This window comes from Equus przewalskii, chromosome 20, assembly GCF_037783145.1.
Source record: "Equus przewalskii isolate Varuska chromosome 20, EquPr2, whole genome shotgun sequence".
NCBI classification, from domain to species: Eukaryota; Metazoa; Chordata; class Mammalia; order Perissodactyla; family Equidae; genus Equus; species Equus przewalskii.
Window position 1 is genome coordinate 20,585,629 of NC_091850.1, and position 288,358 is coordinate 20,873,986.

The window sequence follows — 288,358 nt, forward strand, 5'->3', positions numbered from 1 at the left end:
TCCATAGATAAAAACTTCTTTAAATGCAAACATTTCTCTTGCTTCTACCCTCTCTCTTTATAAAACCCACTTCAGCCAATAAAAATGTGAATGCTTTTAAAGTTGAAAGAAGGTTATAAGAGAAGTGTCTCTATGATTACTTTTGAAGCTTCAGGCCTCCGATATTTATTTTTATGATTTGAATGTTACTGTGACAGATACAACATTAACATTTGCAGAATCTGACAGAGACCCCCACAGCAGAATAATGCGAGCACATGCAAATAGAATGTCCCCACAAGGGGAAAGTGGCAGGTGAATAGTGACATACACCAGAATACTGCTGGCATTTAAGGATTAGTGTAATATGGAAAAATAGTGAGGCAAGTAGGAAAAAAAATAGGTTAGGTAAATGTGTCCTAGAGAAATACTAGTCTGGAAAATTTACATTACCCTTTTCATTTTTCTAAACTAAAAATACATAGTGTGGTTTTACTGGAAAAATGTGTGTGCATATTTTTAATAGGAGGCACAGGTCTGCCAGGTAAATGATCCATCAGGGAACATAGAAGAAAGGAGTGGCTATTCAGTTAAAATGACCTCAGTGGAAGCTGACACAACACAGAGGTGAGAATTTGCTGTGTTCTGTCATTGGTACCCACTGATCACTACCAGAGGACCATCCCCCTCCCAGTTAGCGCCCGGAGCAATGGCACCTGAGTGGTCTTTTTTGAGGGGGTATTTAAGCAGCTAAGAAAATGTGAATATAAATACATTAAACCTGACTGGAGCCCAAGGAGGCAGAAAGCTTGTGCCTTAATTCAAGTTCAATTGTTCCAGCCATATGACCTTGGGCAAGTCTGTGATCCTCCTGGTCTTACCTGTGACCTGTGAGGACAATAATACACCCAGTAGCATCAAGATAAGGCACAGGATGGGAAGTTGTCTTTCTGAGCTGCCAATCTTCTGACTTCCCTTTCTTCTCTAAGGGCCATCTGGTAAGCTCTGGGCATTAACTCAGTGACATGTTTCTTTGTACTCCAATATTCACAAATTTTTATAGAACTGTATAAGAATGTTTAATCAAGACTTATAGCAAATAAAGGGATTTGCTTGATAAATATAAAACTAACATATAGCCCTCATATTTAGGATTCTCTCCAACATATACATACAAAGATTTTTCACAGGGCTACTAGAAAAGTTTGAGTTTAGATGTTTTTCAGAGAGAATTGATCGGCATTCTCAAGCCAAAGACATTGGGCAGCAGGACTGGGACCTATGATGGATCTCTTTACTTTCCATTCTGTTTTCTTTTCATAGATTGTTTGTCCTCTTCTGGCTCCAGAGGACTTTTCTCTTCTCTTTGCTAAATACCTTTAACCGCACAGCCCTTGAAGGAATGTGTGTGTGCGAGTGCACATGTGTGTGTATGTGTATATTCGGGCCAGTACATGTATTCTTCTTTGTTTTTCATGTATTACTTATGAAATTTCTATTTTTGGTCTTAGAGCTAATTATATAAGTTTCTGTGTCCAGCTTGCAAATAACTCTTAGGCCGTGTTAACTGTTTCTATTGTGAAGCATGAACTCATTTGTCCTTGAGTCACACACACACATTGCCTCCAGTCTGCCCCAAATCCACCCTCCAGAGAAAGGAATGCTTCTGGAGGTTTCTCCCAAGTCATTCCTGGCATGGCTGAAGGCTCTAGTTGGCCCTAAACAAATTCTGTCACCTGGGCTTCCTGGCAAAGGGCCTCTGTGAAAAGCACACCCGAAGGAAACAAACCTGTTCTGCTGGTACTTTCTGGTTTCATTGGTTTTAAACATCCCTCTCACAGCTCAGAAAGAACAGCAAGAGGGCTACTTTGGGAAGAAGCAGACACTTTTTATCTTGCACTCTCCTCCATCTGGGCATTGCTTATAAAATAATGCTGAAATTTATAAAGTGCTATAACATTTGAGTTATTTTTATTCCACCGCTGTGTTCTGTAGCAATAAAAATACAGGCAGTGCTGAGGCAATGTGCAATAAAACAATATTTTATCGCTGTAGAATTAGCCTATGCCAGCCTTAATCCAAAGTCACTATGTCTGTTACTCCAGGAAATCGACAACAAAGTACACCAAGGTGCCTCTCGCTTTTATATAATTCCCTTTCCTTAATTAATAAAAACTGCAAAAACTTAATTTTAGGATATCTCACAAATATACAACATTACATAAAGTTCAGAAAAGAGAGAGGAAAAAAACCACCTGAAAGCTACTACTACCATAATTTGTGTTTATTCCCTAATATGGTGAGCATACTATTTCTCATTTTGCTTTTTTTTCACATAATGTACCCCAGAAATATCTTCCATGCTTCTATGAAGTCTTTATAATTGTCATGTTTAATAATAACACAATTTTTTTTCTCACTTCAGCAATGGGATTCACTGTTGTGACTCCATTTCTGAGTTACTTTAGTTCATACAGAAATATGAGCTCTTTCTCCCTAATCTGTTGCATTAAACAGAGAAGAATTATTGTTTTATTCAGTCTACAGCTTTGTGAAGCCTTAGAAGGACAGGCAAGGGGCCAGCCCCTTGACCAAGTGGTTAAGTTCGTGCACTCCACTTTGGCGGCCTGGGGTTTTGCTGGTTCGCATCCTGGGCATGGACATGGCACTGCTCATTCGGCCAGGATGAGGCGGCGTCCCACATGCCACAACTAGAAGGACCCACAACTAAAATATACAACTATGTACTGGAGGGACTTGGGGAGAAAAAGCAGAAAGAAAAAAAAAAGATTGGCAACAGTTGTTAGCTCAGGTGCCAATCTTTAAAAATAAAAGAAATAAAAGAGAGCTCTACAGAATTTATTTTGAGAGGTATGCCTGCTACCATAGAATCTTTTCCTGATGTCTCAAGACAGCAACACCACCCTGGCCTATTGGTACTCTGGGAGATGACTACAGAGTCCCCTGGCCTCCAAAAGAGTGGCAAGAAATGACATTGTTTCAGCCGTAGAGTTCCTAACAAAGATTGACATTTGTGAAGGAAATGTCATTTCTGAAGGAGACATAGTGCAGACTTGTTTGTCTTTCAAAAACTTACCTAAATTTGAATCAAGATGCTTGAAGTAAGTCACTTAATGAATACTTCAGCAGAGCTCATTTCTGTGGCTGAGCTTGGGATGGTATATGTTAGGAGATCTGGTAAGATGGCTCAACCAATATCTTCTGACAGTCCAGCTCAAGGCATCCTTCATCATCCACATAGGATTTCAGCATGGCCATTTTCCTGGGGGTGTCAGCTCAAGCAAGGTTTCTTTCTCTATCATCCTCAACAGGAATGGGGTGAATGCAGACAGCATTCAGAAGGACTAGTGCAGCTAGTCCATGTAGTAAATAAATGATAGAGTCAGTAGTTATTGCAGCAAGATTTTGTAGTGGAATTGAGGATATTTAGGAAGATTTTCAAGCCTTCACCACAGTCAAGAATACCTCCTGTAAAATCATAGTTCAAAGAATTCTTCCTCTAACACTATATAGAGAACGTAATTTCAGGTGGATAAAAGAGTGAAAAGTAAAAGAAAATGTTAAAGTCATTTTAAAAAACTAAAAGAAAATATGTACAAATGTTTATCTTATATTTGAAAAGAGAAGACTTTGTAAGCTTTACGTCAGGAAAAATTCATATGGAAAACTATCAATGGATTGGACTACATAAACATTAAAATTTCTGTATATCAACATTATAAACAAAATTAAACATCTATCAAAATGCTAGTAAAATATTTGCAACTAATATGACATTGTTAATAACCTTAAACTATAAATAGGTAATGAAATAAAAATAACAGTGATAATTTAATAGCTGAATATATTAAGATCATAAACAGAAAATTTATGAAAGAATAACAACAAAAATCCCACAAGAAGTGGGAAACAACTGAACTTCTCCTTCCCAGAAGACGCAGTACATATATTTTCCCTGTTCTTCCACTAAAAACCCTGGATATTCTACATAAAACAAATATAAGAAGCCTATGAAAGAAGGAAGACTGACTAGAGCCCTGGGGACCCACGGGACGATATAGTAGTGAGTTCTCTGGGTTTTTGTCTTTTTTTCCTAATATATTCTGAACTTGGAGCTGAAGAAGCCAACAACTCAGAAATGTCAACAGACACGGACAAATGAAGCTCCAACAGAAGCCTGCTCTTTCTAGTTAAAGGACCAAGAAAGGGGAAGCCTAGCAAAAAACAAGTTTTAAATAATAATCATTCTATTCTATCCAAGCACCACAGAAAACAATAGCAACAACTGCCTCCACCCTTGCCCACAGCAGCAAAGGGCCCGTGGAGAGTCTAGACTTCCATTCCCATCTGGTAGTCACTTCCACTTGGAGGGATGATGTCAGAAGGTACCCAGTAGTCAGGACATTCATCGTTGCCCAGTGGTAATGAGGACAACCTCCTTCTGTGGTTTTAGTGAAGGTCACGTAAGGAGTAGTTACAAGGTACTCTACCTTTGCCAGCCTGGGGGACATCAGTGGAGGCCTAGTGGGGAGCCAAAGCTCCCACCTCCATCCAACAGTAAGTAGGGGTCCACATGTCAGGTGTCTATCGAGGATGAGTGGAGAACCTGGACTTCTACCTTTATCTGGAAGTAATCAGATGACAGTCCAACGTTTTCATCAGATTGTCAGGACCTAAAGATGTTGAAACCACAGCAATAGCCTCAATGATAAGATCAGTTATATCGACCCCTCATGTTGGCTTAACTTTTTCAGAAAGTTTCTTCCTCATTAGATGAGACTCGGTGGATAAGCTAGACTAAAGAGGTAATCATTTAAGAAACTAGAAATGTTATTATTTAAATTTCTTGTTAAGTATCCTGGTGAGGAAACAAATATAGTGGCATGGGTAGCTGGTGAAGAGCCATTGAAGAGACCCTAGTGACAGAGTGACTGAAAGGACTGAAGAACTTGCTAATGTTGACATAGAAATAATTTGTGTTGTAATGCAGTACCTGCCCCAAGGTGTGTGTGGAAAATCAGGAAATGGCTGAGTCCCATGTCTGAGTATTTGCATGTATGACACAGAGGTACCAAGTGTCAGGATCCAGGAGGCGGAAGTGACCTGTTCACATGAATAATCTACAGAAATCTTGAGTCAGGTTTTGGATTTTCATAAGGTGTTAACCAGGCATATAAGCCAACCTGATCAAGGAGTAAGGAGACATAAAATATCCATAAAAATCCTTTCAAAGCAAGTGGCATCACAGAATCTATGTGCTTCACAGACCCATGTCATCAGGATTTGCTTCTACTCTTTCACATGCAAAGGTAATAGCTCAGATGATGCTTTCAGCAATTGGAGCTATAAAGTATATATATATACCTTAGTATACTTAGCAAAGGTTCCAGATTAACACAGTTGTAAAAACACAGCTTCCTGATGCCCTGCACTATTCTTTTCCAGTTTCTACATAATTCTAGTCCGTACATGACAATTTTTGCAGAGTTTTAGGCAATTGACACATTGCAGCCATCTGGCAGCCGGTGAAGAAGCACACCTCTAACATTATAAGATGATGCATCAGTGGTTAAAAACAAAACAAAAGGTGGTTGATGTTTATTGTAATGGAGCCTCATAGACCCTGAGGTTCTTAACAAATCAGTATCCAAAAAGGCATGTTCAAACTGAAGCATTCACTACCACTGAAAATCATTTTTAACTAGACAAAATATTTCAGCAACTGTTCCTTTTTGTAACAAAAATAAACAACAAACAAAAAAGGTAGAAATTAAGAATCATAAAATGCCTGCTTTGTTTTTGGAATGAGCATGTCATGGGTATCAAAATTTTTGTGTGCTTATGTAATTTCCTTGCTTGCAATTCTTCAAAGATTCTGCAACCACGGGCCCTCTAGGACCAGCTCAACTGATCCTATCTTATTAACACAGTAATTAAGTGTTTTTTCAGGAACTGAGTAACGACCACTTGTCCAAGTCAGGCTAGATGAGACCACCAACATATCAAGTAGGCCTGCACAAATGGCTGATAAGTGACCATTTTGACATCAAGAGGGTTAAAACTGCACCCTCAGATCATGCTAACACCACCATTTTGTGAACATGCATACTATGAAGAGCCGTGAAGTCTGACTATGCTTTCACGGATCATCAGTTACCCCACTTCTCCTTACCTGCAGTCATCTACCTCCACACTTCAGACTGCCCTACCCCTCATCCCATAAATTGTGTCCCAAGTCCTGGATCAGGGGGACAGATCTCAGAGCATATGCCTCCTGTCTCCTCGCAGATTGATCTAGCAATAAAGCTGTTTTCTTCTCCCAAAAACTGATGCTGTAATAATTGGCTTTTTTACACACATCAGGTAGGAGAACCCCAGTTTTGCAGGATAAATCCAAACTCCTTAGTTTGGACATGATGCCCTTTGTAGTCTAGATCTGATTATCTTTTAGTTTTATTTTCATAATTCTCAGACAATAATCTTATATTCTACCCAAGAAGAAAAACTCAGTAGGTCCCTGAGCAGCCATACGTTTTACTTTCTTATCTCCTTATCTCTATTCATGCCATTTCTTATTCTCAGAAAGCACATTACCTACTGTTCACCTGAAAATTCCTCCTTCAAAACTCAATTTCCCTAAACTCTCAAAACACACCAGGAATTTTTTCTTTTGTGTTCCTGTAGTGTATATTCATTTTATCATTCCTATCATATATATTATAATCATCTGTATATTTGTTTCTCTTCTCCCACTAATTTGTTTGTTCATTTAACAAATATTGACCAATAAATATTCTTCAATATTTAATAAATATTGTTCAATAAATATTGTGAGGCTCTGTTCTGGGCATAGGGAATACAAGAGTTGTATTAGTCAAGGTCTAAAATAGAAAGCATTTTGAGTATTTACAACAGAGAGGATTCAGTGCGGGGTATTGGTTTCTCAGGTGATGGAGGAGATTAGAATCCAAACAGGGCATGGGGAAGCAGTCCAGAAGTTAATAATATCAGGAAGTCACCAGGATCCTGGGACTGGAGAGGCTATAAGATGAAGAGGTGCTACAAGCCCCAGGGGTTGAGGTCACCTTTCAGAAACTGGAAGCTGGCTCTGCAGGAGCTAGCTGGAGCCATGGAGGAGAAACAGCTTCTGCTGGACCTGTCTTCTCCCTTCTCCTGCTCTCCAGTCTCCTGTTAGTGCTACCCATTGTCCAAGTCCATCTGAAAACCAGCTAATGGTGGAGCATGAGAAATACAGTAGGTTCAGTTCCCCCTGCAACACAGAGCAGAGAAGTGGAAGAGTGCAGAATGGATGTGAGGGCAAAAATGTCCAGGATTGCTACGCTGGTCAACAAATTCTTTTCAAAATTTCCCTGCCTTCATGAATGTATAAGTATTTCATCGTACTTCATCTCTATATTCCTAACTCTTTGCATGATGATTGCATATGATAGGCGGCCAATATACATCTTGAATGTCTTAATTGATGAATTTTAAAAAATCATACAGAATAAATAATTTTTATGATCTCATGGTTCCCTCCACAACTCTGCCAAACTGCTTCATGAGAAAATACTTTGGATGGCAGCTTTACATCTTGGATACCAAATTAACAGCATAGCTTCCACTTCCTGCACAAGTATCTGTGAGTCCTACATACACGCTGTATTTTCTGTGGGGTTTTTGCTTCGAACCTCATAAATCTGATACCCTTCCAAGGCTTTGTAGTCCTGTGGATTATCAAGGTCACTGTATTCCATGTGATGTGAATTGTAACCACAATTTCTGGGTTTCATTCTGTTGTATTTTGCAGGATCTAGCCTGTCCTTCTTACAGATGCTGCCCTCGACATTCTGTGAGCGGAGCATTTACCTTCTGCAGCTTGGGCAGGCAGTAGGGCATTGGCATTGATCTTAAGCTCTCCTGGAGCAGACATTTCCAGGAGTCTGCTGAACTTGTTGGCAAAACTGTCTAAGGGTTGTGAGCAGCATTTATATTAGCAGCTGTTCTCCTCATTCCTATAAAGATGCTGCCACTGGCCAAGGTCTTTTTCTGGGCCATTACAAATGCCAAAATTAGTTCAAAAGGCATGGATAAAGACTCTTCACGAATATTGCATAGAAAGTGATTCAGTTCAGCAAATATTTTGGCATGTTGATTCTGTGCTTGGAATTGTGCTGATCAGAGGGTGAGGGAGACAAAAATCACAAAGCAGTTAAGAGTGTGAGCTTCAGTTCGATGGTCTTGGTCCCACCATTCACTGAATACGAGACCCTGGTCAAATCCCTGTGCCTTTCTGCCTCAGTGTCCTAATATGTAAAATGGGGATAATAATGCTATCAACCTCAAACGTTATTGAAAGTATTAAGTAAGTGAGAACAATGCCATGTACATAGTTTTAGTAATTATCATCATCATCACTCTTATTAATAAGACCTGCACAGACTGTACAATCCTGAAGGTCAAGGATTGAGGCGACTTCGTTTTTGTATCCACCCAGTGCCCAGCAGAGAGCCTGAAGCACAGTAGCTAGTTATTTTTTTATTTTTTTGTTTTTGAGTTCTATTCTAATGTAGTGAAATGCCTCAAGTTGCTTACTATATCCCATTAGAAAATGCCCTAATTAACCCCGACTCATTCAATCGGCAAAAATCTGTACTATCTAGAGCATCTCAGCCTCTAGGGTGTCTTCTGGCTCTGTCACTCTCTGTCCACCCTCAGTTTCATTTCAGGATAACTGGAGTTCAAGAGGGAGAGTGGAGAAGCTAAGAGAAGCAAACCGAGATGAGACAGTAAAAGTAAATGGAGGGTGAGTCAAGGTAAGACAGAAATCCAGAAACCAAAAGGGAATAAAATTAATGGACACTATTCTCTTCTCATGCTTGCACGTTCTCAGCTTTCTCACTCTTGTGTGGGCCCTCATGTTGTTCCTCTTGCTTAGAAGGTCTGCCTCCTCCTCCCTCCAAGCACGCAAATCCTAACCATCCTTGGTGCTCCAAGGATCTGTTTCTTTGGGCCCCCAGGAGTATTTTCAACACAGGACATAATTCCCTGATAAGCTTGAGTAGGTATTGCTTAGAGGCCCAAATGTGATCTTGCTGATTTCACTCATTAATTCATTCTGCACTGTGTAACTAGCTCATTTACTAAGGTATATTAAGTATATTAAGTAGCCTCAGAAGACACAAGGAGACATCAATGTAAATGAACAGTCACATTAGTGTGATGACTTTAACAGAAGTATGGATGGGTGTTGTGGGAGCAGAGAAGTAGGAGCAAATAAACGATATTGTAGAGGATTTTTCTAGGCTACATATCCAGTCTTTCTCAAACTCTTTCTCATTCTCTTCTCTTAACATTCAATTAACTGATCAATTCAGTCTGTCTATTCAATAATTGTTTATTGAGTGCTTACTATATGCTGAACTTGGCAGAAATCTAAAGTATAAATGATATTTTCTTTGCTCCCAGGGCTTTACAAACTATTATAGAGAGACAAAACACCTCATGAGGCACCTCTAAACAATGCAGATGACAGTCTGGAAAGAGTTCATGGAGGAGGTGGAGTTTAGCTTGGGCCTGCAGTTACGATTTGGAGATTAGTACCTGGAAGACAGAAGAAAAGGACCTTCTAAGCAAGGGGAGAAACTGGGGGGCCTCAGAGAGTTCACAGACTCACGGTAGGTTGAAGGGACACGAGAAAAAAAGTATGGCTGAATTCAGCGTGTTGGGAGGTGGAGCTAAGTCTAGATTCATGGCAGAGGTCAAATTATACAAGGCCCAGAAATCTCAGGAAAAAACAGCCTAATTAATTAGAGTCTCCAGTGCATACTTTGTGCCCAGGACCCCCTTCTGCACTTTCTGGGACTACAAAAGTCTAATGAATGAATTACAGGTTTTCTTTGGCAAATTGAACACACTAGATGGTTCAGTTGTGAAGAGAAGTCGATATCTTACAGCCTGGACTTAATATTTAACTTCTAGTCTTTGCCACCTTTACTGAATGTCAGTCTCTGTCACTGCCCTTCAACCTTTTCACTTTGATCTCTCTGTTGTTGTGAAGTCTTTGATGGTTATGGGGAAAATCATGGTTACCTGGATTCCTAAATTGTGCTCATGTTGCTCGTCTTTTGTCCGCAAGTCTGAACATGATGACAGCCTGTCAACAATGTCACGACCCAATATGGGCCAACCTTTCACCTTCTCACCTTGCAGACTGACATTTTTGAAAATACGTCAACACATATGGCATAGAGGACAGTTGTGGAGATGGGGTGTGGGTAAATGTGGATTTGCAGTCAGTCTGAGGGAAATGCTGATTTATAGATAAATAAAATGAAAAACAGCAGACAAATAAACATATTTTTTGACCTGAATAGCTAGATGACTTGAAAGAAATAGAAGCAGAGCTATAGAGAAAAGCCAAGTAAGTCACTAAGCATTTAAACAAAAAGTAAATATTGTTTATAAAAAGTAGCAACAGAAATAAGTGTGGGACAGTCAGGGTTAATAGGAGGCCTCTAGCTAGGGGGCTGTGAAATAAATTTCCCTTGCTTCCCTTCTTGGTTTCAGAGGCTTCCCTGATTGTGCAAAAGGCTCCTGGCCTTCCCATCCTTCCTGTTGCTTTTGACCTGGGTTCCTTTCCTCTGTCATCTGTGTAAGGTATGAAAGGCAGCCTCCTAACTTTTCTTCTAGTGCCCACCTCCACACCGCACATCAATAAAGGACAACACATGGCTCATCTTTCCAGGGGTTCTGAGGGCTTTTCCAACTCTGTAAGAGGACTTGAGCTTACTGGGGACCCCTTCCCAGCCTCTTTGTTTTTTCACATATAGAAAAAAACTAGTCACATGGATACCCAAAGGAATACAGTAGTTTCATCTAATATGTCAAAGGAAATTTCTGTCTTCATGAGTCTCCTGGGAATTTCATTACTAAAGCTGAAACAAGGAAGTTGACACTGCTGACTGAGGATGAGGGGAGGAACCAGCAGAGACTGGAGGCTGCACAGCTCTGAGGGAAAGGAGAGAGTCTTAAGGGTTTACCTTCTCCTTTTCATTTCATTTCTGTAGTCAACAATCACACTAATCTTGACGAGGCCTGGCCATTCTTTGACATAAGAAACAGATTGTGAGGAAGGTATCATGGTAGCTGTAATTTCAAGACAAAATAATAAATATAAAGAACAACAAGGATCCCAAGTGAGGTTTGATTATTTTCTTGTTTTGCCAGAGGGGATTTCTAGTTGCTATTTGCACAAAAGTCACCATTTTGTTATAGAGAATTTGCAAAACAAGGTTTAGATAAATCATTTATCCTCAGTTTATAGTTTGGTACTATTGGGATGGAAGGGCAGAAATCACTTAAGGAAGTGCTTATAATAATGCACACAATACTACTGCTTTGCCTGCAAATTATTCAAATTATATTTTTATTGATTCAAAAATATTTGCTGCTAACTTACTCGGTGGTGGAGGATGCCAAAAAATAAATATACGCACAGTTTTTTATCTGGAGGAGCTTCCAGTCTAGTAGAAGAAATGAGGCAAGCCTGGTGCTGTTACCTACAGCAGAATGTGATGGAATCCACAAGAAATTGTCAAGTTAATGGCTATGAGACTGCACGAAGAAAGATTGTATCTGCCGACGGTCTTCAGAGAGGAGAATTTCCCTTGAGATTTTTAAGCAGAAAGGATTAATGCCAACTGCTCTGACAGTGGGAAGGAGTAGAATAATCTGACTCAAAGGGAAACAGAGTGAGGAGAGACATAGAATTAACAGAGTCCAAAGTTTGGTGGATTTAGGGATTAACAGGGATTCTGGTTTGAGTGAAAATAAAAGTTACGTGAAGACATTTTGTGATATTTACATAGAGATGGAAAACTGTGTAGCTTCTCTTTAGAGAGCTTGAATGCTATGCTAGCATGCAAGGTCCCTATGGTAATGAGAAACCACAGGATCTTCTGAGCAAGGAGTTCTTCAAGGCTCAACGAGAGGTTTCCTGCCGCGTCCCCACCTATCGCATCATCCTGGATTGTAACTGCCTCTATCTGTACTCTCTTAAAGATCGTGGACTCATTTTAAGGCAAGAACCACTTTTTGAAAGGGAAAGATGAGCATCTAGAGAACACCTGTCACAAAAACCAGTACATACCACGGGATAAAAAAAAAAAAAGATATTTTGAATAGATAAATGAAAATATTAAGAGCTGACAAATATTGTAGCAGTCCAGGGAGCAGAGATATTTTGGATGGAGTCTGGACAGTTGGTGGTGACTGAGTGGATGTAGTGGGCAAGAGAAATGGTTTTATCCTAGTGACTTCAGGAATGGAGGTGCCTTGAACAGAAATAAGATAGTCAGAAGCTCTGTTATTTGGATAAAAAATGGGCTGGAACACTTTTTAGAAGCATGCAAGCTGCATTTCTGACCCCTGGAAACAGATATCAATCAGACAACATTACAAAACAAAATTAGAATGTTTATGAAATTTAATGTTTGCTTACACATATTTTTAAAAACTTCTGTATATTAAAAAATGAATTATGCACTTAGCTGCTTTTTGAATGTCTATATGTAGCTTTAATATCCTGCCTTGCGTCCAATGGATGACCAGTCTCTTTCACTCTCAACAAATTAAGGAAACTCCTATTAAGAGGATGGAAAGAAAGTGGTGGATCTATTATTCATTAAATTGTTATACAATGTAGCTAAAATGGTAACTCTGCCCTGTTACCTCCCCCAAATCATCCTGGTTGGGCAGCAGAGTGGAGAAGGTACGAAAGAGGCGGACAGAGACTGTGGTCACCCTCAGTCCAAAGTGGTTGGACTCGCTCTTTGTCACTTTCTTCAATGATACTAATAGAAACTTAAAATGCTATTTAATTACAAGCTTTTTGTTTTTGTTTTTTTAATTTTAATTTTTTTTTTTTTTGAGGAAGATTAGTCCTGAGCTAACATCTGCTGCCAATTCTCCTCTTTTTGCTGAGGAAGACTGGCCCTGAGCTAACATCTGTGCCCATCTTCCTCTACTTTATATGTGGGACGCCTACCACAACATGGCTTGTCAAGTGGTGCCATGTCTGCAGCCGGGATCCGAACCGGCGAACCCCAGGCTGCCAAAGCAGAACGTGTGCACTTAACTGCTGCTCCACCGGGCTGGCCCTAATTAGAAGTTTTAAAAAAATTAAATGTTTGGGCCAGCCCAGTGGCATAGTGGTTAAGCTCATGTGCTCTGCCTCGGTGGCCCGGGGTTCACGGGTTCAGATTCTGGGTGCCGACCTACACACCACTCATCAAGCCATACTGTGGCAACGTCCCACACATAAAATAGAGGAAGGTTGGCACAGATGTTAGCTCAGCAACAATCTTCCTCAAGCAAAAAAAAAGAGGAAGATTGGCAACAGATGTTAGCTTGGGGCCAACCCCCTCACACACACACACACACACCCAAAATTAAATGTTTAACAGATTAAATTTGTGAAGTGTAATATTAGCGAAGAGAGATTATTGATGGTGTTGGGTAGAGCGTAATGTTCAGGAATGCCTTTTTTTTTTTATCAAACATTCCCAGAAGTAGTGGTAACTATAAGTCAATGCTCCAAGAGAACAACAAAGTATTGCAGGAATTTGGAGCAGGGAGACATTGTTTATGGCTGGGTGATCCAGAGCATTCACGTACTTGAGGGTATGTGAGCTTGGCCTTGAATTATGGATAGATTTGCAATGGGCAGAAACTTAAGGAAAAGATTCCAAGTAATAAATTGCAGAAAGCTCTATTGCTCCACGGCTGGTGCATATTAGAACTAGAAAATTGACTATGCTGTAAGCCTACAACTATTAAGAAATATGTATCCCAGAAGTTAACCAGAAACATAAAGAATAGAAAGGTTCCAAATTACACAGCTGCAAAAATTAAGTTAGATGTCACGAGTATTATGTGTAAAAAAATTCAGGTTTGTTACAATTTATACGATGTTAGAAGAATGCAATTCCTTTGGAAGAAATCTTATTTCCCCATTGACTTATAATTATAGATGTAGTTAATTCCATCACTGATTTATTTTTATTGGTAATGAATATTAGCACTTTAGCTTAAAGTATCTCTCTTCCTTGTATGTCAAGTAGTTAATGACCTATAAATGAACTCTTAAATATGCTAAGGAAGCTCATTATTTAAGGTAATTACTTAGCAAAGCAATGATCCTTTGGTTATGCAAATTACTGACATTAAATTATAAATTGGTAAGTATCCAGTTTTATGTTTCATTCTGGGCTTGCAAAATGACCTTCCACTCCAGGTATTGCTTGATTCAAAGTTGAGATAAACAACAGGAAGATGAAAATACGTACTTCAAGGGTGACAGAGATGGTCAATGTTACCAATATTCAGGGACCCCTACATGTCCTGCAGGTGATGGAGCTGTTGCTGGAGCCCAAGATGACGATGATGATGATAGCTTTGGCTTGTAATATTCCCCCTGCTCCACAGTTTAGATTCATGAATATATTATGTGTCAATTATAAATATATTCTAAAGATTTTTGGCTTTAATATCACTTTATTTGAAGATCATCTTCATCAGACATTTGTAATTTACTTTTTTGCATGCCTACTGTGTGCCCAACATTTACTAGGTCCTGGAAATAATCTATGCCTGATGGCATGGAGGGGGCCAATGGGGGAAAGAAGCAGGCAAATCAAGAAACCTTTTCCCTGTGGGCTAAGTAAGTAATTCCCAGGTGAGCAATGATCAGCTACTCTGAGATTTAGAACCATCTGGTCTAGACTGGGAGTGCAGACAAAAGTTTTAGAAGTGAAAACAGAATGAGGGCCAAGAGGAGTAAAAATTGGAGCTGGGGAGTGGGGCTGTCATAGGCAGAGAGAAAAGGCACATGAGAGGAAGTGAGCAGCGATGAGCTGTTCTCTGGACTGCAAATAATTCAGTGCGCTTCCAATGCTGAGTGTAAGGATCCCAGTGGCGGTGGTGAAAAATGAGAATGGAGAGGGCAAAAAGGGGAACAGAGGCTAGAAATTTTTATTTGACTGATTGATAAATTGGGAGACATTGAAGGATTTTAAGTAAGGGGTTTACAAAATCAGATTTGCATTTTAGAAAGATCACGTCAGCTTCAGCATTATGAAAGGGGGTCAAGCCAGTTGTGATATTAAGACCTGTAAAGCCTATTTAGCAGGGACCAAAGTGTAGGAGGGTGTTATGTGTGCTGAGCTAACCCTTTAGCTGCTGCATGTGGGCAAGTGAGACTAGAGGCAGCGTCTATTTACTTACAGAGGCGTTCAGTATCTTAACAATCACAAGGCTGTACTCCTACGTTCTAGCTGAAGATCTGTTCTGGGTAGAGGGTACCGACTCAATCAAGGAACACTATTGGAGGATATTGACATAATCCATATAAAAGTTAACAAAGGCAGTCACAGGAGATCGAGAAAATGGAGCATACTCAAGACAAAAAGAGCAATTAAAATGGCTTGATTAATGATTGGTGGGGATTGAGAGAAAGGCGGGGAATAGGGGATGACTTGTCTCCTGGCTTGAGTAAACAGACGGATGGTGTGGCCATGGAGACGAGTGCAAGAGGAGAGTAGAGCAGCGGGGGAGCGGGGACATTGGTGAAGTTTATTTGAGGTACTCTCGGAACAGTGAGGAAGAGCTCTTTGTTTGGCAGTATTTGGTCATATGAATATGAAGTTCAGGGGAGAGACAGGAACAAAAGATACAGATTTAGGAGTTGTCAGAGTACAGGTGGAAGTTGGAGCCATTCACGGTGGACAATGTCTTCCAGGGAGAGCATACGTAGGAAGATGCCACCATCCTGGGTGATGTGTTTTACGTGTTCCCCAAGCTACAGTGTATCGTACACACACACACACAATTTGACAGTTTGATGAATCTTGGAAATGATAAGTCACATAAAATAGGCATGACACTTAACTAAACTACTGTAACCATTCTCTTATAGATTTCAGTACTTAACAGGCCAGGTTTTACAGGTGGAGGGTGAGGTGCGTTTGTACATGTCCCCTTGTGGTCCAGAATATCCCTCCTCTACACTTTCCCCTCACATGGCAGAATATGTGCTTCTAGGCTTCTTGGTGTGGAGAAAGCACGGCCAGGCCACTGTCTTCAGTTAGTCCTCTCTTTCTTAGATACTAAAAGGAGTAGGAGAATCTTAATTGATCTCCAAAAGAAAGTCCAGGGGAAAATTATTCTCAATTTATATTGAGTTATCCCTAACATATAAATTGGGTCTCTTATTTCCTAATTTACTGCTTTTTTCCTAAATCCTCTTTGTCTCTTCTCGCCATTCCTTTTCTCAGTTCCTTCTCTCCAGGCCTTCATTCTTAGCAGACTTACTAAAACCAATTTCTAACGTTTCTTGCTTTCTGCCTCCCTTGGAAATCCTTCTGAATACAGTGGCCAGCATGCTTCCAAAATTCCACTTTCACGATGTCACTCACCCAAGGGCCGACAACGATTTTTCCATTGCCAATTACATCAAGTGCAGACCTCTTTCCTTCCAGGCCCTCTAGAACAAAATCACACCTAGCCCAGGCAATGGTATTTAATGATTCCCTGATAGAGCTCTTCAAGGCAATCAGACCTAACTCTTCACTGACTCTTCCCACTAGTCTGCTGTATTTCTTACATTTGCTATCAGTTCTGCCAAGCTAGGATTTCAGCAATAATAAACATGGTTTATTAGAAAGAGCACAGAGATGGGACTCAGAAACCCTGACCCTAGGTTTGGAGCCTAATGACCCCCTTTGACAACTTATTTAACTTCTCATCTATAGAGACAAGGATTTCTGCTAACATTTCATAGAGTTGTTTTGACGGGAAAAATGAGACAATCTGCCTGAAACTGCTTTCTAAATTATAAAGTGCTACATAAAGCAAATCCTATCTAGTCAAAAATTTCTCTTAGCTGAAGTTCAAGAATACATGATTTTTAAACTATGTATATAATTGACATTTTTGAAAATTTCAGTCTTCTTAGATACAAGTTATAAGTCACTACTATTTGAAGTAATTTATTAAAAAGAGGGACCCAGAAGTTGGGAACAGAAATAGAGGCCAAATAATTACTCAACAAATTCTCAGAGCTTCTCAGCATTGGCTTTCCAAAATAGCAGCCTGTGTAACTTTTAAAAAACATAGATGCTTTTATAAGATTACTCAGCAGTCACTAAAAAGGGAGGGTAGGAGGCTGGGAAAAGTAAATTAGATGTGGGTATGGGAACTACACTTTTACCAGCTATCTTCCTATGAGGAGGAATGCAGATAAGTGTCAGAGGGAATGACAGCTCCAGAAGTAAGACTGTGCCATGATGTCAAAAAGGTATCATCAAAAATTTAGTTGAGGAATCAAACAAAACATTTAAAAGATTAAGTGCTTTCTAACATGTGTGTTATCTGCAACAAAGCAAAAGCAGATATACAAGCAAATCATTGTAACTTTGCTGCAAAAAGATTATGAAAAGTGTCCAGTGAATAAATAAATGGAAATTAGTAATACACTATTTATTAGCACTAATTTAAAGATTCAAATGTCACTTGGATTGCAGTTTTTATTTCAACGAATGTAGAAGTCTTCAGGAATTTTTGTAGGTTCACTCAAGATCCTTCTATCTGTAAGCCTATTATCCTCCCTGTGCCAGTTTTCCGTCCATCTTTGCTTTAAAGACGTTGTCCTCACATCGGGGAAGGTCTATTGGATATTAAGCATCCTGCTTACGCCATGGATTCTCCACGGTATTTTCCTCATTGCCTGGATACAAATGTTCTGTTCCTTCCCTAAGCATGGCTTGCATTTTTGGTCTTTTCCGTTCAGCATTGTTGGCCTTGTGCTATTCATGAATTATTTCCAAACATGTTTGATTTCTTTTCCCAAACAGACTGAAGAACCCTTAAGGCCAATACAAAAATCTATTCCTTACATTGACTGTCAAGATGCATACTAGACTCTTAACAAGTATTTCTAGAGTAAGTGAAATCTAGTCTAATAAACAGAAGTTTGCTATCTAAGGTTTCTCAGTTGTAAATGTAACATGAGTAAAAAATTATTTTATTTATTATGAGAATATAAACTTAGCTTCTCATAAATATTTACTATTAATGTGTTTAGAGAACCATATTTACTTATGGACTAATGTCTTATTCAGTTCATTAACTCATTAGATGTATTTTATAAAAAGCGGTACTTTAAAAATCATTTTCCAAATACTAATCAAGTAAAACATGCTTAGAAAATTCAGGATAGCTCATTTGAAATGCTCCTTTGGATATTATGCCTAGGTGTTTATAAATAGAGCACACATATAAAATGTATAAAATCTTTTGTTTCAATCCTATATTTCTTGACAGAATTTAAAATCAAAATGGTGCTCTCGACCAATTAAAATCTATCACAACTATTTGGGGACTACCGGTAAGAAAAGAGTTTTTTTATTCCCTCTTATTTTAAAAGTATTTTATAAGTGAAAAGGGCAACATCATTTTTAGAGTTTGTTGAGAACTTCAAATACTTAGTCCCCAGAAGCAAGATTCATCATGAGGAGAACCTAAGGCCTAACCGAGTTTTCAAAATAGTGCCCACATATACCATACTTGTTGAACAAATTCAGATTTATTGAAAGTAAACATTTACATTGGCTACAATGTTAGAACTATTACAAAGCTGGATAAAAGAGGCTTAAGTAGCAATAGAAAGCAAGTGCAATAAAAAGTGAATAGAGAAAATATTTGGCCTTAGTGATCTCTTGGCAGTATTTACATAATGTACATATTGTTAGATATTTATAGTAACTCTAAGGCACCAAAGGCTAAATAGCAGGTTGCAATACTATTTTGTGCACAAAAGTCAAGAAATTTATTGTAAAGAAGGCTGTATAGTTAAAGAAACATAGGCATATCTTAATGTTTACATAAAGGAGTGGCTGCGTTTTTTAAAATCTCAAATGATACATTAAATATTGGGTGGGTTGAAGAAATTATTTTTAGAACATTAAATTATGTTGACTATGTAAATAAGCACTATTTTTTACTGACTAGCTGGTAAATGTGTAATGTAATCTATTCTTCAACACAGCTTTTTCACACTCATGGATATGTTTTGTCTAAAAACTACTTGAAATTCTTTTGACCTACAAAAACTTATCCTAATATATCATAGCGTATAGAAAATCCCCAAGAAAAATTTACTGAGTAATAATATACATCAAATTTATATAGAATCTGGCAAAAATTTAGCAGGCATTCAATACCAAAATACTCGAATATTCAGTCTGCCATTCTGGCATAGCAGTTGGGTATTTTAATCCTTTAACTGTTTAGAGTGGGCAACTGTTTGTGTCTTTAGGTGAAACGACATAAAATTGACCCATGTAGAAAACCAATCTTAAAAGGAACTAATTATTTTCAAATTTTGCAACTTGAAACCCTTTCACCTAACTCATTGGGTGTTAACTATGTCATTCAACACCAGTGATTGAACCATCTGTATTAACGCATTGTCAAGAGGTAACTGACAATATCTACATCCAGACTGTTGAATTATCTGATGACTTCTATGTGTGAGATTTTATTTGTTTCTTATACTGGAAACCCAATTTACCTTAACATACAGCCTATCATTTGTCTTGAGGTAGTGTTATAATGAAGAATTCAGCAGGACAATAGAAGAACATCATAATATTTTTAAAGTGTGCTTCAAGTGTCACCATGAAATCTATATATTTGGATGGTAGATGGTCCAAGGCTGAGTTGGCCCTTCATGACATGTTAAATTACTATCTGATGGAGTCATCGAGACTTTAACAAGGATGATGAGTTTTTCCTTAAAATTTTCTGAAACTCCACGCCCCAAGGCAAGTTATGGTATTATGGTACCAAGTACTGCTAAAACCCATTCAGTGATATTAAAGATTTATAGACTTGCACATTAAAGGTTTCTTTTCTTTTAGCAAAGGGGAGAATAATTGAGGGATTTCTTTTCTAAACTCTTAAATTTTTCAATGAGAAATATTCAGAGCACTAACAATGGTTTGGGTTGGTTTCTCATATCACATAATATTTGATAGCAAGTTTAAGGATGTGACACTCTTATATTTAAATTTTAAATTTAAAAACCACCTTCAAATCCAACACTTCACTGAGATCCGCTGAGCAACAAAAATAAAAATCACTTCCACATAACGCAATCTAAGACACCCAAAGTACCTTACCATAAAGTATGCTATAGCACTATGTTCTATGTATATTATTACTTTTTTCTCTGTTCAACCATTTTCTCCCCTTTTTTAATACAGTGGACAACAAAAGAGGACAAATTATTCATAGTGAAATTTTACAAAGACAGTAATGCAGGAAAAAGTAGGACTAACAAATTGGGTTTTTCTTCCTCTACTTCAAGAATGAAAATAAATGATTGCCTTTGCTCCATGGATTAATATTAAGTAGTAATGGCTACACAATTAATATAACTATTACAAAGCATCAGTGAACATACTTCAAACGATTATATAAATACATACAATATCACATGTTTGGAAGCATCAAATAAGTCAATAGATAATACCTTAATGGGGTGACTGAATCAAGGCATGATAATGATGTTTAAACTTCTAAATTTTAAGGACCTTCTTGGATTCTGGAAGCATGATATTCATTTAATAGTAGTGTCTATTGAAATTAGATTCTTTAGAAATAAAGATAAGCATCAGCATACTATCATTTTCCAATATCAAAAGCTCAATGAAAATATTTGCTTACAAAGGCTCTGACACAATTTTTTGAAACAAACTTAAAATGTCATTCTGTATTGCAATAGCATTCGAGTAGTTATCATTAGAAGACATCTTATTTTATCATAAAAGATGCCTACTGCTTGTAATATATAGTAGACATTAAAACTATCCACTACTTTCCTTGCTCTGCTAGATCAACTTCCTTGAGTCCTCCACGTTACCCTTCCAGTTCAGATTCTAATACTATACTCTTTACATCATTCAACTGTTAAGTCAAGTCGTAGTGGATTAGGTCAGTGGTTTTAAATTACGCTTGGAGGCACTACAGAGAGTCTTCAGAGGTGCCTCAGTGGTCCTAATAGCCAAACAGCTGGGGTTCCAAGCCCTCAATTTCCAAATCATGCTATTACATCTTCATATCTATGTCATATATAGAATGTTCCCCAAATTTAATTCTGTTGGTTAAACATGTTTTTAAAACACAGTCAAAGGAATCTGGGAGACTCGGCAGAAAGAAGAAAGTAGTCCTCTTGCCCACGTAAAGTCTTCAAATATCTGGTCACAGAACACTAAATAAGATACTACATCTTGGCCCTATCGTGTCAACATTATCCCTCAGTCTGCCTTTGAGTTCAGAGGCACAAGTCAAAACAGATCAATGTTTTAAGCGGATCCTATCACAATGATTAATATTCCAACCACTTCAAGTCTATTTTTGCAGAAATACGTGGCATATCAATTACTTACCACATAAGAAAACAAACTATTAGTAAATATTTCCCAAATAGCAACTCTTAACAATGTGTCTGACCTCTTTTTCTCACCTTTTATGCCAAAGGAAATAAACACAGAAGTTATAACATTATATTTGCAAATCACTATACACTTTTATATTTTTCTTTCCAAATAAATTAGAATCAGATATGAGCCTTGATTCAGGGTTTGAATAGAGTGGCAAACTCACTAATTAAACTGCTCTCATGAATGGCCTTCTTTCGAAGACATCACGTAGGAAAATAAACACTGTCAATTAAAACTTGTGATGAATAAGAACTTTAGGACCCAAAGAAACAGAAATGATTTTGATGAGCACATGACTTTTGGAAGGAGAATGCTGAGAGCTGGTGTTCTTGTTCTCTATAAACTTATTTGTGTTCTTTTAATATAAAAGAAACTTCAAAGTTTGTCTTCTTTCTCAATACGAAAAAAAATAAGCAGAGGTATTAGATGAAAAAATATAAAAATGCTGGTGTGGTATAAATAAATTTTAAAAATGTTCCATTGTAGGAAATAAAAAATATATACGGTTTGTTTAAATTCTGAGGCCTTTCTTTTCAACATATGATTACTTGAATATAGATTTAGTCCACCAGGGGTATCTATGTTCCCCAAATTTTATGACTTTTAGATAACATTATAAAAAGAGTTGAATTTTAACTGAAGGGAAAAATTCTTTAAACAAATAGAAAAACTGTCCACAAATATTTTCAGTGAGTGAATTATGGTAAATTTGGCTCATATCTTGGTTTATGTCCAGATTTACTGCTTACTGAATATTACTTTCTTTTCATTGAATAAGAATAGCATTGTGGAGCTGTGCCATCTCTGCTGTCAACATACGTATATGTGTATGTACACACATATATGCACCATCACATATTTTGATGCTTGAATCTTTAGATATGTGTATTACATACTTTTGGGCAAAGCACTGCATCTAAGACCTAACTGTTTTTGTATAAGGAAAAATAACAAAATAGGAAACATCCCTCCCCAAAATATTCAAATGTTCATACCACTAATTATATAGCACATCAGAAAGTGCAAACATTATACTTATTGCAAAGTATCTTACAGATTTAGATGCCATTATAAAATGTTCTCAATTCTATTTTGGTATCCTAAAATGTCGGTATATAATACCAAATTTCCAATTAAAGAGTTTAATATAAAAATATCAGCACAAAACTGTTTTTTCAATCTGTTTATTGTGTGAGCAACCCAAACTTCAGTTTAAGTGCTGTTGTAATTTTATTACTAGATTCCATAACCCTACAATTGATAAATTTTATACCATTTTAGGTATTTAATGAGATACTTAGAAATACTAAGAAAAAAATCAGTATTCAAAGGGTTAATTTTGTTTATAATAACAATAAATTATTTTATCATCTTCTTCAGTTCAAAATCCAGCTTTGAACGCGAGGAAGGCTTTCAAATCATGTTAATTAAACGGTGGTCCTTTAACCAGTAGCAGTTTGATTACCAATTACTCGAAGGATCTCTTTGTGAATGCCTCCTTCTTGTGTGTTAATATTTGCATCTCCCACTTGGCCATCTTCATAGCTACAACACAAAACACAGAAACATAAAACATTCAAAAATATGCAAAAACCACTTAAAACTGCTTAGAAATGCTATTTGATGCCTAAAATACAGCACAAGGGAATCAAGAGCAAAAAACAGTCATTTCTTAGTTGTATTTAATAATATGTTCACATCACTAAACATAGAATTGCTTGCATTACCAAACACATGATTATTTTATGTCATGCCCTAATTGGCCCCTTCCTTCCTTTTTAATTTTAACTTTTTCTAGCCCCACATAAAGCACTGGCTGAGTTGCAGGAAGCACCCCACTGTCTTCGGCCTTGCAAACATTTCCCACAGCAGTTGTTATATGAAGCCTACCCTGAAAGAACATACCAACTTCAACTTTATATTCCTTAGGTTCTATACTTCTTAACTCCACTCCTACTTCAATCTGATCAGTGACATTCTTCGAAATTACTTCACTTTCTGCCACTGCTCCTTTGCCATGCCTGCCTTCTCATTATTATTCTGTTGGAATCGGTGCTGCATTTTTTTTCTTATCGTTGGTTGCTCTATTTGGTCTGACTACAACATGTTCTTATTTACGCTGATACTTCACATAAGAATGCAAGTCGGCTAAGTTGAGCTAAGCAACAGAAGTGAAAATATAACATTAAAGAACAGCAATAACTAAGTCCTTTAGAAAGAAATAATTACATTTTGGATGATAATTCATTTCCTCAAATAAACTTCCTCGGGCAATAAGAATTTCCCAAGAATGAATTTTTAAACTTCCATGATAATATTCAAAGTAGAATAGGTGATGAATTAATTTTAATTCCCCAAAATGAATCAAGACAGAAGCTTTAGAGAAGTGGTAATTACTTCAAAATAGATAACCAGGGGTGTAAGCACAGTGTCTCAAAGATTAATGTGTGTCACTGTCTCTTCCTGGTCGTACTTAAATTCTCCTGAAATAGCACAGTAGAGGAAAATGAAACAGATGACATAGAGCAATGAGAATTTGGGTCCTTACATAATCGACTGCTCAAATACCTAGTGATAACTGCATCTGTATCAAGCTTAAACTCCTAAGAAATGACTCAAGGTTGCCTGTATACTTGGTTAATTCTTACCATACAAGTGTGTATACATAAATATACACACACACAAATGTGTATTGTGTATACATATATATATACACACAAATGTATTTGTATTTGTGTATGCACATATATATATATACACACACACACACACAAATATACACACACATATGTATATATGACACCCAATGGTGAAACATTACTGTAAGAAAAAGAAGGGGCTATGTGGTACTTATACCAGTTATAAATATTTTCTTAAGAGATCAAACAGTAAGTGCTCTGTTAAGAACTAGAGAATGTATAAAGTGAAATGCTCTAGCACTGTCTAGATCTAATCAGGTGTTTCGTGACAAATTGTGTAAAGATATATTTTGTTGGGCAGGTAAAATATGTTAGCCTAGTTTTTGCATAAATCTTGGCTACCCATTGGACCAAAGGTAAACCCTAAGCTATCCATAATTCTGAGCCAAGGCTGGGCAGGCAACCCGGCTTGAAGGCTCAGCCCAAGGGAGATAAAAGTGTTTTACCAAGTCAATTGGGCTAGCTCCTCTAGGATTTAGATTACAAAAAACAAAAGAGACTAACAAAAAGAGAATGGAGCAGACACAAAGAAAACCATAGTGCTTGCAGAGAAGTGGGAAGAGTGGCAGGTCTTAGAACTGTTCTGGTTCTTTAGGGCTTCCCAATTTCAGACACCAGTCCATACGTATCTCTACTCTAAATTTCCTAATATGCATTTATGTTTGTTCTATTTCTATGGCAATTTTGCTATAGTCAACACACCTACTATGTCATCTATACTTTGGACATAACATTGAATAAGATATGCTCAGCTTAACTGATAGCCAGCCTACATACTATCAACTCTATTCTTTTCACTTTAAAAGAATATTAATCTTTAAGATTTCTCTATAATACTTTATAACTTTTCATTTTTTCCTCAACCCACTGCAGTCATTCTTCCGACCCTATACTCTACTGACAAGTACTGACAACAGTTGCCCATGGCCTCCTAGGTGATGAATTCAGGAGATTTTATCCACTATGTCTGCAGCATGTGATACAGCAGAAGCTACATTATCTCTTCACTCCCTAGTTAGTCCTTTGATTATGAATCCTCAGCCTCTTTCATTGCATCCTGGCCTCCCATTTCAATGCTGGTTTTATCCACAATTCACTCCTCACTGTTCTCTCTTCTTATGATTGCAAACTCTCAATTATTTCAATCTCCCCCACTGTTTTAACTATCACCCACATGCTGATTCTTAAACTCAACCTCCAATCCTTACATCTTTCCCTAACCATAATTTTCCCACAAAAACCACAAATATAATATATTCAAAACTGAGCTTAATTTTTTACCCTGACTGCTCCTTTTTACTCTACCAATATCTCATTTTGAATTACCATCATCTGCCCACTCTTCTAATAAGAAATTCAGTCATTCTTAACCCTTAGTGCTGAAATCAATAAATCATCAAGTTATCTTGCTTCTATTTTCCTAATTGTTTCCAGTTGCATCTTGTCTCCATCCAATGCCGTTACCTTCAGTTAGGCCTTCATGATCATTTATCTAAAGGAGTGATTTTCAAGTTGCAGGCTGTGTACAATTAGTGGGTTTTGAAATTAATTTAGGTTGTCCAGGTTAGCATTTTTCAATGAAATTAGAATAGAATAGGACACAGAATATTGACTGCACCACACAAAGTGAGCATTGTTTTTGGCCAAGTCACAATGTCAAACACATTTCCTTCTGCAGTGAGAAACACTGACCTAGATATTGTAACAACATTATAATTGATCTCTCTGTCTCCACACTTATCTCCATGATCCTTCCTACAAGAGTCATCTCTGCCCTGCTAGAGTGATACAAATGCCCTCTGCTTCACTTGCAGAACAAAATCCAATGTCACCGGCATGGCATGCCAGGGCCCTTCATAATTTAAATCTAAAGTTCCTGTCTAGTCATGTCCCACCACTCCCCGCCTCACTCCATTCCCAGGTCAACTGGAGGCCTGTGCTCTCCCCAAATATTACATGATCACTGACACTTAAAAAGTATTTGAAGTTAACGGAGAGGAGACTTACATTCTTTAAATAAACTACAGCAATTTAAGACAGAAAGAGCATGGGGGAGGAGAGAACAAGAGGGAAAGACTGAGATTGAAAGTATTAAGAAAAATGCATATTTTTCCCTTGTCTTTGAAACCCATAAGAAAACACAACAGCTGTAGGTTGAAGGATAAGATTGGCCAAAGGTATTCAGGTGTCTTAAACCATGAAGTATGTATTATAATAAAGGAAAAACAAACTATCATTTAATTTGGTCAAGTGGCAGGGCTTAGATACATGAATTACTAGTGGCATTAGGACACTTATTACGATATGGCATATAGAATATTTTGCAGCTATTTATTAGTATTGCAGACAAACATAGGTTGTTAATGTAACAGTGAAGTTCATTTATGTCCAGAAAGCAACAAAATTCAAACAAGAAATAGAGCAAGAATGATATCAACAGGGAAATGATACATTTGACTGGGGTTTTCTGCAGAAGGAAAAATGACACCATCTCAAAGGAGACAGAAATTACTTATGTTCCCAGGAGAATAAAAAGATTACTAAAATTTTAATAAAAAATAAACGAATTTGATTTAAAAGCTCTGAAAGAGGGGCCAGCCTGGTGGCGCAGTGGTTAAGTGTGCCTGTTCCACTTTGGCGGCCTGGGGTTCGCCAGTTCAGATCCCGGGTGCGGACATGACACCGCTTGGCAAGCCATGCTGTGGTAGGCGTCCCACATATAAAGTGGAGGAAGATGGGCATGAATGTTAGCTCAGCAAAAAGAGGAGAATTGGCAACAGACGTTAGCTCAGGGCTAATCTTTCTCAAAAAAAATTTAAAAAATAAAAAGCTCTGAAAGAGAAAATAAAGCAATAGATGAGATTTAGCTATCTGGAACTATCTTGGGTATGTTAAGTATTTTCATGGATAAAAACTTTTGAATGTACTGGCAACCTTTATTCTCAAACTGATATAGCAGCTTTGTGATAGTTTTAAGATTGGCATACATGTATTTCTTTTCTGTCTCTCCAAATCTAGAACCCAGAAATGAGGCACTGCTTTTCATTAGCAATAGAGAGGAGATATTCACTGTGAACTGAATGATATCCAGCACTTGTCCAAATTCCCTGTAAGAAATCTCATGCTGTAAGCGCAACGTCCACTTCATAGCCCTCGTATATCTCGTCATCAAGTTAGACTATTTGGTTTTTCGTCACTGCTTTCATTGAATATGTATTAAGTGTTTCTGCACAAGATGTGAAATTTCCAAAAATGCAGAGAATTTGCATTTTACTAGAGGAGAGTCATGCAAATAACTGTAGGACAACGCAGCCTGGGGTGGTGCAAAGAAAGGGCGAGGAAAACCCAGAGTAAACGCCAGACATCATGTCTGACTGGGACATCATGAAAGGTATCATGGAAAAGACCATGTAGTGAAGCCTTGAAAGATAGTCTAAAGGCTGAGCTGGTGAGAAGGCCAATCAGCTGAAATGAATGAGCAAAAGAGTGGGAGAAGCAACTCCAATTTGTTTTCAAGAAAAAGCTTGGATAATAATTTTATTCAATCAGTGGTTTGTACTGGTAATTGAAGTGAGGTAAAATGGGCTCTATGTTGCAGAATGCCATGCCTTTATTTGTTAATATCTATCAGCCTGTAGGAGCAAGGGATAATCAAAACTCTGCTTTAGGAAAGTTGACGGGGTATAAGTAATATGATATTAAAATTTTATATGCATAGAAATATAGGCTATACATCAAAAGACTGACCGTAGTTAACTCTAAGTGGGGATATTATGGGTGATTTTCTCCTTTTTTGTTTACCTGTGATTTCAGTTTCTCTACACTGAACAGTTATCACTAGTGTAATAATGATACTGTTGAATAAATCTGGCATTGCACAAAATAGATTGGGAGCAATGAAGAAATTACAAGCATAGAGAATAACTAGTAAGCATAGAAAATAACCAGTAATCTTTTGGTGTGCTCTGGGAGAGAGAATGATATAGGCATGGAAACAAAGGTATTGATAGGAGAAAACTGTGAAAAGATCTACTGGGGAGCTGACAATGACAATGAGTAAGGAAAAATAAATTGAAAACAACTACAGCTCAGGTTTCAAGTCTCTCCCATACGCAAAATCACTGCATAGACTGGGGAGGTTGACAAGTTGGTTAGAATTTAGCAATAATGGGCTCCACTTTGTACATATTGATTTTAAGGTATTAGCAGGCTTTTCAAGGGGATATACCCAGCATGCAGTTATAATGTGGGCAATTCATTCATTCCTACTCATCTGCCAAGCACTATGCGAGGCATGCAAAGACAAATGAGACGCATAGTCCCTGACCTCAAGAAGTATACAGAGTAATGCAGAAGACCATATATAAAAAAATATAATACAAAGATAAACACCTACCCAGGGAATTATAGAGTAACATGTAGAAGCAGCATGAAGGAGTCAAGGGAAGCTTCTGGGAGGAAGGAAAGCATGCACTAAGATTGAAAAGAGGAATGGGAATTACGTGAGTAGGTATGAGGGTCTCCCCAGTTTACCGGAGAAAGGAAAGAGCAAAAGCATGAAGTGTGCAAGTGACAGCATACAGTTCAGACTGTGAAGCCCAACATCTTGAGGTGAGCAATGGTGGGCCAAGAGGCTGGGACTTGGGTCTCCTTGACCTTCCTCTGGTGGTACTCAAGGAAGAATAAAGGGCTGAGGAGCTAGCTGGTTCCCTCTGTAAAGGAGCCTGAACTTCATCTTATAAGTAGTAAGCAACAGCTGAAGAGCTTTAAGTAAGGGAGTGATGTGGCAGGTTAAACCCTGGGAAGACATCTGGGCTGGAGACAGAGAAATTGGATATACTAGACTGGGGATAAAGCAAAGTTCCCTGATCGTGTCAGCTTGATGTCACACAGCTTGATGTCACCCAGCTTCACTGAGCCATGACTGAATGTTTCGTCTTCTAACTTTATAAAGAAGTTTTCTCCTCACTACATTCCCAATTGAACATTGTTCAACTTTTGCAAAATGATGATGAAAGATACCTCTTATTTCACTTAATGGCCCCTCTACAGTTCTTCTTTCCTGAACTTTTCTTGTACCTGCCTCTATAGATATATTTTAAATTTTGACTTAAAAACCATATATAATCCAAAATATTTTCCTTTTTGCCTTTAGTGCGTTCATTAAAAATTTACCGATAAGCAACTGTGCATCAGGTACTGTGCAAGGTGATGCAAGAGAGGTAAAAACAAGAGTAGGAGGCTGCCCCTTAGGAGTTCACAGCCTTGTGGAAGAGTCAGATATGAGGAACAAACTGAATTTTAAATAGAAGTTCTGCAGTGAACTGTAGCAACACCAGGAAGAGAGATTAATTCTGATCAGGAGCTTCAGGGAAGAGGGGGTATTTGAGCTAGACCTTAAAAGATAAAATAGACTTTGGAAGGAATTCCTGAAATTTATTTAGCACTGAGCTCTGCTTGACTCAAGGACCTGAAAATAACCTGCCTCTTTTCTGCAGATGGTCTGTTTTATTTGGTCATTTCTGTTCTTAAATTTCTGAACTTCTTGAAATGTTCTGAGAAATAGAAGGCGGTATAGACCTTAAATTTATGTAATAGACAAAATATGGGAAGAATTCATCTGCAGATCAGCCCACTCTACACTAAAGCATTAAATATGGAAATCAAACAAGCAGGTTATGCAAACCTAATGCTTCTTAACCTTTCTTTGGTCCCAGACAGTAGAGGGAGAAGACATACTCCCATCTCTAAGAGTTTTCACTATGGCAGTGGTTGGGGGTGATGTACCATGGGGGAGCCCATGGCACCAGATACACACATTCTGTTAACTTGCCAAATCATCAATTACCTTATCTTGAATTTTATTATTTAATCCTATTTATGAAAAATACCAACAGTAAGTTTTCTTCTCTAGCTCTAAAATTTCCACTCACTGTGAAATAAACATTTTTGTTGTATATGACTAGAGCACAATATGTTTATTTGGTTTTCACAGGCCCTGTTTAAGCCCGGCTTCTAGCCCTTTTTAAAACAGCTGTCTTATTTCTACATATTGACGTTAATGTCTTTGCACAGACGTGTCTTAAGGTCATCAAGGAAATCAAGCTTTAGCAATAATTCCTAAACACTCAAAATTGGCTGGAATCTGTTTATAATATCTGAATTATTACATTTTGCCTAAAGCACTTATATTTGATTAAGTTTATTCATTCTTGAAATTTTACAACAAAATTTTTTCAAACATCTCATTCTCTTGTTTGTTTATTTGTTTGTTTGTTTTGGCAAGAAAGACTGTCACTGAGCAAACATCTGTGGCAATCTTCCTCTATTTTGTATGTGGGACACCACCACAGCATGGCTTGAGGAGCAGTGTGTAGGTCTGCACCCAGGATCCAAATCCATGAATTGGAACATGAGAACTCAACCATTACGCTGGCTGGCTCCTTCCTTTTTTTTTTATAACAGAAATCTTCCTTTAAATTTTACCTTCAATTTTTTCTGAGACAGCAGTGTGTTACCTAAAATTTCCCCCCAATTTTTCTCTCATTCTGTGATGGTGTTTATTTGTTGGGAAAGAATGTGATAAGGATACTAAATGACTTTTATTATCTCCTTCACTCTGGAAATCAGATTAGCATAGAAGTTATTTTAATTTTTAACATTTTCACTTAGATAAAAAAGGAAGCCTCACTGATTTATATCCTAGTCATCAGGCCAAGCTTCTAACATAAGAGATCACATATTGTTAAAAAAAAAAATTAGAATAAAATAAGAATAGCAAATGAGTTTCCGTCTGATTACGGTACATCTGGGATAACTAATTTCTTTCTTATCAATTTATTCTTTCCTAGATGTTATCACTCACTAGGGAGGCACAATACTAGTAGAAATCTTTGATTATATCTTTTATAAAGAAAGAAACTGATGGTTGTAATTAGAATGTATATTAATTAGTGAATGGATTCTCCTTTTGATGTGTTTTGAATCTTATCAATTTTCCTTAATTAGTCCTTTCTCTCTTGAGGGAGCAGAGAGAAAGGATGAAATCTCATTTGTGTTTATAGAGAGATGAAAATCATTATCTTAATAGAATTTTTTCCTTTGTATTATCTGGAAAGTATGAGTGTACTGAAAGTACACTCTTTTCTTCAGATAGTCTTTCCTCCATTTTTTATTCTTAGAAAATGTAGAAGTCCTTCTCTCCAGTAAACACACATACACACCCAAACGTATATCCCTACAGATTTATCTCTCATGCAATTTATGTAAAATTTCAAGGAAATAATACTAGAAATGTTTACTGCCTACTTACGTATCTAAAGCTGTTCACTTTGCTCAATAAATTTGAATTTTAGAAAGATGCCAAAAAGAGGAGATTAACTGATTAATGTCAGGCTAAGGAAGGACTTTGGAGTTACTTTTCTGTCAAAATCTTAAGGTTACTCAATGGAATAACTTTGTGACTGGAGGTGTCTTTTGGAAGGTCGATCTTTGAACAGTGAATAATAGTCAAGATGGTCAAGAAAGCAGCAGGGAAAAAATATCTAATGAGTGCCTTTCCATGGAGATCTGCATTGTGTAAACTTAATCCAAATATTAACCTTCAAAAGTAGTGTGCAGCCAGCTTTCCTAGGGCCTCCAGAGTCACATGGCGCCCTTCTCTACCATGCATTCTGCCCCAGTAAGCTGACCTATATGGACTCCGTCAATATGCTTCCTTGTCTTCTAATTTCTTGTAGGGTTTGACCAATGGGGAGCCACAGAAGGACACTGGCAGAAGGGCAAGGTCAAGGTTTCCCTTGATTCCAGCCCCATAAGGGCCCCTTGGGATGCCTAAGTCCCTCAACGGGAGACCATGACTCCATTCAAAGCCACTGAACTAGAAAGCTTTCTCCTACCGTGTTCTGATCACTGCTTCTTGTTCTTGTCCGTTTGGACCTGGGGATGTATAACAGCTCTGGCGCCACTAGATCCACGTTACTACACTAGACCTAAGACCTGTGGTTCCCCTATAACCACACCTTTGTAAGTAATCTACTTGTGGATGATAGAAATGATCATATTTATCAAAAGCCATCGGTTTCCTGTTGGGATTCTGACTGACACAGGTAGATATCTTACTTTATTGTATCTATAGATGATACAACATTCTACCTACTAATGAAGCTTATGGAGGTTATGCAACTTGGCTAACGTCACCTTACTAGTAACTGGTGAGCCTGGACACAAACTGTCTGATCAAAAGCGGGGCTCCTTCCACAATACTCACTGCTGCCTCGCCGTTAAGAAAGAAATCTATAGATACGTATACGTCTCAAATATGTAATTTATGTATTAATTTGTATCATAAACATAGAAGATACATAATACATAAATCTGTATCATAAGAAAGTCACAGTTTTCATACCATCCAAAATAAAACCAGGTAGTTCACAAAATTTTCATTACAAATAACAATAAGCTAACAGATCAGATGCTGTGGGCATAGCATGCTATGGATACAGTATATATCGAAGAGATCTTGATGTAGCTATTTCGACATGGCTTATAAAACAAGCCAGTGCATTTTTCCAGCTTCTTTTTAGAAAACTACATAAAAGTACAAAACAGATATACTCAACTGTTCCCCGAGGTCTTTTCTGTGACAGGACCACGGATGAAGAAGAAACAGGCATAGGAAAAAGGTTGGGAGTCAAGCAAGGGTGGGGAGAAAACCAGACAGACCTACTGCACTCATTCTTTAGAGATTAAAACAAATGCTTTTATATTTTAATGCAGCTCTTACGATACAGATGTGTCAAAGAATCCACATCAATATGCCCTGCATTGCCAGCCTATATTATATGGAACATAAATCAACTTTTTATAGGGACAGGACCTTCTCATTATTGTTTTCTCCATTCCCACTTCTAGTTTTTTAAAAACCTATAAAGTGTATATATGTATATGTGTGTACACATCTATCTTTATATATATATATATACACACATATACATATACACACAACAGATAGATGGTTAAAGAGATTTTTTTTCCAGTTTTTCTAAGTTAATGGCATTTAAATGTCACTTTGCTTTTTATAGCTTATCGAAAATATAACACAAACACTAAGTTGAGTAGAAATTGCCTGTCTGCTATATATTCACCACTAAAGTAACCTAAATAACAATGTAGTCACTACTACCTCATTCATGGAGAAGATAGTAACAGACACATTTGAGCCTTCACACTTACACAAAAAAGAATCGTGTGCAGACATGATCAGTATTCGGGACAACCCAAATCTCTCCATGTTTGTGCAGGTCAGGTGAGGTGATCACTGCGGGTGGAAGATAACATTAAAGAACTATTTTATTTTAAGCAACCATATCCCTTCTCTTAGAAATCTAAAAGCAAAAATACATGCACAAATTAATATATGGAAAATGTTTAACCTTATTAGCTATCAAGAAATGAAAATAAATACAATAAAATGCCATGTAACAATTTTATGTTTTGAACGTGATTAGTGTAACAACAGGAAGGAAATCACTTGTGTATTATCAAAAGCAAACAGGTCCTCACTTGGAAACTATGCAGAAAGCAACCTCGTGTCTTATTTAACCACCAAGTGTTGAAAACTTCAAAGATGGTTAACCATGGCTACTGAAACTCCCAACATAAGAAGAAAAAATGCATTTTTAGCTAAAATGAGATTTTAAAGCAAGAACAAAGAAAAGTATATGATCTTGCAAATCGCCTATCAATGTTTCTGTCCTAAGTTTGGAATAAACGAATGATTTCAGTGTAGGAGCAGAAAGACCTATTGGGTTATCTTCTCACTGCTTGGTTATCTTTCAGATTTTTCAAGGTATTATACATTCAAAAACCAACTCAAAGAGGAGGTGGCATATTAACAAGAGAGATAAGCAATACTTCATCAGAAAGACATAATTACAATTCTGAAAGATCTGCCAAGAATAAAATATTGCTCTATCTGAATTCTTGCCAATTCTCCTCTTTGATTTTAACCTCTATGATCTCTATCGCACCCGTTTTCCATTTGTGCCCTTAGAGATGGTCATAAACAATAGTGCTTCCACTACTCCGTCATGAGCATTCTGTAAATACACTTGAATTCTTAAAGATAGGTAAGACAGAGAATTAATACTATGAGGTTTGTAAAACGTTCAACTTACCTTCACATAAGGCTATGCATTTTAAGTTACGGCTTTGCAGGAACTGAGATTGCTGTCCTTTTTTCTGTGACTAAGTTCCAAAAGAATTTAAAAATTAGAATAAAAATAGGGCAGTTGCTGAAAAAAAACTGATCATCATTAAAAATAACGGTTACTAAGACAGCTCCAGATTAAAAAAAAAAAAAAAAGCCTATCTAGACTAGTAGCAAATATCCTGGAATTTTCTCTCAATGTCAAGTTATATTTGTTGTATTGTCTAATTTCTGTATATAATCATTATTAAATCACTCTCAAGATAAGTGAACTGAAAAATGCTAAATTAACGTTCAACAGCCTCACAACATAGAATTAGAACCCAAATGTATTTTTACTGGAAGCCTGACATCTTTATTTCAAGGGAAACAAAATTAAAGTTGCATGATATTTTCGAACATTAAAACCAATTATTCCAGATCATCTAACTACCCAAAACCAACCCATTTTTATAGCATCATTAACTAAGCCACAGAGGTTTCAGAACCATCTCATGTAGAAAATCTGAGGTTCTGTTTTTGTTTTTAGATATTAAATTGGCTATCCTTTTTCTTTTTAATTTAAAGTCACAGTATTCATCAGATGGATTTTTAATTTGTCCAGAATATTTATTTTCTCTAAAACAACAAAGGATTTGTGCTTGCTCTTCTGTCTACCTGGAATGTTCTTTCTCCCAGAGAGCCATACGGCTCACTGCCTATAGGCCTTTATTCACATATAATCTTCTCAGAGAATCCTTTCCTGACTACCCCATTTCATTCTGGTTCCATCTTCCATCCCATAGCATTCAACATGCATTTCCCCTGATTTTTCTCCATTAATATTTACCACCACCTAGCATTCTTTCTATCTAAATATATATTTATATTCACTCAGTAGAATGTAGGCTCCAAGTGGATTTGTCTATTTTTGATCATCACTGCAGCCCAATGCCTAGGAGAGTCTCTAGCACTATAGTGGGAGCTCAATAAAGACTTATTGAATATTTATTGAATAAAGGCATTCTGGTTATTGCATTTTAGGGTGAGTTTTATTACTTCATGAGTAATGACCACTTAAAATAATTTTGCAGACTTAAAAAGCCTGAGTATTTATTGAGGTCCTGCTGGCGAATGAAGCTAGAGTTCACTCATCATACACGGCCACTTGAGTCGGTACAACACCTGAGAGGCACTGCTGCTTTTACTGCTTGACGCTGGCTCATCCTTGGCTGACACCTTCTGCTTCTTGTTCATCCCTGAAAACATCAGCAAGATAACAATTTACGAACAAAGCTGTATGATGCAACTCAAAATAGAATCCATCTACACCGCAAAGTTCCACTTTAGGAAAGGTTTGATTGCATCAGGCCACAGATGGTCACAATGGGAGCAGCTGCTGTGCCCTCAGCACCTGGGGTGGAAAGTCAGTGGGTTTTGGAAGTCCTCATTGAATTAGAGAGTGGAAAATCTAGTTTGTTTTTCTTTGCATTGAAACAGGGATACGAAATTCTCTTGCATAAAACTGATATTATTAGAAAATGCTTAAAACTTGGTTTGAAAGGCTTTTAGAATCTAACTTTCATTCTTATCACCTGCTTAGCAAAGGGATGGGAAATACAAACAGTATCAGAAAAATCTATCTACACTGCAACTTAACTTTGTGAATTGTTGATATATGCTCAGTTCTATGTAGAATTTACTATTTCTCCTAATAAACGAAAATTATATAAGTGCTTTTGTCTATCATACTCGCAAGTCTTAGTTTATACTCTGTTAATGCCATGATTTTTTTACTGTGAAATAGTTTAGACAGAACAGAACTAAAACTAGTATCTGTTTCAGAATAGGTAGATTTGTAGCCATACTTTATTTGAAAATGCTCATCTACTGTCCTGAGGTTGAGAAGTATGTTGATTTTTTTGATTGCTGTTCCAAAGAAGGCTTAAGGAGAAACGGCAAGGCCTGTGGACCAAATTGCAAATGGTGTGGCCATAACCCTCTCTAAGTCAGACATCCACCCCAAGGGACAGAGGTGCGTGGGGTCAGGTTGAGGAGCAGGCCTAGGGTTTCAGACACACAGCTCTGAGGGAAAGACAAAGGCCATCATACACAAAGAGACTGTTCTGTTCTCTACTCTCTAGACTCGTAGTCCTCAAAACCAACTGTGAAGTTCCCTTATCATACTGCAGTGCTTCTCAAATTTTTTTTCAGATCAAGGACACTTGAAGAATTTGATGAAAGCAATGGACCCTGGCCCCAGACAAATGAACATTCCCATAGACAAATTTTACATCCTTCTGTATCTCCCACAATCCTTTCCATGAACCCATCTAAGGAGTCTATACACCAGTACAAAAAACAAAAAATGACAGAACTTGATGATGTTCCTTAGCCACACTAAAGATATACTTATTTCTTTAAACTGGTTTTATATTAGTTTTTTATTGTGTTCTGTTTTAATAAGATTTAGAGTCTGATTTATGCTGATTTTGTTTTCTCCACTGAACTATGTTACTCTATTTCCTACACTGTCTGATTCTTCCTGGTATTTATTTTCTTACTATTATTTTGGCATACTGTGTTTTCAAAGACCACTGCAACAATATTTCTCAACACATATGCTTTTTTACAATGTGACTTGGCCACCCTTTCAACAGGAGACGGAATCTAATTCCCTAACCCTTGAATATGGATGGGCTTGTGACTGGGTGGACCAATATTGGACGTGGGAAGTGACACCATGTGACCTCTGAGGTGGTCAGAAAAGAAACAGAGTCCACCTGGTGCTCTTAGGATGTGTGCTCTGGAAAGGGTTGGGTGGAACACTGAAAAACAACTTGCTGTGGTGAAAGAGCATGAACTTGGGCGAAGGAATTAGACAGGTAGGCCTGTTAACATTCACCTAGTTATTGGATCTCTCTGAGTATCCATTTCTATAATATGAGGATCTTGAAACTTACCACCCAGACATCATGTGAATGACATCTTCTGAAGTTATGTCATCATATAACCACATACACACATAGGAGTGCACACACATATGAGCACACAAGCAAAACCAACTACATATGCAGGAATATGAATATAAAAGCATTTAAAAGTCTGAAGGGAAATACACTAAACACTGAGATTGTGAAAAATAACAAAAAATTCATTTGTTATTTTATACAATTCTGTATAGTTTCAATTTCTTTACAATAGGCATAATTACTTTATATTTAAACAGAATAAGTTATTGTTCTAAAGACTCACAGTGATCACTGTGGAATATTCCAAAAAATTTTAAAGTGTAAAGAAGAAATCATCCCAAATTTCACCACCTGAGGATTATCAATGCTAATAATTTGGTGATCATTCTTTCCATATTTTGGATTTACTAGGCTCCTCCTCAGCACATGGTTTCAATTTATTCCAGAATAATTTTTTTACACAATCTCACCAAAATATTAACAAGAAGTTGTCAATAAGTAAGATGGCTTTGAGGGTGCTTTTCTAATCCTAAATTTTCCAAAGTGCTCAAAACTTCTTTATGGGATATATAATAATCCAAATATTAGAAGTCGGCAGGATATAGAATTACACTCAATGATAGTGGATTAATATGTATGTATACTTTTCAGCACTTTACTTAATGATTTGCATATACTATATTCTCTGTATTTACTTGTGGATGGAATAAATGCAGAAACTACTGAAACAAAATTAAAATTCATTTTGAAATTGACAAAACACACATTCCATCTTATCCACTAGGACAAGTATCATAAATTCATCTTGACATGTGAGCTTAGTTTTCACTTCTGACATTTATCAAATGAATTTAATAAAAATATACCAAATAAGCTTCACTCACTTAATAGAATACTGTGCCTGGAATATACGACAATAAAAAATTAAAAACCTAATAAATTTGAGGTGAGAAGTCAAACACAAGCTTACCTGAGTAACCAAATGATATGCTTGACATTGGACTAAGATAGATTCCACTTCCATACATTGCACCGTGGAGCTAAAATGTGAAGAGGTGGGAGAGAAAGGGGTCAGTCAACGGTTTCAAATGTTAGCATTTTTACAAAAGAAGGCAATCAGTCTCATGTTGTTGCATTAACTCAGAAAATAATAAATCTCTTATTCAAAGATCTAATTTGAAAAGAGTACTTAGATCCTTGTCGTTAAAATTCAGAGTGCATTGATATGTGGAAAACGATAGCCAGAGAAAAAAATCCTTGATAAAGGTTTTCCACTCTACCAATGACAAAGAGAGTCACTTATTAGAAAACACGGCAGTAGGCGTTTTCGTTAATGAATCTAAAATTCTGAAAACAAAACAGGCTGAAACATATGTGACAGAATTTTGATTAGGACTCACATCCTAGTCTATCAACAAAGTATCCTATTCAGATTGCCATTGTACAACACCCATTCTTATAGTCCTCTAAAATTTTCAAGTTACAGAGTTTCGTTAACTAAAACTCTTCGACTGGTCTAAGAAACTACTGTACTCAGAACAATTAAAATTCTCTCTTATTATCTCTATGTTCTAAGGCCCTTGTACTCTATGTAGTACGAACTGAATATTAATTCAATAAATGTGCATTTACTGACATTTATATTCAACTGAATCATCTGACCTGCCATCAGAGTGTGAGACCTAGCACAGGTGAGCATCTTATTTCCTGATCTCCTTACATCGTCAGATGAAAACCAGCTGTCGGAGAGTGAAGTGGGACGTTGGAGACGAGGGGCATAAAGGAAGGATGGGGACTATATCCAGGACGTCCTGCTAACTCCCAGTGCTGCCCTGGAGGCCGAGAAGCAGGTGGCAGATGGCCTTTTGGGGTCCATTCTCCACTTTGTTTATTCTTAGCTCTATCAGTTCTTCTCTTAAAGTATTCACACCGAGGCAGAGCTCGAGAAATGTGTGTTGAATTAGCAGTCAAAATGCTTGTATGGTTTTACTTTTTGTAATGATGATTTTTTTCTACTTAAGTTCAAAGTGATTTTATGATTTTTTTTTTACAGGGAACTCAATTTTCTTTTTCTTTTCATCCTTATACTGTGTATAGATCAATTCTGCTTTGGTTATTTTATGAAAATCATTTATGCCCATTAGAATTCCAGGTAATTATTTGAAGCTTACAGGCTTCCCCTTTTGCAAGTAAAAACATAACACCAGGATTGCTTACTGAACTCCAAGACTGAAGAAGAATGAAGGCTTGTCAAAGCATTCAGAGAATTTACCTGCAGTCTTGTATTAGAAGCAACAACCAGACCGTTCCTCAGGATGGAGTGCCAGTTTTCAATGTGTGAGCCACTAAAACACAGAGGTGGAGAAGGAAAAGGCAAAACCAAAAATCAGTGATCTTTCAATGTGGTCACAATATAATAAGTCATGGCGCCTTCTGAAAGTTCTGAGTTTCCAAGTCAAGTATTATGTAGTACACTCTTCAGTGTTAATAGCCAACTACTAAAAGAGAATGGTTTCCTCCCCACACATTATGGAAGACTGAGACGGAGACACACCCCCATCAACATTAAGCCATACTCACTGAAATGCAAAGGTGCTTCCAAAGAGTTTTTTAGCAGCTCTAAAATTGGATTCTTTGGCTGGTGGACTGCTGAGAAGAAGGAACTGATGTGGAGTATGCATAAACTTCAATTGCTGCCGTTTAAAACAACGACAAATGAAAACATGTCAAATTTAACATATAATCAGGCTGCTGACGATTTCAGATTTTACTGGATTAAGAATTATCTAGTTTCAAACCACAGTAATTTTAGGCTAATCACATTAACAGGACCATTCATTTAAAAAAAAAACCTGCATAAATGATAAATCATATGGAATTGCTGATACAAAGGGTAATTCTTTAGGCTGATGGAAAAGGAACAGGAGACAGACAATCCAAAGGCATTTATACTTAGCTTGGAATACACCATGTAATCAATCACATTCAAGCAGATCTGCTTCCTAATTACATTTCTTTTTAAGATTTTCATTATTGATTTCCCTAAGTATACACTAGCTATTCAACGGGGGAAATATTCTGAGAGTTTGCTAAGCAGAAAAGTTAATTCAAGATATTAAAATTGCAAAAATTATCATCATTATGCTTTATTTGCATATATTTATAAAATTAGAAATTGCCTACATTCAAATATAGTTTTACCCTTTGTTCATGGAAAGAAACAAAATCAGAACCTTTTGGATTAGTTGCTTGACAAACATTTTCTAAATGCTGCCGTTTCACCTAGGAATAACCTCATATAAAAATACAATACAGAGGAATCTCACAGTTTAGAGATTCCCAACAGACAGGAGAGTCGAGATTTTAGATCCTGCTCTTAGATGACGATCAGAACTGAGATCAGAGTCCATTAGCTTTTTTTTTATTTTGTAAGCGTATTAGGCTGATAAGGGAGATATCTGGAGGCAACATCTTCTTCGAAATAGAAAAGTGGAACTGTGCCAACATGAAACTGACAATGATAAAAAGCACATTACCTTCCTCTGGTCAATCTCTAGATAATATTCTTTTTTTTTTTTTCTTTTCTTAAAGACTGGCACCTGAGCTAACAACTGTTGCCAACCTTCTTTTCTTTTGTTGCTCTCTGCTTTTTTCTCCCCAAATCCCCCCCAGCACATAGTTGTGTTTTTTTAGCTGTGGGTCCTTCTAGTTGTGGCATGTGGGATGCCCCCTCAACCTGGCCTGACGAGCTGTGCCATGTCCACATCCAGGATCCAAACCAGCGAAACCCTGGGCCGCCAAAGCGGAGTGGGCAAACTTAACCACTCTGCCACGGGGCCGGCCTCTAGATAATATACTTTCTATCACTTGTAGAATAACTAAACGATTTCATATTGACTCTTATTTACTTAGAAGTTCAGGGTAGCAGCCTGAATTTGAATTTGATATCTTGGAACAGCTTGGAGCTGGTGCACATATGGCAATTTCAAATTGAAGAATTAGGCTTATGCTGAGTCTGCTTCAGTTTCCTGCAGAGGCTGGCTAAAAACCACACGGGTCAGTTCTCCCAACCAATAAGAACTCCTCCCATTTCTGTTCGTATATGTGAAAAAACGACTTACCCTGTTAACTGGCAGTTTCACAATATGTGACCTATTACTTGAAATAACCCTGAAATTAATTAAAATAATCCATCAGTCACAAATATATGCCAAATATAAAGTTTCTTCCTTAGCTCGCAAGGGATTTAAATTTATTTTTGCAGTGACATGAACTAAACTGAATAATAATTTTACAAAATAATTACATTATATTATTTTGCTTTGCTTCCTCAAACAATTAAGAGCTTATGTAACAAAAAAGATAATCTGAAAAAAACAGAGAAATACTTCCTTAAAACCTAAGAAGATATAATGTTTAATAATCTCAATCTCAAATATCAGCAAAATGAACATCTCTGGATATACTTTCAAATAGGGATAATCTAAACACAAAGATCAGAAGTTGATTCATACCTCTGCTTCCTTTGCTCCTCCCTACAATGCTTATTTAGGAACGAGTTTTTATAAAGGTCCTTTTCTTTAAATATTTGAGGATCTCTTCGGGCTGATTTGTACAATAATTTATATATACAAACTGTTATTCAACACATTTAGACACCGAAGTTGAAAAAATTGAATTCAGGTATCTGAAAGAACTCATTATTTAATGCTTTTCCATATACAAAATAATAAGTTGGGAAAATTGTAAAACATTTTGTTAGACTTTCTTTTCCTTGAAAGAGTGACTAACAAGCTGAAAAAAATGATCCCAAATAATTAAAAGTTGACAGGTTAACTTCAGGGAAATAAGAAAGAGATTAGATACTTGAAATTTTTACCTTCATTTGGAATACGACAATGTGAGAATTTAAAAAGTTAAAATGAAAACTGTGTTATTTTATTTGACTAGTGAGAATTTTCATAATAGATCATAAAAGATACAAAGACCTGTAAACCTAATTTTTGTCATGGTCTCATTTGACTAAATTAAATGCGTACTGCAAAGTTTTGACTGAGTGAAAGTTGAGTACCAGAATGATGAGGTGGCCAGCTTCTTTCTCCTTCGCCCATCTTTATATACTTTTTAAAAACTTCCTTGTTGTGGTATGGAATAAGTACTCAATCAGATCCATCTCTTATAGTCTTTACATTTGTATTACTGCATGGTAATCGTGGTAAACATAGCCTTTGAGTTTTCAGTGATTTCAAAGAGAGAGGTACATAAAACCCTCAGAGGAAGGGTGAGTAGGTATGACTGTTTTCATTTTGCAAATGAGAAACCAGAGGGTAAATTACTTGAAGCACGTGTAGCAAGGGGCGCTCTCAGTCCACCTGTCCTGTTCCTGGTCTGGCCCTCCTTGCAGGACCCGTGCTGGACTAATGCTACGGCCCTCCCCAGGCTCAGTCGGAAACAGAGCATCATCTGCAGTCATCAAACAAAGAGTTCATCAAATTTATGCTGTCCTTGTTAGGGAAGGAAATTACACAAGACATACCTTTTAGAAAGATTTTCAGTACTAAGTACTGAAACAGTGAGTTTTATCACTCAGCCCTCAGTTAACGAGAAAAATAAATGAACCAAAACCGCTTCACCCTGGAATCCAGTTAATCACATTTTTTAAAACTATAGACAAACTGCCGTCAAATACATTGCCTACCCGTGTAGTGCACAGGACAGCATTTTCTTCCCCTTGTGATGTACAAGTTTTAATTAAAGTGAGAGTCATTTAAGGACTCTTGGATTATAAAATCACCAGGCCTCACAGGCTTGTAGAACTGTAGCATTGCAGGTCTTGGGAAATAGGCTTTTTTTTTTTTTTTTTCCCTTAAAGCAGGCAGTAGAAAATGATGCTGTTTTCATTAAGAGGAAAATTAAAATTTTATACCATTGCAGCAGGGGATGAGCAAGGGGGTCTTGTTTATCCATCTGCTTCTTGATTTCCAGATAGGGTGCCTGAAAAAAAGTCATTACAGTTCTTCATTTTTCTTAAAAATTCTTTTTTATTTCTTTTTTGCAAAAGGAAAATCAGATTGAACTGGTATGCCTAATCTAGTTAAACTTGAAAATCTGTGGCTGTGACATGGTGACAGCGACAATTACCCTAATTGCACCCCCCGAGCCCCCATGGTGTGAACTCTGAACTTCTGGCAACACAAAGGACTCGTCCACACATTTGCTACTAGGCTTGATCAAACTTCAGCCTGGCTCCCACGTAGGAGGCCACGTCCCTAAAGATGATCCCAGGCTCCCGGCTGAGTCTTTGTTCAAGAAAACCCAACGGTGCCAAACCACAAAAGGTATGTCATACCGATGCACACTGCTAACCTTTCAGTAACTCTCCACTTATCCCTCTTCTGTATTTTCCCTTTCCACACAGTCCCCTTGTTTTTACTTCTCCATGGCGGCTTTCTGTTCTCGCTTTAAGAACCTCAGTCACCTTTGTCCTACTTGGAGGTGAGCTCAGCTCACACTGCAGTCTCTCTCCCCTACTGCAGTCCTCAAATAAAATCTGTCTTGCCACCTTTAACAAGTGTCCCGTGCGTGTCTCTTTGACAATGACTGTTTTTCAACTAACATCAAAGCAAAACTTGTAAAGCGGTTACTCCTGCTCAGATCTGAGGATACTGACTTAGGTACAGATCTCTACAAGAGAAGCCTGAACAAAATTTACCTAAGAAGAGCTCTTTTTCTTAAAACATTTAATGGAATTTACCCAGTTAAGCTTTTCAGAGAACAAAGGGCAATCTTTCCGTGACAATTTAGGTCTATCTATAGGGGAGTACATTCTAGAATATAGGGCAGTATAGCGTTATATTTATTTGAAGAGGTTTAAAGAATGTGACACAGTAGAACTTGACAGCATCCGTATGAAATGTACGCTGACAGAGGGTGCAGCATTACCATTTACCATTTTGACAGTCAAGAAACTGAGGCATCAAGCAATTAAGCAACTTGTTCAAGGTCACAGGCCACATCATTGATGAGTGAATTATACAACATGGGCCTCTAACTTCTGAGGCTGACACTCAATCGCCTCCTATTAAAATAACTTACACATGACCCAGAATAAAGAAAGCAATTTTGGCAGAGAGCTGATCAGAGTTTTGCAGCTATTTTTAAATGCAAAATGATCTCCTTCTAGAGTATAGTATAAATACCCTATACCAAAGTCTTTGTTGACTAAAATGTTTACTTAATTTTGTGTAAAATATTGCAATAAGTTCTTTTTTTTCCCCCCAAGTGTAAACGCATTTTATTATTTTCTTTTCCTTATACAAATAATAAATATTTGTTTGAAAGGAATTTGGGTAAGACAGAAAGGTATGGGCATAGAAAAACAACTGGAAAGCATGATGGGTTTTAAGCAAATAATTTAACATGAATTAAAAGATTTCTCATTAACCAATGTCTGACACATACTATTTGTTGAATGAATGAATATTTGACCACATGAATAAATAATATCAAAAGACTCAAGAATCAGCACCAGCCCAGCGGCAGGGTGATTAAGTTCACACACTCCGCTTCAGCAGCCTGGGGTTTGCGGGTTCAGATCCTGGGCATGGATCTACATACTGCTCATCAAGCCATGCCGTGGCGGTGTCCCACATACAAAACAGAGGAAGATTGGCACAGATGTTAGCCCAGGAAGAATCTTCCTCAAGCAAAAAGAGGAAGACTGGCAACAGATGTTAGCGCAGGGCCAATCTTCCTCACCAAAAAAAAAAAAAAGACAACAATTAAATTTGGGAATGTTAAGAACATACTTTAGGAGCACATTTGCAAACAGTGTAGAGACGATGGGAGGGGAGGAGGGGGGACTGGTGCAGAAGCTCTGTGGGCCCCAAGACAGGAGGAATCCACTCTTCCTTCCCCAGAGAAAGGAAATGACCCAAGGTAATACTCATTATAAACCTGCAAGGGTCTCTAGGGCAGTACAAGCCTTGAAACCACCATATGCAAATGGAACCCATAATGCGTATTGCTGTCAATTAAAGATTATTAATTTCTACTAATAATGATGAGTTTTAAAGCTCTCTCCAAATCTTTGGCAGTGAAAAGGTCTCAATAATTCAACAGCAAGTGCTTTTCCAAGCGCTGGACCGCAGCCCAGTGATGCTACACTCCCATAATAAACCCTGATCCTTGCTCATCAAACTTTTCCATCAAAGCCTCCCTAAGGGGTAAAAACATAAACTCATACTCTCGGGAAGCTGGCGTCTACCAGAGTTGTTTTGAGATTCTGTGTTCTATCTAAAATATTCTCATGCAGTTTGCATTTGATAGAATATTTGTTTTTATTTTACCATTAACATGATGTTTTGAAATTTCTACCGTTAATTAAAATCGACTGTCTAAGAAGATGGTACAAGATTTAACCTTTGCCTTAAGATAGTCCAACATCCCTCCACGTACTCAAACTCTTGCTGAGTTTGAGAGCAGAGCATTAGGATTATAATTATGCAATTTCCCTCCAAAAGTCACAGTGGTAGCATGCCAATACACTGATGTAATTTAATTAAAACATTCTAGCAGAGCACAATTTTAATTTTTTATGATTTCAATTATACTCCCATATAATGGAAAAGTCTTCATTTCACTACATGGCCAGTACTCTTAGACATTTTTTACCTCTTGGACATTTTTAAAATATGATTTTACTCAAGCAAAATTGAACTGTACAAGACCACAGATGATATACTTACTTGTGTCATTTCTCTAATGGAAGTTATGCTATCCAGTGCTTTCATTACACGATCATAGTTCTTCTTCTGTTCGAATGGGGGAAAACATAGTGTTCACTATAAGCCTTTGCAAGTCCGCACATTACTAGAGAAACATATTGTTTCTGTATGTAAATTTTTCCATCAGGGTCAATTTGAAAGCAATGACTGTGTTGTGAATATAAAAGAGAAGATTTTAATAAGATGGCTTAAGGACATAGGAATTAGAACTGAGTCAGAAGGAAGAAAAAAAAGAAACCATTGCCAGTCCTAATATAATTACATAAAATCATGTTCACCTACAGAGGAAAAACTATAAATACAAAAAAGATATTGGGCTCCTGATTCTCACTTTCACCACTAAAAACGTAAGCCATGATGAATAAACTAGGTATAGAATCCTTGTAAAATACAAAAATCCAAAATCTTACAATTTTGCTTGGCTTTCATTTTCTTTTGATTAGAAGAGTATGACCAATAAAGGTGGAAATGACACCATACACTCAACTGATAATTCATTTTGAAGCATAATGTAAACATGTACACTGTTGCTACTTATGAAGGAAGGAAAGTTTTTCCAAGGAAATGTTACATAGTCGTTGATTCTATAAAATGATTTCAAGATGAATAGTAATAGAGACTAAGGCAATTTTAGCTCTCAGGAAATTTGAAAACTTTGTTATTTCAGAAGGATTCTCCCTAATCTCCCTAATCTTCATCAATATTTATAAAATTTTTTTCTCAAGAAATGCTGATCAACAATATGAATTAAAGTATTACCAACCTTCAGATAACAAGGGAGGGTGAAGTAAAAATACAAAAGAAAAAGGGAAATTTGTCCTTTCACCCAGGATACTTAAGATTAAAATGACGTTACACAAGTTAGAATCTCAAAAAATATAAAATGAAATTAAAATAATCAGATAGACCACTATAAACTAATTTATTACAGCTATTTATCACCTTCCATACAGATGGGATGTGGACAGATCAGAATTTGAGGGGATTAAATGTGTCCAGTTTCAGGAAGTTCTGAAAATGACTTTAAAGCAGAAAGGATGTGGGAAGTGATAGGATACGTGGAAGACTGGAAGTGGAAGCAAATCAAGCTTGTGGAAAGAGAATCACATTTACTAATGGATACAGAGCCTATGACAGGGCATGGATATGCTGGAGGACACGGTGATTTACAGAAAGAGGAAAGCTAATGAGACTAAAATCTCAATTACTCTTAAAGGAAACTTATGACAGGTGTGCTCCCATCACGGGGTAACTACTCACCCTGGGGTTGAAGGCCAGCATCTGAGGATCGTTAGGATCTACCACAGAAGGATATGGCTCGAAAATGACGACTTTTCTAGGAGATTCCAACGCAGACCTACACATGGACACTAGGAGATCTACCACCTTGAAACACATACATAAGATAGTTACTATCTTTTAGGTTTTATCAAGTGCTTTGCCATTGTTTCTCCCTCTTATGGTAATTAAATTAGGAAAGATTCAGGATTGCTGTCAATCTTTCAAACCTGTAATTTGTGGCTTTAGACCAAATTGGACTAATTTTTAAAGTAACTAACTTAATGTGTTGCTTCCAATCACCCACGTCCTAACGTCTCTTTGCCATATTATGTGCTAACATTGTCCAGGCTCTATGGCAAGACAATGAACAAGAGAGACAGGTCCTTTCTCCAGTAGAATTTACATTCTAATGGAGAAGATGCATAACACAAAATCAGTTAGACAAATACATACTTAAATACATTTTCTGGTAGTGTTAAATGCTATAAAAATAAAGTAGGCATTAGAGACTAAGGCAGTAAGGGGTGCTGTTTTAGAGTGACTAGGAGAGGTGGCGACGTTTCAAGAGACACCTGAATGAAGTGAGGGAGGGTACATGTGACTATCTGGGAAGAAACCATTCCAGGTGAAGGAAACTGCAAATACAGGAAAGGAGTTTGACCTGCTCGAAGAACAGTATATTTGACATCATCCTACTTCTTCCTGCTCTCCTCTGCCAAAGGCCATTCATGCCCTTCGATTTGCTAAACGTGATTGTTTTATTCCTATGTTCTCGTAGGATTCCTTTGCACAATTTACTAAGAGGCAGGACTGTAGAGCAGTTCAGGGCACGGCTCTCCTCTCCAGTCTCCAAACAATATGCTTCTGGCAACTGAATTAAGAAAACTGATCTGTCTTAATGGAGAAAGTTCACCAGAACAGACATATCCACAGTGTGAAGACAAGGCACTTCATCAGGAAGCAGCCAACTTAATCTTTACAGGGAAACCTGTTTCTAGAAAGTATTTAAAGGGGCATTTAAAAAATGGACAATAAGAGTAGGACAATTTTTGATTCATATGGTTAACGAGAGGGGTATTGTGACCTAATCACAGTCGGGCTCGCTTTGTTGTATGTATACTCACAAAACACATCCACCCAATCACAGCATCCAGAATTTCCAGTGACCTAAAATAATTTGCAACACTCAAGCCATTGGGTATATGATCTATAAATAACACATCCCAAAGGACGCAGACTCACACACCCACAGGACTCACTCAGAAAACAGTAGAACGGAAACAGCTAATATGTTTCTACGAAAATATTCCATTTATGTGTGTGTGTGTGTGTGTACATATATGCAATAAACTGCATTCCAAGCAATAGACATAATAATAAAGACATAATAAAACCCTCCTTTTTGTTTTCCTCTCCCACACTCACACTCCTCCTACCCAGAGATACACCTTAATCAAGATATAAATTCTTTCCAGCATTATCTGGTCTCCTAATGAAAGTAAAACCCAAACTAGAATTCCTGAGAAAGAATAATTGGTTAAGATAAAATAGCCTTTTCTGAAACTTTAGGAGGGAGAATTGGTACAATCTTATAAAGATGTTTAAAAATTTTATGTCATAATAGGCAACTCAAGCTTTATAAAAGTACATGCCCTTCACATATATGGCAAGTGATCTTAGACAAGGGTGCTAAGACCATTCAATGGGGAAAGGACAGTCTTTTCTACAAATGATGGTGAGAAAACTGGATATCCACATGCAAAAGAATGTGGTTTGGACCCTTATCTTACACCATACATAAAAATCAGCTCAAACTGGACTAAAAATCTGAATACAAGACCTTAAACTATAAAATTCCTACAAGAAAACAGGGGGAAAGCTTCATGACACTGGATTTGGCAATGATTTCTTGGATCTGACACCAAAAGCACAGGCAACAAAAGCAAAAATAGACAAATGGGAATACATCAAACTTAAAAACTTCTGTGCATCAATGGACATAATCAACAGAGTGAAAAGGCAACCAATGGAATGGGAGAGAATACTTGCAAATCATTTATCTGAGAATTGGTTAATATCCAGACTATATAAAGAACTCCTACAACTCAACAACAAAAAAATCAAAAACTTGATTTAAAAATGGCCAAGGGAGCTAAATAGACCTTTTTTTTTTTTTAAAAGAGGATATACACATGGCCAACAAGCATATGGAAAGAATCATCAGAGAACTGCAAATCAAAATCACAATGAGATACCACCTGACGGCCATTAGGATGGCTACTATCAAAAAAACCCCCAGAAAATAATAAGTGTTGGTAAGCAAACGGAGAAATTAGAACCCTGTGCACTGTTGATGGGCTTGGAAAATGGTGGAACTGCCATGGAGGTTCCTTAACAAGTTAATAATAGAAATTCCATGTGATCCTGCTGGAAGTGACAATCCCACTTCTGGGTATACATCCAAAACAATTGACAGAATGGTCTCGAAGAGATATTTGCACCCATGTTCATAGCAGCGTTATTCACAATAGCAAAGAGGTGGATGCAATCAAAATGTCCACTGATGGATGAATGGATAAACAAAACATGGTATACACATGCAATGGAATACTATTCAGCCTAAAAAAGGAAAATTCTGTCACCTGTTACAACGTGGATGAACCTTGAGGACATCATGCAAACTGAAATAAGCCAGTCACAAAAAGACAAATACTGTATGACTGCACTTATGAAGTATATAATGTAGTCAAATTCACAGAAACAGAAAGTAGAATGGTGATTACCAGGGCTGGGGGGAGGAAAAAATGGGAGTTGTTCAATGGGTATAAAGTTGCAGTTCTGCAAGATGAAAAAGTTATGGAAATCTATTTTACAACATGAATATACTTAACATTATGGAATTATACACTTAAAAGTGATTAAGATTGTAAATTTTATGTTGTCTTTTAACCACAAGGATAAAAAAGGTACAAATGGAAACAATAATAACCTGAACAATGTTCCCTTTTCAATCAAATATTTATTAAATGCCTTGTGCCAGAAGCTTCAAAACAATCAAAAATATAATATATATATATGCATTGTTTTGCCAATAATTTCGCTAGTGGATTCAAGTAAATTATAACAAAATAATGAATGTAGGGGTAGAGAATTTAATTAGTAGAATTTTTCTGTTAATATATGTCCTAACCTAACTTCAAAGAAATAGTGTAACTGCCACAGCGAAATCACATGCTGTCCACCCCAGGCTCACACTCCTTGCTTCCAGGGTGTAGAGCTACTGACTGGAAGTGGCTTCTCTGCACAGGACATCTCCACCCCTTTTGTCTACATCAGGCCACATGACTAGTTTCAACCAATGGATCATGAGTAGAAAGGGACTAGCTAAGCTGATGAACCAACAGGTGCACCTTCTCCACTTTTCTCTCTCTCCCTCTACTATATGCCATATATTGAAGACAGAAGAGCCAATGGATGGAGTCCAGTTCCTTCAACCATCACACAGAAAGTTGCCCAACAAACATTCCAATTGGACAGTTGTATGAGTGAGAAATAAAAGTCTCTCATCTGAAGGCACTATAACTTTATAATTTATCTGTTACAGAAGTTAGCATTCAGAATTTTCCAACAATGAAAGGTTTATATAAGACTGTTGCGATTTGTATTCTATTTGCATGTGTTAATTTTTCGACGGAGTAAAACATCTATGATAAAAAATAAAAGGTAACACACAACTATGATTTCCTTTGCCCCAAATCATATATTTCTCCACTCCCAGCATTTAAAATGAAAGATTCTGAATAGGATCTTAGCACATATGGTCAGTGCCATAGCCAGCAAGTTATAGACATCTTTCTTCTTAGACTGAATAACATAATTGAAGAGGCAATTTGGAGGTTTACTAAGATACTTAAGATAGAAATGCAAAGAAATATTAAATTCAAATGCAAAGAAATATTAAATTAAATTCAAATGGGAATTAGGCCATCTGATGAGTGAAAATAAAAGGTCTGAGGGTTTATAGAATCAAGCGCCTCTAAAGGACATTACATACAATTCAACAGGTAGAGCAAGACCCTCCACCCTCCCCTGCAGGTGTGAATGGCCTTGGAGCTCTTGCAAATGAGAAAATTCAAGTTCAAGTGGGTAAGAAAGGCACATACAGGTGTGGCCTACAGATATACAATGTATTCTGGAAAAGAGGCAAACTTGAAATTGTAGACCAATGGCCTTCAAACATTTCAATAGTGACTCTTTTTTTAAAGAAAGAGAATCTTATATGACAACCCAAAACCTAAAGAAAGAAAATGGAGCTGTTCTGGTTGAAGCAGTATTCAGGGGCCTGGAATCCCAGCTGCCTGGACACTCATCCCAGCCCAGCCTCCTGCGGCATCCCTAAAGAACGTTCTTGTAACTTTCAGAGCTCCTCAGAGCACCAATTAAAATTCAGGAGTCAGTTGATGCAACAAGACTACCGAGATATAGTTTCTTTCTGTCCAGAAAAAGAATCAGTTTCCATGTAATCTTTAGAATTATAACTAGACTAATGGGGCATCTGCTTTAAAGTAGTGAAAAGAATATTCTGCTTTGGAGTAGAATGACTAAATTCTGATTTTTGGATACTGGACTTTAGAGCTGAATCACTAAATTGATCTGGTCGGGTACCTGTGCTTTGTACCTATCATTATGCAATCCAAAATTAATTCCTCTTTAAGAACTTTTTTTAAAGATGTATCTATAATAAGAGGGAAAAAGCACATACTATTCTATCAATCTAGCCTACATTTAGCATGATGTTAATCTGTCTTCTAATCAATTATTTCTTATTTCCAGGCTTTAATTCCTTCCCATTTCAAATTGTTTGAGGGACCATTTACATCCAGTAAAATGCACAAACGTTAACTGTACTACTTGAAGAATTTTTAATATATATATACACATACATACATATCCATATATATATAGATGTATGTATATTCACACACACATCTGTGTAAAGCTTAATTATTTTAACATAGCTATAAATAGAATATATTAAGGTATCTTTTTTTAAGCAATGCTAGTTCCAAGGGGTGAGAAAAACTTTCATATTAAAAAAAGAAAAAGAAAGAAAAGAAAAAGACCCACCCGGGTCAGACACGTTTGGGAAACTGCCTCAGTACAGGCCAGTCACTTGCTTAGTTTTAGGGATTCTCAGAGCCTGTAATATGCAAATATGAGCATGTTGGGTGTAGGGGGCAATATCAAGCCGTATTTCTGAAATTTATTTTAATTGTGGAATCATTTTTTCCACATCACATATGATCAATGTTCCACTGTTTGTATTATGTTTCATTTATAACTCACTATATCACAAATGTTGTCCTTCATATTTCATCAAGCAGATGCACCTGAGTCTAGCTAACAGCGACATCACTAGGTAAGGGCATGTAAATCCAGGGGCCCTGGGCTGTCTATAGGGCTGCTGCACCTCCATCCAGTGTCAAGTCTGTTATCTAGCAGGCATTGATACTTATTGAAAGAACGTCTGTTGCAAGTTGATCATTTTTCCCACCCATCTTTGCAAATTCTATAAATGAGAGATTGGTAATTCCTTTTACATTTGACTCCCTGTTGCTTTTTAGCGAAGCTGAACATTTTCTCATGTTTCTTTACTAACAATAGGTCTATATTTGTGAATCACGAATTCATTTCCTCTATTAATTTGTTATGGTCTTCGTGTTTTTCTTCTCAATTTTTACAAGCTTTTATATATAATTATGTCTGAGGCAAAACAAATTTTTTCATAGTTAGTTCTCTATGTTCACTTTTTTTCAAGTAAAAAACATGAAGTATATATGGACTCATGTCTGTTGATATTTTCCTTTATAATTTCTTAATTGCATAAATGCATAAACCTGAAGCACTTACTAGATTGTGCATGCTTAACTCTCCTCTAGTTTGTCTATCATATTTTTCACAAAACTAGTCTGTAGGCCATTGGGAATTTGTTTTTGCAAAGTGTCAAGTAAAGAGCTAAACTGATTTTCCCTCCACATCATTTGCTCCCACCTACTTACTAAATGATTTTTATTTTATGACCTGATCTGATATTTACTTTAATATATATTAAGTGTATTAACAACTTGATCTATTTTGGGGGTAATCAGCCATTCTACTCTTTGCCAACAGTATATTTTGTTAAAATATTATAGGATTACATGATATATTCTTTTATATGGTTGGTCTAGCCTCCATTAATTAATATTTGCTTTTTTTGTAAGTTTTCTCTGATTTTTTTTCTTACAGAATTAGTAATTTAGTCAGTTTCCATGAATGAAAAAAAAAACCCCTGAAATTTTAATGAAATTGCATGAAGTAAATTTTGGCATATCTATAACTTAACTTTTCCTTCCAGAAACACGGAATGCTTCTCTACTTCCAAGTTGTTCCTTTTTTTCTTTTTATATTTTTCTTCCTATGTCATAAACACTGCTACTATAAAACTGAATGTTCCCTTTTTCTTATATGTTCTGCCCAGTATCTTCTCGCCTAAGTGTTAAAAATAAATTGGCTTCCATTTTATGGCACTATAACTTTACAAATAAATTTTACACAATGCATGTGCAAGGGTTTCAATATCTCAACTTCACCATCTAAGGAAGAACCACAATTATTTTTCAAACAATAGAAAGTTGGTTTAATTTCTCCCCTTGGCGATTGTAAAATGACAAAACACACATGAGATAAAGATAGCAAAATTTAGCTTCTACTTAAAAATATCAGGGGCTGGCCCCGTGGCCGAGTGGTTAAGTTCGCGCGCTCCGCTGCAGGCGGCCCAGTGTTTCGTTAGTTCGAATCCTGGGCGCGGACATGGCACTGCTCATCGGACCACGCTGAGGCAGCGTCCCACATGCCACAACTAGAAGAACCCACAACGAAGAATACACAACTATGTACCGGGGGGCTTTGGGGAGAAAAAGGAAAAAATAAAATCTTAAAAAAAAAAAAAAAATCAAATGTCAGCTTCCTTTTCAATCTAACAAAAAACTATCAAAAATTTGCCCAAAAGAATAGCAGAGTGAAGATAACTAGCAGATTAGATTAAATTTTTCAAACTAAAATAAGGAATAATTAGTATTATGTGTTACTACCTGAGCTCCAGTTGCTATTTCATCAGCAGCCTCATTCATTACTCCCAGGGTTTGAAAAGCAAATACACACAGCTCTCGTTCACACACAGTAGGCTACAAAAGAGAGGGGAATCAATTACAACATTTTTCCATCTCCCAATTCCTAAATCAAATTTATGACATTCCATTTAATAAGCAGAAAATGCAAAGTTTACAATGTTAAAAAGAAAGGAATCAATCACTTAATTAATAAAGATTAATTTCTCAACTCAGGTAACAGTGAATGATCATTTACTGATATAGAGTCACAAATATAAGAAATCCATTTCAGTGAGCTTTAGGCCCTTGCACTCGAAATGATTTAGCAATACATGAAAATATCCTTAAACTGGAAAATCCATCTCTCCTGATTAGTATACATTTGCAAATGAGACGTATTAAAAAAGAAGCCGATACCTAAGCTGGTGATATACTAAAAAATGAGATTAAGCCCACAAGTTGTTAAAACAAATATACAAAGGAGAATTCCACTTTTCCTAGTCATTTTCTTTGGAAGAAATAAGTATGTCTCTGCTTCCTTGCTACCCAGCTCTTAAAAGATTGGTTTTGTTGCAAAGACTTCTGACTTCAATAACCTCCTGAAGTCAACAGCACTGAAATATACACTCTGCAATTGCTTTGGAAGAGCTCTCATCTTTCAAATCTAATATAGTGTCATCTGTTTGATTTATCTTATCTCCTGAGTTACATTGCATTAGGTAGCTGATGAAGCCTAACACGATGCAATCCGTGGTGCCGCTGCCTAGCAGACAAAAGGCATTTGTTAGTGCCACTGCTCCTAGGCTCACTCAATCCAGAAGACAACTTGGTCTACTGCTTAACCAGCGGGGAAGTATGGCCTCATTCTGAACATCCTTTATGTTCGGAATGAGCCCACATGGTGGCTTTGTGGACACAAAGCATGACCAATCACAAAGATGTCTAGCTGACGTTCCCCAAAGAGAATGTAAGAAAAGAATGAACTGATATATTTCCATTGTCAGCCTTAAAAGTGCAGTTTGATTATATTTCAGAAACATCAAGAAAAACCACCTATGGGAGGAAATTAATTGGAGAAAGTTTTTCCTCCAGACTCAAGCTATACACACCGCTCTCTATATTTGGAAATATTAGGAGCAGACTGTTCAATTTCTACTACTTTTTGTTTTACTTGAGTGTTTAACCTTGTCTTAATCTTTTTCTATTTTTTTGTTTGTGTATCTACGTGCATACATTTCACTGAATTTTGTCCACTGATACTGAATTATTTCTTTTCTTCACTTTCCAGAGCATGGTATTGTCTGAAATCATAACAGTAACCATTTATTGCACCATTTATTGCAGATTTACTACAGTGTCAAACACAATATTGGTGCTTGGGTGCAGTGAAACTGTATACAAATAAGAATTCAACAAGATATACCTTGGCAATCACAAAGGGCCCTAGGAATTTACTGATGTCCCAGCTACCAAAAGTTCACTGAGGAAGTAAAGAGATGCAGAAGGTACTTTGTTTTTAATACTCTTGTCAAATAATCATATGTTTTTTTATGACTAAAACCCATCAGTCCTAAAGCTGAATAATAGATAAGGCTCATATAGTGTATATGAGTAAGGACTGGTTTTTACTTTTTCATTTGGACCTTGGACAATCGATTACTCTTACTTTGTGATCATCTAAATATGTATGTATGTATGTATGTATGTGTCTATATGTGTTCACACACACATTCCAGGAAATACAATAGAAAGTACCTTTTTGGTACCAAATTGTTGCTTTAAACAATGGAAATTAAAATGAAATAAAATACCTCACTACACTAGATTAGAAGGATATTTTTTAAAATTTTAATATTGGAAAAACTTCAAAGACTTAAGGAAAAATATGATAGACACAGTTATTCTTACACATATCTCTATCAGCATACTTCGTCCCCAATTCTAGGCATTCCTGTGACACCCTGACTTTGTCTCAAATGATTTTGACCAATTTCACCCAGACCTCCTATTCTTTGCCTTGGGTAATAAATGAGCAACATTTCATGCTTTCTTCTGCATTTCTGTTTCATCCCCCTCCCAGAGCCGTTTATAATCAAACCTCTAAATCTCTAAATCACATGGACTTGCCAAGTGACCCATTATTTTAAATAATAAACCTACATTCTTAATGATAAAGCTATGGTTTGATTACTTCATGGACATTTCTTTTCTTTTTTGCATCTATTTGGTTGAAAGGTGACCTTTTCTTCCATACTCAGATGTGTAAGGCTGACTTCTAAGAATATCCTATTATGGCAACTGTTTGAAGAAGGAAATCAGATACCCTAGGAAACTTGCATTTGAGGGAAAAAAAGAAATTTTTCTATCATTCTGAAAAATCAGAAGTATAAGTACACATTACATTCTTATAAAAATAATGTTATCTTCCCTCGTTTTTAAAATAGTAACTATAGAGATAGTAATACTGTGATTAATTAATGTATCATACTAACACCATACTAAATAAATACTAGTTAATTTCTTAAATAACAATTCTATATCTATCGCTCATTTTACTAGAAAGTTCAAGAGAGTGTTTACGATGTAAATCAGTTTAGTTATGAGATAAATGTACGCAAACTGATACATTTAGCTTCATTTTATTTGAGAGAAGTTCAAAATGTGAACACAAGGTGGCGCATTAAAAGAAAGTTCTCAAATCATATTGAGTAATCAAGATTAGATGTCTTAGCGCTCACAGAGAGGACATCCATCCTATTCAAGGGAGAGAAACCAAATCATTCTTCCTTAATGAAGCATAAGTAGTTATATTATGGATTAGAATTCTCCCACCTTGAGTCAACTCCTGTCGCCAACAAATTATGTTATTAATATTCTATTTACACAGAAAGCTCTAGTGTCAATTAGAAATAGAACATAGTCAAGAGCTATTACTGGATAAGTATAATGATGTGTTTTACTACACATACTTTAACACAAAGCATGCATGCCTAAATATAATCAAATGTGTACATTATTTACTAATTCATTTTTGAGTTTGCAATAAATCTATTAGTTTCAATTTGTAAAATATTACTTATTCTTAATGTCATAATACTATATTGCCCTCAAACAATTAGTCCTATAATTTAAACTGTAAAATCATGTCAAGTCCCTCTTACCATTATATATACATAATTTTTTGCAATATAATATTCATTATGCACCATTTAAAAACATGGGTAACTTTATATGTCTCTAAGGTAACATGATTTCAGAAGTTTTTAAGCTAAAATGAATACATTTTTTTGTTTTTTGGTTTTTGTTTTTTTTTTCAGAAAGATTAGCCCTGAGCTAACATCTCCCACCAATCCTCCTCTTTTTTGCTGAGGAAGACTGGCCCTGAGCTAACATCCATGCCCATCTTCTTCTACTTTACATGTGGGACGTCTGCCACAGCATGGCTTGACAAGTGGTGCCATGTCCGCACTCGGGATCCAAACTGGCGAACCCTGGGCCGCCAAAGCCGAACGTGCGAACTTAACCGCTGCACCACTGGGCCGGCCCCTAAAATGAACACATTTTCAATTTTATTTGAATCAAAGCAATTTAAATGTGAGCAGTAAAAATATGTTTCAAAAAACGGTTTTAAGCTCCAAAGAGTATTTTAGAAACTTACTGCATTTTAGAGACTTTGTGTTTTCAATGAATTTAAATTACTTCCTCCTGAAAATAGAAATGATACAACTCAGGAGAATCTAGCTCTGTATTTATATATAGCATGGTGTAGATGAATGGTGTTCAAACCTTTTTTGCCATAGCTTTTTTGTTCAAACAAAATATTTTATGTAAGCCCAATATAAAACAGATAAAAGTAGATATTGTTCCAGTTGGAGCACATGAGCAGAGTTCAGTTTTCCTATCTGTAAAACAAGGATAAAAATCACATCTAGCTCACCAGGTTGATAAGAGAATCAAGTGAGAAAGAAAACCAAGTGAGATAAGGTTTATCAACTCTCCTTGAGGTATAGAGAGCTGCTTAAATATTAACAATATTAGGTAACCTGGATAAGCTGTGTCTTCTACTTGTTTTAACCCAATGTATATGGAAAAATAAATGTTTCATAAAAATTTTCATTGAAGTGTATTATAAGTAGTATTTTTATTTTCATATCCATAGTTTATCAAAGCTCTTTAATTTATTGCTAAAATCGTTCTTGCAACAAAAGAAATGAGCGGAGTAAATACAAATTCATAATTTAAAAACTAGTGTTGAAAACATATGAGAATAATTAAGAAGATCTACGAGAAACACAAAACCTCCGAGCCTTTACTTCTCTGTATTTCTGATTTTATAGTCAATGGTCTGGGTGCTTTTCATGGTTTAGAAGAGAGACACATTCAGGGCCAGGAAAGAATTACCATCCATTTAGAAAGATGAGAATCTCAGAGATCACGACAGACCCACAATAAGATAGGGTGAGCCTCAGCACATAGGGATTCCTATTGTCTCTTACAACTAAAGCTGTTGTTTGAGCATTAAAACCAATTTCTACTCAATTTGGATGTCGAAAAACAAATCACATTTTTGAACTGAAAATTTTTTGGCATATATTTAGTTTAGCCTGTATTTCAGAACTTGAAATCTTAACTTCTGTGACTTCAGGGGCTGGAGAGGGGGAGAGAAAAGAACAGGATGTGCTCTTTCATCCGTTCTTCAGATATTAAAGTCAGAACTAAATACGAGAAGACCTACCTGTTTTGCTCTGAGAAGGTAAAATGGGACAGATCCAGGTTTCCCCACTTAAACTATGAGCAAATTATAACTGGGTATTGTTAATTTCACTCTGAAAATAACTTTTAGTTACAAACATTTGTCTAAGGTCCACAGCAAGGCTGAATACTCAAAACTATAGATTCTCAGGTTTCTCAGTTGGCTGTGCTTTAGTAGGACTGGGCATTGTTCTCAAGTGCCGATAGCAGAATCACACAGTAAGCAATCTGGGACACTTTCATATGGTAGAAGAGAATGAAATCGTAATCCTCGTAACAGATGTTGATGTGGGAAATGGGAAAGTCTATCAACCTGGGACACACAGAATGACTGCCAGTATCAATGACCAACTTCCAACTTTGTAGGAATAGTAATCCACCCAACCGTGTGGTTTTCTCCAACATTATTTATCAGCTCATATGCAGGGTTCAAAGAAGACATTTTCACTGATCCAAGATGAGGGGGTTTAAGGTGAATATAACAAAAAGACGAGGGCACTAGGAATTTAGAGGCTGATTAAAACAGTAGCAATTTTGGCAATAAATCCTTGTTTTGCAAAACCACTTGATGAAGACATCAACCTTTTAAAGCATCTCTAAAACAGTTTGCTTCACTAACACTCTAGTTGATTCCAAAATGTAGAGAAGCAATGATTTGGTTTTGGTTCGGCTTTTCTGTTGACAATCCAAACTGCACTGCCAGACTGAACAATCCTCCTGATGTTAACGTAAGTTTTATGCAGATTTAAAGCATTACATGTCAGGACTCACATCCGGTTGTGACATTTATAACCTCTGTAAACCAAAGAGAAAATTGGAGCATCATGGCATTTCTAAATAAAGTAAGCAGTTTAGTTCCCCATGTTGCAGAAAGGATAACATGCTTACCTAGACCTCTGAGTACACGTAGTGACTAAAATTCTAGAACTTTGGGGGAAGAGGGGTAAAAGGGGACTTATGTCATTTAAAAAACAATCAGCCTGGGGCCGACCCTATGGCCTAGTGGTTAAAGTTCCATGCACTCTGCTTCGGCGGCCTGGGTTCACAGGTTTGGACTCCAGATGCGGACCTACGTCACTTGTCAGCCATGATGTGGCAGTGACTCTCATACTAAATAGAGGAAGACTGGCACATATATTAGCTCAGGGCAAATCTTCCTCAGCAGAAAAACAAAAAAACAATCAGCCTAGAGAAAGAAACAGTTCAATTTTCCAAAGGGAAAGATCTAACAAATGTAATAAACATTAGGCATAGAATTCTATGGAAACCTGAGTTTTATCTAACCCATTCAATCACCAACTGGTTGTAACTTACCCTCTTTATATCTCCGGGATTTATTAGTTTGCAATGTGTCATGTGGGTTGAATAAATGGTCAATGAGTCGGTTTACTGATTTATACCCCATAAGAAATTACATCTGTAATATGTTTTTACATTACTATGAAAATAGCAGTAAAACATAATGCAGTGTAAATATAAGAGAGCTACAAAATATGAGTGTGCCCAACTGGGTGACATATATGTGTAACAGGATCAAGAGGCAGTTCTCTGTGTTTACCTCTCTTCCTTTGGACATGAGATGTGTCTTTGATTTTCATTTCCTAATCTGATTTCATATATCACTTATCTCACTATTTATGAAACCAAAGTAAGTTTTCTCATTTCCTTAGATTCCTGTCTGAATCACAGCAACATAAAAACTTCTGATAACTAGCTACATTTTTTTTTTTTAGAAAAATGTTATTTTCTCTCATTTACAAAAGCACTTCCACTTTTAGGAAGAGACAGCAACCTTCATTTGTGCAGAAGGATACAGATAAAGTACAAGAAAATTTGGAGTGAAGCACAGAGAATACTAATAGCAAGTATGACATTTCTATCACTTACTACAGGAACCAACTGCCAGCAATTAAACCACAAAGGGTGAACTCTAAACAACCTGTGTAGTAAATTTCCAGATATAAAAGAAGTCAGTTCAAGTACGTGAGTCAAGACTACCATCAAGAATAAGAACCACGGCCCTGGTACCATTTTGCCCAGGTTCAAATCCTGTCTCTACCTCTAACTAGCAGTGGGACACTGAACAAATTACTGGTTTCCTCATTTGTAAAGCTGGGATGATAATAATAATATCCAACGCATAGGGGTATTATGAGGATTAAATTACGTAATCCATGGAAAGCACTTTGAACACATGATCCCATAAAAAGCACTCAAGAAGCACTTGCTATCAATAACATTACCATTATCTTCTGCAGTGGAAATGGCATTGCCATGGATCAAGCAATAAACCACGATCAACAGGTGGACACTGAAAAGTACAACTAGACCTCCTAAATGGGATAAACTGAGATGATGAAAGAATTCTCTCTTTTCTCATTATAACTACGCATTTCCATGTATCAAATGGAAAGATGTGCAAATGGCCAATAAGCACTTGAAAAGGTGTTCAAAATCATTAGTCATTAGGGAAGTGCAAGTCAAAACCACAAAGAGATACCACCTCACACACACTAGGATGGCTATAATTGGGGGAAAAAAATGAGAATAACAAGTGTTGGTGAAGATGTGGAGAAACTGGAACCATCAGACATTACTGGTGGGAACATAAAACAGTGCAGCCACTGTCAAAAATAGTTTAGTAGTTCCTCAAAAAGTTAAATTGAGTTAACATACGTATGTCCCAGCAGTTCCATTAACTGGTGAATGGATAAACAAATGTTGTATATCGATGTAATGTAATTATTATTTCACCATAAAAGAGAATAAAGTACTGATACATGCTACATAGATAGACCCTGAAATCCTCATACTAAGTGAAAGAAGCAAAAACTAAAGGCCACATAATCCATGATTCCACTTATATGAAATGTCCAGAATAGGCAAATTCATAGAGACAGAAAACAGATCAGTGGTTGCCAGGGGACAAGGGGAGAGGAAAATTGCGAGTGACTGCTAACAGTTGTTGGGTTTCTTTTTTGGGTAATGGAAACATTCTGAAATTACCAGTGGTAATGGTTGCACAACATTGTGAATATACTAAAAACCACTAAATTATACACTAATAGTGAATTGTATGTTATATGAATTTTATCTCAATAAAAAATTGCAGAGCAAACTTTTGAAATGGGATAATTGTACCCCAAATGCACATATACACATTGATTCTTATTTCCATACTTCCTCAATAATGCCCCGAATCTGTCAGTGAGTTGGCATTTTTTGAAATCTTTATTCTGATTCTCCGTATGCTACTGTATACCTCTTCTAACCAGAATAAGGACTACCTTCTCTTCTCTATATTAAGCATCTAAAATTGTGTGGTTTTGGAGAAACACTGTTTGTAAGTTTACATATATACATCTATGTTTATATCTATCTTTCTATCCATCTATATCGTTATCAATATTGATAAAGATATAAGTGGATAGGGAGAGATATAGATAGATGGATGGAAAGAGAGATGATAGATAGGCACACATAAGAAATACAAGAAGAAATATTTTCTGAGGCCGGTCCCGTGGCTGAGTGGTTAAGTTCTCACGCTCTGCCTTGGTGGCCCAGGGTGTCGCTGGTTTAGATCCTGGGCGCGGACATGGCACTGCTCATCAGGCCATGTTGAGGTGGCGTCCCATGTAGCACAAGCAGAGGCACTCACAACTAGAATATACAACTATGTACCAGGGGGCTTTGGGGAGAAAGAAGAAAACAAAACAAAACAAAACAAAAAGACTGACAACAGATGTTACTGCAGGTGCCAAGCTTTAAAAAAAAAAAAAAAAAAGAATTATTTTCCTAATACAAAACTGCTTGCTTTTTCTCAGACTCCTTCAGAAATAGTGATTCACTTGTCAAAATCATACCACTTCGTGTATTACTTTGCTCACCAGAGAGTACTTACTGTAAATTCAGTTATTCGCTTATTTTTATATTCTAACACTTTTCACTTATAATGCTAAATCACACTGACATTCCACCAAGGAGAACTCACCCTGAGCATGGGGCCGTTCTGAAACACATGAGGCTCATCACAGACCACACAGTATTCGTTCAACACAGGGATCCGCTGCTCAGCAAACTCAATTGTCTGAATAAAACAAGAAAGAGAAATAATTAAGTCAAGCTCATAAATGACGTGAAAACCCACTAAAGGCTAAAATATTCTCCGATGGATGGAGTCGTGGCTCGTACCTGCACCAGGAAGCCGCGGTCACGTATTGGGATGCATTTGGCACCATTTGGCTACAAAAAGCAAAGTGAAAGAACAAAATAATTTTTTAATTGGGAAAATATACAAATTATAGCCTTTTACTTTGTGCAACACTGAATACAGATGTGATTTTCCTAAGATCACCTGTAATATGAATTAAGACACTGACTATGACACGGAGATTTGAGAATTTCTTCATTATAATACACTGTCTGTCATTATTACTGCAAACTTTGTCTAAACTAAATAGATAGTATTCTTTGTTTCTGATCTTCTAGTAGAAATGACTGGCATCTTTATGTGATCACAAAAACTCGTTTCTTCTATTACTCATTGTCAAATGCTCCCACCTCCCCATTTAGAGGATTCCAACCTTATTTTACAATCAGATAGAATTACTCCTCCAAGGACATATTAGACAGCTATTGAAAGGGGTACAACACTAAACTATTGTACTATGTTTAACCTTACAGGAGGACATTAAGACATTTTCTTTTACAGAATATTTCAGATTATCTTTCTTAGGTGAAACTTTCTACTATGTGACTCTTTGACATTATTTTCTATATTTTCTATATATTTTCTATATGTCCTTAATGCTTAGTTTTGATAAGAAATGGGCTGTTAGGGATGTCCACCTAAAATCATCAACATACTCACATTTTCTTCATGCAAATATAATTTTACAGTAAAATTCACAATTTAATTATAGAAATAAATCTATACAAGAGAAACACAACTTTCTGAAAACAGTATCTTCGTATTTTTTCAATTTCATCTATTGCTAGGTGTACCCATATTGATAGTTAAGAGCTAAATACATCCCTCCCCCAACACACACACACACCCTCAATTACTAAAAGCAAACTTTTTATCAATTACTTTATGTAATTAACATACATAAGATAGGCCTGTTTCTTTATCTGAAACCGGCTATAAAGCTGATCACTCTAGAGATAAATTTTGTGAAAGACTATCTCCCAATAAATACCACCCAAAGGACTTAAGTTTTTACATAGTCACCTCCTGGCCCCATAGCCCCCAGAAAACAGCTTCAGAATAAAGTGACTTCCGTTCTATAAAGCAGACACTAAGAACAGCTTTAAGTGAAGCTCTGGGATACAGCTGTAAATGTTGCTTTTCGGTACAAGTAACAAAGTCCACGAGCAAAGTTTTCCTCTTACATATAACAGGAAGGATATTACTCTTAATTATTAGACAAATTTTGTCCTCCATTACTTATGTGAGATAACTACAGAATAGGTAAACTTACCTAATAAATCATTAAAATGCTATGCTTGCTTAAAAGGATAGGCTTTATGAATCCAACTGAGTTCCTTCCATTATTAGTAGCATTCATTACCATGACAGGAATTTGGACTAGACCCCAAATCAATAGCTACATTTATTTTTTCAGAATCAAAATGAACATTCTGGTACCAGCCGCAAATGTCTGGTATGCAAAATAATATCCAAAAAGAAAAAAATTAGTAAATTAAAAAAAAAACCTTGCTCCTTTCCTCTATCAGATCTTCCAAAAAAAAAAAAAAAAAAAAAAAAAACCCCACCTCTGCTGCACCTTAGCCTAAACACTTAAGAACTCAAGATGAAAGTATATACGCACAGCAGGCTGGGAAGATGAAGATGAAGATGGTGTTAGGATTCCAATAAGCCCTGAGGTAAGAGAGAGCCTCCTGCCCTCTGCATTAGGTTCCTTGAAAGGCTCCGTTTTGGATGACTTGGGGGCACTGGAGTAAGACTTGCTGAGCAACTTGTGGTTTTTCAGTCCATACAATTCCTCCATTCTGAGATTACTGGAGTAAGACCTGCTTAACAGTTTGTGGGGCTTCAGGTTGGCGTTGTGCTCACAGCGCGGATCTCCAGAACAAGATCGAGTCAATAGTTTATGTGACTTGAGGCTGAGGCAGTCCTCTTGCTTGACAGTTGCCGAGCAGGGACGGGTCAAGAGTTTGTGTGACTTAATGGTCGTCACTGCCTGCTCAGCCCTGGGGTCGCTGGACAGGGAGCGACCAAAGGTCCTGTGTGACTTTGCGGTGCACACGTCATCGGTCTTGACCGTGCTGGAACAAGTCCTCCGCAGCAGCTTATGCGTTTTGGAGATTCCATCTTGCTCAGATTTCAGTTTGGATTTGCTTTTCCCACAACCAGGGGGAGGATAACTTGGCGACCTTCGAAATGGAACAACCATTAACACAGGGCAAATCATGAGTATAAGAGACCGTGCAGAACACTGGTCAGGTTCCGGTAACTCAACTCTGCTAGAATTACCACCTTATTCTAATGCAGCCTATCCAGCTAAAATCGAAATCAAAAGTGTGTACCTAATGGCCACAGGGGCTGAATTATCATTTTCCTGAAAAGCAAAAAAAGCTTATCAGATTTTTTCCCCTCCAACTTATCCCAGAGCCCTATATGGAACTCATTTTGCTAGGGAAAACTCCAAGTGATTTGAAAAGAAAGAAAGTAATTTTAGTAAATTTCACCCACGTTAAGGAAATAAAAACTCTAAACACAGAAATGAATATCTATGTTTTTGATGGACTGCATGTAACTTAGCCCGGTCTTTGAAGTCACAGAGAAAATAAACAGATGCCAAGGCTATAGACAGAATGCTCTGAACTAAATAACCGCGGAGCATCACACGCTCAGGATCCAGCAGGACAATGATGAAGTCGTCGGCGACCCACCTGCGCAACGTAGAAAATAGATGCAGGGGGGACTTCACCTTCTTCTCCGACAGCTTCTTACTGTGCAGGCAATTGGATTTTTCTTTGCTCTGTTTCCACTGCTGTGTAACAAATGTCTGCATGATTCTGTCAATCCAAAGGTAAGTCTGTTATCACAGTTGCAAAGTAATTTAACATAAGATTTCTGTATTTATTATGTAGAGAACGCAGTTATCAAAGGAAAACAAATGCAGAGTAATTAGTGAGATGGTAATTTAGAAATGTACCACATGTTTTCCTGTGTAGGAAAGCATCATTAAAAAACTTTTATGACTCTACTATGTTATAATTAATAATTAATTACTGTGATATATTAAAAATACATTTGATAGGAAAATTGAAGGAAGAATAAGGGTATAAAGAGATCTGTAAAGATTATAGAGACAGCCTTTAGGATCAACAACTTTGGCTGAAGTGGCAAAAAAAATTCTGCCTTTATTTGTTGGTGCCAGAAACACAGTTTGAAGAGTTTTCTATTACTAATTATGACTTTATATATTAAGATACAAGCAAAGTCAATTTCTTTTTACTTGGTTTGCTTCTGTATTTTTCTTCATGAAAAGAAAAACAAAATAAAACTGTAAAATGACAAGGAAAAATAAGCCAGGCAAAAGTGATTCTAGGGAGAAATATCAAGTCAGCAAATTTTATCTTTAGCACAGCCCACTGATCTTTAAATATGACGGTTTTTTTAATTTGGATTTCTCTTAAAAATGTTTAGTTACTATCATAAGGCCAGAATTTGATAACTCGTGATCTCAGTATTTTCTAAGTCAGGATCACTGCATCATTGATTTGTGGCAAAGAATTCTGGAATGTCAATTGTGGACTCAGATACACCATTGCTTCCAATGCCTTCCCCGTATTTCATCTTTCAAGCAACAATGGAAGAGGGTTTCACAGGGCTGATTTGAAGTAGATGGGAAATTTTACCATTAAACATTGTGTGTGCAATAAATTAAATATTTGGACTTCCTTTCAAACGTCAATTCAGCATTGCCTGTTTTGCATGCTCTTCTCAGTTCTTTGTAACACAGACTGCTTTGGGGACAGGAAATTGGTACCAATATTTGTTTATCATTTACAATAGACCAGGGAATAAAAGAGGAACTTCATATACAGATTTTTTTTTTCTTTCATTCTTAGGACACCCCCCAGAAGGTAGCTATTAGTCCACACATTTCACAAATAAGGTAAGGAAATGAAATCTGCCCAAGTTAGCCAAGATAATAAGTGGCAGAGCTATAATATCTATATTATCAAACACGGATTGACATGTGTTAACATATCTTATTCAAAAGGGACAAGTGCGACTCTTAGCACTAGGCCAACATTAATTTCTCAGTACCTTTCAGGTCGTCCCAAATTAACACAAATCGCCAGAAAAGTATATCACTCAGACTTACTACCCCAACCTCTGTCTGCTAGTTTAGATGAATTCAGAAGAAAGAGTCACATATAGCACTATTTTGGGTCTTTTTGGCTGTCTTAGAGGTAGTGAGGGAGAGGGGTAAAACTGCAATCAATGATGCCCGTTTCCAACTCACAGAAATTCATCTTAGAGCTCAAGACAAAGGAAAATTTTTATTATACACTCAATTTTTGAAGATTTCCTTCACCCAAGATTGCACCAAGATTTAAATGTAATAGTAATTTTAGCGTCGTCATTTTTCCCTATACCTAGCCTGAAATCCCCAGTAACACCACCGTCTGTACCAAAGAGATTCAGGTCCTTTTCTTCCTATGAAAAATTGCTATTTCTGTGTACCATTCCCTAAGAAACCCATCAAGTGCCTGCCTAATCTTGATAGGACAACTGAAACAAAAAAGTAACAAGTCAAAATGGTGAAAATTGTTCCCACTTTCATATTATATCAGCATTCTAAAATGGGACTTCAGTATCTAGAACAAGTAATTCTTAAACTTGGATACCCAGATCCCTAAATGCTGTTGGATTCAAAAGGGTAGGAGTTAACTGGTTCCTTTAAGAAATTTAATTTCTTGGGTTTAATTTCAATGGTAATCTGACATATACTTATGAGCACATTGGCGTAACAACCACGTCCTCACAACAGAGAGCCACCAAGAGAATTCAGTACTCATACTGCTGTTTGCATTTACTATTGTGCCGGCGCCAAGAACTACTACAACTGCTCTTGGCTGACGATAAAAGAAGAGGAAAAGACTTCAAGGTAAATTAGACATTCGCATCTAGTGAAGACCAGATGATGTCATCTAGTGAAGACCAGATGATGTCACAGTTACATGAACAAAGGTTCAAAGGTTGTTCAAAGAGAGAAAAGGGAGTACATGTGGGTAACATTACGATTTTCTTCAGGCTTATTTCAAAAGAACTACGACCTGGGGGAGCCAGTATTATATTCAAAATGGTGGTGAAACAGTGCCAATAAAATAATATCATCCTTCAATTTAAATTCATGTATTAACTTGGAATTTGAGTATTTTGCTTTGATTTGCACTTAAGTTGTAAATTGAACTTCGTTTCATAAACGCAAACTCTACATATGAAGAATTTAGATCTAATTTTGTCTATACGAATTTAAGGCAATACCGGAGATTTGCAATATTTTTTCCCCTTTTAAAAACAACTTAAGTTTGATCAACGCAGATTCAGCATAAAGTCATACACAGTTTCAGCTTATTTCCATGGTCTGTGATACGCTTAGCCCTTGAATGACAGATACTCGACATGAAGCTGATCACTACACTACATCTGTTTCAGGTCAGTATTTTTCTTTCTGGCTCTTTTAATGACTTCACATTTTCCCAATATTCATTCAGTGCCAAACATTTATTCCAAGTCTTATATAAGGCAAAGGGATATCTAGGACTATATGAGAGGCAGATTAGTGGATGTGTCCAAAGTATCGATCTGGAGTCAGACTCTGACTCTACCACTTGCTCACTGTGTGGCCTTAGGCCAGCTGCTTAATCGCTCTGAACCTCAGTTTCATCATTGAGGAAACGTGGATGTAACAGCACCTGCTTCATAGGGCTGTAAAGATCAAGGGAGTTAATAAATGTAAAGTGCTTAGACGACAGCTTGAGATATAATAAGCACCACATAAGCATAAGCATTTGCTGCTGCTGCTGCTAAGACTCTGTCTTGTTTCCAGAAACACATCAGATAAAGAATCACAGAAAAAGTTTAATGAGTGTTTCTTATTTGCTGAAACAAACCTGAGCAATAACAAAAGGCCTAGATTCTAAATCTGCCTTCCTGACTTGCTGTTTGTTTCTGGAAAATAATCTCTTCACATTTCAGTTTCCTCTTACGATTTATTGTGAGGATGAGATCAGATTTTTAAAATCATATAATTTTAGACCAGAAGGGACCTTAAGGATCACAGCCAAACTCAGTTATCTCTAATTAAGGAAACTTAAACATATGTCTATAATTAGACTAAAATTTATCAAGGATTATAAAAAAAATTTCAAGTCTATATCACCAAACTTTCCATATAACTAAAATTTATCCGTAGAGTAAATGACTTTTAAAAACTATTAATCATTTAGATTGAAATATTAATAAAATAACATTACTAATTCTACAAGGTGATTAAACAGTGAATGTAGTACACAGCTTTCCTTAATTTCTCAGGGTTGGAATTATACACATCATTCCTTTTTCTGAGCCCAAATGATGTACTCAGAAGCCATTAAGGGTAGGAAGCTATTTATTCCTAGACTTCTGTGCTTTTATAATTCTCGTCCTGCTTGGATCAACCTCACTTCACTTAAAAAAAACAAGTTCTTAAGTGGCTTACAAAAGTACATAAAGCAGAACTATAGACTGGGTGATTATGACGGGTCAATGCAGGTTCATTAGTTGTAACGAAGGTGCCCCTCTAGTGGGGGATGTTGATAATGGGGGAGGCTACACATGCGTGGGGGCAGGGCGGTATAGACGAAGTCTCCGTACCTTCCTCTCAATTTTACTGTAAACCGAAAACTGCTCTAAAAAAAATAAAGCCATTAAATGCAAAAATTTTAAAAAACAACAGAGAAAACTGGATGAGGGGAAAAATCACAGGAGAAAAAAAATAGACGTGGCCAAAAAAAGATACCCAACGTCGATGACATAACATAAAGGCAGGCTCCATGTGTAGCTCCAAGACCTGTAAGAAACTGGCTCAACACCAAAAACAAAATCCGACTGAAAACACAAAACCAACTGCACTGGAAAAGCACACTCAATCCTAGTACAGAAAACTGAGTAAATTTCTCTTATGCGTCCGTATAAAGAAAACACTGCATAAGATAAGGTGCTAAACATATGTTGTAAGTTGAATTTAGTTGTAGAGATACAGAATTCTAAATATTAAGGGTTTATTATCTAATTTTTATGCATACATATTTAAACCCAACACTGAGGATTTGCCAGAATTTTCTTTTCAAATGGGATCCACACATAACTCACATTTGAACAATGCTGCCTCATGTAAAGTCATAAAAACTTAAGACAGTTCTAGAGCTCTGTGGAATGTACAACCCTTGATACCACACAGGAAACTTCCTACTACATCTATAACCTCAGGCCAAATAACCACGATAAGTTCTCTATTTTGTAAATGAAATAAAAAGTTTCAAAGTATTTTCTCTTAGAGGATTGCTCAATAAAGGCTAATGTATGATGCCCAAAGAAATTTCATTAAAATAAGGGTGAACATGTGGACTGCATCCTTATGGAGGACTCAAACCATGTGTTTCAGTATATATTTATCTAATGATTTCTCTCGATAAATTTAAATTGAAGTAAAATCTGCATCTTCAGAAGAATAAACAATCCTTCATAAATTCTCCATAAATATAAATTCTTAAAGCTGATATTTTAATAAACATAGGGTTTATTACATTTATATTTTGACTCTGACTGAGGTGAAGTCAGTTCAACTGGGGTGATTTTATGTTTATAAAAGATAAATTGAATCGTGTTAGTCAAGGTCCAATCAGGAAATAAAGGGTTTATTTACAAAAGGAATGTTCCAAAGGTGTGGGTATGGGAACAAGGGGTAGTGCAGTAGCCCAGGGCCAATGGCTGCTAAACTGTTACCACCTCTAGGCCCCAAGGAACAAGCAGAGGGGAGCATTAACAGAACCCAGTAAGAGTGACAGTCACGCAAAGCCTGCAGTCTGGAGCTGAACAGAGAGCACCAGTTGAAGGACTTGTCAGCTCAAGATGACCTTACAGGGAAGAACCAAAAGCAACAAATACTCTCATCTCATACTGGTTCCTCCTCTGGTGGTCAATGTGAGAGGGAAGGTTGTGGATCTGGGGGCACAAATAGAAGGAAGCTGGCCCAGTCTGAAAGTGAGCTCTGCCAACGGAATCATGGCCGCAGCTCTCAGCATCAGATGCTAATTCCTCTCCTGAAGTGCTTGCTTGAAAAAGCTCTTATTGATAAACAAACACACGGACAAAGAGAACAGACTAGTGTTTTACCAGGGGAAAGCAGGGTAGGGGGTGGGCGCAAAGGGTGAAGTGGTGCCCCTGTAATATGACTGACAAATAATAATGTACAACCGAAATTTCACAAGGTTGTAAACTATCATAACCTCAATTTAAAAAAAAAAATCTCTTATTGGGGGCTGGCCCGGTGGCGCAGCAGTTAAGTGCACACATTCCGCTTCTTGGCGGCCCAGAGTTCCCCGGTTTGGATCCTGGGTGCGGATGTGGCACCGCTTGGCAAAAGACATCCTGTGGTAGGCATCCCACATATAAAGTAGAGGAAGATGGGCACGGATGTTAGCTCAGGGCCAGTCTTCCTCAGCAAAAAAGAGGAGGACTGGCAGTAGTTAGCTCAGGGCTAATCTTCCTCCAAAAAAAAAAAAAAACCAACCTCTTATTGTGGAAAAAGAGCAAAATGAGAACTCAGTTCTCTTCAACAGAAGTTTCTTTTTTATCCTTCGGAAAGCTTACTTTTTCAGCTGATGTCCCAATCCAAAGCGCTCTTTTGTGGAAATCTGAAAGACATCAACAGTGGGCACTGCAAAGGAAAAAAAGAAATCAGTCAAAATGTTGAGGCGAAACTCAACCATCAGCCAGGAAAAACCTGCAAAGTAATGTATATAACTATATAACTATGTAACTCTCTGTATCATATTTATATAATATATATTACATAATATACACACACATTTAAAAATAGTGTACACATAGGGCTATACGCCACCATTTATGCTTTATATATATAGATTTTGGAGATCATTCTTGGTCATTATATATTATATACTAATGTATAATGTGTTAGTGCTGTTGAGTCGATTCTGATTCCTAGCGACCCTGTGGACAGCAGAGCGGAACCTTGCCCAGTCTTTTTGTGTCATCATCTCACTTTCTTCACTATATCCGACAATGCTCCACTGCTATTCACAGGGTCTTCATGGCCAATTTTTTTGGAAGTGAGTGGCCAGGTCCTGCTTCCTAGTCTGTCTTAGTCTGGAAGCTCTGCTGAAACCTGTCCACCATGGGTGACCCTGCCGGTATTTGAAATACTGGTGGTAGAACTTTCAGCATCACCGCCACACACAGCTGCCACAGTATGACAATTGACAGAAGAGTGGTATGGTTCCCTGACCTGGAAACTAACCTGAGCTGCAGCAGTGAAAGCACCGAATCTTAACCATTAGACCACCAAGGCTGGCTAATGTATAATATATGCAAGCGTAAAGGTATATATGTACAATGACAAAGAATGATCTCCAAAGAATATATACTGTGTAAATAGCAATGCATAAGGGAAATGCAAATCAAAACTACAATGAGATATCACCTCACTCTGGTCAGAATGGCTATAATTAACAAGACAGGAAATAACAAATGTTGGAGAGGATGTGGAGAGAAGGGAAGCCTCATATACTGCTGGTGGGAGTGTAAACTGATGCAGCCACTATGGAAAACAGTATGGAGTTTCCTCAGAAAACTAAGAATAGATCTACTATATGATCCAGCTATTTCACTGCTGGGTGGAACTTGAAAACACTAACCCAAAGAACTTGAAAACACTATTGCATAAAGATACATGCACCCCGATGTTCATTGAAGCCTTATGCACAATAGCCAAGACTTGGAAGCAACCTAGGTGCCCATCAAGGGACGAATGAATAAAGAAGATGTCGTATGTATACACAACGAAATACTACTCAGCCATAAGAAACAATGAAATCTGGTCATTTGTGACAACGTGGATGGACCCTAAGGGTATTAAGTGAAATAAGTCAGAGGGAGAAAGTCCAGTACCATATGCTCTCACTCATAAGTAGAAGATTAAAAACAATGACAAACAAACACATAGCAACGGAGAATGGATCAGTGGATACCATAGGGCAAGGGGGGAAGGAGGAGGGCGAAAGGGATGATTAGGCTCACACATGTAAGTGATGGATTGTAATTAGTTTCTAGGTGGTGAACATGATGTAATCTACACAGAATTTGAAATATATTACAAAATACATCTGAAAGCTATATAATGTTATAATCCAACGTTACTGCAATAAAAAATAAATAACTAAATAAATAAAAATAAATAAATAAATGGCAATGCATAGGACAGTTTGCACATTATTCTTTAGGTGAAAGAGAGACATGTTTGCACTTACATACATCTTTTTTTTTAGAACAATGCACGATGAGAGCAAGGCACAGGAGACTTACTTTTCACTGCACATCCTATCATATGCTCCATATTTTTACCATAAGCTAATAATTATGATGTTTAAGAAACTGATAATCTCTCAGAAAAGTCACTCACCATTCATTACTCACTAGTTTTAAAGAGTATGTGAGTGCCCACTGTGCCTTCACTATAGACAGAGTAGCAAAACACACAGATATCCCTGCCCCATGAAGGCTTCCGTCCAGTGCGGGGAGAGACAGACAAACAAAGATAAGAAAATAGACAGCATGTCACATGGTCATAGAGGCCCTGGAGAAAAGTAAAGAACGGAACGGTGTGGGGGCTGAAGGTTATGTGGGCATAGATTTCAACGTTAGGTAGCATGGTAGGAAGAAAAGTGTCTCAGCCAGGGGAACATCAGGGCACTGATCCTGAGGTAGAAAGTGCTGCAACATGCTAGGAACAGCAAGGAGACGCATGGAGCTGGAGAGAACAATGTACCGCGTTAAGAGACGAGATCAGAGAAGGCCCGTGGGTGTGGCAGTGTGGGATCTCTGTAACGAGTAGGGTCAAGAAGTAGGAAAATCAGGCAGGAATTTACTACAGTAATTGAGGCAAGAGTATAGCGGCTTGGATCACTGAAGGTGGTGAACATTCTGGATTCGTACTTTCTGGGAGAGCAGACAGTTTTCGCTGATGGACTGGATTTGAAGTATCAGACAAAGAGGGGAGCCAAAGATGAATCAAAGGATTCAGGCCCGAGCAACGAGAAGGTTAAAACTTACTGATTCCTGGTATGTGAAAGACGCAGGAGGAACAGGTTTGGAGCAGTGGCGAAGATGGGCAACTTGACTTTGGATACTTTAAATCTGAGATGCTTATTCGTCACTCAAGTGGGAAAGTTAAGTAGGCAACTAGATAGAGAAATCCAGCATTTCTGCATTCAGATGAGAAGAATGTGCTAAAAATATAAATTTGGAATAGCCAGAATATATGCATATTTAAAGGCATGAAGCTGGATGAGAAACCACTGAGTGCAGAGGAGGAGAGAGGTCTAAGGATTAAGCCTGAGCCCTCCAGCATCTAGAGGTTCAGCAAAAAAGGCTAAGGAAGAATGGCTAGGAGTAATGGAAGATTCCAGAATGCTGCTGATTTAGACAAACATTCACAAAAGTTTTTCAAGGAGGGTGTAACAACTGTTACTAAATGCTGCTAAGTCAATTCAGATGAGGACTCAAGATTAGTCAAGAGGTTATTAAGCAACATTGAAGTCACTGGTGACACTGAGAAGAGCAGTGTTCGTGAAACGATGTCCAAAATCTGTCTAGGGTGTATTCAAGAGATAAAAGACAAAGGAAAATGAAGTAAGAAACAATTCTAGTAGAAACAATTCTAATCAAAAAACTTAGTCACAGGAAGCAGAGTATTAAGAGTATTAGGGTACTAACTAAAGAGCAATTTGAGGTCAAGAGGGGTCTATTTTAAACATGATGGAAATATTTGTTTGCTGGTGGGAATCTTCTAGATGGTGGGAATCTTCTAGAAGACAGAGAGACATGAACAGTAGAAGAAGGAAAAGGAGAATTGCTGGAGTGGTGTCTTAATTAAGTGAAAGGGGATGGAAGCTAGTGTGCAAATGAAAGGATAACATTAAACAGGAGCACAGATAGCTCCACTCATTCAGTTGGGATAACAGATAATTACAGCAAAGACTGTCTGTTAAAAGGGCATTTTCAGACCACACATGCTGCACATTGTAAACCAAACTGGTATCCCCAACTGCCTCACTCCCTGTGTTGGCCATTACTCCAGGATAAAAACACTCCACCGATCAAAGAAAACTGGGGTTAATATCACCAATCAGTTCCTTTCCTAAAAAAATCCTAATCCTTACACAGAGAGTGAGGAATAGAGTGGCCATCACTCCAGTCCCACCTGTCCCAGACCAGGGCTATGGAAATTCAAAAGTGAATAAAAAATCCCAACTTCTTGAAAACTCAGTGGAATTATTTTTTAAAGACAAAGATGACAAAATTAGACCACACTGTGCTTTCTCTAAGAAGATTTGAGAAGAGACAATCTCTTTACAGGCAGACGGAAAAAGTGACTGGGAAGATGGAGGCAGAGAAACAAAAGGCATCTGGCTAAAAAAAAATGTAGAAAAATCCAAAAGGTACTAGAAGAACTGAAATCTCCACTAGAGGAAATGGCATAAGATACACAGAAAGAGAAAGAGAAGAGAAGAGAAGAGATATAATATACACTAATGTTTATCCAGAATATATAAATTATTCCTAGAAATTATTAACACAAAGACCAAAACTTAATCATATCATGAACAACTAGGAAATAAATGTCAATATTTTATCAAAATGATAAATTTTCTAGGAAAATATAAGTTACAAACATTGACTCAATTAGTAGTATAACATCTGAAGGACCAAAAATTTTGGATTATACTGAAAGAAATACGGTGATGCTACTTCCAAAAGTGTTGCATCATTCAAGTGATAAAACTCATACTATTATTAAAATTAATGAAATTAATTATTAGAATTAATTGTATTTAATGTATTCACATAAGACATTAAAAACCAGTGAAATTGGGTGTGGAGTGTAGAAGGACCCTGTACTACCTTTGCAATTTTTCTGTAAATCTAAAAATGCTTCAGATTCATTTTTTAACGTTTTAAAAATCAATAGCTTTCTGGCAACCAATAATAATCAGTTAGAAAATAAACTGAAGCATAAAAGTCCCATTAAGCAAACAAGTAATAAACAACTACTCAGGAATAAATTTAGCTAAAATTAGTGACCTAAGGCAAAAATGCAAAAACAAAAAACACAGAACTGCACTGAAAAATAAAAGTAAAAACTACAAACAAATGTTCCTTTATAGGAAAAGTAAATATTATAGAAATGCTTATTCTTCCTGTATTTACTTAAAAGTTTACCTCAAACAACCAAATTCCCCACAAGGTCCATTTCTGGAGGCAAGAGAATGAGACAGAACTGGACAGAATACACTCATAAAATATTTTCATGTTTTAGAAAAAGTGAAAGTTTTTCAATTTTTCCTCATTTCTCATACCATTTAGGTTGGAAAGGCAATAAGTGAGGGCTGCTCAAGATATGCGGAAATTCTTTTAACACCCTGATCATGTAAACATAGAGGTACCAATAACAAGATAATTTGCACAGAAAAATGTTTTTAGTAATGTTGTTTATCACTTTAAACTAAAAAAGGAGCCCTGTTCTTGAGATAAAAACCTAGACTTATATATCAGCAATTCTGAAAAAAATATATAGTATCATAAGAATTATGACAATGATGTCCTTTTTTTTTCCTTTTGGTGAGGAAGATCGGCCCTGAACCAACATCTGTCGCCAATCCTCCTCTTCTTGCTTGAGGAAGATGGTCCCTGAGCTAACAGCTGTGTCAATCCTCCTCTATTTTTTGTATGTGGGACACTGCCACAGCATGGCCCAACGAATGGTGTGTAGGTCCACATCCAGAATCCGAACTTGCGAACCCCGGGCTGCCAAAGCGAAGCATGCGAACCCAATCACTATGCCACCAGGCTGGCTCCATCGTGTCTTTTCATTTAAAGTATATTTCTCATGTATAAGGAAAATAATTCTTATCTTTAATTTCAAAGTGAACAAGGAGGTGTATTTCCTCAATTCTTATCATTCCTGTTCACTCACAGATATACTGTCAGATTAGCCCTAGCGAAATATTACAGTTTGAATAAGTATTATTCATACATTTCCAAAATCTAGGAATAAATGCTTTTCAAAAAGAACTGTTAACTAGGTCAGTCTAAACCTTGGATTAGTCATACATTTTTTGCAAGTTCATTTTACTATAAATGCTGATATCTTCAAAGACATATTGCAAAAGAGTCTTCGGGAAACATTTTCTCACCTTTTTGTTTGCAATGATCCAAATCATAAACTAGGATAAAACCTAATTACTTTTTCTGGAATAATAAATTATATGTTCCTTTTTAGTATCACTGTTTGTAGTTCTAATCATATATTTCACATTACTGCCCATTTTAAATTATATTTTTTCCCTCAAATTTTCTCTAAAAAAAGAATAACATTTTGGGAAGTTTATTAGGAAGATGGCAATGTGAGTAAATAGTCTCGAACAAGCCCCATCATAAACAGTGCATCACAAAAACAGGAGAGAACCAGCAAAAGGACCAGAAACTTGGAATAATGCCATCTGCATGTGCAAAACTTCCAGTGAATTTTGCTACAAATAGAACAGATGGAATCAATCTTAAGGGGCCCTAAGGGCTGGCTCAAAACTCCCCATTCTGTGAAAGAGGAGGAAGCTAAAGGCAGACCACCACTAACACATCTCCAATAAAGGGGCAGATGAACGATGATGCAGGGTGCCCCAGGGCAGTTTCCTAAATGGGTGGACTGGCAGGGCTTCCTCTCGAACAGATGCTGACCTCCTCCTTACCCCCACCCACCAACTTAGGTCAAGTTCTTAAGCAGACCCTGAGTGAAGATCTGGGGGCAAACAATTTACTATGGAAACGCTCCTCGGAGAAACAAATAAGGGACAGGAGGAGGGGAGGAAGGTGGGGTACAAATTCAGGTGGAGTCCCGGCTTCAGCTGGGTCCTGTGGGTAACACTGGAGTACAAATTACACCACAAAGTTTGTCCAGCCGGAGGCAAAGGAGCTGGGCCACCGTACTCCCACATCAGTCACATCAAAGGGGTAGGGTGGAGGTGAAGAACTCCTGAGAACCTACCTGCTCTTCCCAGGAAAGAGAAAGCTGTAATGTGCCAAATGTCTAAGCTCTAATGTCCCTGTGTGAGCCGTTAGCAGCAGAAGCTGGGGGAGGGGAGTCAGAGCCGGTGAGAGGGGTCCAAGGGGATGGGGGTGCAGCACCAACAGAGTTCACAGCCCCCTCCCCTCGGCTGTCAGATCTTAGAACTAATGTATCTAGAGTGGAGTAAATGTGGAATTCTCTTTCTTCCCTCCTAGCGGAAGAAATTATACACAAATCACACTAATTTCTGAAAGAAGTGCATTTCAACTCCTACTTAAATATAATACTGAAGAAAACAAAACTCCATATATAGAAATAAAATTACAAATCTTGGACAATTACTGATTGATGTGCTTAACAAAATTCAAAATGATACTGCAGAAATAAAATGAAAGCAATTGATGATAAGGAAGCAATGATATGGAATCCGTAAAGATTGTACTCAAGCTAAAAAAAGAGGGGAACATTAAATCAAAGACTGATCGTAAAACAAATTCACTTAATGGAGCAGAAAACAAATTGGAAAAAACTTATAAACTACTCAGAAGTGATGAATGAAAGTCTGAGAGAAATAATAAATAACATGGAGGATAAGGGTGTCTCCTCCAATCTACACATACTGGGGCAAGCAGATAAAGAAGGGACAATAAAAGAAACACATAAAACTTTCTGGAGGTGAATTAAGACTTCAGTATCCCAATCAAAAATAAACGTATAAAAGAGAATATCAAGGAGCAGAACACATAACCAAACACAAATCAAAACAGATCTCTTACAAATGAACACAATCAAAACACTTCAGACACAAACTAGCAGAAATTTCTAAAGCATTTTTGCATTTTTGGGGGGAACTACTATGACCCCACAAATTTATACTTGGTCAGGTTTGTCTTAATCACAAAACAAAAAGTCATTCTCAGATGTGAAAACATAAAGTACAACCCTCATATTTTCTTGGTTTACAAACGATTTAATATGTAAATCAACCAACAGAGATGAAAAAAATTAAATTAAAATTAAATTATGGAAGAGTTGTGATACTAAAGAAATAGTATTGAACTATAAAATCATCTAAACATGAATTAAAATACAACTGCTAGAATATTTATAAAACAATGCAAATATAACGAATCTTTAAAGAGATATCACGAAGGAAAATCTGTGCCTAAAGTTCAAGATTATATAAAAAAAACGAGTAACAGAGGCTAAAATTACATAAAAGCACACCCCATTCTCATCTCACACAGATGGAGTTGGGGTGAGTACCGATGAGCTGACCCAACCCCAATAATAAAAACAACAAAATGTCAGGCACAACGGCTTCTTTTTCCTTTAATATCATCAGAATGAAATCATGGGCACATTTCAAATCATCAAAGGAAGAATAAATTAGCTCTATAGCAGAGTATGTGGGGAAACAGCAAAACCACGTATACCTACGTACTGGAATATTGTGGAAATAATCCAAAACATGCTGTTTCAGAGTATTTAATGACTGGAGGACAGTCTCATGACAAAGCTAAGGTGCATATACTTAGAAAATTCAATGTCAACTTTACAAAAATAAACCATGTGTGCACAGAAAACAGAAACACCACCAAACTATTTACAGTTTTCTCAGTATAGAATTATTAGGAGCAATTATTTTTCTTCACTACATTTCTATATATTTGAAATAATCAAAATAAAAATATGTAATATCTACTTGTTTCTGCCTAGCATTAAATCACATCAGTTAGTACATGTTATTTATATTGAGTTGATTATTTACATAGAGTGCATTATACAAAAAATAGAAAAGTGACTTCATAGAAACATTTTCAAAATGAGAGAATTCCCTATACTTCATAAACTTGAAAGGACAGATATTTTTCTCACGTGAAAACTAACAGTAAGTGTAAGTTCCTTGATACACCTAACGAAAAACGTGCAGAGAGCACGATAACGTATGCATGGCAGATTAAAGATGGCCACTTCTCGAGGTGTCATCTATGTCCCCACCGCTTGATTGTGAGTGGGTTCTCCCACTACTTTGATCGACAGAATACAGTGGAAGATCCACTGAGCCTTCTCCCTGGTGGCATCTACAACCCGTCTCTTGGAACACTTGCTCTGTACCCCAGTCATCAGGCAACAAGAAGCCCAAACCACAGGAAGAAGCCATGTGTAAGGCAGGTACTCTACTCAAAAGCCCCAGCTGAGCTCCAAGATGACACCTGCATCAACTGCTGGCTATCTGAAAGTCCAGCATCTTGAGTATCCAACCTAGTGAAGCCTTTAAAGACATAAGCCCACCTACCCTCTGACTGCAGAGGCACAGGAGGCTCCAAGCAAGAGCTGCCCACCAAGCCCAAGGAATGGAGAGAGAGAAGTTGTTTGAAGCCACTTTGTTTTGGAGTGGTTTGCTATGGAGCAGTGGATAATTGGAACAGTATGAGTAGATACAGTTGTGTATGTGAGTGTGTCTGTGTGTGTGTGTGTATGCGTGTGTGTGTATGTGTGTGTTAGTAGGCAAGAGAAAATATTTTACTCCAGTAAATCTTGGCAAAATACACAATAGGGTCCTTTGTTGTAAACAGCTATCAGTTGTGATACAGCAAAATCATCTCTTAAGGTATTGGAAAACAAAGATATCATGATCTCCATTTTCAAAAACAGAAATACATTACATTTAGTTAGGCTAAATTCATCAGTAATCAAAGAGAAGAGAAATAAACATTTAAGTTAAATCTCAGAATCAGAGACATAAATATTTAAACCTAAGGGGAATTCAAAATATACCTACTGAGCTTCTACTGTATGCAAAGTTCTATTTTAGGTTTCATTGTGTTTGTTTCACAGCAACTTGTCAACTTCTGGAATCTATACAACTAAACGTTATATGTTTCTATTTCCATAAATTATACTGATGATAAATCATCTTTGTTAGTATCTAAGTATATTTAAATATCATTAACAAAATAGCTGTAATTATGCTCATAAATAGAAAATGAACAGTCATTTTGCTTAATGCACAACTAATTAATATTCAAAACAATAAATACGGAAATAAAACTAACCTGGGCCATTTAAATACTGTGTAAGTGAACAGTGTAGTCGGACAATTATAGGCTCTGTTCGAATCACTTCCCAAGCCACAGCAATCTCCTCCTGTGCAAATACATTTAAAAGATGAATTAGTCATCTTTTAAAGTTCTTAACTTTTTCCAAAATAAAAAGAAAAATTTAACTTATTTTGAAGGAATGCATAAATCATTAAGGCCTACAAATTCTCTCAAAACCTACCAGTTTGTGAAAAGAAAGCCAAAGTACTCTTAATTTTTGCCTTCTACATATGAAAACTAAAGTGAAAACTTAAAGAAATAAAGTACTATAATAAGAGCCTGTAAGTTTCAAATATATTAAAAGAACCAACACAAAATATATATAAAATCTCTGCTTCTTCAACCAGTCATAGCATTTCTTCATAAATTGACAAAGTCAATGTGTTACTAGTAGCATTATAAGAGAAACAAAAATTAAATTTCTTCCAAGAATACAAATGTTTTTAAATGCACTAGTCATACTGCATAAAGTAGTACTTACATCAAGAAAGCTAACATCAATGTGCAGATCAATATCTACATCATCAATAGCTCCATATTCCCTGAAAGCAAAGATTAACATTAATTTTTTCATTTTCCTTAAAATATAGTGTGTGCTAGCTTATGTTAAATGAAAGATTCAATCACTAATTGTCATCCCTGATTTTCACAGACAGCTCAGAAATGACTGTGGACATGAATTAATGGACTCAATCTAGTTCGATTCTCGTCTTCTGTGACCTATTTATACCATATTGGCATCTTTCTATCGTTACGTACACACATATGCATCCATAAACTCAAGAACTGTTTGGTTCATAGTTTCAAACATCCCTAGTTCTCTGAGGCAAATTAAACAATCTTCTCATTTCACTCCATTTTACGCTCTGTTTTCTTTGGGCTCTCTGAGGATGAAGAGCTGTTTCTAAGGGCAAGAAAGGGGTTTCTGACATTAGGAAAGGGTCGGGCGGGGGGGTGGATCATTTACTGCCACAATACTGCCAATAACATGTCCATGAATTTTCCTTCCATGTTAGACATCAGTGATTCTGAAACTGATCCAGGTGATTTGTCACTTAAATGTCACTGAGTTTTGACAGGCGGCTCTAAAAGTCTGATACGCCAAAACCAAAACAGTAACAACTGTACCTTCCATATGAAGACCAACTTTTCTCCAACCCAGGCAGTGCCACGAGCCAGCCTATTTTTTTTAAAGTTAACGAAAGATGATAAAAACAATAGTTTTTATAGCCTCCATAGACATACATCTCTATTTTTGATATTTCTATAAAATTCTGAAGTTACAAATGCTATACATAGTGAGGGAGAAAGTATAGCGATAACAGAAATGATAAAAGTCAAGGGCCAATATTTATTGAGGATTTATGTGCCAGAAATTCTTCCAAGGATTTTCCATACGTATGATCGCAGTGCACTACAGGTACTACTACCATCTCCAACTTACACGTGCATTATCTGAGGTCCAGAGGAGTAAAGCCTCTCACCCATCAGGACCCTGTAGCAGGGCCGGAATTGGAACACAGCTATCCAATTTATTTATGCAAGTGCTTAATCAGTTCAATATTCCATAAACTACCACCTTGTGTTGGAAACCCAGTCAGACATTAATGGATGATCTCACTAGGTCCTCACCATAGCCTTATGACGACGATACTATAACTATCCACATTTGCAAACGAGGAAACCAAGGTTTAGGGAAGTGAAACAAGTTGCTAAAGGGCAGATAAGTCAGTGGGGAAGCCAGGCATTGAATCCACGTCCAACCTCAAATCTGTGCCAAGGACAGCATCTGGCACATAGTAAGTACTATATGGTACAAAACCGGGGCACTTTCATAGAATACAGAGAAGAAATTTTTAATGATTAAATGATTTTTGTAATTTGATGCATAAAGGAACCTAGGGGGTCTTTTTTGCTTTTTGATATCCATGACCAAAAAAAACCCAGCACATTTGAACATAAAAACTCAGCCTCTGTGCTTTCTCCATTCTCTCCTGAAAAATATATCAAAACACTGATTACATTTTCATTATTTATGCAATTGTACTTTTTAAACATTCATAGTGATATTTTTAAAGGTTATATAAAGAAGAAAAGGGATAAAAATTATTCACATAGGAATTAATTTTTTTAAATTGCATGCATCAAAACCTCTGTGTTATTCATAAAGGATAAGAACCCTTGTAACTTTATGCAAATTTAGACATGATATGCAAATTTAGATACAAAAATATGCCAATTTAGTTATGAAATTAGACAGACACTATGACAAGAATAAGGACCAAGCAAAGGAACCATTTACAGTTCCCAGAAATGAACCTCAGGGTTCAGTAAACTTTTCCTACAAAGGTCAAGATAGTAAATATTTTAGGCTTGTCAGGCTACATACAGTCTCTGTCACATATGCCTCTTTATTTCTGTTTCTTTTTACAACCCTTTACAAAGACAAACACTATTTGTTGCTCATGCGCTGTCCGAAAATAGGCCCAGGGCCCAGATGTCATAATGTGCTGACCCTGAACATGAGCAAATTATTCATAAATACAACAAGTCAAATATCTATAGTTAGGCATGTAAAAGAAAGAGCCACTAAATGCGATGATGAGGATAGATTACTAATGATGTTCAAGGGCAGTTTCAGGGGGGTGAACTTGACTGCAACCATTCCCAAGAAAATTATAACAAATACATGTAAGCCTTTACCTAGAATAAATGTAAGAGCAGAAATTGAAAAAAACTGAATATTGAATGATAAGGATATACTAAAACTATAGTATGACGACATGATTTAAAAAAAATACCTTTTACTAAAGAAGCTGACATAAAAATATTTAATATCCTGAGGTAAATGTTCCAAATACACTATTTACTGAGAAAGTAGATAACCAAAAAGTACAGAAATTAAATGCTTTTTAAAAATAAAATAAAAATAGGAAAACCAAAAAAGTGAAGAGTACTTACATATTAACTATAGATCGTGAGTAAAATTTATTTTATTAAAAGTTATATATTTTTAAAAACATTTACTTTTTCTGATTACAAAGGCACTTATATAAAATGTGAGAAATAGAAAAGCGACAAAAAGCAACTTGTAATACCCGTACTCAGAGAGAATTCTTTTGGCTTATATGTCATTCCAGTCTCTTTCATAGATGTAAGGATAATACAGTATATAAAGATTTTTGTCCTGTTCTTTCATTTCTTCTATGATGAGCATTTTTTTATATTGTAAAATATTCTTCAAAATCATAAATTTAAATGGTTGTATTTGTATAAATACAATTGTAATAATAAAACATTAGGTTGCTTTTGATTTTTTTTTTTACACTATAAAAATTGACAAATAGCCCTCTAGATAAAAATCTGTCTTCTCATAGAATAATTTCTAGAATTACTGAGTGAAATAAATAATATAATTATATTTGGGAGTCTGGATATATATTGTTTGATTACTATTTTTAAAGGTTAAAACGGGCTGGCCCCATGCCCAAGTGGTTAAGTTCACATGCTCTGTTGGTGGCTCAGGGTTTGCAGGTTCAGATCCTGGGTTCGGACCTAGCACTGGGCATCAAGCCATGCTAAGGTGGTGTCCCACACAGAAGAACTCGAAGAACCTACAACTAGGATGTACAACTATGTACTGAGGCTTTGGGGAGGAAAAAAAGAAAAGAGGAAGACTGGCAACAAATGTTAGCTCCAGGTCAATCTTCCTCAAAAAAAAAAAAAAAAAAGAAGTGGTAGTAGTAGTACTTGGAATAAACACTTCCATTAAAAAAAAAAGGTTAAAACAACCTATAATCACACCAGTCAGGTTCACAGTGACCACTTCCCACATCCTCATCATCACCAGGCATTTGTTTTCTCCAATCTTTACCATTTTCATAAGGGAGAAGAAGTTTTGTTTGGATTTATGTACAATGGGAAGACTTTGGTATGTTTTGATGCCGAGAAAGAGAAATCAGTGACAACAAAAATCAGTAAGACTTTACCTACAGTTGCTTTCTTCATAAACAGATTGCCACACCATTTCAACAGACTTCATCATAAAGTTATGATCAGAATGTGCCATATATTCTTTTAAAACCTTTAATATGTGAATTTTAAAGTATTTTTGTATGATTTATTCAACACTTTTTTGACTAAAAGTTAGTATATTTCCAATATCTAACACTATCAATTTTTTTCAAAAAAAGAGGAAAGAACGGCTTACAAGTGCTCCTTCGCCACAGCAGAGCACAAATACTGAATTTTAAGAAGACAGAGGCATTAAAGGTTTGCAATTAACTGGATTCTGCAGGTGTAGATCTGTAAATAGTTACCCTTTTTGTTTTTATGTCACACTTCAAAGAATTCACAACAACCCTGTGTATATGCAAACCAATTTCCGTTGTGATGCCCTTTCTCTGTAATGCCAGTAATTTCACGTTTCCCGCTGCGAGATTACAAAGCGTGATTACAGTTGGTCCAGATGCAGCGACCCAGTCATCAGGGCCGCTTCTATCTCTGAATAACTTTCAGTAACCCCGGATCTCATGAATAGCAAACGCACAATCAAGTCGAAGGCCTGAAATATGAATGCAACTTGAATGGTGCAGCTAGATATCTGATTATGTCCTGAACGCTGGACCGGGTTTATAATAACTCAAAATAATTTCATGCACTGCCTATATTTATCCACTGTGAGAAGATCACAGCAAATTGAACTTGAATACTTTTTTAAGATAAGGGAAAAGACACAGAAATGATCCCGATGCAGGGGTTTTACTATGGAGCTGAGGGTTTGAAAGGAACTGCTCCACAAATTTCTTTCCAGACATCTAGTGACCCTTCCACGTCCAGGCGAGCTACTCTTTGAATCGACATATCCTGAAATCCGGGCACTTGATTTTTGGATATTTACATGTGACCTAGTTCATTTCAGAACACACATATGAAATATTTTTTTCAATGAACATGCATTTTTGAGGGCATTATGTCTTACAATTGTGGTCATTCATTCTCCTTTTTTTAATGGAACTAATCAAGACATCTCATTAATAAGACACCACATACATACTCACAATATATTAAATGTTAGACCATATATGTTGGCCCTCCTTTCTCTATGAAACTACAGCTGATTTGTTATACTGTTGTGATGTTTTATAACACTATCTGATCAAATCAGCAGTGATGGTACTGGTTATAAAAATATATTTCATATATCCAGTCTTCCCTATTAACTGTCATCGAAATTGTAAGTATCCACACACATACATGAAACTCTACCACAGGGTCTTGAGAAACAAACCTCTATTGCTATTTAGTTATTTCCACCTGCAACAACTGGTCAGTTGTATTTCAAGAAGAAATGTATTTTGTAAAGAAACATACACCTTCGCATGACATCTGAAACTCGACAGCTTGCATGTCTATCTCTGCATGCCTACTCGATGCGTGTTTTGCTCAGCGTGGGAGAGAGATCTGTGAATGGGCCAAGAAATATGCAAACTCAGTCGGGAAGAAATCTTGACAGATTAAAGCATTTGCAAGACTGTATCCAAGGTGGCTATATATTTCTTTAAAGGACAACAGGGCTGAGAAGAATTTAAAAATTACATGCAGATAAGAAAGTAAGCCCATATACAATCATAGTACATAAGAGGTACAGTATAAACAGTTGCTACAACTCTTCCCTCAGCTTAAAAATCCCTGGTTTTGCTTGAAGAAAGTACAGGCTTTGGGTGTAGAGGTGACTGTCCAGGATCTGAGCATCGGAAGCTTACATCTAGATTATGCACCAGTGTTTTTGGAAAATATTCTCCCCTTTGTTTCTCTCTTCTATGTGCCTCCTGTCATCACTTTCCCCTGCTTTTCAGAGTCAGGCTGCTTCTTTCCTAGGTTCTAGAGGCAGAGGTGAGAGAATCAATATGCTGGAAAGCACATTCTAAACACCCAACCCAAGATCATCTTTTGATGACTGACATACTTCAGTGTAGGGTAAGTTATGTCATAGTAACAAACATCCTCAAAATGTCAGTGGTTTGACCCAAAAACGGATTTATCTCTGGCTCACATGACATGGTTACTACAGAATGAGGGGAGAGGGAGTGTTGCTCATTGTAGTCACTAAGGGGCCCAGAGTGATGGAGTCCAGGAGATACGGAAACTCACACATTAGCACCTATGCTCCCATTTCACAGGCCAAAACTAGTTGTGTGCCCATTCCTAACATTAAAAGAGGCAGAGGAATACAATCCTACCATATGCTAGAAGAGCACCAGAAGATTTGCAAGCAGTCCTACTGGCCACAAGAAAAGGAAATCCAGATATCCAAAGAAATTAAAGTGGTCCATTCCTGGTTTATGCGGCTTTTTCCTTTCCTTTCCTTTCCTTTCCTTTCTCTATTTTTCTTTTAGGAGATCCACACTTGGGTGGTAGGCCTGAATAGAGTAGCAGAGCCTCCTCAACCCTTAAAAAATCCTCAGCATATCCTGTCCTCCAAAATGTCAACTCCCAAAGGCCCTGTTTCCAACGTCCATCCACAAAAAGTGACAAATGCAGAACAGTCACAATCTTGCCATGTTCCAACCTACATTAAGCATTAGTCATAATAAAAAGGTTAGAGTATTACTCATCTGGCTTCAATTCTCAAAATGGAAGATGATATGATCATAAAGCAATGGATATTTGATATGGGATAGAAGTTTGAAGCATCACAAGCAAATTATCAGAATCATTTCATTCCTAACCAAATAAGAATTTTGCGACTTGTAATTCCCTACCTTTCTAAAAATATTAAGCTCAAATTGTGTTCAGATGGCACTGATCAATATTTTTTTTATAAATCCATGACTACAGGAGTAAAATTTATAATAAAAAACATAAAGTATCCTCATTTTGTTGCATGATTCAAGATGAGACATACTCAGACTGATGCAGGTTAATCACATTCCCCCAGAGACCTAACTCACTTCTCCTATGAGAGGCCGTGAATCAGAACTGTCATCAATGTTTACAAGTACGGTTCAACACAGCCAGTACTGTGCTTTGGGGTGAAACAGCCACATAGAGTTAAAATTACCTCTTTAAGTCATAAATCTACCAGTCACCTTTTCTACATCCTCCTTCCACTTACTTTAGGAGGCTACTGCCTCAATCAAGGCAATCTCAGTTATTTCCATCTCTTACAGAGAACTTAGATGTGGTTATTAGCTGCCTTTCCCATTAGATGTCACATAAAAAAAATGACACCAAATAGCCTATTATGCATACTGAGGTACTTTTGCTCTTCAAACTCCATTAAGTTCTTATAAACTTCAATTAAGTAAAAGAACAGCTAATTAGAACAGTCTGTTTTCAATAGACTTAGAACTTTGCAAGGAACATGATTGCAAGATCTTATGCCTAACTACTCCTTTTCCCATGTGTCCAGGCCTCAGTATTTGAGACCAGACAGTAAATTCATTCTTATTTATTTTAAGTAAATCAAGCTAGTCCTGCCGTGATTCACCTTTATACCATGAGGCCTCCAGGAGGTTACTTATTCTGGAAACATCCTCTATAGCCAGAGAAAATCTAGAGCAGGCAAGAATGTGGCTTGCATTCATTAAGATTTAAATTGGATTGAAACTTATAAGTGAAATAGACAAGGGGGAAAAAACCAAAATCATCTATGATTTTAGATAGTTCATTTGAACGAAATTCCAAATATTTTTCTAATTTCAACAGTTGATAAATTATCAATTATTTTACTAATAATGGAAAATACTAATAGAGATGATCACAGGTGTTTAATAAATGCTTGCTGAAGAAACAAAACAAATTCATACATATGACAGTACAATTAGGGCCTACACAGCATGGAAATATGTGTTAAAATAAATCTTTAACAATAAAAGCAATCAGCATGTGCTAAGGTAATCCTTTAAATAAAAATACATATTTCAAATGAAAAGAAGGTGAATTCTATGCTGTATCGTAAGATTAAATATATCCCACAGACTTCTTTTTAGTGGAGGAGGGGGTTAAAATACCGTGATTAAAGTTTTAAGCTTTTAAGCAAAGTTTGACTAAAGTTTAAGAATTAGTCATAGTTTTAGACTTTATTGATAGTCTCTATTGCCTTCTTCATTTATTCATTCTATAACACTTACTGAATATCCATATTCCCTACCCTGGTGCCATAGCAGAGGTCAACTGTGAAATGACTGCAGCGAATTCACTAAAACTTTGAAAATTGCAAAGATTTACTTTTCCCCGTATAATCTCAATCACTCTCACTCAGCAGTAGCCTAATGTAACTCCCTGAGTGAGAGAGAGGGCGTCTGGGTACACAATTTCAGCTTCTTTAAGCTGTAGGTGGGTGTGAGTTTCTGCTTCTGCAGTTAAAACGAAACATTTGGCAATTATAAATTATAGTTGTGTTGTACTTCCCAACTAAAAGTATTTGTTTGCCCTCTCAAAATCTGAATACGTCCACTGAAAAGAATGTAACTGGATAATGTGAAAATCTTTCATGGATGTTGCCACTGAAAACAATCAAGAATCTACCAGCCTGTATTTCATATATGCCCTGTGCTATGCCAAGTACCAGAACACAAACATGATTAGAAACCAAACTAAAATAAACAACGAAAAAAAGCACGCTGCCCCAGCATGCACAGAACCCAGCCTAGCGGGGAGAAGTAAACCACTCATGACAAGACATGAGAAGTATAATAACTGAGGTGAGAGCCTAATGTGCTGGGAGTCCAGAGGGCAGAATAACTCATCTGCATGGAGATTCACAGAAGCCTCAAGAAAACCTGATCTTTGGACGGGGGCTTCAGTAAAGACAGCAATGAGGGAAACGTTCCTTGATAAGAGAGCTGCTTGTGCAAATGCCCAAAGTCAAGACGGAATATAGCCTGTCTGGAGAACGGGAACGATTCTGGTTGGGGTGGATAAGCCTGGAACTGAGGTCAGCCTGTGACGGGGTCCGGAACGCCATGGAGACTTGGAGACTCCCCTTGAGGCAAAGAGCAGGAATCTGAACTAATCAGATCTGATGTGTGGAAGGAAACTAGTAGGGTGGCAGAAAAAGGCTTTTCTTGAATTAAGGAGAGAAGAGAAAGGTAAATAAGGATGGTGGGGGTCTTCTGAAGGATTAAGAATAATAAAAAAATCATCTGGAAATTTATCACTGAATAATATATTAAGTAACTGTAAAATTAAATACATTATCATTCAAACACTGTGCAAATGTATGTCTTTTTTTTCTTTTCATTTTTTAAGGAGCCAGATGTGCTTTGGATACCAGCGGTTAGGCATTATTTACTTTTATTGTTCCCACGGATGTGTCCTTGATTTACAATCAGAGCACGGGCCCAGCCAGCCAAATCTACTATAGGATTGATTACGATGCTACTTAAGACTGACATTTTATCAAACTAACTCTCCAAAATAACTAATTTCTTTAAGGCAGTCAATGTAATCTTAAACCACACGTGCAAAAAAAACCCCTATATAGTCACAGATATGCCATTTTGTATAAAACAAACAGAATCTCTCTCGAACGCTTTCAAATACAACTAAGCCCACGAAAATTTCCACTTGACTCCCATATAAAATCCCAATGGCTTACCAAATAATTTTCATTTTTATTCACTGAAGGCATTTATTTACCTGAGAGAAACTGCATGTGGCCCGTAGATGTCCCTCACGGCCGATAAATCAGCTTCGAGCTGTGGGTGCTTATGCAGTTCCCCGTCGTAGTTTACCTGATGGAAAGGGATGCGTTAGAAACGACTCAGGGGTGAACACAAACCAAAAGAATCAAATACGGTATCTCGGACAGGTCACCCTGTATTCAGCCATGGACATTTTCTCGGTCGCCTTCATTAAAAAATACAAATAATTCAGCAGTATGTTCACTAAAGTTCTTAGGTTCACATACACCTAGCTTAACTCAATACATTCAAAAAGTAAAATCAGACTATTTCGATATGAAGAAAATGTAAATGTTAAAAGGAGCGAAATAAGTGTGTGGCAGATAATCTGAAAAAGGTCCAGACTGAAGACAAGCATTTACTCCCCTCTGTAAGAATTAGCTGTATAAACAAAAATCAAAGCGGGAAGAATTTATTTTGCATAATGCTGAAGTATTCTATTGGTTAAAGAATCATTAGGAAAAGTATCTCATTGAGAGAAAACCATTCCTGGAGAGAAGAAACTTAGTTTTATTTACATCTGTCTCTCTACTGCCTAGCATACGCTTGACTGACAAATTACTGATTTTTGATTCTGAATGAATAAATTGACTTGCATTCTTTTATATAATAACAACTTCGGCTTTAAAGCACCTCTTTAACACATTAGCTTCCCTATAATATCCCAGTTCCAAAGCATATTTGATCAAGAAGTTTAAGAAACAGAATAAGACACCTTATATAGTCATAGCCTAAAATCAATTGCTCCATTTAAAATTGTAATATTACCCTGGAAAAACAGAATGAATTCTTTTATACATATGCATATGTGGCTATGACATTTTCATGTATATAAATAATGATGTTTCTTCATAACAATTTTTCAGAAAACACTTTACATTAGTATCAGAGGAAAAGGAAGACAACGAATACAAACAATGACGATGCTCAATAATTAGGGCCCATCAATTTTTATAAAGGTTAATCACCTTCTATTTAAAACTAACAATCCATGCTTTTGTTGGAAGTGTCATCATTGCAAAACACAGCACGATGTGCTTAGGGAATGTAAAAGTCAAAAGCATAATAAAATGCTGTCTGCAAAACCTCTGTAACGAAGACAACTTCAATGTAAATGAATGATTACAGTCAAAGAATTGCAAAAGTAAACTTAATTTCTGAAAATATATAGAAAATGAGAAACATAAATATGACATGGATTTCCTAGTTAGTTCCAGAACGCTTAACACCACATAGGTGTCTCAGATCACCGGCATAGAGTTCCCCTAGGACAGGTGTGGCTATTGCTAACCTGCAGAGTGAATATTTGGGGCGTCTGGTGTGCTTACCTGTCCTCCATAATAAAATTCTTCAGAATCATTATCACCTTCAGAATCTTCTTCCACTGTACTATTTTGTCTTGACTCCTTAAAGTAGAGTAGGAAGACAATTTTAATGGTCAAACTAGTTTGCCTCCTTTTGAAAAGAAAGTAGCAAGTGGCCATATCAGGTAGGTTTGTGCATAACATGTGGATTTTATATAAAGACACTGAACAAGTCTTGGTGCAGTACAAGCCAAAAACAAAAGGTAGTAAGAGACAGTTTTGTGGGTGCATCAAGCTCCATGTAAATCTTTTCTAAAAGTTCCATTTCACTGATCTTGAGTTGTACAATTTAATATTTGATGTATATTCAAAACTATGTATAATCAATTAAACTTTGGTTTTGTTCTGACAAAACATCTTGAAAGCTCACACTGATTCAATATTTTATTAAAAAGTTCCTCAGCATTACTTATCCCAGAATGTTCTCACTTCCACTGCCAACTCTACAAAATGATACAAAAGAAAAAACACTTCGAAGCCAATAAGATAAAAATAAAATTATGAAAATAAATATGAATCACATCATGAAGAGAACTTTCAGGATACAGAAATTATTTGTTTTAGATTTAAGATCTCAAAAGGATATTTAATTATGTATGCTTGAACTTGGAGTTTGGGTTTCTAATTAACTGAACCATATCTGTTATGTGTCTCAAGTGCAAATAATGAAACTTCATCTAGAGTAACTAAAGGTAGTATTCCTACCCCTGGCCCTGTTCAATTAATCCAATGTTTGTAATCATCTCTAAATTTCTAGACCAAATTTCAAATTCTTATAAAAACCCAAAAAATCTACAAAAGGGAATTGGGGTTTTATAAAATGCTAACAGTTTTTGATTTTAGCAACAGTATTGCTAAATCAGTGATTCTCAGGGTAGATAAAGAAGACTAGAACGGGGCAACGTGAAAAGGAAGGGAGGCTTGTACTGAGCACAGTTTTTTTGGTTTTCTTTTTTGAAAGCCTCAGTCCATGTTGTATATCCCAGTTGTTAGTTTAGTTGTCTATGTGGGCCACGGCCACAGTTTGACAACTGACAGAGGGGTGGCATGGTTCCATGACAGGGAAACGAACCCAGGCTGTGGCGGTGAGAGCGCGAAATCAACCAATAGACCACCAAGGCCGGCTCCTGAGTGCATAGTTTTAAAAGCAAAGAATTGTTGTTCCCATTGCACTCATTTTGTTGTTTAATGTCCCAGTATTTATTTATAGACTCAAGCAAATTTTTTAAAGGTAAGGAAAGAAGATGAGCTTGTTTGGTGTTGGTGTTGGTGGTGTTGTTTTAACACTGGCCAAAAATAACAAGACTATACCCACGCTCTGTGCTACTTTAGCTAAGGAGATCATCTTTGACAAATGGAATTTTAAGGGTCTCATCAAAACTATGTATAGCCACATACAGTTATTATAACTATGTTACCCAAGTGCTCCTCAGTCAACTATATTATTTGATGAAAATATAAAAAATAAGTTAGGTTTTGTAGGCACTTTATTGAGATTTAAACCACGCATTGTTCTTTCTATTATTTTAAAGGGAGCTTCTTTCTCAGAGTTAACTAGCCTTCCCTCACACGAAGTCTCTAAGCCATGAGCTTGAGCTCCATTCGCTCTATGCAATCTTAACCTAAATAACAATGATGATATTAACCATAAATACACAGTAGATTTAAAACATATGTATACTGTTTTGAAGAAAAAGAAACTTTAATTTACATACCTCCCCATTTTCCTTCTGTAATTTGGACTTTATGGATAAGCAACAGTTAATGTCATTTGTCTTTCTTAATTCTGAAAGAAAGTTATGATTAAAAAAATCACTTTAGTTTTCAGTATACTCTTTACCAAATATTCATAACTTTCAGTATAAGAACATCCCTTAGGTGATTCTCTCCTTTGCAAGAGAATTCGGGCATATTTTAAAATTATATTATGTTAGGGCGTTACATACGATACAAGCTATTCTGATTTTTAATTGTCCATAAAAATATGGTCAAACTAAAGTGCCACTCTATGGCTTGCTTCAGATCTCATTATATATTTCGTGGGACCTACATCGCCTTAAGTTTGCTTTCTAAATATTCAGTTTGTTTGGCAATGTCATTATGCATGGGAATATTTTCACAAGACCAAATATCAACATAAAACATTTAAACAAGACTTTTAAAAGTACCGTAAATTTATGCATTTTAAAAAAACTGTTGCAAAACAAACTAATGAACTTTAGATAGAAAATGTGTATGGAGAATCATATTTATAGATACTAAAGTTAAATATCTGTTATATGGGCTAAAAGAAACAAAAAATAAAGCTACCTACAATCAAGAAAATATTAACCTAGAATAAAAAAACAATGCATTCCTATTACCTGTTGCTATTCGATGAAAAATTACTGGAATTGGCTCTGTAGTAACTAATACATCTTCATCATTTTCTGAACTTGACACATATGTATTATCTGCAAAGGAATATGGACAACTAAAGGCATAGTAACTTGAAAAAATACATCCTTTATTAAAAAAAATAAAGTAATATCACATCACTTCCAACTCTCATGAAGCACACACTACTGTCTTGATTAATCTCAGGAAAAAAAGTAAATTGCAGATTTATGTGTGAATTCATTGTAAATGGCCCCTTTAAAGATGCTGGCACCTGCTAGAGAAATACCGACTTTGGATGGAGACTATCCAAATACATCTCTGATATCCCACGGGGCAATGGATCATTTGGATGCAACTGTTTGCTCCAGCTCACTGAACAGGGTCCTTCCCAATATCAATGTCAACTACAGGGAGCAGGCTTAGCGAGTGACAGAGAAGGCTTATCAACAACAGTTGATGAAACAATAAAGATTCAGTACCATGTCCTTAAGGAGTGTGAGCTAAAGCTTTTGTTGTAAATCATACCTCCCATATTACTCTGATATATATTTTTAAATCAATATGTCTCACAATTATTATTCTTTCATGAACGAATTTTATCTAAATAATATTAAACAAGTTGAATGCATAGAACATTAAATTAATCCATAGATTCTTTAAGTTTCTTATTCATTATTTGTTTCCTCTGGAAAAACATAATATTTTTATAAATTTAGGATTTTTCCCTGATAAATACTGATCTCCAAGTATATGGTAATAGAATACAACACACAGCTGTTTATTCTACTTTGCTCATTGATAACTACAGGGCATCTGTGAGAGCACTATTAAACAAACATTTCACCAATTCATTAACAATGGTCCTAAAATATACTCGTCAATAATATATAAAATATAAATATAAAAGTGCACACTATTCTCTCCTATAAAATAATTGAAGCCTTTATCAATTTCTGCTAAGGGAAATGAGTGTTCAGATGATTGACTGAATATATGATAAAAGATCTTGAGCCAAGCTTTCATAATATTGTGTCAGTGCAGTGAGAACATGATTTTCAATTGATAGATAGCTAAGTCATTACTTTACTAACAAAGAAACATCCGTGCTGTTTTTAGACCGTGAGTAGTGAGTGAAGGATAGTGATATGTATTCACTGCATAGCCACAAAAGACTCTCAATAGACATAAGGCTTCAATATTATTCAGGAAGGTGAAAGAGATGGGAGTGGATTCGATTTGAAACAAAGCAGGTTTGCCTCATCACCTCGCTTTGTTTTAATTACTACTTTTTTCCGCATTTTGTTTTCAAGCAGCATCAAGGAAGGCATGAGAGTTTTGTGCACATCAAGTCAGACCACAGATTAAGAAAGAGATTTAATATAAATTTATTTTAATTATTGTCTCATCATATTAGTTGATATTTCGACTGCTTATCCAGCATCTCTCCTGTCAGTCCCCTCGTACGTCCAGGTAAGAATCAAAAACTCCTCTACTAAAGCCAGTTTTTACATTTCTTAAACCTTCATTCAGAGTCTCACTGATTCAAAGTTATTTGCTACTGGATCAACTTAATCAGATTTTCACCGTGCACAGTGGATTCCTTGAAGCAAACTTATGGAGGAAGAGAGAATTAAAAGGGAGCATTACAGTAACAGAAGTAATAGCTGACCACTGACTAGAAGGGGCGATCCAGAAAAATCCATAAAGCGGACACTGTATCATGCAATATCTCAGTGTTATGGAACGAGGAGATTTTACTAAAGCTTCAAGAGACAACTAAATTAGGACTTTCTGTTTAGGAAAACTGGGAAATGAATAACTCAATTTAAAGCATCACATGTTTTATGTAAAGTGTTAACACTGGAAGGCAGTGAGATTTGATTTAAGAGAATATAATTTGGTGGAATACATGTTGTATAAAACTAAAAGAAAGGATTATGCATTCAGACATATCATTTTCTAAGATATTTTCTACCAGTTTGCGTTTCGATTAGTACTTCAGCACCAGAACACTTTTAATTTCCGGTTTTGGCTTAATTTATCCAAACCTGTTTTCAGGTTTCATGACAACATCTATCAAATCACTATTACTACATAATAGGCCAGATCACAGAGGTATACCCAAGTCAAGAACAGAAATGTAGGAAAGCAGACAAAGAAAGTCAAATCTAGACCCTGCTACCAACCAGCTGTTGATCCCTTTTAACCTAAGCCACGGTCTGCTTAGTTACAAAAATGAAGAGGTTTGCTGACGATCTTTGACGATCATCCCAGCAGGATGACTGGATTCTATGTTTTCCTTTTTTTGTTGTTGTGTAAATAATTATGTCCAAATCTTCCTCAAAAAGATGTTGACATCTGTAATTATAACATCATCTTTGTTTAGACACGGGAAAATAGGACATAAAAAGCGTAAGGAATGAGTTTAAGGTAACAGACTGAGTCAGTGACAGAAAAGAATGTTTTCAAACTCCAATTCCTTCACTGAAATTCTCTCACTTGACTCTAGAGCTGCCAATTTTTTTCTTGAAACTACTGGGGACAGTTATTCTTTAACATTTATGTTTTGCAGAGGACCTACATACAGATCTTTGCTAAAGGATGTTAACAGTATGAATATTTTCTCTTCCTTTCCCTACCAGACTATGCAAGCATGACCAGAACTTCCGTGGACAATCAGGGAGAGATGAGTAGAGTGTTATGGGAAAGCATCTCTTAAACTATTGCTTTTATTCTATTTCAAATGTAAGATGATTTAAGCCAAGTCATTCCATTCCTCACTACTATGTAACTTAAGAGAAATAATTATAATTATAAATAATAATTATACTGGTTTTAAAATATAATCTGGATATCTTCCCTGATGTTATATATAACGTCCATGTCAATCCCCAAGCCTATCAATTATTATCCCTATTTTAAAGATGAGTAAGTAAACCAAGGCTCACAGAAATTTAGTAATTTGCCCAAATTATTTAAGTAATTAAAGTAATTACACACAGCTAGTAAGTGGTGAAACTGTCCGAATCCAAAAATCAATGTGTTCCTATGTTGTTTCTAATATCAAAAAATTGTCACTCAACAATTGCAATATCTTGTAAAACACATTAAAAGGGATGAGAGAATTCACACCCCCCAGGAGGTAAGCCTCCAAATTAAAGGTGGGAAGTGATGAGAAGGAACTCTGCTGTTCTGTTACAGCAGAGCCAATTATCTGCGACTTGTAACATACCTTTAAAAAACAAATAATTGTCTACAGTATATACTCCATAAAGGAGTACAAGTAAACCAGAAGGCTGCTCATTTCTTCACTTTATTTTGAAAAGCCAACATAGATTTAGTATTTCATTTATACGCATGTTATTTTGTATCCCTAAAACTCAATAAACAACCTCTAAATTTCCATTTTCACAAAAAAAAACCTATGAAATGAGTGCTAATACCTGGCACAGGTTACTTAAGAGATTAAGATTATAAAATGACAAATCTGTTCCTAAGGAAACAAACCAGGTGACATAATCCTGAATTTGGAGGATTACGCTGATACATTTCCACCCGGGCAAAGAAAATTCCTTATTTTCAAATTTATATCATGAGCTAATCATTGAACCATATAATCCAGGAAAAGCAGACAAGAAAAAAAAAAAGCCTGAGGGGGGGCTGGCCCCGTGGCCGAGTGGTTAAGTTCGCGCGCTCCGATGCAGGTGGCCCAGTGTTTCGTTGGTTCGAATCCTGGGCGCGGACATGGCACTGCTCATCAGACCACGCTGAGGCGGCATCCCACATGCCACAACTAGAAGGACCCACAACGAAGAATACACAACTATGTACCGGGGGGCTTTGGGGAGAAAAAGAAAAAAATAAAATCTTTAAAAAAAAAAAAAAAAAAAAAAGCCTGAGGAACATTAGCAGAAGGAATTAATAAAAGTACTATCAAGATTACTGCATTTAGAAATTAAAAAGAACATAAAACAGACTTAGTGTCTGAAAGAATTTTTAAAATAGGCAATGAGGGGCCGGCCCGGTGGCGCAGCGGTTAAGTTCCCACGTTCCGCTTCTCAGTGGCCCGGGCTTTGCTGGTTCAGATCCCAGGTGCGGACATGGCACCACTTGGCACACCATGCTGTGGTAGGCGTCCCACATATAAAGCAGAGGAAGATGGGCACGGATGTTAGCTCAGGGCCAGTCTTCCTCAGCAAAAAGAGGAGGACTGGCAGTAATTAGCTCAGGGCTAATCTTCCTAACAATAAAGAAAGAAAGAAAGAAAGAAAGAAAGAAAAATAAAATAGGCAATGATTTTGGAAGAAAAATCAAAGGGGGAAAAAGACAAGAACAAATATAAAACAATACAAAGGAGAAAAAAGAAATGACTACAGAGATGTAGAAGATTTTCAGATTTATAGCGAGTACTATAAAAAACTTTTTGCTAAAAAAATTGGGCATTTCATCAATAGAGTAGATTTTCAAGAAGAGTGCATGATACAAAATGACTAAGAAATAGAAAAACAGAACAGATCAATAATCATGGCAGAAAATACGACAGTTGCCCCAGAACCATCCCTAAAAAGATACTAGGCTCAGATAGATTTACTTGCAAGTTCTATCAAGTGCCAAAGAACAGTTTAATTCCTTTAGCAATTTCAAGTCTTGAATAACAGAGTATATGACAAAACCCATCATAATTCTTAAGAGATCAACATTAAGATATCTGCTAATGTGTCACCTTGTTGTTCAAAGGAGAAAGCATATATGATGTCCCAATAGATGTCAAATAGAATTTCATAGACTTAATACTCATGCTTAAAAAAACCCCAAAAAACCTGGTACGTGAGAAAAGGAATGATACTTCCTTTTCTGAAAGCAATCTGAAGCATGCTCACTAATTTTAAGAAAAGGGACAACACTGCTAACTTTCATATCTATCATTAAAAATTATTCTGGAAGTTCTAGCCAATGGGAAACAAGATCACAGGTACGAATACTGGAAAGGAATAGAAAATATATAATTTTTACATAAATTTGTCTATGTGAGAAGTCAAGGGTATTAACCGAACTTAATACAAACACATGTAGATTAAAATTTAATAACGGGGAAAACATTATCATAGTAATATTCACTTCAAAGAAGGCTCCATAAAAATACTACTACTACTTTTTCCCCAGAAGTGATAGGAATCAGAACTGAATTAGAGACTTGGTTTGACCACCAAATCACATGTCCTTGGGAAATATTATTTAACCTCTCTCAGGACATTTCTTCAAGTATAAAATGTCATGATAGCCCCTGTTCTGTCTATACACAGACTGCATTTAGAATCAATTCAGTTATTTATATGAAAATACTTGGCATACAGTGTACTGGTTGTATCAACCAATTCAAAATTCTACCTCAGAATGCACTAATCTCTCTCTCTCATCCTTGAATTTTATTTACACTCCCTTTCTTTTTAGAAACGAATTATGTTGGAAATTCACTACAAACTTACTCCAAGAAGGGAATTCAATTTTTAAAAGCACAAATGATAACCAATGCTTTATTTTTAAATTTCCATATTTGTACATTGTATTTGCAAGTGGGGCTCATATATGGCAAGAGAAGAACAGAGTAATACCTCTTGGCCACAAGAGGGAGCTGAACATTTGGTTCACTTGGTTTCTGAAGGCATCTTCGACCATATGCCTGTGCTACAGAATAATTCGCTTACTGTCTTCAAGTTGGGCTTTAATTGTGGCATTATTTCTATCACCTTGACTGAAAGTCCTGCACCTCTCATGGTTGACATCTCTAGGAGCTGCCTCAGATTAGAAGTACAATAATTATAGTATCTACAATAAATAGCGGTGCTTTTATTTTCCTAACACACAAAGCGAACATTCTGCATCTAAAACATACTATACCAAAATAAGGAAGAGATGATTGCAAAACCATCTACCAAAACTACTTTTCTTTATAAATATTTCTTGTCTTGGTTCTTCCAATAAAATCTGCCTAGAATCCTTTTTATACTACTATTAAAAATAAGCATATCTTGGGGCCAGCCTGGTGGCATAGTGGTTAAGTTCACGTGCTTCCACTTCAGCAGCCCAGGGTTCACAGGTCTGGATCTCCAGTGCAGACCTACACACTGCTCATCAAGCCATGCTGTGGCAGCTTCCCACATGCAAAGTGGAGACGGATTGGCAAAGATGTTGGCTCAGGGACAATCTTCCTCAAGCAAAAGGAGGAGGATTGGAACAGATATTAGCTCAGGGACATTTTTCCTCAAGCAAAAGGAAGAAGACTGGCAACAGATATTAGCTCAGGGCCAATCTTCCTTACCAAAAGAAATTTATCTTTTAATTATCTTTAATAATGAATAACTCTCCTTATTTAATTTTATAGTAGCTTCATAGAATACTATGCTTAAAATATATGGAGATCAGAGCAAAATAACTATAAGGGAGATTATGATTTACAAAATTATTTTAAAATGTACATTTGATCTTATAAAAAGACTAAATGCATAATGCAAACTACCACAGGAAATACTTAGCTTAAATGCTACATAAATAAGCTTTACAATATCCTCATACCAAATTATGAACTAACTATTTAAAAAACACTCAAAGTATATATAATCAAAGTTACTTATAGTAATCTAGTCATTTTACACAGAAAAATATCACCCCAAGCATGCAGAGCATGTGAATAAAATAGCTACATTTGAATAGGAATTGGAATTAGGATTTCAATTTCTGACCCTGATAGATCACAACAGTTAGTTTGATAACCATCTGATGTTATTAAGAATACTGGAGTAGAAAACATACATAGACGTGAAATACAGGCAGTTAAAATGTGCTATTCTTTGCCACAGAATACAATAAACAGTAGATTTTTGCATTATACTCTCTTTTCTCTGGGGTAAACTAATCAAGTCATATTTGATTTTCACTAAGTCTCCAGTGCTTATGCTCTTATTCAAGATAAAATTATAGATATCATTTGTAAGAAAAATGCCAAAAAGAAACATCTTGTTTATATCTTCAAATTATCATGACTCAAATGTTGGCATACACATCCGATGACGTTACAGTGAGTCTGGAGAGTAAGATGACGGCCTAGGAGAAAGGACTTGTGTAAGTTACAGAAAAATGGACCTGCAGCGATTTCACATTCTGTTTTCCACGGACAAGAGTGTGCGGCCCTGGTAACACGTTTCAGGACACGCACTAAGGACAGCTGCGTGTATGCAGGATGCCCAGTCCAGTCCAGTGGCACAGTCCACAGGCTCCAGACTACTGGGTTCAAGTCCCAGCTCTTCCTCTTATTAGCAGTGCCACCATTCATCTGTAAAATGGGGATATTATGGTAACAATCTCATAGGATTGTTGTGAGAGTTATTTAATTACATGTATACTGAGAGAAAGGAAGAAAGGCCTATTATTTTTAGCTATTACTATTATTTTTAGCTATTATTTTAGATGTTATTTTTACCTCTTACTGTGACATTATGAAAAGCCAAATGATATTCCAAAACCAACAACTAAACCATTTAGAGAATCTTTATTTTCATTGTAACGATGTAAACATACAGGTTGAAGCTGTCATGTTGGCTCATGTAAACGACTTTTCATTGCAAAACCATTTTGATTCTGGACTGCATCTCAGGGGAAGACATGTATCTCACAGGCAATCAACAGAATTCTTCTAGATCTTTAAGTCTTTCCCTGCCAACGCTTCGCCCCTAGATATATTTATATACATTTTACATCTCCAGAAGAAATAAATATTCATGGAATCATGAAGTCAAAATTTGTAATAAAAATCAAAAGAAGAAAAGCATACCTGGGTAATCTTCAGATACATGCACTGAATAGGATACACTGTTAAAAGAGGAAAAAAAGAGAAAAGAAAACCTCAAGTTATTGCTTGGGTAGATACCCTTTTACAAAATAAAAACCAACGCCATGTTACCCATTCATTTATAACAGATATAACTATAAACAGATAGCATCCAAAATGGATTAGAAAACCTCTTAATATTTGACATAGGAAACTTACAGATTTTTAAGATATATTTTCCATGAGTGTAAATCATTTTTGAAATATTTTTCTCCCAATAGTGATACTTTTTTTTAGTATAAAGAAGTCTTTTTATCTCAGCAATGTCTAATATTTACTAATTTATGATAATTTGTGTTTGCTCAGATATTATCAAATCATCTTTTCTCACCAAAAATAAAGTATTCCTCTTGTTTAGTATGGCAGTCAAGAATTTAAACATTTATTTTTAATATTGCTTGCCCACAATATGCTGTGATTTTGAAACACATCCTTTTCTTCAAAGAATTAACAAAATGATGACAGTGTAACTAATAGTTATTCACCAGCCAATCTTTTATCATCATCATATATAACAAATAAACTACCTCCTGTTTCAGAAGGATTGAGTTGTTTCAGAAATAATTTTTCAATTGCATTTTAAGAGTTTCACAACTCCTTTCTCAGTAACCTTACTCCCTCTACATACTTACGACATATGGGAATTTATCATACTTTTTTGTTCACTTTCTTATCTCCATCAACTACACTGCAAGTCTCTTGGGGTTAGGGTCCATGTCTACTGGTATTTTTAGCACAGTCACCTATTTTAGTGCATGACACACAGTACATATTCAATATTAACTTTTGAATGGATAAGTGGAGCTGGCACTTGTCACAGAAAAGTCAAAATTTAGTTTAAGTGTAGCCAAATTAACTCCCTGTTATGACCAAAAAATCCTTTGAAGGAACATACTAAATATAGTCTATGCAAAGTCTCATTCACAAAGTGAGTCCAATACAATCCAAATTACTTGACATATGAACAAATCGGAAAGTCTAATCTATATTCAAGAGAAAATTTGATCCAAGTGTTGGAATTAGCCCACAATGATGTTATAACAGTTACTGTAAGTATGCTTAAGGATGTAATGGAAAATCCAATGTGAAAAAGAGAGAAAAAAACAAAAACAAATTATCAGGTGTTGTGGGACACTAGCAAAAGAGCAAACATTTTATACAATTAGAGTTTTAGAAGGCGAAGAGAGAACAATGCAGAAAAAGACAAATATGAGAGGAAGATTTCCCAATTTGGGTAAAAGACATAGACGTGCAGACTGAAAAAGCTCAGAAAATTCACAAAGAAAACTACACCCAGGTACACATAGCCAAAGTGTTGAAAACCAAATATAATAAAAAATTTTAAAAGAAGTCAGAGAAAAAAATGGCACATTATGTACAGGGAAACGATAAGAATCAATGCTGAGTTTTCATAAGAAACTACGGAGGACAGAGGACAACAGAACAGTACAGAGCTGGGTGGGAAGGTGGCAGAGAGAACAACAGTGAACCCAGAATTCTATATCCAGGCCATATATGCATGAAAGATGAAAGCAAATAAAGAAACTTCCAGATGAGAGAAAACTGCGGAAATCTGTCCCTAACAGACCTGAAGTACATGAATTTCCAAAGTTCTCCAGGCTGAACTACATCAGAAAGTCAAATATCCAGAAGGAATGAAGAACACCAGAAATCATAAATATAAAAGACTATTTTTTCTCTTAATATCTTTAAAATACATGACTGTTTAAAGTAAAAAATTCTAACCCTTCATTGTGGGATTTATAACATATGTAAACGTAATACGTATGACAATTATAGCGCAATGTTAGGGAGAGGTTAAAAGATCATATATAGTTTCAAAGTCCTTACATCTTATGTGCAAGGTAGAATATTAACCCTAAATAATAACTATAAGAAAAGTTAAGGATATATATTGAATCTCTAGAGTAATCATGAAAAAAGCTAAAAAGCCACTAGATAAAGAGGAATTCTAAAATTATTTTGGAACATTTAATCCAAAAGAAGGAAGGAATACAGAAACAAAAAACAGAAGGGACAAAGAGAAAACAAATAGTAAATGGGGCTTGAATCAAAGTATATCAAGAATTACATTAAATGCTAATGGACTAAACACACTGAATAAAAGGCACAGATGGCCAGAATGAATAAAAAGCAAGATCCAATTCTATGTCATCTTTAAGAGATCCACATTAAATATACAGACACAGATAGACTGAAAGGTTGGAAAAGATACACCACACAAACAGTAAGCATAAGAAGACTGAAGTGTTTAAGTTAATAACAAAGACTTCAAAGATACGCAGAAATCATTTATAATGATAAAAGGGTCGATTCATCAGAATAAAGGCACAACAATCATAAATGTGTATGTACCTAATAACAGAGCTTCAAAATACATGAAGCAAAACCTGACAGAATTAGAAGGAGAAATAAGACAACTCTACAATCATAGTTTGAGTAATTAACAGAACAAACGAAAAAAACAAAAATCATTAAAGACATCAAAGATCTGAAGTTGATTTTCATAGAAAATTACAACTTCAGAATATCCTTTTCTTTTCGAGTACACCTGGTATATTCACCCAGAAAGATCTTATACTGGGCTATAAAACTATTATAGATCTGAATGGCTGGATGGTCAGGGTTCACCATAGTTCATACCCTGGGTTTCCTGGCTCATCTTGCCCTTAAGACACTTAGTCTTAGGTCTTCGAAAAGCCACTCCATTTAGAATTTGTGACTCTGGGCTCCTTGGCCACAAGGCAATGCAACCCTCCCAGGCAAGCCCAAGTCTCCAGAACTCCACCAGTCAAGTCCCTGGCAGGCTGCTTAGTCAATAAGACAGAGACAAGAAAGACAACACGCAGGTGGGTAGGAAATAAGGATGTTAAATACTGAAACCAAGTCTTGATACACTGTTCTTTGATAAAGCTTATTCAATTGTTCAATTAATTCAAGAAGCATTTTTGGGTAACCTGGTAAAAGCCAAACATTGTGTTAATGCCAAAGAAAATTTAGGGAGAAAAAAATCAGGAGATGACTTTGAACTATTAATTCAGAGGAAAACAAAGAATATGAAACTTAATGAATATGACAGACAAAGGAACTTCAACATTTTAAAACATAATCGTATTTTTTATGTTATTAATTTTTAAATAATTATAGATTTGTAGAAACTTGCAAAGATAGTACAGAGAGATCTCATGTATCTTTCACCCAGTTTCCTCTAATTGATTACATCTTATATACCTATATAGTACAATCTCAAAACCAGGAAATTGACATTAGTGTAAAGTTTGTGTATAGTTCTATGTCATTCTATCACAGTTGCATCAATCATGTACCCACTACCACAAATCAAGATACAGTACTATCTGAGCACTCAAAGATTTCCCTCATGCTATCCTGTTTAGACTCATACCTGTCTCCCCTCACCCCAACAACCCTAACCCCAGGCAGCCACTAATCAGTTCTCCATCTCTATAATTTTGCCATTTCAAGAATATTATATAAATGAAATCACAGAGTATGAAGCACAATAGAATTTTAGGCAGAATTAGTATTTTGAAAAAATTAGTATGACTGGCAATATTTAGGATCGACTGAAGAAGAGAGAGATCAAATGAAGAAGCTACTGTAGTAGTGAAATATGAGCAAATATCAGTGGGGAGGTACGTAATGGCAAAGAGAAGGCAGGAACAAATGGCAGATGTTGGACCCCAGCCAAGAGCCCGCTTTGAGAATCACAGTCTGAATGAAACGCCAAGAATTAGAAGATACAATAACCACGCCAGAGGTGCCTCAAACAAGCCAGGGGAAATATACACTATGACCCCACATGAGTTGATCTTCCCACAATTCACTCCTTTATACAGTGGAACTGTATTATGGAGAAATGAAATGAGTGATGATCAAGGCAACCCTTCATCTGGCAGTACTATGTGACAGAAGCCTGGGCCCTGGCCAGGGATTATACTCAGCACTATGCTGAATTAATTCCCAACAGTCAACCATCTCAACCAACAGCAGTTGGCTTCATTTTTCATCCAAATCAATGTCTAAATCCAAAATGAAGCCTTAATATATTCTCATATCTATCTCGAATGAGGGAGCCTGCTGTAGTCAGAATAAAACAAACAGGAGACAAATTCCAGCTCTGAGCCTTACGAGCTGGTTGGCATAAGAAAAGTTACTGCAACACACTAAGCTTCAATCTCTTTTCAGTAAAATGGGAGACTCCAGACCTACCTCACAAGCCTGCTGTGATGATTTAATGGCTTAACAGGTGTAAGGCCCCCAGGACAACGCCAGACACAGAGCAGCAGGTGCCAAGTTAATTTTAGTCAGCTTCCAGTACAAGCAATGAAAATTTACAGAAGTGAAATTTTACATGAATGAATGTTCTCTGGGGAACTCAATTTGCTAAAAATCACAATATATTACATTTATCAGAGACCAAAGCTAACACTGATGATTTTATTTGATGGTTGTATTATCCTCATGATATCAGGAGACAGTTCCATGTTCGCCATGATACGTGATCTTTCCAATACTAAATAGAAAACGAAAGCCCTACAAAACGATTCATCAGCTCCATGTGCTATAGCATTTTCTTGGGAGTACACCAGAAGGAAAATCACCAAGGCTGTAAAATCTGAATCAGTTTCACTTTGTGGCTTACAGAGTTCTTAGGGAAACAATCTAGGAGAAGCAGACATGGATGATTAAGCTAAAGGATCTAATAGGTAGGGCCAAAAAAAGAGCAAAGAAACAAGGTTAAATAGATGAAAGAGTGAGGGTAGCATGTGCTGTACCTAACAAATAGCAGGCAAAAATATTATGAAGAAGTAAAAGCAAAAGAAGGTGAACATGAAAAGGAAGAATAACCTGGAGCAAGCTCTGAATTCCGATTCAAGCAAAAATGCCTTCAGAATTTTGCAATATGCTAAATTACAATTACATTGAAATCCTTTGCCAAAGAAATTCAGGTCAGTCCGTGTGTTTGATATATCATATGCACAGCACAGTACTAGGTTCTTAACATTTCAAGTTTAAAACTAGAATCTATAAATTATTTCTATTACCACAATATTTTTATGGGTGTGTGAGGAAGATTGGTCCTGAGCTAACATCTGTTGCCAATCTTCCTCTTTTTGCTTGAGGAAGACTGTGGCTGAGCTAACGTCTGTATCAATCTTTCTCTATTTTAGGTGGGATGTTGCCACAGCGTGGCTTGATGGGCGGTGCTAGGTCTGTGCCAGGATCCGAACCTGGAAACCCCAGAGGCCACCGAAGTACAGCACGTGAACTTAACCACTCAGTCACTGGGCCAGCCCCACCACAATATTTTTTTTAAACAAAACAGTTGCTTGGGTTAGCCCCAGCAGCCTAGTGGGTGGGTTTGCTGCAGCCCGGGTTCGGTTCCCGAGCGCAGACTTTCACTACTCGTCTGTCACTGGCCACGCTGTGGCAGCAGTTCACATGGAAAAAGAGGAAGATTGGCAGCAGATGTTAGCTCAGGGCAAATCTTCCTCAGCAAAAGATTAAAAATAAAAATTAATTAATTAATTAAATTAAATAGTTGCTTCCACCTATTATTCCTCTGAAAGCATCTGTCCCAACCACAGATGTCTCTCTATCACCTGGAGCCCCTGAAGGAGCTCCTGGGGGAGTCCCAGGATGTTCAATAGCAACCTAATCATGAATTGAGTTTATATATTTGTTCACTCCTATAATTAAAATCATTCATAAGGCCATTCTTGCATCTAAACTCACCACTCGCTATATTATCATCCTATTCCTTCTGAAATGTCTGCAAAGAACTAAGAATAGATCCAGTTTAGATGTAGTTCCCAAGATCACAGATCTAAGAAAATTCTTGAAAAACAGTAGGGAGCTAATGGAAGATGGCAGTTTTACCATAGGAGAGAAGGGAACTCAGACTTTTCACGGGTACTGAGTTCATTATCTGTATTTTTCAAGTGGGTCCCAAGCTGTAGTGACTTTCTGCCATCTCCAACTCAAAACCCCTGTATCCTGAGTTCATACTTTTTCAACTACACCCAGGGGTTTGACAGCAAACAAAAACCAATATTTTATCATGCTATACCCTTTACCCTTACTCTCTACAATCTAAAACAATTTCTCCAATGAACCAAATCCTAACACATCTTTTCTCTCCCAGATAGATCACTTTTAGAATTTACAGGAGAATAAGTAAAATGTAGAAATTAACAAAAATTGCAGCTAATGACAAGCAGTGCCCTACCCTAGCTGTCATGCTATGAGCACAGGCTTCAACTCCGTATGTCCACTTGCAAGACAACAGCTTAGACCTGAGGATATATGTACCCCACTCCCAGACCCACCGGGAGTTTAATAGAAGAATTCACTCCAGCACTGAGAATTCTGTCTTCCCCACTCTCCAGTGCTACAGGGTGAAAGACACACTGTCCAGCTACCCATCTCTACAACCAAGTTTTGCATCTCAAGCTAGAAGGTGACTTTTGGCATTCAAGAAGCTCACATTTGCTATTTTGATGCCATTTACTTCCCAAAACATTCACCATCATCTTCATTATCACTTTCATCTTCCAAAAGGTTGTTCTAAATATCCAGGTCAACCAGCTATAGCACCCTCATTCTTTACCCATTATTAGCAATCAATTGTTTTGTCATTCATCCAGGATTAGAGATTTCTAGGGCACTCTCTTTCTCTTTACTAAAGATGCTCACATCACCCACATCCACATGGACAACCTTAAGCTGCATATAGTTCCATGGCCTCCTCTTCCCTTAACTTTAGCTCACCAACCCAAGGTTACACCTTGGACCTTGAAGTGTAACTGCTCTCCTAAAATCTCAACCCAGTGTCCCACTTTCCAGCTAAAATTGTATCACTTTTCAGCCCTCACTCCTTTATTCCTACTCTCTGACAACCTCGAATCCCTGTGCTTTCACGCTTTGTGTTCTTTACCAGCCCCTCCTGGCTTCATCTCTTTCTTTATGTGACCATAGACACCTAACTGCTCTGTCCATGCCACCTTCAACTCCACCGTGCACTCCTCTCTTGCCCACGCAGACATCCTACCTGACCTACAATCACCAAACCCCAGAGTAAGTCACGTCTGGCATTCTCAACTCTTATACCTGGGCTCTGAATGCTGCTACAAAGGACAACACAACTAAGGGATCTGGTGCCACTACCAACAGATAGTGCTCAATATCTTTGCTCAGTAACCCCAGAACCCACCCCTCATATACTCCTTTGCTTTTTCTTCTCAGTTGTTTTTTCAAACCTGCACAATTTTCCAACAACCTGCCCTTTCAGTATCCACATTAAGATAAAATAGATTATCACATGATTCCTTCAAGGCATTCTCTCAACTCTTTCTCCCACCAACCACCTACAAGCTCATACTTCTCTCCTGACACCCAGGAAGAAGGCAATGTCTGTCCTTTCATCTAAGACTAATCCATCTATACTTGATTTATAGATCTCATAAACCAACACTCTAGTTGGGACCTTGTTCTATTAACTTAACCTAACAATTCCACAATTTGAAGTTAATCAAAATTGGTAATTATGGAAGTGTGAAAAGATTTACCCACAAAGATATTAATGGTAGCATTATTTAAAATAGAAAAGTACCCAAAAAAGCAAGAGTGCCAATAATAGGATTATATAAACTACTATATACACACAATGTAATGCTAGTCAACTGTGAAAAAGTAATGGTGTAAAATAATACGAAATGAAAGACCCAAGTGTCTCTGATAGATTAAGGTACATACAAAAATTCAGACAATTTATTTTCACTAAAAAGTGTAAATATATATCTACTACAAATATACAGTGATACAAACACGGCTTGAAAAACAATGACAAATTTCGGGGCCGGCCCTGTGGCTGAATGGTTAGTTCTGCGTGCTCCTCTTTGGTGGCCCGGGTTTGTGGGTTTGGATCCCCGGGGCGGACTTAACTCCACTGATCAAGCCATGCTGTGCAGGCATCCCACATACAAAGAAGAGGAAGACTGGCACGGATGTTAGCTCAGGGAGAATCTTTCTCAAGCAATAAAAAAGAGGAAGATTGCCCAGTGGATGTTAGCTCAGGGCCAATCTTCCTCACCAAAAAGTACAAATAACTATAGTGATAAATTTTAACAGTTAGTATTTCTTGTTTATTGGATGAAAGGGAACTTTATTCCTTGTGTATCTGTATTGTTTGCATCTTTATAATATGTATGTATTGTGTTAAAAGAAAAAAAACAAAGCTAGTAATGTTTAAGCTCTCCCTTTATCCTGTAGCCTTTTCTAATTATCCTCTGCTTTACTTCTTAAAGTCCTGTTTACAAAGAGGAATCCAACCCATTCTCACCACCTACCCACTTGCACATGCTCATTACAATCTGGCTTCCACTCCCAGTACTCCACCAAAATTCTGCTTCTTCAGGTCACCATCGGCCTTTTTTTCCTAGTCCTCTTCTTACATGAATTCTCAGATGCATTTAAAAAAACGAAACCAGCACGAAACCCTCCTTCCTTGATTCCTGAACTCCACCACTCCCTGGGCCCCTCTTGCTTTTGAAGATGCTCTTGTTACTCTTTGACTTTTGATATCTCACATTTCATGTTGTTTTCCTGTTTCAATGCTTTCTAGCCAGGCTGAGTGCTCTATTTTTTCACATGCGTAATCTCAACTACATTCATGAGAGTCCCCGACCAGCCGTAAGCAGAAGACTCAAGTATTCCATACCTCCAAATCAAGCTGCTGGTTTCTTTTTTTTCCACATTTTTAATAGGATATTCTGCAAGCAAATTAAACCCAAGACATACAAAACAGAACTCATAGCCTTCTTTACATTAATTTTCAACTCAGCAAATTAAATACCAAGAAATTCGGGGCAAATAATAGCAGCAGCTGCTGTTAGAAACGACAGATCCACCTACCACGTGACCACATCAGGGCACAAGCCCCTTGGGCACTTTCTGGAGCAGAGAAATTCTGATTTAGTAGATTTGAAATGGGATCTGGGAGTGTGCATTTCTAAAAAGTACCCCCAAGGGATTCTGATGAAGGTAAGCTCTGGACTTTGTCTCCAAAAAACATCGATACTGATTCTACGGAATAAAATTCTAACTGCTTAGCATATCTTCCAAGGCTCTTCCTGAGCTGACCCATAACTACCTGACCAGCCAATACCCACAGACCTTAACTTCTACCCATTTCAAGTTCGACCATTCCCAAAACAGGGCATTTTCTCCATACAAAGGAAAGTGGAGCCAACCAGCTTGGATTTGAAATCTGGTTCTGCCTCTATGAACTGTGTGATGGCTGGCAAGAGAACTAACCACTCTCTGCCTCAGTTTCCTTATCTGTAGTACCCATCTCAGGGTTGTTGCGAGGAGTAAACAAGTTAACACATGTAAAGCACTTAGAAGAAGAAAAAAAACCCACACCAAAGCATTCAATAAACACTGTGTACTTCATTAATAATATTATCATCATTATTATTACTCCTACGCATAGACTTACATTCCTGGAACACACTCCCCTCTTCCCTCAAGACTCCATCTCAGGGACAACTTCCTATGAAACTTCTCCAACAACCCAGGCAGACTTGGGTGTTCCTTCCCCTATGTCCCACTTCACCTTGACATGAACTGTCCTCAAGACTGAGGGTACAGACCAAACATTTCATCCTCAAATTCTCAGGGCTGTGACACAGTCACTTACCACTCAATAAATAATTTCTGAATAAATGGACAAATATCTTTTTCCAAAATTACTTGGACATATACCATGACAGTCTCAGACAGTAGGCATTCTACCTACTACTTGGGCAAGTATTTAAATATTTGATAAAAATGAGCAAATGCTGGTCCCCAAGAGTTCACCCTGTAGGTACACCCCACTGTGCAGGTGAGCGTTGGCCCTTTCAGCACCTTCTCTTCACTGGCTTTTTGTGATGTAGAGAAGAAGAATGGCTTCTGAACACCCAGGGCATATGTATTCTCTGTATTTTTCATTTTCAAATCTACATAAAGAGGGTGACACTTGCATTATTACCAGTCCTAATAGCATGAGCTGAAATTCAAGAACACAACAAAAGGGAAGATCTCTGAGATGCTCCAAAAAATGGAAGCACCAGTTATTTTCGATACACAAGAGTAGAAATGTTAGCATTTCAAACTGATTAATAGTTTACTAACTTGTCAGGAGACCACTATACATTAAAGTCTTTATGTAACCTACTCCTATCTTGAAAGTATAGGAGAAGGAATGTCAGTTCTCCTAGACAGAAGAGGGCAGTGGTATGGAACATATGTGAGCAGGAAATTGTTGCAACAGCATATATTCCATGCAAGGAATAAGCATGCTTTATTCAAGGCCTCTGGTGACAACTGCACACATATATCTGCCCACCCCTTCTCCCTACCACTCAACCTGAAGACAAGAGATCCAAGGTGTCATTCCAGATGAGAAGACACATCTTTCCCACCAATGAAATAAACTGTTGATATAGGACAACTTATATTACCCTTTACAAAGGTAAAAGGGTAAAGGTGCTTGCCCAAAAAAGCTTAACTTACTTTCTCAATAATACATACGTTCCTATTTTCAAAGTTCATTTTGATAATTTTTAAAGTTATACTTTCACCAAGTGAAGTAACAGGATCAAAAGTAATGTTCGTTTGTTTGATTTTTAGGAAAGTGGCCAAGTCAGCAACTTGTACGCTTAAATATTACCCTGTAGGTCAAATGCTTGAACTCTAAGTAAACCATCTTCTCCACAGGGATGAAGTTGAAAGACCTAAGTCCAAATCTGATTAGGAACCTGGATGCATGCTTTATTTATGGTGTTAATATACCATATGGTGTGAGCCAAATTTTTCTTTTATAGTCAAATGCAAGAGCCAACAGTATATTTAAATGAAGTTCTGCTTCTCTCTCACTCTTTAATCATAGTGAAAAATAAAAGGAGGTCACAAATGCAATTCCAACAAGACATGAATAGCGAGCAGATAGAGCACGCCAAGTCACCAACACTAAATTGATTATATATAAATATTATCTGAAATCTACATTAAATTAATTATATATTATTATATGTATTATATATATAATTTAGTATATAAATTAAGTATATATTATTTCTCCCCCAAAAGTTTAATGTCTGGACTTTTCTTCTCTGCACAGTTTGCAACTATAACTAATTCAATATTCTTTTGATAAATATTCACTAAAATGTAAATGCCTTTACCTTCACTGTTTTACAGATAAGTTCAAGTTATAAACGGTTATAAACACTTTAAAGCTGCTACAAATGATTTACACAGCACGCCAAGGCTGAAAAGTTGAATACGATGAAATAAATTCTATAACTGAAGAAAGGCTTTGTTAAGGCAAGAGAAAACATTTTAAGAAAAGACTATATATAAATATTCAGAGAGATAACTACAACGGATATTAAGATACTACCTCAGCAACTTCCTCAAATATTTAAAGTACATAAAATCAGCTCTTATCTTTACAAGACAGTTTCTGGTGGAATATCAGGCACAATTCTTAACACCACCTGAAGACCCTGCAGGATCCAGCCCATGCACTTGTCTCATCCTCGTCTTGCGTCACTGTTTTCTCTATGCTCCAAGAGAAGGACTCCTTTGAGCTCTTAAGCACGCAATGCTCCCTCTGCCTGGTTCTCTCTCCCTTCCTCCTACTCCTTTTTGCCTTGTTAACTCACTCTCATCCTTCAGATCTCAACTCAAATGTCACCTCCCTTCCCAGGGAAAAAACTTTCTAACCACCCTTCCCAGACTTAGACAGGTCCTACGTTAGAGCAGTTACACAGTTTGTAATTACACGTTTATTTGCATGACATTAACACTTGTTTCCCCCACTAAATCCGTAAGATTAGAGGGCACCTCTGTTGTCTTCACCATAGTACCTCAGCACCCATCACATACCAAGCACACAGTAGGAACACTGTAATCATCTGTGGAATGAATGTTTATGAAAAACGTATAAATCCTTTGATCTTCCAACTCGGAACAACCTTTCTCACAAAATTACTTAGCAAATATGCTACAGTTTACAATCTGAAGAGCACAGGAGAAAGAACGTGAACTTTAGAATAGCTTTTACAAGCCATGTGAACCACAGAAAATTAAATTGGCTAACCTCCTCCTGCTCATTTGTCAAGTGAGATTACATCCACTTCCTAGTATTGTCAAGAGGATTACACGGAAGATGATATGTGGAGGAAAGCGCTTGTGTAATGAAAGAATCACTGAAAATGATTTCTCAACTCCCTCCCCTCCCCTAAAAATTCAAGAATGAGGAGAAGGAAAATAAATCTGTAATGGACAGAGAAAGCCACCTCACTATCGGTCCCACCCTTTCCCCTCCCTGTTGCATACGGAAGCCCTTGGGTTTGCAGGGGGAGACTCCTTTCTCCCAGGCTGAGAGACTGCTAAGCCCATCAGAATTGCTGGTCCTTTCCCTACAGGAGGAAAAAGAAGTCACCTAGCCTATCCAGGGGCACGCTGGCCTCAGTGATTGGTTCAGAGTGATCAGCTCCGAGTAAAGCTTGGAATTTTAATTAATGGTTTGGGGAAGACACACTCACTCCTCCCGGATGTGAAGGAGGAAGCACATAGCCCTAGTTTCTGCTGGGACCCTCAGCATGGTGAGCAGACAACAGAGAAAGAGGGAGCTCAGAAAATGTCAGAGACAGAGGCAGAGCCCTGGTCAAACTAAACCTAAATCTCACTATCAATGAACTTTTTATTACACAAATAACTTTGCTTATACTATTTTAGCCAGCATGAAATATTTGTTTTTCTTACAAGCAAAACAACACTAATTTATACAAAGACCTATTGAACTGCGTGAGATATTTTCATGTAAACATCTGCAAACTATTTAAATTAAAAATTAACAGAAATAGAGCCTTGATTTCATTTTATGATTTTTGCCTAATTATTTTAAAGTAGATAATAGACCAGTGATTTATTTAGGGTTTTAAGTAATATTCCTAAATTTTACAGAAGTTGTGGCCTAAAAACAATTGTAATAAATTACATAGCAAAAGTTGCAAGTTGACAGGTCTTATTATTTTTTCTGTTTGACAAAGATAAGGTCATTTTCTTTAGGGTATAACTTTTTTTCCTTGTGATTAAACGATTTTTCAATTCCTTCATAGGCATTTGATTTATCATTTTGTTTTAAACCTATACGTACACAAACTTCGATGTGGAAGGCCACATTCTATGCACTGCATTTCTTGTTTGTTTTTTCCTGGACTACAGCCTTTCGGGAGCTCAGCAATTGAACAGGAGAGTGGTAATACTTTTAGACCATAAAATAGTATTTCTAAATGCTTACCAAAATCAATTAGCCTTTCACTCTTCATTAAGCTTTTGAAAAATGACTTGTTCTCACAAGATGAATGTGGAATGTATAATTATTTGAAAACAAGGGTACTGTACTTAAATCTGACATATTTTGACCACACAGTTAATTGATTACTAGATATTCAATTAGCAAATGCAACTCATGCTTAAGTCAGTGAATATGTAACTAAAAGATAGCTTTGATCTAACAAATATGTAACACAAAGAGAGCCATGGGAACGGTTTTACCAAAAGAAAGGTGGCAGTTAACAAAACAGTTAAAATTACGATATCAGTTTTGAATATATGTCTAGACTGAACACTAATATATAGATTTTTCCTGTGTAAGCAGAAGTCTTCATCAAAGCACACTGCTGACCCTAAACCCAATGAAACAAGAATTACGTAAGACTGAATTAACTGATGAGGAACATTTAATCATAGCTATTTGTTTACATGTTGCTGCTGTTTTAACATCCTATTTCCTCACGAAGATTTGAGGAAGATTTTCATCCTTTTTTCTCTTTTTGAGCTATATCTAACTTTCAGTTTTGTAGACACCGTTTTTATATAAAATAAAATGAAACATTTTAAGAGTATCTAATACTCACTGATCCCTCCCGAATTCAGAAATTCCTTATGAGTCTTCATTAGGAGCATAAAAATAGAGCATGTGTTTTATGACTGATGAAATCTGTTTTGAATATAACTTAGGCTTAAATTGTCAGCAGAAGTTTTTTGCAAATCTTTGTGGGACATAGCGGTTATAAAGTGGCAGCCGTAATGTGACGTTAATTTAACTCTTGGCAGAACTTTAGAACTTGCCTTACTTCTCATTTTGTAGATGCAAGTAAATTAGGGGTGGAAGATGGGGATGAACCTATGTCCCACTTTCCAGCTACTAGAACCATGAGACCCTTTTAAGATCATGCAGTTGATTCCCTAGTTTACTCAGAGTTCCATATATTCTGAAATTCTATTTATTATAAGTTCCATCCTTTCATAAGATCAATTATGGTGAGAAAAGTTCATCTGAATTTAAAAAGATGGCCTCGTTTTAGCCAAAGCAGCTCTGGAGTTGATAAACAAATGCCTCCTTATCTCAGAGTAATTTAGGTGCTAAACTGATTAAGTCAACGTGATAAATACAATACATTTTGCTAAAAATATTTTTGGGTTGTTGAAAAGTTAGAGATAAAAGGTTCCCAAATAGGGATTGGTTAAATAAATAATGGTATATCTATTACAAAGATGCGGCAAACACTATAAAGGATGTACAACCGTAAGCTAAGAATGCTATGACACCATTTTGTTAAAAATTTGGATTTCTGTATATTTACTAAAATACAGATTTATAGTTGTATAGGGCTTTTTTGGGGGGGAGAAGGGTAGGCTTTTGGGGAGCAAGGTTTCTTACTTAGATCATTGATTGTTGTCATTGCTGGTGATATTTGCCTTTCTTCCTAATTCTTCTGGAATAAGTTTTATAAATAGTAATCAAGCATATTTATAGGGGAAAGAAAACTACTTGAATTAATTCAAAAATTATATTCAACAATTCAAATAAGAGTATATGCACTAATAAAATAGGGCAGCTCCTCTGTGCCTCCTGGCTAGATCCTATACATCCTGGTAGAATTAGTTTACAGTTTTACTTTCTAACTCCTCACTCCCAGCTTCCACCTAACTTTGTCCAAGCTGACTGAGACGAGGTTAAATCCTCTTACTGAACACTTTCACAGGGCCTTGAACTTACTCCTCCCAAAACTTTGCATGGTTATAATTTGGGTGAATATCAGATCAATGCTTCTTTCCCCACTAGAGCAAATTTCTCTCTGCATCTGATTCACTGTTGTGTCCCAGAGGCTTAAAATACATGCTATCATATCCTAAGAGGTGCTCAAAATTTATGTGTAGCTCCCTTGCCATACACATGGAATGATCCTTAAAATGTGGTAGAATAAGAAGCATTTTATGTCTTAACAAAGATAAACACCATAAGTCCACTTAACTTATTTAAAGTCTGATTTTAGGAGATGAATAACTGTTGCCTTTCACTCATGGAAGAGATTTTTAACATAAGGGATATAATTTGGCCTATAACATGTCTGCATGAAACAAATTACTGTAATGGAACTTTACTGCACTGTAAAATGTCATCAAATGAGAATAAAGGAGTCTCATTGTCTGTGTTTACACATTTCGTGCAGAGGGTTCAAGTGCATTCATCTGGAATTCAACATGCCCCAAATCATGGAAATATTACACTTAATATTTGCAACATTGATTATAAAATCTGAACAAACAGCAAAGAGCACATGAAGGTCCTGAAATTTCAATATTTGCAGGCTATGCAAATACGTTTAAATAAATTACAGAAAATATTCTGTTCACATAGATCCCCAGGAGCCAAACAAGTGTACACTAGAAGGCTATTACAGCACTCCCACGTGAGAGAAGCAACCAGCAATCCGGCTCAGAAAAATGTTCTTCCAGTCACTACAAACCTTTTTGTTCATGATGAATTTCTATCATAGCAATACATTACAGTGATACTAATGATACTGAGCTTCTAGAATACAGGTTTGTCGAACACTTGGTTCTGCATATATAACCTTGTTATGGTTTGAATTTTTGGTGGGCATAAATACCTCACTGCCTCAGCTTCCCTTTCTAGACAATGCATGGTTAAAGAATAGATCTGTGTCTTGGCATCCTTGGTTTGGGCACTATGAATTCACTGAAGAAAATGGGAAAACCCCAGCCCCAGTGAAAAGCCACTTCTCTATTTCTAAAAATAGATAAACCTCTTAGCAGATAAGGTAAAGAAGAAATCTCTCAAGGTACAGAAGCACAGAAAAGCAGAGAGAGAGTATTAACTGTCTTTGTTCAGTCAAGCTGAGATAGAAAATGCATACTAGCCATCCTGGAGACATTTGCAATTTGGTTGAGAATTACACAGTTCTAAGGACGTGAAATAGGAAGGAGAATCAGTTTTGTATAACAGTAAATACATTACTGACAGATTGACTTGTTTAAATGATTACGTAATTTTCAGCAAACAATTCATCTACATGCTGCCTTCTGTAATCACTCGGACATACATGTATGATTATCACCAATTAATTTATCCAGTGACAGCTCTGAACAAATGAAGAACTGGATACTCCTTCACCATCACAAAGGTCATGTCTTCTCTTTTCCCCATTTCCTTTTCTTAAGAGGGCCAACGAGAAGGAAAATGATGAAATTTCCTTCATGTGATTTCCCAATCCCCATCTCTACCATCAAGAGATCCTTCACAAATTACTATGAATTTCACATATACCAAGTGAAAAGAAGATAAAAATCCATATGGGATCTGATATAAAACCTCCATTAAAAAAAAAGGAAGATAAATTCAATGTTAAAAGCCTTTGTATCACTCTTATCTATATTTTTATATTTAATATCATTATAGCATATGCTCCCTCAAGATTTTCTGAATGCTTCAGAAGTTATTTTTCAGAACAATGTCACTTAAGTTCATCTTCCTCATTAGTAAAGTTACCAGTTACTGAACAGAGTACGAGGAAAGTAAGGAAATGTTTCACATGGGACAAAGCCACTTAAGGAAGGCTTTTGGAGGTAAATGGATAATATTTGAGAAAACACTAGAAACTGATGAATACACAGATTTAAGGAAAAGATGAACAATTGTGCTAACCAGATACGTAGAGAACTGCAGGAAATCTGACTTGGTAGGAAAATAAGTAATCATATTGAAGACTAAAATGAAGCCTCACCTAATAGGAAGAGATTGAAAATGATGATAAAGACATTAGATTCTACCAGAGATATTCACAAAATGCCCCTTTTTAGGGAGAACAAACTGTGAGGCAGAGAGTCAATAATTGATGAGCCATTTTCTAAATTATTTAACAACTACTATTTCAACCTGAATATAATCCACTTGAAATCTAAACATAAATACTGCTATTACAGCTTAATAGAATCTTTCAAAAATTGACTTATAAACTAAGAATATTGGTTGAAGTCAAGAAATCAGGGAATCGTTTAAAAGCTTTTTATAAACTATTTCATCAAGAATTTTTAAACACGAAGATTTTTTTACGTAAAAGAAAATATTTTTCAAAAAGTATTGGTATTAGGAATTTGAATTTTTAGTTCTTTTTTAAAAGTCAAGTTGCCCACCAGAGAGTCCAATAGGCACCATCTGTTATGTCAGGAGCAAGTTTTTCATCCATTTTGAATCAGTCATGTATGACCATAGATAAGAAATAAAAAAGCACTGTTATGAGAAAATTATTCACAGTTTCATTCCTATAGTTACAAAAAAATAAATAAATCTGCTGAGTCAAAGCTATTGTATGTCATTTGCAATTGTCATAAAAAAAACAATTTTTACTACCTTGTTTTCAAAGCCAAATTACTCAACAAAATATTGAACGTTTCCAAAGCAGTCGGTTAATTAGCTTTTATGCAAATATCAGTCTGCATATCAACTATTTCTATTCAGAATTTCTTTTGACCATGTTTAGTAAATCTGTTCAAAACACTGTTTGTATTTATATCAAATGGAAAACTGGTTTTAAAAATTACAAGTACTCTGCACTAATTTCTATGGATAAGTACTATCATATGTTTTGTGTTTGTTATGATTCTCTCCCATATTGTATGCAGTTTATTTTTCCAGATTCTAATTCCAACCTTTCTTAGGGGCAAGCACTAAATTACTGTCTATTTATTGCACTGTATTTCCACTGCCAGCAATAATGAGTAAGAAACCAATATTCTTTTGCTCACATGCTAATCCTCTGCGAAAATTAATGATAATAAAGATCGTGATCTCTTACCTGAATCCCTAATGGCCAGATGCGTTTTGAAATTCAGAGTTTTTCATATTTTAGAAAGGTAAGAAAGGGCATATTTAACACTTTACCATTAAAAACAATAATCTATCAGGAGGGAGAGGTATGAATGTTCCTACTACAAATAATCTCATGTATGTTCCGATCGGTTTGCCACAAATATGAGCCAAATCTACAAAATAATTTTATTTCAATTTTCAGAGCTTTTTGGATTTAGAAAGTCTGGATAATGAATTGTATACAACCTACATATTTCAATTTTTAATATCTAAAAGAATGACTCATGAGGTCACATTCTGTAGTTAAGCAAATACACAACTGACGATAATAAGAAATTTATACATAAATACTTAAGCATTGAGTCCTACATCTTATGTTTTCCCAATGACTATATCCAAAAACACAAAAAATACCAGGAGAGGATAGTGAACATTTCTCATCGCAGTAAGATTAGGATGAACCCATCTCCACAATGGAAAGAGCGAAAAGCCTGTCTAATGATCCTTTATTCAAGGTTCAACAAGCACATCTTTCTTCCTTAGCATATAAATAAATTTAAGAACTCTACCAGGCTTCCCAGATTTACATAAGCCAGATCTATGCAAGCAAATGCACAACACTGTAAATTTCCTATTTTACATTTTCATTTGACTCAAGTCCAACAGACGAACATGCTCATTCTTTTAGACAGAAGAGCAAAAGAGAAATCAATTGAAAAAAGAAATTCAGAATTGTTTTGATTTCACTCTCTAAGGGCCAACCACAGGATAAAAGGCTTTGGAAATGGGAAAAAAGTGTACATAATGTGATCTTGATTTCACAGAGAGTTAGAGTGGAACGGAAGTCAGCAATCACCTAGTGCACACCTTCATTTTACAGATGAAGAAACATCAATTTACAGGGACCCGTTCAATTCCATGTGCAACCAGAAGCAGAGCAGGGTTTCCTGACATTTTCCTCTAAGCCATTTGGCTCTTGTGACTTTGCACACTGAGCTTTGCTATGGCAAGAAACTTCTGATTACTTTGTGACAAGATCTAATCTTTCTTCCTCAAAATACTTCTGAACATAAAACCAACAGACTAAAATCTACTGTCCAAAGTCAGCCAAACCCCACCAGAAACACTTTCCCTCACAGGTGACTTCCTCGTCTCCTAATTAATACACCTAGGATGATGCAGAAGAAGAAGTTTACTTCTTCATCTATTATATTTCACCTTTGATTATTATTAACAAAAGAAGCTATTCAAATTGCCAAAGTAGAAAGGTGTTTTCAAAGAAAATCACTTAAAATATCGCAAAAATATCTCAGTGATTTTGGGCACTGAATAAACATTCTATTAACTAAAGTACTGGTTAATAATCAGCACATAGACTCAATTCTGTCATATCAGCTTTTTTCAAGAAATAAAAATAGGCTTGACATTTATGAAATTACACAGACTAACAAAGAAAGAATTGATAAAACTAGGACCAAACCAAATCCGGTTAAAATTCTACAAGGTGTACTGATGACTCTAAGTTTTACGTTTTTTAAAAAATCTGTTTCAGTTTTAGCAGAGGAAACATACCCAGGTACTTGCCCGAATTAGTGGTAAACAAGCAAAAACACTTCTTAGTACCTTAATTAACACATTTCCATATGTGTTCGCTTTAAGAAGGCATTTAAAATGTTTATTTGATTATACTTGCATTCTCAAATGTGTCTAGCTCCCTTCTTCTTCTCCCATTCTACATACTAAAATAAATTCTGTTCAGGTAATGGACATTTAATAAAACAAAGAAAACATTTCAAGGCCAGACTTCATAGTACTAATATCTACCTTTCTCTCCCCTTTTAAAACCAATGAGTACTTTTATGCTTAAAGTCTGCAAGGTGACAAGAAGGATACTGAAGTTGTCATCAGTGTCAAGGAGTTCAAATTTATCGGTAAGCGAGTGAAGGAGAAACATTTGAGACAGCTAATCTGAAAGAGATGGATGGAAGATGCCTGCACAAGATATTCATACCTTACTGAAAAGAAGTAATTCGAAAAGAGTTAGCTTTCTGACCGGCAAAGAGAAATAAAATTTACTCCCATAACATTCATAGATTTATAGTCATAAAAATGGACCATCTATCTGGTCCCCTCATTTTATAGGTAATGAAATTAAGGCCCAGAGAGGTCGATCGATGTGCCCTTTGTTACACAGCACCTGGTCCAGAACTTAGGTCTCCTCAGGTCAAGATGCCTTTCATTAAATTTTACCAATTTCATGATTATTTAATTGAACTTGTACAGCATATTTATTAACATTTATATGTAGCAGAACACCAGCTTTTGCTCCAAGTCTGAAATCAATCAATTTAAACCAATCATGAAATGTATTTAGCAGCCAAATGTGAAGAAAAAGTTATTTTTCCTCTGTATAGTGTTTCCTCAGCAAAACAATTTTTGTGAAAGGAGACATATCAAACTCTCTTTGGCATCAATTTTGAAAATCCATATTAGTTATCAAAGCAGAGTTCCTAGAACAATGAGGTAACTCTGTTGAAAATTATTTTCGCTAAGTTCATGAGAAACAAGGAGAGCAAAAATTTGTCTAATTTTATTTTTTTAAATGGATGAGATTTTCACTTTAGAAGCGGAGTGGTTTTCAACAACTGCACATTCATATGTGTGCCATAAGACTGTACCATAAAATTGCCACATACCTAAGTACATTTATGAGAAAAAAATGTTTAAAATCTTCAGTCAGTTTGAATTAAAAAAAGCTATCAGTTACCTTTTCCTATACCAATGAAGCTCTTTGATTTGTCTCATCACATTGTTAAGTATTTTTCAAAGTTAACATATAGGTAACTCCAATATAAAAAGATACTCTAAAACGTTTTTTAGAGAAAAACTCTACAATATTCCATATAAAATTTCATTTTGAGTGATATCAAAATCATATACTTCAGAAATTATGCATCAGTTTAAACTTTGTTGGAAAAGCTATCAACTCAAAAATATTTAACTTCCTTGATATTAAAATATTAAAGTAGTTTTGCTTTCTCTTTTAGAAGCATATCTGTATCAGGCATTCTCAGGAAAGAAAAGGCAACTAATTCTGGAGGGGAGCAATGGAAAGTCTCCCATGGGTGCCAAAAGAAACAAAAACGGAAGAAAAAGAAAAAAACATGTCTCCATATAGTTCTTTAAGAATTGAGGAAACTGTGGGACCTTAATTTTGAAAGTGTGATTCCTACGAAAATAAAGGCCCGATATAAAAATAGATAGTTTGATAAATAGCAAAGGTGAAGCTGAGTGAACCAGCAGTTAAATTGCACTCAGAATATTAAAGAGGAAAAATGGGAGAATGATGCCAATTTTAAAAGACTGTATGAAAATATCAAAATGACAAAAGTTTCTCAGAACTCAAAATGCTAAGAAAAATAGAATCATTTTTACCACTTTTAATGAGCTGATTTGTGGATACTTCAAAATTCAGATCATTCTTTTATGTCAGTCTAATTGCGACATCACCCATATCCACTCTGACATCTAAAATTGCAAATATCGATGAAGCTTCTTCACTGGATGATGTCATTTAACAGAGGAAACAATATAATGGCTTAGAAATATTCATTAGAATTGAAAGGAAAATATTTAAGCCTTAATTTACTTCCACCTAAAAAAATGACAGAGAACTAATGAATGCTGGCAATGTTCACGTCTGCCCGCCTCCGGTCCCAAGGCCTTCCGCCTCAAATATGCGCCCTCTTAACCTACTCCAACAATAACAAGCAGGACTCTGAGTAAGCAATTCAACGTGAGTATCCCGTTATGACTAAAAATATTACAAAACAAAAGAGAGCTTTTAAAAGCACACGAGAGGTTTTATAAATATGACAAATATTAAGCCCTTGAGAGAAATGACATTCACATTCAGAGTAACAGAAAGTAATAAGAAAAGTAACAAGAGACCGAATTCAATAATTCATTCTCATCAGTTATGAACAGTCAGAACTCTGCATTCATTCAACGAAGTACAGAGTAAAGGATTATTGAAGACCTATTCTGTGCCACCGTGGCTGGTGAATTAAAAGAGACAGGGCCCCTGAACTCAGGAAGTTTCGAATCTGGCCAATGTTGAAAATAGCTCTTCTTCTAAAGTGAAAATCTCATTCATTTAAAAAGATAAAATTAGACAAATTTTTGCTCTCAATGCTTTGGCAACTATGAACTAAGTGAAAACAGTTTTCAACAGAGTCGCCTCGTCGTTATAGGAACTCTGCTTTGACAACTGATATGGAATGCTCCGAGGGAAAACTACACCATAAACTGGAGCATAAAACAAGGGCACGTGACTTGCCAACAGTGCAGGAAAGGAACGTTCCCCAGAGAAAGCAATGATGGGGCAGAAATTTGTAGATGAGTCAAAGACAAGGATTGGAGGAGTTTAAATGCATCACCTTCATTCTTCAAAATTTTTCAGTTTTTAGCCTATAGCTTCCAAACTCAATATGGAACCCAGAGCTCCTCGTGGTCAGAGACTGCACTTTACTCCTCTGTGAGCCTGTAGTACCTGTAGCCCCTGGCACAGGGCAAGGTGCAAATCATATCAGCCTTAACACATTTTCCTGAAAAGAACTGAAAGCAAGCCTGCAAGTAAGGCAGATCACCTGAAGTGTCTTACGTTTTAAAAATATAGTCCACATCTACCAATGCCAAAAGTTTTATCAAAGCTGTAGACACAGCATCTACATGAAGAACAACAACACGAAAAGAGGGATACAGCATGAGTGGATCAGTGTACATCTTTTCCAGAGGAAGCCAAATCCAGAGGGAAGCAGGAGCAGTAGGCGTGGGGACTGGGCGAACTCCAACAGAAGGAAGTATTTGGCACGCGAGCGCCAGGGCTGACTCACAACGTGTCCAAATGTGCCTCCAGCTCTTTGTACAAGGAAGTAGCTCAAATGCTCATTAAAAGGAGTGGAGGTGGTCATAGAAATACTACAGCCCTGCCGATAGGGAGCTAAGGATAAAATGATTACCAAAACTATTCTCACTCAAACACACTACAAAGAAAGAGTCTGTGTTTTTCTCACAAACTTAAAAGGCCCTGAGGAATCTCACATGGTCTTGATTTATGACTATAAATGTCACCTTTACCATACAGTATGGCAATACCTTGTCCTTAAGCGGGAGGGTAGTTTCTAATGATACAGTCTTTCGGTTATTTCCACAAAAAGAAATTATATAGGAAACAGAGGGATGTATGATTCTAAGATGTGAATTCTCTCCCCAGTGCATCTTTACCTCTCCCCTCCAGATAAAAGGAGTCCTGCCTTTTGGGCAAGCAGAGGGGCCTGGCTCTGTCCTTTGGGAAAGGTCCAAGCTGGGGGGGACAGAGATGATCCAGGGGGACAAGCCCTGAGCAGTGCCTCCTGCACTTGCACACAACCAGCCTGCACAACCCTTGGTGGACCTGACCTTGGAGAATATTCAGGAGCCAGCAAGTCTACATCAGATGAGGATGCGAAACAGCTCCCTTGCGGGTTTTCCTGCACTGGGGAAAGGGAACTTTCTCAATCGTCGCTGTGTCCAAGCCAACTTTATTATTTGGAGCTTCATTCCCACAGGATTTGTTAATTGAGACATCGTTCGCAACATACAATACGCTTTACAGTGGTTTGTGATGCTCGTCAATGTAGTTCAATGAGAAAAAACAGCCTCCCTCTCAGATTTTGAAATCAAATCTGAGCTACTCATATCAGTAAAAATGTATTTATAAAACGGGTAAAGAAATAAAGCTTGGAAAGTAGCTAATGAAACAGCTTACACATACTTATTTTATTCATTATATATTCACTGAACACTTTTATGTACCAAGCACTTAATTAGGTCATTTAATAAAACACCTTAAATTCATTATTATCGTACAGTGAGGAAACAGAGACTCCAAGTTTAGAAACACTCCCCAAGTCACATCCTAACTAAGAAAAAAAGTGAAGCTTCAAAGCCAGATCTGTCTGGCACACAGCTAAGTAAGAGAATTTTTTAAAAAGTTCGGAGGAGACAACTCGAAGCAATATGGCATAGCTGTGGAATAACCACATATAAAGGAACCAAACTGTCAGCTTTCTAAAAAGAGGCACAGAAATACCATAGGAGTAGGTGGCATAGCCATAAACAGCTCAAGCTCTAAGAGATGCTTTTATAGCCAGGATTTGAAGGAAATCTTGCCTAGATGCACAGAATTAGAAAAACTATCTAAGCAGTTGCTTACAAACTGATGAGGCTAACATTAGCAGTGCCATTTTGAAATACAAACACTGACAGAAAAGAACATACTGATTATGTTTTAGAAAGACTGGCTTAGGACCTAACAGATCTTCTGCTGCTGCGGCTTAACTGTAAATATTTGTTTTAGCACCAGTATTATATACTGTATAAACAACGGAAAATGTCTGCCATGGAAAAACAACTAGTAAATTGATAAATTACCCTTTAATTTATGTTACTTACCCCACTAATTTTACTTTAATTGTCAGCCATTATTAGCAGTAAACTCACGAAATTATGGTTGAATTTCACAGACATGCCCCATTTGAACATGTATTCATGTTAAGGAGCAACAGTCAGCCAATACTTTCCCAGATTAACAGCGATGATTCAAATATAAGATTTTTATTTGCACCTATGTATAAACATCTTTTTTTTTTTAAAAGATTTTATTTTTCCTTTTTCTCTCCAAAACCCCCCAGTACATAGTTGTATATTCTTCCTTGTGGGTCCTTCTAGTTGTGGCATGTGGGACGCTGCCTCAGCTTGGTTTGATGAACAGTACCATGTCCGCACCCAGGATTCAAACCAACGAAACACTGGGCCGCCTGCAGCGGAGCGCGCGAACTTAACCACTCGGCCATGGGGCCAGCCCCATGAGCCTATGTATAAACATCTTATTAAAAGTGTAAATAATTGTCTTTTTTTTTTTTTGCTTGACAAAGATTGTCCCTGAGCTAACATCTGTGCCAATCTTCCTCTTATTTGTGTGTGGGACACTGCCATAGCATGGCTTGATGAGTGCTGTGTAGGTCCATGCCCAGGATCCAAACCCATGAACCCCAGGCCGCCAAAGTGGACTGCACAAACTTAACCACTATGCCACCAGGCGGGCCACTTTAATTGCTTTTTTTTACTTTCGACATTAGCCAGCATTCACCTCTAGCTAATACACACAGACAGAAACATGCAAAATGGTTTATGAAAAACAACTAAATTCATTTAACTGTTATTAAACTACTACTCCAACCAAAAAAGTTCAGACATTTTCACTACAATTGTAACAATAAAAATATAAAGGAATATCATATACAGCAAAAATTGTAATATGTATTGCCTTTACAAAAAAAATAATTTTAAACAACATAACTACATTATTTTCCATTAATAAAAGAATAAATTGCAGACAAGTAGAAGAGGGGAGAATTATCTAACATTTCCCCATGCATCATGAGCAGGCATTTGTGATGGACACAGTCGTGATTCTTACTCATCTACACAACAATTCGTCAATATCAATCCACGTAGCTACAAATTCACTTCTGAACCAATCAACTTCTGTTTTCAGTCAAGGATAACCAAACTGATTTCTTTTCTGTGCTGTGCTGGCACATACACCGTGTCACTTAAAAGGAAACAAAGCAACACGTTTGATTAGCTATAATTTACTTTAAATGCACCTACTGAAAAGCATGCAATTTGCATGCTTTATAAGGTAGGTAAAAGGAAAGAATCAATTTTCACACATACAATACAATTTCACCAAGCTATTTATTTGTTTGTTCATTCCAAAAGCAGAAAGGAAAGGCATGTAATCTGAATAGACAATCATATTTTAAAGAATTTTTGCAGTTGGTTCTGAAGATATTTATAGGCATGTCACTGCACAGATGGAGGTTGACCCAAAGAGAATAATTTCTCCCAGAGGATTTCATATCCTCTTCTTAAACTTTAAAAGGAAACTAAATTTCTCCTAAATAAGTTTTAAAAAAATATTTCAATGTCTCTAGGACTTAAAACTTTGTGAAGAAACTTTTTTAAAAGTCTCTGTCCCTTCTTCTTAAAAGAAGATTTTTTTTAAATCTAAGGAATAAAAATAAACCCGTTTGGGGAAATCTGAAAATGTTCCCCACTGACGTATTTTTTCTTATGTTTCCTTTATTCTTCTCACTCAGTTTTCTCTTTTGGTATTTACCTTCTTTAAGAACTTCTTCCCCCATCTAATTGTAGCACTACCAGGATAATGTACTTCCCACCACAGGGAAATCAGAAACTCAATGGATCACACTACCGTAGAGCTCTAAAGGGCTTCCTAATTCATCTTATAGGCATGAAGAAACAAGAAAACAAAGAAAGGTTAAGAGATTTATTTGATATTATATAGCAAGAAAGGGATAGAACTAGCACAAGAATATAGTATTCATGCAAAACCAAACTACCTAAACGAAATTAAACATAAATCAGCCAAGAACAACTAAGCACTTCTCTCAAAAAGAAAGGCCCCTGGACTTTGATATCCAAATACTTAATCATATCAGTGTTTTAATCATCATCATCATTGTCATCATCATCATCATCATCACCATCACCAAAGCCTTGAGAAGGCAACTGTTTGATCTCGGGACTGACAAAGAACAATCTATTCCTAGGAGAGAATATACTGAATTTAACACTTAGGCAAGAATGTAAGAAGGAGAAATGTAATATCTTTCCTTTGCTTCTTAAGACAGGAAAGAGAGGACTTCATTTCAGGACTCTGAAGTAAGTTTTTAAATCAAGTATCTGAGAACAAAATGATAACACTTAAAAAAAATTATCATCCATTAAAGGCATCTGGAAGGTGATTCCCAAGGCAAAGCAATTTTTAGCTTCTTACCAATATTTGCATGTAAAGTAAAAGCTATTACCATATATAAAAGGCAAAACTACACTTTAACATTCATCGAGTAAAAAGGCTGAGCAAGATTAATAACATCTCTAATCAGTAAATTATTTCAAATGGCATCTGATAGCTGTTGACTGTTGCCAAGCTGCACTACAGATCGTTTCCAGTAAGCTGGCTATCAAACAACACCTTAACAACGTTAATTATCTGTTGCAGAAATATTCATGCTTTAGAGTGAACTCAAAGGTGCTCTTGATGCTGGACTGCCCCAAATATTCCTAGTGACTACAGAACTCACATCACTTTGCAGGTTTAGGAAGATCTGGTGTAATATGAGATGAACAGAAACGCTTTAAGCACATAAAACATCCACGCCTGAAAATTTTGGCAAACCATCTCTGGCAGAGTCAGTGACCTGTGTTCTCTAAATCCCATCTCCTCCAGAGCACACAGCTGGATTCCATGGTCCCAACAGGGCTGAGAAGCATATACTTTTTGGTATTAATTCTTACATGAGATTTTAGTAGTTTAACACAATAGACGTTGACTTCTCATCTATATCTCCGCACGTCAGAAGAGGGGGAGATTCTGTTCCACACAGGCACTGAGGGCCCCAGGTTTACTGACTATTGTGTCCCACCATCTGCTATGGCCACATCCTCCTCTGCATTCAATCACACGCACAGGAAACAGAACATAAAAGTCATGGAGAAGAGTTTCATGGGCAAAGCCTGGAAAGGGCATACATCATTTCTATCCACACTCCATTTCCTGGAACTCAAGTGCCAGATCATACCTAATTGCCAAGGAGGGTGGAAAATGCAGTCCTGTTGTGTGCCCAGGAAGAAAGGATTTCAGGAACATGCAGAAGTCTGTGCTACAGCATATTTTAACATTATTAATACATTTGGCTTAATGAAAATTTAATTACTTTGAAACTCTTTCATTAACAACAGAACTTCAGTTTTCTAGTACCCTTTATTAGAAATTAATGGCAGAGGGGCCAGCCACATGGCCGAGTGGTTAAGTTTGCATGCTCTGCTTTGGTGGCCTAGGGTTCACTGGTTCGGATCCTGGGCACGGACCTACACACCACTTGTTAAGCCATGCTTGGCAGCGTTCCACATAGAAGAACTAGAATGACCTACAACTAGGATATACAACTATGGACGGGGGCTTTGGGAAGGAAAAAAAAAGGAAGATTGGCAACAGATGTTAGCTCAGGGCCAATCTTCCTCACCAAAAAGCATAAGGAAAAAAAAAAAAGAAATTAATGGCAGAGAAAAACAAATACAGGTAATTTTAAAGCAGATTTCCATAATCTCAAAAACTTTCACAAAAAACAACTGTTCAGTCCAGCTGTCCGTCATCCTTCAAATATTACACTGAAACATTCACTATGAAAACTGTAACATATTTTAATGGGACACAATGACAAAGGAAACAGCTTGGGCATGAAAAATAAAATCTGATCCAGCTACTTAGCCACGTTCCTTAATACTCTTACAAAGCTACAAAATTTTTAGAGCATGATATACAAAGAAAACGTAAAATACATAAAAAAGAAAAGAGCATATTACAAGAACTGTCTGGAAAAAAAGACAGAAAACTCAGGATACAGCCTTAGCAGTTTTTTTCAATCATTACCTGTTGCATACAAAGGCATGATTTCTTACCAACCAACAAGAACTTTTTTTTTCACTAAGGAGAAAACATTTCTATAAATTCATTCACTCTTTCTTGCTAAATGAGACACTGCTGTGTTCAAAAAGCATCTAAAAAGTTACAGGAGAAGGAGATAGCTGCAGCCACAGAATATTATAAATTTCATTCTCATATAAACCCAGGCTATTTTAACTATGCTCCACCCATCTGAACTAATCAACCACAGACAATGGAAGGCACAGAACAATACAACTGATTATTTAAGAAGTCAATTGACTTTTGGAATTCAGAGAAAATGGGAGGGTGGATTCAGTGAATTAAATATTCTCTCTCTCAGAATGTCAGTTCTGTATTCTGAGATAAATTACTCAATGCATGGACTACAACACAAGCCACAATTAGCTTAATGCTTTTTAAACAGTTGGCTAGTTTTCACATTCCAATAAATCATCTATCAAGGTATGACTGCATTAGAAAAGTAATACTGCCTCTGCAAAAAAAGAAAATCTTAGAGACTCCTATACCCATTGGTGTTTAAATGACATGTTTTCTGAAACAGAGGAGGCACCCACTGCCGCAGCCTGCTAACAAAAACTATGCTTAAGTGAGACAGACTTCTCCTAAGAGCACGGAGACCGCTGTGGGAAAGTTTCATACACAGGGCCATCAAAGGACTGGAAAGGTTTTATCCCAACTCAAACAGATTCCATACATAACCCCTTGCGCAAGGTAAAAGATCAATTCTTCTACCTCAGGTGAATTACTTTAATTAGATCATTAGTTTGCTCTTCTCTCCATAAATACGGAGGACACAGAAGAAGAGATATTAGAGCAAGAAAACAAGGCTGCCGCATATGGCTGTGCAAATGGTGCACTGCACAAGGGCTCCAGGCTGAGGGCTTCCAAGAGAGCTGTCATTTGCCTTCACTCTGCTCAGTAAGATTCGTACCTAGCACAGCTTGGCTAGGAGGAAGGGATGCTATTTTCTCATTCTCAAAGATCTATGTCAAATAGATATGGTGAGGGGAAAGAGGAAAGACGATCCCAAGAGCATGGTATATGTCAAGGAAATGCAGACCTCTGTAGTGTCAGGGGTTAGATGGTGTGGCAGATACTGCTCCTTGACTCCAATATTTATTTACTCTTTTCTCTATAGAAAACTCATGTTTAGCTTGGAACATGGCTGCCCCAAATCAAGATGACCCTTCCGAGCCTCCGCTGCAACAGGAATTATGATACGATCCCATGCTGGCCATTATGGTACAAACAAAAGTATCCTGCGGCAGCTTCTGGGATCCTCCTCTACGAGACAGCTGGTAAATGTCGCTTTGCCGCCTTCCCCCTCCATTCTTCCTTCTTGTTGTCGGGAACAGAGAGGGACACCACCCAGGTCCATAAAGAAGGGATGAGCTGAAAGAGCCTGGGTCCCTGAGCAGTGATCAGACTCGCTCTGAAAGAACTACATGAGAACGAAAAACCTTCTCGTTTAAGCCAGTGTTATCACTGGCTTTTTGTTAATTGCCGCCAAATTGCTATGTGAAGGCTCCAGAGCAGGAGGAGCTGGGAACACACAAGAGGGAATAAGACAAAACACACAACTTCCCCTGTTGTACGGCCTAGATCCCTGTTGAATGCAAACTGCTGCCTGAGTTAGACTCTGACAGAGAAATACGAAATATTTCCAACAATGTAAGCAATGCAAAATACACTTTTGGAGCAATAAAAGGAAGACTTCCTAAACATATTATCTGTGAAAGGTTCTCCATTAATGATCACATATTCCTGTTTTGGGGATTCATAACAAGGATAGAAATATGTCAAATATTTTCAAATAATTTTGCCTGAGGATTTTACGGTTTCTAACAGTTATACTTGACAAGACACTACAGGTTCTGTTAAGTCTCTTAAAAGTTCAATTACTGCATGAAACTCATCCAGAGTAGACTTGACTTTTCATGATGAAAATCATTTCTGAAGATGTACTGTATGCTTTCTTTCCAAGGGGTCATCTTTCTCTGGGGATGCTGTGAAAAGACTTCTTTTTATAATTTCCCTCTTTATCTTTTAAACTACTTAACTTCTGAGAAGGAAGTTTAATATTTCTTCTTCTTAAAACCTGCAACAAAGGAGCTAAATACCAACAATATTCTCTGTCTGAATTCCTGTTGGCAAACCTTCAGAGAGAAAAATATATATAAGCTTTCTCCACGGTTTTAAAAGCATTTCTGGCTTATCCAATAATATGTTTATAAATTTTTTCAAGAAGACATTATACAAGATTCCTTCTTTAAGAGAAAGAAGTTATTAAGGTCGATTTACCTGTGTATCACTTTCAAAATTTGGAATGCAAAGCTTCATTGCATTTTGTCAAAATTCCCCTCTATGGTCAAATTCTCAGATTTTAATACGAATTTCCATTGGTCCTAACTGTATAATTCCTTGATGATTAGACTCTCATCTTCCCTTTAACCTAATCAAACTGGGCTTCTGTCTTGTTAACGTAATCAGCAACTTCCATGATCCCCAATCCAATAGTCACTTCTCTCTCCCTATCATAGCTGAATTCTCATTAGCACTGGATGGTTAACGTGTTCTTTTTCTTGCAACACTTTCTTTTCTTGGATTCCAAGACACCATCCTCTCAGTTTTTATGTCTATGTTCCCTCCTTAATTTCAACTGCTGAATCCATCTTCTTGCCTGGCCTCTAAATTACGGAATGTTCCAGGGCCCAGTCCTGCAACTCTTTCTCTTCTCTATCCGCATAGATGTTATACCATCTATTCCTGGGCTTTAAATGTCACCTCTAATTCAATGAACCCCAAAACCATCCTTCCTACTCTGACCTCACACTTAAACTCCAGGCTAGAACTCTAACTTCCTATTTGACTGACTGTTGATTCCCTACCCCACTCCCAAATCTGCTCTGCCCCAGACTTCTCTACCTTTACCATCTAAATATTTGCTCAGGCCCAAAACCATGGAATCATGATTCATTCCTTTTCTTTCGTTCCCACACTAACCCCCCACATCTGTCTACTGCAACCGAAGTCTCAGGACACCAGTTTCAGAAGCTGTCCACCGCTCTGTGTTTCCTCTTCTTTAACCCCAGGGCAAGCCACCATCACCCTTCCCCTGAATTTCTTAAATGCCTCCACCCAGTATCCCAACTTCTTCTTGGCTTCTCCAAATAATCCATCGTGTGCAAGCGAGAAGCAAGCGAGAGTGATCTATTTATAAATTATAACTTATTTACATATCATGTAACTTTCCTGCTTAAAATCCTCCAATCGCCTCCCTTGTAGTTAGAATAAACTTCAAATTTCTTAAAATCCCCTGAACGACCTTCCCCTTTCCTCTTTGCCTTGTTCACTGTTGTTAACACAGTACCAAGAACAGTGACTGATACGTAGTAGGTGTGCAACCACTATTTGTTGAACGAATTCATGAATGGAATAAATATAAAAAACATAGTAAACTTTACAGTATGTTTATCCAAACTCAGTTTACATTCCCTAGTAGCAAAAAAACTAAATATTTTACCAAAGTCCTTTAATCTGAGAATCTTAGTGTTATACAGGCTTTGCGCTCATTTAATCACAAACCTTTTGATGAGCAAGTATCAAAAAATATGACACTCACTGTATTGATACAACTGTTAAACCAGAACTACCCTACAACATATAATTATTGTCTCACTGTAAAGCCCTGTGCCACATCATCTAGTCATCCTCCTTTGTAGTTTAACAGAATTCTAATGTAAGGAATAACAGCTTGTTCCTTTCTTCACAGAAGGCTCCAAGTTAGCAATTCTCAGCCTCCAATGTGGAAACACAAGAGTCTAACATGATCATTTCGAAACACAGCAAAATTTTGGAAAGAATTACTCATTTTGATAAAGCATAATAAATATTCAACATTCTTGCTACAATGTCGGTTTTAGCCATTTGGATGTACTTTCACCAGTGAGAGTTGAAGAGGAATGGAATTACAGTTAGAAATCTAATAGTGTTCATCTTTAAAGAACAGGTAAAAAGAGCTTGAATTATTCTCGTATATAACATGAGAATGAGAAACAGCTCTGTACATATCTGTTCTGTAAAAACCTAATAGTTATAATTTCCAATTATATACAGGCATGGGAATTTGCTAATATAAGTTAAAAGGTAAACATACTGTGTATTATAATTTAAACATTAGCTTTTCTTCTAGTCTCTTAATTAACACTTACTTGTTCCCTTTGTTACTATTGCCTGTGATATGGTGGTCTGAATTAATTGTTTAAAAATAAACATTTTAAAATTCTGACTAATCATATTGTCTTTTCCTTGCTAAATGGCCCATTTGGGTCACCTTTATTTGCAGTATTTCATTTTTATAAAAGGCCTTTATGAATACTAGGACACTCTGACACACACATTCCCCGAAAGTATGCAGTGCAATTTCCCCTCCTCCCCCAATATGGGGAAGGAGTTCATGAAAGTATGAGTAACTTCCTAGAAAAGTCATAAAAATATAAGTGAATTCATAGAAATTTGCCACAAAATATGAAATGTATTCATTATGAACAGTTTGGCAGGGTGTGTCGGAGCATTTTGCCTCCTACCTACTGCTCTCCCATTAAGCTCGTATGGAAAGATCACTAAAGAGTGCAAACACCAGTGCTTTCAGAAAGACCATGTGAGATATTTTTTTATTATGGTAATTTTGGCTGAATTTATGCTATTGTTTGTGGTCTTTTGAGGGTAGTGAAGAGGAGGCAGTGCCATGGGTCAAAAATTAACATGCTGCTTGGGTTCAGCATGGCTGGCTGACCACTGATTTCTGTTTCATGATGAATGCTTACCAAAATGAGAGTAAAGGAAAGACAGAAAGAAGGGGAGAGCCATCAGCGGAAAGGAGCTTTCTAACACTTTTGGACAGAGAGAAGGAGCTAGAAAAGCGTTAAGTGATTTACCAGAATGGAAAAGCTAGTGATGGGCTACCTGCAAGAATGCATCTCAAGGAGAAGAGAAGCAATTTGCCACCTTAAGACACTGGAGCAGTTGAGGACTTTCAGGCATAGTGAGCTGGAGGGAGCCTAAAACCAGGAGCTGATTGCAAGCTGCGCACAGAATTGGAGGCCCAGGTCCCTCCTGGTGACCATTCACATCATGAGGCCTACCAGTCTACAAGCCCTGTTCACACACCCCAGAGCTTCCAATAACCTCGCCAGTAACTTAACTTCCCAGAGCTCATTTCCTCATTTGTAAAATGGGACTAATACCTATCTGTACTTGTTTTCTACCGCCACTGTAACAAATTACCACAAACTCAGTAGCTTAAACTTACATAAATTTATTACCTTATAGTTCTAGATGTCACAATTCCAAAATGGGTTTGACCAGGCCAGAATCAAGTTGTCAGCAGGTCCATATTCCCCTCAGACGCTCGAGGGGAAAATCCGTTTCCTACATTTCCACCTTCTAGGGGCTGCCTACACTCCTTGGCTCATGGTGCTTTCCTCCATCTTCACAGCCAGCAGCACAGCATCTTCAAATCTCTGACTCTGACCCTCTGCTGCCTTGATTATACCTCCTACTTTGTCTCTCCTGCCTCTTATAAGGATCCTTGTAATTACACCAGGCTCACTATGGTAATCCAGGATAATCTCCCCATCTCAAAATCTTAATTTGATCACATCGGCAAATTCCTGTGTGTCACGTAAGGAACACATTCACAGGTTCTGCGATTAGGATGTGGACATTGTAGTGGCCTTTATTCTGTATACCACATTACCTTGTCAAATTATTGAAAAGATAAGTGAAATTATCCAAATAATAACAGTGCAATAGCTAATGTTTACTGAGCACTCAATATATGCCAAGCACTCTTCTAAATCCCTTAGAGATTTAACTCATTGAAACCTCACCACAGCCCTATGACGCACAGACTACTCACCCCATTTTACAGACAAGGAAAATGCAGCACAATGACTATGCCAAAAGTCACACAGCAAGGATGTGACAGAAGGTGAATTAAAACTCCCATCCTCACTCTCTTAACTGCCCTGGGTAAACACTGAGTAAATTTTAGTGGTGGTGGTGATTATTACATCTCTACATTGAGTTTATTACATAAATCTCATGCCATGAACATAAAAACATGATAAAGATCAAGCCCAATGTCAGCATTAGAACTTGAAACAAAAACACTTTATGTGCCTCCTACTTTCCTATTTTCGATGTTGCTCACACCAAAGCACCTTTCTTCTTCTCCTCCTACCAGATCTGTATGTGTTTGGTTCCCACCCCAACTCCTCTCACGGCCTCCTGCACTTGTCTGTAGTGTCACTTATAACATTATTTTATATTATAATGGCTGCTTCTTTATCTGTCCCCTGACCTGTGAGTACCGTGGGGACAGGGACTTTTCTATACTCAGGGTGGCCGGTAGAGCCTGGTCTTCAGTGCTGACTGAATGAATGAGTGAAGAAATAATAAACCGTCAGAATTTAAAAACCTGGTAAGTTGTTTTGCCAAGAATCTTGAACAACTGCTACCATTTTGCACTTTTCTTAAAGTTAATTATCTCCCTATATTAACATAAAATCAATATGAAATTGAATAGATTCTGGAACATCCCTGTGTATTTGGTTCTGCAACCAACAATATAGTAATCAAAGCATGAAAAACATGACCGGTTTGTTGTTTCATAGGTGCTTTACAAAACAGTATATTTTCACTGCAGAGAAACATTAGATCTTTTCCAAAAGTTTTTTTTTTTTAAATAAAATGCCAGATATCTATTTCTAAATATATGGCTCTGGGATAAGCCTACAAAATGGTAATCCACAGCCAAAGGTCAGCACACACTGTCTGTTCTTGTTATTTTGGACATGAGATAATTTAGTTTCTGCCATTCCACTTTGTAATCTATTTCAAACCATCTTGAATAAAGTGAAGATTAATAAAACTTTAAATTGATAAAGAAGAAAATCATACTGTGCCATAAATATTTGTCAGAGATGGAAGAAACAATGACGTCCTTTGGGAAGTGGGTAAATCAATTTTGCAGAATAATCCTTTAGATTTTTGTTGCTCTGAAGGTTTACCATTATTGTAGCAATGCTAGACAAAACACCTGGCCTATCACTTACTCTACTCCTTTAACAGCAAAAATAGGATTAAAGGTATATTAACAATCACTATGGAAAATGGAAATAAAAGGTAAAGCAGCGATGTGTTTCACCAATAATGCTTTTGGCTGCAAATGTCAAAAGCCCAAACTGAGTTGACTTTTAAAATAAGACTTTGACTGTCTTATATAAGTGCAGAAATGTACGTTGGAGTATGTGGGCGGGGGGGGGGGCGGTTTACTCCATGACTGTTTAATTGTTTAATTCAGTAGCTCAACAACGTCATCAAGGACTCAAGTGTTTCCTGTCTTTTCTTTCCGTCTCTCTTAGGATATCAGTTTCACTTTTGGGTTAACCTCCACTGTGGCCCACAAAATGGCTGCTGCAGTCCCAGCATCACATCCGGACTGAGAATGTCTAAAGCAGAAGAGGCTTCATGTGTGCTTCCTTCTTAAGAGCACGGGAGTCAGTTCCAGAAGCATCACAGCAGCAAACGCCTGCTATCTCAGAGGCCAGACGTGGGTCCCACAGCCAGCCCTGAACCCATCAGGGTGGGGAGCAAGAGGGACAAGGCACATGACTGGATTAAACTAATTCGCTTTCACCTGACCTGGAGAGCAGGTCACTCATTTTCACTAAGGGTGATTTTGTGAACAAAATAGGTTTTCTCTTTGCATGAAAAAACATAGGAATTAATGCCTGACAGACACTAATGTTTGAAACACAGGGAAAAAATGGTGTCAGAAGAGTTAGTTCTACAGTAAGCCAAATTATCAAGTTCTGAAGAGGTAGGATGGGGGAGGAAAGGTTCCTAATTACATAGCTGTGTTTACCAGAGGAGGAATCATAACGTCACATTACACATGACCAGTAACAAGAAACCATTCACATTCTAAAAAGCAGTTAAACATACTAATATATGCGGAGGCTAGGAAATCATTCAAATATATATATTTGAGTGTATACCCACACACGTGTGTATGTGTATATGAATATATAATATAGAGACAGAAATACAGATACAGATAGATACGCCGAGGCTAGCTTAAATCATTCAAACGAGAACTTCTTAGATATAATAATTTTTAATCAAATATGTAGGTTGCAGACATGGAAACAAAATTATGTTCTTTTTCAAAAGTCAATAGCAGAGTTCCATTGTCAAATCTATTACACTTAAATACTGACACTTTGAAAAAGGAGAATGATGGGGCTGGCCCTGTGGTCGAGTGGTAAAGTTCGTGTGCTCTGCTTCGGTGGTCCAGGGTTTCACCAGTTAGGATCCTGAGCACGGACCCAGCACCGCTCATCAGCATGCCATCACCATGCTGTGGTGGCATCCCACATAGCAGAGCCAGAGGGACCTACAACTAGAATAAACAACTATGTACTGGAGGGCTTTGGGGAGAAGAAAAAAAAAGATTGGCAACAGACATCAGCTCAGGTGCCAGTCTTTAAAAAAAAAAAAAAAGAAAGAAAAAGGAGTATGAAATCCAAGAAAATCCATACCACAAAGGAGCACACACACAAAAAACAAGCTATTCCTTATCTTTCTCTACAAAGGTTCCTACCAGAATAAAAGAGTGGTGCAAAAACTAGAATCAGCAGGACTCAGTGAGATCCCATTGTTGAACCCATTCTAATCTCTGATTCTTCCAAATAGAAGGATTTCCTTTTTAAAAGGATATAAATAAGAAGCACGTGAGTACTTCTTTATTACTGTTGCTGATAAAGTTCTAAAGCAACAACAACCACTGCCTCATAAATTATCCCAAAATAGAGATAAAAATCAGTAGAAGATAGAATCTAAGCAAACATCCATGAAATTACAAGAAAATAATTCAATTTATACCTCAGGTTGAACCAGACATGCAAATAGATCTCCTTTTCATAACAGTAGCAGAAATGCACATATAAGTAACGAGCTGAGGGATGGTGTTCATTTTATCACCTTTAAATAATTGAGAAAGGACTATTTTAGGAGTAATGATGTAATGAAAGGAAAACGTAATAATTAACCCAAGAAAATTATTTACGTGTATTTTCCCTCACTGCCATTTTTTTCTGGCCAAAATCTGGACAAAGCTTCTCTCTATTGAAGAGTCATCAAATTCATTTTGCAAATATCCCTGAATATATATTCTCATTATCATTTATTCTCTCTCCCTCCCCACTCCTCCTGCACACACATTCATACACAAACACCTTCCTCAATCCATCCACCCACCTTTGACTCCAAATCTGTCTATCTCTCTCTCTCTCTTTTGGTCTCTTGGTATTTCTGTGTCTCTTATTTCTCCCTTTCTTTCTTCCACATTTTCCAACAGTAGTAGTGTTTAATGACACCAGCATCTTTGTAGGAGGAGCAAATTTCTGGATAAGTCCTGAGATGAAACAGTCCTCTAAACCTTGTAGCTACTGCACTGTCGAGTTTCATGGATTATTGCCTCCTACTATAATGCTTACTTACATGTGTTATCACTATTATTTTACACACTGCCTTCCTCTTAAACACAAACAGGCAGTGAAAGATCACTGGACTTTTGAGAAAAGCCTCCAACATGAACGTGGGAGACCAAAACAAACAAAAAAAGGGAACCTGGAGAAAACAGAACAAAGAAAGCAAAAGAATCATAAGTTGATAGAGATACAGAGAGCCAGAAGCGATTAAGTACATAGAACAAGAACAAAATGTTTTAAGAAAGTATTTCCAAAAGGAAAAAATAAGGAAAAAAAGAATAAAAGAATTAAGAAGGAGCCCTGGAAATAAAAAAAAATATTACACTGACTAAAAATTCAACAAAAGGGTTGGAAGATAAAATTGAGGAAATCTTGAAAAAGCAGACTAAAGAGACAGACATGAAATATACAAAAACAAAGATAAGAAACACAGAGGACCATTATAGGAAGTTCAAAAGCAGACCCCCAAAATATGTCCTGATGGAGGTAAAGAAATATTATCAGAAAGACAATACAAGAAAATTTCCTAGAAGGACAGGTGCCTCTACACTTAAAAGGCCTTGGAATGCCAAGTCAAATAGACTTTTTTTAAAATGTCTACTCCAAACCACATCACTGTGAAATTTCAGAACTTCAAGGATAAAGACGGCTCTGGAAAGCTTCCAGAGAGATACAAAGAAAGGTTACATATAAAGGAATTAGAATCAGAAAGGCACTGGATTACTCAACACTCAGCAGTGGCTATTAGAAGACTATTGAGCAATGTCTTCAAAATTATGAGGGACAGTGAGTTCCAACCCAGAATTCTGACCCTTCTCAATCTATCAATTAAAATGAGAGTCAAATCGAGATATTTTAGAAATGCTCAGACTCAAAAAATAACTTCCAACACAACTTATCTTTGGCCACTAAAAGGGTATATATGTTTCAACAAAACAAGGAAAGTATGGCATCCAGAAAACAGAGGCTACAACACAAGGCATATTAAGGGTTGCACATGTGCATCAGACCTACAGAGAATATGGGTCAGACTCAAGGAAAAAGGAGGCCTCAGGGAAGGTCTCCAAGATGGGTTAGGAGCAGTGAGAGCAGAATCTCTGATAATTTATTTGATGTGTTTGACCATTTGGGGAAACTATTGAAAGCCATGACAAATATTTTGAAATAATTTTTTAAAAAAGTAACTGACATGCAGTCAAATAAAAGCTAATGGGAAAAATTCATAGGCAATTTTTAACTCTAGGAAAATAAAAAGCTGTAGAAGGAAAAAATATATAGTTATAATATAATGGTATAGCCATTGTAAATGTAATGTTGATTATTGATGCAACCAAAAATTGTGAAATGGCTACACTGAGAGATTGTGGGGTAAGGAGGTATAAGACAGACAAATACTAATATAACAGGCACTCAATAGAAACTGTCTAAAATTGATAAGTCAATAAAGAGCAGTTTAAGCATATTATTTTAAAATACAGTAAATACAGTTGATATAAGCCCACACTGATTTTGTAATTATATATGTGTTTACTTCAATGAATATAGAATTTTAAAAAAAAGAACTCCTCATTGATAACAAGAGGAGATGAGTGCAAACAGAAGCAGGATAATACTGGCATTTGTTCAAATCCAAAAGAAACAGTCAATATAGTCAGCTTTCAAAAGACAATCTTGGCAAGTATTATGTTCTCTACACTTGGCTATTTTTCCCTAAAAAGCAGCAAATATGTCCCCTAATCAATGAATCAATCTCTCTCTCTCTCTCTGGAATTTTCCAATAATTAAGCCTTAAAATAATTCAAATATTATATTCAGACATTAGTTTTAATGACTAAATAATTTTTTTGGAGGAGGAGGACTGGCCCTGAGCTAACATCGGTGCCCATCTTCCTATGCTTTATATGTGGGACACCTGCCACGGCATGGCTTGACAAGCAGTGCAAAGGTCCGTGCCCGGGATCCAAACCAGCAAACCCCAGGTCACCAAAGCAGAGTGCGCAAACTCAACTGCTATGCCACCAGGCTGGTGCCCCAACGACTTAAATTTTAACCAAAGCTTCAGAATTTTCCATATTTTTTGAGAAAAAAACATTATGCATTCTAAGTAGCTGTCAAGCCTACTAAATTGAGTATTTAAAAAAAATCTAAATTTAAAACATCTGCAAACTACAAAAACACCCTAGGAGAATCATCAAATGAGCAACAATTGTAACTTCTATGCATCAAAGAAAGTTTCTTTCCTGCAGAATTTGGGCCATGGAGGTAAATACTGATGGATCATATATTTATGTTAATTGAATGATGAACTATGTACTCCGTCTAAAGAACTATGCTTACATTATATATAAACAACAATTTACACTGATGTATAGTTGACAAGCGACTGATTTATTAAATCAATAAATGCTTTTATAAATGTGTATAAAAAGATTTTTATATCAGTTTACAAAGAACATACTGATTTAGTGAACTACATAAATATATGCAAATTTAACACTGAGACAAGACTACCCAATAAAAAGCAGCTATATAGATTTTTGTGCAAATTATGAAACCCCTGAGCACTAATTTCGTAAGCAAGATATATGTGTTCCACTATACGAAAATTGCAGAAATCACTCTATGCTACTTGCATCACAATGAACTATTAAAATATGAATTAGGAAATTCCCAAATTAACCACGTTTTATTTAAGCAAAAGCACTCTGAAAGTATAAGGTATTTGACAAAATGAAAATTGTTGGTGCTGTTCTTTTTCTTATTATTAGCAATAATATTATTATTATTGCTTCCATTTATTGTGCGTTTAGTTTCAAGCTCTGAGTTAAATATTTGTATTTGTGTGTGTGTTTATTATATCAAGTTATCACTCCTATTTAGAAATTAGAGAGATTAAGCAACTACTCATGATCATGAAAAGCCTGGGATTCTCACTGAAACTTCTGGACGCAAAACTCTAATCTTAACCACTAAAATTATTGTTGAATAAGCTTGTTTCTGACGTGACCCATCACAAGTAGGTTACTGTCAAGAGGCTCCAGAGAGAGTCAAATGGGACTTGAAGATTGATACCAGACAAAAGTTACGCATCCCATAAACTAACTATTCAGAATATACAAAGAAGTTCTAAAAATAATTAAGAAAAATATTTAAAATATATGCAAAAGAATATGAAACTTCAGAAAACTAAAGTTCCAAACTTTCAATAAACTTAAAAAATGCTCCAACTCAGTAATAATCAGTAGATGCAAATTAAAATAACAATGGGATATGATTTAACACCGCAATATTGATAGAAATTTTTAAATGTAACATCAATTATTGGGGAGTAACAGTGGAAATGGTGACTTTCATACATTTCTGCCTGGAGTATAAACTGATACAATCAATTTAGAAGGCAATTTTTGAGCATGAGCCTATCTTACCCCAATTCCACTTTTAAAATATATCCAAGAGAGAATCAGTTCAAGTACATAGACATACAATGATGTTCACTAAAAACTGTGCCTATTCTAACTTGAAACAACTACATAATAGTGGAATATCATAATTCCACTACAGTGAAATTGATATAAGATACTCCAATGGTTTAAAAGTAGATATATACCATGCTTTATGGAAAAGATGTATTTCTGGTATGCCATACTCAAAATATGTGTTTAAACTGAATAATACAAGGTCTTCATTTTTCAATATAAAAAGATTCATTAATGATTTTCTTCAAATAGCACACTCATTCAGAACTTTGAAACATATCCAGCATTATTAAAGAACTCTTCTACCTATAAGTGGTGAAGACACTGCAACATGACTAACAATCCCAAATTTATCTGTTTTATTAAATAACGGGGGTCTTGAAGTAACAAGATTCTAAATCTAAACTAAAAATCAAGAAGTTAAAGACTAAAAATAGTTCCCTGGTCCAAATCACAAACAAGTATATCTTGAAGATTTAAAATTCAACAAATCTTAAAAATTTAAACATTCCAAAAAAATCTGTCTGACCTAAACTCCTGCCACCTCCCTCCCAATCCTTTTTTCAGAATATAACAAAATATTTAATTACTGATACGTGTAAACTCTTCAGTTCTCAGTGCCTTTGTAAATGCTCTTTACTTTTTCAAAATATTTTTATCTAATCCTCCTGATTGGGTCTATCCACTTCATCTTTCAGAATCTTTTTCCTCTGAAAACTTTCCCAAACTTCTGCCATTTTCCAATGCACACTCTTTATGCTACCTTCTCCATTCTCTATTCCACCTTCTCTTTATGCTACCTTCTCCATTGTTCAATTTCAGTAATTATTACTTTATGTTACAGCTATGTGCTTACAACTGTTTGTTTTCTTTAACCAGACTATTAATTTCTTAAAAGCAAAGATGCTGTTCTTATCTATCTTTGAATCATCCTTCTCTAGAGAGTTGTACTTAGTAGATACATATGTGTTGGCTGAATAAATGGATATGATGCTTAATGAATGTAAAAGGAAAAAAATGCATTGTGTTAGAAAATTTAAAATAGTTGCCTTACTAGATAATGTTGGAACCACAAATGCAAGTTCACCCAAACAGGTTTATAATCGAAATATAGGTTGAGTTGTTTTATTATTATTATTATTATTACCATTATATTACTATTATTATCATTATTAGTGTTATCATTATTACCTCTGGTTTGAATAATCACTCTATTTCAATTTGAAATTAATATAACACCTATATGAGCAAGCTGTTATGACTATCAGCAACCTAAAAGTTATATATAACAATAGCCTTGATTCATGAATGCTATGACTCTCATCTCTCCAAGACCAGCCATATCACTCAAGCTGATCAGCATCATCGAGAACTTCGAGTGTCAGTCACATTGTAGGAGGGTCGCTCTGGAGCCAGACTGACAGTTCAAATCTCCATCTGCCACTTACTACTTACATTACCTGAGAAAAGTCACTTTATCTATGTCCCAGTTTCCTAATCCATAAAATAGGGATAACAATGGTACTTAATTTAGCAGAATGCTCTGAGTATTAAATGAGTTAATATGTAAAAACTATTCAGAATGATGTCCAACATATAGTAAGTGCTCATCAAGTACTATGTATCATTATCACATTTATATTTTGTCTACGTAGAAAGTTTGCATTACTTATTTTACAAGTTACCAGTTATCCTTGTGCAATACACTAAAACATCTTTATAACGGGCAATGTTAATTGCCTATAGTGTCCCTTCTTCCTTCCTGAAAAGAAAATGTTTTTCAAATATTCACCCTCAAGTTTGGGATACTTTCCAATTATTCCAAGACTCACAGTAAAATGGCCCATCCCTGGTTCCAGATTGGCTCAATTAGAATGCAAGAAAGGATCTGAATTCCTAGCTTGGAGCCGGATTTCCCCTCACTCTTTTATTTTATTTTTTTGTGAGGACGATTGGCCCTGAGCTAACATCTGTTGCCAATCTTCCTCTTTTTGCTTGAGGAAGGTTGTTGCTGAGCTAACATCTGTGCCAATATTCCTCTGTTTTATGTGGGATGCCACCACAGCATGGCTTCACGAGCTGTGCTAGGTCCAAGCTGGGATCCGGGCCTGCAAACTCAGGGCCATCGAAGCAGAATGTGTGAACTTAACCACTAGGACACAGTGCCAGCCCCTCCCCTCACTCTTTCTCTTGAATCTGAATGAGGAAGCAGGCCAAGTGCCCATCGTTAATGGCAGCTATCTTGAAAACAGGAGGAAAACTAGCCTCAGAATGAAGCCTACATAACCAGTTCTTGACGACATCACTTTGTCCCTGTTTCCACCCGGACTGCAGCTTACTGTAGCTCTGGTCTGCCAGTCATTTGAGATAACAAATTTCCTTCATATTTAAGCCAGTTTGAGTCCAGGTGTTTTGTTATTTGCTGTCAAAATATCATAACCAAGGCAGAAGCAGTGCATATGTTGTTTCTTTGTAACATAGGTAACCTGGTTGAGACAAGGATATCATCCCTGAGGTGATCACAACAGACCGCCACCCCAGTAGAGACCATACTTTATTTAAGGTTAATTCCCTCCATGCTGTCCATGATATTGCAATTACAAAATACCAAAAAAAGGCTTGCTTAACCCCAAGAACTGAGCAATAGAGCACTGACATCTTACCACTGACACAGAAATTGTTGGTCCCCCCATCAGCCCTATCAAAAAGTACTTTGTAAATCCCAACATTATGCTGTTCAGGGCTGGCCAGAGTTGTATGTTATACCAATCCCAATGAATTTATAGTGCACATTCAATTTAGTTATTGCTGAAATACTTTACATGTCACGAAAACTGTCACCAAGTGTACTCTGACACCTTACAGAGGTTGTCACACTTTTAATGTTCTCAAAGAGGCCACTCGGATTCAAGGTAAAAATGCAGATTTCCAGGCATCCCACCCAGAAAAACTGATCTAGTTGTTGTGAAGTGCGACTTCGGAATCTGCATTTTGCATGCACTTCAATAATTCTAATGCAATCAAATGCTGAACCACATTTTAAGAACCACTGCCCGAGACCAAATTAAAAATATATATTAAGGAAATGCAGACAAATGGCACCAAACTAAACGGTACATGCAGCTAGCTGATGATGAAAATCCACTGCTAGCCCAGTAGCACCAATTCCTTTTAAACACGTATTTTTCGTTGCTCTGCTGCTATCTCTGTATCACTATCTTATTCATCACCTTTACATTGGTTACATCGGATCCACAGAAACTGCTATTACTTTTATTTTTTCAATTGGTTTGTACCTTGGTGCCTTGAGATAATATACCTAGATCATCATTTCTTATCCCATCAATTTTTGTCAGTAACCTGACTCCCCTCTACCCTTCATAGCTGAGCCAGATGTTACAGAAAATAGTCCCTAGACGTTTGACCAAAAGGCATCCCCGATGTTCTTTTCACCTTTACTTTCGAAATCATGCATTCTCCTGAGCCATGCTGTTCGAGACAGAACTGTCTTAATCAGCAAACTATTCCTGAAAGTAATAAAAGCCCTTGCTTTAAAAACTTCATTTTCAATAATTTATCTCATACAAGTAATTACGTTTCCAATTTTTATATCCTTTATTGCAGCCTTCAGATTTTAAAAAGAAAACGAGCCCGGTTAACTAAAAATAAGTCAGACATCTTTATCAAATTAGTATTTTTCTTTCCTCACTCGTGTGACACATTAGGAAATGGCAATTAAAGAAGAAGCAAGCTAATTAGCTGCTGTGGTTGCTCTCCCATAATCAAGTGAGGCACGTAAACTCACATGAAGAAAGCCCCCTGATTTACTCTGGTGTCTGGAAACTCATCAAAACATAACACGACTCCGAAGCAAAGCTCCACTGTAGTACTAGTCGTGTCAGCAGTCACAATTTTAAAGCAATACAGTTTTTAATTTTTAAAACAAAAACTTCCACCAAAACATCTTCCACTGTGTATATTAGTCTCAATTTACATTGAGAAGATAAACAGGATGGCAATAAAGGTACTGTTCTGGCAGCCTGTAGTCTGTCCATTTGTAAGTGTCATATCCATCCCATATGCAATATTAAAGCTTTCATTTGCTTTACAAGGAAGAAAATTATTAATCACGAAATAGCCTAAATTTAAAAATTACACTGCTTTAGAGTAATCTTGCAACTCTGCTTATAGAGCAATGAATCTAGGCTTCCAAAACCATTTTGAAGCATTCTTAATGCATTCCAGTTTTAAAGCAGCACTGTCCAAAAGAAATATATTGCAAGCTACATATACAATTTTATTTTGCCACATTAAAAAAGTACAAATAAATAGGTGAAATCAATTTCAATAATATATTTTATTTATCCCAGTAGATCAAAAATAGTATCACTCAATATGTGATCAATATGAAAATTATCAATGAGATATTTTCCATTCTTCTTATACTAAATCTTTGAAATGTGGTGTGGCAGTTTATCCTTACAGCACATCTCAATTCAGCTACATTTCAAGCGCTCAATAGCCACCTTTGGCTAGTGGCTACCATATTTATTTAAAGATTTAAAGGGAAAACTTAGAAATGGAATGTTGAAATTATTACTGCAACTCTTTAGACGTGAGAATTTAGGGAGTAAAGATTCAAATAAAGTAAATGGCCATGTGCTCACCCAGGTACTTACATCCTGGTCAGAGTAGTTTTTCAAAGACGGTAGAAAAATAAGCAACATTTTCTGATTATGAACTGAAAGCAGACAGTTAAATGGCCTTTTTGATGATCACTTGGTGATCAGGATCCATATATGCCCAGGAGAATTACTGGGATATGATACGGAAGAGCCAGACACAAGGAGTCAAGAAATAGCAGATCTCCCATCCACAACGATAAGGACTTTGCAGTACCTCAGGTCTCTAAGACTCAAGTAGGCCAGGCTCTCCAGCCTGAGGCAGATTTGGCACCTTCTCTGCAGAAAGGACACGTAAGACAACTTCTAACTACAGGAAGATTTACCGTGAGGTAAGAGGGCAAGTGAAACAAATGTTAAATACAGCTCAAAATAACAACAACAAAATTAACCAGTTCAATACGTAATCCAATAACTCTTAAATCTTGCTTTCTATAGTAGGTACTTTCTCCTATAATTCATGGCTAAATATGGAAAATTAATGTTCAAAGAATGAATGTTCAGATTGTTTTGAACTTGAGGGGGCCTAACAAAGACTTAAGTATCGAATACAGAACCTTTCATATAAGAGAAGCAGAAGTTGTGAGATAACTGGGGCATTAACCCTTGGACAGCAACAAATTTACTGCAAATCTGTTATTTGTTATTGCAAATGTACTGTAAATTTACTCTTAATCATGACTGGATTTTTGTTTTTCACCGATCCATATCCTTAGAACTATGGTAGGGCTGAAAAGCTTAAGTCTTTTTACCACGCCAACTTTTGGGTATATATTATCACAGCAAGAACTGTAATGTATCTGCTGACATCCACTCTCTCAACCAACAGGCTGAGTATCTAGAAGTGAACATACTAGCTGCTGGAGCGCATGCTTGCAAAGGCCACCCTTCTCATCTGAATATCAGTGGATATGTTATATTTTCTCCCCTCTACTTCACTACTCTCATTTTACTCAAAAACTAAACTAATTCCAATGGTTTGATCTAGATTTTTCTCAAATTTCAGCATTTTAATAGGTCTGAGTGAAATGTGGAGGAAAAAAGTAAGAATCATAATGAAATAACTAAATTATTTAAAAAACTAGGGAGCATGTGTGCAGGCAGAATCAAGACAATGCCACTGACAAGGTCATACTCTCTAAATAGACAAGAGCTGCTGAAAAACAGAGAATTCCAATGATGACGTCAATGGTAACAGGGCGTTTGACTTGAATGGTCATGGAAGAGACGCTATAAATATAAGGCTGGGGCAGTCAGCAGGCTTTGAACTTCAAGATAAAATCTGGGGAAGCTGAAGACAAGCACAATATTAACTGGGAAGAAATTTTCTGAGTTGAAATGCAAAACCAAAAAGCTTGTCCTTATTTTACTTTTCAACCAGTCTTTTGCCACTGGCAATTAAGCGAAGTCTAAGCCCTCTTTGTAATCTTGTCACAGTTACAGTTTTTCCTTCACAATGTCCACCAATATAAGAAAGTAGACTCTGATTTTATTTTACTCCCATCTTTTAATGGTTTTGAAGATGGAAGATTGATTATGAAATCTAAGTCCATTTATTGGGTTGTTTTTGCAATAAGCAAATAGCTTGGTTTCAAAATTTTAAAGGGGGCAGAGGCCAGCCTGGTGGTGTAGTGGTTAAGTTCACCGGCTCTGCTTCAGAGGCCCAGGATTTGCCAGTTTGGATCCCAGGCGTGGACCTACATATCACTTATGAAGCCATGCTGTGGCGGCATCCCACATATAAAATAGAGGAAGATGGGCACAGATGTTAGCTCAGGGCTAATCTTAATCAAAAAAAAAAATTTTTAAGGGGCAAGAGGAGGGATTGTTGTTTAGATTTGTTTTCTCCACCAAGAAAAGTTGTGTGTTGTGAAAAAAGTCCTAAAGTGAGGAAGAAAGTGTGGCTTGCATGCCATGGTGGGTCCCACATGAGCACAACGGCTCTATGACCTGGGATAAGCCTTTCTCTCTCTGCATCTCAGGTTGCTCACCTAACACAGAAGACTGTGCCAGTTCAAATGCCCAATCGAGGATACCTCTGCCTTCTCTCTAGGAACAAAGACTTGAATAGAAAAGGCATCCAATGCCTTATTTCCTCAGCATTGCAAACTTTCAACTAGAAATGAAAAGTCGAAGAAGCACTTGGAACAATTAGTAATTTAGGGGTTATTTAACATGAAAAGCCAACAATATTAAAATATCTACTGAAAGCTTTTTTTTTTTTTTTTTTTTTTTTTAAAGATTTTATTTTTTCCTTTTTCTCCCCAAAGCCCCCCGGTACATAGTTGTATATTCTTTGTTGTGGGTCCTTCTAGTTGTGGCATGTGGGACGCCGCCTCAGCGTGGTTTGATGAGCAGTGTCATGTCCGCGCCCAGGATTCGAACCAACGAAACACTGGGCCGCCTGCAGCGGAGCGCGCGAACTTAACCGCTCGGCCACGGGGCCAGCCCCTACTGAAAGCTTTTTTAAAGTTCATTCTTTTAAACTCATTTTCTCTTCACTAACTGCTATTAAATTTGAATTTCCTTATATTACACTAACTACACAAAAAGTTCCTACAATAAGACTTTGTCATGTTTATGTCATAATTTTTCCTATTATCTCATTTTCATTACGTTTCTGGTATAAATGAGGTGATAAGATAAAAGAAGAAAATATTCCTTGCAAAGGTTTAGTAGGTAAACCATACAGAATTTTTTAAAGTTAAAGCTCAAAAACTGAGGGGCTGGTACAGTGCCGCAGCAGTTAAGTTCGCACGTTCCACTTCTCGGTGGCTTGGAGTTGGCTGGTTCGTATCCCGGGTGCGGACATGGCACCACTTGCCACGCCATGCTGTGGTAGGCATCCCACATATAAAGCAGAGGAAGATGGGCACGGATGTTAGCTCAGTGCCAGGCTTCCTCAGCAAAAAAGAGGAGGACTGGCAGTAGTTAGCTCAGGGCTAATCTTCCTCAAAAAAAAAAAAGCTCAAAAACTGAAAATGTCAATTAAAAGTATTTTGAACAGTGTGTGTGTAACTGTCTGGAATATGTAAATGCCCAATAAATGTTAAACATTTTTATGTTGTAGCTGTTATCTTTCTTGATAATTTGCTGAATTATATTCACCTTTAAAAATCCAGTGCGCATCACTCAAAGAAATATGGTTTCTCCTTTCTGTGAACTACTACCGTACATGTAGTCAATATACCACTCACCTTACATCAATCAAATTTCTTCATTAAACTGAGTTGTATCAACTCTGCCCCATTACACTTTTCTTGAAAACAGGGCTCTTGCTAACAATTATTCTATCACATTTTCTACAACAGTACTGGAAATATTTCATTGAATAGCTTTTGTCTGATTGCATAATGAAATCAAGCACATTCATTGTGCTTGTCATTATATTCCCAGCAGCCGGCAAAGTGCCTACCACAGAGTAGATACTAATAAAAACTTATAGAATCAATAAATTAGAAATGCAGTCCATTATTCTTTTCTGGTAAGCTGCCTCAAATGACAAATTTTTTTTAACTAAAAAGTAAATTAAAAACAAACCTCAATCCCTACATTTCAAGAATATCTTGAAAATTCAAAGTCTTAAGGCAGAAAATAAACGAAAGAATTTTTTTAAATGAAGAAAAAAGTCTTAAGGCAAATATAAATTAAGTAGGCAAATATAAAAACATAAATTTATTAATGGCCTCCCATATTTGACATAAAATCTTCAAAAGAAAATTTCCTAAGGTCTCCAAATGAGTATCTTTTTAATGAGACAATATTGTATTAGTTGAAAAGGCCTATTGTTGAAATAGTAGCATCTGGAACACAGATAAAGGCCCTCGAAGGCCTGCAACACATAGATCCATGTTCTGCACACAAGCGGAGTCATTTGTTACCATTCCAGCATCTCACTGTGATGAGCATTGCATGAGGGGCTATGCAAACTAACCAAAAACGAAACAGATAAGACAGTTACTGTCTTAAGATACAGAAACCCTGTGATCCCAAATAAAACAGTTGACAGATGATTGGGCGCTTTCCAACTCCTTACTCTTCCCCTCCATCCAATTAAGACCAACATATAAACAATAACTCCTATCAATAATTGAGTAAACACTCATTATTTGCCACCATTAGGATAAGTTCCTACGATATATTTATTCCTCCCAACAACCTAGTAGGAAAGTTACTACTGTAATCATTTCATAGCCTAGTCATGAAACTAAAGAAGTGAAAGATTAAGTAACATGCTAAGGTCTGAAAGACAGACAAATATGAAGATAGATTGAAATTGTGAACCCAGGCATAAGTAATTCTAAAATCTTACTCTCTGACCACATCTTTGCTTCATTTTCCCAAACCTAATGAAGGGTACAAATGCAAAAGAGTTCCCTGGTGAGCTGCCCTAACATCACACTCGAGAGCATCTTCCCCATGAAGAGGAAGGGGAATTCCAGGCAACTGTCCCCAAGGCGGGTTTATCAAAGGACTAGGAAATAAATGGGAAGCTCACTGAGGTCAGGGGATTTGACGGCGTTGTCCTTCACAGCAAGAACAGAGCCTGAAATACAACAGGCACTCAATAAATATTCGTGGATTGATGAGTAAGCAGTGGCAGTGATGATACCATGGATCTTTCAAAGGACACATCAGACTTCCAAGTAGACCTCCATGAACTGCTTCTTAGAAATACTATTTCCCAGTGGTTATCATCCTGTTAATCTGCCTTTGTAACATTTTCTATCGTCTGTAATTATCTGGTCTATTTATACATATATTTGTCTGTCTGCCCACAAGGGCAGGGTCTCAGTCAGTCCTGTCACTACTACATCCACTGGGCCTGGTACAGAGGAAGCACTCATGGAACAGTTACACGGATGAAAGACACATATTTTCCTTATGGTTTCCTCTTCTGTGTAACTGATGTGTTCACCTAATCCTTGTTTTTGCACTTAGCATTATTTAGTGCTTCAATTATTTCCATAGGAGGATTAAAGACATCTGATACTATATTAATAAAAGAAACAATTCCTATTATTGCTGAATAGAGGGGGAAAAGAAACTGGGCAGAGGAAAAGAGTGTGCTGTAACAACGATATTTGAGATTCTATACATTTTTTTAACAGAGGTAAGGATGAGATGTGAAAAGCAAGGGCATCATCTATTAGATTCTCAGTTTGGAATGAATCTGGGTTTTCTGACTTAGAATGAATTTAAATACTTTTTAGAAAATGTGTTAGAAAATCGTATAACAAAATGAGAAGCCTTGAAAGTTGTCATTTTAAGATACTTTCACTTTGACAGGCAGGTGTGAATTTGAAAGGTAGTATTGTTCTAGAGGCCACCCATGAAGAAGCAATGTATTTATCTAGTTAAACGATTATTTTACTTTCATGCTTTATCAGTGACCACAGATAAAGTTATTTATTGTCACACAAGACTAGGTCTAATTATGGCAACTGTATGATTAAGTGTGGTACAATATCTACCTTTTTAAAAAACTTTAATGTCCTTTCTTTGGGAAATTAAATAAGATTTAATTAGAAGTTAAGGGAAGATGCTCCTTTTATTTCTAAAAGGACCAAATTTAGGAACACTTACATAAATTGTAGAACTAAAGATGGACACATTTTCATCAGGTTTCAAATTACATATTCTGCAAATTAGTCCCCAAATGTAGGAAAACTGAATGCTTTTTTATTTAAGAGGTCAGTTGTCAAAACAAGAAAGAGTATGAGTTTGTGTTTACAAGTTAAAACAACCACAACTCTGAAATTATACCCATTATTTTCATGAGTCAGAGCTATAAGAACAAGGGCAAATTATCGAATTTTTTAAAAAGGAAAGTATGATATACAAGCTCCCAAGCTTCTAAATAAGAAAGGAGGAAGTTCTAAATGCTGTGTATAACTCTGTTACTAGACAAAAACAAAAAAAATTCTCAATATGCATCCTCCCTGTAGCCCCTTGAACAAGGCAAATCTTCCTAGGATTGGTTATTATCTATGCAGAAGAGTAATAAACAGTGTATTTTGGAGTCACTCATCAACACGCGCTTTATATGGTCTTTTCAAGCAAACTTGATTTCTTTAACCTTAAGAATTTTCCAGATTTCAAAAGAGCCAATCTTATTAATCAAAGTCACTTCAAAAATGATGACTCCAACTGTAAACGTAATTACATAATTAGAATGTCGTACGTATTATACGCCACTTATGGAAACTATGCCAAGGAAAGCGAATTAATATTTATAAAAAGGATTCAGATAAAAAGCACATTCTTTTTGTTAGAAGAATTAAAGGCATTATCCCCAGGTAACTAAATTCACTATGCTTTGAACTCTGTTTTAATGATTTCCCTCGATCCAAAGCCCACACAGTCAATCAACATCAAACCTTGCTAATTCTGCCACTAATTTCTCTGCAATTCAGCCACTTATCTGCATCCTTACAGCCACTATTATAAGAGCCTCCACTATCAAAGATAGTTATATAAAATACTTTCCACCTTATCATTCTACTAAGAAAAAAATGGGTGAGAAGGGGGACAACAACATAGGGTGTCAAACCTTCAATCTGTTAGGTTAACTGAACTCCAAAAGTTAAAATCTACAACTTGAATTCATGTCAGTCATTAAAAATAAATCACGTTTAAAATTAGAATTGGGAGTATTCAAACAATGTAACACTTAAATGTAAACTATAATGTAAAAAGTTCTCTACGGCATAATCTGGAGAATTTCAATTGTCTCACAGATAAAGAAATTCAGAAACTCTGATGCCATCAAAAAGCGTTTTAATGAGTTCACAGATGGATCTGGAGTACTACTTGGAGAATTAGCTAGAAACTACTTCAAGTATGAGAGAAGGACCACCAAGTATAATGATTATCCTGAGAGAAGGCTTTTGCCAGATTAAAAAAAGACATGGAAGTTCATGGAACAGTAGCCAAAATAGCATTACTACATTAATTTAATATTGTATTCATGGGGGAAAATATAATTTTGAGAAATGATGCCCTGACAGAAATATTCAGCTATTAAATATGGGCAATAGTCAAGACACCACACACACAGTTAAAATAAGAGAAAACCAAACATATATTCCAATATTTACGAACTTAAATAGTTGCCTTAAAGCTTTGTCTAGTAAATTTAGGTAACACTATGTTTATTTCTTTGTAGTTGATCAAATTAGGTCTCCAATTTCACTGCATTACAGAAGAGCAAAACAAAACTTTATGTTTGGAAACCACAGGCTACTCAAGGAAAAAAGTTTTTTGTTGTTTTTTTATTTTGAGGAAGATTAGCCCTGAGCTAACTGCTGCCAATCCTCCTCTTTTTGCTGAGGAAGACTGGCCCTGAGCTCACATCCATGCCCATCTTCCTCTACTTTATATGTGGGACGCCTACCACAACATGGCTTGCCAAGCACTGCCATGTCCGCACCAGGGATCTGAACCGGAGAACCCTGGGCCATCAAAATGGAACATGCGAACTTAACCGCTGCGTCACCGGGCTGGCCCCAGGAAAGAAGTTTTTATGTGCAAACTTATTATCTTGTCTCCCAACTGTGAATGAAGTTATCTACAGAATAATCAATAGTTAGATGAAACTTGATTTTCTCTACAGAGAAGCTTTATCCTCTCACTCAAAGAATTTTGAAGAGGAAAATCATATAAAGCTAGGTGTTTTTTTCAACATAGTGGTAACAGATTAAAAATATGAGCTTTTTTTCACCCCTAAACCAGTGGAATTCTTTTTTCTGGAAGCTGATTCTGGCACATCTGACCCTTGGTAAAATAGACAGAGGACAAATGTTGATGATTTAAGACTTAAGTCCACTATTTTCTTGACCTTAAACCAGTAACAACATCTGTGAGCCGCCTTTTTCTCATCAGAATGCGTATACTGGACTTTCAGAAATGCATGTGTATTTAGTCTGGTTTAATTCACTAATTTTCAATGAGGACAGGTTCCATGAATCATGCCGTCTGTCCTTTTGTGTGTTAAGGGAACTTTCATTATTCAATGAGTGATGTTATGCTATCAAGAATATACCAGCCAGAGAAAGACAATGAGAGGATTTAGCTGCATCCAAAGACCTCTAATCTAGCAACCTGCTACTCCTCAGGATATGGTCCATGGTCCAGCAGCATCAGCTCACCTGGGAGCTTATCAAAAATATCACATCTTGGCCCATCTCAGACCTACTGAATCTGAACCTACATTTCGACAGATGCCCAGGTGATTCCTATGACGTTCAAGTTTGAGATTTAATGCACAGCACACTTGTTTTTTCATCACATTGACAATACAGATGGCACTATAAATAATTTGGTTGATCTGCAAGAGTCTTTTTAGGACCCTGTTTGGGAAGAATCCTGAGCAGGTGATGACATCTTAACGAAGATGGGTAAGTAAACATGCTTCCTCTGATCTGACTACCTCTTTACACTAATGTGCTCTCAAGCTGACTGAGAAACTGAGGCAGCTATCGAAATGGGATTATATGGATTATGTATGTACAAATACTTCATAAATGGTGAAGTCTTAAATAACTATTGGTACTGTGATTTTTTTCTGAAGATTCCAATTCTGCCAAGATCCATGTTCTTTAGGTAATTAGCTAGGCAAGGAAGGAATCCAAAGGGTCAACAAACCCAGTGACCCTTTGCAGTTCCAGTGTTGTAGGCCCTTCTCAATCTTTCATCCAATGAAAGAATGAGTAAGTATGTGTTAAATGACTTACCAAGTCATTTATTCAACACCACCTGTGTCATGCCATGGTGTGGGTAACGAATCAATCAGCAGAGAGTAAGACAGAAAAGACTCTGCCCACATGGAACTGACATTATCACGGCTCTAGAACAGGTATCATATTCTTCCAAAAGGACACCCAAGATCCAGTGACACCACGGTGTCCTCATTTCCTCAAAAAAGAAATGTGGAAAAAGATCTTTTCACTATAGTTCCAAGGAGGCAAGGTTGGAATTTTTTTTCTTACTGTGAAAGTAGGTAAAATCCTGCTCTAAGTCTTGAGGCGAGACGGGGAGAGGTGGCATGTTTTGCATAGATTTACTTGATACTTTTTTTTAACTTACTAGTTAGAAGCTAAAGATCATCTTGGCTAGCACATCTTACACGACACCTAGTCTTCTAACCTTTTTCCTTCCCTGAACCCTTTCAAGAAACCCCTGACCCCGTGGCCTCTTTTCACATTTTTTTATTTTCCTTTTATTTCCTCCAATGTCTTTTCCTTCCATTCAGAGAGGGGTAAAGCGACTATCTCATCAGGATAAGAGACGGAGTACTCTTTGATTGAGTCATGGTCTCTGGCCTCTTTCCTCCTCTCCAATGTGCTGTCAGGGGAAGAATCCATTAAGATTGTCCTGCATATAAAACACTCAGGTATAGTTTCTGGCTTTATATAAGGCAAAAGGTCACTTTACCACAGTGATAAGAAGTGAAAAAATTCTAAGCAATAAGAAGGGGATATGAAGAACCTGCTAGGAGGTAATTCATTTGAGAGGATTCCAATTATAATACTCAGAGATGTTCTCGAATTCTCAGAAAGTCCTAAAAACAATAGGGGAAGCTTCACATTAATATGAACACCTAGAGTGCAAGGGTCATGTTGAATTCATCCTCGTTTCCCTGGTGCCTATGTCTGCTGGAGTGGTCAATGAGTAAATCAATTAGTAAATATCTTATATATGTTGTTCTCAGAGGTTTTCTTATCTAATCCTCCAATTTAATCATGAAGCACCAAGTCACTCATTTATTTACTCATGTACTCAATTTAGAAATAGTTATTGAGCACCCATTGTGTACCAGGCATTGTGCTGGCCCTGGAGAAGAGTGAGCCACAGACATGACACCGAAAGCCCTTGTGGAGTTCATAGTCCAGAGAAAGAAATCAAACTTCGATCAAATAGTCATACATAAATGTGTAAAATTGCAGCTGCAATGCTATGAGAAATCTCCGACAGGAGGATTTAATGTGAGCGGGAGAGACAGAGAGAGAGAAGGCTTTCCTGTGTGACATTTAAGCAGTGACCTGAAGGATATAAAAGAGATTAAAAAAAAAGGAGATTGTGCCACCAGTCCAACACAGCGATTATTCTCAATAAAATTGGTTATAGTAAACAACAGTTTATAAGCCATATGTAATTTGTTTATAAGCCACATGATAAATTACATTAAGGATGACATATGAGAATATTATTTACTTAAAAGACTTAGCTTTGGGTATCCACCAACATCTGTTTATCACCACCAATACAGTTATCAAGAAAATGATACAAATAATCTTGTTTCTTTTATTTTTTCTGGAATCAGTAAGCCTTTTGACCTTATTTACATCTTATTTAAGTACTAATTTTCTTCTTTCAAATACTGTTGGCCAGGATTTCAAATAAAAGAGACAGGATTTCCAGATTCTGGAAATAAGATTCTGGCATTCTGTTCAATAACTTTCCAAAAACCCTCGAGTTTGTGACTCAGAAAGATAGGACCACGTTTTCAGACCCATTCTTTTTAGTATCCTAACTGAGTGACAGTTGTGGTGCGAGCATGGGTCTCACTGTCTAAGTGACAGTAAAAATACCCCCAAGGCCCAAGCAGTAATTCCAAGGGCACAGAGATAAGAAGGTTGAGTCCTCAGGGGCTGAGAGCCAGAAGTAACTTCGCAAAAGCACTTGAAATTCCAAAAGGTACAGAGGCAATTAAGAAAGGGGCAAAGAGATTAAGCCACAAGCAGATAAAGAAATACAAATGTAGAAATGGTGAGGCCGAGAAGTGACTCAAGGAAAAAATTTAAAAAAACAAAAAGAGGAGCGATGTTAGCAAAACCAAGGGGAAAAAGACTTTACAAAAGGAAGACACAAGTAGAAGTTGATCAGTTAGAGTAGTGAGGGCAGAGGGTGGACACCAATGGGTTAATGAGTTAATGGGAAATAAAGAGCCTGTAACATTACTACAGGGGGAGGGAAAATGGAAGTAGCTGATGGGTACAACAGGATTGCTACTTTTTTAGATAACATAGTCATCGCTGCCTTACAGTTTTCATCCTTTCAAATTGAAGATTATGGGCTGACCATTCAAGAAATTTAATGGATGTGTTCCACATACATTAAAATATGGCACAACTTGGATGACCAAATTTAATTTAAAATTTGGGACAATTTTTCAGTTACCCATGTTTAAACTAATCTTAAAATAAAACTCTCAGCTTTCATCCAGGTAAAGTTTAAAAGAATTCTGATTTAATTCTTTTTATTATTATTTCTGTACGGCACCCTGAACAGTCTAAAAAGTGACCATAGACTAATAAAAGACAGATTAACCCACAGAAGGAGCTATGGTATAGTTTGACTCTCCTCAATCTTTTGCTATATTATCTATTTGAAATTAATTCAAAGTAACATTTTTCTCATTTAACACAAAATCTTTCATCTCTCCATGTATAAGCATGAAATTATGTCCTCTAAGTACTGATGTACAGATTTAATTTATAAGATTTACATAATTCCTAACAATAGAGAGCATGTATTTCTTTCATCTAAATCATGTCTTGGTTCAAAAATAAACAGTATATTCAACTGAAACCTATCAAAATAATGCCATGGTGGAGAATGATTTTTAACTCACCCAGGTGAGAATTTTTGAAATTTATAATTCCCATACCAACTCTAAATCACGAAAACATTGCTCTGGAGCACTAAAGCTTAAATTTTACATATTCAAAAGTAAGTCAACTTGTAGTGCTTCTGGGAATAATAACTCAATATTTGCTAAGTTATTTTTAAGTCAAAATAATTTATTATTAGGAAAAAAGTTCGGAAATAATCCATTCCTGAACTATACAGTGAAGCAAGGATACAAAAATTAGAAAGAAAAAACTGAACACTAACCAAAGGAAATAACTGATCACATTCATCTTTTAAAAGAGCCATAAAAGAAAAGCTTATCAAAATATTTTGCTCTTGTATTGACAATAATAATTATTAATTAATTAGTGCACATTAATAGTGCAGATTACAGAACCTATTCATTTGCTTTCACAAAGTGTGACTAATAATACGTTCAATTAGCTAAACTGGTCAGATTCCAACAACCATTTACAACCTAGTTCATTACTTCAGGAGGTCTGAATGACTAAGCATGAACCTGGACTAGATTGTTACTTTTTTCATTTTCTAAGCACTGGGAGCACTGCGTCCCAGGACATGGTCACACCTAAAGCTCAGGCCCATCTGAGCACTGACAACTCAGTATGATTGTCAAGGCACTTGCCACACTTATTGGTCTCACTCCATTTCTATACTTGGGAGCTGACTACTCCAAAGAATCTACACAGCCAGGTACATGTGGCCCCAGTTTCTAGAAGAGAAATATCTCAAACTCTACCATCAGGCTCACAGTTAAAACCAAGGTTTTTGAAGCCACCCTAAGGAAATGCCTCAAGGACACCAAACTTATGTAAGCAGAGCTGAAACCCCTCCACAGGAAATGTGGTTCCAAGACCCTCTAAGGAGATTTTGATGGAAACTAGGAGAAGACTGGCCAACCTGATGGCCTAGTGGTTAAGTTCGGCTCACTCTGCTTTGGCAGCCTGGGTTCAGTTTCCACTCATGGACCTACACCACTTGTCTGTCAGTGGCTAGCCATACTGTGGTGGCGGCTCGCATACAAAAAGAGAAAGATTGGCAGTGGATGTCAGCTCAGGGAGAATCTTCCCCAGCAAAAAAAAAAAAACCAGGAGAATAAACTAAACATGAAAACAAATTCAAACTCACTATCAATTAAATAAATACAAATTAAAAGTATAATGAGATTCAAATTTATGTGTGTAGAATTGGCAAAAATTAAAAAGAATTCTAACATCTTACATCAGCTAAGTCATGAAAGTGCTGCTAAGAGTGTAAATTGGTGTCACTTTCATAAGGGCAATTTTGCAAAATGTGTCAAAGGATGCAGACTTTTCACTCTAGGAATATATTAGGAGTAAGTAGACAAGTGCAAGAAAATATAAGTACAAGGATCCTGTTCACCACAGCATACTGAAAGTGATGAAAATGTTCACAAATAGTGCTTCAAATATGAAGTATGGTGCATAAAGGGATTGTAGACAACTATTTATTGCTATTGTTATGTGAAAAAAGACTACTTGCAAAACAACATTCAGGAATTTAGGACAAATCTTCTTTATACATAATAAATAAAAATAGAGCGAGAAAAAGAAAGCAAGTGCATGCACATGTATGTGTGTGCTTGTGCGCACAGAAAAATGTTGAAAGGAGATACATCAAACTGTTAACACGGTATCTTGGGTGCTGAAATTACAAGCAATTTTACTCTCTTCTTCATTACCTTTCTGCATCATCAAGATTTTTAGAATAAGTATGCATAACTCTAAAATCATAGGCAATGGATATGTGGATATAACAAACCTAAAAAGCTTAGATTTCTATACTATTACCCTAGACTCTGAGCATGTTCTTCTCTAAATGTAGTTATGTTCTATCCTGAGATAGGTCCTGACCTTAGAAAATCAACATACTCAGCAACACATGCCAAGACTTCATTTCCTAATGGCTTCAGAACAGGGCTGAGATTCAAAATGCTGGCTAAATGTGATCCAGCCTACGCCTGGGGACACTTTCAAGTGTAGAGTTAAATGAATGAATAAAGGGTGAGAAAACATTGGGCCATGATAGCTAATCCTCATGCTTATTCAAGTTGTATTTGAGACAGGCCATTTAAAAATCAGTGGGGGAAATCTATGGTCGCTTGTAACAATTAAAAGCAAGGAGAAAAAGTCTTTAAAATACTCCTTTCATATATTATCAACTGATAATTTGATTTTACTTTGGTAATGGCAATTTAGTTTGGCCATCATCTTGAGAACTCCTGTTTAACTTATATGAAGAATTCCTAAGGGCAGTCCCCAACACCCTTCCAATTAAATTTTATGAGCTCCTCTTTTCCTGGGCCAATCATTGAGAGACACAAATAAGAACAATATAAAGTCTTGCTTCAAAGAATTTTAAGTCAAAAAGTAAGTACAGACAGGAAAACCAATAATTATAAATCATTGTTTTAAATGCTATAACAAATAAGCACAGAGGGCCGGGGAGGGCAGAGTAAGTGCCTCTAACACAGGGTCATGACTGACCAAGTGTGACTACTTAACCGAATCTTAAAAGACAGTAAGATGCAGTCAAGTGGATTAGAGAGGTAGAGGGTATTAATTTCTACCATCTCATGGAAGTAAGAAAAAGCAATCACGGGGACAAAGAGACTTTCCCATCAATAAGCCTGTCCAATTAGGACTCAACATCATTTACTCCTTCATTCCAAAGTTTTGGTTATCTACTTTAACCCAGGCACTGTGCTAAGTGAAAAAGAAACCGTTCTTGCTCTTAAGGACTGTAAAAGGCAGAGTCATAAATAGGGAAATTTAGTTATGTGATCACTATACACATGGCCAAGTATAAGAGGCTATGGTGGCACCCAGGAAAGACACATAGTCTAATCCTGAAGGTTTCCAGGAAAATATCTGAGAGGAAAGGACATCCAAACTGAAATCAAAACAGACAGGAGAAAACCACGAAAAACCAAAAATAAATAAAGCGATGGGGATTAGTGAGTTATGGCTAGGAAGATCAAGAGACATCTGATCACAAAGGAGCTTCTGAATGACATGAAGAGTTTAGATTCACTCCGTGCTCAGTGGAGAAACTAGAAAGGGCTTTAACAGGAGGAAGTAATATGATCACATTTATACTTAAGAAAAATTACTTTGCCATGAATGGAATAGAATGGAACGAAACAAGACTAGAAGAAGAGAGATTAATTTTAAAAGACTTTTAGAATAACCAAAGTAAGAAATGGTGGTGGTGCTTGGAACTAAGGTAGAGCTGGGATGGACAGCAGCCACTATTCAATATCAGCCGTTTGACTGATATTAAGGAGTTAAAAATCACTTAAAAACATGGGGATTAATTGTACGTAAGGAGTACGGGAGACAAAGGCATCTTGTATGCCACCCAAGTTTTTCACAAGGGTAAATGTGGGTGAGTAGTGGCGTCATTCAATGGCAGAGGAACTTGGGAGGGGGTAAGAGATGAGTTTCATTTTTAATGTATTTAACTTGAAGATTCTTAAATGTCCAAGTTGGGATGTCTAATAGACAGGTGGGTACACAGAACATAGATCTGAGCTGAAAAAATCAAGGGGTCAGGAATTTGAGAGATCTGGGACATTACAATATAGACATTAACTCAACATGAAGGAGTTGATGGAGATTTCCCAGAATGTTTGGAGTAGGTAAAGATAGGGGAACAGGAGGGAACATTAAGTTACACTGACATTTAAGGGATTGGAATAGGAAGCGGAGTCCATAAAAGGACGTAGCAGTCAGAGATGTGAGGCAAAACCAGGAGTCCATACCAGAGGTGAAGAGAGAAGAGTATTTCCAAAGGGAAGGCATGTTTAACCCCGTCATTGGCTACATTCAAGCAAGTCTGAGTCACGTAAAGAGCTAAGTCAACGTAGTGCTGGAGGCAACACCAGACTGCTCTTCAGCTGAAGAGAAAAGCTGAGGATGCAAAGAAAAGAATACAAACACTTCTGGCAGAAAATTCGGCTTTGGAGGGGAGGAAAGCAGGAGCAAAGGAGAATGAGGAAACAAGGGAGTTTTTATTTGTAGGCTGTTGGCTTTTTTTTTTTTTTTAAGACAGAAAGCAGCTAATGAGAAGAAGGTGAATGAAAGGGGGATAAATCATGGGAGACCCAGATCTACGGATTCCAGGAGACCCTTCTACCGAGTAAGGTGGTGGGTGAGCGAAGGAATTCGTCCCCAGGAACCTCACCAAGGGGTCAGAAATTGGGACATTTGCTGGATCATAGAAAGACACAGCAGGTGTAGTACTGCTTACCTATAACCTTTGCTCCCCTACACTGAGACCCTCACAGCTGGGCAGGTCTGCATGACTAACGTGAGGCCATTAAGTGTGAGAGGAAGTGATGTGTGTCACTTCGGGGCTGAGGTAAAGAATTCTCCAGTTTCTCTCTCTCCCTGAAAGGGAGACCAAGCAGGATGTATTTCCAGATAAATACATGCAAGATGGAGGCTCTTCAGTCTGACTCTCCAGTTGATTATATGGCACCCCCACCAGCCACAAATGGATACATGGAGAGAGAAATAAACCGTAAGAGAACGATTTCAGAGGCATCTGGTTACTGCAGCAGAACTAGGCTATACTCACTAACCAAAGAAAACTTCTGTGTTGGCCAAGAAGATCAAAAGCTGTGACAGCTGACAAGAGTAGATGGGGTGGAAAAAAGAACAGAGTAGCCAATGTAAAGTTTCCAGCAGCCCAGCCTCCTGGAAAATCACACCCAAGTACCTGGTGAACTAAAGAATCTCTTCCCCAGAAGGTCAGAGGATCAAATAGCAGCTTAAGACTCCCCAGAAACAACACAGCATCCCCTGAAGAACTCATCAAGAAAAATTGTTCATATTTAAACATTTTCTCAAACCCCACCCTGTTCCTTTGGCACAAACAAGGAAGCAGTTCTGAACAATGAGGCCTGACCTAGATCAGGTGCACCACAGTAATCATTTTCTTGTCTGAGTGCCCTGGGCCACAGCTCAACCAATAATATATCACAACATTCTTAATTTTCTTAACTGACAAGGCTATATAATAAAAGCAATAAAATATATGTAACCACTCATCATATATAAGTGGTTTTCTTTCAGCCAAGAATTTAAATGCCACTTGAAAAATACTTGAAGAGTCAAGCTAGAATTAAATTCTAGGCATTATACAAATATTAATTGAGAAGTTCCATAATTACATTTTATATAGAAATGAGCATTATCTGATTTTTAATTCCTATCATTATTGGTTTAAAGTATTAATACATACTTTATGTCACATATGTGGGTTTGAAACCCACATCAATAATATAAATTCAAATGAATTGTAGAATATTATCCAAAAGAATAAAATATTTACGTATCATTATCTCCACCAACTGCACTGGAATGGGGTGGTTCATCATGACATATTCTGATCTATTGCCCAATGAATCTCTATCTCCTGTGAAGCCTCTTCTTTATGTGATACCTGCTCACCAGGGATCTTTGAGGTTTGTGGCAAAAATACTGATAGCGGTTACAGAAGTCTGCCCTGGGCAAGTCAAATCAAGGAGTATATTTAGTTTGTATTCCAGATGCTGTGTGTCAGAGTGAACTATACTCACATAGCACAGTACATTTATTTGCTTAAGATAAGTCGGACTGTTCCCCGCATTTTCCAAGGCCAAACAGAAAAATAAACCATGAAATGGAAATGGAAAAACTCTCTCTCTGGCAGACTTTGTGGCTGCCACACCACCATCTCTTCCCTTTTTCTTAGAAACGTTCTTACTGTTTACTACTATAGCATATTTTCCTCAGGGTGGCTAATTTGGGGACAGCTAATTTCACCCCTGACTCTAGCAATGGGACATAGAGTTGAGGCCTCAAATAATCCGCTTCTTAAAGCATCTCCCCTCTCTGCATATGCAAGAGGAAGAGTACTGGAGTTGTCTGGGGCTGTCTTGCAACCCCATGAGAAAGCGACACCAGCTGACACGGAAGGCAAGAGCTAACCATTGGAAAGAAATCAAGTCCCTGAAGACACTGTTAAACCCTGAACCAATCCATCTGGAAACCCAATTGACCACCAAATCTAGAGTTAGACAAACAAGAAAATCCTCTTTTACTTAAGTCAATCTGAGTTGGGTATTCTGTCATTAGCAAATGAAGGCATACTGACATACACAAATGTCAAGGCACACAGGTCTTGTGTGGTTCTCTGTGCTCGGTGAGTGATGTGAACATTTGAGAAATCCTGGCTTGCTTATCTCCATTCTCTAATCAACTACAAATAACATTTTTTAACTAAATGAAAGAAGAATGATTAGGAATATCAGAAAATCTGCACTTCTGAAAAAGAAGCTTATGGTTAACTATCCAGAGCAACTTTGCTATGAGCAGGACCACTGAAGCAACACTGTTAAGTGACTGGATCTTCACTGGATGGAACGGCACAGAACCACAAGTCCCCAGCTGCCCAGCAAGCACACCACCTACAAAGAGACCTCATCCCACACCCTGCTCCTGGGAAAGGAACAGGAGGCAGGAATAGAAATATATGCCATTTGTGACACTTACTAAGCTCCTGGCTTTCAAAGTAACCCTACTGATAAAATCATTTTTAAAAGTTCATGCTATAAATACGGAAGTCAACTGAGTCCTGGAAATCACTCCTGACACTGGTTCACAAATAATATTAGGTGAGCCCTAAATATTCTCATAAGGTTTGTGATAGGCTCAAGTGATTTAAACAGAAGGTGGATGCTGCTGCTCTGTCAAGACTACATTTGGACATTTTTTCATTTTTATGACATTATGTAAGTTGAAGAGAAACAGAATATATAGAATATGGAAAATAGAAATAGAATATGTGAATATATATATAAAACTTCAGTTGTCACATCGTTATTCTCAATCCAGCATTTTTTCAGCCCTTAGTTTTCATGTTAGTTCAGCATTCTTACATCTTCGCAGATTTTTATCTGCGACTACTGCCTAACTACTGTTTTATCCAACCAGCCCAAGACATGGACATACCAACAATTATTTGACAGTGACAATGGCTACTCATTCCAGTGCTATTATTGTCCTTTTCCAAAAACACAAACCCTAATTGAGAAATAATCAAGGAGAAAAATTCTCCTCTTTTCTGTACTAATTTAGAAAGTAGAGTCTTTGATTTCCGCTCAAACCCAAAGGAGAATCAGGCATACATTACAAATTTATCTGCCTTCACTTGCTCACACTGAAATGAAAGATTAACATTTTCAAGCTGGTAGTCAAACTTGTTCACTCCTTATTCAATGAAGTTCAAGAAGCAACCAGCTAAAAAGTTATCTAAGCTGGGAAACCTCCACCAGCCTCTTTGGAAAATAGTGTGCATTTTTCTACTAGAATAGCCTATAAATGCTTATTGGAAATGTCTAAGTTTATGTCTTTGATAATTAACATATTTTAATTCAAACTGTGGATTACTGTATGCTTCTTTAATGCTAATTAAAGAATATGAATATTAGAGACTTCCTTTTTTAAAATTTCTACTTAATATTTTCACAAATAACAATAATGAGGTTAAAATTCCTCTCAATGTGCCATCTAAAATAAGACCAATGTATTTTAATGGGAGAAATAACGTGTAGGGAATTTATTTTGGTTTGCGATTATAATTTGTGGGGTTTTTTTAGTAAGAAAAAATAGTTTATATAGCACTGATTGTAAGATAGGAAAAAATGAAGTTATGTCTCTCTTACAGTAGAAGTTAGAGTAGCTGTAAATTTAGAAAGGAAAATGAATTTACAAAATGAAAGTATGTGTCAGCGACGTTAGTCAATGGCCAACTATTGGTAAGATTGGCAACATGATGTCTGTGCACAATTATTCATACAATGGAAATTTAAAAAATAAAATATGAACACATAACATAATGAGGGCAGAAGTCACCCTAATCATTCATCCTTATATTCCCAATTAGGGCACCTGGTATACTGCCTTCATTATAATTGGTATTCAACAAATATTTGCACAATGCATGAATAAGGAATGAATGATGAGAAAATGATAAACAGCTCCTCTGTCTCCTAGGAGTTCAATGCACTACTTTCTTTTAAATTTAATTAATCCTCATTGAGCTTGTAAAATAGCCAAAGGGAAAATGTATTTACATTACATCTGAAATTGATGGAATCTATAAGAAGGGTCAAACATCTTCCTCAAAGTAAACAAAGCATTCCTACTCCAGCCAGCACCAGGGTATTTAAATCATTTCCTAGGTGGATGGCTTTCAATGTGAGCCCCTCCTGCATTAACCACAGGAACTCTCCCCAGTCTCTTCAAGATAAACCCCGGGGATTCTCGAGTTTTGCTGCTAATCCCTTCACTCTGCTATTCTGTTGCTTTTAAATTCCTTATCAGCCCCTCTCCCTCCTAATCCACAAACACTGGGACCAAGTCTTTTCCAGGTCAGCCCAGATTTGAAGCATTCTATCCTGCCTTCCCCAAATGTACTCATACTTATCAGACCATATGCTCTAAAATTAGTTCAGGAAGAAAAAAAACAGTCATCACATTTGTATATAAGAGATCACAGAAAAACAGTTTATTAACATTTGAAAATACCATTATTACTCTATGTTCCCATCTGCTGATCTACAGCTAAGCAATTAGCAGGATATAAATATATCCCATCTTCACGATGCATGAGGATACTACTTATGAATACGAAGTCTGACACAATATTTACATGACCTAATTCTGAAAATTTAAAATAGTATAATGCCTCTAGGCTTAACTTTATAAGGGAAAGATTAAAGAGACACAAGCAAACATAGATTATCTCTGTGCTGTGGTACACTAGAAATCTTTTCTTATAACTTAAAACATCTGATATTTAAAATGCCAAACTTCTACATTTCTGCAGTAACAAGGTGGTTATCACACTGAACAGCGTTTCAGTAGAATTAATATTAACACAAGAACTGAAAATGTTAAGTGCCTATAAATAAGCCCAAATGATTTCATTAAAATTTAGCTTAGCAAAACGTTACTTTCATATTCTTGGTAGAAAAACTTTATTCATATTCAAATGGAATGAACAATTTATAAGCAAAGGACGTAGCATCAAATGTTAGCCCCCGCTTTGGTGTGTTTTCAACTATGCTCAGCCCAGACAGAGGTTTCTCCACTCAGAAGTAGAGAATGCACCGACACTTGGAAAAACAAGTTTCTAATGGTACAGCCTTGATCAAACAGCAAAATTTCACTCATCTATACACCGCCATCTGTCAATACGACAAATGGCACCACATGCAACCTTTATACTGCTTGTAGCCAAAGCTCTAAGACAGAGGATATGAAATAATAATAAACATAAAATTAAGCAAAGAAGAAAATAAAACATACAAAATGGTTTTAAACCATCAAAAAATATGTCACAAGGCTATGTCCTTATGTTCCCTCAGGTCACTGAACAAAGTCTGTGCCATTTTAGACACGTTTCTAACAAGCTTGCTTATTTGGTTTCCAATCACATCATATTACAAACAAACTGGAAAAGAAGAATGGGGTGTGGAGAGAAAGAAGGACAGACGAGGCGAATTCAGGTCTGGAACGTTCCTTAACAAGGTCACATTAACCACTGAAATAGTTCCCCCTTAATGATCACACTAAATAGTTTGCGTTTTTACTTAGTGCTTCAACTCACAGAGGCTTAAAGAACTTCAGGTTGAAAGAAACTCTGTTCTGATTCTTGAGTCTCCTCCACAACTTCAAAGCAAGGACTTTAACTTTATTTTGGACCAACTGCTTCACAAGTAGTTGAAATTGGAATTAAATGTTATATGAAGCTCTTAGACAACGGAAAGTAGTTAGAATAATGAATCTGTAAACTTGCTGCTATAGATACCAAAGAGCAGTGTCTACCACCCTTCCTTTTTCAGCTTCCTAATGCGAATCCCTCTCATTTTAAGTAAACACGATCTAAAAGATGCTTAAAAGTGACTATCCACATCCAGGATGATTACACCACTTTTGCCTCATAGATGAGTGACCCCACAGACCTTTAAGAATGAACGAACTGGATTCCAAGCCAAACATACTTAATTTTAAGCCAAAAACAAGCTTGCAGATATTGGGAAAACAAATCTCAACTGCTCAATTGCATTTTACTGAAACAATTTTTTTAAATGAAATGAGAGATTTAAGTCATTAAATTCTTAAAATTTTAAGAAAAAGTAATATTTTCTAATGGGATCAGATATATTTATGATTCTTCTATTCTTATATCTATGGAATTAAAACTCACTCATGTCCTATTATTTGCACAATTATCTATGTAAATTAATTTTTAAGAAAACTAAGGCTTATCTTTTGAATTCATAAAAAAAGTTAAAACTCGGTATTTTATAAAATTTCAACCATTTGCAAAACTTTTAATACACTGAAGGTATTCACGTGCCTTTTCAAGTAGGGTATCAAAAATAATTTTTGCTTATTTGTTTGAATGACAATGCATCGCTTTTATGAAAATCGCCCTCAGGTCCTAACAAAGTATACAGAGCTGACGGATCTGTGCCAAATATATTAAGATTTTACTTTTTTATTTAAATATGATTTTATAATTTTGTTCTCTTACCACAAGGTTTCTAACATCACTTAGAAACTAACCCTTAAAAAGGAGAAGCCTGAATTACTGGCATATGGAAGGCATACGAAAGTGAAACACACAGTCCTTTCTCAGTATCCAGGGGGCATCGGTTCCAGGACCCTCACAGATACTAAACTCCACAGATGTTCAAGTCTCTTATACAAAATGGCACGGTATTTGCATATAACCTATGCACATCCTCTCATATACTTTAAATCATCTCTAGATTACTTATAATACTCAACACAAGGCAAATGCTTTGTAAATAGCTGTTATACTGTACTGTTTAGGGAATAATGACAAAAGTCTGTACATGTTCAATATACACGGAACCACCACAAGCCTTTCAACCTGTGGTTGGTTGAATCCGTGAATGCGGAACCTGGGGATACCGAAGGCCAAGTGCAGTTTACGAAACAGTAGTGTTTTTCTTTACTGAGTGCATGGGATCAATACACTTAAGCAAGGTTTGAGGGGGAAACTCAACTCATTTATTTGCCAATTGGTATTTCCTTAAAAATAACTGATCCTCCCCAGGTTTTAATTGTGATAACAGTTGCTATAAAAAAACTGTAGGTGTGTGCATGTATTTTATATATCATAAACAGACATGCACACAGAGACAGACAGACATGGAGTGAATGGAGGAGCAGTAAGAACACAGATGATTTACAAATGACCTCTACGCTCATTCACCCTGTTTCCCATCTTACTTGCTGTAGCAATTCCAACGGCCACAAGAGTCACCGTAAAAAAAGAAAAAATGCTGGAAGCTTGGAGCGTGTAGGGCATGAGAAGTAGAAGAGAGGGAGCTGTGAAAAGTAAGAATAAAGGGCACTGATCCAGGGTGATGAAGGCGGCAGAAGTGGCAAGCCTAATGATGACTATCCAGTCCCAAAATACCCTCTCCCACAGACTCTGAAGAGCTTTCCCTTTATTACACTGCTCAAAATTAATTTAAATTATCAAACAGATACTTTAATTAAAAATGTAACTGTTGAGGCAACCCAGGCTATCAGTATGTATAAAGTTGTTCCAGCCACCTTTTCCTTCCAACAGCTTCTCTAGACACCCTTTACGTGGAGTAAATGAGAAATTTCCTTGGGACAAAAACGTGAGGGTAATTTAGAAGCAGGAATTACGAATTCCCTGCCTATCCCATACTAGTTGTTCAGTAAGCCTTAGTTTGGTTAGCGGATTTTCTTGATTACAAAACTCATGTTTTTTACTTATGTCTCTAAAATACACATCAAAAGAAACTTTCTAAACACTATGCAGGCGGAAGTTGTGGCATTTATCTGCCGGTGCCAGCAAAGTGAGAACTCAACAGAATATTTCGCTTCATTTGATTGTTACCCCTGTGTCATCTGCACTGAAAGCACCACTTGCCTGCTCAGTAAAGCTATGACGGAGCCCTGAAATAAAAGGATTTTTTTCTCCTATGGAGAGGATTGGTACATGTCCGACAATGCAAGAAAAGTCAGTAGAAAGTGCCAAATCTATCAGAATATCCACAGACTTCCTAGGTGTGGGCGAGGCTGGTACCATGTGACAGACTCACCAAGAGAAGGGCTCTTGTGGTGGCCCTGAAACAGGTGTTAGCTGACTTTCCAGGGAAATTATGTAATTTTCAACGATCACAACTCAGTTAAAGCAAGGGAAAAAAATAGAAGGTTAGTCAAATTTTAAAAGGTAGACAAAAACCTACAATTTTTCAAATTAAAAAAAAAACATGCTAACTCTTCTAAAGTTATAGGTGAAGATAAGGAACACATAACACGGGGGAGGAAAAGCAGTAGCACTGAAATGCCACGGCGATCTGATAAGGGCCAAAAGGGAGTCGCAGAATCTTGAGACTCTAAAAACAACAAAGGTTTCCATTTTGACTTTGCGACACTGAAAAAAGAGTATGCAATCATATGACTGAAAGTATGCTACTGCTATTTTTTCTTTACTTTTATGTACATTGAATGTAGTTTTTCTTAGAAGTTGTTACTCAACAATAGTGCATCTTGCAAATTAACATCATTTTAAATCAAAAATATTTTATATTTCCAAATCAGTTAGGGTGGTCATTCTACAAAAAAAGGGGCACTTTTTTTTCCTTATTCTGCTTGTTCATGAGGTCCAGACTCCAGGAATTGGAACTGGGCTAGTGCTTTGAACAACAGTATTAAGTACTGCCTTCTCTGTCAGCTCCTGTGCTGGACACTGTCAGCATAGGTGCAGAAAAGGGTAAACTCAGGCTTTGATTGCTCAGACCTTACTCATTCCTAAGAAAGGTCTGTCTTCAAGATTGGGCCTTGGCCAGTTCCTAGGAAATCAGCTCTGAGCTCTTGGAATATTCTGTCTGGTAAGAGTGCTTTCGTATGCTTAAGATCTTGGGCCACACACTACCAGTTTGCTCAGACAGTTTATGCTAACAAATGTGATTTATAGTGAACATCTGTTTCTGCTCTGGAGCCTGAGTGGCTGAGGTCAGTCACAGAGATGTAGCATGCCTATGTGACTGTCCCCTAATAAAAACCCTGGACACTAAGGCACACATGAGCTTTCCTGGCTGACAACACTTTGCACGTGCTGTCACACATCATTGCTGGGAAAATTAAGTGCAGCCACTTGACTTTACCGACAAGACCCCTGGACACTTGTGCCTGGTTTCTCCTGGACTATGCCCAATGGAGCTTGGGCTTTTGCTGATTTTAATCTGTATCCTTTTGCTATAATAAACTATAACCGAAAGTGTAACAGCTTTCTGAGTCCTGGATTCTGTCTAGTGAACCACTGAGCCTGAGAGTAGTCTTCAGGACCCCTTTTACCCAGCACATTGTCTAGTTCAATCCCGAAAACCCTGTGATACTACTGCCATTTCACAGATGATAAAATTAAGACTCAGGGAGGTTAAGTCTGGTCAGTTAAAAGGAATCCAAATCAATTTATACCACACTGTAATGTTAAGGGTCATAAAGAATTTTTTAAATAGTCTTATAATTTAACCATCTGCATCATTTCCTTTGGAAAATATAAAATTCAATTTCGTAAACCCTGAACAATGTTTAAACTATTATTAATCTGTAAACACAATCCAACTTACATTCATTAAGAATTTTATGAATGTCTGTCATGCTTCTAAAAGCAGTAATGTGGTAGCAGTAGTTTTTTAAACTATCTAGTATCCCTGGGCTACCAACTCCTCTCCTCAAAAAGGCACATTTCCATGTAATTCAATTCTCAATGCTTCCCATCTTTGAGAACCCTGTGTGAATGAGTGTGTGTGAGAGAGAGAAAGAAATGGGTATGTTATTTTCTTAATGTTTGCAAATGTAGTTTAGAATGTTACCTTTGTATGTTTATGGAGAAAAAAATGCATTGTAATTTCATTATGTTTTGCATATTTGTGCATGTAAATACATGTGCACAAGCATGAGTGTGTGTGTGTGGGAGAGAGAGAGACACATACATACACATTTCAAATATGTTTTATCCTTCAGCTCGGGATTCAGACACAGAAATATCTGATAGCACCAACTCCTATTTGGTTTTATCTGAGAGGTGCACAGGCATTATTAAATCCTGTATTTCTGTGTTGACTAGAAAATTAGTAGGTAAAGAATTTTTGTAATAGTTATTAGCATTTCTTGGAATACTAAACAATTGCCTATTGTTTAATATTTTATAGATTATATATATCTGCATAAAATTGGCAGATTTCTAATTTTAAATTATGATTTTCTTCTGTGTAATTAGTTACATGCTAAAACCGTAATATGGGTTATCCATTTTAGTTTTGTGCCAAGACACTTTTATTTAATAAAAATAAATAGCTAATTTTATATTTTCCTGATTCAAATATGCCTGTGCAACGTAAAAACAAGTTTTTAAACTTTTTACAGATCAGAACGCTTATCTAGAAGTTGAAAAAGTCTTGCTAATAAGCACCTGCCTGTTTTTTTTCTGGCTTTTTTTTTTTAAGACTTTATTTTTTAGCGGTTTTAGGTTCACAGCAAAACTGAGCAGAATGTACAGAGATCTCTCATATACCCTCTACCCCTACACCTGCACAGCCTCCTCCGTTATCAACATCCCCCATCAGAGTGGTACAATTGTTGCTAATGATGAACCAACACTGATATTTCATTATCACCAAGAGTCCATAGTTGACCTGACGGTTCACCACTGGTGTCATGTATTCTCTGGACTTGGACAAATGTATAATGACATGTATCCACCATTATAGTATCATACAGAATAGTTTCAATGCCCTAAAACTCCTGTGACCTGCCTATTCATCGCTCCCTACCCTCAAACCCCTGGCAACCACTGATCTTTCCATTCTATCTATAATTTTGACTTTTCCAGAATGTCATATAGTGAGAATCACATATCTAGCCTTTCCAGACTGGCTTCTCTCCCTTAATAATATGAATTTAAGTTTCCTCCATGTCTTTTCATAGCCTGATAGCTCATTCCTTTTAGCGCTGAATAATGTTCCACTGTCTGGATGTACCACAGTTTATTTATCCCTTCACCTACTGAAGGACATCTTGTTTTCTTCCAGGTTTTGGCAATTTTAAATAAAGCTGCTATAAACATCATGTACAGGTTTTTGTGTGGACATTAAGTTTTCAACTCCTTTGGGAAAATACCAAGGAGCACATAAAAGTATGTTTCATTTTCTAAGAAAATACCCAAACTATCTTCGAAAGTGGCTGTGCCTACACTTTGCATTCCCACCAGCAATGAACAGGTGTTCCTGTTGCTCCACATCCTGGCCAGCATTTGGCATTAAGTGTTCTGGATTGTGGCCATTCTAATAGGTATAAAGTGGTAAGCACCTGCATTTTGATTTAAAAGTACATTTCAATTGTAACATTTCCCAGACTGTACCCCAAAGGCTGAAAGTTGTCAACATTTCTCTGTTTCAAAAAACCTGTTGTGAAACTACCGGCCTAAGTAAATTTTTCCCTGCCAATTACCTACAGCTGGAAAGGATTTTGTGGGTCTTGGCCATCAAAAGTTGAAGACACTGGAAATTTTAAACTAATGACACAGGAAGTCAACACAGGAAGCTCATATTAAATCAAACTAATATGATTTCAAAAAATTAAGTTAAAAATCTTTCTTGGCCCAAGTTTAATCATTTTGGGGTCAAATTCAGCCAAGGATATGCAATTCTCATTGAAATCACTTAACCGAAAAACTGAAATCAGCATTCTAGGCTAGTTTTACCATAAGGAAGGACTGCTCCAAAAAGAATCAAGAAGGAATCTGTCTCACGGCGGATTCAAACTATTTTTTTATTTAACTGAAAACGAATATGACCATTCACTAGAGAAATCCTACCAAATTCTAGGGTGATAATAAAGTAATGACTGCTTTTCAACTGTGGGGGCTTTTTTATTTATTTATTTATTTTTGCTGCATGTCTAGCTGTGGTGCATTTTAATGAGAAATGATGACTGCATCATCAGCTTTTATCCATCAAGAAGATTTTAGCATTCTGCTTAGGTCTCCCACATGCCAATATCTAAGACTTTGCTCTTAAGAAGATCAATGACATGGATACACATAGACTGACACAGGTATTATCACAATTGCAAATTCACTCAGTTAACATTTTGCATGCTGACTTCCAAATGAGAAAGACAAAGAATTTACTAGATTCTCGGGACGTGTGAGGTTCCCCTGGTTTCCCTGAATCACAAGAGCTCCAGCGCATTCGTGGAGGACCACGTCTACCATCATCACGAACCATCTTTAATGTACACCTGGCTCTGTGTCCAGAGGAGTGCAGTTTACAGCAGAGGTTTCATTCTCCACACGTGGGTTACCAAAAGGAACATGTGGCTTCCTCAAGTTTAATGACTGACACTGCCTTAAAAAGGGGGAGTCTGCGTCCTGACGAATGCTGACAAACTCTGAGAAATGTTTTAAAACTCTATCAGTAAATTTCTCATTTGGGCACAGGGAGGAAAACGATTTTACAAAACAGATACCCTCATTGATTTTTTAAATGTAATTTGCCAAAGAAATGAAATGTTGAGATCAAGTCCAGATTTCCCTACCATGAACTTCTCCAAAAGTGTACTCCATCAAAGACTGCTCACTAAGAAGCTCTACTGCAGTCCAGGCGACCGAATCCAAGAGGACATAATGAGTCCTTCTGTTACACAGAATCGTTATCTATGTCTAAGGCTTCCTTAGGAGACCGCCTTCTAATCACGTTCCAAAGAGGGCCCTGCTAACTTCACGGCCTTGATGAATAAGCACAGCTGAGAGCCCTTATCATAAAAGGATTCACACAACAGAGGAGAGGCTGAGAGACGCAGAGAAACATATCCTCGTGCAGAAAGGTACTGGCATGAAATGCCAAATGCCTTTAGCCGAAGCCTTCCTTAGGAAGCAAGTTCTATAAAAATTACTGAAAATAAACTCTTCAGGGCTCAATGTGAATCATCACTTTCCATTCCTATTATACTGTTGTTTACTCAAAAACTATTTTTAATGAATAAAGACTCAGAGTTTGCCAAGGTGTTTTCTACAAAACAATTCTCTCAAGACGTTCCAGATCTGTAATTAAATAAGTCTGGAAAACTGTGAATATTTCATTCACCTCTTCAATATGCATAATGTGCACTAATATATAAAGGGCTCTAAAAAGCCAACCATTAAATTTGTTTAATATTGTTTAACTAAGCATTTCCCAGACATATTTGCCCACATACCTAACATCTAATTAAATGATTTGGGAAACGCTATCATATAACATAGGAAAATATTACTGTCAGTTTAAGAAATATTAGGACATATTTACTATATTATAGGCACTCTGCTAGGGACTAGAGTCCTAGTCTTTAAACAGAATATTCATTTATTTTTTTGTGACTTTTTTTTGGACTTAGCATTCTGTCTTTTATGCAGCTCTGTCCTTAATACTTTTGTTTGCTGTTTTCCAATTTTGTCTGAACTTTTTTCTCCATAAATGCGAAAGCCTAACAAATGTAAAGTACTCATATTGGTCGCTAGCTCAATTCTATACTTCAAATACAGTAAATATAAGTGATTCTTCGATGATAACAAGCTGTACTTGTTTTTTAAACAAAACAATGAAAATCCAACTAACTACAGCATTTCAGAGTCAGCTGACAAATCCGAAGAATACTGTCAGGCCATTAGTAAGGTCTTTTCAATTTACATTTCAAAATGTTCAGAAAGAAACCGTCTTGGGAGAAGTCGGTTAGCAGCTGGCTTTCTGCTAATTTCTGTACAGGGAAAACTGATCTGACTGCACAAAGGTAAAAGCGGAAGTCTCTCTTTTAAATTTAACACTGAATGACTTGGCATCCTCCATCTAATACTGAGAGGGTGTTCGCCACAAACCAGGATGCCAGTGACATGCAAATAAACTACACAAGACTTGTTGTTGTTATTCTCTAATGGATTGAGGGTAATCTATATTCTCATCTCATCTTCCTCCGAGTTCATTTTTTCTTATTCTCACTTTGTTTTACTCATGGTCTCACTCTATTTATGCTCTTCTTGAGCATAAAGACGTCATATATTTTCAAAGAGATGCCACTTGTGGTCAAACAAAAGATTAAATGAACTGGTCTTTGTGATAACAAAAACCATAATCTTGATATCCAAGCCAAGCGTATTATGCGACACAGATGTTATCAATCAATAAACCTTGAACAGCTGTGTATGCTTAATGCACTAAATTAATACAAACAGCTGTTGAGTGGCGAGACAAGGAGGTTAATAAACAAACAGGAGTAAGTTGGTGTTTGGAAGCCTGAGAAATATATATGAATAGGTGGGGAAGGTGGCTCTTGAAAGCCAAGAATAGGGGGTTAAATTTTATATGGAGAAAACTACGGTCGCATTTGAAGACTTCTGAGCAGATCAATGCTATGATTAAATTTATGCTTAAAGAGTTCAGGAATAAATGAACTGGATGGGTGAGAAGCTGTTAATCAAGAGTTTTAAGACACTGGGTTAAAGTGATTGACCTAAGTCAAGGTGATCAGCGTGTGGACCAAGTGTTGACATCGGGAGGGATGAAGATGCCAACAATGATTTCAACAAGAGTCAGTGGAGCTTCAAAGGAAGCAAAGAAGAAGGTGGAACACATGAAATCTGAGACTGTGGTCCCTATATCTAGCTCAAATGATGTGATACTGACCAGGAAAGGGCTGGGAAGAGAAGCTTCTTTTAAAGAGGAAAGGATGGGTCATTTTGATGTGCTGGGTTCAAGTGTCCGGCATTTAAGTGAGATGACTGAACAGAAAACCTCAATTATGTCACAACAAAACAGGAAAGACAAGCCTTATTCATAAAAACATATTTCCTATTAGTCCTTCCTGGGAGTACATGGAAGATGGGATTTCAGAAATTTAGAGAATGAAGAAGAGAAAGATTACATGTCAACAATTTGACTAAAATTGCACACTAAGTCAGTGGCAGCTGTCTTAAAGAAAGGTTTATCTACTACACAGCACAATCTATCCAAAAGCAAATCTGTGCAAAGAATCACAAAATATTTTTAGGACTGATGAAATTTCACTTATATGGTTTTTTTAAAATGCTGCAGTGAGAAATGATGGGGAATTCAAATAGATCGGCCCAATATTTGCATAAGGATTCCAAGCCAATGTACATAATTTTCCGACTGTTAATGCTCAGCACTGGGCTCAGGCACTCTCCTTGCCAACCAGTAGACTTCAGTGCTGCCCCTGGCACACATCCCACCAGCAATCCGTCCCCAGCCCCAAACACTCCCAACTACTCTAGTCATGCCAGTTCAACCAGTGCCCCTTAAAACTTTACATAAACATTGACTTACACTGCAGTGTCTCTCTACTCTGCTTCTCACTAACTCTAAGTTATTTACATTACCCAAGCCTCAGTTTCTTTAGCTATAAACTGTAAAACAGCTGACAAAATACCTACCCGTCTTTATTGCAAACACAGGATGTAAGGTAGGCAAAACTCATAGAAGAGACTTTGCCCAATAAATATGATTATTAGGATTATCTTAACCCATGAAATAAATGGAGTTTAAATATGTTTTTAATATATAAGCTTCAATAAAGTTATACTTGTGTTAAATTGTTGGTTATTTTAGGTCAGTGGTTTTAAAACTCATTTAACAATGAAAGCTTTCTCAAAGAAAATTTTATGCAGAATAGAAGAGAGCTGGAGCATCTGCAATTTACAAAGGGAATGAAAGCCCCGATCTCATTTGCTCATTCAGCTTCCTTCACAGTCCCTGCTGCCTGTGACCCCAGCTTCCCAGGGAGGTTCCCATGGATGCAAGGAACACACTTTTTAAAAACTATCATTCTTTTGGATAATAATTGATGTAACGTAAAATTATGGGGAGTAAGTCCCCACTGCCAAGAGGAACACGCTAATTTTAAAAAATGATCACTTTTCATTCTGAAACCTTAAGGAGCACTTGATGCTTTCAAAATAATGGCAAATTTCAAGATTTCTAGGAGCATGTACTTCTTGCAGGATGAAAATTGATGAATCTTTTAGAGGTGATGGGATTACGTCTCCATCCTCCCAACTCCCCCGCTCCCACATACACATCCACTTCTCCTTTCTAAGAAAGTCAAAAAAACCAAAAGCACTTTAGCAATCAAGGAGATTCTTTCTCTGCATGGCATCCCATGAGTTAGGGAATTAAACATTGGGAGCCCAGGTGGATTAGGGCCCCCCCAAAATATGCTTGACCACCAGAGTGCTGTTTCTTTTTTAAACAAATACTTTTAAGAGTCCAGACTCTCCAGTGTGCCACAGTCCCCACAAATCCCTATTATCCTAACAACTGCAGTATCTGCCTGTCCCCTGAAGGCATTTGAGCGTGTGACCCAGACAACAGGGTTTATAACATGGCTAGGCAACTTCCGTCACTCTGGATTCATAAGGAATTCCACTGCAAATATCACCAGATTGGGGGCTTTTTGCAGTATCTGACTATCTCTAAACCTGGTCATTTTGGTTAGGAAATTGTTTTTTACCTGCCAGAAGACCTTTTGGCATTCATTTGGTAATTTAGTCAACATCTATTTATTGAGAAAATATATTGTACTAGAGGCTGGGGAAACTGCACTGAATAGGACAGACCCTGCCTCCAAGAGGCTCCCTTCAAATAGAGGATCAAGTAAACAAGTGTTAGCAATACAATGTAACAACATAGTTTTAGAAACACCTAGCAGAACTATACAGGGGAGGGGCTGACAGGAAAGGCTTCTTAGAGGCAATATGGTTTAGCAAAGATCTCAACAATGTAGGTTCACTAGGATTGAGAGGGGAGAGACTGGGGAGGGCAGGATGCAGGTGGGTGTTCCAGGTAGCACATGCAAAGGCCCAGGAGAAAGAGGAGGTAGCATGTGCTTTGAGGGACTGTGGAATGCTACTGTTAGTGTCACACCTGGTGCTCCAAAACTTATGTGGACAGAAACTCCTAAAACAAGGGGTGCATTTCAAAAGACACCAATCTACCCATGACCACATGAAAGAGAGTCTTTTCATACAGTAAAGGGTGGACACAGGCAGGCAATGCTGAACATTCTGCCAAATATTAAACTTCTAATTCATTAATAATTTCTAATATAAATATTAGATTTCTTATCATGCAGAGTCACACCCCTTGATTGAAAAACTCTCAATTTAACAAACATCTCTTTATTCACATATTTTTTATAAAGAAAAGGCATAATTATATTCTTAGGTGAAAAACAGTGAGGTCTCAAAAGAGTATAATACAACCCTTGGATACATATATTTACAGGCATATAGACATAAAAATTCTGAAAGAGAAAATTGTAATATATTAATAGCAGATGAGGAATCGTGTTTTTTTTGGGGGGGGGTGTATCTCTTTTTCTAATCTTTTTTACAAAAAAGAATAATTTCCTATGTATTCTTAAAACCTCAGTTATATCTTCTCAATCCTCTCCTTGCTGAAAGCTCACCACCAGGGAATTCCACAGGGTCCAGGGCCGACCCACCAGGCTCCCTTGCTCTCTCCTTATGGTTCTTAACCACTGGCCCCTGAGACTCAGTCTCCTTTCCAATCCCCTCACCACCCACCTTATCCCTCCTGTTTCTTCTCCCACTAACTGCAGATCTGACTGCAAGTGAGATGAAGGACCAGAACCCCAAACCTTTGTGGTCCTAAAGAGTTTACTGCCAATCAGTGAGGGAGAAAGAACGAGGCAGATTTCAAGCATGACAAAGTAGAGGGAAGGAGTAAGTTCTCCATAAACGTATAAATTGTGTACAGTTGAGGCCCCTGGTTTATAGTTCTGGGCACACCCCTGAAATTAGGAGGCAGCCCTGGGTAGGCACGTACGGCAGGCCCTGAACCCCGGATGGCTGTGGAGCTATTCCAAGGAGTCCAGGAATCAGAGGAGTTAAAAGGACCATTGTTAGAATAAATTAATCTTGCCAAATATAAACCACAAATTTTCAAGCATATGGAGATGGTGTTAATAATCAAATTCATAATGTCTAACACTTCCTTTCTCATTATTTCTCAATCAAAAGACACGAAAACTACTACTCTCAAGTAAGTTTCTACATAATTCTTTGAAGGTAAAGTCTCTCCCTGCTCAAAGAGGCAGAGAACTCTAGTGTAGAGGAATGAGCACCAGTTTCAATGGACGGAACAGAGTTTACACAGCAGCTTCATCATTTAACTGAGTAAATCTGAGCATGTTTCTTAAACTCTCTGAGCCTCAGTACATCCAAAAGTAAGGATAATAGTAATTCCATGAACCTTCCCATTAGGGAAAACTTAGTGAATGTGGTCTTCCAGTTGACCATCTGCTCCCACTCAGTCCCCACCTAAAGCCCACCAAGGCCCAACAGCAAATGTTAGGAGGCACTGCACCCCTCTGCCGACCTCTTAATGGTTTGGATGAAACGACAGTTAAATATAATTCAAGATAATCATGTACCATCTCTCCATAAGATGCCCAGTTGTTTTAATGGTAAAGTCAGTCTAGTTTACCTGAAATGACCCTATTAACTGGATAATTTAAGTTGATAAACACATTAAATCAAAACAGAGCAAGATTATTTTCATTTCGAATGCCCAACTGACATGTCTCAATGAGAAATACATAAGAAATATCAGATTCTAACATAGTTAATGAAAACATATTTTTATTTTCAGGAAAAAACATCCTCTGTACCATTATCTACAAACCCATAAAGGGGTTATCATTAAAGGGATTATGATTACTATACTAAAATGATCCTTCATATATTGTCTGGTACAATAAGCTTTTTAGAAGACAAAGCAAACATGTCAACAGTTGTACTAGCTGCTCCACATTAGACGTACAAGTCCCAAGTATTTAAATCAGAGACAAAAGAAAATACTATCCCTAAGTAGAGTAACATAGAAAACGAAACATGTCTTACTTTAAGAGCAACCATGGTACTTGTTCCTACAGTGAAAACTGATGTTATCTTGGTTAGTTAATTATTCATCCCAAGCCGCTGGCCTTGCTCCTGGAGGCATTCAAATCTTCTCCACCTCTCGCTATGTTAATACTAGTTCACTAATTTGATGATAAAGAATCTTAGCGAAGTAGCTAACAGATCTTAGAGATTAAGTATATGGTTCACTCCCTCATTGCACAGAAAGGTAAACTGAGGCCAGAAGAATTCAAGTACCTTATTGAAAATAATAAAGCTACTTAGTTGAAAAGCCTACCCAGGGCTTTCCCAGTCCACACCTCTCACTGGAAGAACAGCAACCACTGTGAAACAGACAACTCATGTAGATTTCTACCTGACTGTATGGGGAATATTTTCAACGGGCCTCACAGCATATTTTAACTGTTAAAATAATCCAAGAGGATGTTAGTCACACACCAACGCCCTCTGCATAGTAAGTACAGGAGCAGTATGAATTTAGTTGAATCTCCTCTAATTTAATTATTCATTTTATTCATAATTACAAAGATGATGGTACTACAGTAAGTGAAGAAAGTGTAATTTTATTCTCCCCCACTAAGTACATATTATATGTTATATTTTGAACCAGTAAATCAAATCAATATACTAATCCCAAGGCTTAGGCATTCCGTACTTATGGGAAACCTCACAACTGTTTCAATTAAACCTTTTTTGAGAGGTAGATAACAACACGGATCGTAAGCATTTTAAAGGTTCACATTAATTCCAAGCTTTTTAAAAATGTATTAGAGACAAAAGCTTCTTTTGCAATTTATATGTTCATAAACGTTTCCATTAGCTAAGAGATATTTTGGAACGTGATCAAATGATATTGACTGTCAAGTCCTAACAGCAAGGCTAAATCTCTGACAGTTCTCATATGTGGCCACTGCTCTTTTAAACCACTGTGTCTCCAAAGGGCTAAAGGGAGAAAATTCTAACTTAACAAGTGAAGACAACAACGCATATTTTAAAGGCTACTTTTCATATTAATTCTACCTCCCAAATACAAAATTGGATTTGAGCTACTTTCATGCCGTTAACAATTTAATATTAATATATCCATCTCTCATTCTTCCTCCTCAAGAAAGAAGTTATACATTCCCACTACATAAAACTTCCAAATTCTTTCCTACAACTAAATGTGAAAACCAAAATCTCGCTCCTTAAAAAAAAAAAAAGAAAGCCTGGAGAACTGGCAGACTGCTTGTTTATGTCAACCTTCAGAAAACATGCAGCCCCAATTCACCAGGAAAATCATCACATGTGATCAAACTGTTTTGTGACATCTTACGTGTTTTATGCATTTCACTTCATACCCAGTATTCCGGTTTCCCACTCGCTTTACTCTGTCAATCCCCAAATGCCTCCAGAGCAAGCTGCTACTGTAGAACAGCTTTAACAGGAGGAGTATAAGAGTTCTGCTCATTGCCTGTGGTGTGATCTTAGAAACACTTGAATCAAACATATTTATTTCTCCTTTGCTATTTAAAACCGAGGGACTTCAGGTTTGGGATGCGGCTAAAGGAAAGCAACAAGAAAAAAAAAAAAAAAAAAAACCCGAACACGGAACACGCTAAGAACAAAGGAAACACAAGCCTGTGAACAGGAAATGAAGCAACTCTAGACACATAAATACCTTTTGGGGCCGCCAAGGTAGGTGAAAGTAAAGGTGGAGTCTGAGTATCTGAAATCTGAAACGGAAAGTCCTGTTAAAAGCTACCCCTTGAGTGGATTTTTAACCCTGGTCAAGACTTGGGCCCCCTACTTGGTGGAGCCAAGGGGATGCCCGGCGGGGCGGGAGGCGAGGACTGGAGAGCCGAGAGGTCCCCCCTCGGCGCCCCACAGGAGGGGATGCTGCGCACCCCGGGCCAGGTGCCGCTGGAGGCCGCCCCCCGCAACAAGTGCCGGGTGCCATGGCAACGGTGGGAATTTCCCTGTCGGGGCGGCCGGAAGCGGCCCCCGCCGAGCTCGCGGCCACGAAAGCAAAATCCGATCCCTCGCCCGGGGGAGCAAAATGGACGAAAGGCGACCCCCATGCAGGAGCGCTGGGCGCCTCGGGAACCCCGGGAATCCCTTCTCTTTCCGGGGCAACGCACTGCCGGTCGGAGGGAACTGGAGGGAGCTGAAGGGGCCGGAGATCGGCCGAGCGCTGCCCCCGGGGGCCTCGGCGCCGGGCGCAGCCGGCGAGCGCAGCGCAGCGCAGCGGGCTCCATTCCCGGCCGCCGCCGCCGCTCAGCCCATTGCGCAAACCCGGCGGGTCCAACCCGCCCCTCTCGGCCGCTGCTGCTGAAACCCAGGAGGCGGGCTTGGACGCGCCGGGCATTCCCAAGGGGCTAAAGACACAGCGCAGGGCCCCTCCGCCAAGACCCCCGCTCGGGCCACCCGGGTTCTGCCCCAAAGCTGGTGGCTGCTCCAGACTTGGGGGAGGGGAGAAGGGGAGAGGCTGGCGCCCCCTCCCCCTTTTGGCTCCGGCTCTCGCTGCAGCCGCGGTTGCCAAATGAACCCCGGAATGGGGACGTGCAAGCCACCCCCCCACCCCCAGCCACACACGTCGCGGTCTGAAAACTGGGAAGGGGTACGGCGGGCGGGCCGAGGAAGCGGGCGCCGGGTCCGCGGCTCCGGAAAGGCGAGAACTCACCTGCAAACAGGCAGTCCTTCTCTGCTCTGGACTTCTGGATCACGACGTCGATATCCTTCTGAATTCGCTCTTGCCTTGAACACATCCCCATTAAATAAATCCCTGGAAAAGAAGCAGCCGCGATTTCCACCCCACCCCACCCCCCTCGCACGCTTCCAGCTTTCGTAAATATTCAGTTAAAAATGAAACCTCTGGCCGAGGCAGGGGCTGAAGACGAAGTGATTTCGGAAGTGATCCTGGGTGAGAGAGGAGGCGGCGGTGGAGGAGGAGGAGGGGGAGGTCGGCTGTGCATTCCCAGATGTGACCGCCCAGCTGCTGCTCGCCGCTGCTGGATTCCAGTTTCCTCCCCTCCTGACAATGGATGGTGATGACACCGAGTCTCACTTTCTCCCTCCCCCGCCCGGACCAACGGCCGTGCGGAGCCGAGGGTGCTGGAGACGGCTGGAGAGCGATCACCGGCGGGGCGGCGGGCGCCGGCGAGGGGCGAGCCCCGCTCCGCCCCCCGCGCGCACACCCCTCGCGGCCCGCACGTCGGCCTTCCACACCCGCGCACACTCGCGCCCGCGGGCGGCGGCGGCTGTGCCGAGGCTGCAGCAGCGCCGCGCGCCGCAGACCCTCCCGCGCCCGCCGCGCCCGCCGCCCGGTCACCCGGCCCCGGCCGCCGGGAATCTCCTAGTATCCGCCATCCCCGCGCAGGCTGGATGTCCCCGCCCGACCGCCACTCGCGCCGGGGCTGAGTGGGAATGTAGGTGGTGAAGACTCCCTGGGGCTCCCAGGCTGCCCCACCACCACCACCACCACTTTTATGAATCCGACTCCACTTCAGAAGGAATTATGAGTCATATGGAAGACCCAAACCGGAGTGGCTGGGAGGGGGAGAGGGGAAAAGAAAAATCTTTAGAAATTGAAAATAAATAAATAAAACGAACAAATCTTTCCTTGTTGCCACATGAGGCAAGATGGAAAAAGCCTTGAAATTCTCCAGACGTGCATCCTCCCGTGCCCTCACTGCCAGAGTCTTTTCTCCCAGATGGAAGTAGTTCAGCCCCTTCGGGGCGCCCTTTAGGAAATGCAGTCCCTTTTGAGGGACTTCCACTTCCAAAGACTCACCAGTTCTTCCCTCCGAGATATTTCCGTCCATAAAAAATTGGCAGAATCATCTGGCACGTGCCGAGGTCTCCCTAAAAGATGGATATTTGTTTGGCTTGTTTTAAAAAGCCACCCCTTTGCCGGACAGTCAAGGAAAAGCTCCTACAATTCTGTTGTCTTGTTGGGAAAGGAGATATTGCTCTGAGCCACACTTTCTGTTCTGCTTAAGGACACCTTTGGCTGATGTTGGTGCCCAGACTCTATGTTGCCCTATGCCTAGGTCAGACCTTCAATGGCACTTTTCTTGTTGATCTTTTCTCCAATGAGAAGGCTCCCCTGAGCAGGCCATGTCTCATCTGCTTCTGCATTCCCAGTGCCTGGTGCAGTGCCTGGAATATAGGAGGCCTAAATGTGGGCTGAATGCATAAATGGTCGTGCCTTGCAGCCTCTTTTCTTTATAGGTACCCCAGTTTCAGACAGCTGCTTTATCAGCATAAGTACCCAAGAATTGTCAGACTGGCTCAGACCCTTAATCAATCCAGTTCTGGTTCTGAAAGTAGTAACATGTGTAGGAGAATTAGGAAGGATCACCATCTCTGATGGATTAAAGTTCTAGAGAGACAAAAGCAATGAGAGATCAAATGCTCCAACTCCTTCATCTTGCAGAAAAGAAAATATGAAATGATTTGTTGTACAGCCTGGAACACACCACATTCGTTGTGAATCATAAGAGGACACGTCCCCCTGCATCACCTGGACCACTGCAGTTTTTGATGTAGTAAAGCCACAGTCACGATACAGGGCATGTCCTGCTCACACCTCTCCTGAAACGCTTCCTGACTAGGGCAGGGCAGGTTCAAGGCCCTCCTGGGTACCCTGCTTTGTGTAGGACCCTTATCACTTTCTTCTCTTCCACATAGCCTTGAGTATCACACATACTTCCTTCTTCCATTCTGTGCCCTGACTTCTCCAAAAAGCTCAAAATCTTTCAAGTCACAAAAATTCGTTTTAGAGTTGTGTATCCACAGAGTTTGCATTCTCAAAGAAAAACCCTTACTACAAAGAAATTTGAAATCGTTTTAAAGCTACCAAGTGTTTTTGTCTGGATCACCTCTTGGTCTACTACTTATTCCATAAAATAGGCCTTCTTGTGATTTGTCCTATATTTGTTATTTTTGGTCATGCTTCGCAGGCTGCCCTGTCTTTATTAAACAAAGCTAACCTCACTCTATTCATGCGCTTAAGGTGTGATATATTTAAATATTTTTAAATTTTAAGGGAGAAGACAAAAAATAAAAACTACCCTTTCTATCTTCAATGCATTTCTGCAAGATAAGTTTCTCTAATAAAAAGTATACCAAGGCATCAGTGTTCCATGCTAGATCTTTATGTCCCGATTCTTTCTAACTGTGCTCATAGCCGGTATCCTATTTACTCTGTCTCACTTCAGACTCTTATTTAAACATTTAGATTATTTGTGCTCTTATTAAAAACTATATGCACCTGTGAGATGAAGGGGTTATATGTCTACCTTAAACACTCGTGTGCACCACACACAGTCACACTCACATGCATTCAGGATCATAGTACATAGAAGGCCCTCAAGCAGTTTGTTAAATCAATAGAAATCATCGTTCACCATGAGAAACAACTCTGAGGTATGTCATAGTAAATTGAAGATAATAATCTATATGTCGGATGATTAAGTCTAGTCAATTTAAAAGTCCCACCAGTTTAGAAAAACGATCCCAAGCCAACAGGTAGAATTTATTAGAGGAAAAATGTAAATTCCTCACCTATGCTGAAAGACCCAACTGTAGAAGTGTAAGGTAATAGAAATGTGACATGAAATTCAACAGTGTGATGTAGGTATTAACTCACTTATCCAGAACTTATTAGAGCAGCCTGATATTACTCTAAATGCTTACATATATTAATTATTTAGTTCTCACAATAACTCTATATAGTAGCTGTTATTAGTCTTCACGTTTTACAAAAGAGGAAACTGAGGCACAGTGGGGATAATTAATTTGTCTAAGGTGGGACATAGACTGCAATGAACTTTTTCCTCTTTCCAAAACTTTGAGCAGTTGAACTGAACTTTAAGGAAAATAAATATTCAAATATCTCACTGGGGAGTAAACTGGCCCCCCCAACAGCAGCAGGCCGGGAGTGAAGCCAACAAGGGGCCCTGTAACGGATTCTGAGAGGGGCCTGGAGCCTGTGGGCTCTCAAAATAGCCTCTTTTAGTGGCAGTTATGTTTCCCTTTCTTACATTGAACTTCCTTTCCCAAATGAATCCCAGCCCTTGGTAAATCTTCAGAAAGCTAGAAGCCTGAACCTCTGCCTTATTCCGTGGGGATTAAGAAAAGAGGATGGGAGGCAGGATCAGCAAAGAGGAGAACAGCCCCCTTTCCCAAATGCTTGATGATGGTGTATCAGCCGCAAATGCCCAGGGGAAAGCCCAGCAGCCTTGGTCGGCAGTGGACACAGCACTGTAATAGTTGGCCCTTGTGGTAGAATCAGAGTGAAAGAGAGAGAGAGAGAGAGGGTCCAAGGAGTCGCTATGGGAAGAAATCACTGAGGGGCTTTATGCCAGAGTGAGGAAGTAGGATTTTATTTGAGAGAAATGGGAAGCCGCTGGAAGGAAGGCGATCTCAAAATTCTTTTCAGTTATTAGATTTATCTGACTTCTTGCAAGGGTTCTGTAATGGAAAGAAGTCCATAAAATTCAAAATGCCAGGTAGGCCTAATTGGCCTCTTGTAAATAGAGTGGACTGGGGCAATTCTTTCTTTATAAAACTGCCAGTAGTTTTGCTTTGGGAGAAACTAACTCTGCTCTCCTGACCTCATCTGAGGGGGCTAGCAATCAAAGTATGACCAAACCAAAGCCAACTTTGAATAAACTTGACAACACGCAGGAGAATTTTAGGTGGTTTGATGTGAGATTTGTCCCAGTTTGGTCTTTTTCGTACCCCCTAAGCCAAAGTCAAATAGGGTAGCACAGGTCTCATGTTGAGGTTTTATGTCCCTTTCTAGCAACCTTAATGAATTTAACTGTCACCAGAGTTATAGCGTGAAACCTGAACTCCTCTTTCTAGTTCCAAGGTTCTCTTTAATTTAGTCCATTTATGTCTCATTAAACTTTAATTCCCATTTCTATCATAGACGCATACTCGGTCTCGTTAGATCAGATGCTGCACCATCCCACACAATCTCATTCTTCTCGGCTTGCTCTCACTCGTATTAATTCTACTTTGTTTTAAACATCTCTTCTTTTGTTTATTCTTAAAAGTGCATAAATACGGCATGAATATATTCTCAGTGCAAGCTATTTAAGACATACATTAGTATGGAGAGTAAAATGTGAAAATTCCCACCCATCCTAACCCCAAATTCCACTCCTCACGCTGAAGGTAACTAGTATCAAGAGCTATGAGGGACTCCTTCCATTCTTGTGTTCAGATGTCCACACGCAAATGCACATTCATTCATAGATTTATACATATACATTTTAACTTAAAAGGAATCACATAATACATGTCGTTTTACAACTTGATTTTTCCACTCTCTTGGAGAATTGTCTATGTGAATGCAAAGAGATCTAGCTCATTCCTTTTAGCCACTGCAGAGAATTTTACTGAATGGCTCCGCCATGATATTGTTTTAACCATGCCTCTGCAGCCATGATGGGTTTTTCAAAATGTTTTTTGATGAAAACTATTTGCAATAAATGCACATTTTAAGCAGTTTCTCTGGGATAGATTGCTAGAAGTGGAGTGACTGGATCACAAGGAACTGGCAATTTAAAAATTTGATAGGGGCAAGTAAATTGCTCGCAAAATTGCCTCATCACTTTATACTCCACCAGCTCTTTTCGAGAGTACCTAATTCTCTGCAACATTCCCAACAAGTGATACTATCATTCTACAAGTTTTTTTCTAATTGGTTGGATGAGAACTATTCATCTTGTTTTTACTGGTATTTCCCTGATTATTAGTGAGGCTGGGCATTTTTTCAAGTGTTTATTGGCAATTTGTTTAGTCTCTTGAGTACACAAGAATAATTGAGTGTGATTGCCTGTCATATCCTTTCTCTATTTTCTGTTGGGTTGCTAGCTTTTTATTATTTATTTATAGGCAAGATCTTTATATATTCTGGATAGCAAACCCTTTTCTATTATATATACTCTTTAGTCAGGCAGAAGTTCTAATTTTTTATTTATTGAAAATAATAAAAATTTAAAATTTAAAGCTCTCTCCGTCAGACTAAATACTACCTTCTTCAAAAGGTCTCCTGATTTCTCCAACTCACTAATATTCCCTCTTCCCTAAACTCCTCATTTCTAGACTGTAATTTCCTTGAAGGCAGGAACTGGTCTTACTCATCTTAGTAACTACCACAGAGCTTACAAGAGAGACTATTTTAACATCATGCACAGTATTTAAATGGATAATTATTGGACTGACTTCATCTTAATTATTGTCTTTTATTGCCATTTTAAATTCCTTGAAATTCAGGTTGCCCCTGTCACCTCTTCTTTGTTCCCACTGCCCCTAAGTAGCTCTTGGCCTAGTGCTATGTCTGTTGGAGGTATTCAGTACATACGCATTGATCAATTTCATTTTGTTATGACCTTCGACATTTCTTGCTTTCTTCATGACAGAGAAACGTTTCTCCAAGAATGTTTCGTGGGACATTTATTTTATATTATGTAATGAGATTTCCCCCAAAATGTTTCCAGATTCAAGTAAATTTGGGGGAAATTGGATTAAATAAGGCTAAGTTGGTTTATCTCTACTTAATTTGCGCCTATAACATGCCAAACAAAGACGGATATTTGGCGTTTCCAAAAAGTTTTAGATGACTTAACACTTGGGATTTTTTGTTTGTTGGTTAGTTTTTTGTCAGTGAACTGTGTTCCATGTAATTTCAATAATATATACATATTTTTTTTAATTCAGATCGAAACTTCTGTTATATGTTCTTTCCCTTCTTTGGATATCAGTTGTGAAATGATTTTCACACTCATCCCAAGAAAGGCTTGTGATGACTGGGCTTTGGGGTAAAACAGTTAGCATCAAATGCTGCTGACTCTCTAACTTAGTAGAGATCTAAACAAGCAAAGTACACAATCACAATTTGCTATTATGTAAAATCTCAGTTTTCTTATCCGAAAAATGGGGAGAGCAATGGCCCTATCCCTCAGCGGTTGAAGAAGAGGGTTAAATGAGATAAACACATGCCAAGAGAAACACAAAAGCTGCTTAGTGAAAATTAGTTATTATTAAGGAGCCACTTTTTCAAAATTCTCTCCCTCACCCCTATATACAATGGACTGATTCCTCCTTGGTTTCCCCAACTTCTCCTGTAGTTTTCTTTCACGTTGCTTGGATGCATTTGTTAAAAGTAAATTGGAAATCCATGCATTCGGACTTCCTCTTATTCACATTTGTAAGCCCCCTATGCTTGGTGCCTTCTGGGAATCCATACAGATTTGAGGTAAAGGAGGGAGCTGAAGGAATCGTGGAACAAGTGCCTCCCTGGAGGCACATTTCTTATAATCCACTTTTGCCTCTTTGAGCTCACATCCAGGGTCACTATATTTATCTGGAAACATTTGGTCGTATGACAGAACCCTAAGTCAAACCAGTAAAGACAAGATTCGATTTGTTGGCTTGAATAACTGGGAAGGATTCTTGGTTGGCTCAGCAGACCAAAGCAAGAGCTGGAGGAACTAGGGGTTCAGACCATTGAACTGGGGACTCAACTCAACTAGAATTTTCTCTCTCTTCCCATTTCCATTTCTGTTTGGCATTTTCTTACGTTCAGATAACAGGGAAAATCACCCTCTGTTAATCCCAAACCTATAGCATTCCAGTTTAGTAAACTCAGTGGGAGGATAGCTTCTTTTCCCCAGGAAATATATACCAATCCCGTGATAAAAATAGTATCATTAGCTTCCCACGCTAGCTCAAGAGTCTATCTTTTGGACAACCACTGCTGCCGAGTGGATAAAGTACTATGATTTGTTAGGCCCAGGTCAAATACCCATTCCATGTTCAGGGGCAGCCCATGGGAAAGGGTGAAGGCAATATTTCTTGTTGGTCTCTTCCTATTCTAATAAATCATTTACTGCACTAGTTCACTGCATTTCTCTAGGCTGGATCTGGGGTGTTCACTTGTCTTTTGGGGGGCAAATTGTATCAAGAAATGAATTATTTGATTCCTCACAGTTTGGATTTCTTCTGATTTTCTTCTCACAGTGTGATAATTACAGTTGCGGGCCATGTTCCGTCTGGGTGCCCCTCCTCTGTGGTTAGCCCAGTAGTAGCACTTACCACACTCGCTGTTTGCCTTCCTTCCTTAAGACACTGAGCAGCTGTGCTCAGAGCCTGAGTAATTTGTTCGGTTCAAAAGTATTTCTCTTATAAATAAGCTGATGTGTGAAACACAGAAAATACTCAATAAATGCGTGTTAAATGAAAGAAAGTGAGTACCCTTCCACGGTGCAAAATAGGAACACAGATGTGGGATATGTAACTCAGATTGAGCTGGGGATGTCGATTTGCGGGTATCAGTGATGCTGAGTATTGAAGGTGAGTAGGTGTGAAGAAAATGAAGAAGGACATTCCGGGCAGTGGGAAGGCCTGGAGGCAGTGGTGTGTCTGAGCTGGCTCGCATACACTTGCAAGACCAACTGTACACATCTCTTCCCCACTCCGCATTCAGTGATTTCACATTGGCAGCTTGAAATCAGCTATAGCGGGAGTATTTACACCACAGAAATCAGAATCACTACAAAGCAGGGCTTCACTCCTTTTCCCAGAGAGGTGATTGTTAAACATTTACCATGCCACTGCATGAAAGAATGAGGGGGACAGGAATAGTTCTATCGATGAGGCTAGAAAAGTACTCAGAAATCAAATCGTGAAGGAACTCGTGTGTTAAGTACAGACATTCAAATTTCTTAACCACTGAAAGATTTTGAAAGGGAAAGCACATGACAGGACTTGCTCAATATGTGCTGGCTGGAATTCTCCAACAATAGTTTTTCATGGCAAACTTGGCAGAAGGTGGCACTCTATATTAAATGCTTGCAGTTCTAGGGGAGTTACTGCCTGTCCCAGCAAATCAATCTTAGTCTACAGCTTAGCCTGGAATGTGCCAGACCCAACCTAAGCTTGATTCCATCAGGACCATGTGTGACCTCAATAGCAGCACCACTTTAAATCAGTGCCAGTAGCTCATATATCCCATATAATACAAGTCTATTTCCTCCTGCCACCTGGCACACCAGCCTCCTGAACTGTTGACACTAGCAAGCTTCCAACAAAATGGTTGCCAACTCTAGCCATATTTTGTCTTTTCTGTCTAGGTTATTTTAGGTGTGCTCCCGTCTAATGGTGGAAGTATGAACTGAATGGATTTTCACATTGCTTCCAACATAGAGAAGAGTAGAAAGAAAGAAAGGAGGAAGGAAGGAATTTTAATGCTTTTGAACAGGAAGTTATCCTACCTGGGTTAGGGAACAGCATTATTTCCAGGGTTGCTGAGATGGAAACTTATGATATAGTGAAAGCAGACGGAGCACATGCAAGTTGGGTGGAAGGAGGAACCACATGGGAGCACCTTGTTGTTTTTCATTTGGGGTTTTGCTTTTATGAAACCATGAGATGTTATCAGTGGACAGGTTCTTGCAAATTTCTTACTTGACATCACAGCAGTCAAAGAGCCTTCTTCCTTTTCCCCTAGTTTTTGATCCCTAAGAGCAGTCCACAGAGTTTTAGTTCCCTGAAATCTGACCCTCTGTTCTTTTGGAGTCTTTTGGCCTTTCTACTGCCCTGTGTAAGGAATACTTTATATTTAAAATGATTGTTCTACCTGGTTAAACTTTTATAGTTTACAAAGAAAATTTATAATAGAACCAAGAATTAGAATTAATATTGCTGTCACTAGTTACTGTTACGGAAAAGTGGTTATGGAACAGCCTAGTGAGAATAAATTCATTAAAAATGTACTTTTCTTCTCCCATTTTATGATGGTGAGTCATCCATGAAAAAGTTGTCTTAGGGCAAATTTTCGTAAATCAAAATGTAAGTACCATTGACGTTAACAGTACACAATTACTTCAAGAATTAACAAAGCAAATTTATGATACTCAATGTTTATATTGAAATTTAATGGAATAGATTCTATTATTACTCAAAAGATCCTCCCAATCTGCATGGGAAAAATCCACTTCTTATTGTTGTTAGATATGTGGCTCTCTTTGTCTTCCTGCCGAGAGGAGTGTACCTTGCTGCCCTTGCCTTTAGGCTTGTCCATTGACTAGTTTGGGCCAATAGGTTGTTTGCAGTAATGAAATAAGCAGAAGCTTGAAATGTGCAAGTGTGGTTGGACTTACTTTCTTGTATTTCTGCCATCACCATGAGAAGAACATAACCTAGGTAACTGCTAGAAGGATGAGACACATGTAGGGCAGACTTGGATTCAACTTGCCACTTGGAGCCAAGCTCAGTCAACCACAGGCTACATCAGGCACAGACACATGAATGAGAATAAATGATTTTTGTTTTAAGCCACAGAGTTTGGAGTGAATTTGTTACTCAGCATTACTGTGGGAATTGTTGACTGATACAAACAGTAAAAACAAAGTAAATCAATAAAAATGATACAAACAGTCTACAAGACCATTGCTGGTACAGTCTAAAAAATGGTAGTTTCTTGAAGAGAAAACCTAATATAGCAATCACCAGCTTTAAACCTACAAAGATGCCTTCATGCCTTCATGGTGGCTCCCATTTTGTCATGCTCAGCCCATGCCTTCTAAATTGAAGCGAGTCTGAAATCAAATTTTTGTAAAGTCAAATTCTTTAATCTGAATGGTTATGTCCCATAGTGTGCCTGGAAATCATACCAAAATGTTAAGAGTATTTATCTCTGAATAGTGGTATTTTGAATGTTTTAATTTCTTTTCCTTTATTTAAAAATTTTCAATAATAATGTGGATTATTGGGATAATTTTAAGAACTTTTTAGTTTACTTTAAAAAGAATAAATTTAGCCTGATTATCAATTATAGATTTTGAAATGATCACTTGTTTCCTGGTGGGAGTTTCAGAACTAATAACAACAAAAGACTGGGGCTGGCCCCGTGGCCATGTGGTTAAGTTCGAGCGCTCTGCTGTGGCAGCCCAGGGTTTCGCCGGTTCGAATCCTGGGTGCTGACATTGTACCGCTCGTCAGGCCACATTGAGGCGGCGTCCCACATGGCACAACTAGAAGGACCCGCAACTAGGATATACAACTATGTACTGGGGGGATTTGGGGAGATAAAGCAGAAAGAAAAGAAAAAAGATTGGCAACACTTGTTAGCTCAGGTGCCAATCTTTAAAGAAAAAAAAGATGGAAAGCTAACATTGCTACACTCCACAAGTGAGGTATTTATTTAATTTTTGCTCTATTTTTCTCAACTCTAAAAGAAAAGATTCCTTTTTATTTATTTATTTATTTTATTTTTTTGAGGAAGATTAGCCCTGAGCTAACTGCTGCTAATCCTCCTCTTTTTGCTGAGGAGGACTGGCCCTGAGCTAACATCCATGCCCATCTTCCTCTACTTTATACATGGGACTCCTACCACAGCATGGCTTTTGCCAAGCGGTGCCATGTCTGCACTGGGATCCAAACCTGTGAACCCCAGGCCACTGCAGCGGAACATGCCCACTTAACCGCTGCGCCACAGGGCTGGCCACAAAAGGATTCCTTTTTAAAATGAACTTCTTCAGTAAAACCCAGCTTCTAGAGGTGCATTTAGATATTGCTTATCTGAGGTCTGTGGAAGGCTCTGTAATCGGGGTATGTCTTACCAGGGCTCAGGAGCGGGGACTTCCCCTTCCATATGAAACCTTCCTCATACCCTTTCATCCAGTAGCATTTTAGGAGCGTCATTATCCACCCGGATGGGCACTGATCAGACTCACTTGTGATGGTCAGGCACAATGCCAGCGAGGGGCAATCTGCACATGTCACAGAGGGGAGATTCAGCCAGCATGCCCCGCTGTGGTTAGGCAACACAGTCTGCTTAAGCAAGTGAAGGCTGAGTCAGCTCAGCCACATGCAGCTCCCTCGGCCCCCAGCTATACCTCTGGTGAGAAGTCTTTGTTGCAACATTCCTCCTTCCTATCAGGGTGAATCTTTGGGAGTGGCTTTCTTTTTCTAGGTCCTACACTTCTTTCCAGTTTCATTATCTTCCCTTCTCTCTTTTCCAATTTGAACCCAAAGTATTTTGGATTTTGTTTTGTTTTATTTTGTTTTAATGAGAAGGTAGGGGAAGTTTTGCTCTTCCTCTACGTACCTTGTGAAGTCTAGAATCCTCTCTATTTCTCTAAGTCTTAAAACTTGAGAAACCAAAGCTAGAAAAATGTTTTTCTCTGCTTTATCTTTTCACATCCCTCCCCAGAGGCAATGAGCACTCAATGATCTAAAAAGTACTTGAAACGGGTGGGTGGGAAACAGAGAGCAAAAAAGTAAAATAAATTAATGGTGCTCTAGATAAAAAGGTAGATTATCAGGTAGAGATATATGTTTAATAAGTTAATGGGCATATTATCTTTTCATAGTTATTACTTTTGCTCTTAAAAGACAGCATTTAGCTTTCTTCTAGAAAGGTCTAACCTTCCATCCACTATTTCCTCAGCTGGAAAGGGCCACAGGACTGCTGGAATTAACTGTTTTGGAAAATGTGCAGCCAAGTTCCGTCAAGCCTCTCATCCTTGCCTTTTGCTATAGCCTTCACTGATCAAAGCATCCACCCTCTTGTGTACTATCATTTCTTCATGACTCACTGGTTTTCTTCCCACATCCTTCCTCTCACACTTCTCACATCTCTGTCATGAAGAAACCATGAAATGTCGAAGGTCATAACAAAATGAAATTGATCAATGTGTATGGTTTCCCAGTGGCCTCTCTGTCCCCTTTCTATGATAAAGAATTGCCCTGTTTCAGTTTCTTCACTGGCATTCCCTTCTTCTTCCTTGTCTTAACCAAAATCAAGCTTTCCTGGAAAGACATCACAAGTCTTTCTGCAGCATCTAAGATTTCCCCACTCTCCAAGCCCAGATCCTTTTCTTTTCCCTGTTGCTTTCAGATCCACATTGCTTAACGTGCATCTAGAAAAGTCCAATTTCTTTGACTCGTTCTCTCTTTTCATATAATGTAACTTTTACTTTTATTTAATAAATTATTTCAATTGGGTCAGACACTGAGAAAAAGAGTATGTTATGTTACCCATTATCCAACCAGGAATTCTTAGCAGACAGACTTTAGTACAAGACATATCTATGCTCAAGCTTTTCTCACATACTTCCTCATACTTCACACATGTCTCTTTCTCGGCATGAATTTTTAAGAAACAATTGTTTTTTTCCCTGCATATTGTTTGCCTTTCATGGGCTACCTCATATACTATCTGAAAGCATGATCAAAATAGTTACATTTATGAATACTTTTATTTCGGCTTCTTCGTTTGCTGAAGAAGGAGTTAATAGTAACTTTTAAGTGTTCCAAAATTGCCAAGGAAAGTATTCACCTAGTTGAATTTATCTAGAGTTCTCTATCTAAGCATAAACTATTTTATGAAGAAATGTGCCAACCAAATAACAGCCGTGCAGTCAATACAGCTAACCAAGTTGACTTAGCACAATTTTATATGGTTGGTGTGACTATAATGGGTTTTGAAAGAGATGGTCTCTGGAATTAAATAACTGAAAGAGAAGCACTGTGTCATGCAAATATGCATAAGCCGGGGATAGAGACCAAGAACAGAACTGAAAGAGAGCTTCCTACATTTGGGGTAGTAAAGTTACAGCAATTTCTTTGGAGCAGAAGCAGAGGTCCTTCCACATCAAGTACAAAGCTCCATGTGTGAAATGACCTAAGCTTTGAAGAGCTTTTAACCAACACTCAATAAGCTCATCAGATGTCCATTTGCCACATCTCAACAATCAGATTTATAGTGACATCTGTGAATTAAATCTTTCTGTGTATATCTGGTAATATCTTGAATCCCTGCCCATTCAGTGATGGTTTATTTGGTTGCAGAATTCTAGGTTGCTGGTTATGTTCCCTCATAACTTGGAAGATATTATTCCTCTATTGCTTGCTCTTATTACAGATGAAGAGAATTTTGCAATAATCTAGTTGTCCTTCATGGCAGGTAATCTGCCTTTCCTTTCTGGTGGACTCCAAAATATTCTTTTTGCCTTTAGTGTCTTGCAATTTCACTGTAGTGTATCTAGGTCTGTATTTATTCTTATTGAGTTTACTGAGAGTTTAGAGTGCGTCCTCTGTTTGAAAGGCCTAGGTGTGAAAATGGTACTCCAAAATGTCTTTCTTTTTTTTTTTAACTTAAAAAAATTTTTTTCATTTGGAAATAATTTCAAACTTACCTGTAAGTTTGAAAAATGGAAAAAACAATAGCACAAATAATACACACACACTCTTTACCCTGATTGTTATTATCGTTATTATTTTACCAAATTTGTGTTATCACTTGTTCTCTTTTTCTCTTAATGTGTATTCCAATTTTTAGTTTTTAGACTCAGGTTTTATAGCAACCTGCAACATTAGGTTTGGCTTTGTGCCTGGTGGGGGCAGAGAATTATTTTCTATTCTAATTCGGCTATATATTTAAAAAGAATCCTCTATCATGTTTTATCTATTATTTCTACAGGTTTTGGAATAGGGGTAGGTTTTTCCATGTTAAAAAATCTTCCAAACATCAACTGCTCAATGTAAATAAAAAGCTACATTGCAGTAATTTTGTAAAACACCCCAAAGAGGTCAAAACAGTATTATTTTCCTTTCTATTTACTTTGTTAACATTTTTACTTTTTTTATTTGCGAGAGAAGAGGCTGCAATCCAAAAAGAGCAGAAAGGAAGAGGGATTTGAGATTTTTTTCCTCGTGCTCTCTACATACCAGGAAAATAAGTTGCTTATATACAACATATATATCCTGTATTAGTCTGCTAGGGTTGTTCTAACAAATCCCACAGGCTGGGGGGCTTCAACAACAGAATTTATTTCCTCACAGTTCTGCTGTCTAGAAGTCCGAGATCAAGGCGTCAGCAGGGTTGTTTCATTCCGAGGCCTCTCACTTCGACGTGTGAATGGCCGTCTTCTCCCCTGGTTCTCACACGGTCTTTTCTCTGTGTGCATGCTTGTGTATGCCCAACTTTCCTCTTCTGATAAGGACCCCAGTCCTGGCAGATTAGGGACCACCCATATGACCTCATTTTCCTTGATTACATCTTTAAAGTCCTATCTCCCAGTACAGTCATATTTTGAGGTACTGAGAGTTAGGATTTCAACATACGAATTTTGAGAGGGACATAATTCAGCCTATAACATATCCTATATATCCTATAACATATCTGTATATATACATATGTGTGTGTGTGTGTGTGTGTATAAAATACCCTTTGATTAACTTTCTCACTCTAGTGATAATTAAAGGACAGCTTCAGGTGACTACCCCTTTTGAATGAGTAAGAATTCTGTCTGCTCTTCACAGAAGAATGAAGTAGAGAGAAATCGATCTAGGGAACAATGTGAAAAAATTCTAAGGCAAGATTTCAGTGTGATGTCATTATTTTTTCCAGTGGTCGAATGTTAGACCATGTGGCATGCCCATATTGAGATGGTCATAAATATATTTCAAAGCCAATTACACTGGCTCACCTTCCCATACTGCCAGGCTTCACCTAGCACTCAGTTGGAGAACTGAGCTAAAAATTTGACTTTTCTCTATCAAAGTAGTTGCACAGAATCTGACCTCAATCCTGAATTTCCTCCCCGTAATACCTTGTTTCCAAATCTGAGGCTCACTCAGTTTTTTCTTGTTAGAAAGTCAATTTGAAACTTTTTAAAAGATAATGAAACATGAGTTGAAATCTCAGAAAAAATAACTGGCAAGGCAAAGCAAAACCATTCATTTGGTCAGTCAGCCATTTGTTTACGAACACACTTGATTTGCTTCTTTGTTAATACAGCCTCTTGGGGGCTAAGTAGATATTCTTTTCAATGTCTCTTGGTCTCTCATACGTATATATAGCTTACCTCTCCAAGTAAACTATAAGTTCCCAGAGGAAAGGTCTATAATTTCCATTTCTTTTGACTCCCTTATAGTAATTGGTAAGCACTCAGAACTAGTTGAATGTTTACCACTATCATAGAAAAATAATTCTCTTAGTAAATATTTTCCATCTTTTTCTAATTTCCAGGCCCTGTGCTATGCTATGCTCTGGGGAATGCAGAGTTTAATACATTTTCTACCCTACAGCAGATTTCCTGGAGAGAGACATGAAAAAATAAGTGTTGTAAAATGCTGCAGACATTGTAAAATAAATCTCAACAGGAAATAGTTATTATAGAGACAAGCTACATGCTCAGGCTCAGATTCAAGATGCCCAGAGCTGAATTCTCGACTTACTTCTTTTATGACTTTGAGCAAATTCCTTAAGCTCTTTAACCTACAGTTTCCTCATCCTTAGGACAGGGATAATAATTAATACTTATCTCATAGGATTGGTATGAGTGTTAAAAGCAATCATACACTGATTAAATTTCCCCAGTGCCTTGCCTTGCCAATGATGTTAGTCCTTGCTCAACAATCATATGGGGAAAAAGCAATTTATCTTTGAAGAAAATTTCCCATAGGCAGTCTGCAGGAAGGTCCAGAAGATTCCAAACCTGGAAGTATTAATAGTAAAGAATAAAAGTTTGCTTACATAATATATTTTTAAAAAATCTTTCTAAATAGTAAGAAATTTCACAATCATTGTTAAAAGATAAACAAATTGAGGCAAAATGTATTAGAATCATATGCAGCAGAATAGACGTCATTTTTCTTTTAAAAGATTTTATTTTTTTCATTTTTCTCTCCAAAGCCCCCTGGTACATAGTTGTATGTTCTTCGTTGTGGGTCCTTCTAGTTGTGGCATGTGGGACGCTGCCTCAGCGTGGTCTGATGAGCAGTGCCATGTCCGCACCCAGGATTCAAACCAATGAAACACTGGACCACCTGCAGCAGAGCGCACGAACTCAACCACTCAGCCACGGGGCCAACCCCTAGAGGTCATTTTTTAAACTTACAAACTATTAAGAAAACAATGAGGAACCCAATATACAAAAGGGTAGATGACATGGACAAGTATTACACAGAAAAAGAGAAACAACAGATGAAGAGAAACAAATTACCAATGAACATGTGAAAAGATGCTCAATTTCATTAATAGTTCAATGCGTTCGAATCCAGATAGCTTTGGACTACCATTTTTTAACTGATACACTGGCAAAACTTATATTTGATAAAATCTAGTGTTGTTGATAGCTTGAGAACAACGGCTATGATCACACACTCATAGAGAGTGTATATTGATTATATCTTTTTGGTGTGTAATTTCATGACATCTATCAAAATTAGCAACGCATATTCTCTTTGATGGAGCGAACCTTATGATATATTTGTGTAAGGATGTTCATTGCAGTGTTATTTGCAAGGACAAATTGGAAACAATCTAGATAGCCATTAACAAGAGACTCAGTAAATAAGCAATGGTACACCTGTACAATTGTGCAGTAACTAAAAGCATGGTATAGAGATATATGCTGTTATGAAAAGAGCTCTAAGATGTATTATTAAATGATAAAATCAAGGTTCATGAGTAAATAGTATGTATACTAGTATAGTACACTACTTTTTAAAAAAGGAAATGTAGCACTACAAGGATGAACAAGAAATTATTAACAGCAACTGTCTCTGGGTAATAAAACTGTAGGTAGGAGAGAGGAAAACATTTATTTTTCATTTTAAACCCAATGAGTTATTTGAATCTAACACCATTGAATTTATTAATTATTATAATTAAATGAGCAATGATATACTTTTTTTTTTTTTTTGGTGAGGAAGATTGGCCCTGTGCTAACATCTGTAGCCAATCTTCCTCTTTTTGCTTGTGGAAAATCTTTGCTGAGCTTAATTTTCAATGATGTTAATCTGTGCCAATCCTCCTGTATTTTGTATGTGAGATGCTGCCACAGCATGGCTTGATGAGCAGTATGTAGGTCCATGCCCAAGATCTGAACTCATGAACCCCAGGCCATTGAAGTAGAGTGTGTAAAACCAACAACTACACCATTGGGCTGGCCCCTAAAGTACGTTTTTAAGTACTTTGGATATAAATTAAACATTATTATAATACAACTCTAAAAAGTTAGAAATCATTAAGTTGAGATTAGATTATAGGAACCTCATATGCCACCACTTTTAACTAAACTATATCCTTTAGCATCCCAATTCTTTTTGAGAATATTTAAAGCTTCATCTTCTAGACTTTAAATAATTCTTTGGTATTTTATTGGGTTCTTTTCCTGCCCAAACTGCTACTCTTTTGTCTGGAAAGTTAAACCTTTCTTCTTAAAGAAGTAAATTATTTTTCTTGGTGCATTGTATAGGGTTTTTTTTTTATTATATCTGGTTCTTTTTTATCTGATTAGTGTTTATCTTTTTAGAATGATTATTCCTGATAGACCTCTTTCTTCAAAATTTGTCTCAGTTCTTTGGCTGTTTGCCTTTCGGCTTATAATCAAATTTGATTTGTTTTGTCCCAGAGAAGCTCAATGGAAGTTATAGCAAGCTGGATAGGATGTTAATTAAAAATATAAACCCTGCAAAACCCTAATATAGACGCTCTAACCCAAAGACACTTCCAATAGTTGATGTGGCCATTCATTCCTTAAAACCAGCTATTTTTCTTTTGAATTGCACTACCTTTAATTCTGTAAATTGAATGTTGTATAGCACCAGGCAAACTGCTGTGAGTGATTATAATACTCATCCCTGAGTGATGTGACTTCTTTCTCAAACCAAGGCTTTTTAGGGAAATTGCATGATTAAGTCCCTAGGTATCTTGGCTTGTTCAAGGAATCATGTTGGCCCTCCAGGGGGCTGACGCATCTTTAATTATTTACAGGTTCACATGAGACCCCTTTAGATATAAGCACATTAGCTCAGTAGCTAAATAACAGTAACGCGAATCGTGTCAGACACAGAGGAAACAACCAGTAGAAGCTAATGCAAACACAAGAGCTGCCATCTCTCTGTAGCACCCTGTAGCTGTCTCTGTCAGTATTGGGTTGACAACTGTAGACCATTGGGCCTGTGGGCAATTACAAATGTTAGGCCCATTCTGAAATGGTAGGGGCCTTCTCAATTTCTATGTAGGAGCCTGCCAAACAAATTACACCTAGAACGTGCTTTTGCATCTTTTGGTTGAGAACCAAATTTGTCTAAGAGAAATTGTCTCCTTGTTTAAGATCATGAAAATATTAATACCTCCATAATATAAAATATTTTGATTCACATACTACAAATGTAAATAAAGTAAAAGTTTTTCTTTTCAACTCCTGCATCCGCCTTTTCTCTTCACTCTTGAAAGGAAACAGTTTAGTGGGAAAGCCTCCAAACTATATGTAGTGGTGTATATGTGTGTGTGTATGTTAAAAATATACATATTAATGTATATCTTATACACAACACACAATATACACATGTGTAAATAAAGAAATAGAATATCCTAAACATATGGATCTGAAAATTGCTTAAAATAAATCTGGCCTGGGACGCATAGGCACATGTGAGATTCAAAACTATCCAGTTGAGAGGGCTGGCCCAGTCGTGCAGTGGTTAAGTTCGCATGTTCCACTTTGGCAGCCCCGGGCTCACTGGTTCAGATCCCAGGTACAGACCTACGCCCCACTTATCAAGCCCTATTGTGGCAGATGTCCCACATACACTAGAGGAAGATGAGTGTGTATGTTAGCTTAGGGCCAGTCTTGCTCAGCAAAAGAGGAGGATTGGTGGCAGATGTTAGCTCAGGGCTAATCTTCCTCGAAAATAGAAAAAACAAAACTATCCAGTTGAAAGCAACCTCATTTTGTCAGATCAACAAAAGTTGGGAACTCCAGGCTCTTCTCCTCTGATTTCTGTCTTAACAGTATCTTAAAGGCAAAGTTCACTGAAATGGAAATACACGTAATATACTTTGTTGGAAATACACATACAGTCATGCATCACTTAACAATGGGGATACATTCTGAGAAATGCGTCATTAGGTGTCATTGATTTTGTCATTGTGTAAACATCATAGAGCGTACTTACATAAACCTAGGTGGTATAGCCTACTACACACCTAGGCTACTGGCACTAACCTTATATGACCACTATGGTATATGCTGTCCATCATTGATGGAAACGTCGTTATGTGGCACATGACATGTAGTGGCCTCCCAAGCATTCAATGTTCGTTGCCCCCATACACTCCTAACCAGACAATGCATTTTTCAGCCACGACAACATTTGAGTGGGGCGACCCCCATGCTGAATTCTTGGTCATGGTAATTGTAGTGAGAAGGAACACATGCTTTCAGCTAATCGAATCAAAAGGGAGCATAGATTTTCATTCAATGATTGAGGGGAAAATAGCCTCTCTGCGAACATGGCAGAGGAAGCATGAGGGAGTTATCTTGTGATGACACAAAATTTCAAGCCATAGACTAAAATTGAGACCTTATGGTAGAGTGGAGATACAGAGAGGACAAGAAGCATTTATTTCATCTCATCGCCAAACCTCTGCATTAAGCTGTCCTCGAGTCTTTATCCAAAATCTCTTTATTATGTGAGCCAGTTTGAGCTACGCTTTTTGCTACTTGCAACCAAAATTATCTGAATAGATTAGTGCTAAAATGTTAGATCATAATTGATCTAAATACTAGTGTTTGCCAGTGTTTAGGGAAATGCTTGCTAACTTCTTAGTAAGTAAAACAGTCCATGTTCAAATACATTTGGAAAATACCAAGATTTATATTTACACTGTCAGAGATTCACAAAGCAAAGACTACATTAAATATTTCAACAAGTAAAAAAAAATATCTAATTATGATTATACTCACACTTTTCATATTTATTAACCATATATTTCTTTTGTTTCGTGTAATACCTATTGAAAACCTGTAAAAGAGTCGTTTCCTAGAATTGAAAAATACTGTTCCATGTTTTCAGTATATTTTCATGTTCCACTTTTCCCACAAGGTTAGAATCAACACTTTTAGCCAGAACATTTCAACCCAAACACCCCAGACCCTTTATTTATTTATTTAATTTTATTTTTGCTGAGGAAGATTTGCCCTGAGCTAACATCCACGCCAATCTTATTTTTTAGTATGTGGGCTGCCAGCACAGCATGGCCGCAAGAGTAGCATAGGGTTGCACCTGGGAACTGAACCCAGGCTGCCAAAGCTGAGCATGCCAAACTTAATGACTAGGCCACCAGGCTGACCCCACTCCAGACCTTTTAGAATCTTAGTTTACTATTTGCTTTTACCTAAAATATTTTCTACTTAGTCAAAAACCTAATGGTTTATCCAGTTACATTTTTAAGACCAGATAGACTGAAGATTTCTTTGGTCTTTACCTCAACTCAATTTGTTGAATGTTTTTCATTCTACCTGACATGACATAGATTATGTCTTAAAAAGACAAATATTTGCTGAGCATCTGTTTCATTTGTGTACCTTGGATTTTTAAAAATATAAACCACACAAGGCTAATATGTCTGACTTTGACAATAAGTAAGTTTATCACAGAAATATGAAAGCTTGTGGAACTGTAGAAAAAGTTGGAAAACTAGACTCAAAGCTAAGCAGCCAGGAAACATGCCCCAAACCGTGCTGCAGAACTTTCCAGAGAGGAAACCACTGCCACCACCGCTAAGAACTAGCGCTACAGCTTGCAGGCAGCAGCAATTGTACCTGTTGCTCAATCAGAGGCCAACTGGTAAACCACCATCACCACTCCCACTGGCGCACTCGACAACAGACACGTTAGCAGCTGCTGCACTGCCTCCACTAGAAACAGAGAAAGCTTAACTGGATCTGTTTCTTTTTTATGAATCCCTAAGTTAAAATTCAGCACAGGCAAACAGATTGGCAGAACATAAATCATATGCTTGTGCCCTAGCTGCACAGGAGGCTGAGAAAGCAAGCATTTGGCATTTTAGTAGGAGGTGGTTTCTTGCTCCCATCAAGACTGATAGGCTGGGGAATTCCTCAAATATAGAAACAAACTTGAAATGCTTTGATTTGCTCAACATCAACATAAACTTTTTTTTCCAATTAAACAAAAAAGACCCATGCTTCCTCCTAACAGAATGCAGCTATTTCTCCAATAGGTGAACACTTACCTACGCTCTCTTCAACAGGGGAACAATTCAAAAATATCATCAGTCCCAGCATCTACTTCAAGTCCAAGAATTCTGAGTGATGTCCATTCCTCTTCTAAGTCCCTCACTATTCTCTCTTGATATTTTGTCATGTATGGTTTCAAAATTAAGTTAACCAGTCCCAATATACCCTATATGAAAAAGAGGGAGAAATGGAGAAGATTGGCTGAACTATCCTCTTTTGACTGGTGCTGATACATTGTGCAGTGACTTCTGTAAATCAGGCTCAGATTTCCCCATATTGATCAACTTCCCATGAAGACATAGGTGAGGATTAAGGAGGGGCAGAAGTGCAGAGCTCAGTGTAAGCTCAGGCAGCTTACAGTGGCTTCGGGATCTGTTTTGGCTCAAGTCCGTATATATTATTCCCACCTGCTGATAGAGTAGACTAGTTAATTGGGTAGCACTCATTTCATCATAAGCCGTTCATGTTGCCATATTTGTTCCATTGATAGGACTTCAGTCTCTATGGCCCAGGATCAAATCAAGAGTTTTTTTTTAAAGAAGAAAATATTATTTTTGCCAAAAAAAGAAGCATTCTGCTCTAAGCTCTGAACTTCCGAGGGGCATTCTAGACCACTAATATAAAGAAAATATTGATTTCTGATAATATATGTTAGAAGATTGCATTATGCAAGCAAAGGCAACCAGAGGATATTAAATCAATGAGAATGTCAACAGAAAATATCATAATAGAAATTAACATAGTGCAATTATAATGCAAGAAAAGACAGGTTACTCAGTATGAAGCTAACATAACAAGGAAGAATACTGAAAAATAAAGACATATCCATACATTATAATACATAATTAATCATTAGATTATCCAATTAGGTTGTGCTTGGTTGAAAGCAGTAGAAAACCTCATTAATGTAGCAACATTTGACTTTTACTTAACAAGAAGTCTTAAGATGGTCCTGTGGTTGGTGTGGTGGCTCAGCAGTATCTTAAAAGACGTTTCTTTCCATCCTTTAACTCTGCCTTCCTTAAGGGTATTGAATTTCATCACCTGGCTTGTCTCCTCATAGTTGTAAATAGCTGCTGCAGCTCTAGATAGCCCATACTTATTTGAAAGTTTCCAGAGTAGGAAGGTAGAGGAAAAGGGCAAAAAAGTCCTTGTCTTTTTTTATTAGAGGTGAAATCCTTCCCAGAAGTCCTCAAGATATTTCTTCTTATATCTGAGAGGTCAGAAATCGATGACAGACCTGCGTCTGAAACAATCACAAGCACAGGAAAAATACGGCATTATTGACTCAGACTCCTTTGTGATTCACCAATTGAGACCAGAATCTGAAGCAATAACAAGGATCTGCTGTCAAGGAGGAATAGAAAATAGCTGTTGGATATGCAGCAAGAGTTTCTGCTTCAATTATATTTTTTGTGGATACAATTTTCCACATAACCATCTGAGAATAGAGAGGGTCAACTCTGTTCTCTAGCTCTATAAACCATTTGATGATTTTGAAATTATAATCTGAAATAATTTCACCAGCGTCTTTTATAAAAATTGGACTGATTGAAGATAATGAGCTGATCTATTACTTGTCTCCCAATCTTGCAGAGATGGGCAAAAGGAAAGCATGAACTGGTCAGGAAATTGAATATACAGGAAAAAGTTAAAAGGTCGTGACAAATACCTCTGATCACCTCTGATCCTATAATAATAACCACACACACAAACCAGAACACCACACGTAGAGGAAACAGCAGGAGATTAAAGAACAGTGTAAGAATTACATTTTCACTATTATTTCCTAGTTGAAATTCTGAAATTGTGTGAAGGATCATGTATTAGTCAAGGTTCTCCAAAGAAAGAGAACTAATAGGGTATATCCTATAATATATATTGTAGGGAATTGGTCCCATGATTGTGGAGGCTGGGAAGTCCCAAGTACTGCAGGTTGAGTCCACAAGCTGGAGACCCGGGAGAGCCAAAGGTGTAGTTTCAGTTCCAAGGCTGGCAGGCTTGAGAACCAGGAAGAGCTGATGTTTCCGTTCAAGTTCGCAAGCAGAAAAATGCTGATGGCTGAGTTCAGAATCAGTCAAGCAGGAAGAATACTCTTCCTCAGGGGAGGGTCTGCTCTTTTGTTCCATTTGGGCCTCCAACTGATTGAATGAGGCCCACTCACATTAGGGAGGGCAACCTGTTTCACTTAGCCTACCGATTTAAACTCAATCGCATCCAAAAACACCCTCCAAGAGTCACCAGAGCAATGTTTGACCAGATATTTGGGCACCCTGTGGTCCAGCGAAGTTGACATAAAATTAGCCATGGCAGACCTGGTGAATGTTCAAAAACTATTGATTCCTGAAAACTTTGGAATAACCAGTGTCATTGCATTGAAGCCTATTGAACACATTCTTAAATTTTTTACTGTGTTATGGTGTCTAGTTTGTGAAAAGAACAAAATTTAAACACAGTTCTTGGGCAATTTTTCCATCTTCCACACTACTCATTGGCCTATGTGTTATGTATGTTTACTGTAAAATAGAAATAAGATTCAGAGGTGAAGAAATCAAAATGGATAAGATTAGGTAAAACGAGAGGATAGGTACTCCTTCAACAATGTGGACCGGAAAGATAGAGCCTGTCAAACACCGTGATTATGGAGTAAGTCCAAGCACAAGTGGAAGTGGTTCAAAGTTAAGAGAATCCTTATCATTCAGAAATAGCAAGATGGTGTTCATGCAAGTGGCAGACTAAATTCTACTGGTGTGTTCTTCTCTTTGTCTGCAATTTACATCTCCCATAATACCTCACAGGTCCCAAGAGCAGTGACTTTTTAAATCTAAATCATATCATATTGTCATTGTGTAGTGATAACCCTGACTCATCAAGAAAAGTATTCATCATGTTCAGTGCACTCTGCTTATTTTATCACTGAAGTTTAATACCAAATTGTTGAAATAAAAAAGACTATTGCTTACAGTACTCAGCTAGCTATTCAGGCAACTTGGGTTTCTAGATCTATCCATTCTTTTGTTATTATACACACACACACACAATTTATTTACTTGTGAATTATTTTATTTCTAAGTAAAAGAGAAGCCCCGGAACTTGTATACGTAATAAAATATGTATGTTTTTAATTTGTGCAATACTGAAGCAGGAATACTAGATAGAACGATCATCTTTTTCCATTTCATTTAATTTGGTGTGGAAAAACACATGGTTTGTATAATAATTGGCTTCAGTCACCGAGTACATTTCATCCAAGAACATTTAAATGTAATCTTAACCATCTTAAGCATCTTTTTTGTGATGCAAGAGGATGTAACTCCCATTTGAAGACGTAAAATGTCAGGATCACAAAGTTGAAGTATACTTTCCAGAATCTCATTTTCTAAAGTTAATAGAAAAAAATAAAGCTGATCAGAAGAAGAGAGGCTACTGATTGACAGTAAAGTGGAAGTTTTTGCATATTGCTAATCAGATTTTAATGAAGCAAGAAGAAAAAAATTGTAAGTGGTATTCTACAAAACTTCCGAAATGAAATTACGGTGTGTCTCTTTATTTTTCTAGAATTAGGAGAGTTGACTCTCTGAATGCTAACTGGCTCTGTGCAATGTTTTCGAGAAAGCAATATGGTGAAATGGAGGAAATTGGATGCATGTTTTTGCTAGCTGACTTCTAATTCTTTGAGTTCTGTAAGCCTATTGTTTCCTCCCTGTCTCAAAGAAGAGAAACAAGAAACCTGCATCTAGTTGTTCAAGCAGTTTCATTCAGCAGATATAACTGCATCACAGGCATAGCTTAAATTAAAAACCTTGGTCATCATCTCTGTTTTCTCTATTTTTAATTGGGACTGAATAACCCATTTTGCCACTCAAAATATAGCCAGTGTCTGCTCCTTTTCATTAAGAAATGTGATCTTTTGGGGCTGGCCCAGTGGTGTAGTAGTTAAGTTTGTGCACCCCGCTTCAGCGGCCTAGGGTTCTCAGGTTCAGATCCCGGGTGTGGACCTACACACTGCTCATCAAGCCATGTTCTGGTGGCATCCCATTTACAAAAAGTAGAGGAAGATTGGCACAGATGTTAGCTCAGGGCCAATCATCCTCACCAAAAAAAAAAAAAAGAAAGAAGAAGAAAGAAAGAAGGAAACTAATTATGTCGCCTTCAGTTTATAAGGCAGGTAGAAGAGTCTTCCAGCCTGCTAGAGCAGTGCTTCCAAACTGAACTGCACACATGAATTATCTGGGGATCCTGATAAATTGCAGATTCTGATTCAATGGCTCTGCGAGGGGCCTGAAATTCTGCCTTCTTAACAAGCCCTCAAATGAAGCTGATGCTACTGGTCCCTGGACCCCTCCATGAGCAGTATGGTCTAGAGAATTAAAAATAGGACAAATAAAGACATGGAAAAATGTGAGCAAATATTAGAGAATTGTAGAAAAACTTAATTTTTAAAAAATTGATGTTTAGTCTGTTCAGAATAAAACCCAGGAGGGTCTCAAGAATCCCCAACTCTGCTCCACTTGTAAGGAACTTGACCTTAAGGTCCTCATTTGTTCATCAGCACATCAATTTTCTTGTTCTCAAATTGCTATAATGATATGCTTCCAAGAAGTTTGGTGTATTCTATTTTTTTGCTGAAAGAGGGCAAGGAAGGGTTATGGTTGCTATTTGGAGAAATGCATTAGAGAATAAAAAGCTTGAAGAAGTTATTTTACTAAAAAAAAAATAGAATTGAATGAGAATAGGGAAGATCAAATTGAAATAAAGAATGAGTCAGTTGGGTATGGGCTGTTAAACCCTTGATGAGATTTCCCAGGTATTGACATACGGTGACTTGAATAAGAAGAATGGGAGAAAAGGTCAATTTGAATCCTTAAAATGTTGTGGGAGTCTGGGAGTAAGAAACAATATATCATAGAGTCTGGTACTAACAGTTTTATTTATCTTTTGGAAGAAAAAAGAGAGAGCAACAAACCAGAAGCAATAGGAAATGGAAAAGAGAGGTTTACCTGCAATTATGAAAACCAAAGGAAATTCTATAGGGCTATTTAAAGGAAGATTTATGAAATTTAGATTTACAGAAAAAATATCCTAATAAAGACATTATGTATGATCAATGGTTCATAATTAATATATAATGCTGACAGATTTTACAGTATCTAAATATAAGGGAGAATAATTTCATATAAAATGTACGAATAGAGCAACATATACTTTTGCTTAACAATTTTGGATGAAGAAAGTAGAGATTTAGAGTTTGTATTAATATAAGAACAATACAAAAAATGGTTTACGTTGTTTTTGAGAATAGATAATAAAGTGCTGAGTAACTTAGTACTCTGGTGATCAAGTGAACACAAATTGAAATAATAAGATGCCTTCTAAATCTTTGCCAGATTTGTAGATATAAAGACAGTGATAGTTTGTCTGGGTAAGAGTGTAGACAAATGGGTCCTTCCATATACAGCTGCTCAGAGTATAAACTGATACTGTCATTTCTGGAATGCAGTTTGAAAATGTGCATCTCGAGCTTCAAAAATGTGCATGTACCGTGATTTGCTAATTATTCCCTAGGAAATAATCATTAATGCATGTATGGATTGAGGTTTATTGCATGTTATTTAAAACAGACTTGAGTACAACCCTCACTTCCAGAAAACAAAGCGAGGGAGCAGATTAGTTAGATATATGGTAACAAGGAACTATAACAAAATGCTGTGCAGTTATCAAGAGCACATTTATGAAAATATTAATGGCAATAAAAATGATTTCATATAATGTTTTCGAAAAGCAGAGAATTTTTTTCTACCAGCAATCTGGTAGACTAGATTTGCTGAATCCCCGTCTCCCTATATAACCTCTACAAGTGCCAGATAACAGGTACATGTCATTTTTTAGAGAGTATTGCCGATCTGCAAAGGAATTAAGGTGAACCCCATAGGCTAAACATGAGGAGAATGCATGAATCCAGAGAGGTATGCAAGCACCATAACCAGAGACTTCCATAAGACAGGAGGGCCCTGAATCCCTGAACTTCTATTTTTCTGATTCTCTGGGCTCTGAATAGTGGGAGACAAAGCCTAGAGCCTGCGCAGTGTAGCCGTCTTGTAGAGAAACCCGTTTAAAACCAGAATTCCAAAGGTCTAAAATGCCAGTGAAAAGATAAATGAGGAAAAAACCCTGCCCCTAGAGGGGGACAATCAGGAAAATTTTCTGCCCCAAGCTTGGTGCTGGAGGAAAAAAATTACAAGTCCGTCTTCACATGAATTTGTAGTTTAAGTTCTTACTGTCCATATAATTTTTAGAAAACTCAACTAAAAATTTATTTTATAGTTGTTCCTGGCTGGTGTCCTCTTCACAAACCTAGCCAAAACAAAAGCAAAGCATCTTTGGCGAAATCCATATGTATCCCAGGTCTCAGAGAATTACCACAAACAAAATCCCATTAAATATGAGATTAAGGGGCAGGCCTGGTGGCACAGCGGTTGCGTGCGCACCTTCCACTTTGGTGGCCTGGGGTTTGCTGGTTCAGATCCTGGGTGCAGACATGGCACTGCTTGGCAAGTCATGCTCTGGTAGGTGTCCTACATATAAAGTAGAGGATGATGGGCAGGGATGTTAGCTCAGGGCCAGTCTTCCTCGGCAAAAAGAGGAGGATTGGCCGCAGATGTTAGCTGAGAACTAATCTTCCTCAAAAAAAAAAGAGATTAAAAATAAGACTGTCACAAAACTCATAAAGAAATAGGCATCATGGGCAGAAAGAGAATAGAAACATATTCATAAAGATTTCAGATATTAGGATTATTATGTCACCATTAAAATTATGTTTAAAGAAATCAACGAAGTTTGCTAGGAATATAAATTCAAAACAGTATAAAATACCATCTAGCAAGCAGATTTGGAACTCAATTTAAGAGAACTTTTAGAAATAAAAATACAATAGGAAGCAAAAACTCAACGGACAGGTTAAATACTAAATTAGATAGAGCCAAAGACATAATGAGTGAATTGTAAGTTAGATATGAAGAAATTATACTGAATACAGCACAGGGAGAAAAGGAAAATGGATATGTCAAAGATTTAGAGTCAATATCTAATAAAACCTAAAAAGAATTAGATAAAATAAAATTAGGAAAATAGAATTAGGAAAAGGTTATATTTAAGGAAATAATATCGGAGGACTTTTCGTAATTTAAATTTATTAATGTTCAAGATGAAATAAAACACTTGAAAATTTTCCTAACCTATTAAATATATTTAACTAGAAGTTAAAAATTCTTCCACAAAAAGAGAACCAGCAGGCCTAGACATTTTACTGGTGAATTCTACCAAATATTGTCAAGGAATGTATTATTTTCATTGTACAAAAACTATTCCAGAATGGAAAAAGAAAGAGCACTTGTTAGTTCATTTTATGAGGCCACTAAAATCTTGATACTGACATTACATAAGAAATGTACAATAAAGGAAAATTATAACCAACCTACCTCATGAATCTAAATGGCAAAAATTCTAAATTAGAAATTAGCAAATGATGTCTAGCAATTTATAAAAAAACGATAATATATTATGAAAACTGGGTTTATTCCATGAATGCAAAGATTTCTAACAATAGAAAAAAAATCTATAAATGTAATTCGTCACATTAACAAATTAAAGGGGGAAAAGCAAATCATCAACTCAGGAGACGCAGAAAGTGAATTCAATAAAATTAAATAATTAAGCTTGATAAATCTTTTTAGCAAACTAGAAATAGAAGAGCTTTTAGTGTCCACTTATAAATCAGAAACTATTCTTGGTTTTTCAAGTAGAGATGATTTAATACAGGTAATTGATTACACAGATGATGGAAGCCAAACCAGGCATGGTGAGTCAGCTACTTAACAGCAGGAAACCAGTAATGCCCCTAGGGCTAGAAGGATAGTGGTAGGAGGGGTTGTTACCAGAATCAAGAGACCAGAATCTCAGGCAGGTGCTAGATCAGCATTGTCTAGTGAAGCTGGCTTCCTGGAAGGAGGGGCATCTATCAGGAGTTGGACCCTCTGGAAAGAGACAGGCTTTGCTGGAGATAGCGTAAGAGAAAGTGAGCTGGCTCCGCCCAGTGCCTCCCACTGGCTATCCTAGTGAGAAACTGGAGGCCAAAGATGCCTGGAAATGTATTTTCCTCAAATACACAACAGAGTAAGGGAGCAGATAGGAAGGGATCTAAGAACAAACTAATTTTGGATCAACGTGAATGATGGAGTACAGCAGGGGAGGTGGGGGCTAGCCAAAGCAGGGGGGCTTCAAAGGTATTTCAATGTTCTGCTTTTAAAACTTGGAGGTGGGTATGTTATTGTTTTATTATTAATGTGTATCTTGTCCACATTTTATAAACATTTCATATGTATTTAGTATTTAATTACTTTTCAAAACAACAGTATACAAGTTTGTATGTATACAAAGTGTTTTACCTCCTTTTATATACAGTATTCAAATTCGTAAGTATGGAACATACATAAATATACATGAACTTTGGGAGACAGAGAATATGAATTTGAGACAAAAAAGTACTCCCTAATTATAGTTATAAGAATTGAATTTAGAAAGGAAGAAGCAAATCACAAAGACAAAGAGGATTAATCTGCATGGAGTCTGTAAAAGGAAAGCTTAGATAAGATTGGCCTATATGTTTGTCCAATATTGTCCAGAGGCAAAGGACAGCTGGTTCACAGGAGAGAATGTCTGATTCTTTCTTTTGACATTAATAAGCATCAGTATAGATCAGAGAAAAAATATTGAGAGGAGGTATGTTAAGATTTTAGTACTATTTTTGTCAATGATTTTTGTTTTATTCTTTACTATGTTCTATATATTTCTAATGTTTCTTAATAAGTATATATTACATTAAAAAAAATACAAAAACAGCCATGAGTAATGCACTGAAATAAAATTTTTTTAAAACCCAAAACCATGACCTTTACCATTGTCTCGGTCTGTTTGGGCTGCTATAACAGATTACCAGAGACTGAGTGGCTTATATACGACAGAAATTTATTTCTCACAGTTCTGGAAGCTGGGAAGTCCAAGATCAAGACAGCGGTAAATTCAGAGTCTGGTGAGAGCCTACTTCCTGGTTCTTAGACTGCTGTTTTTTCACTGTGTTCTTACATGGCAGGAGATCTCCTTGGGGTCTCCTTCATAAGGACCCTGATCCCATTCCTGAGGGCACTGCCCTCATGACCTAATTACCTCCCAAAGTTCCACCTCCTTATACCATTCCCTTGGGAATTAGGATTTGAACATATGAAATTTGAGGCATATAAACATTCAGACCAAGCAGCCATGGTTATGAGCCACTTACGAAAGGGAGAGACAAAGGCAGGAAGAGGGGGATCAGTTTCTCAAATTGCCCAGGAATTTGGGATTATCTGGTTACGGAACTTTCATTGCTAAAATCAAGACATTACTGGACACCAAGACCGTCGAAAAGTCATATTGGAACTTACTTTCTAACTGTGAATTTCTGTCTTAGACTAGAGACCTGACTGTTCTGATGAGAAGGGTGAAAAGATGCAGTTTTGTTGGAAAGGGAATTAAGATCTTTCCATAACCTGCCCTATTAAATATAGATACACTCCATCTTTGTGAGGAAATATCTTATACTTTTGAAAGCTAATGTCTTAACTAATTACCTGAAAGCAAAGCCGTTGGAGATTGTGACATAAGACAGGTTCCTGGGTGGAGAAAGAAAAGGGAAAATTGATAAAAAGAAGTTGAGAGTAAGACCTGGAAAAATTTTCTGATCTCATTATTTTTCCTAGGACTGGCCCTGTATTGCAGAATGAAAATATGTTTTCTAGAGATAAAGTTCTAGAAATGAACTTTTAACTCAGATATTTTCAAATCAAAGTTCAAGAAACAAAAGAATATGTGTACACGTAGTTGTTGTGCTTTATTTCCCTTTGTCATTATCTTGTGGTCAGATGTACCCTGAGACTTCTTTGGATAAGAGGGGCACTGTATTTGACAAGGCAGGACTTGGATTTTCTTAAGTATCTTGGTCCTATAAGGTGATTCTCAACCTTGGCTGCACATTAGTATCGCTTGGGAAAATTTTAAAATGTCCCAATGCCCAGGTCACACTTTAGACTTTGAGAATGAGATGAACGTTGTTATTTTTTAAAGCTCTCAGACCTAAGAACCATTAATCTTATAACACTGTAATTCTTATAAAGAACATTGATGTTATGAGTAGATTTGTTACAGCCATGTTATCACTCAGGGCAGACCAGTCTACAGAAATCTATCCGTTGTAAGGACTTAGATTAAATTTAGGAGAGATATCATTAACATAGAGTAATGTTTGATCCTGCTGGAGGGCCAGAATATATGGGCAAAATAGAATATGCTTGGAGCTTTAAAAAAAAAATGCCCTTGGCCCCTCTTTGTCCCACTTAAATCTGAATCTCTACCTGATTGTGCCCAGAGTATTAATATAAAGAAATAGTGATGCTGATGCACAGCCAGAGTTAAGAACCAGCATCCAAAAGAATTATTATGTGAAACAGCTGTTTCAGAAGGGGAACTCTCCAGACCTAGAATTCAGAAGAAAAAATAAGGAAAAGCAACAAAACAATCAAGCCAAAGGTCTCCAAGAGCTGGCAGATAACAGATAAATTAATTCATTTATTTGGTTGAGATTGACTGGGGTAAAATTTCACTTAAATTAATTCCAGTTAGCCGAAAAGAATGAAAATATTGAGCATCTTTTTATAGAAACCACATTGTTTTTTGTGAGTAATCTGAGAGAGGCTGGAAGAGTTAGATATGAAGTACATCCATTTGTTCAATGGGCAAAGGTTTTGTTTTATTTTATTTATGTAATGTGAAATGTTTGGCCACCTGGAGTAGTGCCTGAAAGTGGATGTAAAATGGAAAATGTAGTCAGCGAGACTGATTAATAACCATGGGCAGAAAAATAGGCCAAGTGGAAAAACTTATTCATATAATTGCTTCGTTTTGCTGACTTCAAAAGGATTTGTTTTAGAAGCGATTTCAGCTGTTTAACTTGGTAGGTTGATAGATCAGAGAAAGGTCTTAAAAATGACATTACACAATTTTGTTCATAACATGAAATGGGTTTGACCCAAAAGATATATGCCACTTTTTGTATCTACCTTATAAGACATTTGTCTTCAGCAAATAATCACTGTATTACATAAACGGTCTTTGTGAAAAGAAATAGAAAGATATCAGAAGACTTTCCTAAAAATCCTAGACTTAGAATTATCAAATTTAGTGCCAGCCCTGATGGCCTAGTGTTTAGAGTTCAGTGCTCCCACTGCTTCGGCAGCCTGGGTTTGTTTTCTGCTTGCTGAACCACACCATCCGTCTGTTGGTTGCCATGCTGTTGTGGTGGCCCACGCTGAAGAACTAGAAGGACTTACAGCTAGGATATCCAACCATGCACTGGGGCTTTGGGGAGGGGAACAAAAAAAAAAAGAGGAAGATTGGCAATAGATATTAGCTCAGGGCAAATCTTCCCCTGCAAAAAAATACTCCCCCCGAAAACAACCAACTATTAACTGCTGTACGTTTAAAAATAAATAAATAAATAAGTAAAAAGTATCAAATTTAAGAAAGATGAGCCTTATTTTTTTATTTATACACAAAAGTAAATGGGAGAAGACAGAAATGGCTCATAATTTCAATTATCTAATAACTCATGCTGACAAACATATAATTCATGTGTGTGATTTAAAAAATCCAAGAATTAAATAAAGATAAAAATAAAATATAGAATTTTCCTCTAGCTTTCCACCACCAGACATCTAGAATTTCCCCTGAAGGTAATCACTGCTGACAGTTTCTTGAGTGTCTTTCTAAAAATGATTTTAATACATATCCCCCTGTATAGAATATGTATCTGAAACAAGTTCTAGAAAACATAGCTTTATCTTTTAGAATTACACAGAAGGATGTTCAGAACCTAGGCTTTGAGTATTTTCCCCAGCTATATTGAGATATAATGGACAAATAACATCATGTAAGTTGAAGGTGTACAATGTGATGATACCTAGGCTTGTGTTTTTGTTTAATAATTTATCTTCAAGATATTCTTACTTTTAACAACTGCATGCTATGAGTGGGTCATACTTTAAACAATCTGCTACCGATAACATTAATAACATCTTGTCTTACAGACTTTTGCAATATAATCTGTGTGATAAATTCCTATCAGTGAAATTGTTGCAGAATATGCAAATCTAACATTTTTCGTTGCTGTGACCAAATATATACCCAAAACATGGCCCGAGTTTATATTCCTAACAACATCGTACAACAATGCCTAACACTCACAGCCTTGTTAACGTTGAATATTGCTGCATTTTTTAAAGTTTCACTAATCTGATTGTATTAACATTAAACATCCCTGATACTCTTGGCCATTTGTGTTTCTTTTTCGACCTGTTTATCTCCTTTGTGTATTATTGTATTGGATTTTTTGTTTTCTTTACTTCAGAGATTGGCAAGGATTAAAATGATTGACTGTAATGGAAATGGAGAAAAAGAAACTCAAATCCTACATGGTACAATATTTTGGAGGATAGTTAGGCCCAATACCTTGAAATTTAAATTATTATAAATCTTTGATCTAGCAATTCTCTTTCTAATAATTTTCCTATACAAATAATACAGGAGAAAAATGTCTTTACATAGATTATTATAATATTATTATAATATTTGTAATACATTATTTGTAATAGGAAAATTATGAGCACCTAAATTCCCATCCAGAGACCTCAGTAAATATTTTATAGTATATTACATTGTGCATGTTATACAATGAAATATCCCTTGCTGTTTAAAACAATGGATTAGTTTATACTGTCATGTGAAGACATTTATTTTATGGTACATATAATTAGAAAAACATAAGTTATTCAAAATAACATGTCTAGTATTTTTTTTTGTAAAAAAGTAATTTTATCCATAGGAAAATTGTTTGGATATTTTACATCGAAATGTTAACAGTGGTTATCTCTGGGATGTAGGACTGCTGGTAATTTTTTCCCTTTTTCTTTCATACATTTCAATACTTTTTTATGATATGTACATGTTACTTTTTTTTGTGAGGAAGATAAGCCCTGAGCTAACATCCGTGCCCATCTTCCTCTACTTTATATGTGGGATGCCTGCCACAGCATGCCTTGATAAGCGACGTGTAGGTCTGCACCCAGGATCCAAACCAGTGAACCTTGGGCTGCAGTAGCGAAGCGTGCAAACTTAACTGTTGCCCCACCAGGCCGGCCCCATGCACATGTTACTTTTATAGTAAAAAATAACAATCAAGTTATTTCCGTTTTGAAAAATTAATTCCAATTGAAATATGTTATATCATTGTTTCTGATACAATAGTGCTTTATTATTCTTGGCGCCTGTGTAAGGTACTAGTGAAACCACGTATTGTCAGATGTGTTTGGTTTCTGCCTTATGACTGAAGACAAGCTTAGAGAGTACTACAGCCTAAATTATGGGTTTTTAGTCTGACTCTTGGTGTACAAGAAGAATTGCATCAACTTCAAGGAGAATATTCTGGCCTCCTTCTCTACTTTTCATTATATTATTTATTAGCATCAGTACTATTTCCCAAAGAATAAGAGAGAGAAAGATCAAGGAAAGCGAGAAGTAATGAAACTAGATTCAGTTAATTCTCTGGGTTGTCAGCAGCTTTCATGAAAGATTTGTTTGTTGAATAAGTTGAACCCATTAGCTTAAACAGGGATTAACTCAAACAGGGATTAACTCTGTTAGCTCCAAAAGAGCACGGACAATTAAGAGTTTATTGGGAATTAATTGAAAATAATGCAGTATTGTGAGATGGGAGAAAGATGATTTGAAGGAAATTATACCAAGTGCTTTGAATCAGCCAAGGATAAACAAATGCAAACTACTATTTGATAAAGGTTATTATCAACTGATAAAAGATTCAAAGTATAGGAACAGAAGATTGGGAAGAATGAGTGAATTTACAGAGACAAATAGAAAAGATGTGAAAACACTGGAAAGAGGAACACAGAGTGAACGGGTGAGCGGATGATATGGTTTCACAGGGGATATCTATTCATTCATGAAGAAATTCAGACCACAAAACATTACCATCTCACCAGTAAGAATTTCACGAACTCACAATTAGGGTTTACGTTTATTTTTTTGTGTTTTGCTTCATTTTAGTTTTGGGTTTTTTTGGTGCTGATGTTCTCACTTTATACTATTTGCCTATATTGTTTAAAGAAAGTGTCAGTGCCCAATTAAGACAGTAGGCGTCTTTTGTTTTGCTAGCAAAATATTTTAAGATATTTCACATGTGAATACATCGAGATCAAGTTGACATCATTCTGCTCTTGTTCTGCATCCACATGTTTCACTAAAGATCCTAGAGAGAAAGAAGGAGAAGCGTATGAAAGGTGGTAAGCATCTTTGTAATACTAGCCAACGTTTGTTGCTGCTTTCTATGTGCCGCTTTAACAGATGTTGCTCCTCAACGTTATCACAACAGCCCAAGAAGTAAGTATGATGATTTAGTCCAATTTAGAGATATTATAGGAACTGAAATTTAGAAAAGTTAAGCAACTTTTCCACATTTACAAAACTAGTAGGTGGAAGAGCTAGGATTTATAGAGGACTTTCCAGCTCCACAGTCAGAGCTCTATTCCCTTAGGAATTCTGATATTTAGTTTACCAGGACTCTTGGCTTATAGACTCTTGACGTGTATTACAGTTATACATATTTTCAGGATTTGTGTTTTAAAGGAATAATGTTGATGCTTAATCTAATTAGTGATCAGGGAATTTCAAACTGAAGAAGAAACTTTTTTTTCATTCATCAGATTATATTTAAAAAATTCAGTGTTGGTGAGGATTCAGGGATACCAACATTATGTATTGTTAGTGGAAACATGAGTTTGAAAGTTTTTGTAAAGTAATTTGGCAATAATTTTTTTTAAAAAAAAGACAAAATACCTTTTGACCTTGCAGTTCCACTTTGGGGATTTGAGCCTGTAAAAATTAAAGCACCAGTGTGAGAGAATACTTAAGTCCAGAAACTTAGAATATCTATTGCTGCTTTGTTTATTGTAGCAAAATAAATGGGACCATGGTGAATCTCCATCAATAGGAGAATGATCAAATAACTTGCAGAATTTAGTTCTATGTACACACATATATACACACACACATACACATTATTTATATGTATGTGTGAAAATTATGCAGTTATTTAAGGTAACAGTTTTGATTTTTGTTAATTAACCTGAGGGTATGTTCACATTGTATGATAAGTAAGAAAATCAATTTTGTTTATATGAGTTGAAGTGGCAAAGTCAAATTATATTTATAAAGTTTATTATGCATTTTATAAAGGGCCAAAATTTAAATACCAATCCCTTAAAAATTCTTAACAAAGCATGGGAAACGATTTTGCACATCTTGTTTTTGATGGCCCTGGGGATGTTGGCTCCAATTTATCCTCCTTTATATCACTAAAAGGGGTTAGCCTGAGTTGAGGCAATGAAGAACTCATGACCACTCATCCTTTTTTTTGCTCCACTAGGGAAAAAAATTGGAAAGGGATGGATTCTTTTACTCTGGAATTCTTAATAAAATTTCAAGGAAATAGAAGGAAAAATTTTGCTGTACCAATGTATTTATGTCTTCCTGGGAAGAATGGAAGAAAGCCCAAAGTTTTAGAATTCTTGAATAGCAAAGACTGAGAAAAAGTAAAAATACCCCTGAGACTGGCATGGCCTGGGGCTTGTGGACTGAGCTGTAGAGAACCACGTGTGGTGTTCCTTAAGCCTGAATAAGCCAGATGTTCTGATTTGGGGCCTCTCTCTGAGACTCTTGCTGGAAATTTGTTGTCAGGCCACAGCTCTTTGATTTTGTTATGTAACGTCAGGGAGCCATTCTCTTGAGTGAAAGTGTTGGGGAATCTATCAGATAGTCTTTTAAACTTTTTTTTTGGTCTATTTGTATTGAAGATTTTGATACCCTCTAGCATCCTCTGTGTTGTTTTCTATTTTTGCACAATATGAGCTCAAAACTTTTATGCTCATTGCGATGGAGAGCCGCTCTTTGAGATCTGAGTCAGTGAGTCTCATGTTCTATGCTTCCTTCTGACATATGAATGGAATTGTAAAGCTTTTTGTGGGTGTGAAATGAAATAAAAATTTTTCCCCATTCTTATGAAAAAAGGTTAATTAGCCTTTACAGTGGTCTGTTTTCAAGTGTTACTACTCTTTCACTTTTTTCTTTTTCTCAGGAAACTTTGGCAGGTTAATTGGTACAAAAATCGGTCATTTTATGAACATTCTAGAACAACGGTTCTCAAAGTCGTCCCAGTCCAGTGTGGATGTGTTAGAATTGCAAATTCTTGCACCTTCCCTACTGAATCACATACTGCCAAGTGAGGGCCAAGGAATCTGTATTTTAATAAGCCTTAAAAGTGATCCTTATGCACACACAAGTTCAATCACTGCTGTAGCAATAACTAGTGAAGACGGCTTCGCATGGTTTGGAAAACGGAAAGTTCTAACTTTTGAGAAGGTTTCACTTGGCTTGCCTAAACCAGGCATTACTGAGTCTGAACATGTTTTGCAGTGGAAATTGCTTTTGAGTTGTCTGGAGTTGCATGCCCTTCTGAAAATGCTAAAGAGTTTCAAGTATATAAATTTCTCTCTCCTTTCTCTCAAAAGAAAACAGGAAAATCTTACAAAATGAGTCAAAATAAGATGCGAGGAATGTTCTGTATGACAACAATAAGGTATTACTAGACCTCAACTGGACCCACAATCCAACTGGATGAGGACTGCAAATAAACAGCACATAAAAGTCCATAATAAAGGGCCAGCCCCAGGGGCCTCGTGGTTAGGTTTGGCATGCTCCACTTCATTGGCCATGGTTCCGCTCTGGGCACAGATCTAAACCACTGTCTGTCAGTGGCCATGCTGTGGCAGTAGCTCACATACAAAAAGAGATTGGCAACAGATGTTAGCTCAGGGCAAATCTTTCTCAGCCAAAAAAAAAAAAAGTGCATAATAAAATAGAGAGGAAAGTATTCACTTGCCCAGAATTTGATAATGACCTCCTGCTGTAGGATGTAAATATCTTTTGAACAAATTTGTATATATTTTATCATCTCTGGAGAAAATTAATCTATTAGGTTAGACAACTCTTAAATTTAAGGGAGCTGTTTTCGTTTGCTTATCTATATAAACCCAGGTGACTTGCTGATCTGTAACTCAGAGTGAAAAATATAGAATTTTAGTTCTGAGTTGAATTAATGGACTTGGTTGCTAAGTGAGCAGGTAAGAAGCAAAGGAAAGCAGATGGGTAAGAAGTGCCACATAATGCTAAGGACTTTGGTACTTTAAATCAAAGTTTGAAGGGTTTTCTATTTAATTAAAATGAAGTTCACTAATATTTTCATTTTTTTTTGCTTTTTCTCCCCAAATCCCCCCAGTACGTGGTTGTATATTTTAGTTGTGGGTCCTTATAGTTGTGGCATTTGGGATGCCGCCTCAACATGGCCTGACAACAGGTGCCATGTCAGCGCCCAGGATCTGAACCGGCAAATCCCTGGGCTGCCAAAGCATGGCACTTGAACTTAACCACTCAGCCCCAGGGCAGGCCCCTCACTAATATTTCTTTCTTTCTTTTTTTTAATATATATATATATATATATATATTTTTTTTTTCTGCTTTATCTCCCCAAACCCCCCCGTACACAGTTGTATATCTTAGTTGCAGGTCCTTCTAGTTGTGGGATGTGGGACGCTGCCTCAACGTGGCCTGATGAGCGGTACCATGTCCCCGCCCAGGATCCGAACCTTGGGCCGCTGCATCGGAGCACGCGAACTTAACCACTCAGCCACGGAGCCGGCCCCACTAATATTTCTAATCATGGGAAATTCTTAGATAAATACATATGTCTTGGTAGTCTTGATTTAAATAAATTACGTGTTTTCTTCCTAATTTTATCACAATGTTAGAATTAATGTTGGCATGTCTTTTCTAATTTATAAAATACCCTGATTAATCAGAGCTCTCTAAATGTCCCACGCTGGTTTTATGGTTCAGCTAAACTGAATTATAGTAACTACTGTCTTTTAAAAAGTTTTGTTCCCGGAACTTGAGATAGGGCTACAAATCATTACACTGTGTAGGTAAAATTATACTTACTCTGGGAAAAACTTTTCAGATTTCATATCGAACAAAATTTTAACACAAATCTTTGTCTGTAATGTGTCAACTTAAATTGAATGTTGATGTACGAGTAAACTTTAAGAACTTGGACTAATATTACGTTGAAATAATTAATAAATAATCTCTAGATATTCAAGCAAAGTTTTAACATATTCTGTCCCTTATTTTTATATATGATAAGGTGGCTATCAGAAAAGAGAATGAAGAGTATGTGCAAACACCTTTAGCATCTATTAGTGTGCATGTTCATTTTTACTACTTTAAGAATTTAAATCAGTGTGAATGTAGGGAGAGTGCATGTAAGATAACTAATGTGTTTTTGTTTATCAAGGCAAAAAGGGAGTAACTTTTTCTAAAAGTAAAATTGTTATGGTTGTGCCAGAACATAAAATTAGACTTTAAAGTACAAATTTGAGGGTGTATAATTATTGTAGAATATCTGAGGGAATTAAACTTTATTCACTACGTTTCATAATTCTTGCAAATAATAAATTTAAATGAGCAATAAAATGTTTACAGTTGTTTGACTAAGTTGACTCAATGTTGATGAGTTTACGATTTCTTGTGTTTTTTACAGTGTCCTACCAGATTGGGAATAGCCTTGTCAGAATCAATTCGTTCACACCCACAACAATATTGTTACCTGGGGAATTGGGGTTTGTAGCAATTTACCTTTGTACTCCTACAAATCCTTTCAGGAAGAAAAAAATGAATACAGATATTTTAATGTTAAACATATGTTTTGGTGGTAAAAGAGCCCAGTTCTATGTATGAGTGAGGTGCAGAGTGGTGAACCAACTTTAATTGTGAACATGACCATTTTCCTCTGATGTTGTTTTGGTCATTCTAAAAAGGAGTTTAGAAAACCTTAATTATGTCCTATTTGAAGAGAATTAAGCAGATGAATGGAGTGTTGTATTCAACATAGATACAGGAAATTTTTCTTCTTCCACTATAATTAACTACTAATTTTGGCCTATTATAGATTATTTTTTGCCACTAACTAGAAAATAAAAAATTTAAAAGTCTGAAAATTATATTCTCGTTCCTGAAAGACACCAACAACGGGTATCTTTGAGTTGATTATTTGTTATTGTTGATTTGGAAATTAACTTCTTTTAAAAAAGTTTCATCAGTTAATTTTTTTTAGTTTTCTTGAAATATTATTGACACACAGCCCTGTATAAATTTAAGATGTACAGCATAATGACTTGACATACATATATTGTAAAATGATTACCACAATAAATTTAGTTAACATGCATCACCTCATATAGCTACAAAAATTTGTGTTTTCCTTGTGATGAGAACTTTTAGGATCTACTCTTTTAGGAACTTTGAAATATACCATACAGCGGTGTTAACTATAGTCATCATGTTGTACATTACATCCCTGGTACTTATTTATCTTATAACTGGAAGTTTGTACCTTTCAACCACCTTCACTCAATTTCCCCATCCTCAGAAAGGAGCTTGTTAAAAACTTTAAGATTTAACACACCAAGGCTATGCGAATTCTGTCTGATACTTCTGCAGTATGACTTGCTATGTATTGAAAATTCATTAGTCATAAGAAACAGTTTTCAGAAGTCTTCTTGTCTTCCTGCTCTCAGCAAGAAGCTACATAATTTGGTCACATTGAGGAATCGAGGTCTAACGTGATTCTTACACATAGAATAGAGAACACCTAGAATCACAGCTCCCACAACTAATTCTTGGACAATTCTCAGGTGAATGTAATGAATGGATATTTTCTGACTTCTTCTATACTTTAGCTTGTAACTTGTAAAGGCCAGAGGACGCTATAGTCATAAAGCCTGCTAACCTTACAAGGCCAAAGGGAGAAGCTCTAGACTTCCTGATCAGTTGGAACAATTGGCTTTCATCCTCATCTACTCACCACTGGTTGTGTGAAGACTTCTTTTTCTCTTTGGCATGCCCATCACCTGCTGTCTGTCTCCTGGTGTCCCTTGATCAGAAGACACGTACATCAGAACAGGATAAGGCAAGGACACATTTAGGTGGAATTTCCAATCAACTGATAGCAGGAAAGCTCAGGCCTACAAACCCTGGGGGAGTGGCCAGCTGCTATTGGCCAAGGTTTCTACTTCCCCTACTGGAAACTCACTGGTAGTGCAACTGGGCCACAAACAAATTTAATAAGCGTTGGAAGAAGAGATATTTACTTAATTCTATCCAGCCTTCACAAGGGAGCTCCCAACTTAAGCCCTAGTACGGACCCCAGGACAGACATTCAAGGGGAAAGTGGACAGAGGGGTATAGTAACAGGCAGGAACTGTGGCATGGGTGAGGGGTGGAATTGTGTGTGGGGTGGAGATTCGTGTCCTTTTGGAAGATGAGCTTTCCCAGAGGGATGCCACCGTGGCTGACACCTTGAACCTAATGTGCAGAGCTGGGAACCCACTGGGGATGCCTGATGGTGGGGCCCTGGAACATAAGGCTGCTATTGTTGACACTCCTTTTTGATACTATTTTTTCTAAATTTAACCCTCAAACTCAAAATAATGAAATTATTAAGATGCCTTTTATGAATACAATATCTCTGCGTTTCCCAGGTGACCATTGGGCAACTCCAAAGATCTTCTTTCCAGCAATATACAAAAAGAAATAAGAAATAAAGGTGATGCTTTGCATTCTCCAGATTCTTAATTAGCTCAACACTATAGTGCGAACTGTTCTTCTTTTCAAGCCCACCATATAAGAAAAGCTAACAAGTTAAAATAGTCCTGGATTAAGTAAATGCAATCATTACCTATGATTACTCTGTCTGTGTTGTAACAATTATGAACTTTTCAGGTTGAATTAAGGCATATTTTTGTTTTTATTTATTTTAATTTTAATTTTTCCTTCTTCTCCCCAAAACCAACAGTACATAGCTGTATATTCTAGTTGTGAGTGCCTCTGGTTGTGCTATGTGGGACACCACCTCAGCATGGCCCTACAAGCAGTGCCGTGTCTGCACCCAGGATCCAAACTGGTGAAACCCTGGGCCGCCGAAGCGAATTTGAAGACTTAACCACTCAGCCACGGGGCTGGCCCCAGATTAAAGCATCTTTATGTTCGTGTACAAAGACTGGTCTAATAACTGTCAACCAATTAATTTTTTAAAATCAACCTATCAATTGGTGACAATAATAATGTATACTTTATGGGGTAAATGAAAGGCCCTAGAGATGCATCAGAATGCTGTCATTGTCCTTAATATGTTCTTTCTGTCATGGTATTCATTGATGAAAGTTTTATTAAATGAGTGTGTATTATACCTCAAAAGAGAATTCCATTCTCCTCCATTGTGATATTGTTTGCTGTGACAAAAAATAAACTAGACTTTTCAGTCTTGTTATCAACAACATCTCCTTTCCCTTTACACATGCCTAAAGGCCTCTCTACAAGGTACCAATCAGAAATTGAATCACTGGAAGAAATGTCAAAAGAGAGTCAGTAAGAACTGCGCCAGACACTGTTGATACTCTTGATACCACAGGAAATTGACTCATGGATGTAGGCCACCCGAATGAGCTGAGCTTGTCTCCACAAACGATATTCTAACTACACCAAGTGAATGAGTCAGGATTTCCAAGACTCTAGCAATGCAGAAACAAATGAATTCACGAAGGTAGACTGCACAGCTCGAGACCAGCAGAACGAGAATGCTTAGGACTAAGGGCACTTAATAGAGGGATTTAATTGAGGTTAATTTAATTTTCTAATTTAATGAACATGAGAGAAGCCCCTTTTCTTTTTTCTGAATCACTCTCTAACCCTCAGTTTAAGAGATTAAATGTGTAAAAACTAATGGGAACACTCTGATTCTGAATCCTCAGTGTTGAGAAAAAAATACCCTATAAAAATTCTTAATATAGAGTGAAAGTTAATATGTTGTCCAGACATAAATATTAATGATTCTATAAAAAATTATGACATGTAATATTTGGTTTTGTCTATGAAAACACTCATAAAATTAATTATAATGGTTAAGCATTATACAAAGTTACTTTTAATAAAGGCCTTTACTTTTCATGACAATGTAGTTATTGCATTGGTTCACTAAGAATCTGCCCTTTTTTCTACCAGAAGATAATTGGAAAAATCAAAATTTTAACATTACCATGCTACTAATTTCATTTAATTAGATAAGACAAATCCAGTGATACAAACAAGTTCTATGTTTTGCAGGCAGAAGTGACACCTACAACATCCTTCAGGGACCTGATCTGGTACCTGCTCTATGGACAGGAAATCTCCTTCCTGGAGGTAGGAAAGAATGTCACTTCTTGGCAGGGCAGGGACACTGAGAAATTTGGGTATCTTTTAGAAGGATACCCTTAAAATTATAAGTACATACTGCAGACGAAGTCAGGTGGAGGTGAATTGGATGGTTCTATCTGCTCTCAACTGAGCTAATAAACACATAGAAATAAATTAAAACCATAAGGACTTTACAAACCTATAGACAGAAGCAAACTCTTGAATCTTAGTATCATATTGTGCTATTTAAACAGAACAAACAAGGAGGTAATTATATATTAATCAACATTTCTTGTTACATCTATGCAAATAAAATGAGTCAAAGTAAAATGTAAAATCAATAATACTCTTTGAGAAAATTGTTAAGCAAATGTAAGTAGACAAATGTGCCCTATAGAGGAGGAAACACGACCACAAGAATTGACACCTGGCACTGCCGCCATTGTAAGCTCGTACCTCAGATCCCACCGCTGAAGAAAGAAAAAAAACCCATGCATTTCATTACATTACCTTCCTTTCTGATATAAAAAAACACAAAAGGGTCTCTCTGTCTTGTTTTAGTCCTCCAAGTAAATAAAACCTTGAATATTTCCTGTAAGTTGCTAACTCCTAAATGAAAATGACTTTTTCCTCAAGTTTTGCAATACTATTGTCTAAAGATATGTCATGAACTTTGTGCATAGAATAATCATGACAAAATTGCTGTTCTACACCATGAACAGACTAATGTAAACTAGATAGTCCTCATAATTTTAAAAAACTTATCCTATCTTTTAATTTGTTGGGCCAGTTCTTCTGAAGTCTGACCTCCTCACATTTCCTTGCAAGTAAATGCCACTTCCTTTTCTTATATGCTTTTGTTTCTGAGCTTTCCTTTCATGCTCCAAACACACGAATCAGCAGGTGATGGAACCTGCAGCTATATTTGGGGTTTTATGCTTCAGTGTTCACTTTCAGTGGAAGAGAATATTTTTGTTCTAGCCTTCTTAATCAAAGACCTGAAATTCACCCTGAGTCAATGAGTGTCCTCTATATTCACCGTTGGCAAGAAGGATTTAAATATTTCTAGCTCAGTATTTCGAGTCAATATTATTTCACCCTTCTCCTAATCTTGACCTAATCTATGTTTTGTGTTGTCTGTAACTGATTCAGTGACTCAGTAACAGGCTTAATTTCTTAACAACTTAAGCCATGTCTTGCTATTTCTTAGCCGTTTTTCCTCAATAGCTTTGCACTGCTCCCCTGCCTATCCTCCCTCTGTTTACTAACACCATTCCCTAAGTTGATTTATCCACTTGTTGAAATACCTAGTTTTAGGTCCTACACTGACAGCTTGCTGTGGCTCACACTGGTTTTTGGTTGTTACCATCTTCAGATTCTGAAAACACCATCTAGACCATATATCACCTCCAGCCAGGCCTATTTCCCCAGGGCCTGCCTTAAAAGAGCAGATTTCTTTTCAAGTTCCATCTTCTCCCCATCTATCCCATTTCATGACAGTTAGAAAAGCCTTGCACTAATATATGACAAATGGAAACTTAGCAGAGAAAAATGTTATTTCAGTGTGAGTTCAGGGAAAGCTTTTTGATGGAGAGTCAGCTAAGATCAGTTCTGATGACAGATAGTCTATAGTGCATATGGATGATGAAGTGGAAAATGAAGTAGATACATATAGACTTTCCAGGCAGAAACAGTGTGAGCAGAAGCATAAAGACAGAAAATGAGACAGCTTTGATAAAGCCAGGCAAATAATTCAGATTATTTGGATCATCAGTGTTGGGAGGAGCTGGGCTTACAGGAATCGATGGTTAGTGTATCAGAGCGTGAGGGCTGTTGGGAAATGTGACACAAAGCTGGATGACTAGCGTACAAGGCTTTCACTCAACAGGGGAGCTGCTTTTTGGTTATACACATGACTGAAGATCACTGTACCTTAAGGCTATCATTCACTTAAAACCTATTGAAATTATGTTGACCTCTGATGACCTTCAGAGAGCTCCAGCTAGATGGATTGATGGTAAAAGAAATTAGAGAGGGCAATAGAGCAAATCAGTGCGCGAATCCCTACTATGTCATTTATCTATGGCTTCAGCTAGATCTAGTGATTTGTTTGTTGTGACTGTGGGCAAAACTCTACCTACAACCTTACTGGAAAAATAAACCCAGTCATAATAAATGACAGAGGGCGTTCAAGCAGAGGCAAGAAGCAAAACATTTTACAAGTGTAAAGATAATCTATACTAGGTCTTGCCCTTCCAACAAGCTTCTGCAATATTTTCATGCTGCCCTGCCCAACTTCCCTCTGCTGGGCAAGCCTCTTCTATTTGTTAATTCCCCTCATGGTGATTACCTGATTCTCTATTCTCCAAGCTGACTCAGCCCATTCATTGAGAAATGGCATTTTTAGACTACTAATAATACTTACATATAAAATTGTTTTTATCAAATAAAAGATTAAAATCAGGGAATAATAAATAATAGAGAGATTAGATAGAACTTCTTCACCTGGGAATCAGTTAAATACAATATTATAGAGGCCTGAAGAAATAGCAACCATGTTACAAAAGAATATAAAAATAGTTGGAGACTAGGAATCATAAGTCCACCAACTAATTTGGTGATTTGGCTGTTTTTTTCTCAACCGAACGGTAATGGTCTTTTGTAAAAAGCCTTTCAATTTACATCCCAAGGGGATAAGAGCTGAGTACACATTAGAGAAAGCTGATGGCAATCATTTCAAGTTTCAGTTTCTATTTTCTGTAAATTAACTGTCGTTTTGGTAAACAACTTTTTCATGTCTTTGCAAAAGCAGTTTTAATCCTACTGGTTTAGCTATTGTATCAAATAAATAGCCAATTCTGCTGGGGAAGGATTAGGGGCTCATAAGTGAGAATCAATATTTCATTTGGATAATGGCTAAAAAACTCAACTGTCAAAATAAAGGAGAGATTAAAGCCATGATAATAACTTAGAAGATAGTGTGAGGCAAAAGTGTGAACTCAGGAAATGACTCAACACATTCGGTAACATAAAACTGTGGCCTCAATTCACTCTGACAGTTGTTGTGCTACCTGCCTGCTGCCCAAGTAAAGTAAGTTTATAAATAAAACACACAGGACGACATATGGTCAGATGCTTTCTGTGCGATGAGTGTGTTTCCTTACTGTCCTATCAGTCACACTGCACTATGGAAATTTTTATTATTCCTGCTCATCTACTTTCATGTGGTTTAAATGAAAAGAGCACTAAACTTTCAGCCAGAGACTTGAGTTCTATCTAGTTCAGGATTTGTCACCAACTTGTTACGTGATTTTGAACAAATGGCTTAATTTCTCTCTTTTTAAACCTCTTCTTTTGTAAAGTTCCCTGCTTTCTCTGAGGGGATGTATTGAGGATCAATGCATGGCGAGATGAAGGCAACATGGGTTAAAAGGTAAACATGTTTAACAGCAACTGGTGAATTACTTAAACAGGCACAACAACAAATTCGAGAGGAAGCTGGGCTGCGTGAGAAAGTTTGGCAAGCAGTTATGCCACGGAAAGCCTATCAAGATCTCCCATTTCTTCCTTGATCTACACGCCCTGAGCACCTGCATGCGGCTCGGGCAGTGCAAGGTGCTCAGGATATCCAAGTGAAAAACACTTTGCAGCCCTGAGAAGCAGACCTGAAGAGGTTTATTTTCCTCCAGTCCCTTTTGATATATGCTATCAGGGAAAAAACAAAACCAAAAAGGACGGCATGTTTGAAAAAAAACGACATACTGAGCTTCTAGAGAAAAGAATTCTGTGTAGACTAGAATGGGGCAGCCCAGAGAAGGAAAAAAGAGGTAAGAGTGTGTGAAAAGGTTTAGAAAACGCCGAAGTACTACAGAAAGGTAACGTGAGATTACACCTAAGAGAATCTGGGTCATTTTGCTTTTGTTGTGGAGTTGAACTTGCTTCATCTGGGTTATTGTCATTGTTCTTTTCAGGACTGTTTTTTGTGGGTTTGTTTAGGAGGAAGTATACATTGCTTTTATTTATCTACCTCCCCTCTACCCTGAGTGATGTTTATTAAGATAATATTTTAGAAAGATATATATTATTCACATTTTTAATGCTTCTATACAGGACCAAAAGCAAATATTATCATGATAATGGAGCATCTAACAAAATTGTTCTCCAGAGAGGGAGAAAGCATTAGAGAAAACACAGTGAAGGATTCTGCACTGTTCCCCAAGGACCCCAAACAGGCAAGTGCTATTACAGGGCGGGAGCATCCCAAGGTTGTGGCTGAGGAGTTAGTGGTGAGGAATGGCTTTTAAACTATAAGCAAATGAGAAGATAGAAGTGAAAGCCCTTTGCAAAGACAAGAGTATAGTGCAAATATAAAATATAACTATTAAAATGCATGATGAGTTGAGTTGTCATGAATAGGGTTCCAGTACTGAACCAGAAATCAGGAAACATGGGCCTCCATTTTCTCATCATTAAAATGGAGGAGCAGGATTTACAATCCCCAAGGGCCCCTTGTGGGGTCCATGGGTTGTTAGTAACTGGTCAGAACAAAATTGAGAGGGACACAATTGGGCCAGTTTCAAACCAATCAATAACATGGGAAACTAAAGAAATGAATTGACTACTTCTGCTCAAATGACTTTTGAGGAAAAAAGCCACATGACACTGCGTGGTGCGGTGAGTAGAGGCTCCAGAAATGAGACAGAAAACAAAGAAAATGGATTTCTGGTGATAGAGGTGGTATGAAAGAAGACAGGCTAGCATGGATGCAAATGGAACAATATACACAAGGAAAAGAACGACTAAATGATAGGTCTTTTTTAGGAAAGAAGTTTCGTCTAAGTCCAGCAGTGGAAAGGTAGAAAGAGGAAAAGAGTATATGGATAAATCAATAGAGAAAAAGGACCAAAGAAATAAGGTCACGAGGCCCAGAGGAATGGACCATAAGGCTTGGAAGAACTAGGAGCACAGGCGCAGGGCGGCAATGATAGGACCTGAGCCAAGGGGAAGAAGCAGAAAGAGGGAAATTGAAGGGAGTGGAGGGGAAAAAATTACTATTATTATTATTGTTCTTACCTCCATATTTTACATGCACCAAGATATTTTACATTTACTCCTTTAGAATGTAGCGCTTTCATTTGAGAGAAGAACATGAGAATTTCTGATGGACATACTCTTAAAAGAAATACAAAGTTATCTGAGGATAATTTCCCTGCACAGAGCAGTTATGCGAAGGAGACTTATTGCATCTCAGGGAAAAGACACTAGAACTAGAACTGAGTAAAGCAACTTTGGAGGCCAAACAGTAGTAATCAATATGAAAGAATCCAAGATGAAAGTCCACATTTTTGTATATTTATGCAAGCAATCTGGATTGTAATAACAAAAAAGAAAAGAAAAAATACAGAAAAGCAAGAAGCAAGTCAATAACAAATAATAGTGCATTTGAATAATACTGTGATGGCCATCCTGTATTTTCAGAAATGTGATCAAAACTGAGCTTCAAAACCGCCTTATGATGGAGAATGGCACCTTGCCTGATAATGTCAAAATTCGTTTCTCAAAACTTGAAAAACTGGCAGTAGCATATAAAGGATGAACAAATTCCATTGGTAATGGGAATATATTTAAAATATAGGACATACTTTTAAAAATATTTTAAAATGCTCTTATTGTACAACTAATATTTATTATAGTAAAAATTAGAAAATACTGAAAAAGAAAGATAAATCACCTATAAACTCACTACCTTTACTATGGAAATTTTCAAACACTTACAAAAGTAAAGAGAGCGTATGATGGATCCCCATGTACTTTCACCCATGTTCAACAATTATCAACTTTCTGCAAACCTTGTCACCTATTGTCCCGTCCCATCCCAGCACACACAGTTTTGGCAAAGTGGTACTGGAGTATTTTAAATCAAATTTTACCCATCATAACATTTTGCCAGAAAATGCTTCAGAGTTCATCTCTAAGAGATAGGCTTTAAAAACATAGCCACAATGCCATTATCACACATGATAACGTTAACAAGTATTCCTTAATATAATTTCCTTGATTTTCTCAAAAATGTGTTTTTAACAGGTTTTTTTTCTGAATGAAGATATCAACAAGGATTTTGTGACAAACCAAATTTTGAAGTCTATAATCACCTCTCCCTCCATCTATTTTTACAACATTTATTGTTGAAGAAATTATGTCCATGATTCTGAAGAATGTCTCACATTCTGGGTTTGGTTAATGGCTTCCTTGTGGTGTCCTTTGACTTATTCTGTTCCTCATTCCTTTACATTTTTGGAAAACTGGTAGTTAGATACAGACTTTGGTGTATAAATGTGCTGTATATACATTATTTTTATATAAGTAAGATATATTCACCCTAGTTTTTGTAACTTGCTTTTATACCTCATGTAGCTCCAGAGAGGAAACCATAGATCCTTTTTAACTTTAAAAATTCTGAAGAGGGGCCGGCCTCGTGGCACATGTTCTGTTTCGGCAGCCTGGAGTTTGCTGGTTCGGATCCTGGGTGCAGACATGGCACTGCTTGGCAAGCCATGCTGTGGCAGGCATCCCACATATAAAGTAGAGGAAGATGGGCAAGGATGTTAGCTCAGGGCCAGTCTTCCTCAACGAAAAGAGGAGGCTTGGCGGCGGATGTTAGCTCAGGGCTAATCTTCCTCAAACAAATCAATTAACTTGAAAAATTTTGAAGAACAATGAAATAACTTAAATTTGCAAAATTACAGAACGCAATTGAATGATCTAATAGAGAAAAACAAAAGACAGAAAGAGTGAAAATCAAAGAGTAAAGGAGCTTACTGGAGAAAAAAGGAAATACAAGGAAGGACAGAAGCACTACCTGGAAACAAGAAAATGCTATAGCTGTGATGGTCCTGTGGCAGGATTTGTTGCTCTGGCTGCCTAGCACACTGTTGATTGTTGTTCTAAAGCCTTTTCACATCCATTCCTGACATATGTCACTCCCGTTTTGTGAATTAAGTTAAATTCATAGCAGAACTGCAGAAGGAAGGTACATGAGATCCTGCTGCTCAGTTTCTCTGAGCTGTCCTGTTTTCAGACATTCTTGTGGCTAGGTATTCCGAATTTTCTTTAGCTTCTCAGGGATGCCTGAGTAACTTTTCAAAAACTTCTGTTTTCCCTTAAAGATAAATGGAGTTATGTGTGCATTTGTTTTTTGGCTCTGAAATTTTCCTCCTATGGATTGATCTCGCTAAAAGGGATAGGGGCAGCTCAGATTTGTGTGTCCATTTTTGTGGGATAGTGGGTGCACTAATGGTTGGGAGAAGGGTTCTTCTGTCCAAAAGAATTCAGGCGAACAGATCCACTGTTAAATTGTACTTATTTCCTTATGGCTATCATGTAGCATGTCTGATGCCAACATGTCATTCTGGCTTCTCCCCCAAGGGCTGTCCTCATTGTCACTCATTTCCTTGCCATTGGATGTCTTGCCGTTGCTTGCCATGTAGACCATTAAGCCACATTATGTGGAGGTCATCCTTGTTTATGTGTCACCATTCAGTAGTTGAGGGCTAGAGTGAGTTGACACAGACACATGGCTGCTAGAGCCTTTTACTTAAATTGAGAGTTGCATAACACTGACTTGGGAAAGCAGTTTGCTGACATCCTTACTGCAAGATAGGAAGCAAAAGCCCTACCACTCCATTAATCTCACTCCAGTCTCCATTGTGCAGCCTCTTACTTGGGGAAAAAACAGTAGTTAATTGGAAGGAACATTTGGCAACGCTGGAGTCACCGGGAATGTCCTACTAGAATTTGCCTTTATTCTAATGCCTTTTTATCCTTATTTGACATATTTTCTTTCTTTTTGTTATCTCCAGTCTTACACTAGAAACAAAAGATTCTTTACTAAGATAGCATACAAAGAAACACTTTTGCATGAAGCTACAGAATCAGGTGAGGATATTAGGTATGATCTTGACCACTCTCCCCTTTGTATCAGACAGAGGCTTTTGGTTGAAGACATTAGATACTGCCTCTGGTTAAATTAAGTAAATGTAGATATTTAAAAGGAAGGTATTGCTTCACTCACACAATAAGAGGAAACACAGGATAACCAAGCCCAGAAAAAAATAGAACTACGACAACTTCTGTTATCTCAGTCAGAATTCAGAGGCCAGTTTCTTTTGAGTGCCAATAACTCAACTTCAAGAGCACCATAGCATTCTATCAAGATTCAGATTCCCAAGAGAGATAGAATCTTGGTTTATTTACTACCCGTTAGTTAGGAAGGGGTGGGCCACCCTGATTTACAGTCTAAGAGTGGTGTGCCATTACTAAAAGGGAGAGGAAGGGCACCCAGGACTGCAGCAACTGATATCACCCTTCCTGTGACTAGAGCAGCCATAGAGAGAGAAGCTGAGCAGAATGAGGCAAGGGCATGAACTATATACACTGTTTATGGATTCTGTCTTTACACCTACAGCTTAACTGTGAGAAAAGGTAAATGATGAAAATAAGAATATGTACATAAAACCTGAGTCTTGTCATAGCAACTATAAAGACACATGAATAATAAAAGTACAAGAAGGGCTCAATATTTTAAGGGGATTATGTATTTTAAATAAAAATCCATAAGAGAAGATGCCAACAAAAAGTTGCTTAAAAAATGGATGAAGCGAAATCTTGCATTATCCTTTGAAAATGGTACTTCAAGAAATTAATAACCAGAAACCAGAAAAATGAAATATGAAGCATTAAAATGTATCATCAGAAAGCAGATCAATAAAACTAGAGTAGAAAGTTAGTTAAATTTAATGAAGTAGAGGAGAATTCTTATGTCATTTGTTGCTGAGAGAGGGCAGCCTCATTTGTTTTTTAACCTAAATGTCTTTCTCCACCCCAGATCTGACTTTATTATTTAATGTTGTTCAGGTCATTGTAAGAAGACATGTGTATTAGTTTTCTATTGCTTCTGGAACAAATGATCACAAACTCAGGGGCATGAAACATGTAAATTTATTATCTTACAGTTCTGTAGATCAGAAGTCTGATAAGGATCTTCCTGGACTAAAATCAAGGCGTTAGCAGTGCTGCATTCCTTTTCTGTGGGCTGGAAAGGAGGAGCCTTTTCCAGCTTGTAGAGGCCACATCCATTCCTTGGCTCATGGCTCCCTCCCTCCATCTTCAAAGCTAGTCAAGTCCTTCTAATGATTCATCTCTCTGACCTTCTTCTATTATCACATCCTTCTCAGACTGAAGCGGAGAAAGGTTCTCTGCTTTTAAGGACTCATTTGATCAGACTAGGGCATCAGGATAATTTTATTATTTTAAGGTCAGCTCATTAGCAACCTTAATTCCATTTGCAACCTTAATCTCCTTTTGCCATGTACATGACATATTCACAGGTCCCAGAGACTAGGTGTGGACATCTTTGGGAGGCCATTATTCTGCATACCACAACATAGGACAGGAATAGAAAGTACAACTTTTTAAGAAGCTGGTGTATATCATCGTTAATATTTTTAGATAATAATATGATCACCTAGAAAACTTAGGGAAATTTGTAAACACTAATAAAATTAATAATAATTGAATAAAGTGGTCAAAAACTAACAATACAAATGTGAAAATATATGTGAATTAAAAAAACAGGAAATATTAATACTTTGACCTAATAGGAGTATGAAGAATATGATGGTAGTATATAAAAGTTTTACACTTTCCAAATTTTTCTATCATGAGTATTATCTTTATTAAAGAAAAATAATGAACTTTGTATTTAAAATAATAAAAATATTAGGTACATATCTTTTAGAAAGGAACTTTACTGAGGAACAAAATAATAGTTGAAAAAGAAAACAAGCTACTAAGTCCTGAGACTAAAAATTCAATCATCTCAAAATTAATTTAGAACTTTAATGTCATTTTTGATAGTTATGATAGGAAACATTTGTAATGTAATTTTCTTTTGTAACTGAACCAAGTTTTAACAAAATGTATTTGGTATGATAAATAGTCTAAACAATTTAGACCATTTTGGAAAAAGAAGAGGATGATGGGAGTGATTTTTCTATCAGATATACAACCTATTTTGAAGCTGCAATGCATAAATCTGAAATAGAAGTATATACAAGCAAACTATGGAACAGCATAGTAGCTATGTCAGAAATAGGCCATACCTGAAACACCCATCTGAATCAAATGATATTGGTATATATAGAATTTGAGACCTATTTGAAAAGTGAAGGCAAATAAATATTTGTATTGAGTACTTGCCAAAGAGATCCAAGGTTTGATAAAGAAGAGAAGCCCCAGAGTTCATTCAACTTGCTAAAAAATTAAACACAGGATGGAAATTTATTTCTTCTTAGCCAACCTGTCATGCCTTTCAGAAAAGTTATGTCTCCATTATTGAAAGAAATTTTTATTATCGAAAGTTGTCAGCTTTGGATGAAGTCGTGAAGCCTCAGATCCTGACTTCATTATGTCTCAAAGGATTTTGATTTTTTAAAAGACATTTTCTCTTGTAATTTATATACTACCATAAAAAAACTTCTGGCACTTGAGAAATCTTATTTAAAAACTCCAAATATCCAAGGAATCATTCAAACTCTCCAACTTCTATTTGACATCTGTTAAAACTCAACCAGCCAAAGTCGACCAAGCTCAAGCCTGTAGTCTGACAAAAATCAATATTTATCGACTTGCAAGCAAGGGAGCACACTCCAGGGGAACTGTGGATGGTGTGATCCGTATGGGGAGAGGTCCCCATGTTTGGTGATGTTGGGTTCCTGCTGAAGGATTCTGAGGAAGCTCTGAGGGAAGGGGGACCAGTGCCGGTTGGATGCTGTTTCTGCAGCGGGATTAGGAGAGGCAGGGATTAACTAGGGACTGGGCTCTGTCATGAGGCAAGAGTGTTTTAGTAATTGGGTATCCCCAGTAATAAATGGGTGGAGATGGCAAAGTGACTCTGGGGGCCTTATTGGTAACGATGCTGTGGTCGCACAAAGAGGGGAGATGCTGCTGCATGGCCTTGGAAGAAACAACGTTTCCTGTTAACTTCGCAGGTGGCCTTGTCTGTGCCTGTCCTCCCAGGCTGATTAACAGCAGGGCTGCTCTTTTCTTTTTCAGTCCAAGCTGATTTTCAGTCCCAGATGGTTTGACTCTTTCACATCTACAGAACCAACTCCAGTTTAATTCTCTTGTTTGTTATAGCTTCTGAAAATAGCTGTATTTGTTGATAACCAACTGTATTTTAACAGTTCAATGGAAAAATAGTGTGAATTTGCTTGGTTGTTATTCAAAATTATGAAGACATGGATTAACGACTAAGAAAATTCAGTGTCAGGCTGCTTTAGAGTTTGGTTTTGAGCTTCAACATAAAGGAGAGAGAAAATGAAAACGTTGGGGACAAATTCTAACAGTTGATCAGATATGCAGCCAGGGTATTTGCCTGAGTCAGAGCTGGGCCATGGGTGGGACTGGGAGAGGAGGAACCCTCAACAAGGGTGAGAATTGAGCAACTAATATCATGTCCTTCCTTCATTTCCTTCTTTGAACAGCTCTTTGTTGGACCAACACTAAGATTTGTCACCCTTTTCCAAATGCTTCCTCTAATGTCTTTCCTTTCTTTAGTCTTAAGAACTTTTGGAAAGGGGGCACTCCAAGTGAGTAGTAGGCTCAGAGGAAGTGATTAATTCTCCAGTTTCATTCTGCGTCCTCTCCCATCTTTTCAACCTGGCGCCCCTCCCAACCCTCCATCCCTCCCTCTTATCTGCTCCGAGCTTCATTTCTGCTTATTCCTCCATCCCCTCACCCCACATGAGGGAAAGACTGATTGGAAAATAAATGCACACTAAGAAATTCCAAGGGGCCGGCCCCATGGCTGAGTGGTTAAGTTCAGGCGCTCTGCTTGGGTGGCCCAGGGTTCGGATCCTGGGCGCGGACATGGCACCGCTCATTAGGCCATGTTGAGGCTGCATCCCACATGCCTTAACTAGAAGGACCCACAACTAAAATATACAACTATGTACTAGGGGGCTTTGGGAAGAAAAAAGCAGGAAAAAAAAAAAAGATTGGCAAGAGTTGTTAGCTCTGGTGCCAATCTTTCTTTTTTTAAAAAAAAGAAATTTCAAGGATGATTCTACCATATAAGACAGTAATGGTTGGATTTGTGGATGAGAATCTTTAAGGGGCTGCTGAAATTGGAACTAGGACAATGCAGAATCGGCATGTGAAAGTATTTACAATACTATTAGAGGAAGTCAACATAAAACTCCTAGGTAAGGGGAAAAGTATTTGCCCAAGAAGGGGGTATAGAGAAAAGGAAAGCAATCTCTAAATGAGCCTAAACTAAAATTAAGGGAAAGAAAATTGGGATGGAAAAGAGTGGACTCACTATATTGACAAAGAATCTTACTAAATGTAAAGGGAAAGAACTAGAATTGCCCTCTGGGAAATATGGGCTTTCCGGGATATCAGCTGTGTACAAGGTCTGGTAGGCAAATGATGCTGAAATGTGAACTACACGCTAGAAAATAGAATGGAAAAGGCAGTGAAGGGAGAACAATGACAATTTGAGTATACAGTCTTCAAAACTTTTTGTTATATAATATTTGTGGAGGTTCTGTTGGTTGGGTGATGAGAAGAAAATAATGAAAGTTGAATTAAATCAGTGATGAAAGATGTGCAATCATGTTGTGTGTCTTTGTTAGACGTTATTAATATTTGTGATTTTAAAAGGGAAATCCTTATTTCTTACTGTGAAATAAACATTTACAAGTTTTGTTTTTCTGTTGTGGGGAGGGGCAGGAAAAGAGTAGGATTGACTGACTTAAGTGGTAAAAAACCTTGACCAAGCATCTGTTGCAGTGGGGATCCAGGGACCTCGCCTTTTCAAGTTTGGATAAACACAATTTGACAACGATGTTAAAGAAATAAGAAGGGTGTTAACTAATTTGTGACTTATATGCCTATAGATAACATACTGAATCCAAGAAAAAATAAAGCTGAAACATTCTGGTTCAATTTACCCATCTACAAGATATTTTTCTTTAACATCAAAGGAATGTAATTAAAATCAAGGAATTATAGAGAAGAGTGTTAAGACATGAAAAAGAAAATATTTTTTAAGTACTTGAAATAGAGTATGAAGAAATATTATTTGATTGTCATAAAGTACAAATGTCTACACTAAACAGAAGGGAAAAATTTAACTAAACTTTTCTGACATAAATGGGAAAAACCTTTTTTTCTTTAGAGATTTGAAAATTAAATACAAACAACCTGATATTTGAAAAAGTGATTGACAAGAGTTAGTCTGTATAAAATTAGGCATTTGAGATTGCTAATATTGAATTACATTTGACTCATGAAAATGGTAATTTCATGTGATTCAAATTATACATAATTTATAAGTATTGAGTGCTAACTGCATACAGAATAATGTGCAATTTTGCCTTTAAGGAGGAAAAGTTTTCATTGATTTTTATAGTCACTCATCCAAAGTTAATCGTGAGTAAAATAATATAGCATCTACTAGTTTCATAAATGTTGAAGGAAAACAGAACAAAGGAGTAAGCAGGGCAGGAATTAAATGGAACACAATTCTTCTGGATGGCTTTGGCACAGATTTTCCCTTGTGTATTACCATTTTCTTATTTGCGACAGAAGCCTTAGGTATTCATAAGACGTTTTACAACCTTCCTGGTTTGTTATAAGATTAACCTCTTTGTTAGTAAGTAGTTTCCTATATGAAATTTTAATATTAATAATCTCTTTGGAAAACATGTCTCTGAAAAATTATTTTGAGAATAAAGACATTCTGTATATAAATATCTGAAATGAGCAGTTATAGTGGCATCTCGGGGGAAGTTTGAGATCTTTTTCTCTAGAGCAGCCGAACAGCCTTTCAGCAGCCTGTCCCAGGGGCTGTACTGAGGAGCTGAAATTTCCCTGGAGGATGTAATAAGGATAAAGACTGACTTTTTATGTTGGCTCAAGGAGCAACCAAAGTTCCTCCTGGAGTTTTGAGAACTCAACTTAAATGAAAAGTCAGCCATTTCTGCTCTGAACAATGCTTGAGCTGCGAAAGGGAGAATAAGTAGGTTTCAGCAGGACGAAAACATTGTAAATGAAACAAAATGAAAAATGCTTTCTCCTCCTCTGCCCCCCAAATTTTCATTGTCATCACAAATGTCTTTCTTTCCATTTCTTTTTAAAAAAGAATTTCTTTCTTGTTTTCATTGTGTTCATATCATTAAATGTGCCGCAATGAGAATATTTTTCCTCATTTTTAGTTTCCAAACTCCATTCTTTCGCATAAGTTGGCAAAAAATAGAAGAACATGGGCCAGTTTATCATTCATAAATAATCACAGTGATAAAAATCATTTTTTGCTTGAATCGTACTTTGTAGTTTTTCCCACACTTAGGCTGTATGCTTGTCTCACTTCACGAAATCCTTAGAGGCATGTATTGCACTTAATCTTATATCCTTTTCACCTGTGAGGAAACTGAGCCACAGGTTGGTGAACAATGTGTTCAAAATAAAGAGCACTGTTATAATGGGTAAGTCTCCTGGTGCCTAGTCTTGAGTTTGGAACCACAGGAGGTCCCATGATGCGCCTTCTGTGCCTGGGACCCGTGTGGAAGGGATTCAGCTAGAAATTCTGGACCCTTTATTAATAAATCTGAAAAGACTATCTTTACCCTGCAAAATTCAGGAGCCATACGAGTGACAGAGTGAGAAGATGCACAATTAACATGTGCCGACTTTGCTCTTCTCCCTACAGCCTTCTGGGCAAACCAGAGAAACACAAGTCATCCATCTTCAATCAATGAAAAAATTGATTTTGAGCAAGAGGTACTTCCTACAGGCTTAGGGGATTTAGCTGAAATGGGGACTATAAATGCAGTGTCTGGTATCCGAGGAAATACCCTTGGTTGAATTATGTCTTCCAATTCTGTGAATTCCAAATTTGTCTCTTGGGAGTCCTCTGGCTTCCAGGCCTCCAAACCTTGCTAGGGCTTCCTCTGGCTAAACTGATGCCCTAGGGTTGTTTTGCTGCTGCTGTTTTTCCAAGGAAAAGAGAAGCGACATTTTCAAAGCCATATGTGATCTAAAGTAGCAATTCTCAATCTTGACATTTAAAAATAAACACGTAGCATGGTCCCATCCCAGAGATCCTGATTTAATTGAGCCTAAGCAACAACATTTTGTAAAGCCCTCAAGAGGTTCTAATGTGTAGCTAGGGCTGAGAATCACTGTCCCCAGGAAAATATAATAGACGTATTTTAGCAAAACTCCAAAGAAAAGATTGGAGGCTAATACAATATCATATGCGTTTAAAACTTTAAAAGAACACAGATTAAGAAAACATACACATTGAGGAAATGCCAATTTTGAAAAGGGATTCAGAGTTCTGATGTGATTATTAATGCACAGGGGTTTTTAACTGGGTGGACTCAACTCTTTTCTTCAGGGAAGCCAGAAAGAGACAACCTTTATAAATTGTGCTCTGATAGAAGGGAGAAGCTTTGACCCAGTCAAGATAGGTAAGAGGCATAAAGGAACCTTCGAAGGGGCAGAAGTGGGAGAGAAAAATCTACGAGAAAAGGTAAAGTTCAGGTTTTGAAAATCTGCATTAGACCAAAAATATGAACTAAGGGGTTGGAGATGTGAGATGGAAATGGGACCTGTGGTGAGAGCCTCGTAGCTCAAGATAAAGGTATTGTTATAATTACTGCACCATATTTCTTAATATTTCAGGGTACAGTTTTCGCAAGATGAAATAGTGACTCTTACCTCTTTCCTGTCTTAGAAAAGGAAAAGCAGAAGTCATTATTAATTTAATTGCTTTTTCCTAGACAGCTTGCAATACTTGGCAGCAGGGTTTAGTATGAATAACACTGGGACTCAGACTTGGAATTATACCCTGACTCAGGCCATTTATTGTAATGAGAAAGATCTTGAAATATTGAACTGCGTACATCTCTTTCTTGCGTCCACCTCCTGAGCATACCCTTGGTAAGTAGAAGCATCTACATGGCCTTAGAACAGTAAGAGAGCAGAGAGGTAAAGAGAAAAAACATCTAACTTAAAAATATTTTTTGCTTTCAATCTAGACTTTTGAGAATAAAAAGAGAAGGCTGTCAGAGGAGTATAGCACAAGATACCTGCCATAACTGTTTCTCTCTACCCCAGGGGATGTCACATGAAGGTGGCCAGGCTTGAGGAGGACAAGTAGGGAAGGGAAAGAGTGGAGATCTCCCTGTGGGAGTTCTGGGGAGAGGAAGTCTTATGGACAGACAGTGGTTCACCTGCCATGAAAGAGAGAGGCTTGGAAGAGCTTTTAAGAAGATTTGCTTGGACCCTCCACAGAGATTCTGGTGGGAATTGCCAGTGAGGCCTGGGTGTGTGTGCATACATTTTGAAAGCCCTCCAGATGGTTTGGACATGCAATCAGTGTCATGTAAAACAGGTTGGCTGGCTGAGAGTAGACACTCAATAAACGTTGGCTCCTTGCTTTCCACCTTTTCATGACTTTCATCGTTAGCCTCATGCTCTCATCAAGTCAAATCTACATTGCTGCAAAAACGTCCACACTGGTTTCCAAAATTTTAATTTAATGTAAAGCCCCACATCTCTCAAGTTTAATATTTTCAACAAACTCATACCAACATGCCCATTCTACCATCACACCTTCTTCAACTTCTCTGCGTTAGGTCAATTTAGCTACATGAAATTGACCATAATAGACAATGTCTCTTGTTTATTCAATTAATAGGTTTCATCACTTTAGAACTATCTTGTGCCAGCTGCTTTGCATATGTAATCTCATCAATCCTCAAAGCACCCACAGGGAGTAGGCTAGTAATGTTATTTTATCAGTTTATGTTTGTAAGTTTTTAAAAGACGTGAGTGAGCCTTGGGCCTTTTGGAGCCGTGTTTCTCAAAGTGTGGACTGGGGCCACAACATCAGTACCATTCCTAGAACTGCAGAATTTCAGGCTCCACCCCAGCCCGGCTGGGTTTGAAAGTCAGAAGGGGCAGTTTAACAATATCCCGGGGAGCTTCATTCACATATCACAGTTTAAGAAGTATTGCAAGTTTCAGTGCTTAGCTAGTTTAGCAAACACTGTATGCTCAGCTGTCTGTTGATTGAAGACAAGTAGTATTCATGCTGGAAGGAAGGGGCCAGTGGTCCCCTGTAGTATGTAAATGAAAAATATTCATAATGTATATTTACTTTCTGTGATGAAAAACCACAGTGTATTCTATTTATTGTATCATCCCATTAAACAGTAACAACAACAACAACAAAACCACTAGCTTACTTCACTGACCTGTGGTCTGGACAAACTACTTGAAGATCCATTAGATGAAGTGTGAGGAAATTTCCAGGCAAAGGATCGCTACACTGGATTAGTTTCACAACTGCTGTATTAAGGACAGTCATTGAAATCTACCATTATAACCTTTTAAAGGAAACCCAAGGGGAAAGCTTCCTAGCAATCAAGCCCCAGTCTTATTTGGAGACTGTACTGAAAAACACATTTGATTAGTGAATTTTGCTCTTTCATTCACCTCATTAAGCACTAATTTCAATCTCACACCAAAAATGCTTAGTATAGCTTTAAATTTGACCTTGAGAGCCATATGTGTTTGATAATAATAAAGGTTCTTTCTTCACTTACTTATGTCTATAGCATTTAAAAAATATATAATAAAAGCCAAAATCTTTGATTCCAAAAATTAACTGCAGGCTATAGTGTTTTGATATCCTGTTTTAAGATATCCAAAGAATAGATGCCTTTTCCGAGTTTGACTACAAATAGGCACTCAACCAAATACCACTAAAATAAATATCTCAGAAGAATTTCTATGCACATTATTATCTAACATAATAATTAACTACTGTTCTTAAATTAACTATAAAAATTATTATTATTATTTAGATTAACCATCTATTATGGCTTAAATATTTGTGTCATGCCATCCCACCCCCCCATTCAAATGCCCTAACCCCCAGTGTGGCGGTATTGGAGATGAGACCTCTAAGGAAGTAATTAAGGTGATGAGGTCATAAAAGCGGGGCCCTTATAAGATAGGATTAGTGTCCTTCTAAGAAGAGACACCAGAGAGCTTGTTCTCTCTCTCTCTGCCGTGTGAGGACACAGTGAGAAAGTGGCCGTCTGCAAACCAAGAGGAGAGTTTTCACCAGAAACTGACCCTGCCAAACCTTGATCTGGGACTTCCAGCATCCAAAACTGTGAAAAAGCAAATTTCTCTTGTTTAAGCCCCTCAGTCTACGGTCTTTTGTTATGGCAGTCTAAGTAGACCCGTTACCAATTTTCCCTTCTGCTAACATCATAAAGAGAATGGAGTTAACTGTGGGTAATGTCACTTATGGGGAGCTCTAACTTTTAGCAAATATGTGAATCCAAACTGCTCTTCAGATTGTTGAAGAAATTTCCCAGAGTTCCCACGAGTGGCCAGGTACTTGAGAGGAACATATTTCAGAGTCGCGATTATTGAGTATACAATTTTTAACATTTACTTATCTAGTTTCACGTCTTACGGAAGACTAAAAACTAAAACTATGAAAAATACTAGAATTTTGGTAAATTTGGGCACCTCAGTGCTGTAGAAGTTGGCAGACTTCTATTTAGGAGGAAGAGACATAAAGTTTAAAACATAGTCCAAGTACGTTACTTCAATAGTGGATGTTTGTCAAAAGACGTCAAGGCTATTTGAGTGCACATAGATCACCTTTGGTTTAAAGAGGCAAAAATGAGATGTCTTTAGTAACGATCCCATCTAACATTACAAAAACTCCGTAAGGGCAGGGACCATATTCTCTGTGGTATCACAGGGTTAGCCCAGTGCCTGCCAAACACAGTAGGCTTCTGTAGAATTTATACTCATGGAATGAATAATGAAATAAACACAGTGATGCCTCTTGGAGCTGTAAGCCTTAGTTATCTAGAAAATTTACTTACGCACCATGAAAATCTCAGTTCCTGTCTCTTTAATTGTATTTCTAAAGGAGCAGTTTATTTTTGGAATATCAACACTGAAACATTTTGTCAATGGTTTGTATGCTATTATCTCTTTGTATTTTCTTTATTGAGTGCACACAGTACAAAAGCACACAGAAGAAAATTCTAAAGTGTTCTTTCCATAAAGTTCTCTAACTATCCAGTGCTTTCTCTTGTGGCAAACACAAGTCCTTGTTTCTTTTTCATCCCTTCCTAACTACTATTAAATGCAAGCAAAATTTAATTTTATTCAATTCAGTATTGTTTAAGGGATGTTGCCTGAAAAAGCAGGTGTTCTTTTTTATAAGGTAAATTTGCTGTAATTAGAATAATTTGCATCCCACGGATGAAATGCTGTCCAAAATTCAATGATCCAGAAGTGTTCTTTGAACATTAAAGTAAAAATGGGTATTGTTGTTCTTTGTTACTCCCTGATAAGATTGAACTTGGCAGGGGCAGAGTCTGGGATAATGCCAAGTTTATTCCCAGAGTTTGCAATCAGAGAGCAGACTGCAATAGAAACCATGGAGGCAGCATCGTGACTGATTATCGGCCCACTGTTGGGCATTTACCAGGGACTGGAGAAAAGGAAGGGCACTAACGTTTATTAATCAGTAACAATCAATATAATGTGATAAAAGGACTCCCAGACCCTCACTCAACACACCTGAGATAGTTCCCTAACTTTCTTTCTAAAGAGTTGCTTTCCCTTGGAAAATTGCCTTAGCTTCTCTGGGAAATATGTCCTTACCCATAAAATAAACTTTCAAAGATCTTTTGCAAAACTAATAGTCAATAATCCTCAGAAGGTTAGCCATAGTTTGTCTTAACTATTACAAAGTCTCTTCATTGACTTTAATGTATCATAGAACATGACATCTTACTCTTGTGGTTGGACAAAGGAGCAAGGAGGTTTTGAACTGATGTTGAATATGAGCACAATTACGAACTTACAGCCGGCTTGAGCTGGAGGATGTCGTCGGCATCCCCTGCCTCCGGTTAACTCCAAAGAATTTAGGATTTCTGGTTTTAAACTTTTAAGATTTCTGAATCTAGGTTTTCACCAGATCAGCCTGATTTGATGTGTGCATACTATTTTTTTTGGCCTGAAAAAGTTTGTTATACTTTGTGTGACTCTGAGTGTGTATCTGCATGCGTAGACTTTTTGCCACGGTCAACAGCAATGAAATCTTCTTGGATGTGATGCTCTAATGTTGGGAAGCAATGGATTCAAAACAATTACATCAGACAAACCTGGGATTTGAGCCCTGGCTCTTTCAGTTCCTCGCTTTGATCTAAATATCAGTTTTCTCATCTACAAACAAATGTAATAAATAATAGTAACTCTCTAGAGTTATTATAAAGATTAAATGAGATAATTTATTTAAAATGTTTAGATCACTGCCTGACATCAAACAAAAATTCAGAACACTCTTGTTATATCTATTATAATAATGTTCTAGTAGATCAGATAAGTTTCTTTCTTTTTCAGTGTGCTTGGATGTTGCCCCATAAAACTGATTTTGGTTTGCAGTTGAGTGAGAATTCAGTTGTTGGACACATATCATAGAAGCTTCATTGACATTCATATTTCCTTCCCTTATTTCATTATTTAAATAACAGCTTTATTGTGATAACATTCACATATCATATAATTCATTCATTTAAAGTGTACAATTCAATGATTTTTATTATATTCAGAGTTGTGTAACCATCATCACAATCAATTTTATAGAAAATTTTAATCACTCCAAAAAGAAACTCCATACCCATTAGCAGTTACTCTCATTTGCTTCATTTTCTCTGTAAAATAAAGGAAAGGTCATTCTTTTACTAAGAGTGTTCTTGGAATAAATGAATGTCAAATAAATGAGCAGTGGATGAGGGGAGAGTATATCACACAAATAAATTTGAGAACAATATACAAATATTTTAAGAAAACGAATGCAATAAAATTCAATGAGTCCTGTTTCACATCTGTAAAGTAATAATCTCTGTAGAAAAGGGAGAATAGTATTCCTCTTTTGATAAATAATACTCATCATACTATCATTCTTTTCAGCAATTATAGCAAAAACATTTATTATTTTGACTTAATAATGTTCTTCTGGGAATACGCCCTTAGGAAATCATTCAAATTAGCAAAAACAAAAATTTTGTAAGAGCTCTGCTAGTGGTTTGGATGGAAAACAACATGAAAGACCTTCACTCCCACTGATACAAGTTACCCAATAAACCAAAAATTGATACTTTTATTTAAAACTGTCACTTTTTGAAAATCCTGGTTCACTGGTACAGATAAATCTGGAACTAAACTATCCAGGGAGACAAACGCTTCATAGGTGAGCAAGAGATGGAGGACACTTTTAGCTGGTGCAGTTCTGAGGTTGGGGACAAGACGTGTGGAGGAGCAAGCTGCCAGAACAAGGACAGTCTTTGCTTGGAGTAAGAGAAGACTGCCAAACGTTTTTGAACCTTTGAGCTGATGTGAGGGCTTCGAGTCTGAGGAAGGCTCAAATGCAAAGAAAATGCTCTTCCCCAGTTAATTCTCTTACTTGAGTATTTTAGTGAGTAATCGAGTCGTAGGTCAGGAAATCGAAGGAGACTGAATTACCTTGCAGTCTCACAGTTTAAAAGTCTCTTATTTTCATTGTCTCCTGATCTCAGAAATCCCGTGGTCTCCAACACGTGAAGTCGTGTGGTGTCCCTGTCCTATAGGCCTACAATGACTAGAAAGAGTCATAAGTGTGGGCAAGAATGTGAAGCAACTGGAATACTCGTACTTTGCTGGTTGGGAAGTAAAATGGTAAAATTACTTTGGAAAATGGTCAAGCAGTTTCTTGTAAAATTAAACATACATCTACCCTTTGACCCCAAAATTTCACTCTTAAGTATTTATCCAAGAGAAATGAAAACCTATGTCTACAAAAAGACTTGTACAAGAATGTTGATAACAGTTTTATTCCTAATTTCCCCAAACTGGAAACAATCCGAATGTCCTTCAACAATGAATGGATGAACAAATTCACACAATGGACTGCTACTCGGCGAAAGAGGAACAAACTACGGATACAGATGACAACACAGATAAATCTTGAAAATATTATGCTGAACCAAAAAAGCTGGACACAAGAATGAATTATACAGTAGTATAATTAATTTGTATCTCATTCTAGAACAAGCCAAACTAATATACAATGATAGGAAGTGGATAAGTGGCCTTGGGATGGGGAGTTGGGGGGACAATGGGATTAACTGCAAAGGGGCTCAAGGGAACTCTCTGAGGTGATAGAAATTTCCTATATCTGTATTGGCGGTAATATGGAAGTGTGTATTTGTCAAAACTCATTGATCTTTATAATTAAAATCTGTGGATTTTATTATATATAAATTACTCAGTAAAGTTGATTTTTAAAAAGAAAAATGTGTTACATTCAAATAAATCTTTTAAACAGTAATTTTCTGGAAAATATTCATTTTAGTGTTTTCTAATACAGAAAAACAAAGAAAGAAATGGGAGAAAATAATATAACTAGCAGTTGGGCAATGGCATAGTCAAATTAAGTTTCCTCAGTGCTGAGTAATATTATTCAGGGCAGTTAAATTTCTAATTTTATTAGAATATTTATTAGAATTTCATTAGAATATTTAATGATATTTCTAATATTATTATTCAGAATAACATTATTCAGGGCAGTTAAATTTCTAGTTATTGTTTTAAAGATTGATCCTGAGCTAACATCTGTTGCCAATCTTTTTGTTTCTTTCTTCTTCTTCTCCCCAAAGTCCCCCAGTACATAGTTGTGTATTCCAGTTGTAGGTCCTTCTAGTTGTGCTATGTGGGACACCGTGTCAGCATGGCCTGACGAGCTGTGTTGGGTCTGCGCCCTGGATCTGAACTGGCGAAACCCTGGGCCACAGCTGAATGTGTGAACTTAACCACTCGGCCACAACTTAACCACTTGGCCAGGGGCCTGGCCCCTAAATTTCTAGCTGTTAAGATCGTGTAGCCGAATAGCAAATGTTTAAGATATATATGTAAACGTTTAATTAGAAAATTTAGACTAGAAACCTGGAATGTTATGGATTGCTGACATTGAGATTAATGAGACTCATAAATCTAAGCTTTACAATTTTGAAAAAAATCGTAGTTATTATTTTTAGCTGATTCTACACTTTACTGATAATGTGCAAACAAAACAATCAAATAATAAGAAATATTACTGTCAGCAAAACTAAGTTAGAGGAACAGATTAAGAATGTCTAGCTTAAATGATTACATTTGTGAAAGTTTATCATCATTCTGTCGCCATAAGAATTATAAAAGCCTTTGTGAAAATTTGGCATACTAAAATTTTTCATTTCTGGCCAAAGTATAGATATCAATATTTGTTAAATATTTTCCTAGTTCATTATATTGCTAAGTAAAGCAAACAGCATAAAGTTTATATCTCTGGGCATTATTCTTTGTATAAATAATAATGTTGTTAAAGTTTTACAAACTCTTTAAATCCTGCATTTTATTATCAGTTTGTTTTCAAGTTTAGCACCAGCCAATACTTGTGAAGAAATTACTTAATATATTACCATTCCTCAAGTTCTGTAAATATCTAATATTATAATTAAACATTAGTAAGAATGAACCAGCATCCTACAACTTAGAATAAATTTGTATCTCAATTATGGACTATTTCTAGGTAGAAAATTCCAAAAATCCAAAACATTTTTAAGGAACATGTAGAAAATACAAGTCAGATTAAAGTTCCTAGAAACCATTGCTTTAATGTCATAAAACCTGCACTTCTTTGTACAAAAATATAAAGAAAAGAATAATAACCTGCATTTCAAGCTTATTTGGTATGGAATAAAACGATAGGAAAGACAACAGTAGTATTTACATACATTTTAGCATAGAAAAATACTCCCAGCAGCAATTCACCTGTTCAGTGCTCTGAGGATCTTCAGAAAAATAATCAATACTGATTTCAGTTGTATTTGCACCTGTAAACTGTACTGTACCAGGAGTCTATGCTGTGCTTGTAGCAGCTGGTGAGACAGGTAATATGCATGAGTTTGATTTACATTTTGCAGTTCAAGGGCACAGGATAAAGAACAAGTGAGATTTGAGCTGTTGAGGGAAGTCTCCAGAGTAGTCAGCAATCAAATAAAGTGAGGCTCAAGATGATTCTTTTATGCACGGTGAGCGGTGCAGCTGCATTTTGTCATTGCAGCAGCAGTTAACAGGTAAAAGCAGTCATTCGGTGAAATGTAGGATGTCAGACTGCATCTAATATGGCCACTCCCAAGAAGAGAGAGAGAAAGATCATATTTCTTCTCACAACTAGAGCTTTCTTAAATCTGCGATTGTTTTCTAAATGTAGCCGTTGATAGATTTAGGATGGTTTACACTACGGTTTTCTTCTACAAAACTCAGACACATTGGACGTCCTTACAATGTCACATATTTAGTGTCTTTGTAACTGAAGAATCACTATTGTCTGAATTACTTAAACGTCTATCCTTAGTTCCAAGTTCCCCGGACACAATCTTCTACTTTGCTTTGATAAAATAGATATTTCCCAGGGTATATTTACTTTGAAAGTGAAAGAAAGTGGTCAATAATAAGATGTATGTAATAAAGCACCTAGATTTTTTTCTTGGTATGGCAGATCTTCATAAAGAGTTCAGGTTTTAAAATTATATTTTCAAAGAGGGTGGAGGCCTATTTTTATTGTTATATGTGATTGCTAATTCACAGTATGTTTACAGGAATGCAGGTGGATCTTTTAAATATGATGGGTTTGTCTACAGTGGCAAAGTTTCTATATGTGGTAGAGTATTTCACACTAAAGTCAAGGCTGAGGTATGACTATTCATATATTTAACAAATAGTGACTATTGGAATTTGACTATATTCCGAGGAATGTAGTCTATATTGACTATATTGTCTATACAGTCTATATTGACTATATTCCAGGGAATAGCAAATGGAATTAGTCATGTTTTCCTGTTTTTACTATAGTTTAATGGGAGAAAACAAACATTAATAGAATAATTATAGAAATAAGCATCTAACTATCTTGCTAAGAGCCATAAAAGAAAGCTGAATATTGTTCTAAGAATGAAGGAGCAGATTCGGATGGTCAGGTAAGGGTTTTCTGGGAACTAGTCACTTGAATTGAGATCTAAAGAATGAGTATGAGGACCTAGACAAGGAGAGGTGTTCACAGAAAAGGTAAATGCCAGTGCAAAGGACCTGGGGCAGCAGAATATAGAGTACTCAAGAAACTGAAAACCTAGAGTGGCTTGGGCTTCAAGGGAAAGAGAAAGTGAAACCAGATGAGGCTAATGAATTAGACAAGGAGAAGAACTTGAGGGTCTTGTTAGCCCATATCAAGGGTTTTGGATTTTCTCCTAAGACAAGTGGGGAAACATTAAAGGCTTTTAAACAAGAGAGAGGCAGGCTAGTTGTCACAAGATGCATTTTGGTTTTTGTGTGCAGAATAGAAGGGAAAAGGAAAACCAGAGGTGACCAGTTAGGAAGCAATTACAGTTGTCAGGGTGGAAAACGGAGTAGCTTTAACTAGGTTGATGGCATTGGAAATGGAGTAAAGGAGAAGGTTGAAATCCAGTTAGGAAATATAGTTAATAGCATTTGAGAATGGATTGCATATGAGGGCTGAAGGAGAGAGAGGGGAATGAATGAAAGCAGACTCTTAGATTTCTGGCCTTTAAAATTGGGTGAATGATAGTGCCCTTTACAGAGCTAGCAAATCCTGAAATATCACAAGATCTCGAGTTTAGTCTTAGTTTTTTTCTTCTTCTTCTTCTTCTTCTTTTTTTTTTTTTTTTGAGTAAAGGATGACTTTGAGGCGGGTAAGTGAAGATGTCTAGATGAAAAAAGGATATGCTTGTCTAAAGCAAAAAGTGATGTCGACACTGAAGGTGTAAATTTGGGAGTCAATACATAAAGACAGGAACTGAAGGCTCTGGCATGAGTGAAATTACTAAGAGAAAGGATATAGAGGAGAAAGAAAGTCCTAGCCTTGAGGTATTTAATGTGTGGGTAAAGGAGGATAAACTTGACAAAGAAATTGAATAGTTGCAGCCAGAATATGAGAAGAAAACTGAGAGTAAATAGTACCAAAGAAGCCAAGGGAAGGAAGACGTGGTCAATAGGGACAAAAGTTACAAGTGGATTAAATATAATGGGGTTGAAAAAAATATATTAGGTTAATAATTTAATGAGGGAGAGAATGGGGATAGAGGAGTGAGTGGGTGGGAAGGAAATGAAGATGGTGAATGCGGACCACTTATTCAAGGAGCTTGGCTGTGAAAGGATAGGTGGAGAAGGATTTAGGGGGAGGGTTTTCTGTTTTGTCTGTGTTGGTTTTGATTGGTTTTAAATATGGAAAAGACATGAAGATATTTAAAAGCTAATGTGAGTGAGAGAACGAAGAAGGATAATCGGTAGCGTCAGTTTTCTGAGAAGGAAAACGAAAGATCGAATTAGAGCACCAGTGAAGGGGCTGACCTTCAATGGGAAAAGGGTCAGTTCCTTTGTTCTATTTTGAAGAGAAAGAAGATGAATGGAGAAGTAGACCAGATTGACACATTTATTGGGGAAAAATTGAGGTTGATCCCAGCCAATGGCTTTTTTGAGTGTGTAAAGGTGGCAGACAAGATCATAACTAGATATTTAGTGTTGGATTTAGTTTCTTACCTTTAAGAGAGAATGTTTTGAGGATTAGTTGAATCAATGAATGTGAAAGCACTGTGATAATTGAAAGGCTTGTTTACAGTGGTAATTCTTTTCATTTCAGAAATACCCCATAAATTTGGATACTCTTACATTCTTTTTAACAATCAGAGAGGTTTGTTTTTTGCTTTGTGGCATTGTTTCCAAATCCTTTATGAGATACATAACAGTATTCATCATCTAAAGATATTACGAAAATAATAAATTTGTATAAAATATTTTATTTTGTTGAAAATCTCAACAGAAGTTCAATATTTTATTTTAGTGATTATAATATTCATTCATAGGCATTAAGTCAATCTCTTAGGGCAGTTTATTTTCAGGGCAGAAACTTAATGGTATCATGTACAGTGTCTAAGAGTAATTCCAATACAACAATTTCAAGTTCTATAAGACATCCATCACAGTTATGTGAAAACACCACAAGATGACCAATATCTTTATTTTGATGTTCTTCCACTTCAGCTCGTTTTATCTCCTTAGGACCTATATGCTTGTTTGCTTTTCTGTATTTGTTCCACTGAGAGAGCAGGTTTGGTCAGTTTCAACATGTGAGGGACAAAAGAAAAGAAAAGAAAAAGAAACGGTCTAAAGTTTACCAAATTATTTTTCAAATTGTATTCATATGTCTGGAAACATTTTTATAAACCATGTTTCAGATTAACCCTTAAAATACTGTGCTAATTCCTTTCCCAAAATATTTTTAAGGGCTATCTGCTTCTGTCCAGGTTTATCAATGCTACCCATCCATAAATCTATAGCAATCTGCTTCTATTATTTTTTTATTATTATATTTAAAATGCACTGCCAACAATATTAATACTTTGTTTGGGATTATCACTATTAAAACAAGATTATACACCATCTCAGTTTGGGGTCATCAAATATAGGATAGTGTACTGAGAAATATTTATGAAGCCTCTTGTAAGCTGACTTTGCGCCCTGCCATATCCGTAGGTTCTTAGCATTGTAGTGCAAGCCAGTAGACCTCCAAGGCTAGCGAGTACATCTCTTTGAGAGTTTTCTCCCGCAGTCCAAGGCTGCTCTGCTCATGCATAATAGTAGGCTGGAAGTCCTAGGAAATTTACACCCCTCAGGAGCAGCCTTCAATGACAACTGACGGGAGACAATGTTTAAATACCCCAGCTCCCTTGCCCCTCAGTTAGAATAAGACTGAGGTGCATGTTCTAGATTGGCTCCCAAAGCCCAAAGTGGTGACTTGCTTAATAGCACACCCCTGTTACAGTGGAAAGTTATTATGCTATTGTGTCATTAAATGTGCCTCCATTTCCTATTTTTCTTCCTCCTTCTGCTGCCAGTGTTTCCTGGAGTCATCTCCCATCTAAACTGTTTATACTTGAATCCTTTTTTCAGAGTTTACTTCTGGGGAACTCAAGTTAAAATACTAGTATGTTTTCTCATATATATATTTTCTAATATAACTTAAAAATTTTAAATATGGTGGCTTGAAAAGACCACAGAAAGGCACATGCAGCCACTATCTTTAGAAAAATTAATCTTATGTCTACAGTGCATATGATAGGACTTTTGGAAATATTTGAATTCACCTACGTAAATTACAAAGCAACGAAAGTTCTATTTATTTGTGATTTTAAAACATTTTTCATCAATATAAACAAGAAAAAGCTATAACTACCGTACCGTGTATTCCTTTATTCTGTCAAAAATATTTCTTGAGGACCAGCTAGATTCTAAGTACAGCGCTGGGTTGTGAGGATAAAATGGTGAGTAAAATTGATATGGTGACTGTACTCATGGATCTTATAGTGTAATATATAACAGTGGTTATTAATTTATCCTCACTCAATGTCAAGCTGTGATAAGTGATATGAAAGGAACTATGGGGACCTACATGTGCACGTGACAAAGAGAAGTTATCTAATCTGGGGGTCCAGGGAGTAAAGTTTGAGTTCACACATAAAGTGGAATTTAGCTAGAAGGGTAGTGGGTACATTTCAGCAAAAAGCAGACACTACAAAGATGCTGAGGACCTGCGGATTATGGAACTTTAGAAGAACTGGAAGATAGTCACTGTGGCTGGCACATGGGGAGCAAGGGAGAAACATTTGTCTGGACCTTTCTTTCAAGCTCTATTAAGGTTTTGCTAAGGAATTTGGTCTTGGGAAAACATTAGAGGATTTAAATTGAGAAGTGAAATAAAATTTGTATTTTTAAACAATCACTCTAGACACTGTATTGTAAGACAAGCATAGATTACTTCAATGTCCAAGTAATTTGTGCTAAAGCCTAAAGCTCACGTCCAAATCGTTGGACTTAAAAATATGTTGCATCAACCTGACTGTTTAATAATTTGTTGAGATTGCAAAGTGTTTCAAATGCTTACTTGAGAGTAGTTATAAAAACATAAAATGAGTAGTCTGTCACGATGTCAGGACTATTCTTTGCTTCAAATTCAAAGGCATCCTCATTTGCATTCAAGCATAAATATATATATCCTGAAGCATATATATATATATATGTATATATGCATATATATTTAGAGTGCTAGCCAGCAACTTCTCTATTAACAAAAATTAAAGCAAAGTAAAAGCTCAATGGCAAAGCCGTATTGAATGCACAATGGTTTCCACATTTGCCACAGTCTCTGTGCTACCTGTTCTTAATGTGGAAAACAATTCGGAATAGGTGACATATGATGTCTTTCCCTTTACTTGTGAATTACAAAGCTATTGTTTCATCAAAGTTAACAATTACATTCATTCTGAGACAGAGCCTGAGCAACAGAAAGAAGTTCTGTAATACAATTTAAAAAGTTCATATGGAATCACCAATTACCTTTCTATTTTCCCCTTCTTCCTCTTTCTCCTCCTTCTTTTTATTCTTCTCTGCCTCCCTCTTCATTCTTTAGGCATTTTCCTTGTGTAATTTTCCCACTGGGCCCAAAAATGCAGATGTAGCTAGACTTTCTGAGCTGTTCTATGGAATTCTATGTTTAAAGATAACTATGTGGGGGCTGGCCCCGTGGCTGAGTGGTTAAGCTCAGGCGCTCCACTGCAGGTGGCCCAGTGTTTCATTGGTTTGAATCCTGGGCGCGGACATGGGACTGCTCATCAAGCCATGCTGAGGCAACATCCCACATGCCACAACTAGAAGGACTCACGATGAAGAATATACAACTATGTACTGGGGGGCTTCGGGGAGAAAAAGGAAAAAAATAAAGTCTTAAAAAAATAAAAAGGTAACTATTTGCTCACTTTCTTCTCTTCAACCTTGACCCACTGTCTCCCTTTGACTCTTCGTACTCACTGGACAATTACATCCTGTTATGGAGGGTGCTACATGAGATATTGCTCTCAGAAATGTCAAGAGAAAACCATTTGGAAGTTGATAAATCCAGTAAATAACACCATGATATTTTCAAGGAGTTATGAATACATTGTTATAAAGAAAAATGATTACTGATAAAAACAAGTAATGCATTCGGAAATTTTACTAATCTGGGAGGAAATCCACATTTTTGATGAACCAAAAGTGAAACTGCTTTACCATCAAATCTTTTCATCTGAAGCTTTTAAGGTATTTAATAAATAGGAAAGTAATTTCAGTAAGTACATTTTATAGTGAAAAAATAAAGATGGAAATTGTTAAAATTTTAAGACCAGAGAGATTCCATGATACAATTGGAGGAGACTAATACATTCCAATATATAACCAAAGCAATTATTTTTACTGCACATTGCAAATGATAACTATTTTCACTGAAAGTGAAAACAGGGACATAAACTAAAGCTATATTAGAAATTTTAAAAATTATGAGAGCATAATGAATAAATACATGCCAGGAAATTTGAAAGCATACAAGAACTAACAATTTTCTCAAGACAATAAATTAAAATAATCAAGAAAAGTCAAAAAAATAAAAAGCAGATAAAAAAATTAGAAAACCTATATAGACTAATAACCACTTCATCAGATAGTTTAATGGTGATGCCATTTAACCACACTGCTTTGCTGAAGAAAAGATTAGATAGACTTCAAGGTCAAGTGTCATAAGGGACACATGCTAAGATTTTTCTAATCTATAACCCAAATTATCTAATATATTGAATTACAAAACCTTTAACTGTGTGTAAATCTGATTTGAAAATACAATGAAAGGAAGCTACGCCTTTTCAATAACTCTTTAATGTAAACTTCAAAAAATTATTTCATTTTACCTCTTTTTTTAAAATTTTTCCTTTTTCTCCTCAAAGCCCTCTGATACATAGTTGTGTATTTTTAGTTGTGGGTCCTTCTAGTTGTGGCATGTGGGATGCCGCCTCAGCATGGCTTGATGAGTGGTGCCATGTCTGTGCCCAGGATCGGAACCGGTGAAACCCTGGGCTGCTGAAGCAGAGTGCGCAAACTTAACCACTTGGCCACGGGGCCAGCCCCTCATTTTACCTCTTTAAAAATCTTAACTTCAGTCATATTTGGGATAACAATTCTAATCTTGATGAGAAAAGGAAACATATCTTCTTTATAATTTGCAGTCATTAACAACCAATTAATAGAATATAGCATTTTTTGGCCTATACATGAAAGATCTATTTATCTTTAATTCAGATTATATTATGTAAAAGGGATAATGTTATGTAAGGAAATGCATTTGAACAAATATGCTTTAGAAGGCTTTGTTTAAGTTCTATGGTCACAATGGCATTGCAAAATGTGCTTTATTTCATTACTTTTGTTTTGCTTAGTTAGCTCCGTTTTCTAAACTACACAGATAAAAGTCTTGGTACCACACACTACATAGACATAGGAATGTTTTATGAGAAATGCAGTTGGATAGATTCCTAAAAATTTTCTAAATGATTCATGTATGACAGTATAAAGGTAACTAGATAATGGTAACTTTTTTCTCTTCCTGAAAATAACTATAATATTTAACTTCTACGAAACAAAACCATACATTATAATCTACATGGCAAAGAAAGAAAGAAAATCTGTCAAAACACATTCAAAATTTTTAAAGATATACGTGGATGTGTCTGGCTAAAAGAGATTTAGAACTTCTTAATTAAGACTTTCTTAATTTTAGAAAGGAAAAAGACCTTGAATTTTTAAGTCTAAATAGGATGATAAAAGAAAACAAATAAAGCACTTAACTTAACCAGTCTCTCTGCCATTAGTTACTTTGACCATCCATCCATATCCTTTATCCAATAAAATTATATAAAATTTTAATAGAAAGAAAAAATTTTACTGAGAGAGGAAAATATATTTTAACCAAGAGAGGAAACTCTAAATTGAAAAGACTTAATAAATAAATGCTTTATTGCGATACTGTAATTAGCAATGATAACAGCAATACATAAGGCAAATTATGAGACTAAAGCGATTTTTCTTTCTGCTAGGCTATAAAAGATGTTTTTTTAAGGGCATATTAATATCACTCCCTTCTTAATGTAAGCTTGGGCATCAGCCCAGGTATCGTTTCTAAAAGCAGTAAGCATTTAACAAAGCATTCTATGGAAATACATCAGCTATTGCTGGAGGGGAGCTGTGCATTTCCAGTGAAAGGAATAAGTGGTCATTAGCAACTTTGATAGAAATCTTTCTGGTAACTTTCACAAGAAAGCAATAAGGATCTTCCCTACATTGCTCAGGAAAATTAATTCCGAGTGAAAGAAATACAGTTGCAATTCAAGAAATTGAATTAATTAATCAATTAATCACATTTTCTATTTAAGGAAAGATTAGGTAAACTTTCAGGTCAAGATGGCAGAAGGAATACATGTGAAAACACCCCTTCTTATGTACATTCTTTCTTTCTATTTCTGTATATATTACACATACAAATACGTATCTCTTTCTGCTATGTGTACATACATATGTACATGTGTATGTATATTATATATATGTATATGTGTCTATGTGTATATATATATACAACAGGAAGATGGATAGATAGTTAACAATATAGATATAGATATAGATATAGATATAGATATAGATATAGATATAGAATCTCCAATGTCAGGAGAAGGAAGTAGATTGTCTAGATGTCTAGCTGCCAGAAATAGAGAAGGAACATATAGCAACTGAACCAGATTTGAAGTCATAAGGCCCATGCAGTGACTGTCACTTAGAAAATCCATGATACTGAGTCCTCAGCACCTGCATAGAGAGCGAAGCCAAGACTCCAAGTCCCAGATATAGTGGGGAATCAGAACTGGGAGCCATCTGTGAGGCCAGAAGATAGAATGCATTAAAAGTGACAAAGAGAAATATTTCATAATGATAAAATGAGCAATCAACCAAAATATGATGCTTAAAACTTGTGTCCACTGAACCAGAACTTTGCAGTATGTAAAGCAAGACTGACAGAATTACAGAGGAAAAATCTCAAATCTAGAATTCTTGTGGGATATTTTAATTAACCAATTAAGAAATTGATAGATTAAGCATACAAACAGTAGATCTCAAAGTACCCAAATTTTATTAATATTTTTAGCCAATAAATATTTTAGAAAACTATTCACTCAATAGAGATGTATGTTTTTAAGTATGTATTTTGGACCTGCATAAAAATGAATCATTAATTTAGACAAAAGTTTTGAGAAATTCAAAAGAATAACATTAAACAGTCCCCAATTCTCTAGTCAAAATAAAGTTAGAACTTAGCAACCAAAGATATCTAATAAAGCACAATAACTTTGAAAATAAAATATGACATTGCTAAATGAATAGCAATAGAGATTTAAAAATATTTCAAACTAATAAACAGAAAGACACTCTACGTCCCAACTGATGGTCTTAAATCAATATTTGGATGGAAATGTATAATTTCATATATATTAATTGAGAGATGAAAAAATTAAGAATAAATAAATTTTATTTATTATATTTTTTATATTTTATATAATATATTTTATATTATTTTTTATATTATTATTTATTATATTATTTTTATTTATAAAGAATAAATAAATTTAGCACTTGTCTCAAAAAGTTAGAAACACAGTAAACTGAGAGAACATAGAGGAAGAAATATCAAAAGTAAAAATAGAAATTAATAAAATAGAAAATGACAAGAGTAACAGAAGCAACAATAACCAAAAATCAGAAATGACAGTCAACAGATCTAAGAGATAAAATTCATTGAAAACACACATAAAATAGATGTTCTTCTAAGCATGGTAAATACACTAGGGAAGAAAGACAAAAACAGGAATGAAAATAAAAACTTAAGCTGAACCTATATTAGAAATGTTTTAATTTATAAGAGAACAGAATGCATAAATATATATCAAAAATCCGAAAGCATAAATGAAATTCTAATTTTCTCAAAAGATTAAATTATGTAAATCAAACCAAGGCAGAAGAGAAAAGATAAAATAACAAACAAAATATGTAGAAAACCTATAAAGTTTCCCCAGAAGCAGACTCCAAGACAAGTTTTTGGGTACAAGCAGTTTATATAGGAGTTGAGGCCCCAAAGCACTGACAGGGATGTGGAGAAGCAAGACTGGGAGGAAAGTGAAGGCCATACAGGGAGCATTCTTGCGTAGGTTAGCAGCGGGGACAGCTGAGGCTCAACCCCACGGGAGACCTCTGGAAGGCTGTGTGGAACACGCCTCAGAATTATCCTACCTGAGGAGCAAGGAAGCTAGGGGGTTTATCCACAAACTCTCATCTTTCTTTTGTTGAAGATTTCTCCTGGGGCGGTTAGATCCCTAGAACATGTGGCCAGTTCTGCACAGAAGCCAGAGAGAGTCCTCAGCCAGAGAAGTCCAGGTGCTCCAGTAAGCAGTTGTTGGCATGCACAGTACAGAAGAGTTACAGGCAGGGCACCAACAGCCTATGCTGGAGTACCTATTGATTGTTCTTTGTTTAAAAAGAAAAAATCAGCAGGATGGCTGAGGGAGAACAGTGAGGGGGATCCCCCTCCACAAGGCAACCAACTTGGGAAGCCCCTTGACCTCTGAGGGGCTGAGAGCCCCCTCTCCCACCCAACCTATTAACACTCAAGTCTTCTCATTCCATGTGAGTTCAGGTGCAAGACAAATCATTTTGGTTTGGGGATGTGAAATATGAGCAGGGCAAAATTTCAGTGGGTAGCAAGAAATGAAGAGGACATTTCCAAGTACAGAAGACTGGTATACATAAAGCGGGCAAAGAGTAGAAATGAGAAAACTCAGTGCTTGTTTTTATACTAACGAGTGATCCAGCTTGACTGAATAGAAAGATTGATTATGTAGGTGGCTTGTATGGCAAAAAATTTCAGTGGCAGGTAATTTGGAAAGATCTGGACTATAAATTTACCTGATCAACATTACTAGCCATTTTAGGTAACGAAATAACCAAAAAATGGTGTTCTGGGAAGTTAAATCTTTTAGTAAGGTCAAAGGTGGATTTTAGGGTAAAGAGTTGCAGTGACTTTTGAAGTAAGTAAACATTTACAAACAAATTGATTAATGCCTGTATTTGGATTGGCCACAGTCGGGGTGGAAAGAAAGGGACAAATATGAAAAGAATGGAAAGGTATTTTAGAATAGCACCCACTTTCCCACCATTTTCAAGATCAGGTGACCGAAGCAGATAGGTGAAGTGTCTTATCTGACGTCACAGAGGCTGAGACAAGAATAGATTTTGATCACTGGACTCTAGGCAAGGGCTATTTTTAAATTCAGAGGCTCCTTCTTCCCATGATAAGCAAATGGTTGAACTGTGGTTGTTATATTTAGAATTTCCTTCCCTCTTTCTGGTTTCAGGCTTAAGAAAGGAAGTGAGAAATAAATGTCAATCTTTTTTCTTATCTCACCAGAAAAAGTTTTAGAACTTGGTAACTGGGTAGACATGAGGGTGGAAATCAGTTAAGAACTGAAAGACAAATGGATACCTTTAAGCTTTAATGATTGAGAAAACAAGACGAATTTTGTTTGAGAAAATGAAATTGTTGTTGTAGAGGTGAAGACGTTGCCTCTAGGCTTGCTGAGATTGGGGTGACGACAGGATATACAGGCCAGTGGTCCCCACGAAGATGGAGCATGTGGTCAGAGATTTGAGGTTCAACTGCATAGAGGTGCTGACTTTAGTCAAATATCCATTGATTTCAGATATGCTTTTCGAAGTTATTTTATTTAGTCAAATCTCTCTTCCTCTCTATCCTGAAAGACCTAGGATTGCATAGGAACTTCCTGGTTTAACTCCGGACAGTTTGATTAATCTCTGATATCCGCTTGCACATAATAATATCTGCATCACATTTATAATTTTACAGTTAGACAAAGTTAATTTTAAAGGAAATTTCACAGGGTAAGATTAAAATGTCTGGAAAATATATGTAGATATAATATCTAATTCCAGGATATTGCTAAATAAATGACATACAATCTTTTTTTAGCCCAGCACAAATTATTCTTTGGGAATGTTTAATAAGAATGTCTTGAAATTATTATTTTTCAAGTTTGTCTGAATCTCTGCTCTATTAAATTTATTATGGAAAGTATTTTGTCTTTTGAATTATTGTATATCTCATTTCTTTCTTCTTTCGTTCTTTCTCTTTCTCCCTCTCTTTCTTTTTTTAAAAGTCTTTTTTTTTAGAGCAGTTTTAGGTTTACAATAAAATTGAGGGAGAAGAACAGAGATTTCCCGTATGCTCCCCGCCCCCACACATTCGTAACCTCCCCCATTATCAAGATCACTGACCAGAATGGCACATTTTTTACCAAGGATGAACCCACGTTGACACATCATAGCCCCCCAAAATCCATAATTTACCTGGGGTTCACTCTTAGTGCTGTGCGTTCTGTGTGTTTGGACAAATGTGTAACGACATATATCCTTCATTATAGTATCATACAGAGTATTTTCACTGCCCTAAGGATCCTCTGTGCTCTGCCTACTCACCTCTCCTCCCCTCATCCTAATCCTGGCAACCACTGGCCTTTTTTTCTTTTTTTAACCACTGATCTTTTTATTGTCTCCATACTTTTGCCTTTTCCAGAATGTCAAATAATTGGATTCATACAGTATGTAGCCTTTTCAGATTGGCTTCTTACACTTAGTAATACACATTTAAGGTTTTTCTTTTTTAATAATTAAATTTTTCTTCTGTTTGCTGCTGCAGCCTCTAAGTTATATAATTGCTACCTCTTTGTTCCTAGGCACATTAAAGTCTCATTACTGTGAATATTTATTAAGTAGCACTTTGAATAGAGAATTGAATACAGTATGTATTCGGAAAATGCTAATACATGTAAACTGAAGTGATTAAAAGTGGAAAACAAATAAACAACCACAAAAATAAAACTTCTGATATATGCCAGGCACTCTACTAGCATTCCACTTAATCCAGAAAACAATTACAAATTAGATATTATTATCCTCCCTTTAAAGATAAGGAAACTAAGATACATAGAGATTGAGTAACTTGTCAGTATTTACATAATTACTAAGTGACAGAGCCCACATGTGAACCCAGGTCTCATTCACTTATTCATTCATAAATTGGGAGATTGGGAAAAACTGACCCTGCAGTTTAGCAGGGCAACACTTGGCGCTCACCAAGCTACCCATCTCTCCCTGTTGTCTTCTACGGGCAGGCTTTACTCATTGTGACATTTGCTTACTTTCTCAATGAGCCCAGAAATAGCCCAATAAAACTTGGAAAATCCTGCTTATTTTGAGAATCCCTCTAGGGTAGTTCCTAGGGGTATAATCTTCTGTAAAATTTCAACACTGATATGGAGACCCCCAGAAGCCAAAGACTTTGTGGCTCCTTGGAATTCCTGTTTGCACACAGTTGTCTAGGGAACCTGATAAAGTCTCTTCTATCTTAGGAATCTCCTGATGAATAGGCAAGTAGGAAGAGACCCCCGTGATATCCCCCATTTGTGGGTTACTGTTAGTTGTGTGAATCTTCAAAAGGAAATATAGGGAATGATGTCTCCAAATATGTTGACCCTACAACTTAACAACTCATGGAGAGCTGAAGCATTAATTCACTCAGCAGCAAATACTTCTTCAACTCCTAATGTGAACTTGTACTGTGCAATGTGCTGGAGGGTCCCTGGAAAATAGGTTGGGTATGGTCTCTGCTCTAATGGAGCACATGTCAATAGTGAAGAAAACAAGAAACAAGTAAGCAAATAAAAATATACAACTGCAGATTATGAGAAGTGGTGGAACAGGGTGCTGTGAAAGGAAACGGTATAAAAAGCTTTATTTTAGATCAGTTGATCAGGGAAGGTATCTCTGAGGATATGACATTTGAGCTGAGACCTGAAAGATGAGAAGGATCCAGTTGCATGAGGGGACAGGGAAGTGGAATTTCAAGCAGAGCCAGCTGCAACAGCACCATGGGAGGTGGGGATAAAAACTGGGCCTGTTCTAAGAACTGATAATAGGCTAGAATAGCTGGAGCTGATAAAAGTACAAAGTGAAGTAATTGATTGTTCTTATTTCATGAATTTAATTAAAATGTTCTGGTATATTTGCATACCACAATACCCCCCAGTGGATTCTGAAGGCTTCTCACTGTTTGAAAGTGAATAAGAAGACAAACAAAAATGAACAAAAGTTTTAAACAGATGCTTAACAAGAAAACATGGTTAATGAGCACATGAAAAGATGCTCAACATCATTACTCAGTAGGGAAATGCAAATTAAAACAACCAGGAGATAATATTAACCCCTAAAATGGCTACAGTTATAAAGACTGATAGTGTCAGTGTTGGCAAGGATATGAACCAACTGGAACTCTTGCACAATGCTGGTTGGTACAACTACTTCAGAAAATGATTTTGGCAGTTTCATATAAAGTTAAACGTACACTTACCATATGGTACAGCAATTCCACTACTATATATTTACCCAAAAGAAATGAAAATATATATCTACAGAAAAGCTTGCAACAAACGTCCGTAACCGCTGTATTGATAATTGCCCCAAATTAGAAACAATGCAAAGGTCCATTAACACGTGTTATATGGATAGAATGCATATTCCTCAGCAAGAAAAAGGAACAAACTACTTATACACTCAACTGTATGGATGAATCTCAAAGACGTTATGCTGAGAGAAAGAAGCTACACATACACATACACACAAACACATGTATGTGTGTGTGTTGACTCTATTTATATGAAATTCTAGAACAGACAAAATTACTCTATAGTGACAGAAAACAAAAGCCGATGAGACCAATGGTTGCCTAAGGTGGGAAAATATTACTGCAAAGGGTCATGAGGGAACTATTTGGGGTAATGCAAATATTCTAAATCTCGATTGTGATGATGGTAATGTGGGTATAGATATTTGTCAGAACTCATTGAACTGTACACTTAAAATGGGTGCATTTTCTTGCATGTAAATTATATCTGAATAAAGTTCATTGGAAAGAAAAAATAGTGAATGGATTTGTTTTTGTTAATGTTCATCATTCTTGTTCATAAGATGTCTTTTCCTTAGTAAAAAACATCATGTTTCTTGTATTTCTTTAAAAATACTCACTATTTATTATTTTATTATCCTTTACCAGTCCTGACTGAAGTTTTATTAAAAAATTATTAGTATTTTACATTACATGGCACAGAATTATGAGAAAAATAGGATCTTCTCTTGAACTGGGTTAATTTACCAGCATTAAGGATGCCTTTGCTGTATGTTTGTTTTTTAAAAATTTGAGTTGTTTTTAAAGAGTGACAACTATGAATAGTTGAAGGAAATTTTACAGAGAGATCTTAATTATTATCATAATATTTTAGATTTCTTACAGGTTTAAGGTTAGATGTGCCCCAAAGTGGATGTCTTAAAGCTCCCTGAAAAACAGAGGCTGAGTTTTGACTTAGGTCCTAAGACTTTATTCAGGACAGTCCCAGAGCAGCAAGAGTGAGAGAGAGAGGTGGCCCATCGTCCATCAGGCCACAGCTTCAGAAGAAAGCAGAATGTATTTCTTGAAATCAGTAAGGAAGTCTTCGAAGAAGGTCTTAAGGAACCCTAGCTGCTCAGAACAGTCTGAGAGAGAAGGAAATGAGCGGAATTTATCTATTGGTTCTTTCTATTTTCCTGACTGTAATTAGTCTGAGTTAGTCCATGGGGCATCGAAGCCCCCACACTTCTGAGTTGTGTTATTAGGTGCTGGGGAAGCTCTGTCCCAGATCCCAAGGCGCAATACTTTATCTGAGTCTTGACATCATGGGAAGAACCGGAGCCACCGTGGGTCCTATGCAGTTGAGCCTGGGAGCATTGGCTGCTGGGGTTCTCCTTGCGGATAGTGCATGAAGGCTGTGCTGGACCACTGACACCTGGGAGGCCTGAGACAGCCAGCAGTGTTAGCAGGTGAAGCAGCGGTGGTGATGGTGGCAGCATTCCAACGAGCAACCTGCTGAAGCCTAGAAGGGCAGCTCTGAACGCAGGAATCTGGGCAGGCACATGAAGTGGGTTCTATATTTCAGAGTAGAAGACTCTGGAAGCCAATTGAGCATTTGTAATTATAGGATAACTTGTCCTTTCAAGATGTGGGGAAATTCGGTGGTGTAGGGGAGGAAAGAAAAGAAAATTTTCCCTCCTCGACTATTTTGGGAAGGGAGTTTTCTGCTTTAAACTGATAATGATATTTGATAACTTTTTGTGCATTTATTCCCGCAAAATTCACAAAGCATTTCTCATGAAGGCACAGATTAAATTTCTTTTGACAAAATATTACTATATTTTACTCCCACCATGAGTCCATCCGTACCACTTTATTAAGTGACAAAGTTGTAGATTTCAGAATATTCACCTATAAGGGTCAATATTGAGGTTCTGGTTCAGTCACATTTGCAACTCAAACCTTAATTAAAACTGAAGAATACAAAACAAAAAGAACGACCATAATATCATTGATATGTATGCAAGATGTGAACTAATGTAAATTTTAATTCAAATAAAGCTGAACATCACCTTAAGCAATAAATGTTCACCTTAAAGTCTAAACAGAGGTTTAATTTTTACAAAGTAAATTATGTTTTAAATGTTAGGTTAAATCCCCTTGAAAGTACACAATTCCTATTTAATTTATAATTTTAGTCCTATCAAATTTTTCCATGTAGAGTCTTAGAAATATTTCACTTCCAAAAATTTAGTTGTGCTGGAATTTGATAAAGCCAATTTAGTTATATAGTCCTAAGAAAAACTGCATGGCCCTAACTCAGCAGAAAAGTTCAGGCATTGGTAAAAACCTGAATGTTGCCTTTCCTTCATCCCATTTCTCCTCGAAATTTGTTTTCATTTTGGGGAGAGTACACCTTCATGTACTGTCTTTATTCTTTTGAGTCTCATGTTATCTAAACTTGGGTTTTCTTTCCACCAACAATAAACCAGAGCAAATAGATTGTTTCATTTTTTGTCATGCTAGGAAACTTTGGTTGTCTTGGGCGGAAATTCTGGGGCACATGTAAGTCATGGGCTGCCTTGGGAAAACAAATTCTGCTAAATGTTGTGGGCCTATTTGTAGCAAATAAATATAATTGGTATGTATTACATAAGTGGAGATAGAATGCTGGATATTTTATGCAAGTGAGAAAAGAAATGAGACACAGGAAAGTAAGATCCAAGAAGTAAAGTCACAAAATTGGTCAGTGACCAAAGGAGGGCTAGAATTTTGAAAATCTTTGTCTAACTACATTTTTGTTCTCCCCATTCTATTGCAAGGCAATTGTTCCTGGATCTTACTTAAAGTTCAATGGAAGGAGAAGAAATATTCTCGTTAGGCTCATTCAGAGTTATCTCAACAGTATCTATATCCAATACACAGTTTCATTTCCGAGGTTGGCAAAGCAGAGATTTCTAGGTCAGAGACTCAACCCCTTCGAGTCTCTTTAATCAATATTTAAGTTAGTCTCAGAGAATTGAAATATTCCTGCTTGATTACAATTTGTGTTCTGTGCTTTGGATCAATTTCCATAATTAAAAATTATATTACAGACGCTTCACTGGATACACATACACATGCACACACATGCACCAGCATACACACATGACATCACAAATGAAAAACCTGGTAGCTCTTCCTGGGACAAAATGTGGATAATGAATAACAAAGAGAGACTGAATTTGTGTCATCATTATATTTATTCCAGGGGAGGTGACATCTGCCTCCCGGTCCCAATTATTAATTCTGATTTTTTGTACATGTATTACTCTGCAAGATATGGTTTGAGATTGGATAGAAAATCCTTAATAACATTAGTGACATATTGATACTTAAATATTGGGAAAGCAATTCTCAAACTTGAAAAGAGGGAAGACTAAAGAGGATTTTTATGCACAAGATAATACTTTGTTAACTAACGCTCAAATCACACAAATATTTGTGAAGCTACCACTGTTTTGTCAATAGATTTTTTTTTTTGCTTTTTTCTCCCCAAATCCCCCCAGTACATACTTCTATATTTTTAGTTGTGGGTCCTTCTAGTTGTGGCATGTGGGACACTGCCTCAACATGGCCTGACAAGCGGTGCCATGTTGGCACCCACGATCCGAACCGCAAACCCTGGGCCGCTGAAGCAGAGCGCGTGAACTCAACCACTCGGCCACGAGGTCGGCCCCTGTCAATAGACTTTTAATTTTTAATTATTAAAATGTCTTACGGAATTTCTTATACATTCCAAAAGAACTAAAAATCTATATGCTAATCACCCAGCTTAGAAATAAAACATTCTGAATATAGTTAAAATTGAGTATTAATCTCTTGAATAACGTCATACTTCCTTGAATTTCTGAACTTACTGCTTTTATGAAATTGGTGTTTATTATTACCATGCATGTCAGATTTTATATATATACACACACATATATTTAAAAAGCATCATACTATATATGCTTTTTGCAATTGTTTTTTTTTCAATGTTAAATATGTACGATTCACCCATATGCTATGTATAGCTTAGAGCTATTCATCTTCTCTGCTATATAACATCTCATCGTATGAATCTATCACAATTTATTTATTTTCCAGTTAATGGACATTCCAGATTTTTTTCATTACAGAAAGTGCTGCAATCAGTTATTTTATTTACTATCATAGATGGATTATTGCTCGTGTGACTTGCCAATATTTAGGTGGGTTTCTTTTAAAAACATATCTACTTACAAATGTTTTACCACGGTTTGTCATATACTTTGTGTTTAAGCAGATTGATTTTTTTACAGATTTTTATATTCAAAATAAGATTATGTATAGATACTCCCTTGTACTTAATTTAGATAAAGGAAGGAAATGGAATATTATAAAACCAAATTAGGGAAGAATTTTTGGGGAGTGGGGGAGAAGGAATTATCTGTTTGGTTTTAATTACTTTACTTTTCCCCGCTGTTCTATCCTTGCCACCTCAAACTGTGTCTAGGAAGCGCTTAATACATTTTGTTGAATAAACAAATAATAACTTTATAAATATTATTAATATTTTACAGTTTGGGAGTCCCTTTTTAAAATAGCTTCTGGGTTATTGTTTCTCAACTTCCCATTAAAATGTGTATAAAGACAAAGACAAAGCCCACACCACCATCAACACCTAGGATGGCAGCAACCCTATGGCTAGAATCTGGGAAGAATACTTGTTATCCGTAGGCTGATAGGGCCAGTTAGGAAAACGCAACGGACGTCCCACCCGGGAGCAAGCATCAGAAATGGTGCAACACTGCCTTCTGAAGGCAGGCCGGGAGCAGTAGTGTGCTGGAGCCAGCTCGCAGTGGTTTGAGACAGTCAAGGGCTAAAACCATCAGGAGTTTTGCAAGCTGGTTGTTACACTGAAGCTTGGTGGGAGAATTTACCTCCCGGAAATCATCAAAGGCTACAAATCAGTGCCGCCACCCCCTCCACCGGTTGCTAAAAATTTCTCAGCCCTTCGCTCATCCTATCTTTCCTCCCTTCCCGTTCATTCCACCAAGCAGAATTCTAAATGGCTGTTACTCTTCCGCATAGCTACTGCTTTTAAGGCAGCAGGGATATTTTAAAATCCTTCATACGTGCTTGCTCTTTTTTTTTTTCAGTCCAATTCGACACCGTAAATTCCAGAACACAAAGCAGGGAGAAGTAGAGCGAGGGAACTTACAGAGGCATAGGTGCTGATGGGCTGTGGACGGGCGTAATCCCTGTAATTAAAGTATTGCACTGTAGGTCAGACACGTTTGGGGAAGAGAGTAGTGGACAAATCAGACCCACCCCAAAACTGAGCTCCATCCCCAAATCGCGCAGCTGTTTCTCAGGGAAGTGACGGGATGGATGTTGGGAACTAACCGCACTGCTCGCTTCAGCTTGGCTCATCCCACTGAACTGGACTCATTTTACCTAGTCAACCTTACTCCTCAGGATTCTATAATATGCACCAAAATTAGGCTCTTTTACTGAATTCTTATCCCTCAAACTGTTGCCTTATGTGGATTATGCCCTTTTTTGCCTAATTCTTTTTGATCCTCCTTTATCCTTGTCTGGACTCAGTGATATTTCCCTCCCCATAGATCTTTTAGACTCAGGGTCTATGTGTTATTTATATTTCCTGTCAATGCAGCCATGTTTACACATCTGTGTATTTAAAAAAATTTTGCGCTGATATCTATTATTCTTATACTCTTTTTTAGATTACCTTTCTACATCTCAAGTTCTTGAGTCTCTCTAATCTCCCTACCATGTCTGCTCGATTGCATTAGTCGTAGTTTATTTCTGTGAGTTCCACATGTGGTCCTAGTTTTTAATTGTCAGTTTAGTGAGGCTTGTGTCCCCACTTTCATGTGAGATCATCTTTGTGGCACGGCATTAAGAACATCTTTGCATGAGCTTTGCCAGGTGGCCTAACGGCAATCACTGTCTCAGGAACGATATGATGCATGTTAGTAAAATTATCCATAGGCCTAGAATTTCACTTTATTTGGGCATTTTTTTTTTTCACAGAGAACCAAGGCAGAGACAGACCAGCTTCCTTGCTATCTCCTTGGCACATCGGGCAATTTAAAATTATATCATCCACCGAATATGTTGACATTTGAGGGTCCTATCTCTGTTCAGATCTCTCGGTTCTGATTCTCTGCCATGCGTAGGCCCGAGGCACATCCCCTGCCTCACATGGGAGACACAACTTGAGTCCCTAAAGTTCTGGGAGAAAAAGTGCATCACAGGACAGTCTCAGGTTCCACTCACATGCCTAACCTCCGGTTTTCAGTTTCCATTTTATTTCTGGTACCTACAAATTTTCCTTTCTTGTTGAAAACTTAGCTATGCATTCCAAATAAGTTTTGTTACATTCCACCCACCATATCTAAGTATTTGCAGTGGTAGGATTTCTAGTTATCTCAATCAGCTTGCCAGCTAGAAAAGGGAGTTGCATTTTACATGATGTTATAGTGAGGAAAAATTATTTGAAAAGAGAATTTATTCTTTTAATGGGAATAACAATTGCTAGTAACATCATTTTGGCAGAATTAGATGCTGTTTTCCACGCTGTTAAAGTACAATATTTTCAAAAATGGGCATTACATAAAATTTGCTACTACAAATACCCATGGGGCTTTTAATTGGTATAATTCTTCTTAAATTCAATAAAGAAATAAATAAAAAGCTTCCTCCAAATGTAAAATATTATTAGGAATGTCATCTCAAGAAAATAGGCAAAGAAGACACACTGGAATAATAGAGCTTTGTGGACTACTTGAGGAAAGTATGAAATGCATTTTTCTCAACATGTGAGAGTTAATTCATACCCTGGCTAAAATCTGAGCTGTAAAGGTAGTTGTATAAAGTATTGCCTGACTGCAACAATACTGATAGAATAGTCACATTTCAAGTTAGTTTCACAAGCATTTGCAATGCATCTAACACGTGACAGGGACTGTGCTTGGACCTGGGTTACCCAAACACCAGCATTATTCTCCAGTATCTTATTGTTTAGCTTGAGAACAGCATGTAAAAAACTAAAACCCAGAGTGACCGGGCAGAACTACCAGCTTGTACAAAAGACAGAAGTAATCCATGGATGGAAGACCACTGAGGAGGTTGCACCCTTGGAAGAGTTTGAAAGATAAATAGGATTTGACATGTAAACTAACAAGGGAGGGCATTTCAGACACAGTCAAGGTGCTTAACACGTTGAGACTCAGCTTAATGGAAATGATCCTTCCTTGGGATCATCTATACTGAAGAAGAGTATATTAATATTGATCCACAGAGTTGGAGCCAGAGGACCTTGGAATATCTGAGTCCCCACTCATTAGTTTGATTCTGTTATTCATCAAGAAGAAACACATTTGAGAACTGAAACAGATTTCTCGTACATGAGAAGAACAGCAAATTAGAAAGTAGAATATAAATCCTAGAGTTTGCTGGAATAGCCACAGTCAAGTGAGAAACGTCAGTTAACCTTGACGGGGGCCTGTTTCATACCAGTGCAGATGCATGCTGCGTATCATTGGTGGCTGTAGGATCAGTACTCACTCGCAGGCTTTTTCTCTACACATTTTGTATATGATGTGGTGGTTTTGCACAGGGGCAGGAGTCACACTATTTGGGCTCATATCCCAGCTCCACCACTTGTGAGTACCATGAGTTTGGAGAAATTACTTAAGCTCTAAACGCCTCAGTTTACTCATGTGCACAATGGGAATAATGCTAATGACTTCCTCAGGTCCTTTGCAAGGCTTAAGCATTGTGTGCACAAGTATTTAGAAAAGTGACCGGAATTCAGTACATACTAGCTATTTCTGTTATTGCTATGTGGATAGTCTGCCCTTGTTTTGTCTTTCATTTCTCTTACAAAACATCTGTTCAGAGTTCACTTGGGAAAAACACCCATATGTATGTACAAATAAATATTATATATATTGTTGATGGGGTCGTGTTCAAAAGGACATTAATCTTATCTACAATATTTAAAAACTTTTACTTGGAAAATAAATTTATTACTTACATGTGACACAAATTTAAAATCATTGCTACTCTCTCCTTGTAGTCTTAGGTTAGTGCTGGTTGAGATATAAACTTTATCTTACTGGGGCCGGCCTGGTGGTGCAGCAGAGGTTAAGTGCGCACGTTCCGCTTTGGCAGCCGGGGGTTCACTGGTTCAAATCCTGGGTGCAGACATGCTGCCGCATGACAAGCTATACTGTGGTAGGCGTCCTACATATAAAGTAGAGGAAGATGGGCACAGATGTTAGCTCAGGGCCAGTCTTCCACAGCAAAAAGAGGACGATTGGCAGCAGTTAGCTCAGGGCTAATCTTCCTCAAAAAAGAAAATTTTATCTTATCAAAGATATTGAATTTATCTTTTGAGCTTTTTTCAGATCAACCACAAATATAGGCAGTACTTCCCTGCTCCCACCACTGCTGCATTTAGCATTCATTCACTCATCAGTCATTCAATCACTCATTCCTCCGTTCTTCAGTTACTGAGCTGCGACTGCATAGACGTTGCTTCTAATTATTTAGATAGGAATTATAGTTTGGTCTTTACAATTAGCAGATGGGTGAAAGAAAACAAAAATAAGGTATATCCACAACTGAAGCATCTCAGAGGGAAATCAGTATTTTAGGAAAAATCACTAGTCTCGTAAGAAACCCAAAATGATGATTAACATATATGCATAAAAAAATAGGTAAAATACTGCTGATGGCACTGCCTGGGTGATTTTAAATTTAGCTTGCAATGGAGGAGGGGATATTTTTCACATTTTGATATGTAATTTTTTAAAAGAAAACAAACTTTAATACAGCCAATCAAATATGAAGTCCAAATAGGATATTATTTCTGTAATATATTGAAAAAGATAAAAAAATTTTTCTGCAGATCTGTAGGTGGAATAGATGGTAGGTGACTAACCTGTGCATAAAGCAATGAGGAAGGAAACAATAGCTGTGTTAAGGTTTGTTTGTGATTGCAATGCTTATTTTTTCTGTGACTAGGAAACAGGAATGATACTCTGAGGCTGAACTACTTTTTTATAATAAAATACTCGACTTAACCTGACAAAACATTCTTTCCTCCTTTCCTTCCTGTCTTCTTGTCTTTCTTCCTTCCCTCCTTTCTCTTGCTAAAAGAAATCTAAACATCAAACTTTCAGAAAGAATCTCCATTTCTCTATTCTGGTGGAAAATATGTAAGTTTAGCATTTTGGCCAGTTTCATTTTGAAGTATCTTGATTTCATAGAAGTCTTATGATTTATTTCCACAATGCTTTTGTTTGCCTCCCCCGAGTTTGAGAATCTTTATTAATCATACAGGGTGCTTGGCCCCACACTTCCTGCTATCCTAGCTGTTTCTCACACTCCATTAGCTTGTTTTGCCTTCCCTGTTGCCATTTCAGATGTGTTCCCACCTTCAGGACAGCTCTATGTTAAGCTTGATTAAGTACTTTCCCTCCTTAACCCCACCTGATATTGGTTATGACTATTCTATGTCACCCCAGACCTGTGCCATTAATTTAGATAAATTATTATCTATGAAAATTTGTACTTACTTTAAGTATTATTTAAGATAATTTAGTTAATTTGTACTTACTTGTTCCTCATACATAATGTGTTTGGCTAAAACAACCATAACTAAATTTATTTTACACTTGCCTTATAAATATATTTTAATTTCTTAAAGAGTAAAAACTATGTCATACTTATTTTGTGATTTCTTTTCCATTCCCTGAATCTTTACGTAAGATAAAGAATGAGAGGCAGCCCTGATGGCCTAATGGTTAAAGTTTGGCGCTTTCACTGCTTGGGCGGTCTGGGTTTGGTTCCTGGTCATGGAACCACACCACTTGTCTGTCAGTTGCCATGTCGTGGCGGAAGCTCACACAGAACTAGAAGGACTTACAACTAGAATATACGACTATACACTGGGGCTTTGGGGAGGGAGAAAAAAAGGAAAGATTGGCAACAGACGTTAATTCAGGGTGAATCTTTCCCAGAAAAAAGAAAAAAGAATGACTTTTTAATTTCTTCTCTAGAATTCTAATGGATAGAATAAGTGTCCAAAAACCAAACAAAACAGAAACTTGGTCAGTATAAGCGCTACCTGTAAAGGCCAATCTTTCTTTGACTCTTACCCCGAAGATGATGACAGAGTCTTTTCCATGACTGGATTTGCTCTGAGGCTGCAAGAATTAAGTTTACTTTATTTACTTAGGCAATTTCTTTTCCTAAAAGAATATGTATTTGTTGTGTATCAAACCGGAAAGGAAAGAGAGGAGGTCAAAAGAGTTTAATTCAAAGTTTGTTTTCAACGTGTACCTTAAAAATAGGCTGAAGTTTAATGATTTATTTTGTTTTGGATTTTAAATTCTCAGAATAGCCTTCTCTTTCAGTCCTTTCTAGCGAAGGTCCTATTTTCCAATTTCCTCTGCATCTAGTAAAAGAAAAAAAACCGCTTTATATCTAAACACTGTCCAACGTGTTTGTGAGATTCCTTTAGCAGTATTATAAGGAAGGTCATTTTCATGAGAAAAGAGAGACATGAAAGAGAACACACTTTGAAAATAGTAGTAGATAACTTTCTTTTTTTTGAAAATGTTTAAATCTGTTGCCTGTTCCGTGAGATGATATAAATCCATAAGAACAAACTTCTTGGGAGAGTGTTTTTCCCTTGAAATGTTGGGGATAGCACAAGACGATGTTAAGACTAAAACAAAATTGAACATTTTGGATAGGTTTAAAACTAAGCTAAATTTAAATATAAAAATAAATAAAATATATCTTTCTAAATTTTTGAAGTGCACATCTGCCTCCTCTGATCTCCACGCCTGTACTGTATATCTTACTACATACATTTTAAGAGAGCACACATTTAAAAGCTAGTCATTTCTTCCTTTAAACATGACTCCACCCATGTCAATTTTCCTCCTTTCCTTTATCCTGTGATAATGCTTAATGCCTGGATTAGCCCAGAGCGTTACTGCTGCCTCCAGATTTCCCAGGTTTCACTCGTCAGTGCGTCTCGTAAACTGTCTTCAAACCTTCTGAAACATGATTTTTATAGTACCGCCCCTTGCTGAAGAACCATAATGGTCCCCTATGTCACTTCAATAGGATTCCACTGAAGTAGGAATCAGATGACACTCCAACATCTGTGCAATAGTAATTGTTCTCCACTATAAAAATGAATAATGATAATATCTGCCTCACAAAGTTGTTAAAAGAATCAAAACAGAGAAATATCTCAAAGTAATTTTAAAACTGTAAAGCACTACACAAATAGAATTATACTCTACCTAAGCTGCTAACCTTCTCATAAATGGGCTACTACATACCTGTGCAACCTTACTTCCCATCACTCTTTTATAAGCATACTCTACTCCAAGAAAACGGAGCTAGCATGTCACGTCTGTCCTTATCTGTATTCCTGCTTGTGCATGCTCTCTGCTTCCTTCTCCTCCTTTGAATCCTACCTTCCTGCTCAGGAAAACTTTTTGTCCCTCCCTGACCTTCTGCTCTGGCCTCCTACTGCATGTATCTTCATGTCATCTTGCATGGATCAGACTTACAGCCACATTTCCAGACCCCGGAACACACAGTAGGTATGCAGTAAATATTTGTCATTGGATTGGGTTTTGGTCAACTCTTTCTCTTTCCTCTAAAAGCCATGGCATTATTTGTTAGCTTGAGAAGCCAAAGGAAACTAATCAAAATCACTTGCTATGGTTAATTTTATGTGTCAACTTCACTGGATTAAAGGGTGCCCAGATATTTGGTGAAACATCTTTTGGATGTTTCTGTGAGGGTGTTTTGGATGAGATTAACGTTTGAATTAGTAGACTGAGTAAAGCAGATGGCCCTCCCTAACGTGGAGGGCCTCATCTAATCAGTTGAATGTCTAAATAAAACAAAAAGGCTGAGTAAGAGGGAATTCCTCCTGCCTGACTGCCTTGAACTGAGATATCAGCTTTTTCCTGCCTTCAGACTCAAACTGGAACATTGACTCTTCCTGGGTCGCAAGCATCCTGGCCTATGGACCAGAACTATGCCATCGGCTCTCCTGGCTCTAACTTCCTTACTCAACTTGCAGATTTTGGGACTTTCCAGTCTCCATAACTGAATGAGCCAATTCCTCGTAATAAATCCATATATATATGTATATATATATATATATATATACATATATATATGTAATATACGTGTGTGTATATATGTATGTATCTCCTATTGGTCCTGCTTCTCTGGAGCATGCTGACTAATACAGTCACTCTTGCTATAGCGTGGCCCCTAAGGATGCTTCTTGTCAGTGTCTTTTTCAAACACAATCTCTTCTTAAATCTCCATGTAAAAAACAAACAAAAAACCCCAGCAAACCAAAACCAAACAAACAAAAAAGAATGAAAAAGAAATCTAACAGTTAAAAGCTGTACAATTAAGCTAAACTCTAGGGAGGGCACACATGAGAACTTAAAAAAAAAACTTAACAGAAAATTAGATATAAGCATAAATCACAATGCTTTATCTCATTTAAATTTGAGAGAAGGAACTGTTTTAGGACACTAATTCACAAAGCCCAAGGAATAAGCCTTTAGTTATGCTGAGTACTAAGGTATGAGTGTATATTGCATATTATTCAACTTTCTCGGAAGATACTTTGGGAGTATGTGCACAATGTGTACATTTAAATTAAATTTAAAAATGAGATACCACTTACTAGAAAACTTAAAATATTATCATTTCCATCCCACTACCTTGTACAGTTTAATATGCATTCCCATCTTGATGTCAAGTGTTGTCTTTCTGGTGGCATTTTTGTACTTTGATTATAATAAAATTTGAAGCAGAGGCTCATTTTGGAAGGGAACGATGGATCACAGTATTACTATTATTATTATTTTATTTCATCTTTCTATGGCACTGAGCCCTGATCTCCATAGCTTCCCATGTCCTCTGCACTTTGATTCTGCAGTTTCACCTTAGGATGTTGGACTGAAAACAGGCCCCATAAAGTCAGGACACTTTTTGGTTTTGCTGGCCTTACATATTCAGCATTTGAAATGGTGTCCAGCCTACAGTAAAGAATCAAAAAAAATTATGGGTGAATAAATGGCAAAAGAGAGTGCAAAAAGAAGAATTCAGCAAAGTCAATTCAGGCCGATTTGCACCAGGAGATAGGATTTGAGAGAAATCTTAATTTGTGAAATTTTACTCTACTACCTAAATGTTACAGGTAATATTAAGAATAAGGTAGAGATAAAGAGTTTGTAAATATATCTAATAATATATATATATTATCAGAAGCAAATGAATGGAATCTGGTACCTCTCTTAAGTGAAACCGGTTTTTTTTTGTAATATAGGATGTCATTAAGAACAGAACAACTCCGGTTAGCTTTTAAATATAAAACGTCACGCTTAACAGCAATAATTTAAGAGAATTTTCAACAATTACAATGCCAATTATTTTCTAGAGAACATATGCACACTTGTGGTAAAAACAAAATGAAATTTTTTGAAACTGTGGTTCCAGAGCAGAGAGGAAGAAAGCCACAACTTTTAGAAGTTCCTCATTGCTCATCTTTTGTATAAATTTGCAGGTTTCATAGCACGAATTTTTTATCTGGGTGGAAAAAATAAAGATTTTTCCTACTTCAGAATTATCGAACGAGTAAAATACGTTAAAAATGTAAATGACTGAAAAATTGAACTGAAATAAAGACAAGAAGTGCAATAACTTAAAAAGTTTAAAACAAAAACTTGGTGAATGTGGCTGGTGGCTGGATTTTGAGGGCTGGAATCTCCCACTGGTTGTCTTGCTAAATCTTTTCTAACACAGCTCCTGAAGAAGAAAGGGAAAATTCGAATTGTCTACTTCTTACCTCTACATCTCTTGATTATCCAACTCCTCGGACATCTTTATCTGCTTTCTTACTTCATAGAGTGAAATTCTCTTGTCTTCGTTTTTTGCTTCTCTTCCTCTTTTCTACAGCCTCTCCCTCCTTCTCATGGTCTGTGTCTTGCATGGAGGAAACATATTTGTAATAATTGTGCTGTGTATTTTGACTTATACTTTACCTCCTATCTTTGGTAAATTAATTAACTAAAGCCTTGCCCATAGTAAGATCTTAGTGTGGGGCTTTTTTATCCAATTAAAACAAAAATCTCAGTTTCCTCATTTGTAAGTTAGGATGGAGGGGATCTCTAATCCCAGAGTATCTCTGCCCCATTCTTCCAACACAGCAGCTTTCCTTCTCGTGTTTCTTATGTTAGAAGCATGGCAGCAGCACTCACTGAACTGCCTGGGCCCCAGATGAGAATTTCAACTTTGACTTCTTTCCTTCTCTCCCTTAGACCCTATGGCTAAGTAATCCCCAATTCCCTTATATTTTGTCTCCTGAATAACTCTTGAATAAATCCATTTCTTTCCATCTCCTGTCTTGTTTATGCCAATCCATCTTCCACAGAGAAAAAAGCTATGTTAACCCTTATTTAAAACCCCTGTGGGGGCCGGTCCCATCGCACAGCGGTTAAGTTCACACGTTCCTATTTTTGGGGGCCAGGGGTTCCCCGGTTCGGATCCCGGGTGCGGACATGGCACCGCTTGGCAAAAGCCATGCTGTGGTAGGCGTCCCACGTATAAAGTAGAGGAAGATGGGCACCGATGTTAGCTCAGGGCCAGTCTTCCTCAGCAAAAAAAGGAGGATTAGCAGTAGTTAGCTCAGGGCTAATCTTCCTCAAAAAAAGAAAAAAATCTCCTGTGTATTTCCCCACCCCTGTATATAAAATATATGAATATATAAATACAAACGTATGAACAGAAGCTCTTTAACATATTCTACAGGACCTTTAGACTCTGACTTCAGCTTTCTTCATTCATCTTGCATTTCTCCATTGCTCTCTTCCCCACAATTGTCCTCTCCAGCTATTTTGAATTACTTTCAGTTCCCACAACCTGCTCATTCACTTGTTCTTGTGGACCTTTTTCTTATTTCCTGACATTTGCACATGTTCTCCCCTCTATCTGGAACACACTTTTCTCAACTCGTCCTCTAACTCTCACTTCTCTTTCAAGATCTATCTTACGTGTTATTGCCACTGGTAAATCTTAACTGACTACCCCAGGCAAGTTCTCCAAAGAACCCTATTCTTGACCTCTCCGTAGTACTCACACATTATTTTATTCTTAAGTGGGTGGTCCACCATACTGCCATTTCTTACAAGGAGTACCTTCGTGTTCACTGTTTTGTCTCCAACACGTAGCATAGTACCTCACTATAATGAGCACTAATAGAATTTATTTGAATGGATGGGTTCATATATTTTCTTTTAGTTTTATTATTTTGACTAGATTGGGCTACATGCTTTCTTCCTTACTTTTTTCTGTTTCCTCCACATCCTGCTGTCAAAAATAAACAAAGTCAGACACTAGTTAAAGTGGTAAGGACAGATTTTAATCAGGAAGATACTATTGCAATAGAGAAACGAGTCAGTGTGCGCCGAACTCAACTTTGATTTGCACAGAAGTGACTAGGCATTTTCAAAGGAGAATGGGTACATAGGGAAGGGACTGAGCTGGCACTCAGTAGACTCAGAGAAGTGAAAAACGGTGAAAAGCTCGTGGAGGCAGAGCTATTAGAAACTACACTACTGTTTGTTTAAATCTTTATGGGCCAAAGTTGAGGCCTTGTCAGGAAGAGGGCTCAGAGGAGCCTGGTTAGAGTTTGGTCAAGAGACAATCTTTGTCACTTCTTTGAATACCACAAAAATCTCCTTTTTTATTTTTAATTCGCCTTTGCTGACTTTTCCATTCAATAGAATTAAAATAAATTGTGTATGAAATAAACCTTAATATATAATATAAATTCAATACAGCTATATTAGCTTACACTGATTATGCATGTCCAATTTGGAATTGAGAGAGAATTGATAGCAATTGGTACAAAGCTATTGATTTCTAATACTGGTGCTGTCACCCAGCAATTGCTGCTTCTATGTCACGTTTATGTATATTCCTGAAAAGTCATTGTTGGGTGTTCCTAGAGTGACGCTCCTATCTCTTTCCTGAAGTGAGTAGTCAGGCTCTCCTTTTACTCTGTTCTTATCTTTCTTACTCTGTGGTAATGATTACAATCTTACATCTTACAATTCTGACATCAGAAGGACATGTCTTCACTATTTCACTAACTCAGAAAGGGAGGGTAACAAACCTTTCTTTATGATAAGCATTTTTCCATCCAAGCTCAAAGAAGGAAGCTTTAGGGAGCATGAAATAAATGTTATTATCAAACCAAACAGACTTGTTAAGGCAGAAGCTTCATTCCTTCTCTCATGTTTATGGTCTTATCCTGATCAAGGGCAAACTAATGTATGGATCAATTAAGTAGTTCAGGATCAGGTTTTAAAAATTTTTTTTTTTCTTTTTTTTTTTTTAAGGAAGATTAGCCCTGAGCTAACATCTGTGCCCATCTTCCTCTACTTTACATGTGGGACGTCTGCCACAGCATGGCTTGCCAAGCTGTGCGTAGGTCCGTGCCCAGGATCTGAACCTGCAAACCCCGGGCTGCCAAAACAGAATGTGCAAACGTAATCACTGCGCCATCAGGCTGGCCACAAGATCAGTTTTTGAATATTTGATCCAACCACTAAATTGTGTAACTTATTACTCAGTATAGTTCTTCCTCAATTCTCCTTTCTGGCTCCATTTCCTGGTTTATAAATAGAAATAGAGGGTCTTTTAGATAACTAGATCAATTTTGTACAGTTTAATATAGCCCTCTTTATGATATATGTGTTTGCTAAAGCTGTATGCTCCAAGATGATATTTTAAAACTCTCTATAAAGAGCTACATTGTAAAAGCACCAAAAATCTCCTTTTAGGAAGGCCAGTTAGGGGGGAGGCTATGTTTGTGTGGAGGCAAAAGGGTATATGGGAAATCTTTGTACCTTCCCCTCAATCTTGTTGTGAACCTAAAACTGCTGTAAAAAAAATAAAGTTTTTAAAAAAGAAAAAGAAAAATGTCATTTAGGTCTTTGCAATTTATATTCTGATACTGGGGGAAAAGGGAAAATGAGGAGGTGGGTCGAGCAGTTGTGGTTTATACGAATTTAGAATATCTTTCTCTTCATCATACAACAGCTAAGAATAATCTGTTTTAGAGAGTAGAGGGATGGTTGCCAGGGGCTGGGGCGTGGGTGGTGGGAAAATGGGGAGATGTTGGTCAAAGGGTACAAACTTCCAGTTCTAAGATGAGTAAGTTCTGGGGACCTAATGTACAGCTCGGTGATGATAGTTAACGATACTGTATTATATACTTGAAAGTTACTGAGAGAGTAGATCTTAAGTGTTCTCACCACACACACAAAAGTGGTAACTATGTGAAGTGATAGAGATGATAAGCAACCCTATTATGGTAATCATTTCACAACATATATGTGTATCAAATCACCACAAGTACACCTTACACTTACATGAAGCTATATGTCAATTCTATCTCAATGAAGGTGGAAAAAAGAGTAATCTGTTTTATCTCAAAATTCAGAGTGAGTGAAGGATATTGGGAAGGCGGTTGTATTAAAAGGGAAGAAGGTGACAGATTTTTCAAAGCAACAAACAGCTTCAAGTAAGTATTTCTATCATTCTTTGATTAAAGCTTTCAACAGCTTGTGGATGCTACCATTCTATCTTTGGAATTCATAATTTGAGGAGGTAAATGCTTACTTTTCAGGAAGCAGGAAGGTAATACCTTTAATGTAAAAATGCTTTGTTCCTTTTACAGGCCTTAAAATGGGGTGTGATCTTGTAGGTAAGGTCACGTAAAGAAAGAGTTCTTGTTTCTAGACAAAGGGATTGCTTTTGGATGGAGCTCTCTTAGAAAAATGAATCCAAGTGGGCATTCAAGAAAAATTTCCTTTTGCAAAATAATCCCCAAACTATTCCTTACCAAATCCATAAAAACTGTTGAAATTTGCATGCAGTCCTACATATATATAAGATTGCACTTAAAATAATTTGGGCTTAATAGGATCAGGGAAACAAAGTGGGTTTTTTATTCAACAACAAGAATTTCCCATAAAATCAAACAAAGTAGTCATATTCAAAATTACCACTAGAGGGCAGAAAATAGGGGGAAAAGGATCACTAATAGTAGTGAGTTTCTAAAATCAGAATTTTCAAGCTCTGGAACCTTTGAAAACAACTGTAACAATAACAGCAGTTAACACTGATGAGGTGCCTACTATGCGCAAGGCCCAATTCTAAGGATTATATATATATATATATATATATATATATATATATTAGTTCATTTAATTTCACAACAGCCCCACCACGTAGACGCTATCAGTGTCTCCATTTTGTAGATGGGGAAACTGAGGTTAAATGATTAGTGCAAAGTTATGTAGTGGTAAAACAGCACTGGATTCAAATCCAGGCAATTGACTGCCAAGTCTGTATACACAATCACTCTCTCTCCCTGTGGATGACAATCTCTTTGATTTGGTTGTACTTTACTACAAAGAAAAATGTGTACGATCATCCTCTGAACTGTGAGAGGGAGCAAGAAGTTTCTTCTAGTACGATAAT

General features: G+C 37.1%; 1 protein-coding gene and 1 long non-coding RNA gene across 3 annotated transcripts; both read right to left on the minus strand.

Moving 5' to 3' along the window:
• Positions 1-18,624: 18,624 nt before the first annotated feature.
• On the minus strand, positions 18,625-187,706 carry PARP8 (poly(ADP-ribose) polymerase family member 8). Of its 2 annotated transcripts, XM_008521496.2 has the most exons (27): positions 187,383-187,706; positions 187,194-187,295; positions 186,192-186,246; positions 103,149-103,186; positions 95,305-95,394; positions 94,657-94,727; positions 92,906-92,983; positions 91,534-91,628; positions 82,370-82,430; positions 81,844-81,934; positions 72,292-72,358; positions 66,312-66,437; positions 65,228-65,792; positions 63,585-63,635; positions 63,385-63,480; positions 54,624-54,716; positions 47,470-47,595; positions 46,171-46,236; positions 43,350-43,417; positions 41,545-41,593; positions 40,004-40,116; positions 39,696-39,768; positions 38,394-38,463; positions 35,637-35,710; positions 34,441-34,510; positions 33,497-33,581; positions 18,625-23,108 (listed from the first exon to the last, which is right to left on the minus strand). In XM_008521496.2, the coding sequence occupies exons 1-27, from the start codon at positions 187,483-187,485 to the stop codon at positions 23,006-23,008; spliced, it is 2,679 nt and encodes an 892-aa protein (XP_008519718.1). In that variant the 5' UTR covers positions 187,486-187,706; the 3' UTR covers positions 18,625-23,005. The 2 variants fall into 2 exon arrangements, with proteins under 2 accessions (XP_008519718.1, XP_008519719.1); XM_008521497.2 differs by lacking the exon at positions 46,171-46,236 and having other exon boundaries at positions 187,383-187,699.
• A 35,046-nt stretch (positions 187,707-222,752) lies between these two features.
• Positions 222,753-228,890, minus strand: LOC139077821 (uncharacterized). The gene is made up of 3 exons (XR_011530341.1): positions 228,725-228,890; positions 223,585-223,620; positions 222,753-222,997 (listed from the first exon to the last, which is right to left on the minus strand). It is a non-coding gene; the product is annotated as an uncharacterized lncRNA (long non-coding RNA).
• Positions 228,891-288,358: the final 59,468 nt, after the last annotated feature.

Bases quoted from the DNA above. Each gene is read 5' to 3' on its own strand.
- PARP8 (XM_008521496.2), bottom strand. From the start codon at position 187,485: ATGCACAGCCGACCTCCCCCTCCTCCTCCTCCACCGCCGCCTCCTCTC. The intron at 92,984-94,656 runs GTATGTAAATTA...CTCTACTTTAAG, and splicing joins TACAGAAGGAAAATGGGGAG to GAGTCAAGACAAAATAGTAC. The intron at 41,594-43,349 runs GTATAAAATTTT...AATTAATTTCAG, and splicing joins GCTCATCCCCTGCTGCAATG to GGTTATTTCAAGTAATAGGT.